Source organism: Helicoverpa armigera, chromosome 3 (assembly GCF_030705265.1).
Source record: "Helicoverpa armigera isolate CAAS_96S chromosome 3, ASM3070526v1, whole genome shotgun sequence".
Taxonomy (NCBI): domain Eukaryota; kingdom Metazoa; phylum Arthropoda; class Insecta; order Lepidoptera; family Noctuidae; genus Helicoverpa; species Helicoverpa armigera.
The window spans coordinates 12130745-12419102 of NC_087122.1; the positions used below are offsets into that span (position 1 = coordinate 12130745).

The 288358-nt window shown below is 36.3% G+C and overlaps 10 protein-coding genes, 1 long non-coding RNA gene and 3 other non-coding genes across 19 annotated transcripts; 7 read left to right on the forward strand and 7 right to left on the reverse strand.

The window, feature by feature from the left end:
* Positions 1-4552: 4552 nt before the first annotated feature.
* Positions 4553-10155, forward strand: LOC110372904 (calaxin). Its single transcript, XM_049836386.2, has 5 exons — positions 4553-4770; positions 7650-7749; positions 9119-9381; positions 9677-9799; positions 10050-10155. The coding sequence occupies exons 1-5, from the start codon at positions 4553-4555 to the stop codon at positions 10153-10155; spliced, it is 810 nt and encodes a 269-aa protein (XP_049692343.1).
* Positions 10156-10413: 258 nt separating this feature from the next.
* LOC110372931 (epidermal retinol dehydrogenase 2) lies at positions 10414-20897 on the reverse strand. Its single transcript, XM_049836384.2, has 7 exons — positions 20754-20897; positions 18551-18698; positions 15788-15939; positions 14286-14463; positions 11967-12152; positions 11319-11501; positions 10414-10556 (listed from the first exon to the last, which is right to left on the reverse strand). Coding segments are annotated over exons 1-7 (927 nt in total). The 5' UTR covers positions 20756-20897; the 3' UTR covers positions 10414-10478.
* Positions 20898-35349: 14452 nt separating this feature from the next.
* On the forward strand, positions 35350-58936 carry LOC110372917 (17-beta-hydroxysteroid dehydrogenase 13). 2 transcript variants are annotated; one of them, XM_064043689.1, is made up of 8 exons: positions 35350-35494; positions 40383-40458; positions 51985-52144; positions 52563-52714; positions 54344-54521; positions 54884-55072; positions 55393-55575; positions 56403-58936. In XM_064043689.1, the coding sequence occupies exons 2-8, from the start codon at positions 40391-40393 to the stop codon at positions 56478-56480; spliced, it is 1008 nt and encodes a 335-aa protein (XP_063899759.1). In that variant the 5' UTR covers positions 35350-35494; positions 40383-40390; the 3' UTR covers positions 56481-58936. The 2 variants fall into 2 exon arrangements, with proteins under 2 accessions (XP_063899759.1, XP_021185615.3); XM_021329940.3 differs by lacking the exons at positions 35350-35494; positions 40383-40458 and adding an exon at positions 44795-44993.
* A 2758-nt stretch (positions 58937-61694) lies between these two features.
* On the reverse strand, positions 61695-142954 carry LOC110372916 (oxysterol-binding protein-related protein 1). Of its 4 annotated transcripts, XM_064043693.1 has the most exons (21): positions 142496-142954; positions 140579-140739; positions 139565-139762; positions 138371-138515; positions 136351-136496; positions 135676-135882; positions 134997-135117; positions 134345-134484; positions 133886-133996; positions 133174-133266; positions 132688-132763; positions 131015-131134; positions 130335-130521; positions 76620-76840; positions 74504-74619; positions 66864-67006; positions 65344-65544; positions 64535-64730; positions 64080-64196; positions 63501-63715; positions 61696-63046 (listed from the first exon to the last, which is right to left on the reverse strand). In XM_064043693.1, exons 1-21 carry the CDS (start codon positions 142632-142634, stop codon positions 62938-62940), a joined length of 3162 nt encoding a protein of 1053 aa, XP_063899763.1. In that variant the 5' UTR covers positions 142635-142954; the 3' UTR covers positions 61696-62937. The 4 variants fall into 4 exon arrangements, with proteins under 4 accessions (XP_063899760.1, XP_063899762.1, XP_063899761.1 ...); XM_064043690.1 differs by lacking the exons at positions 130335-130521; positions 131015-131134; positions 132688-132763; ... (8 more) ...; positions 140579-140739; positions 142496-142954 and adding exons at positions 89733-89998; positions 123630-123781 and having other exon boundaries at positions 61695-63046; XM_064043692.1 differs by lacking the exons at positions 130335-130521; positions 131015-131134; positions 132688-132763; ... (8 more) ...; positions 140579-140739; positions 142496-142954 and adding exons at positions 89733-89945; positions 123630-123724 and having other exon boundaries at positions 61695-63046.
* Positions 127721-130300, reverse strand: LOC135119333 (uncharacterized). Its single transcript, XR_010278185.1, has 2 exons — positions 130134-130300; positions 127721-128593 (listed from the first exon to the last, which is right to left on the reverse strand). It is a non-coding gene; the product is annotated as an uncharacterized LOC135119333 (long non-coding RNA).
* Positions 142955-144254: 1300 nt separating the features above from the next.
* LOC126053608 (zinc finger protein 585A-like) lies at positions 144255-146608 on the forward strand. The gene is made up of 2 exons (XM_049836156.2): positions 144255-145378; positions 145731-146608. Exons 1-2 carry the CDS (start codon positions 144321-144323, stop codon positions 146041-146043), a joined length of 1371 nt encoding a protein of 456 aa, XP_049692113.2. The 5' UTR covers positions 144255-144320; the 3' UTR covers positions 146044-146608.
* Positions 146609-146691: 83 nt separating this feature from the next.
* Positions 146692-149743, reverse strand: LOC110372919 (17-beta-hydroxysteroid dehydrogenase 13). The gene is made up of 6 exons (XM_021329942.3): positions 149410-149743; positions 148906-149043; positions 148397-148588; positions 148025-148154; positions 147448-147624; positions 146692-147358 (listed from the first exon to the last, which is right to left on the reverse strand). The coding sequence occupies exons 1-6, from the start codon at positions 149641-149643 to the stop codon at positions 147213-147215; spliced, it is 1017 nt and encodes a 338-aa protein (XP_021185617.3). The 5' UTR covers positions 149644-149743; the 3' UTR covers positions 146692-147212.
* Positions 149744-149857: 114 nt separating this feature from the next.
* On the forward strand, positions 149858-161920 carry LOC110372905 (armadillo repeat-containing protein 3). Its single transcript, XM_064043694.1, has 17 exons — positions 149858-150191; positions 150528-150755; positions 151094-151255; positions 151527-151751; positions 152163-152363; positions 152751-152910; positions 153659-153808; positions 155554-155681; positions 156054-156155; positions 157075-157196; positions 157704-157833; positions 158271-158424; positions 158776-158896; positions 158978-159028; positions 159294-159441; positions 161079-161249; positions 161672-161920. The coding sequence occupies exons 1-17, from the start codon at positions 150048-150050 to the stop codon at positions 161882-161884; spliced, it is 2610 nt and encodes an 869-aa protein (XP_063899764.1). The 5' UTR covers positions 149858-150047; the 3' UTR covers positions 161885-161920.
* LOC126053794 (U5 spliceosomal RNA) lies at positions 153159-153277 on the reverse strand. The gene has a single exon (XR_007510476.2). It is a non-coding gene; the product is annotated as a U5 spliceosomal RNA (small nuclear RNA).
* On the forward strand, positions 156626-156744 carry LOC126053793 (U5 spliceosomal RNA). The gene has a single exon (XR_007510475.1). It is a non-coding gene; the product is annotated as a U5 spliceosomal RNA (small nuclear RNA).
* A 337-nt stretch (positions 161921-162257) lies between the features above and the next one.
* Positions 162258-177300, reverse strand: LOC110372906 (cholinesterase). 2 transcript variants are annotated; one of them, XM_064043695.1, is made up of 15 exons: positions 176520-177300; positions 175546-175695; positions 175093-175230; positions 174490-174636; positions 173009-173165; positions 172166-172377; positions 170488-170658; positions 169797-169998; positions 169220-169407; positions 168434-168726; positions 167845-168040; positions 165416-165531; positions 165103-165138; positions 164552-164705; positions 162258-164164 (listed from the first exon to the last, which is right to left on the reverse strand). In XM_064043695.1, the coding sequence occupies exons 1-15, from the start codon at positions 176820-176822 to the stop codon at positions 164000-164002; spliced, it is 2628 nt and encodes an 875-aa protein (XP_063899765.1). In that variant the 5' UTR covers positions 176823-177300; the 3' UTR covers positions 162258-163999. The 2 variants fall into 2 exon arrangements, with proteins under 2 accessions (XP_063899765.1, XP_063899766.1); XM_064043696.1 differs by lacking the exon at positions 165103-165138.
* Positions 177301-233894: 56594 nt separating this feature from the next.
* LOC135119335 (uncharacterized) lies at positions 233895-235602 on the forward strand (the record flags this gene model as incomplete). Its single annotated transcript, XM_064043697.1, has 1 exon — positions 233895-235602. A coding segment is annotated over one exon (1077 nt), but the record flags the coding sequence as incomplete, so codon positions are not given.
* A 17196-nt stretch (positions 235603-252798) lies between these two features.
* On the forward strand, positions 252799-254243 carry LOC110372915 (uncharacterized). The gene is made up of 2 exons (XR_010278187.1): positions 252799-253158; positions 253694-254243. It is a non-coding gene; the product is annotated as an uncharacterized LOC110372915 (transcript).
* A 1236-nt stretch (positions 254244-255479) lies between these two features.
* On the reverse strand, positions 255480-256545 carry LOC110372923 (uncharacterized). Its single transcript, XM_021329950.3, has 2 exons — positions 256405-256545; positions 255480-256241 (listed from the first exon to the last, which is right to left on the reverse strand). Exon 2 carries the CDS (start codon positions 256234-256236, stop codon positions 255634-255636), a length of 603 nt encoding a protein of 200 aa, XP_021185625.3. The 5' UTR covers positions 256237-256241; positions 256405-256545; the 3' UTR covers positions 255480-255633.
* Positions 256546-288358: the final 31813 nt, after the last annotated feature.

The following is a 288358-nucleotide window of genomic DNA, read 5'->3' on the forward strand; positions in this document are numbered from 1 at the left end:
ACTTGACGGCTATAAAGCCGCTAAGCTATAAATCCCCCAACTTCAGGTCGAACTTAATAATAGTATTTGTTTTTCAAACTAGATGGAGCTTGCAGAATTAGTTTTGTCGTTAACCCATAGATGTCACTATTCTTAATATTAATAAACTAACAATCTTTTTCATAATGAGATTTATTGCGATTGTTTAATTATTCAATTGTATTTTTATGTCGTTTATAAAATGAATATTGAACATGTGCACAGTAAAATTCTTCACCTAAAACAAGCCGGTCATCTATTTTTTTATATGCTTACTAATCATTACGTTAAGTACCTAGGTGAAACACGGTCAATGTTTTACCACAGTTTTACTCAACCATTCCATCCTTTATTCAGCTGGGATGTCGCTATTTATTAGTGTCAATCGACGATTTATTTCGTCTGTCCTGACCATAATTCAAACATGACAGGAAAATTATTAACCCTTTTACTAACATCAGAATTTAACTTCTCTTTATCACGGAATGTTTGGTACCTATATACAATTTATCAATAAAAGTAAATTATTTAAATGGAATAAAAAGCTTACTGACATCCCTAATAGATATACGTAATTAGGTGGATAAATAGGATCTTCTTCATAAAAATACTCTCATGCTTAGATTCCTTGTTAGACTAGGGTAGGTAGGTACCTACCTATGTCGTACACAAATTATTTGAAAGAATCTACAACTACCCAAGTTTGACCCGCCATTCCACCAGCATCCTTAGGGATTTAGCACCTACTGTCTCCACCCGGATAAAAAGTCGCCTATACCCTTTCTCGGATTCAGTAGTTTTGGCGTGGTGAAAGGTGCAGACAGTACCTGCCTATTTTTTTCCATACATCAACGTGAACTAATAGGTTCATACTTCAGAGGTCATGATGAGGTTTCGTTGAGATAAATCCAAAGAGCTTTCTTAAAATACTTACCAAAGAAAATTGTACCTACTTCTACTTTATTTTCCCTTAGGTACTTGAAAATGGATAGTTAACGACTAAATCATAACTCCACCATTGTCATACAGGTACCACAGGACCACAAAAATCAATGACTATCCAAGAGCCATACCCGAAAATGTGTAACCAAGCAACGTGCAAACGGCCCAGTCTATACTTACCTACGAAACGCACTGTATCTATTATAAATCACATGTTTTGTATGTATGTGTTGTCAGGGGAATAAAGTCATAAATCACAGGTCAGTACATATGGTTAGTTAGATATGTAAGGCTTTTGTAGTTACATACATAGAGGTACATCTACTTTGGCGCTTGGTCGATTCTCGTGTTTGTTCGCAATGGTTTTTAGAACGCAATGTATGTTTTAGCCTTTCAGCAAATTGTTTTGTGTAAAAAGAGATAGTTTTAGAGAACGGTGTTTTGTATGGAAATAATGTTGAATAGAATGGTTTATTTTTTAGTTGTACCTATTGTAGCTAGTAGTGGTGGGAAAAGCGTACCTGGCCATTATTGACCAAATAGAGGCGTCGTGTTTCTGGGGTGGTTTTCACACAGCTAAATTCGTTCTTATCATAGGTAGATATTAGAAGGATGGTTTCTAGATTTCTGTGATCCTCATGAAGGCAGATTCAAGTTCTAAGTAATTGAAATGCAGTAAAGGCATAGATTTGAATATTAATGGTCCGAATTGGCAGGTGAAAATTTTCTCACAAAAATTACCTAATTAGGTTTGGGAAATTTTCCGTAACTTCACAAAATCGACAGCAAAATTGCTGTTAGTGTTTCAGAACTAAGTTGGCCAATGTGTAGTGTTTTAGACCTACTTACCTATGTATTTTTTTAACGTCCTACAAAAACTCATGAATGATTATAAGTATTAGGTAGGTACACTAAAGATGAGTTAACGCATAAGCATAATTATGGTATGTAATTGCTGGTGTCTGTTGAAATTTCTGTTGGAAAAAAAAAACGAAAAGTTTTTGATACCTAAATAGGTAATCGAAATAGGCTTTCGGGGAAAGGTAACGGATAGACAGACTTTCGAAAAAAACGGTATGTTACTACCTAATTGTACCGTATAATCCATCCCGAATCCTTTCTACCCCAGACTGTCCATGCGGCTTACCAACCTTCACTTTTATACCCGTTTCAATCCTAAACGCATAAACCTATCACACAGCCCTCCATAAAATACACAAAACATTTAAAAAACTATACAAATATAAATTTATTTATTCACATATGGGCACATCGCGTGCCTTATGCTAGCCATTTGTATTCCTATGCAAATCTTAGCATGCATAGCCATACGTGCATAGATAAAATCTATGCCAATACTGATCAATTGTTTATTTAAATATATTGGTATTTTACATAAAGAACAGGTAAAATAGCAATTTATTTGGGGGTTAACGACCTTTAACGGTCTTTTGGTTAACCCTTTGTATTTCTGAACGATAGTGAATCAGTAGTTCCGTGTATTATGGAAATTATGTCTTAGCCGGTTTATTCCATGTACAATGTTTGATCTACGATAATGGATAATGCCTGTACAGTTTGTACACATTTAAATTATCTATTATTTTTTCAGTTTAGGTCAATTTAATAGGTATAACTGGTGAAAATTAAGATTTTCAGATAAATAAATAAGAAGAATAACAATTCACGTTATTTCACATCCATAACACACAAACTGCTGAAAATAAATGTTTCTCTGCATGTTTTCACTTGTTTACCCTAATCGACTCATGCTCTCTATATCTAGGTACAGAATCCAACACAGGTTCAATACTTAACGTTTTCATTAGTAAAGTACGGTGTACGTACTTACAAATTACATAACTACCTACAGTAACATTTCAGTAATACGATTTTTCCTGTACAGGAAAACTTACACAGTTTACTCACCTACCTTATTCTTTCATTTCCTTTCTAAAGTACGAATAAAATCCGCATCTGAACACTCCGCCCTCACAGAGGCTCACGGAGCGCATATCCTACCTATTTTACGACCCATCTGTCGTATTGCGTGATTGTCTACTCTTTGACAGACACGTCTTGTATCGAGCTTGACAGCTAAAGAAATGGAACTTAAAAACACGTAAATAAAAGACACAATGTTATTTATGGGAAATAATTTAATTAATGGGAGCAAGGGGTTGGTAATGAGAAAGTTTGAATAATAGGTTGAAAACACGGAAAAATTAGTTTGAGGGGAGCAATAAGTTGCGTGAAGTATAATTTTTACTCGTCATTATTTCAATCAATCTATTGGTATTGCCATATCAATCGTAGATATGTACATATAGCGGCATTTTATCATAACTAGGTATCATTTTTGATCATCCATCAACATTCACGGAATTCGAAAAGCCCAAGCTATTTCGGAACAAATGTGATTTATCATTTTCATGTCATACACGAGTTACCAACAAAAGTCATAAATCCATGCGTGGTTTAACTTCCTTACATACCTGTAAAAACTTTCTGTAACCTGAAATAAAACTATGTAAAACTACTGTAATTTCCATACAAAACTTACGAATATGTTGTATATTGTTGTATATTGTTCTATTTCCAAATTGGAATTCATAGTGACGTTTAGCGTGTCGCTAACTTTGACGTAAAAAATATCTGAGTGACTTAAACGAATCATTGCAATCATGTTGTCGTTTTTCATTTGTTATCTTTCAAAGAAAATATTGTTAGAAAACTTTCTGAATGATTGCAGCTTATTAGAAGGAAAACGAAGGGACTGAAATTGTGGAAATAATTGCAACTTAAAAAAACATGCTATATCACATGACAGATTTAAATTCGTGACCTATTTTTGCATGATGCAAAAGATTAAATTTTTAAGTAAAACAAATATTACTTACGTTTTCATTATAATCAACAAAATAAATTATTTTTCAAACCTATGTTTTATGTACTAGATTTTGTATTTGGGGTATGCTACTATACATGAGAATTATTTAACTTGCGTACCAAATTAAATAAAGGAGGAATTATGCAATCTTCTTTTAAAACAAAAAAGGCGGCCACAGCCAAAAACATCTAATTTAACAACAAAAAAGTTTCCTATCCGAGAATCAACCCAACCTCTTTCGTATTTAACCTAACTTTGCTTTTAGCTTGATCTAATCACGTCACGAAGTCAGTAATTAAGCACAGTATCAGCTCAGTAATCAGCTTGTTCGTGCCTCGTACCGAAGTATTTGAACTGGGTTAGGTTAATACATATGTATGTTAACACATAGATAGTTAGGTATGTACTGAAGTATGTTTAACTGGCTAATGGGGTTGTGAAGTTCATGGTATGCAGATTTGCATTTTCTTGTTTTTTTTACTTCTTTTGTTTCAAAGTGTCTATGAAATTAGATGGCAATGACATCTAGCATCGCTAATGTTCTATACATAATTCAATCATCCCAGAGACAAGCTTAGGTTTTAACTGCTGATTGTAACCCATCTACAATTTGAACACAAGCTCTCACTGTTTTAGTATTACCTATACTTAGTTAGGAACAAATAATAAAACAATCGCCACCCATGGCCCAATCTACAGGCAATGGCAGCAGAAAACAAACAAATCAGCATGGCGGCCAGTGCTATAGCTCTCCGAGGAGTTCGCATCTTCCTCACCGCTGGCAGACATGGTGCTGGACAGCAGAACCAGGCAGCTGCACCGGTTCCAAGGCCTAAGCCGAAAGCGAAGAAAGCGGTGATCGGAGGCAAGCCGCCGCAGAAGGTGTTTGATTTGCTCCTCAAGACTACCAGGTTTAATAAGTAAGTCCTTTTTTATTATATTAGTATAGAAGTGCAGATTCGGATTAGCTATTTAATTCTTTTTGGAATTAATTTGCAAAAATATGTTTTTGTGAGGAAAGGTAAACTAAATTCATGATAATATTTTCACTTTTCGCAACTTAAACAAACAGGAGTTTCTTAAATGTTGTCTAGCTGCTACGCTCGCTTCAGTAAGAACGAGTGGTGAGCAGATGTCAAACAAGAACACTCCTTAACTTTTCCCATGTTAAATTATTCATGTATGTGACTGCGAGGGTAAAAAAAGCCTTGATTTGGCTTGAATTGCCGCCTTGATTACAGTTTCGTAATAAAAAAAATTACACCTCCATAAACACGTAAAACTCACAACTTAATAAAAAAACACGCATGTGTATTAACACCCTTTAACCCTAAATGAACCCATTGAATGGTAAGCTATAAACGATCGAAGGTTATTATTTACTTGACTGGTACAACCCTAAATCGCGTTCAGTAGGGCGAGTAGAGGCAGCCGGGGTAGGTCGCTCCTCGGTCGTAAAATACTTTCAGTGTTTACCTAGCAGTATGTTACGCGTGCCACGATGCCTGTCAAGAAATTGAAGGAGAAACATCTCGATGCCTTGTATAGACAAACTCATTTTACAAAGTCAGTGTGCAGTTTAGTGTTAACGTTCTTAATTTGAAATTTTATTTTTGGTGATTTTTGCGGTGTTCCATTTTAATTTTTTTATTTTAATTTATATTTGTTTATAAATGAAAAAGGAGTTTGTATATTTCTTTTGTGTAAAGAGTTTGCATTCAATTAAGGTGGAACCTTTTCGTGTCTACGTAGAAAATTAATGTATTCAAAATTATCACAATATAGATATTATGCATTAGATACAACCAACCTAAATAATGGCATCGTTAGTTTAGTAAATTACTATGCTGTGCAAAGTAAATTATAGTTCCCGACGTTAGTTTAAATTAGTTGCTACTGTGTTTTCATTGTGGGCCAATCTGTTTATAAACAATGTCCTTGCCTATGTTGAGTTAATTATACGCAATTAGGTAAAGCATTAGTCTATACGTAGATTTTTTTACGATTAAAGGGGTAAAATGGGACCTCATAAGGTACTGAGACTTCTTTGTCCTGTGATCCTGGGGCCCGATTCTCCTAATTTTACTTAAGCGACCTTCGATTGACGTTCGACTCGATTCGACTGAGATCCAATCCCGACTCGATTACGATTGAAGCGTATATATGTGGCATTCCGCTATTTTTTCTTTGGAATAAACGTTTTTATCCTTTTCTGTCATTCAATAATGAATCATTTTGTCTGCAAATGATTTACGATTGCAAAATGATTGTACAGCAAACTACCGTATAGTATACAAAATCATCAAAATAGCAGACCAATCGCACACCAATCAAATGTCAATCGAATACGATTGGTCTTTTATTAGTAGCAGAATGCCCGATATGGTTAAAACTGCTATTACGATCATATTGCGATTCGATTTCTATTCGATTTTGACATTATTAACTTAGGAGAATCGGGGCCCTGTCCGACCGTTTGTCTGTTGTCACCAGACTCTTGTACAAAAACATACGTGTACGACTTCAGCTCGTAACTGGCCGATTTTTTTACCATGTTTTTAGATATTTATCACAGTTTTCGTGTCACAAGAAAGGAACTATTTTCCTAAATCGCGTGTGTGTCTCATAGACAAGCATTAGGTAGGTACTAGGTATTAGGGTACTAGGTACAACATGAAGTGCGTGATACCGATCTTCAGTTTACGAGGGAAGTTGTACTACATTCTCGGTTATCGTAAAACGGATAAATTACTGTTAAAGTTCATTGTAAGGGATTGTTCACACCAAACGTATTCCGCCGCTGACTGTGAGTATACTCACTGTCTGCCCCAGTCTGAACGTCGACTCAATCTGCAGTACGCGTACTCACCAAGCCGACAATAGGCTATAGCGTACGATGCGCTACATGTGTGAACAAAAGAATAGGCTCGTGTAGGTTCACACTAGATGCGTACGCTGAGCGGCTGACTATTCTACACATAAAAGGGCTCAGTATTTGAAGTTACTCGTAGTATTTTATAAACGATAAAACTAGCGTAATTTATTTTTTTCATATCAGATGTTTTACTGATATTTCAATTAAATGATGCGCATTCAGATAGTTGCCATTTGCGAAGCTCTAGAGGAAGACGAAAATAATAAAAAGAAGAGATTGTGGGTACATCCCTTAAATTTGAAGAGATGTTTTCTTGGTAAATTTCATACTTTATATTTCGAATTTATTTTTAATTTACTTTATCCAAATAAGTTCAAGAAATATTTTCGTATGACAGTAAAACATTCGATGAGTTACTATCTTTAATACGTTTAAGTTTATATAAAAGGGACACTAATTATCGACGTGCTGTACCGAGGCGGAGCGGCGCTTTTCGGCAACTGCGTCCGCGTAGCCAATCCGCGTCCGCCGTGCATAGTCGCGTAGTAAAATAATCGGCCACTGAGAGTCAGCTACAACAGACGACGTAACAGCGTATAGTCGGTTCGGTGTGAACGACAATTTCAATATATATGGAAAAGCAATAAACTGCGTAACGCGCGCTCACAGTCAGCGGCCGACAATACGTTTGGTCTGAACGATGCCTAAGACGGGAAATGTTTTTTATGGGCACAACTACCTACTATTATAGTGATTGAGGGGTATTGTCCTTTGTGAAGTTTTTAAGAAGGATGATTGACCTGAAAATGTATGTTTTAAAGCGGTTTACAATAAATTAATATTCAATTCGTAGGAATCAATTCTAGAAATACTGCAATCAGTAGGAATGAAAGTGACTTAAATAAGTAATATTTTTGTTTATAGGGCTGAGATAGAAGCCTTGTACACGATGTATCGGCGATTGGTGATGAGTGCTCAAGCTGCAGCACCAGCTACTGCCATTGGACATTCTCCTAAAATTGATGTGAGTAAGCCAAATATTATTTAACAAATTTATGTACTAAGTAGGAATAATGACTATGATTTAAGTATTAAAATGATGAAACCCGTGAATCCAGTATCCATGAAGATTTAAATTGTATTAAAAATATACCTACCCTACCTTTTTCTTAATTTTGAATTTTAACTTAATTTGTCTGTTGTATGTACTTTTTGGTCCTGTTATTTATAAAATGTAAACAAATACAAACCAGTTTTACCCTAACATTTATTACAATCTAAAAATTTTCTGAAAATATTTAAACTCAGAACCTTATGAATAAAAAAATCATTAATGTTAAAGTAGGCTCAAAAAGAATTGTCGCCGTACCGTATTTCATCGGACACCATAAATAACACTGGCTAGACAATGCTATCAAAACATTCTTTATTTGAAAAACTTTGCTCGGAAAAAAACCGCTAAAGTGTGTAATAAAGATGGCGTAAATAAGTAACTGTTCAAATTGAATGTGAACCAATTTGCAAAGATAATTTGAACCAAGGATAGTTCTCTTGTGTTTAGGTACTTACCATCTATAAATTTCGCAATAAGCTTGAATACTAGGAAAAATACCTATATACTTATTTTTGTTTGCAATGGATAAACTCAAAAACTACAGGACCGATTTAAAAAAAAACTTTCAGCATTATCTGCAAGTAACATCTAGTAGATAGACTATATTTTATCCTGGTACGGGCAGTATTTCCTACAGGACGCGGCTAAAACCGCGGGAAAATGGCTAGCACAAAGTATATGGCACATGCCCTAAATACAGTCCCTACATATACGAACTCACGCAAATCAAAATAGTTGGAAAAGATAGATGGCCTCCTTGCCGTGTAGCAAACGGTTATGGTTATACCCACCGTGGTTACACCGTGATATTATTGCCAATAAAGAATAATGTTCCTCGTGGAACAACCCCATAGTTTTTATTCAAAGAAATTCCTGATGTATTTTTTTTATGTTATTATAGAAAGTTATTCTGTATTTGAGTTCGATTCGAAAAGTGAGGCTTTGATGTTTTATGATGAAGTTATTGACTGGCATTTTGAGGGCTGACTTATAATACTCGTAAATGACACCTAAACTAATTGAATGACGGCTATAAATTTCTATTATTCTCAATCGATTCTTTTCGTGTGTTAAAGGAAGACAATTACTTAGATTAAGTAAAAACATACACACATAATTCTGATTTTCTAAATACCTGTATGAGAACAAGATTGTGTGCCCTGCAGTCGGACAATAAAAATGGCTAATGATGATGAATCCTCTTGCAATTGATTCCTACCTATATAGCATAGTGCATCCCTAGGATAACTTATCCCAACCCATACTTTCTGATCTCCAGGGCATAGACCAAAGCACGTTCAGAGACGTGATGCACAATACCTTCGATCTGGTAACAGAGGAGAACATTCTAGAACGAATGTGGATTACCTGGGAGCGAGGGGCGGCGGGAGGGGAGGGGTCCTTGAGATTCGAGGCCTGGGTCAAAGGTCTTAGTGTCCTGTTGAGAGGGAATACGGAAGAAAGGATTGGGTATTGCTTCAAGGTGTACGATCTGAATAATGATGGGTTTATTACGAGGGAGGAGATGTTTTTGTTGTTACGGTAAGATTTACTTCTTAATTTACTTATTTAAGTAGTTAGACTCTATACCAGTTTAGAATAAATCTTTAGTTATCAATTTAAGATTCAATAGGAACAAGGATGTTCATTGTTCAGTTTTGAAGTTTCAAAGCAATAGAGGTAGTGTTATGCTTAAAAATGATTTCTTTATCTAAGAACACAAAATAGACTAGTCTAGACTTTTCCCGAAATTCAGTTACATTTCCCGAGGTGCCTACTGAGATTGTTTTCAGTTGAGTGAACACTCGACAATACGACATTATAACCTTTATCACAGAAACTCCTTACTGAAGCAGCCTGGTGATGAAGATCCCGATGAAGGAGTACGCGAACTGGTGGAGCTAGTCCTCAAGAAGTTGGATGTTGATAAGGATGGAACCGTGTCGCTTGATGATTATAGGTAAACAGAAATTGGCAATTTATTATGAAAAAGTTTAAGGAAAAATTAATCAAATCGATACTAATATTGCAATACTCAAGAGTATGCTTGAAGACGAAAATCTGAGGAGCTAATGGTCTGATTTTCAGTATTAGATGTTGCTACTAAGCTGCTAAAAGTAGGCTACTTTTTATCTGGATGCTCAAATTTTTTGACAATTGTAAGTTGATGACACTTCTGCTTATGGTCAAACTACTTATTTATTTTTCAGGCTAGCAGTAGAACAAGAGCCTCTTCTATTGGAAGCGTTTGGCCAGTGTCTGCCGACCAAGAGGCATACTACTACCTTCCTCAAGACCTTAACTAATAAGACATAAGATTTATTATGCTTTACTCTCCACCGAAGTATTATTAAGTTATACTTGAGGTAATACACCTATGCTTAATATAATATTGAAGAAAAAGAAGTTAGTACTAAAGTAACTTACATTTAAATTGTACAGATTAAATTAGAACTAAGAATAAGTTTTATAAATTATGTAAATATTGCAAGAGAATAAATATTTAAGAGAGATGCAATGAAAGACGTAAAATTATGAATACTTCAATAAAGGATAGATAAATAAAAAAAGAGGTTACGAAATCAACAAAGTCATTAGAATTTTATTATGTATAAAAAATAAATAAAAAATGTCATGTTTTATTCGTGGGGATCCAAACCGGTTCCAACGAAGTCTGTTAGGATCTTGGCTCCTGCTGGCGGGAACAGGCCGAAAATCTGGAAAAAGAAACAAATTAATAAGTTGCCTAGCTTACATATTTCTTGAGGAGAGAAGTAATAGTAAAATGAGAAGGTGATGATGATGATCATTATCCAAAAGTGGATAAAGGCAGTGGATGGTGGTAAGCAGAGGTAAGAATCAAATTAAGTTTTGCAAAAGTTATACACTTCGTAAAACTAGAAGAAAATGGATGTTTTACCTTTTTGTGTCCACCTTTCTTCCTTATATCGGGTGTGTCATTCATAATCACATTAAATGAAATGCGTTAATATACTGGTTAATATAAGTCGATTAACATAAACAAAAAAGAAAAATACGTAAAATTAAAAAAAATATTTTTTCAAACAAAGTAAATAGAATAAAAATGTGCGATAATTAGAACACCATGTAAAAGTCAGTCATCACAAACAACTGAAATTCTCCCTTGAAAACTGACAGCTGTCAACTGATCAAATCATTCGATAGTCCTAACTTTATCTCTGCTTTACACATGATGTTGTAAATCATAAAAACTAAAAATGACTCCTGTGGTTAAACCACTGAATGGATTAGGTTATTTTTTTTACAATTCACCATAGAATATCATATAGTATATGCGATAGGATTTAATGTGATTATGAACGACACACCCTGTATATTTTTATCTACCTCTATATCCGCTCTCTTCATGTTTCTTTATAACCTTACAAAAATTGTCTCCATAAAACCTTTTATCACCTCTGACACCACAAGGCAACATTTACAAAACACCATCTTACCTTATTCGTGTAATACAAGTCACTAGGAATGGTAATCTCATGGTACTCCTTGCGGATAGCATCAACGATCTGGTCAGCAGCATCACCGGGATCCACCGTCTTCATGAGGCCTTCGAAGCGAATGCGAGGGTTGTGGCAGAGGCCGGTGTTTACGATGTATGGGCAGATTGTTGTTAGTTTGATCTGGAAGAATAGGCTTTGGTGTTATTAGATAGCTCTAAAAATGCGGCAATCATGATGGCTAGAGCAATAGGCATGATGACAGGATTAAAAAATAGTGATTTTGAGATTATAGATACTTCCAATTTATTTATTTTTCAAGTACGAAAATCCATGTAAATGCATAGAAATCTTGACAAAGCAGATAAAAGAGGGCTCTCTTTTTTCCTCTTTACAGTACTTTGGTGTACATACCACATAATTCCAAAATGCTAGGTGTACCTACAGACTGCCTAAGTATAAACCTCCAAATACCAATTCGGGAATCATGCAAATACAATAAACCAATTACATATTTACTCATCTTAATATTGTGCATAACTTTTGATAAGCTTAGTGACCACAGACCACATCTTCTGTAGAAGAATAAGCTAGTCTCCATCAGTAAGGACCATACAGGCATACACAAGGCCACAAAATAACACTTACCCCATTAGTATCCCTGGGGTCTTCATGCAGCTCAACAGCGAGAGCCTCCATGATGCCTCTGACGGCATACTTGGTGCCGCAGTACGGGACCAGGTTGCGGAGACCCATCTTACCGGCCATGGAAGACATGGCGACGATGTGACCGTAGTTGCGTTCTAACATCGCAGGTAAGAACGCTTGGATCATCTGGAATTAGGTACAAATGTATTTTTAATATAAAGAAACTTATATTTCTTATAACTAATCCTTCATCTAATCATTCTATGCAAATATATAAATCTGTCTGTCTATCTTGCTTTGGGAGGCCTTTGCTCAGTTCAGCGGTGGGATAGTTAGGGTTAAGAAATCCTTGCTACCGACGAGGATAGAAAAAACACGTTAGGCTGAATCGATCGAGATGGAAAAGGCATGGGGAGTCTTCGTACCCTGCAGACGAAGGATGTTTACGAGATTTATGTTTTAATAATAATTTATTATTTGAGGAGGCTTTAGTTAAAGTTCCTGTTCCTGACTATTTATTGTCGCCTTCAAAAAACAATGAACAAGAATTACTCATTCAGGTACCTACTTCGGTAAACAAAAACCAACATTATTTAATTATCAAAAAGTTCAAGTACTAAGGTAAATGTTTTCTGCCATCAAAATTAATTAGGGTCCTTATTATGCAAAAACCTTCACAGTTTACATTGAAATTAATACGCTGAGTGAACAGTTAAATATCTTTATACCTATTTTGGAATTGTCAGTTTGTGCTTACGCAGATTTTGATTGACTTCTGTGATTTTATATATTTCTTAAAATATTTTGTTTAACCTCAAACTTTCCTATTTTCATCCTAACTCCTATTTTCTTATGTTCCCCTTGATCTGATTTTGATTGATTTGTAGTATTAACGGAATGATTCATTTTGGCGGTCGTCAAGAGTCAGCGCTCATCCATCCATTAATTGACCTTATCATGAACATCTCATAATCAACTTATCTCATTATCCAATACAGATAATTAATGAGCATAATATAATCCATGACCCTTACATTGAATTCAAGTTGAAATTATTTCACAGTGTCACCTCTTACTTATCCGTTTCGCGAATTTTATCATGAACGGTCTCAAAGGTTAGTCGTACTTTTAATGAAATCAGAATTGTGCTATGGTCATGTGGCCATGGCCGACCACTTGTCAATACTTGGTACAACTTACTTTTAATAATCCCTATTTACTGTTCAACAGTTGAATATCATTGAATGTACTACAAAGCTCGCAAAATGAAAGAAAACAAAATACTATCGTATAAAAGAAAAAAACAAAAGCCGTATGCAAGGTTTTAAAAAGCGTTTCCTTATTCCAAACACAAAACAAAATGGCGCATTGAATATCTTTGTTCGAAATCGGAACATTTCCTGCATTTAATGACTTTAAAAATTATTCCTTTTGGGACCAAATTATACTGAAGAAGTAATTATGACTTCAGGCACAAAAATACAATGTGCGTCATTATAGCATGCATATTCATGCACAATCATCCCAAATATTATAATCATATTTCTTTAAGTATGAGTGTCGGTAAGTACACTTTTAATTTGATATTAGTTTTTCATATCAGAGTTATTTATCACCTAAGCTAAGAGTATAAGAACTTCAAAATAACAATCTGTGTGTAAAAACTAAAAATATTTGTAAGTGTTCCTCTCGAAAGATTAAGTTTCCGCCTTAGGTCTCTTTCTTTTACTTTCTTAATTTTATATGTAATGAAAACTATAGTGAACAAATCTGTTTTCATGTAAAAAATAAATTAACCTATCCTCTACTATAAAGTTTTCAGCATTTTATATTATAAATGCTTATCTGACTCGTTGAATATTCGGACTATCAAATGTCTTTGTTTGCATTTCCATTACACAAACAAAATGTAAATAATGCACTTAAACCTACACGTGCCTGAACGAACCGAAGAAAAACGCGTGGGATCTCATCCATCAAATGTAAATGTACACTGTTATCATAAAGCTGAAGAATTTCTTTGGTTCGTTGCACGCGGTAAACTCCTGTTGAACCAATGCACTAATGTAGGTATATTAAATATAATTAATTCCTTTGCCTGATCTCTCTCCGGTCGTGTTGCATTGCCGTCCCATCGCTCTATGAGAGTGAAGGAATAGAGAGTACTACACTATAATATATCCTGCGCAGTTGACTAATTTCCAACAGCCGTGGAAGCTGATAATCGGCTAGGATGACATCATTTTTTTATTTCGCAAAAAGAAAACCTCACTTGACATGTTAAATTCAATGAAGATATTATATTTGCAATACACTTACCCAAAGATTCCCATTGACATTAATATCCACAAGAGTCTTGATCTCCTTCTCTGAATGCTTGAGCACCGGCTTGCAGGGCATGATACCAGCGTTGTTGATGAGGATGGTCACCACTCCCACTTCGCGTTCCACCTTCTCAGCTAGCGCTAGGACCGCAGTTCTGTCTGTGACGTCACATCTGGAGAAAAGATACACGGCATGTTACTAGGACAAAATTCGGCTAAGCATTTATAAGTGATGGTTTGTCGCATAGATAAGAAAGAATGATGGAACAAAGTAGGTATGGATAAAAAATGAGGGCTACAAAAAAAACTATCCTAAATTGGTTAAGGTATTGTCATAGGATTTTTACAAAGTTTTTTTTAATGTGTAGGTTTAGATAATTACAATTTAAAGTCATTACATTAAAATCAAACATTTTAAGGACGGGTAAATATCAGAATTTGCTAGAACTGGTTTGATTATAAATTTATTAAAAGCAAAAATAATTATATAATTATAGTGATGCTCAGTCCTATTTTTGGAATTTAACAAAGTATTAGAGAAAACGAGAAAAATATTACATCATTTACTGCTTATGTAAATAAATATTCATAAGTTGATACTGACAGGCTCAATTATTTATTGGTACGGATGCTGATAAAAAATGGGCGATTCCAGTTTAAGGACTAGCTGTTGTAAAAATGTGGCCTTGGTTTTTAGACTTGAACATAGATTAAAAATGTTCTGACAACAAGAATTTGCATGATCAAAAATAGATAAAACAAGCAATAAGGCGCCAAACAGGTCATACCTAAATATATTTTTTGGCCGTTGAAGTTTTTGTTAGTAACAATTTCTGCGATTAGGCCGCACACTAAAACAACTATTTTAATTGCTAAGTTTTAAGATAAAAACATATAAAACTGGTTTACCTGATAAATCCTATATCTATCTTTTTACATTAATAACATTTGTAGGTACAACTACAAAAGATAAAAAAGAAAAATACTCTACAGTGTTTTTTTATGATTTAATGGCGTCCAAAAAGTTAGGTATTAGGTAATTTACTATCACTACATGCTTAAATCTTTAAAACTACGCAACGGATTTTGATGCGGCTTTGAAATATTTGTAGGTGACTTTAATAAAAGAAACATAAAAGTTTATAGACTTTTTGGACGTTTGATTTTATTATTTTTCATAATTAAAATTATTAGGTAGCTATTTTACATGTTTAGAACTACGCAAAGCATTTTAATGCGGTTTTTTTTAATAGATAGAGTGATTGAATAGGAAGGTTTATAAATATCAGTACGGGGCGGGTCGCTAGTAACTTATAAAAAAATTGTTTATAAAACTAAAAAACACGCTACTCTTGCATTGTCATCAGAACTCGGAGCGTGTGTAAAATTTCATCCTAATCGAAGACCGGGAAGTGGGTCAAATTAAGATCCCAAGATTTTCTTACGTACAGTTACCAGTGAAGCTTATTTACATAAGCGTGTTAAAAAACTACTTACACATAAGGATAGGCCTGCCCCTTCTCCTGCTTGATCATGGAGACAGTTTCCTCATTACCCTGAGGGTTGATGTCCACACAGACTATCTTGGCTCCCAACCTGGCGAAGCGCAGAGCCACTTCCCGTCCCATGCCATGGCCTGCACCGGTGATCTGGGTGAAAATATGAGTTTTTATTCATCACTAGCTTCTGCCAGCGGTCTCACCCACATCCCGTGGGAACCTGCCTGTACCGGGATAAATATAGCCTATGTTACTCAGGAACATTGTACCTATCTATCAGTGAAAGAATTTCGGAAATGCGACCAGCAGCGGTTCCAAATTTTAAACTAAAACTTATAGACCTCTTTATAATATTAGTATAGATCTGCAAACCCCCTAGTAAGACTGGTTTTCTGATTTTCTGACTTCTGGCAAAAAAGTAGGTACCTAATCAAAATGTTGTCTACCTACAGGTGAGTAGGTATAATCAATTTACTTCAAATATTTGTAGGTGACATTGAATAAAAGAAACACAAAAGTTTATAGACTTATTATTACTTTATGTCCTGTACTTTTTGATCGTTTGATTTTATTATTTTTCACAATTAAATTGATTGTACTTTAATAATTTTATTGTGCCTTTGTTGTTATTATGTGCCTACAATGGTTAATATTCCCACATAGGTCACATCAGACCATGCGGATGTTTATCTGAATATGATGATTATGGTAAAATATTATTATCAAGTACGCGGATACAAGATTTCAAATAATTCCCAGAAGAAATAATCTTAATAAGATTGACTAAATGTAATACCTAACTCCTGTTACAGATTATTACAATATCCGCTATTTATCAACCAATACATTTGTTATCAATCTAATAATGTTCACAATCTCTATGTTTTAAGTAGGTACAACTAAGCATGGGTTTAGTCACCGTTTCGTGAAAATCACGCATTTATTACAGGCTCAAAGTCTGCTTGCCCTAAATATTTTATCTAGTATTAGTAATTTTATGTATTAGTTGTAATCTATAAGCTAAGCAGCATTTGGAAATCTTAAAACTTAAGAAAATATGAGCATCAGAGGTTGTCAAAGGAAGTAACTAAGCACACGGCAGGTATTTTGAATTTGATTCTACCAGCGTTTTCATATGCATTTTGTCTGTGGGAACTACTCTGCGCACCGAAATAAAACGTAGTTTATAGCATTTCTCATTCAATGGGCTTTCTAACAAAGCAACATTTTTTTTCAAATCGGAGCCACAAAACAAATGCAGCAGTTTCTGAGATTACTGTCCCTTAAAGCACACATAAAACCTTTTCAGCTTTACAAGATTAGTACAGATTTCTGAACTGAAACTTATTATTATCTTGATTATACCTAATTATAATTTCTGGTCAAAAGTCAATGTGATCAAGTTAACATCGTCCTTCAAGGCTCGTTTAATTAAAAACGTGTTGTTTATGTTTTTAATATACTATGTGCCTTTATAATAATAACTATAAAAAATAGCAAAGCATATTTGTCACCTGTCACATTCAGGAAGCAACCTATACGAGATAGAGAAGATATTTATCATATAAAATCATTTATGAATAAATAAATATAGGTATGTATTAAAGACTAGCCGTTTTCCCGCGGTTTCACCAGCGTCCCTTGGAAGCTACTGCCCGCACCGGGATAAAATATAGCCTATCTTATTCGCAGATAATATAGCTTTCTAATGGTGAAAGAATATTTAAAATCAGTGCAATAGTTTTTGAGTTTATCCATTACAACCAAACAAACATACGAACAAAGTTTTCCTCTTTATAATATTAGTATAGAGTATAGATGAACTTAAAATAAATATCTAATGTTATAAACTAACTAATGCGGGTAAATTTATTATTTTTAATTGGGTGCTGTATAAAGAAGCATAGAAGAAAACATGCTATGACAGCCACATTTTCGGAAGCAGGCTGATACTATACTAAGCAGGACATCACAGTTGATAATAATTGAGCTCACATTATTTCTGTGGATGCAAAAAGAACGAAAATTCTGGAAAATTCCGAATCTAATCTTATTATTGAAAACAAAACGATAACATATTGTCATCTGTTTTGTGGAATGTCTCTTGTCACGATATTACATACCATCTGCTCTACCTCAAACACATACCTTAAAATCTGTTAATTAGTGTATTACGTAAATAAAATTGTGTTATCTACAGATTATAATATAATATCAGAAGCTTATCTACACAATATTGATTTATCGTAGATGTTTGATTCAAAACATTGTTATGTGGACCCTATTTTTTTTTCATTTTTTATACGAATATAATTTTATTAGAAATAATGCATTTACTATCAATAGGTATTTGTGTAATTGAACAAAAGTTTCATTAGGAGTTATTAATTTAAAAATGATGCCACTTATAGAATAAACAGTATTCTTTAGTTATTTTTAATTTCACAAAACACTATTAAAGAGACTGAAAGCACTGAGCATTAAAACTTAGGTAAATGTAGACAATCGATTAGTTAGACGTACCTACCTTTTTCATTTCAATAATTAATAACTGCATACCAAACTATGCATTGTAAATGTTTTATTTATGCCATGTTCTTTATGTTCTTCTTTATTGTCGTAATGATCTGAATTTAATTTTATTTATCATCTCCTGGGCCTTTTCCCAACTATGTTGGGGTCGGCTTCCAGTGTCATCGGATATAGGCTTAGTGCTTTTGTGTTTTAAGTTTATTTATAAAATAAAATAAAAAAAACTTACCAAAATAATATCATCGTTGACATCCTTAGACTCCGGAGGGATCAGGAATCTGAACACAGTCTTGATAATTTCTACATCGACACGGATTATGGTCCAAATTATTTCGAAAAATATCCTCAAAGCGGTGATAATCTGTGGTTCTTCTGCCCTGGAATTTTTCATTTTTATTTTAAAACACACTATGATTAATTAAAAATTTTAGGACCTATTATAAAAGTATAATGTTAATATATATATTTATGACATAGGCACACGGCCGTCCTTTACGAGATCGCTAAAAGAATACAGATTTTGTATTTAATTCACTTATGGATTTAATTTAAGGTCCGTTCAGAATGGAGGAGATACAAGATGTTTTTATCTAAATAAGATACATAAACAAATCTAAATAAAACTGGTATATTTTCATCTCCGCCTAATATTTTTTTCATTTCAGGTCCTATTCGGTTTATAAGCCAGGTGCTAAGTATCTATATAAATATAAAATCAATCCATATCATATCTATTTATCTTTTATAATAAAGGTACAACAGCAGTAACAATTACCAAAGATAGGAACAACAACCTACTTATTTATCAATTGTGTAACGTAGTAAGTAGTATCATCCTTCTATCCTTTTTCCCAACTATGTTGGGGTCGGCTTCCAGTCTAACCGGAGGTAGCTGAATACCAGTGCTTTACAAGGAGCGTCAGCCCTATGTGACCTCCTCAACCCAGTTACCCAGTTGCCCGGGCAACCCAATACCCCTTGGTTAGACTGGTGTCAGACTTACTGGCTTCTGACTACCCGTAACGGCAGCTTTCCTTAGTTAAAAGTGGTTTAAAAAAAGTGCTATCCATGCTGTCAATATCCCACGTAATATAAAATGCTATAATCTCAGTGTAGACATGCCCTTATCAAGTACTTGTCTTACAGGCCACATGTCTTATAAGAACCTTGATACATTGAGCTAAAATTTAATCAGTTCTCAAACCGGCTCGTTATGTAAATTATGCCTAATATTAAATAAAAAAAGAACTTAACTTACTAGTTTATCGAGATTTTTATAATGTTTAATCATAAAGGTACGATGTTTTTGTATTCCTTTGTATAAGAAAACATTAATATCTGTCAACCACCATTACAGAAAATTCAAATCCTACTTATTATATGAATTATGTATATACGCCATTATATATATACTATATCTAAAAAAATATATAATATATGTACAAAGCATTGACAAACTCCTTATCACTGCTCACTGGGAGCATACCCAAGAGGCTGGCAGCATTTCCATGTTTATTGGCAATGCTTAACTTTTGACCAATTATTAACTTATATCAAATGTCATGTAAGCAACGTTGTCTGTCTCTTGCATATGATTCGATTGTTAATTAAACATATATCTATACTTATATCTATACATATAATAATGAATCCCTATGTCCCTTGGTCCATCACGCATGAACGGCTGCAATTATAGGGGAGGTAGTTTATTAGACCTTCAGCTTCTTGTAATTTCTCATGGCGACCATAAATGGACCTTAATTAGATCTGTTGAAATGGTCTTGACTCTAATCACCCATCCAAAATAATCAATGACATTATTTTGTAAAGCTAAGCCGAAAGTGTTCGCGCGGGAACATCTGCTAGAGTAGTTGAAAGCCCTACTAAACAAGATATATTAGTTATGCACAGAGGTTTCATCAATGTACATTCATAGTCATACAAATTCAATGTGCAAAAACAAACAAATGTATCGCTCACCTGCTTTCGAGAGACGGAACATCATACAAAAATCAATGTTTTTAAAGTTACCCTCGTTTTAAAAGTACAGAGGTTTTTCAATATTTTTGAGAACAAAGCAACAGGTACGTTTTCGTTTCGATCGTTCGTTCGTTTTCGTATAAAATCTGCTTAAGTAGGTAGTACACAGATCGCAATAACCTAACGTTCTATCTATTAACTACATGTGGCTAAAGTCAAAATTCTATCTCTAGTACCTACCTAAGCAAAACAAAAGACAGATGTTGATGCTGTTATTGAAATCAGCATTTACTTGGTTTTAAAAGGCCGACATTGCTTAATAATTTCGTAAAACAATAAGATATGAGAAAGACCGAGAAACCGATAGTACACGAGAGTTCATTTAGTACAAGATAATATTGGTCGAAGAAATAATCTTATCACTTAAGAAAAATACATGAATTCAAACTTACATGTTGTCGGGTCGTGGTCCCTGTTACTACTAAATAAAATGCGATTAAACTATATAACAGTGGTTTTTGATAACGACTGATAACGTGGGTATATTGGTACATGCTAGATTAACAGAAGGACTTGCACACATTTGCGACGTACGTAAGTACTTGCGACTGAAGAGTTTGGTTTTACGTCGCAAAATACATACAGCTACTTATGTATATTTTTAAAATTAAATTTTCATATGTTCATGTATTTGGTATGTATGTATGTATGTACCATTATTTTCTCTAGTAAAAAGTATAATGGTGCAAAGGTACAACACATTACGCACGGTGCATATTCGTACATAATAAACAACCATACAACAATCTCAGTATTCTTATTTCCAATGTAAATTATTATTATACTGAAAAAAAACAATGTGGCACATGGCGCCTATCAATCTAAGATCACAATTGTCTTAAGGACAATTCGTTCAGTCGCAAGTATGTAGCAGCCCTAAGGATAAAGAACAGACTTCAAAAGTGTAATATTATTCAGGTAATATAACGCTATTTCACTTAAATAATAGTACGTACAAAGGTTAAGGAATAGAGTACTTTCAGTAGTGAATCAGGTAGACGTGTACCAAAAGCACTTAAATGGACTTTGACCTATGTACTTAGGAAAAATACCGATACTTTCGCCCCCTGGTTATCGTGATTACAGTGATAATCATGCAATTTAGAGTCCCCACTCACTGCAGACTACCTAAATCTCAGATAACTGATAAATGAAAATTACTGCGTAGACTAAATAAACTGACATTATAATATGCGCATTGCCATAGTCCACCATACTGATTTATGAGTTCGATCAAACTATCGGAAATCGGAAGGCTCAAAGTAAGCAGAGTGGGTACTCTTATTAATCTTAGTGTCCTAGTACTCTTATTGATATTGATAGGCACTGAATCGAGTAATCGTCTAATTAAAAAAAAACAGTTTATTGTCAACATATACCTAAGTTTTTTACTAAGTTTTTAGGAATCCCCGAATTTCCATTAACTTCAGGTGATGCACGTTCTAATTGTGTTTTAAATCAAACACATTATTTTAACAGCCAGTATTTTAAAACAACAATTCCTTATGAAGTCTGTTCTAAAAAGGTTTTAATTCCTTCTTTAAGAGAGTTTTAACACACCACTATAGGTATTCTAGGCACAGCACAGAGTAGTGAACTGTGAATAACATCATTCATCATTGTCTAGTCTAGTAGGTACTTAATAACTAACGAGATAACACGAGTATAATCTTATTTATTGTCTAAGAACGAGGATACAACAGATGAATTTAGATAAAATTATTTTTTATTATTTACTAGCTTCTTAAATCTTTTAATCGGAACGCGGGTGTCCATATTAAAATATCACCCGAATAAAAAGTAGGTATCCTATGAATTAAGTTGGACTTCATTCTACATATTTGCCTCAGTTAATCAAGAAAGAAACATCACTTTATCCAAATCCTCAAACTTTAAGATTGATGAACTTGTTTTCCCTATCGGTCTTACCCGCGTCTCGGAGAAAGAACGCTATCCCTCAGAATAGCTAATAGTTCGAATAAGCAAACAACCACGAAACTCTTTAATTCGGTTATAAAAAAATCTAGCTACTTATTCTACATTATTAGTTTCGCATTTGTGTCCTACTCTTTAAATGATTGCAGTAATTTCTTAGCTATTATTATTATGTAATTATGTATTATTGACGAGACCAGTGGCGGCCCTAGGGGTGTGCGAACTGTGCCATCGCACAGGGCCTCGCGCTTGGGGGGGCCTCGCGCTACAACCCACACAAATATAAAAAATATATAATTAAAAATATATATCAGGTCCAAGAAAAAAAAAGTGAAATTCGCGCTCGCTACGCTCGCGACTGTTCACTTGCCAGTACTTTTCCTTCTAACTTGATTAGAGTACTTTTATGTCCCAAAGCTCAAAAATTTTCGCGCTCGCTACGCTCACGACTTCATCTTGCACTGTTCTTCGTTATACGAGTTTAGGTGCTTTAGTGCCCCAAAGCTCAAAAATGTTTGCGCTCGCTATGCTCGCGGTGGCTTTACTTTCCACTTGTTTAATTTTTTTCATCCTTTTTTAGCCGAACCTAGAAGGTAGCGCCGCTTTTAAGTCCTTTTATTAACGAGAAAATAACTCCTAGTTTCCGTATGAACTTTCTTATTTACGATGCGACGTTCGAATTACTCAAGTCACAATCTTTCAATACATAGGGGCGCTTGGGTCATGATTGCACCCGGGCGCTACATGAGCTAGAGACGGCCCTGAATCAGTTACACGAAGAGCTGAATATTATCTCGGTGCTGAAATATCGGTCCGCCCCGGGTGCCACATCAAAGGGGATGCCATCTCGGTCGGCACATATCTGCACGACCAGGATGGCGCGGGCAGAAGGGACAAGTCACTAAGGGTGCCTTTCTAATCTGCGAAGCCTAGGTTCACTACCATTTACTGCGCGATATTCAAATTTTAAACAAAAGTACAACAGTGCATATGTGAGACATCGAGGCGGTCACCCCTCTCAGTTCGACTGTCACCCTTCTCTTGTATTTTCTCTTTTATCTGATTACTTTAATTAATTCCTTAAAGTTAGAAAAAAAAATATCTTCATTTCTAATTTCTTCGCTTACGTTTTGAGTCCTCAATCTAGCAAAAAGAAAGCACCGAAGTAGCAAAACAAACTGACTCTCGCTTAAGTCACGGTTTCTTTTAATTTGTGCTTAATTCTAAGTTAAATTAGAGTTTTTTTTACTTTTTGTTTTAACTTGTCTGATTGTTCCAAAACTCAAAATTTGGCGCTCGCTGCGCTCGCGCCTTACACTTGACGGTAATTTTTCTATAATCTCTTTAGATATATTCTTGCGTCACAAGTATCAAAACTTACGCGCCCTTCTTCACTTTACAGTGCTTTTTTCAAACTTTTTTGGGAACTTCTGTTAAAAACTCAAAAATTTCGCGCTCGCTACGCTCGCGCCTTCCACTTTACACTATCTCTTTCTCTACCTATCTCTTTGCGTCTCAAAAATCAAAATTTCGCGCTCGCTTCGCTCGCGGGTTCTTCAGTTTTCGGTGTTTTTTTTTTTCAATACTACAATAATTAAAGATTTTAGTCTTAAGAAAAGTCGCAAGCATCAGATCATTTTAATATTTGTTAATTTTGTGATTCTTTAAATAGAAACTGTAGTAAAAATAAAATTTTAATAAATTGTTTAACTTGAGCATTTCTCCTCAAACATGATGATTAGCTAAATCAAAACACCAGCTTACTCTCGCAACACATACTTTTCACGTAGGACAAAGGGCCTCGCATAGACCTGCCGCACGTAGCCTCGCAATGGCTAGGGCCGCCGCTGGACGAGACCTTTGACATTGCCCTACACTGTTTGTATTTTAATTAAGTGCGTGCACACACTCCACGTTAAACAATCGGCCGACTGTAAGCGCTGTGGTAGGTTTCTTTTTTTAAATTGTGAATTCAATCAAAGTTTTTAGTCGGTCTCATACGAGAGAAATACCCGATCTGTGTCGTGTGTTCCATTGATTTCCATACTGACTTATGAGCCCAAACCAACTATTGGCCGACTAAAAGTTTGTAGTGTGCTTGTTAATGGTACAAAGTGATCGTAGGTATAAAAGATTACTTCATACTGTTGTTTTATAGTTGGTACATACTTTAAGAAAATCTTGTTTATTTGTGATTAAACTGCATCCCATCATCATCTGCCTTGCTTTTTCCCAACTATGTCGGGATCGGCTTGTGGTCTAGCCGGATGCTGCAGAGTATCAGTGCTTTAGAAAGAGCGGCTACCTATCTGATCTTCTCAACCCGGACAACCCATAAGTTATCCCTTGGTAAGACTGGTTGTCAGAGCTTCTGACTATTCGTAAAGACTGTCAAAGATGTTCAAACGACAGCCTATAATATAAGCATATGTAGCATTTGTTTAACAAAAGGATTGTTATTTTAAACCGATACCAAAAGGAGGAGGTTATCAGACTAAAGTCTAAGATGAATCATAATGCTTTGTACGAGATAAATACAATACAATGTGTCTATTTGTATCATCCGTTTATCAGTCAATGGCAGGTCAATAAGATAAGAAGATGAAGAATATTTTTTGATATTATTGGCGTATTTTAGTTCCAGTGAACCTATTTCAACAGCATTAGATATTATATAGGTGATCTAATCAATAAGCATGCATTATAAACTTTTTTAAATCTGTAAGTAGGTGCCTAATATTATATATAGGATATAAAAAAATGGTATTCGACCCTTGCTACGAGAATACAGTTGTATTTATTAGGCGCCTATCAATAAATTTGTAGCACAGACATAGAACGTGTTATATTGCAGTTGTAAGTATTAATTACTGCCACAATTGTGTGAAATGCAGCTGAAAATAATCAGGCGCTGCCATTAGCAAAAGTTTCTGAAGGATATCATTTTTTTTGAGCTTAGAATTTTATTTTTCACTAGTTACAGTCTCGTAAGGCAGGTTTTGTGAATTCCAGCTAAGGGTTGAACACCTTTTACAGTCGTTTTGGGCAGCCTGAATCTCTAACTACCAGTCTGACCACAGGGTATTTGGTTGCCGAGAATAACTGGGTTGAGGATGTCAGACGGGCAGTAGCTCCATGGAACCTCTTCCATTGTATTCGGATGGAATGAAAGCTGACTCCAGAATACTTGACAAAAGGCTAGGCAGATGATGATTCATCCATAGCTTACTATACTAGGTACCTGTTTATTCTAGATCGATAGAAGGAAGGAACTTAATTGTATCGTATTGAATAAATGTCTCAATTTCCTCACGACGTTTTGGTTACCGTTATGCCAATACACAGGCATATTACTTCTATCCTCTACCGCTGATTATACATAGGTAATTCTACACAATATCCGACTTAAAACGTTGTATGATGTATAACGGCAGTAATTTGATATTGGTTCAACTCTGTTCTGGAAGGTTCTTTAAAATTGTAAAGGATAAAATATGTCTTTCATAGCTCTAGAAGTATAATAATGAGTCATCCTCATCCTCCGAGCCTTTTTCCCAACTATGTTTGGGTCGGCTTCCAGTCTAACCGGATGTAGCTGAGTACCAGTGCTTTACAAGGAGCGATTGTCCTATCTGGCCCCCTCAATCCAGTTACCTGGGTATCATAGAGATCCGGGTGTCGTATTGTTTTTAATGTAAGCCGTATGGTATGTTTACACAAAAATCCATAGGTTATAAACCACTGTAGTTTGACAAATAAATAGTAACTGGGATATATGACTGCTGTACTTAGCGATCTTCCAAATATACCTAGAAACTAACCTTATTCGCAACTAGCAACGAATTAGACTCCAATTTGCATCAAAAACTTGCTAAAAACCACATTACGGACTTACTTGCAAAGAACCTTGATACACATATTAATTGCAGTTAAAGTGGTTCGCAACAAGCTCCCAACATAGGTATACATACATACTGTTGGATTATATAAAGCAAAAACTAATACCCCTAACTTTCGATAACATTGTTCTTTGTTCTATCTGAACAATCTACTGTTTATTTAACTCTACACACACTGCGTCACGGGATCTTGTTAGACGGACGTATTGCTTCCAAGTACCATTTAAAGTATAGAATAAATATTTCAATATCAAATAAGTATATTATTTCTTTTAATCCCATACCTCCTATAGGTTATGGGCCCAGTGCGAAAAAGGACATTTAGTAGTGAGAACATTCAGTAGTGCGTAGTGACAGTAAAGTGCATAGTTGTAAATAAAAATAAAGTTGTGACAATGGAAAAAGTGAAAAGAAACATTAAGCCTTTTAATGGAGAAAAGTACAGTGTATGGAAATTTAGAATTCGTACACTGCTTTCAGAGTTAAACTTGCTCAGTGTTATTGACGAAGAAATTCCTGGAACGCGATCCGCTGAGTGGGAAAAGAATAATAAGGCAGCCAAAAGTATTATAGTCGAATATTTGGCGGACTCATATCTTAATTATATTAATGAAAATGGGACTGCTCAAGCAGTTTTAAACATTTTGACGCGATCTATGAAAGGAAAAGTGTAGCAACTCAATTAGCGCTGAGAAAACAATTATTGGGATTAAAATTAAAAGCCGATATACCCTTGATCAAACACTTCTCAACATTTGACGATCTGCTGACAGAATTATCAGCTGCTGGAGCTAAATTAGAGGAAACGGACAAAGTAGCTCATTTATTACTTACTCTCCCGAATACATATGATGGCGTTATCACTGCAATTGAGACACTATCTGAAGAAAATATCACTCTCGGTTTTGTAAAACTAGACTATTAGATCACGAAGTAAAATTAAAAACGAGAGTCGTGATACCAGTTTAAAGATACTCCATGTTGAAGAAAAATATAATAAAACAGATACAATCGCACAAAACAAAACTATTTGAAGAATACAACATTCAAGAAAACAAACAAACAAAAATTTGTGAAATGTCATTACTGTGGACGCAAAGGACACAAGAAACAGGATTGTTTCTATTTCAAAAGACAGACAAATATACAAAACAATGCCCCAGAAAGGACAAGACAAGTCCAAACTATTGCCCTGCAAGAGGGAACGACCTCGAATTCTTCTTTTCAGGATTTGCGTTCATGACAAGCGCATACCATTATGAAAAGACCACTCGACAATTAAATTCCTATTAGATTCAGGAGCGTCTGATCACATCACAAATAGAGATAATCTCTTCACATCGTTTGAATGTTTAAATCCTCCTTTAAAAATTTCAGTAGCTAAAAACAATACATTTATTTCAGCAACTAAAAGGGGAAACATAAATCTTATCAGTCAAACAGGAGTGCAAGGAATACTTACAAATGTATTGTTCTGTGCCGAAGTACCATATAATTTAATATCGGTATCAAAGATGCAGCAAGCAGGATTCACCATAATATTTGATGACAAAGGCACACAAATTACAAAGGAAGGTAAAATCATCATGAAAGGTAAGACATTGAATAATCTTATAGTTCTAGAGTTTAAAATACCAGTAATAAAAGGGAATCCGCTTCCCAAGCATGTTATGTTAATGAAAATAAATATGAATTATGGCATCAACGCCTAGGACATATAAGTAAAACTAAATTCCTGCAGTTAAAATGTCATAATATGATTGATGACTTAGATGAAATAAATACCGTAACTCCAAATGATAAGTTGTGTGAAGCATGCATAAATGGGAAGCAGACTCGCCTGCCTTTTAATAAAGTTAAAGACAAAAGTTACATTAAACGCCCTCTGTTTATTGTGCATTCAGATGTTTGTGGTCCTATAACACCTCCAACAATAGATAACAGAAATTATTTTGTTTTATTTGTTGATGAATACACACATTATTGTGTGGTGTATATGTTAACTTACAAATCAGAAGTGTTTACAGCTTTTAAAGACTATGTCGCTAAAAGTGAGGCTAAATTCAATTTCAAAGTAGTAAATCTTTATAGTGATAACGGTGGTGAATACTTATCCACCGAAATGAAAAACTACTGTAGAGAAAGAGGCATAAGCTATCATTTAACAGTTCCTAGGACCCCACAGTTAAATGGTGTTGCAGAACGTATGGTTCGCACAATAACAGAAAAAGCTCGTGCTATGTTAAATGGCACTAAAGCATCAAAACGTTTTGGGGAAATGCAGTTTTAACTGCAGTTTATTTAATAAATATTACGCCTACGAAAGCTTTAAGTCAATCAAAGACACCATACGAGATGTGGCATGATAGGAAACCAAGCGTTAAAAATCTCAGAGTTTTCGGTTCAACTGTATATGTTCATAATAAAACCAGTAAAACAAATTTGACAATAGGTCGTGGAAAGGAATACTGGTAGGTTATGAACCCAATGGTTATAAAGTTTGGAATACAGAATTCGAAAAATATGAAACTGTAAGGGACGTTGTAATTGATGAGACTAATTTTATCGAATCTAGGCCTTCATTACGACCTGAACGGAGTAATAATACATATTCCCAAGACGAAACTGATAATGACTCCGTAACAAAATCAGTGTCTTATAAGTCTCATAGTTCTGGCCCTAAATCAGATAGCTCTCAATCTGATGAATGCAGTACAAGTAAAATTCGAAAAATCGGTAGTCATGAAATACCGAATGAACCTGAAAATGAATCTGAGAGTAGTTTGAAACACAAAAATCAGGATAAACCTGATGAATTTTTAAATTTACGAAGAAGTGAAAGACTGAAAACATGTTCGCGTAAATCATATAATGAAAATGACTATGATGTCTATAGTGCGTTATCCATCACAAGTAATATACCAAAATCATTAAATGAAATTAAATCTCTGAACGATAGGAATCAGTGGGAAAAAGCAGTCAGAGAAGAACTCAATTCTCTTAAGAAAAATAATACATGGACATTAGTACCAAAACCATTAAATAAAAATATTGTAGACTGTAAATGGATATTCACTATTAAAAATGACGTTTCAGGTCAACCTTCAAGATATAAGGCACGTCTTGTCGCTAGAGGTTTCAGTCAAGAATATCTTAGTGATTATAATGAAACATTTGCACCAGTTGCTAGAATAGCAAGCTTTAGATTCTTAATTAGCTACGCAAATCAATATAATTTACTGATTCATCATATGGATGTAAAAACAGCATTTCTAAATGGTACACTAAAGGAAGAAATCTACATGAAAGTTCCTGAAGGTGTAAAATGTAAAGATAATTACGTATGCAAATTAAACAAAGCTCTTTATGGCTTAAAACAATCAGCTAGATGTTGGTACGAAACATTTGAACAATGTCTCAAAGAAATAGGTTTTCAGAACTCCCCAGTAGATAGGTGTATATATATGAAAGGTAAAGGAGACATTTCTAAAAATATTTACGTAATCTTGTACGTCGATGATTTAGTTATAGCATGTGCAGATTTGCAAACAATGAATAATTTCAAAGCATATTTAATGACTAAATTCGAAATGACCGACTTACACGATATCAAATTATTTTGGGCATTAAAATAGAGAGACACCATGATAAAATTACTTTAGACCAAAGTGCTTACATTAAAACCGTTTTGAATAAATTTAATATGAGTGATTGCAATCCTATAAACACACCGATGGAGCTTAAATTAAACTATGAAGCTCTTAACGCTGATAAGAAGTGTGACGCACCATGCCGTCACCTGATCGGTTGTTTAATGTACATTATGCTTTGTACGCGTCCGGACTTAAGTACATGCGTAAATATTTTAAGTCGGTACACAAATAAGAACAATAAAGAATTGTGGTTATGCTTAAAGCGAGTTTTAAGATATATCAAAGGCACAATTGATTTGAAGTTAACATATACAAGAAATAATTACAATAACATCCTAAGTGGATATGTCGACTCAGATTGGGGTGGCCACGATTGTAATGATAGGAAAAGCACTACTGGATATGTGTTTAAATTATTTGATCAAAATACAATTACATGGTGTACAAAGAGACAAACATCAGTAGCGGTCTCGTCTACTGAATCCGAATATATGGCTTTATATGAAGCTGTTAAAGAAGCATTATGGCTTAAGTCTCTGGCAGAAAGCATAAACTTAAAATTAATAAGCCCATTATTTTATATGAAGATAATAACGGATGTATTAGCATAGCTAATAATCCAACAAGTCATAAAAGGTCCAAACACATAGATATAAAATATCATTTCTCTAGAGAACAAGTTGAGAAAAATGTAATAAAATTAAATTATATTTCCACAGGTAACCAGTTGGCAGACTTGTTGACAAAACCTTTACCAGTCGTGTCTTTTATAAGACTGAGAAAAGGATTGGGTATAGAATAAGTTTTAATTTAAGTACAATTTCATTATGAAATGGTCTGATCAGGTTTTTCTGGGTTTTCCCTGATCCTGTGCAGCAAATGTTGGACCATTATTGTACAGTTGTCCCAGACCTTACTTGGAAGTATAATATGTTACGTCGTATTTATAAGTTGGTATTCACTTTGTAATGTTGAATTGTAGACTAGATACTGTATAGTAAACTAACGAATGACTAAAAGTTAGGGATTAATTTTTGAGGGGGCGTGTTGGATTATATAAAGCAAAAACTAATACCCCTAACTTTCGATAACATTGTTCTTTGTTCTATCTGAACAATCTACTGTTTATTTAACTCTACACACACTGCGTCACGGGATCTTGTTAGACGGACGTATTGCTTCCAAGTACCATTTAAAGTATAGAATAAATATTTCAATATCAAATAAGTATATTATTTCTTTTAATCCCATACCTCCTATACATACCTCTATGTATATGTAAGTATATAGCTCATGGAGTAAAGAAAGGTGAATGGAGATGCCATAATGCAGGTAGGTCAGGCGCCTTCTTCTAGGTCAAATTAGTACGGTAGGCATAACCAAAAAACTATCAGTTATGAGTGAACTAATGTAACGATCGGGTTCTTTGGGACGCAACGCTTTTTGGGATTACATAAAATGGATGGCGTATAAGGGCGAAAACAGTATCGTTCCTCGTCACCTGCTCACTCGCATTTTAGCGCGATACTTTCTTAGGCGATTTTCCGTTATGGCACCTCCTCTAGTCATTTTGTTCTCCATGGTATAGCTGTATATATATGTAGGCAATATATATTAATGCATGGTGTTCACGGATCACCTTGTCTTCCATCGAGAGCAATCTAATGGGTACACGTTATGTAAGTAAAGATATCATAGATCTATTTATAGCTTTGGACTTTGATTTGTAAAGAAGATAGTGACTCAGAAATGTTAAGTAGATATGAATTATTTGTTTTCCTGTATTGTTTGGTTTGGTCGAGCGATACTAAACGCGATAAACCTAGATTTAATGTGTAGGATTATTAGAATTTAAAATTGATACCTAAGGAAATGTAGCTCAAATGATGTCTATAGGTAAATAATCATTTAAAATTCAATTTCAATGGTTGCACTGCTGAAACTAAAAAATACCTTTAAAAAATACTTTTTATTTGAGGCGCTAAAAAAAACAAATAATATTTACATACAAATTTTAACGTAATCGGTTAACTAGTTTCAGAGGCTTGATAGTACAAACAAGCAAAGAAGGTTTCGTCTTTATTATATTGTTAGTATAAAAAAAAAACATATCATTTCAAGTGTATTGCAAAAAGAGGAGGAGAGAGGAATTTACTTAAGCACAGCTAAGACATACCCATCCATCATTTCCATACTTTTTGCAAGCAAACCAGTTTACACCAGTTTGTTTACCACAATCGGGGTCAATGCCTCATGATTTGTGGAGTAATGGCGCTACAATGCCTAATGGCGCCAACTCATGTTAGTCGAAGTGGCGCAAACACATCTCACTTGGCGAGTGAGTTTGGTAACGCAGATCATCGTTTGCGTCTGCATTCACCAACCCGTGAAAGTATGGGTTGTCTATATTGTATGGGTGAAGTGGATTGGCGTAAAATTTAATTTATGGATATACGAATACGAGTTACTGAAAAGATAACCTATGTGAAAACTCATTTGATTAAATTTTTATCAACAGAAAACAGGATCCATTGTTACACAGCGGCAGGTACCTCCCAAAGGCAAAATTTTACGTTCATTCTCGAAAATTGGTTCGTTTTTTTTTTAGTTTTAATTCAGAAAAGGCCTAGATTTATTGGCTGAAAATTGTCACATTAGGAACCTACACATATGATCACAACGCCTATAAACCGAATATAACCTACCGAAGATATGTTGATTTCAGGTTGATGAGGATACTTCAACTGGACAGAGTCTAGAACCGACTGTATATCAAGAAGGTAAATAAGCGGCCACTTCACAACATCTTCACTATAGCTGTGTACAAATTAATAAGAGCCGACCTTGGACTAGAAAGCGCATGCTCCACCGTGCGTTAAGGTGAATGCTCACTGTGTTGCCGATATTTAAAAAAACATCGATATAAGTGTGCAATATAAGAGTTCGATCTATCATGCTCATATGTATAACTTTAGGGCCACTACTTCAACTTTGACAAGGAAAAGCTTCTAACATCACGAGGTCTTATTTTCCAAATTAGATGTGACGTGGCGTGTCAATTCCGAAATACCTCCGTCCAACGCTGCTAGGACATCCCTCTGGCTGCTCTTTGATCCCAAAAACCTTCCCCTCTCGTTAAAACAAAGTCATTTGACACACTTGGGAGCACCCGCGTGTTGATTCGCTAGAAATGTCATTAACTAGAATAACCAGTAGGACGTATATGGAATGCTAGTTATAATATAATTATCCTAAAGCAGGAATAAAAACTTCACCACACTCTCTCTGAAAATGTGAATGAGACACATGGCCAAAACACGTGCGTTTACCAGTTTCACCAGTTAACAGTTTTGAACGAATTTCTCGCAATACTTGCTCAAGAACCAAATGCTTGCAATGTTTACGGGTTTAAATATTTGTAATATGAGAATGGCACGGGGTCATTTGTAAACTGTTCATATTATTTGGCAAATAGCTATTAATAACTCAGTATTGCTGCCTGTGGTAAGCAAGTGGTCTATCGATCAAGCTTACGCTTGCCAAGCCCATGGATAGATGACCATCTGTCTTAGTAAACGATCTTGAAGAAACCTGGTATTTAAATAATGGAAACACGCGCTTTGAGCAGGCGAGGTGATTAAATGTGGGATTAGAAAAAAAGGCTGATGATTACGGTACTCCTAGCTTCAGAAAGCATTTGAAGACGTTAGTCTGGCTCGTCCCGACTTTCATTTGTTGAGCTCTGATTTGTTTTCTGAGTCATTCCGACTGGAAGCCAAAAAAGTTTGACTTCCATACCAGAATTGAAAGGAGGTCGTGTTAGATGGAAAGTTTCTTTAATCAGATTAATATTTACTAAAGGTTTATCTACAAAATAAAATAACATATATACCTATATTCCCACGCGGCCGGGAAAATCACGGGCATTCTATCTTGTTGCATAATGCGAGGTGACGAGGGCAATGAACTCGCATAGATATTATTAATTAGTGACCACAGATACCACAGATCTTGGTAATGGTAATGACTAGTAATGTAGTCAAAACATGTGTTTTGTTTTATTTTACATAAATAAATATGTAACAACAAGTCATTGTTTTCTGTCAGGTCTAAGACACTCAAAAAGGCTGGTTTTTCCAAATTAGAATTTACATTGCTATAATTAGGTATACACAAACTTAGGTATTGTCTAAAAATTACGTAATTCGGACGTCAATAAAGTTTATAAACGGCTGTATCATATTTTATACAAGTACTCCAATGTTCAGCTGTTTTTTTCTGATATATAATTTCTACATGTAGTGTGTCGGTTGTTCACTCAACAACACATGTTATCAAAAAGCCGGTAGTTGTGTGCATTCACAACACGTGTGAGATCGTTGACATTTGTGCTAGGGTTGACCCTTATATTCAGTGTAAAAGGTGTAATTCATTTTGAAAATAACCTTTTACTCTAGCGGGTTTTTTGTACAAATCGATCGGAAATTCCGCCAATGTGAAAAGGCTACTACATACTTTACTCATTCCCGGAGATTTCTTTTAAAGTTGAACAAACAATTTTTGTTTCCGCAATTTTAATACAATTAGCAAGGATTTTAGTAAACAATCATTTTACTTAACCTTGCAAACGACGACGCGTTGTAGGAAAAAAAATATTTTTTGTCTTTCAGACTACAGCAGTGTTTTTTCTTTATTAAATTATTTAAGAAAGCTAAATGACTTGAAACAGTCATTAAAATGGATTTACGTCCTATGTATTTTTGATGTTATAATTTTTTCCCATATCTCGATAAATAAAAAGGAATCAAGAAAAAGGTTGCAGCCCTAAGAGTTGAGCAGCGTTCTCAATTAACGATAAGCCGGAGCGACCTAATTTAGAACGCATCGCAAACTAACGACTCAACTCATGCGATGCTTGTAATAAGGTTTTATTTAGAACAAGTTCACGTCTATGCTCACGTCTTTTAAGAACGTCGTGGGGGTGGGGGTAGCCTAAGATAGCTAAATGACAGAAATAGCTTAATTATTATCAGCCTTGTGAAAAATATTGTTGTTCAGCTTACCCTTCACATTATTATTGTATAGTAATGATTTTTTTGTTAAGATTCTCATTATTGTGCATTATTGTTAAGAATTTCAATGTCTTTTTTTGCACATTTGTACAATTGCCTGCAGCTAAAATTCAATAACACTGTTTTTGTCAAGAAGCTACAATGATTTTAATTTTAAAGTCAGCTGAAATATACGTAAAAATTGTACTATTACGTATATTTTTGAGATAGTTGCTAGTATTATCTAACAAGTCAAATATTAGTAAAATAAAAAAAAATCATGGATGAATATTTTAGTAACCTTGAAACCAATTAAACATTTTAAAATTATTTCGTCTATTTATATCAGAAAACAAAAGAATATTAAAATTTATTTCCTAGAATTAATTATTCTAAAATAAAATAATCTGCCGAATAACCTGTCCTGTAGGCCACAAACTGGCTGAATGCAAGTTACCTTTGCGTACTCTAGTCTCTCGCGACATCCGACCAAGAGCGGACGCGGCCGCGCCATTGCGTAGCATTTCCCGCCTAATTTTGACAGTTATCTGTGAACGTCAAACGTACTTTTTAAAAAGATTTTTAGGAATTTATTGTAAGTAGATTTCATTTTAATTTCTTAATTTTAGAGTAAGAAGATAAGATTGCTTGTGCTTTTTAAATATTAGATTATTAACAATGTGCTCTCAGAAATAATTATCACAGTAGGTTTTAGGCTATAAGTTATATAGGTACCTAGTTACCTATAAACCATAACATATTTGAAATCCTGAAAAAAAATGTACTTAAGAATAATGTAAAACCAGTAGCTAAAATATGCAACAAAATTTAAATGTAACATTGATAGCCTTTTTAAATGAATGATAAATAATGCAAAATAATGGACTTTCATTAGGTAAATGAGTACATACAAAGTAAGGTCGCATTTTTGTAAAACATAACCTGAATTCAAAAAGAAATAGGTCGCCTTCATTATAAAGATTTAATTAAAACATTGTGAACCATTTTAAAGTTTTGAGAAATACTTACCTAAGAATTATAATTTGTTGTTAATATACCCTCTAATTCAATGGTAGTTAAACTAGAGAAGATTCGAATAAAACCGGTGTTCAATCCAGTGGTAATCTTAAGTATCTTAAGTTTCAGTATTTTATCAACATGTTTATCTCATCTGATATCTGCAAAATGTGTAACATTTGTGTTACCTTACTTAATGAAATTAACTAAATAGTTCAACGTTTGCGTTTAACGTTTGAAAAATCTATGATTTTGATATTGTATAACTTATTTATAACGTGATACACAAGTACCAGCTCAGTCGTTTACAAACAATTGATAAGCGGCTATTGATAGCCTTACCGAAACAAAACACACATTATCACAAGCACGTTTACACACTGGGAAATATTTGTGTGTTTCTGTAATTCAGTTTGATTGCCGTTAATCATGATTGGTAGGTAACACTGGACTCAAAATTAGAACCAAACATCCAATTTAGTGGAATTGTTTAGAAGTTAGGTACAAGACGGATATTTCGACTATTTATACAATTAGATATTTGTACGTGATCTAATGGTACGTAAACATATAGCTACATTTATTTTGTTCAATTTTCCTTCCGTGTTCCATTTTAGTCTATTTTTATTTATGGCAATCCGTGTCGATGCCACCGTGTTGATACAGCCGGCAAGTTTCTGAATTAAAACAAAATATCATCATCCTCCTGCCGTTATCCCAATTTTTATTTGGGGTCGGCTATTCATAATGCAATTCGGACCTTAACATACTGCAATTTGTTTTGACATAAGTTTTAAATTAAAACAAGACATGCTCTGCATTTGACGCCCGTACGAACTTTAATATCTAAATGGTTGAATTAATTAATCAGGTACCTAAGTATTTATTTGTCTGCTTCTGCATTCATGAAAGAAAATCATTAAAAAGTTGTCTACAAAAGGTAAAACACATTCCGAGCGATCCCGAGTGAGAACTAGTTTAAGTAAACTTGTAATGCATTAATAATATTATGCCAATTTATGCGCATGACGTATATGGATACAATTCGATTTAACGAAAAATAGGAGCATTTGCTTTAATTATTCTGGCATTCAAATAATAATAGTAAAGATTTTTATTCATTCAATAATTTATCTACACTTTAATTAGTGCAGAAGTAATTAGATACTGAAAATTTTATACGCGATTTTTACTTGACTTACCTACTCTTTGACGTTAAAACTGCTAAACGAATTTTGATGGTACTTTACAGTAATATACCTCTATATTACATAGCCGAATAACACATACTTCTGCTACGTTTTACCTGGGTGCAGAAAATATTTCTCTCAAGACGCGGATAGACCCGCGGGATATCTTAGTTTTACAATATTTACAGAATAAGTTTATCTAGATTATGTATAGAATTTAAATAACCATATCTAATTCTAGAAATACTGCAGACGCTTCTTTCAATATGGCCTTGACTTCCTTGCCGTTGGGTCAATATAAACCTATCTAGTGAAGCAAGCTTCATCTTGAATTACAAACAGTCACACAATACTCTAGGAATCTACTAGATAAATACTTGATTATGAATATTAAAACTATTTCTTGGGGGTGATTTGCGTTTTTCTGGTTACTCCAAGACTGACGTTGCTCTTTGGCATATCATTTAGACTCGGGCCAACATTGCTCAGTTATTGTAATTAATATTTAGTCTACCTGAGAGACTTGTGTTCTTGTTATGTTTCTGTCGTTAAAATTAGGCGTACTGCTAGCCGATTAAGTTTAATATTAAGCTTTGGTTACCTAAATTTTTATTTATCCGTCTTATACCGACCAATCTGATGGCTGTGATTTGCGCACTTCCATTCATTTCCATACTGATTTATAAATAAAAATAAAATAAAAACCGTTTAAAGCCCGGACAAACCATCGGCATAAAGTTTGCAGTGTTCCGGGTACTCTAAGTAAGGTTTCAGTTACATGAGTAAATATATATTTTTAGTTTTTAGCTGTCGTATTAGGATAAGAGATCCTGTAAAGATAGTTTAAGGTGTTTTTAAATAAATAAATAAATAAATAAATAAATAAATATAGGTAGATACGGTGAATAATACGTAATCGAAACATAACCTGGACTTGGTACTCGTATCAGACAGACTAATTGAATAGACACAATATAGGAATGAGTAAGTATTAGCATTATCACATATACGCTAAACATTATTAGATCATGAATATATTTTTCAGTAAATAAGTGCAAAGATGAATAAGCAAAATTATGCGTTTACAAATATTATTTTTAATTATTTCAATATGTAATATTTGGGGGCACATGGATGAATCTCTTACATTAATTTTGTAATGCGTTTACTAAAGACTTAGACCCAGTTGCACACCGTTACCCATAACGATAACCAAAATATAAAACCAGCCGTACACATAACCGACAACTGAAAATGGTTTTGGTTCGGTTATTGCTTAAATTAGATGATTCAACTTATCGTCAGTATCATTTGATGTTATAAACAGTAAACCACGGCTATTGTGTAGTTAGCATTTTTATTATTTCTGCAAATTAATTTCAATACTTTGTTCAAACAATATCTTTCGGATTTCAAAGTAAGACGCAACAGAGGCTTGGAATGTAACAGACATATTTTACAACCCACCTTACAGATTGTATAATTTTCATACTTAGATCATCTTTATATGGCTCAGATTACGTAGGTATTTGAAAACAAGTTATATAAGGTCTGGGTGCGTGTAACCAGTCATACAACATTACTTTAACCTTCAAATAGAATCGTCGGGTAAGACCTAGTTACAGGAGTAGCAAGTTTGAGCTACCTTACGTCTTCTATGTCCTGGAAAAAAAACGATTAAGGCATTTATGGTTTTAATGTGTTGTTCACCGTATTGTCTTCTCAAAAAGTATTGGCTTTCAGTAGGGCTTAAACCAGAAACTTTGTTATTCAAGTTCATGGTTTCATTCTAGCCGTAAGCCACCCGTTACTTTTTTATACTACTTTTCATTGAAGAAATTGCTAATTTTTGAGTAGGTATTTAAGTAGACACAGAAGAAATTAAAATATCCACTGTGAGTAACAAACCGTAGATAAAACAATTAACTAATTGATCCTTGTGTGTGTATAGAAATTAACTACAAGATCAATCCGAAATCGTGATACCTACTGACATTTTATATACATTGATTGCGAATGTGCTAAATTATGCAGTAAATATTTGGTAGGATTTTAGCTCAATGCAAATACATAGTAACTACTAGAACTACTAGACGAATCTATATTAATTTTATGACGACGTGTGAAATGTGATAAATTAATATCCTTCTATGAAATTCTTGATTGATCGAGACTTTGTCTTGTCATTGGTTGGACTTTGAGCATTCATTAGTTATTAATTTTATGGCAATTTTCTATGAAATCTTTTGGTTAACAATGTTATAATAAATCAATATCTTTTCCTCAATAATTAAGATATTTTCCAAATACAATCAACGAACTTCTGTGTACGAGTATAAATTATCTACCTAATATAGTTAGGTAGCTATTACAGCGCATCCTTTTAATATTGATTCCACGAATTATGAATCCCAGAATCCAAAAACTACAAAAACATGGAACCTTCTAAGATCGTTTCATTCAGACCAGTTATTTTTGGATAAACTCAAAAATGTACAAATTATAGGCATGTTACGCATTTCCTAGGCATTTTATAAATTCGTGGTTCTTGTTATTTTCCTTTTTTATTTGGTTCCTATTCTTATACGTAGTATCAATCATTTCTAGAACTCAGAAGACCGGTAGCATTACCACATTAAAAACATCTAAATTGTAACAATTTATGACACATAAAATATGCTTGAAGCAATTAAGACGGCAATACTGTCCACGCATTGGTACAACCGTCACAAATTGCTACATTAAAAGTTTCCATACCGTTCTATGGACGAAGGAAATATACTAGGTGGACCCGCTTGTTATGTCATTTCGCATACCAACAGTCTTACGAAGAAACTTGTTAAAGAAAGGGCTTGTGGCGTAAGAACTATGAAATGTTAACATTTCTCGCCTTTTGTTGAATGCCTATTAAATAAGTTTGCACTTTCTTGTTAATGTATAGTAATTCTTAGCACCTTATAACTAATGTGAATGATTGTTTGACCTGTTATGAAGGAAAGCTAACTTCAATCAATTAACTATTGATTACTAGCTGTTTTCCCGCAGTTTTCACCAGTGACCCGTGAGAATTACTGCTCGTACGGGGAAAAACATAGCGTTCCAACAGTGAAATTTTTTTTCAAATCGGTTCTGAAGTTTCGGAACATTTCGGGTGCAAACAAAAAAACAAATAATGCTTCCTTTTTATTATATAATTGTAGTAATATAACTGCAATCAATGAACTATTGGAGTATAATCTTGAATTGAATATTTACAGTATTTTTTTCACATTTCAGAAGCAAATATGGCGACAACAACGGCAGAGGCGAATAAAAATGGAGCGACACAAACTTTAATGGATAAAGCACCATGGTATGTCTTAATCCTTAATACCAACTTATCTATACTAATATTATAAAGAGGAAAACTTAGTTTGTTTGTTTGGTTGTAATGAATAGGCTCAAAAACTACTGGACCGTTTTTTAATAATTCTTTCACCATTCGAAAGCTACATTATCCACGAGTAACATAGGCTATATTTTATCCCGGTACGGGCAGTAGTTACCACGGAACGCAGGTGAAACCGCGGGAAAACAGTTTTAAATTCATCCTCGTGCACACTTCAGACTCGCTCCTAGCTGGTTTTTATATATACTTAATTCAGCCACAATTTAATGTCATAAAAACCTGCTAACAAGACAATGCGAAAAGTTTTTTTTTATTTTTATAGTAGATTTCACACGTGTTAATTTATGAATATATTTTATAATAACTCTTTTAATTACAAGGTGCTGAAGTTCGCAAGAACTTGCCAAGTATATGTGTAGCTCATTAAATAGTATATGACACCATCACACAATACGATCATTTGCATAATTCTATAATATGCCGCTACCCACTCGCATCTATTGATTTAAATGTTTTGTTGGTTCGGACACTATAGACTCAGTATTATTAGCTGGTATGTACGAGTATAATATATAGGTATATGCCCTCTCGCTGTGGGTGCACCGTGAGGGAGTGTCAGACACCACCATGTTCCTTCTTAAGCCCTTTATGTACCAGAGGGCCGCGGGAACTCCTTCGAACAATTCCGCAGCCCTGGCAGGCTGTGGGCCATGTAACATTCAAATAATATTTTTGGCTAATCTCTACCCTCACCACTACTTTACTACCATGTAGTAACTATGTCTTGGTGTCTACACACCAAAGCCGCTAATGCCGGCGGCACAGCCCGGCGGCCCAACCCGCCGGCCCTATTTTGTACAATCATGCCGCCGGCTTTCATAGAGTATTTGACAATTACTAGAACACCACATGCCGCGGCTGTCGTGCCGCCGGGCTGTGCCGCCGGGTCAGCGGCTTTGGTGTGTAGACCCCTAAGGATGCTTGTAACGACAGCTTGTTAGATTAAAAGTGCTCATCACTGAGTTACAGCAGAAAACATCATGACATGGCTATTTACGTAATAGCTGCAATTACTGAGACTAACTAAGGTTGACAGTGTTCTTATCAAGTAATATCCTGACTAGTTATTTTTTATTCAGTTGTAAAAACAAAGAAATGCGTAATTACATTGGGGTATACCTATTATTTCCGCGAAATTTTAGATCACACCTTATTAAGTATATTTGAATCATATAAAACTACCTATTCCTGTAAAAAAAGGTGAAGCTCATATCACCATTTTGAATCGCGACCACTTTGACAGCCTCCCAGTGATAACTTAACATTTTACTCACGCAAACTTCTTAAAAACTAAGAAAATGATCTCATTATACCAGGTCACCTTTAGCCACAAATTACGCAACTATCTTCACCAGCTGATGAAGGAACCTTCAGATCTAGCGGCTAGTTAGGGCAATTTGTTTGAGCACGCATGCGCCGTTACAAAACCTGCGCGGACGACGATCACGCGCCGACCATTGACCTTATACGTGCTGATGCGCGACATTGACTTTCGGGCTTATGGGGTATTTTCAAGGTTATGCGGTCAACTTTGATGTGTTAGATAAGGGGGTATTATGGTGGAGTGTCAAAGAAATGAAGTTATGAATGGGATTTGTCTTCTATCACTCGGGTTTTACATATTTCGGGCATCTAAACCCACTGTAGCAAAATCAAAACGTCAATCCAACTGACGCAGTTCGGTAAATTAAAAAAAAATATTGCATATTGATTGGGCCAGAGAAATGCGTAGGTATGTTTTAAAAAATAGAGATAATGTAATGGGTGACTGTGTAACTCACAGGAAAAATGTGGGCGGTTTATGATAATATTTAAACGCGATAGCGATGTCCTACACTGCAATAAAAAAGAAACAACAAACAAACATCTGAATTGAGAAGCTCTTTCTCCTTTTTAGGAAGCTTAAACAGATATGATAAATTATTTAGTCTTTTGCGCCAATTGTAGTGGATACACATATCTTCTTGAAGTTGGTCAATATATGAGAAGAGACCCATGTCACGCAGTCAGACAAAAAGTGCCATCGGGCCTGTCCTGAACGGATGGCTCGATCGGCGGCACGGGTGCCTCTCGATGCGTCTAGTGCAGGTGCTGTCCGGGCATGGCTGCTTCGGATCGTACCTGCACCGGATTGGGAGGGAGGAGACTCCACAGTGCCACACACTGTGAAGCCGAGGTGGACACGGCAGAGCACACAATCGAGGTGTGCCCATCGTGGACTGAACCCCGCCGCACCCTGGTGGCAGCAGTCGGGGACGACCTCTCGCTCCCCAGCGTGATTGCTGCCATGCTGCGAAGTGAGGAGGCATGGGAAGCGGTGGCCTCCTTCTGTGAGGACGTCATGTCACAGAAGGAGTCGGCGGAGCGCGTGCGGGAGAGCGACCCTCTCGCGGCGCCGCACCGCAGACGAAGAAGGGGTGGAAGACGGCGAACACAACGTCTGTCCCCATCCGCCCCGGGGGGTGATCAGCGGGCGACAGGCACGGGGGTGCCACCGCCTGCACCACAAGGACCGCCCCTTGTGCTCCGGCCATCATAGGGACCCCTCCCCACTGGGGGGAGGCATGAGGGGCCTGCCGTAAGGCGGGCAATCGCCGGTGGGGGACTGGATGCCATAGATTCCCAGACCCCCTCCACTCAGGCGAGGTCGGAGTGCCGCTGGGCCTTTTTAGTGGGTATACCGGGAACGTCTTTACCGGGGAGTCCCACATACCCCTCTCCCGTCCCCCGACGGGAAGGGGATGCGTAATAGCATTTTTAGCCCAGCGACAACAAAAAAAAAAAAAAAAAAAAGTCAGACAAAAAGTAGAATGATCAAGAAGCATGGCAGAGTTGTCTCAAATCAATCTGATGATTCTTTGCCTTGGATTTGTAGAATAAGCACTTAGAAATCAGTTACATTTTAAGCGGCTAGACAAGCTATCATAGCACCAAGTGGGTACTTAAAAATGATAATTAGATATCAATGATTATAATCATTAATCATGAAACATTAATTATGTAAATACATAAGGTATTACATAGTAGGTAGTTCTATTGTTGTATTTTGTTGCAGTGCATACATTGACGTATTAGATTCACATTATTGTCTCATTATTTTGGAAATTCATTTCCATATGTATTTGGCAATGGAATAATGAATGTTTTGTTAGTCATAAGCCTATGTTACTTCAACACCTCCGAAGTGTATTCTTAGTTAAGTTCATAAGTAGTAGCAGGTCAGTAGCAATATAAAGTGTTATGGGTAACACACCGACCGAAGCAAGCGTCGTAATTAACGCTCATTCCATCTCAAAAAAGAGAAAATTCCTGTGCTCTGCAGTGGGATGATAATTAAATTAAAAATAATATTAAAAATTTGCACACAAGCTAAAAAATTAGAGAGCCTTCAATACGACAAAAAATTGGCGTCCAAATTATTTTTTTGTCGCACTTAACCAAGATTAAGAGACTAACTGAGAATTGGTAAAATGGTCATAAATTGTACATTGGTATACATTCGTCGACGCTCGTAAATTCCAAGCAGTAATAAATTTTATTGTATCGGCGTGAAGTAACACGTGATATGCCTTTCATTGAAACTAATCCCATTTGATTGGCAATATATTCGCTGCATTATTTTTGGTTGATTCACATGATACCTAAAGATTTTTTTCAGTAGGTATCTATCTCAGTTTACATAATCAATTGTAAATTCTAGAGATATCATTATATTTTTTTATGATTAGCGGTCGCTATTTAAGTTTACCTAAAGGTAAATATTAAAAAGCCGTTACATTCCAAATACTTGTCAGCTTTTAACGACTTTGTAATGATGTTTTAGAAGGCGAGAAGACAACATGTATTTAAATTAGGCAGAAAAAACGAAAAAATATGTATTTTTAAGGCTAAAATAAAAATCACTTTAGCGTGGAAGACAAATTCCATGCATTAGTACCTACATTTTTTACATGCCATAATTTTGACCTTTTTTAGCGTCATTACTTGTCATAATATTTACGAATCAAGGCCGGATCAATAAGGCAATTTTCTTCGCTATTCTTCAACAACCGAACCATTCGGCTTTTGCGAGCACACTGCACGAACATACAATGTACACACGCACGAACCACACTAAACGCAGGATGCATCGCAGGATGCACTGTTGTGTATTATGCTGATTTTCGAAACGTTTCCTCTAATTATTATGCAACTGCATCGCGCTGCAACTGCAGCAGGCATACTAGTGAAAGTCGTGTAGTGTGCACGGCGTATTTAGCTAACATTTAATGTTTTATTAAATAAAATCAGTGTTCTATGGTACACGTCCCTCAATCTCACTTATGTTTTAAGTGATTTTTATGATCGGACTGACTGGGTTGTAACTGTCTGTGTACGATGTGGTTCGACGTTTCGTTCGTTGGAAAGAACGGCGGAAAGCAGAACCTCTTATTTTTCGAGTGAGTAAGACCTTTGTATGGTATGGCTGGTGTAGAAATGTAGGGCGATTGCATGTTTTTATAACTCAGTTATTAATACTTGGTGGTATAAGCACAGATTACTATAATAGTTACTTCGGTATAAGGGCTAGATAGATAAAGGAGGGATTTATGACAGGAGTGGTTTATAAGGTATGCATCAAAATAGCGTTAACTACAGTTCACATTACCTAAGCATAAAATAGCTGAACGACGGGGAAAATGTCGAGTAAGATTTTTTTTTCTTAACACTTAATAAAAATACCAAACGACTTAGTGGATGTTTCGGCATAAATAATAAGTTGCGTGAGCTGGTTTAGTTTCCTGGAAACATTTTTTTGAAAAATCTAAAAAAGCTTATCTCTAAATTCGCATAATCGTGGCACAAATTAGCAGTTTTTATTAGAATATTAATGTATTTTTATTCCCAAAAATAGTTCACTAGTGCACTTAACATACTAAGTTGAACTCAAAATATGCGCAAAAAAGTTAATTACCAGGATATTACATATTACTTATACATATTCTAATACAAACTAGACTTAAAAAGACTAATTAAACAACGAGTTTATGGCGTATTTTTCTTAATTTACGCGTTTTATTCATTCATTTTTTTAAAGTACCTAGTAAATACTTATGCTAGACAAATTGCAAAAACCAAAACGAATCAGTGGTCAGTAAGTATACATAAGCCCAAAGAACTTTACTATTCAGGCTCTGCAATATTAAAACATAAAACTAATTAAATAAAATATTCATAACTTGTGAGTTAAAATTCATTGTTTCATTGTAACAACTTACTGAAACGACCTTGGCAACCAAGCAGTCACCTTTTCTCTTTAAACCCGCAATTACATAACTAATTAATCACTGAAGGCGTTAATTACTCGTCCAAGGCCTGGTTTCTTATCAATTAACAGAATTAATGATATCCTTTAGTAATGTTTATCGGTACGATTGTTGGACAATAAGACTGGTTGCATCCTTGGCCTGACAGTAAATAGCTTCTGTAACTAATGAGCCAGTTAGTTCGTGTTTATGAATAAGTGTGTATTGAAATCTTATACGTATTAGAATTATTACTCTACCTACAATATGTATATGCAAAGTTACTTTATCGCTTCTTCATACTTATCTACTAGTAGTTTATTGATTAAGTACTCTTTTGTCTCCCGAGTGATACATAGACATATAAATGTGTATGTCTCTTTGTCGTGATACTAGACTATCTTATTTTACACAGGCTACACACTTATATGCAGTGTTTTCCAGAAAACCGCTTTTGACTGTCGCATAGACAATTTGCATTTTTAATTTCGTGTTTAACCAGTTTCATGCATGTAGATCTACATAGATCGCACTTACATAGGTACGCGTAGGTAGCAATATGTATCCTGAATGTTCTTATAAGTGGGTAGGCCTTGATTCCTTCAAAGGTCATCCAGTGTACATCAGGTTTCTTAGTCCTTGGAACAATTCCCTTCGGTCTTTGTTGTAAATCTGGTTCCTTTACGCTCTCGATTTCGCGATCTTATTATATATCAGCTTACAAAAATAACTTCACGTTGGCGGACATAGTATAAAAAATAAAAAAAGAGTACGTTTTGTGACTCATAAATATTTATTATTTGCATTGTCTGTTTAGGCACTCAGACGCATTTATTTCTGCATTATTTAAATAATTTTAATTTTGCACAAAGTTTGAGGAATGCGGTTTGCAATTTCAATTTGTAACTATTGAACCACCATCTATGTTACGAAAATTATAGCAACTGATTGTGCAAAAAGTTATCTCATCCTTACTGCTAACAACTCAATATTTATGAATGCTAAAGTAACTAAGTATACTATACTTACCGTCTTACGATGTCAAACGATTGATGTGGAAACGATAAACGAACGGACAAATCGATAAAATGAGATTTATCCGGGAATTTATTCCGTTAACTTTTCATTCCGTGTTAGTTTTTGTAGGAAGGTGCAATCGCGGGAAACTGCTATTAATCCATCCCTTTTAATAAAGAAAACATTGTTCGTACTCGCTGTTCCCGGCAGTTTCTTCCGCATCCCAAGTGAACTACGGGCAGTAGTTTAGTATCAGGATATAATGTAGTCTGATAGGTATTATTATCGGTATATTGCATTTGCGTGAATGTCTAACACATACAGTTTTACCCGTTTTATTGTGATTTTAATATGGCTTCTGATCTCTAGTTTTATCTCGCCTACTTTTTATGCCTGTAACTACTTTTTAACTCCTAGATATGCATGTAGTTATTGGTGTATGAATCTGGTTAAAACTACGGATGAGATGGCACTAAGCCATATTTGTGTAATTTAGCCACAAGCATCCATATTATAGACAGTGCAATTTAGCCACCTGCTAACCAAATCTGTGCTAGCATAGCAAAGCAAACAGAATCAGTGGAAGATCTCGCAACGCATGTCAAGAGGCGCAACGCGTGATGCAAACGTTGCCTAAACGTGATGCAAACTGCGCTATGCTTATGTACTATTACTAGATATATGTATCTAGACAGTATTGTTTTTAATTGACCAATTCTATAGCAATATTCTCATCATTAGGAGAGGCTTGCCGATAAGACAACAAGGTAGCTTGGGCTGGCTTCTTCAATTCCTACAATTCTTTGTTTTGCCTGTAAGTTTATAAATCTGACACAGGTTAATTAAGGAGTTTTATCAAAACCTTAAGCAAAAGCTCTTTATAAATAAATAGTGAATTATGAATTAATAGATTGTAAGAATTCTTAGGACGGTGATAATGTGATCAAAATAGTAATTTTCTTAAAATTTAGTTTTGTTTTTTCTACTCTGAAATGTTTCATTTTAAGAGTGGATATTGATAAGCAATATGCCTCATTTTTGCTGCCACGATGCAGTCTGAAAGTGATTTAAAAATCTAGCTTATCATGGCTTACTTACGAAACTAAGTGAATGGTACCTTATTTGTTTACAAAACTACGTGGAGCTGTAGATACCATGAAAAACTCGACCAACAATTTACCCACTGGAGCCATAATAATAATTTAATTACCGGGTATATCGTTCACTACTTACTACACACGCATGTCATGAACAAAACGTATACATACGTTGTGCAAGCAACCTCGAACTTGAACACGGCATTATTACCGGTCCGATTGCAACACGGCTTGCTTTACTGCTCGCGTATGTTGTGAAAAATATTTCCGAAATATGCCTTTATTTACATTGTAGAAAGGTATGTATTTCGCATGATTTTAGTATGTAAAATATTTTGTGTAAAAACTGTCTCTTATATAGATAAGTATATAGATAAATGTTTTTCCCAAGCACCAATTCGTGCCTTTGAATTGTGTAAGACGATCTTTCTATTAAATCATCATCATTTCCCGAGCCCGGGTAACTAGGTTGAGGAGGTCAGATAGGCAGTCGCTTCTTGTAAAGCACTGGTACTCAGCTGAATCCGGTTAGACTGGAAGCCGACCCCAAACATAGTTGGGAAAAAGGCTCGGAGGGTGATGATTTCCCGAGCCTTTCTAACTATGTTGGGGTCGGCTTCCAGTCTAAACTTTCTATGCAATGAATTTCTAACAATTATACATACATACTTGTATTATATACGTATCTATATTGCTGTAGGCAACAGTTTTACTAAAATTTTTATACCAGCATCTTTTTCAGTCTATCTAAGTATGTTTCAAACTTCAAAACCTTTTCCCAATTCTCTCGCCGGATAAGTGACTAGCAAAAATTTTGTCAACAACCGTTCTTACAAAACACACAGTAAAATCACGTAAATACATCATGATTAATAGTTGGCACTTCTGCTGTGTATTAATGAAGGTATGTACCTACCTACTAAGCCCAAATGACATTTTGGCATTCACAACACGTACAGTATCAAGTGTTTCCTTAATCATTTTTTTGAAATATTTTAATATAGGTTGTTTATTTTACTTGTTATTTTTTTTTTATTATGAGCCATTTACTTGTCACATGGTCTGAATGTATAATTGTGACATTACTTGTTTAACTTGCTTTGCGAGTATGTAAAACAAAATATGGTACCCGACTAGGTAGGTTGTATGCAGTGTATGCTTGAAGGCTAGGACATTTTATTTGGTTCAAACGCTCACCTGCCTAGCCATTTCCCAACTACATTGGCGTCGGCTTCCAGTCTAACTGTATGCAGCTGAAATCCAGTGTTTACAAGGAGCGACTGCATATCTGACCACCTCAAACGAGTTACCTGGGCAACACAATATCCTCTATCTGTAAGCCAGATTGATACTTGGACTTTATGGCTTCTGAATACCCGTAACGACTATTCAAATGACACAGCTGTTATTTTTATTTCTACTTAATATTCATGCAGTAAGTGCAGTTATTAAGTATTTTACGTTCACGATGTATGGAAATCTTTATCATAACAAAGAAATATTTTTATATTTGCATAATCAGTTGGGGCAATGATATCTTACCCAACTGGGCTGCGAAATAGGTGGTAATTGCTTAACTGCTAATCTCAAGGTCACTTGGTTGCGTTTCTATGTTTTCGCTATAAATGTTGTTTATTTGTTCAATTTAGTAATATTTTTCTGGGGGATTCTTTGGTAGGCAAAAATAATTATTTTATTTTCTATGACGATGGGACATTTACCTAAGTATAGGTATTCATGTCCAGTCAATATTAAATATTAATATCCTATACCTACCTGCTCTTCATCTGTCCCAGATGAACTATCTTCCGCACTGACATATGGCTTCATAAAATCCGCTGAACTCGTGGTGTTAATAGGACCTTCAACATTACCTATCTTCCTCATAGCATATCTCTCGTTTCGTTTAAGATAATTAGGAAATAACTTGCATCCCTGTATACCTAAAAATTATTCCAGCAATTATTATACCTACTTATGTTTTTCGCCCCGAAGCATGACCAAATGTCAAAAAAGCATACAAGAATTACTTTGCCTAATGTTTTCGGCACAAGAAATAATGTTACCTTAAATGACTTGCAATATTTTCATAATGTTTGTTCGCATAATACAGTACCTACATATTTTAGCGTATCTGTACCAAATATAAATTTTAATGTTGTTTATTATTTAAATTGTTCATACGAGTTCATGGCCATATGGTTCATTGTTAGTCTTTGAATATAATTTCCATATCATTGTGCAGATTACAGATAATCATGTATTTCCTTTTGTGTTCTACGGCTATGGAAAATAGGTATACAATTATATAAAATGCGTAGGTATAGGCATTTATTTGCGTACAACAAAACATTAATTCTTTGTTTACCTTGTCCATTTTTCAGTAATTTACCCTATTTTTTATTACTGTAGTTGAAAATTACGATAAAAGGAAAAGATAAATTATATAGATAAAGATAAAAGATATTTAAATTGATTTAATTAAATTGATGTAATAATTTTGCTTTTGTATGCAGGCTGAAATAAATTACGGAAACAATAAATAAATTATTATTTCAGTTAAAGTATACTTACCGCGACTTTGACATTTATTCTCTGTCGCATGTTGTCACAATTCTGCTGGTATGGTTAAAAAATGAGAACCACCAGAAAAGCTGAAATTATCGTTACATTAATTTATATGCTTTTTTTTATTTCATATTTTCCCCATGAGTCACTAGCTACGCGAGTCTGGCATTTGCGCGCACAAAACAAAAGCTCGTTACCTTTATAATCTCAGTATAATAATTAAATTCTATTAAAATAAAACGTAAAAAGGTTCCTGTAGTAAATAGGAAACAATAGGATATAAAATTTATGGAATTGCAAGACATGTAAAATAATTACAATTAACACTGAGGTCAAATCATAAGCGTAACCATTTTTTATAAGAAAAAAAGTGCAAATATTATTTTAGCTCATGCTTTTAACTACACACAGCCGTTATTGCTTTTTTTCTGCTCAAATCTGCGTTCACCTTAAAAAAAGCAATGCTTTTTTTTATACCACATGAACTTTAATTATGGAACTTATAACCGAAACAAAAAATCTTTTTGAAAAAAGAACGCTCGATCTATTTTTATTTTATTACACTGGCCGTTTATTGTTTAACATCAATGTACGTACACGTTTATATTTAGAACAAGTTTAATACTTGGACCTGCTTTATAAAAAATAAGCTGACCTTTTTCCTTTCGCTCCTTAAAACCTGATTCCATTCCTTACAATTGTGGTAAGGAAACTTCCATTTTACGTCAGTAAACCCGTTTCTTTATAAATACTGAGCACTATAGAATGTTGCATCGACTCACGACGTCATAAAAGTTGTTATCATCATTTTATATTTTTATTACTTTCAGGAATTCATTAAGCGTGAAGTACGTAAATTGACTCGAATAGGTTTTTAAAAGCCTATCTTATTCAACCGTGATAGTAACGTTTTCAAATTACTTTTAGTTAAAAGACAGTTAATGCATAATATATCCTCACTCTATGTGCTCGGAAGCTAATTAAAACATGTTAATTGACTTTTCCGCCTTTGTTATTTCCGTTGTCTCAAAGTCAAAGAAGTTGAGAAAGGTCAAGTTTACGTCGATTTGTTTTTACTAATTATAAGAATCATGTTCAACGTAATTAAGTTAACAACGGCCATCGTCTTTTGAATAACTTAACAACTTCCTACGCGACCTACATTTGACTACTTCCTTAACTCGACACATTTTTGACTTTTAAATTAATTATTCACGCGTCTTCGCGAGATTCTTGTTACACTGCACAAAATCTGCAATCAACAAAACAATTGCATTTAGTCATTTTCTACTTCTCATGGAACACGGAATTATCTTCCGCAGCTTAGTTTCTATATAGAAAATCCATTTTTTTCCCACGGTCGGTGATAACATCTGCTCCACCATTAAAGTTTTATTTAAGTCAATTAGATTATACCTGTACCATTTTAATATCCAACCATAAATTGTATCTTTCTCCCTCAGGACCGACGAGCAAGGCATAGCGATGAAGGTGTACAACGGCATCGCGTTGGCTCTGGAGATCCTGGTGCTGTACATCAAGATGACGGCCACCTGGCTGCACTGCCTCTACCAGTTCTTCGTGCCGCCCGAGCCTAAGAGCGTCAGCGGGGAGATTATACTCGTAAGTCATAAGAAATACCCTAGTTTGGATTGGGCAGCTATTTATCTATCTTTTTGTCTTTGTTATCGATTTCGTGGCTATAGTTACATGATCTTAAAATATAAAGAACAAACAAGTCCTAATCAACGCTAGATGGATCACGTGAAAGACAGAGATGATAGAAAGAAGGTGACGTCAGATAGGAAGGTATGGAAGAAAAAGACATTCTGTGCAGGCCCCAAATAATAAATTGGGATAAGAAGGTTCAACGAAGCGATGATGGTCCATTATGCCAATTTTATTTCTCATTTGCTTTCCCTTCCTACCTTCCTATCTGACGTTATCGACTGAATTCTGTTTACCTTTGTCTCACAATGCCGCCCTTATCATTCTTCTAGGTGACTCCCTCGTAAAATATTCTTTTGTTTTCCCCTTCCAGATAACAGGTGCAGGTCACGGCATGGGTCGGGAGACAGCTCTCAGGTTCGGGCGACTGGGTGGGATCATAGTCTGTGTGGACATCAACCCTACTGGCAACCAAGAGACTGTGGACCTCATCAAGGAACAGAAGGGAAGGGCCCATCGATTTGAGTAAGTTTTCTGTCTTCATTATCGTCATCATCATATCCCTACAAAGATCCCAGTCTTGGGCAGAATCTTACTTGTAATCACATAGCTTTTTACTATCCTGGCAGCAATTACTTTGCCTAGCATGTAGCTACAGTCACAAAATATTATGCTCTGGTACCTAATTTATTTTATTTTAACATTTTCGGAAAACTTACAGTTATAAGAAACAATATGACATTTGAAGGTCATGTCAAACTTAGGTTTCATAAATCAAGAGCAAGACCGACGCATTTCACCCGACGTCTTTAATCTATCTTCAAAAGATTAAGGTTCACTAGAAATGCTCATGGTCAACACATTCAGTTAGGACACGATGTTTAGTAACATACCTGGCCACACCAAATGCAGCTTGACCCAGAAGTTTGTTCAAAGTCCAATGTTGCACTATAGTGCTCTCGTCATCTTTAAACAAACTTGGTGTTTAAAAAGTTTACATAGGTCACGGTGGCCTGTCTGATTCTACATCAACGACTTAGCAATCTTTAACTCAACATCCTCCGAGCCTTTTTCCCAATCATGTTGGGGTCGGCTTCCAGCCTAACCGGATTCAGCTGAGTACCAGTGCTTTACAAGAAGCGACTGCCTATCTGACCTCCTCAACCCAGTAACCCGGACAACTTAGCAATCTTTAACTGGGCATAGACATATTGGGATCAAACCGATGTATGAAAGATGAGATAAACGTTCGCATTTGTCATTCATGTGGGATCAAAGAACTCATTGATCATAAATGTCGTTACGTTGGTCATGATATAACCACAGTTGAAATAAGATCTTACATAAATACACTAAGTATGTAGGTATCTGTTACTGTACCTAGGAATGCTCGTATCTTTATGTACCAACCCCAATTCAAAGTATCAACTTTATGAGTGCATTCTACTCGAGTACTCAATACTCCTAGAATAAACAACTGAAGAACGACTTAATTGAAAAACAAGTCAATAGTATCCGTGTAATATAAAAAAAGTATAAATGATTTAACAACTTAAACCGTTAAATGAACGTACATACATTGATTCATGGCCGCCCTTGATGGTCTTTGTGACAATACATTGGCAATCGCTGTGCATACGATTAAAGTTCAAATAGGTATCTGTGCAAATATTTATATTAACGTTGTGAGTATCTCCAGTTCTCTAGATAATTATGTAAATATATACACGTGTAGGCACATTGATTGAATCATCAGGTTTATGTATTTTATACTCCTGTCCATAGAAAAGATCGAATGCTTCTTTATAATTTTATGAGTACCTATCGTAAAATTTATAGACAGATTTATTCATAGTCTTCATATGACCCTACACGGAGGGCAATCTTTTAGTTGGATAATAGTTTCTCGGGCTCTTGATGAGTCTAGATATGTATGCGCACAACCCGATCAACGACGATCAAATAAGCAAAAAATCGGTTTCACGATTCCATTCCAACAGCTATCGACCTTAAAATAGTTGATCGATATTTAGTCTGTGAGGGGTCATAATAAATCCCATCTCAAAATGTAAGTTTTGATTTTAACCAACATCCCATAAAAAAGGAAGTTCTCAATTCGAATGTTTGTAAACCACATATGCAACTTCTCCATAGATGTGACGTCACAGACAGAGAAGCGATAAATGCCTTGGCGGAGAAGATCCGGCGCGAGGTGGGCGAGGTGACCATGTTAGTGAACAACGCAGGCATCATGCCCTGCAAGCCGCTGCTGCAGACCTCTGAGAAGGAGATCAGAACCTCTTTCGAAGTTAACATCATAGCTCATTTATGGGTAAGTAGAAATTTATACTTCAATATCTTTATATCTTTTATTCAAGGGTGCCTCGGGCCATTGACGGTCACTGTGGCTGATTTCTCCGACGGATATTATACAGTGTACAATTATTTATGCTACTGGTGCACTCTATATTCAGTATCTTTCATCTCTCTTGACCAGGCGGTAACCCGATACGATGGGAGAGAGATTATTTAATGTTTATGTAGGCATTATCAAAATTACGGCTTTGTTTGAAAACTTAAGGATCTCAGGAAAACACAGCTACAGTAGAGCTGTGTTTTGGGCTATACACATCTTATAACTAATAAATTCATTAAAATCACTCTCTGGAACCAATTTCATAAATATCTTTCCAGCTCCTCCAAGCGTTCCTGCCATCAATGATGGAGCGCAACCACGGGCACATAGTGGCCATGTCGTCCATGGCGGGCGTGGTGGGGCTGCGCAACCTGGTGCCCTACTGCGCCACCAAGTTCGCCGTGCGAGGGCTCATGGAGGCACTGCATGAAGAGCTCAGGGAGGACAAGCAGAAGGACTATAGTGGGGTAAGTTGGAGATGTAGAACAGGAGAACATAGAACATTAAGTTTGAGTTTGAATAGCTGGGGCTGAAAGTAATTTGGTGACATTTAGGAGAACAAGTGTGAGAATTAGCTATCCAAGGAAACTGTTGAGTCCTTGCAATGTTTTAGTGCATAATATAGTGGTAAATGTATTTTCAAGTCAGTAGCAGCGTAAATTAAAAAGTCTATGAATGCGTCTATGACGAACTTGAATGACTTCTATTTTATTTTTAAACATATCAAGGTTCCCTGAAAAGTTCATCTGAGAAAAAAAAACTAAAATACATCCTTTGGATCTTCCAGATAAAATTCACAGTGATCTGCCCTTACATCGTGGACACAGGTCTGTGCAAGAACCCGAAGATCAAGTTCCCCTCGCTGATGAAGATCCTGACTCCTCAGGAGGCAGCCGACAGCATCGTCGACGCCGTCAGGAGGAATTATTACGAGATCACCATTCCTAGCTCGCTGTATTATATTAATATGGTAAGTTGTTTCGTACTATGTTTTGATACGTGGTACACAAAATACGTGTAATGTGATACGTAGTATACAATGTTCGTATAATATGATACGTATATACATTCTAGGTACTTTTAATATCATATGCGGTTCCTTTGACTTGTACTTTTGTAGAAGAAGTATCATAAGAATATTCTTTTTAAATAACATCGGGAATCAAGATCTATATCGTAATAAAACTGGCAAATACATATAGCTAAATTGTCTACTTCTGCTAAATAATTATTTTATTTTTAAAAAATATTACACTGTTCTTATTTTATATGTTGACTGAACAGTTTTGTTATATAATAAACCAAATTATAAATAAAAAAATATTATGTTAACTTTTCTATCGAAAAAATAAAATGCCGTAACCACATGATCCCATATCACGAAGAAAGTCAAGGACCTCTCCTCAGCAGCATTTTCTACATAAAACAACTAGTTACATCAGAACCAGTTTCTTGTAAACCAGTTTGTAACATTCCCGACCTAAGTCTATAATTACCTATGTAGGCATTTGAACTACGATCCGGTCAATAACGCAGTTCAGGTTTATAACTTGAACAAGTAGAAAATTTTAAGGAGTCATGGGAACACATTATTACTTGTAGCTTATGTTTTAAGTACTTTCAAAGTAACTTTGTTTGTCTGCTTATCCAGCAAAGCTAACCTTTAGGTTAAAGTACTCTATGTCTAGGTTTAAACTTGATGCTATACATAGAGTATCCATGTGCGGTGAGTAGTTCTCAGATAGTCCTAAATATTACTTAATTTTTACTTAAACATATTTTTTTTCTTTGTTACAGATCTGCAGAGCTTTCCCGAGATCGGTGCCATTATATCTGAAAGACTTCTTAGATTCAGGATTGGAGGCCCATTCTTAATTCAAACAATCTGCCATTATTGTGTCTTTGTCAATGTTATATTACTGTCAAAAAGTCTGACAGAGATTAGGCTCGGTTTTGAGGACCAAAAAAGTAATTAAATTGAAAATGAGTCCTATACTCATGTTAAAAATGATATGATAAAATATAGGGTGAATTAAAATTCACTTAAAATAAAAATGACTCAAAGGATTTAAAGATTCTAATTTAATAGGTTCGTTTACCCAAAATTGTGTAGTCTTATCAGGAAATACACAAAAATGAAGTTTAAAAAGTCGCCAAATGAAGTTTAAAAAGTCGCCAAAGTGAAAAAAGACTTAAGGCAAATACATTTTCGATCTTAATATTCTCTTATTTAAAAACATAAAACCACATCATGTACAGATACTTATTTTTTTCATAGAAATTGAAATGTGATAATTAGAAGCATCACATTTTTGAAACTTCATACTTTTAAATGAAAAATGATCTTTTACTTAAAATCAACACTGCAATAAGATTTTTTAGTTGTTATTATTTTATATTTTTTGACAACTTGATTTTGCTCCCCTAAATAATAGTAGTATTTTTATAAAATAAAATAATCATGACTAGAGGGAGTCAGTTTTAGTGTGTATAGTATTTTTACATGATTTTTTACTTTTTGTAGTTTTTTGAGCAATTTTACGAGTGCTAAATTATAAAAAAACATTATTCAGTTTCATTCACATGCATTAAAATGCCGAAGCTCCAAACTAGCGACCCCACCAATATCTCTTTAAAAGAGGTCGCAAGAATAGGAAAAGCCTTGTAGGTCCCTTCTTAAAAATTAATTGACTTTTGACACAACTGAAATTGCTCATTAGACTGAAATACTGCTTAATTTTATGTTTATATGTATGTGTTAAATCTAGTTTAATTAGATTAGAATTTGCAAATTAAGTGATATGCAGTGCCTCAATCTTACACGCGTGAATTTATTATATTTTAATAAATCTTGCCTTTGAGTAAAATATCCTTATCCATATATTTTTATATACTACATATACTATTCCGTGAATTAGTATACAATGTAATATATCCTGTTATACTGTATATAAATTTATTAATATTTTATATACGTACGTATAATAAGTAATATCGTGTTATTAAATGTTTCTCATTATTATAGTTAAAGTAATTTTGTGAAAGTAATTTATTTAATAACATACCATAGAGCTAACAGTGTGTAACTTACAGGTTTAATATTAACTGATGTCGTAGAAGTTTTTCTAGGCTAGTTAATATGTTAGTTTTGTAATAGGTCCGAGATTTACAGAACATTACGAAATGTGATCAATACTGAATTTTTGAGTGCCATCATAAGTGAAAATGCAGTGGAATTTAAAACATGATATTATGTATTTTATCGTATTTTTTCTGCCGTCATGGTTTGTTGACTTTGTCCTTGTAATAATAATCTGTATTTTTTTTCACGTGTTAAAATATTCAGAAGAAATATGTCTTGATCCTATGCTTACTTATCGTATATTTTTAAGAGTAATTTTCATCTTAGCTTTATATATTTTGTCTGTTATGAGGCTTAAAAATACACAATATTGGCAAGTACGTTATACGATAAGTGCATTCCTAAAATACCTGCAAATATCGTTTTCATTTGGCAAGCTCTTAAAAAGCCTTTTTTTTTATTTATTTACACTTTTACATCTCGACAATGTTAGCAACCATAACGTTATTAGATTATTAATATTAATTTTGTGCAGAGGCCGTAGCATGACGTTAAACAATCATTTTTCTAACGAAACATTCCGTATTTCAGTTATACCTAACCTAAACTGAAAAAAAAACGCAAACTGATGACTCTTGACAAACATTTTATATGATAATTATTAATCCTTATTTAATGGACCGCATAATTCTGTTTTTTTTTTTGCAAATAATAATTCCAGAAATAATTATACACCTGATTAAATTAGACTTTACAACCTTATGGTACGGCCTTTGTAAAACGGCGATTACACTACTAACAAAAAATTTATAAAAAGTAAATAATAATTAAATTTGAAATAAAATAAAAATACAAACCCTACGCCAAAGCTGTTGTCATAACACAACATATAGGCGAACTCAAACTTTTGTAATTACATATTCTAAAGTCGATAGCACTGGTCGCCGGACTTGGACCATACGGTCGCCAGACTGGGACCATAGGGTCACTAGACTGGGACCATAAGGTCGCCAAACTAGGATGACAGGGGCGCTGAGTTAGAATTGTAGATAACTAAACCTCAGATTTCAGTTTAATAAATTGTATAAGTACCTACTTTGAAAGAGTTTTGCTAGTAGTGTAATATGCCTTTAAATATATTTGTGTGATAATGTTTGTCAATTAGTTTTAAGGTTGTGATGCCGACTGTTCTGCTGTGTGATATTTTTGAATGTGCTACTGAATGCATTAAAACTAAATATAAATTTTATTTTGCTGTTTCATTCAATATACACGACTCACAAAAATTTAAGAATTTTGTCGATTTTCTTAAGTGATCTTCGAGGAATATTATATCGCAGCAAAAAAAAACAACAAATTGTAGGCTCGGTCTAGTTTTGGAACCTGGCGTCAAATATTTTAATAAAATTCCAAAAAAATATAGTAAAATAAAATTCCAAAAAATCCTCAATCTATTTATTTCAAGTTTACATTTGATTATTCACATTTAAAATGTACAGTTACTGCTACATACACATATTACTACTGACATTTTGGCGTATAATCACCTTATAATAATATGGAACGACTATCCTTACCTTAAATACTATTTACTTAAAGCAAAATACAACAGCTTTTAAAAAATATTATAAATACAAAGTACTGGAGTGAAGACCACGGACTAGCAAGCGCAGCGTAGGACGTCCACCAACAAGGTGGACATACGACCTTATAAAGGTCGCCGTCGACGCTGGATGCAGGTAGGGCTGCCATCCGTCCGGGTTTCCCCGGATTTGTCCTCGTTTGGAGGCCGTACGGGGGACGTCCGGGCGGGGTTTCAAGAAGTGTCCGGGGAAAACCCGGACATTTTCTTACGAGTTGAATTACAATCGACACACAGGCTGCAGAAGTCGAAGTGTCCCAATATTCAAAAAATTTTGCGCTCGCTTCGCTCGCGGCTTCTTCACTTTGCGGATTTTTTTTATTATACAAGTTTTTAGTGACCCAAAACTCAAAAATTTTCGGCGACTTCACTTTACGGTTGATTGTATTTTTCAAAATTTTTTTGTCTAACCTATCAAAAAGGTGGCGCCGTTTTAAGTCCTATTACTAACAAGAAGCTAACTCCTAGTTTCCATATGAGCTTTCTTATTTATGACCTTCGAAATATTAAGTCATAATCTTTCAATACTAGGTACCTACTACTTGAGCTAGATATGGCCCTGACGTTCCATGTAAGGAAGCACCTCATTGAATTTAAGTATATATGTACATAACAGTAGTAATAGTAATATTAAAAACTAGGTCTTGTTTTGAAAAAAAAAAAATCGGACTCGTCCGGGGTAAAAATGCGATTTACGCCAAATGTCCGGGTTTTTTCAATATTTGTCCGGGTTTCGCGAAATTCGAAATGGCAGCCCTAGATGCAGGTCGCTTCCAACAGGTATCTGTGGAGATCAAAAGGGGTCTACACACCAAAGCCGCTGACCCGGCGGCACAGCCCGGCGGCACGACTGCCGCGGCATGTGGTGTTCTAGTAATTGTCAAATACTCTATGAAAGCCGGCGGCATGATTGTACAAAATACGGCCGGCGGGTTGGGCCGCCGGGCTGTGCCGCCGGCATCAGCGGCTTTGGTGTGTAGACACCTTAAGGGGGAGGCCTATGTTCAGCAGTGGACGTCCTATGGCTGAGATGATGATAAATAAATACAAAAAGAGGTTATTTTTTATTTGGAAGTCGGAAACCAGTGCTTTTTAGGAACTATTTTGAAAGCCGGTGATATTTTTTTTGGTTTAATGCTACTTAATTAAAAGGAAGGAATGTTTACAGTATGTTAAGGTCATAAAAAATTAAAGTTACCTACTAAGTACATTTTTTTATCTTCACTTAAGTACATGTTTTTGCTATAAATACACACATACTTATTTAATTAATACAGGTCAAGTTATATTGCTTTTTATTATATTCATAGCAAAATATAAATGTGCGCATTCTTTGTTCTTTTTTTCAGTAAAAAGCAATTTATTACGACGACAAACGGTTTCATGAAAACATACAAACTTTTTTTAAAATTTCAAATTAAAATAATTCAGACATACTTCATTTCAGAAATCATTATTTTCATTTTGCAAATAATATTTTTACGTACCTCTATCTTAGTAGTATTTCAGCTATTCTCTTATGACGAATCGTGTAAGTATGTTTATTAACGCTTAATATTATTTAAATTATATAGCAATATAATTCAATTAAATATCTTACAGTACGTTAAAGCATAATTATAGCAAAAGATATTACTTTAATCTTATCTTTGATTAACAAACGCAATTTTACAGCATCAAATGCTCAATTAACGATAACAATAATTATTTCTACTTTAATATATATATTTATTAATTATACAATTAACTGCATACTTAATTATATAATTAATATCTACTATTTAATTAAAAATTATTCATTGGTTTTCATGATTGTAGATTTTACAGGACACAGAATCTAACAGAGTCCATTTACTTTCGTATACGATACTATCAATGAATTTATTTGATTTAATTTTGCTGATTATCGAATATAAATTATCATACAGTCATTAATTAGATATTAAATAAAGTATAAATAAATACATATACATCACTGAAAATACCAAAAAAATGCTTCTGTATGTAATAGCTAGTCATTATATTAATGGAGCTAACAATTCGCGACATTTAGTTTACACATGCAAGCTTTTACGTCTACAGTATTACAAGATCTACTATAATTTCATGTTGTGTCAGAAAAACCGGACACGAAGAACGCTTTCACACTAACAGATTTTCCGTGCGGCAGCTATAAATCAAGGGAAATAGCATTTTTATACTGACGACAGGATAGTCAACTGCATGAAAGAAGCGCTTAGACCACATACACGATGACCTCAGAAACCGCCTGAGAGGTACTGCGCCTCGCGGAGTGTGGAGCACGACAATCGCAAATCCGCTAGTGTGCAAGCCGCTATAATAAGGTTTTAATAAGGTTTTATTTAGATGTATTATTTTGAAATTTCTCCTGACACAACATATTCAACGATACAGCTACATTGAAACTTTCAACATCTTTAACTAATAATTGACTTCACTTTTAAACATCGGAAGCAAAGTTAAAGAACACCATTGGAAATAAGGTCAAAATTTAGATCTTACTTTTATTGAAACACAATAATTTTTAAAACAAATATTTTTAATATTGCATATTCAAACTAAACCTCTTAAAAATAAAAATTAATTAAAATTACTTCCTGCAATAGGTAGACATTACCCAGACCAAATATTTCATTATTATAGGTATCCTTCAATATAATTTATATCGAGGCTAAAAAGTCTCAAACACTCATTGCGTCGCCTCTTCAGAATCTTGAGTAACTAAGTGGGTATTTATTGATTCTTAAATTAATCAAATATGTTTACAAAGTTGAGAATAGCTTACAAGCCTCAATATCATTTCTATTCTATCTTATATTTCTTAACTTCAAGATGAAAATATTAATCTTTCTTAAATCCATTCCGTTGTGGTCCACTACTTTATATAATCTTATTTAATACTTCTTTTCATTAAACTTCATATATATTTAATTCCAAATCCATTGTATGTTTTGATATCATTCTTATTTACATATTAGCTTCAAGCCAAATTAAAATAAATTACGATAAAATTAAGAGATCTGGTGCTTTTGGTGGCAATATATCACAAATTATAAAACTATATACTTGGTACACATATGTATTTCTTCTATCTTACTTTCTTAACACTGTCTCAATAACGAGTAATTTACTTAAACCGCCTTGTTTTTTAAACATAGTGAGACCATTCCTTGTCTACACGAATTTTTGTCGAGACCTATCATACACCCCATTTATCCTTCTCAAAGAATAAGTGATATTTTACTATTCCGTACCCAGATTTGAGAAACACCTCGCATAGGTAAACCCACTTTACCCCATCAGCAGGTTCCTACTCATCATCACGACTCTGCACATCATACTCATACCAAAACCACATGTTGGACCGTCGATCCTTCTCTAAAGTCAACCTTTCCTTTTGAGCTACGCCTTCAGAAATGCTTTCAGAAAAAAAAAATGACACAGTCGCATACAATATACATACTTTGGCACAAAAACATACTACAGCAGACAAAAAAATACCTGATAAACAAAAGCAGCCGTAAATATTCTTCTAAGATTCCCAGTCACAATGTTTTGTACGTAGAGTAGCAGAGTTAGAGGTAGCTTCAGAATATGTCCACGTCCTTCAGGTGTTGGTAGTTGCGGTCCCAGTAGCCGCCGTTGTACAACCAGTCTTCTTGCTTCGTGTACGGGTTCGTGCCCTGGCTGAACCATCTGGGAAACGAGACAGTAACGTATATAAACAATACGAAAAGATGTTACCATATGCTCTATCAATAAAATATACAGAAAAAATAAATCGTGTAAATCCGTATGCACTCGCCCAATTTCTATGCTTTTGGAAAAACCACAACCAAGTTTTGTTGATAGGTTCTCCCTCCACACTTCAACAAGTAATTTCAAAAATACGAGTCTTTTCTGGTTACTTATTCAGCATCATACTTAATTACCGGGTCAAATTTTGGCAGTCCGCCGTTGCTGTTTAAGCTTGGTCTTACTGCAAAACATTTCCTGGCAATTAATTTCTTATCCGCTTGGTTATGTAGATTTTTATTTATCTTTAAATTCCCTTTTCGTCACAATAAGTCTATACCAGGTCCATGCAGCTTCTACCACAACATCACATTACCCATATTTCCTTTATCTCCCTAATACATATCACACTTACCTTGGCTGCCAAGCCTCAGGTGACTTCTTCAACAGCTTCCTAGCAGTGCGCTGCTTCTCCTCAAGCCTGGTCTTCTCAGTGGCTGCACCATCGATATCTCCCTGCTCCAGAAGTCGGATGTCAGGCCTGAGTCGGCTGTCAGTGGGACAGAGCTGGCCTTTCATGTCCCTTTCGAGCTCGTTGAGAGACATCGCGAATTCCGTAAACTGGTAGTACTGTGAGTGAAAGAAAAAAACTATTGACAAAACAAACTTACATTGGCAGATATCTATGTACAAAACCGCGCCTGCTTTAAGTACCATGGTCCAGTTCAGCATTATACCAGTTCGTGTCTGGTGCTGGTTTTGAAGTTCAGGGCGCTTTGACTGAGGAAATCCTCTTGAAGTAACCTGGACTTGATGGTATGATATTGTGAATCTCCCTAACGCAGGGATGGTGATAAAGGCTCAATCCATTTTTAATAACTTTAGGTCGAAACAACATTTTCTAAAAATCTAAAGTTTTGATAAAGAAGGCACTTTTAGTACACTGGTAGACATGTTTCCTGATTCAAAAGTTCCTATGGATAATAAGTTTTACCTGTGCACTAGTGCTGGGTCGTGGCCTTGCCTCCCACAGTGTGACGGAGCCGGCGATCTCTATGTTATTCGTATCGTCTGACTTCGGCACGTCTTCTGAATTCTCCGCGTCGTCTGACTGTAAAACAAAGTAGGTAAATTGGTTATTCCTGTTCAGTAACCTTGGTTTCATTTATATTCTTAAGCCTTCTGACGAATAGATACTTAGGCGAAAGTGACCCAATCGTCACTCGGTTTAAAAAAAATGCAAAGTTTTGGACAGCACACAGCAAATCGAACCACATCATTATTTAAAGCTAGCTGTTCCTCGTGGTTCCACCCAAACCCTGATAAAAAGTAACCTATGTCCAATCGACAAGTCTGTCGTGCTTTACTTTTACAATAAAAATGTTAGTTGGGTTAACTACCAAATGGCCTGCCATAAGAAGTTTCTAGCATAAAAAAAGATCCACTTACATCCTGAATAGACATGGAGCGCAGTGCCCCGACCTTGAAGCTGTTAAGCTTGGCCAGCATCTTCTTGGGCGTGTGCGAGGGAGTCTGCGCCGACGCCTCCTCGCCGCGCTCGCGAGCCCACGCCTCGTACGCCGAAGCGCTGCAGCACTTTATATACTCCGTCCATTTGCCGTACAGGAATTTGAGGCGCTTTTTGCTGGAAAGGAAAAAATTAGGAGGTTCATTTAAGAGATAGTAATTTTGAGCCACCAAGCTTTTGGAATAGAAAAATTGAATGCTTTTGAGACGGATACGCATGTGGTGCCGATTTTAAAGGAATTTACAGGATCAAACTTTCATAATCTTCGTACTTATAGGGTTTATTTCTTACGTGTATAGGTAAGAGACGTTCAAAATTAAGCAGTGTATAAGTTACTAGTTACACATGTATGTAGTTAAAATCAATGTCATAAAGCCATCACCATCATCGTCAGGATTGAACGTACCTCATAAACCTTCCGCAGGAAGTACCTCATAAAGCAACCATTATGTTTTAATCAGATTTTAAATAACACACGTGTGTGACGTGCTTGTGTATGTGGTTTACTGCCGCAAGCACTTTCTTTTAAAGCTAAATAGGATAATAAGACACATACCGTCTTACCACAAAAATGCCACAAAAACTTTTAAACGTCAGTTTATGCCTTGTCTAAAAAAATGTCAAATTATGACGTTGACATATGGTTCATTTTGCAGCCAAAATTTTATTAGACAAGTGTAAAACAGGGTTTAAAGTTTTTGTAGTAAGGCTCATAACTTCTAAAACTTACTTGGCATCAGTAATGAACCCATCTACACGATGCAGGTCCCTATTATTGAACCCAGCTGGTTTGAACACGAGGTTCGCTTTAAGCCCGGCGCCGCCATGACAGGTCACCTCCATAGCTCCGAACTGTTCGATCCAGAGCTTGCCGACGATCACGTTGTGGACGCAGCAGTTGACGTTGCTCCAGGTGTAAGCCTCGCCCCATCTGGAGAGAAGGATTGTGAACTTTATTGTATGGGTGATAAGGATTGTTGCTGCCGAAGATTTTTGTTGGTCGGGTAACTGGGTTGAGGAGATAAAATAAGTAGTCGCTCCATGTAAAACACTGATAGGAACTCAACTATATCTGGATAAAATGGCAGTCGGCCACTCACTTATTTGGATAATAAATGATTTTGAATTGCTAGAATATCGCACAAAGTTGTTTAAGAAGATTCTTAGAGTTTTTTTTAATGAGTTTGATAGTTAGTTTGAACAAGGAATTTGAATGGTGGTGGCAACAATGGCTAACTATCTTCCCAAACTCGGTGATATCAAAATAAATCAGTCCACGTGTAAACAAAAGATCCCCATTATTACAGAAGCTAAACTTGGCAATAATACACTGAAAGGATTGCCAAACATCCGTACCCGAGCGGATGTGTAATTTGTCTAGCTTCAACAAATAGCAGGTTCGGACAAATGTTCTCCACGAGAAAACGTGTCTGGATAAACACTGGTTTTATTTTATTTTGACCTAAGCAGAGAAGGTACCTATTTAGTTAATACCCTATGTATCCTACTTGGTCGAAATTAGAACAGATTCCAAAAGAATAAGAACAAGCGAGCTTGGACACTGTCAAATTTTGGTGGTTCAATCTTTTGCAGAAATTCAAAGACCTGACAACAATTTTACAAAGAAGAAAATTACTTACATATTAGGCAGGAAAATTGGCAAAATATTTACATTACTGAACTAATTATTCTACTATCCACGACTACCTACACAGTCTCTAACTACAACTGATTTAAATAAAATGGGGTAGCTATTAATAGAACTCGTTAACAAACTAATGAACAATGGGAAAATAAACTGTACCTCTGGGAGTACATCAATCATTAAAGCTTTTGGGTACGTAAGTATATTACGTATTTCGGTCAGGAGTCCTAAATTATTCAATAGAATTGGGTATTTACTATTCCAACGTCCATTCATCATGAATTCATAATTAATGAAACGAAATGTGAGTACTTATGTACTTAGATAGGTAAACCTGTCTACCTAACTTATACCTACCTACATTAATAATATAGAAAACAATATAATTCATTTTCTTATTCGATGTTTGAGATGTATAATTATTAACTTGAAATGCGATGAAAAATATTCCCGAAGAAAACAGCTCAAACTATGCCGGTAACAAAAAAAAATGTGTAAGACACTATGCATCGTCTTTTCTACCATCAAAAGATTACAACCTCCAAACCAACAACACTCAAATCTCAACCCTAACAGCCCAAACATAAAGTCCACATCACACTTACCTCGGCAGCTCAACAGTGACGTGGCCCTTAGGCTGAATCTCGACGCTTTTGCCACAGAACTTCAGCTTGGGGTGAACTGAACCGTGGAACACGAAGTGAGGACTGTCGGCGTGGAAAGCCGACACCGGGGGGTGGTGGGATACCTGGGGATAGAAAATAATGAACTGTTTTGTAGATAAAAGAAAATGGTGATAGGTCATTTTATGAATAAGACGTCGTGTGCGAAATAGTTAGTCGTGGTTAAAAGTTCTATAAGAAAAGCCAAGCTGATTTTTAATAACGTATATCTGGAAATGAAGCCTAAAGAAACCTTTATCAAAAGTCTATAAAGGTAAATCGAAAAGACCTCACGTACTTGTAGGTGACACACATTAAAACATTATTCAATACTTTTCAGACTAATTTCTTCTTCGTATAGGTAGGTGATCTTCACACTGCCCCGCATCACGCTGCATCTTGCGTGTCGACGCACCTACGCGCGTTCCTGCGGGAGTGCAGATCTGCATCATCGTGCGGGTTTTTTGCGCACTCACGCGCGTAGGTGCGTTTAGTAGATTCACGCACGGCGGCTCTCATAGAGATCCATTTTCAAATATACACGTCACGCCCATTCAAAATCACGCGCGGCCTTGCGGGATTCAGTGTGCCATACCTTGCGTTTCGCCCCGCACCTACGCGCGGGGTGCATGTTTCTCCGCGTGTATGTGCGTGATCCGCATGAACGCGCGTGGATGCATTTTCAGTGTGTTGGACTATGCGTGTTAACGGAGATATTTACAAGCAACGGAAAAAAACGCATCCACGCGCTACGCTGCATCATGCGGGGCAGTGTGATAATCGCCTTACACTATCTGTATATTTATGTAGTTGAGTATTTTTTTGACCTAGTGGCTCATGAATTGTATGTAGCGTTGTGTGTAGTCAAATCAATAGCAGTACGGGCAGAACAAATATTATATTGTTTGATCCGGAACCGAGTGTTTATTGACACGACTTGTTTGTTCGTTAGCGAAGCCACAGTGCACACCCAATTACCAGGGTGAACTACTGTTTCAAAATAAAAACACAAGGTCTTATAAAGCATTGGAAAATGCAAAATACTATCCGTCGTACCACAAAAACTTTTAAACGTCTGTTGAACACTTGTCTAAAAAATGACAGATTATGACGTTGAAATAAGGTCCGTTTTGCAACCACACTTTTTTAAGACAAGTGTTCAACAGATGTTTAAGATTTTGTAGTAAGGCTGTATGTGTTTGCCTTGAATAATTTTATAGTAGTTTTTTATCATTAGTTAAAATCTATCTGAAACACGTGACTAACGCTATTGTATTCATTGCAAGAGCATTATACTAATACCTATACCTAGGTAAATACAAAGAAAGATCTTTTCATTAGAAAAAATGTGTCATTGTTCTAACTCAGCGACGGATGTCGAGCGATACAGAGACTGAATGTGGAGCAAGCTACGTGATCATACATACTATAGATGTGAGATGTGCAGTTTATTATCATTGTGCAAGTTTGAACATCATTGTTATAATTTAAGTAATGAACATCGAGAATTTTATATGAAACTGTAATCAAAAACTATCAATAATGTAATTAGCTATGCTGGTATTTTACTTTTTAAGTCCATATTAGAGTGATGTGTTTGTTAATTTGTTATCAACAACATTTTTTATATACGTTCGATACGGAATAGATTGTATCTTTAATATCCATAAATTATTTTTTCATTCCTTCACTAAGAGCTTTTCTTACCGTCTAAACCTCGTGAACTGTAACATAATTATAAATGAAGTGCTTGCTTTCTTGGACAATGTACTGGGTTTTATGGATGAACAGAGTATACATCAATTATGCACAACGGCTTTTTCAGCAGAAGATATAGTCAAAGCCAAATCGCTGATATTTGATGCAATACCTACAGCAAAGAAGATGCCCGTACGCCGAAAAGAAGGGAAGAAAAAAATGATAAGAGACCTGGAGGATATAATATGTCTGCTAAAATCAACAAATCAGGAGTTATTTCCAATATTTGTTGCAAAAGAACTTCATAAGATACCACCGGTTACATTTGATCATGTGGATGTAACGCGACTACTAAAAGATATGTTAAAGCTACAAAACCAATACAATTCGCTAGCAGAAAAAGTCGTTACAACAGAAAAGTTTGAATTACTAAAACAAGAAGTTGATAACATGAAGAATGCCTCTTTGTTGAACAACTTTGAATCTGATGTAAACATTAATAGCAGAAGAGGAGCCTGTTTGATAGATAGTCCCAGGGATAGCGGACCCATGGGTCTACATTATGAATCTATAAAAACATCGCAATTATCAGCTGATTCTGGTGATAACGACCGGCAGAAGGCGGTGAGTCATTCTTTAATGACATCGGCGAATAGTGAAGATAACTTCGTCTCTTTTCTACATAAGAAAATAAATGTGACAGACAATCAAGAACACAGTGAGACGCAAGCGAGCACTCACAGGTGTGCGAATGAGAGCAAAGATCACTCCAGCCAAGGACTCAGAGATTTTGGTGGAGTGAGCGAGAGAATGCATAAAGCAACAAGTGATGCAGCGCCGAGGACAACTAGCGAAGTTCCGAACAAACCGGTTTGCAAGACGGCTTTCTGCACGCTCGCAGGTGACGTGCAAGCAGACGTCGGTAGTCGACCGAAGGATGTCACGGTGGAACGATCGTCAAACGTTATTTCGCAATGTATAACTAAGGATGGTAGTATGTGTATGCAAAGCGTGTACGTAAGTGACCAAACGGTAGGTGACAAGTGTTCAGAGTGGACTGTAGTGCGAAATAAAAAGTCTAAACCCTATAAATTGATTGGGCAGAAGGGACGTGCAGTTATAGAACCTGAGGTTAAATTTAAAGCAGCTGATGTTAAAGTACCCTTGTTTATTAGTAATGTTAGTAAAGAAGCGAGTGAACAAGATATAATTAACTATATAAAAGAAAAAACGAATGAAAGTGTGTCTTTAAAACTTATCCATATGAAAAAATCTAAAGATTACAATGCCTATAAGTTGTTTGTTTCGAAAAGTAAATTAAGTAAGTTTTTAAATGACGAGTTATGGCCAGAAGGCATAACTTTTAGACGTTTCTTGCGTTTCTTGTTTGAACGTAAGAATGGTGAAGATGTACTGAATGAACAAACGAAACATGAGTAGTGTTAATAACAATAGTAAAAGCAATAAGTATTGTAAGTTAACGAGTTTTAATTGCAAGTCAGTTAAAAGATCAAAAGATAGTATTAGAGATATTTGTAAACTATCCGATATAGTAGCCCTTCAAGAGACGTGGCTTCTCCCTCAGGATATTCCGTTTCTAGGCACAATACATAGTGACTTTGAGTATACAGGGAAGTCAGCTGTAGATACGTCGGTGAGATTGTTGACTGGTAGGCCGTTTGGGGGAGTGGCCATTCTTTGGAGGAAGGGTATTTTTGAAGCAGTTTCGATAATAGAATGCACAAGTACTCGTCTAACAGCCATTAAGGCGACAGTGAAGGGACGATCGATTATTGTTATATCGGTTTATATGCCTGTGGATTTGCCCGACAATCTGCCTATTTTCACGGAGGTATTGGGTGAGATCAGTGCAGTTGTTGAGAGCTGTGATGTTGAAACCGCATTTATCCTCGGTGACTTTAATGCGCACCCAAATGAACTGTTTTTTAGGGAACTTAGTCATTTCTGCACTGATCAATCCTGGATATGTGCCGATGTCGAAAAATTAGGTTGTCTGACGAGTAACTACACTTTCATAAGTGAAGCTCACGGATGCAGACGATGGTTAGACCACTGTCTGGTTACTGCATCAGCTTGGCGGACGGTGATTAATGTTAATATTGATGAGGATGTGTATATGTCGGATCATTTACCATTAACTATTGATTGTGACTTAGATGTTGTAAAGTCGAAACTGTCATCACACGGTGCAGCACGGTGCAAGGTCACTTGGGGTGTACGAGATGATTCTCAAATTAATGAATACAGGAATATGTGTAATAATAAACTTCGTGACATAGATTTTCCCCAAGAGCTTGCAGAGTGTAGCCGTGGTGTGTGCAGTAAGGCTGAGCATAAATTGGTTTTGGATAGCCTTTATAACAAGATTATCCAAACATTACGTGAAGCTGCCGAGCACAGCAGTAGGAGAAAAACCTTGAAAAAGTCAGGGAGAGTTCCTTGTAAATGTGGTTGGAATGATTATGTCAGGGACGCTTATCGGAAGGCCAGGTGTTTATTTAGGATATGGGTTAGTAATAAGCGACCGATGACTGGATCTAGCTTTGAAAATATGCGTGAGGCAAGAAAAATATTTAAGAGTCGTTTGAAATGGTGTCAGAGAAATTTAGATAAAATTAAAATGGACAATATTATTGATTTCTGACACTTACGCGAATATTAGACATTTAAATAAAACTACTTTTACGGATTTTATCGCGGTTATATTATATTATTTAATCCCGACGCTCGACGAATTTAGACGCTCAACTGTGGCTGGTTTCACGCGTGAAACCAGCCACAGTTGAGCGTCTACCTGCTGTTCTTCCATACATAAGAGGAGTCACAGACAAGATTGGCTACATCTTGAAGCGAGCTTCAATCAAAACCTACTTCAAGCCGCTGAAGAAGATTAGTCAATTCTTACCACCTGTCAAGTGTCACATACCTCTACAAGATGCGGGTGTATACAAGCTTGAATGTGATTGTGGTCTCTCTTACATAGGCCAAACTAAAAGAAGCATAGGGACCCGCGTAAAAGAACACATCGCCGATGTCAAACACCGCCGTTCCAGACAGTCAGCAGTTTGTGAACACACACTAGACAAGGCCCAGCATTACATCAGATTTGATAAACCACAAGTCCTTGCAAAAGAAAACCGATTCCTACCTAGGATGATTCGCGAGGCTATTGAAATTAAAAAACATCCAAATTTCAATAGAGAAGATGGCTGGGTCATACCACCTGCTTGGAATCCCATCATAGAAACTATTAAATCAAAATCCAAGCCTACAACTGCTCGACCTAAGGATACAGTTAGCTCGTTTTGCGTGAATCGGATTGTCAATAATAATTAACAAAATGTAGGGTAGCTGTTTGTAACTAATATATCAAGACGACCAACACCTTAGTCTGCCCGTGACCATGGATGCTGTAAAGGATCCGAAACGTCGGGATTAAATAATATAATATAACCGCGATAAAATCCGTAAAAGTAGTTTTATTTAAATGGACAATATTGCGAAACAAAGAGCGACTAAAAATTTTAGTAAATTTTGGAAAGCTACTCGGAAACTAGATATCCGGCCTGGCTTGCCGGTGAGTGTGGGTGAGAAAAATGATTCAGAGGATATAGCCAACATGTTCATGGAACACTTCAAAGTACAGTCTCCTCTAGGTCCCTCAGTGACGGCGTTTGATGCTGAGTCAGATCATGTATCAGGAAACAACCTTTTGTACTTTACACCCAAACAAATAAGATCTGTTATCAAAAACATGAACAGAGGTAAATCTCCTGGTCATGATGGACTCAGCATCGAACATTTCAAATATGCAGGTTTTCATCTACCCAGAGTTCTCTCTTTGTTATTTAATTTGTGCATTAGTCACTCGTATCTACCAACCGACCTAATGAAAACTATTGTCGTGCCAATAATTAAGAACAGAACAGGAGATATATCTGATAAGGGAAATTACCGCCCAATTTCTCTTGCTACTACTGCGGCTAAAATACTGGACAGTTTACTTGACTCGTGTTTAAAACATCACCTACAACTTCACGACGCTCAGTTTGGTTTTCAACCCAAACTTTCAACTGAAACTGCAATATTGGCTCTCAAGAATACTGTTCAGTATTACACAGACCGCAAAACACCGGTATATGCCTGTTTCCTGGATCTCTCCAAAGCCTTCGACCTTGTGTCATATGATGTGCTTTGGAGAAAGCTGGGGGACAGGAATGTGCCAAACGAGCTCCTTAGGCTATTGCAGTATTGGTATGCTAACCAAACAAATAATGTAAAGTGGTCTAACAAATTATCTAATACATATAGGTTAGAATGCGGTGTAAGGCAGGGAGGGCTAACGTCTCCTAGGCTTTTTAATGCCTATATAAATGACCTCATAGACGAGCTCAGTAGCATGCGTGTTGGCTGTTCGGTTGGTGGTGTAAACATCAACAGCATCAGCTATGCAAACGATATGGTGCTGCTGGGCCCGACTCCAGGTTCTATTGCATCAATGCTGAAAGTCTGCGAGAGCTATGCAGCTAAGCATGGTCTCGTGTATAATGCGAAAAAATGTGAGTACATGATTTTTAAGGCCGCTGGTAAATGCCCTGATCAGATACCCATTTTTACCATGAATGGCATGAACATAAAAAGAACAAATAGCTTCAGATATCTCGGGCATATACTTACAGACGACCTTAAAGATAATGCAGACGTTGAAAGGGCGTAGGGCGCTGGCGGTCCGAGGTAATATGTTGGCACGTAGATTTCACCGTTGTACCGATCAGGTTAAAATTACGCTGTTTAAAGCGTACTGTCAAGGTCTGTACACGGGGGGTCTATGGATCAGCTGTACCAAAAGATCGCTGGACGCCCTGCGTGTCCAATATAATAATATTTTTAGGATGATGTTGGGATTACCCCGCTTCTGTAGTGCGTCGGAAATGTTTGCGGAAAATCGAACCGATGACTTTTACGCCTTAATAAGAAAAAAAACGGCATCAATAATAACTAGGATTCGGGCTAGTAACAACAGAATCCTAAAAACAGTGGCGGAGAATCTGTACTCTCCTATCTTTAGGCATTTTGTGAAGTTGGTAGTGAGGATAGCGTGAGGGTAAATTTGTGTAATTATGTTTAACTACTAACAATAATTTTAAGTTGTGTTTTTACTAACAAAATGGACTGTGTATTGTCTGATAAATAAAGATTATATATTATATATATATAAACCAACTATTAGGCCTCTCTAAAACCACTTAACATGAAACATAGAAGTTCACAAACAGCTCTGAACTCAGGGCGCTCGAGTTCATGAGTCTCCTCGAGCAGAGGATTGCACTCTTTAACTTAATACATATTATTATGTATATATAACTTTACTATCTCATGCCTCTCTACAATCCCTTATCATTAACCATGCAACACACCTGTTCACACACAGCCCTGAACTCAGGGCGCTCGAGTTCATAAGTCTCCCCGAGCAGAGAGTTGCAGTCTTTAACTTAATACGTTTATAACACCAATAACTGTGCTATATAATGCTTCCCTAATGAAGTCGTGGTTGCCTAGTGGGTAAAGGACCAACCTCTCAAGTATGAGGGCGCAGGTTCGATCCCAGGTCAGGCAAGTACCAACGCTTCTTTTCTATGTTTGTATGTACTTTCTAAGTAAATCTTAGACACCATTGACTGTGTTTCGGATGGCACGTTAAACTGTAGGTCCCGGCTGTCATTGAACATCCTTGGCAGTCGTTACGGGTGGTCAGAAGCCAGTAAGTCTGTCACCAGTCTAACCAAGGGGTATCGGGTTGGTTGGGAAAAAGGCTCGGAGGATGATGATAATGCTTCTCTAAAATGCCTTTACAATTAACTTACCTGTTCACAAACAGCTCTGAACTCAGGGCGCTCGAGTTCGTATGTCTCCCCTAGCAGAGGGTTGAACGGCTTGCCCAGGCGCTCCCAGTTGGACGCCAATGCACTCACTGCGAATGCTGGAATTAATAATGTATTTGTAATACTTGCGTATTTGTTATAGAAATAGATCTTTACTACCTTCTGATAATTTTAATGCAAAAACACCTCTCTCTCTCTGCCCGGTTTACACACTATAGGTATTATGGGATCGATTTAAGTGAGATAGACGTTGTCTGTGTTAAGCTGAGAAAGAACGTAGTTCACTTAGTATGTGGGTAGGAATGATTCATATTGTGTTTGTTAATTTCACGCGCAATGGGCAGCCCGGATTTCGATAAAACTTGGCAGTAATATAGTTTATACATCAGAAAAATATAAGCTACTTCATAACTAATCATAACATACGGCAGAAAACCCTTCTTCAGAAAGCAGGTGAATCCACTGACATAAGCTAGTTAATATACTCCAAAAACCCGCAACCGCCCACCGCAACAAATACTGATGAAATTACCAAGCGAAATACAAAAGCCTATCAGAAATAATATCTCTATACTCATATAGGGGAACGCCGGCATAATTCAATCCTATTACGAACAGGCTTCAAAGATGTAGGAAATAATCTTGTTTATCCCGTGTAATGGAACGTAGCAGGTTCAACTACTCGATGTAATGAAGAAGGCTTCTGTTTCATTTGGTTCTGCGTAAATTGAATCGCGGAATTTGGGGTGTTGGTTACGATCATATTTGGTGTGAATTGATGTTTATGGATCGGCAATTGTTTATTTTTACTATCAATGGTAAAGCAAATGATCCACACGTAATATCCAGTAAAAACCTAGATAGAGGTATATATAATAACTGCCTCTGCTTCAATTCTTTCTCAATTTTGGTAGGTATCCTTTTCACATAAATATTTTCACTGCGATAGCTAATCAAAAACAGCGCAATTTCCCAAAAAAACATTCCAAAATAAAACACGCTAAAACCCATTTCGGCCGACATTTTCGCACTCACATTTTCAAGCAAAAAGAAATCGACGCCTACATAAGCCGGGTTAGCTAATTAGAGACCAAAAGTTTTAAAGTGATTATTTTTCCGACCCAAATATCGACCAATAGAATTGCACCATTCGACGTCACGTGGTACAACCTACATGGTATTATACTGAAAATTTTTTGAATATTTTCTCTGGTCGTTGCTATGTCAAACTGACAGGTTGTGGCCGACATTTGGGACGGAAAAATAATCCCCCGAATACCACACGAGCTTCAAAATTCTCTGGCATTTCCCTCAAGGTTCCCTGCAAACAAATAAAGTCGTCAAGTTTTTTAACCTGAAAAACTTGACTCCTTCATTTGTTTGCAACGAACCTATCGGAAAATACCCGATAATTTTGAAGCTCTTGTGGTATTTTAAGTGAAAATCCCCTAGAGTGTTAGCATTGAAACGTATATTTTTCCTTAAAAGCACTTAACCACTTGGCTTGGTAAGTTCTTTTTTATTCTAAATTCTTTTAAACATTCGAGCATTCTTCATAATAAGCAGTTCATAGTAAGAGTCTTAATAGGCTACTTGTTGCCTCAATATACTTCAAATGTGATAGCATATATTGAGTTAAAACTATCCAGACTTTCTTCTATCTATCTGTAGGCTTTAGGATGGGGACGTGGATACAAAGCCCACGGAATCTCTTTGAGACTGAAATCTTTCAATAAAACTAGTCTTTCAATAAAATAAAGTTTAATATGAAATTGAAAGTAGAAAGGAACTTTTGCGTAAGACTACTAGAAAATTCTGCTTGAATGAGCAAACTGCTTCATTTGATAGTATTGCAGTTCTCAAATATGTAACATTGAATATGCTTTCAAGCTTCTTTTAGTAGACTTTAAACTCCAGTAATTCCCAGCAGGGCCAAGGCCTGCCGAGGCTGCGGGATTGTTCGAAAGAGATACCGCGGCCCTGGTACTTAAAGGCTTAAGAAGGAACATGATGGGAGTCTGACACTCCCTCACGCTGCTAACCCACTGCGAGAGGAGTCATTTGATGATTACGATTAGGCTCTGAATCAAGTCCTTACCAGCAATATACTCCATCCTGGCAACAGGATCGGTTTGCTCCGACGCCATCCTCAGCAGATGAGCGTACTCCAGGTACTCCAGCATCCTCTGGAGGAAGGACAGGGGCTCGTTGAACACCACAGGCATCGTGATCTTGGATAGCTCCTTGCCGACGCAGTTCTTCAGCACAGACCAGAGGGAGAAGTCGCCGCGGCTGAACTGAGCCACTGGGAGGGAGGTTCTGAGGACAATAGAAATAATTATATTTAGCTAAAGTTATAGTGATAGTCTTAGTTGAGGAGGTCAGATAAAACACTGGTATACACACTGGAAGTTGTATATGTTAGGTAGTCCAATGTTTCTTGGAAGAGGAAGCTTTTTTAACACGAAATTGACCACTTTTTATTGCTGTTTAATTATGTTGCCACTTGGGATGATATAAATGAATTTTATATTTACCTACAATATAAGGAAAAACGGATTTTGATGTGCCTTATATTGTAAATATGTACAAAATCCGTTTATTATTCAAACGGAACAAAGAAGAGGATAAGAGTTCCACTTGCTTCACAAACTCGAAATATTTACAAAGCAAAAAAGATTTACATTAGATATTTATCTTTTTGAATAGCAGAATGCACAGCCTTCTAGTATTTTAGTGAAATGTCATCACATTCATATAAGCAGCTTACAATATACTACTCAGTATATTGTCCACAATAATAAGTCCAAGCTTGTCTACTACATTTCTCCACAAAATGGCTTCTTAGTATTCAAGTCGTGGTTCATAATGGCGGCAATAATTACACTTCTTGTGAGAATATCTTTGTTATAAGCTTATTCTTCATAACGTAGTAGTTGTTATAAAACTTTCGGGAATTAAAGTTGTTGGTATTCGGGACACGAGTGTTACTTTAATAGGTTATTTTTATATGATAAGTTGAGATTAATTTGGGTCAAGATTTACATGTATTGTTGGGCTAATTTCATTATGTTACAAAAAAAAAACATTCAAATATTTGTCTTAATATACCTTCGTTTTGGCTAACGACCTTAATTATTATTTGGAATTTCAATAACATTGGATAAGTTTAGATGAAGAAGAAAATCCTGAACAAAACTTTTTGAATTAAGGTAAGACTTTCATTATATAACTTTTAATTAACCGCCTCAGTTGTTGTTTTTCAATTGAATTTTGTTACGATACGGACAAAGTTAAAAATTTAGGCCGAATAGGAAATATTTTATTATTGTGATCCAGACGAAAAAAACAATAAATTTGAAAGAGAAAATTAAAGATTCTTTTTGAGAAATAATTTTATTGGACTTAAAGTAGGATGTTTACCGACAGCTATATTTTAAACGTATTGTAAGGCAAAATTATAATAAGGATCTTCTGTACACTGAACAAGAGATGAGGGTTTGAATAAAGCTATTCACACTCAGTTACATAATTCGTGCACAAAAAGCTATAGGTACGCATATATCAACATAACGCTGAGAGGGAGAGATAATTTCGCAAAATCATTCATAACGACCCTTATAACCTTGACACACTTTTCAGGATACACACATTAAACATAACACTTTCATTGTCTTCAAAGCACTATTCCTTACACAAAATTCAAGAAGAAAATTCCAATTTTATCATTGACAAAAAACCTTACCTAACTCGACTGTTCGAACAATTTGACTCAGCTGCTAACCTAACCCATGACCGCCGAAAGATAAATCGGTAAGGGTACTATCGACCCGCGAAACTAGGCCAAGGGCGGCTTAGCTTCAAGTCGCTAAACCCTCCATTTGTTGCGTGCTGCTAAGGCTGCCTGACAACGTTCGTTAAATCGGTGACCGATTTTTTGTAGAAGAAAAATAAAATAGAGCAACACACACGTCCTACAAATAGTCGGTCAGAAAATCATAGTAAGAACGTTCTACAAAAATCAGCCCGATATCTACTCTCGCGGAAGGAGGAAAGATGAGCGGAGATGCCATAAAGCAGGTAGGTCAGGCGCCTTCTTGTAGGTCAAATAACGTAAAGTAGGCGTGAACTGGGACTAACGAGGCGTTCGGGTTCCTTGTGAATCAGGGCGGAAGTAACAACGTTCCTCGTCCCCGAACACCTGCATTTTGGCGCGCTACTTTCTGAGGAGATTTTGCGTTATGACATCTCCGTTTGTAATTTTGTTCTCCGTGTCTATCCTACAAAATGTTTGACGTGTGTAACCAGCCTAAGAATGTATTTAAGCCGAAAAGTCTGTCGAAATTACAATTGAATGCCGGCACAGCGCGCTAAGGGTTATATAATACCGCTTTTCGGAAAACGCTGTTATTAGTGACGGAAAACAGAGGTTGCTCGTGCTTGAAAAAGGTTTTTCTCTTATTTCTTTTCCTGAAAAATATTGCTACTGAAGCAAATTTTTTAATATTTCCGAGTTCTTTAAATTGAGTCGCCAACCAATTTCGATATAATTTCTTTAGAAATATCGACTTTCAAATTGATTAAATTGTGCCTTTTACAAACTTTTATTTATTAGTGATGTTGTAATTTTTAACAGAAAATAATTTTATTATGATGTCCGAAAATAAGTCTATATATTAATATATTTTTATAAAATGATTTAAGCAATTTAGCTCCGGTACTAATAATCCACACAGTACTCTTAGGTAGAAAGGTATTTAACATTACATAATTTTAAGATACATTAAAATCTATCTAACACTAAGGCTTGCAAAAAGAAAAACGAATATTCTATGCAAACAATAAACTATAATAAAGCAAAAGACAGTTTCGCTGAATCAAATCCAATAACCACAAGGCAACTAGAAATCACAAATGAAACAGAGACTAATTAAAACTTTGTAGTGCAAAACTAACATTGGCGAAAACTGAAATTATTTCCTATCTAACATTTTGCTTAATGGCTTTGACTCGCAGTTTCAGATTTAAACTCAAATATTGTTTTCGCTCATACGGTTCACAAAATATCAAAGTGCTTTAAGCTATCTTTAAAACAATGACCAAACTGGGAACCTACTCTTTTTTAAGTCAGTTAAAAAGTGACACCCGTTCTATGTAAACATGACTTTTTACTAGTTTCAGATTTTATCGCCCCTGACGCAGTCACTATTCAGTAATATGTGTCCCAACTTCTATAGGTTGGTAGATATTACAAGAAAGAATATATTCTCAACGGTTCAGCCGTTCAAGATCTTTGCAAAAAATGTTTTAAATGCAAGGACCTATAATATGCACGAAAAGCAGAGACAGAATATTTTGTCCCCAGCATTCAAGGTCATTTGGGGACGATCAATAGAGCGCTTTCCCAGCTGTTTACCTATAGGAAACTGCTCTAAATATACCTATATGTTTACTCCCGTGGTTTCACCCGCGTTTCGTGGGAACTACTGTCCGTACCGGGATCAAATATAGCCTATGTTACTCGAGAAGAGTGTGTGTAGCTTTTTTGCTTGCAGTGAAAGAATTTTTCAAATCGGTTTAGTAGTTTCAGAGCCTTTAGGGTACAAATAAACAAGCTAAAAAAAAATCTTCTTTATTATATTAGTTTAGATAAGTATAGCAATAAACTTTACAATTTATATTTAATTGTACTTTAATATTTGAGCTTGGAAAGTGTTAAATGTTTCAACTTCAGTTAAATGCGAAGTTTAAGAGTTTGGAATAATTTAGGCTTAATTTACGGTGTTAAGAAACCTTTTAAGTAGCAGTTTTGTGTAAGCGAAGCCTTAACAGTTTTATGACGATATTTATAATGAAGATTAAGTGAATTATACGTATTTATTAAACTCTTTTAGTAAGCAAAAATTCAGTTGAAATGAAAAGGTTCTTTTAATATATTGCCATTGAACCTTATATGATCACGCAGGAAAGTATTTATTTCTCGTTTTTATTATAAAATGCTCGTTACATCTACATCAGGTACTCAATCCGCCATTTTGAATTGATAGGCACATAACCAATAAAATATTCATGAATGAAGCCCACATCAGGCCATCTCAATATAATAGTTTATTCTGGGGTATAAAACAAATCCATATACAAACCTGCATGAAAATAAAACAACCCTACCTTAAATAATCATCATCATCTGCCTAGCGACTGCCTATGTGACCACCTGAACCCAGTTACCCGGGCAACCAACTCCTGCCCTACCGAAATAATCATGCAGCAAATAAATAAGACGAAAAAAAAATACATATTTAAAATCACATTTCCCATTTATTAAGTCTAAGTAAAATGTACTCTCCTATGGGACATCTCGGGAAACATTATACGGGTATACGCGGTACCTTTTCACAGGTGTCAAATTCACTCGCAAGGTACAGTGAGCTCCCTAAGGGTTTACCGGGTAAGACGGTCCTGGCATGTTTACTGAAACCAGATACCTATTTACTCACAGATGTTTACATTTTGAAAAAAAAAGAGTTTTCTATTTGGTTCCGTCAACGAAGGTAGGATTGCAAAGGCTAAGGGAGCCCGATGTTCATTTGTCCATCTGTCTATTATGGAGTGTATCTTATGAATCGTAAGTGGAATTTTTGTCAGGTATGTATTTCTATTTAGTTTTATATTAGGATCGTGTTCGAGGTGTTGAACATGAATGTGTAATACATAAAGGAAGAGGACGACCAAACAATGTATGGTGTGTGAAAGACGGTATGGTTGCAAAGGGCACTACTTGGGAGATGCCGTCAGATACGAAGGTATAAAAGAATACATGCTGCGCCTACCCCATATAAGAAAAAGGGCATAAAACAAATGGATAAGGACAGGGAATGACTTCAGACATCCGAATTAAAAACCTTCTACTCATGGGTAAGTCGGTAAAATGCTTCATGTTTTAAACAATGGCCTCTACAGAACCCAGTGACTTGCACTTAACCCTTTTTTTAAGCGAATCCAACTCTTTGAAAACGCCTTTGTTAAGATAATTGAGATTGTCCAACGCAGGGACTAATAAAGGAACTTGATTGGCGGTTGAATATTCATTAGAAAAAATCAGAGAACATTGAGTTTCATGTTTATTTATAACGTCTTTTCTAATTAGAAGATACTACTAACTGCTTCATAAAGCAATGTATGCAATTCAGATTTTAGACATCGCCATTGTCCTTCGTTAAAAAAACCTACAATAAACAACTGACAGATTTCTTTAGAAATAATAATAGAAAATTCTTTCTTTCCTGTCTTCTTTCTTTAAGTATTATGTGTGTGAACAAAAATTGAAAATAAATAAATACTGACTCCAAAAATTACAGGAATGCCCCAGTACTATTTTCCAAATGGTTATTTGTGAAACCGCTGTTGGAAGCTAGTTATAATATAATTATGTTCTGTTGTGCTCGGCGGCGCAAAGTGCAACAGTATGGAATGAATTTATGATGCCCTAGTGAACGCGATGTCCCGGCCAAATGGGCTGTTGTATTGACGAATATTGTGTTACATAGTCTGTGTACTGTTATAGCATGATAATATCATATAATATTAACATTTTTAAGTCTGTTGGGAAATGACGCACGGCAGGGTCGATCAAAAAGTTAAGCAAAGTTCGGCTTGCTTTTTGAGATAGTTTAGTATGTTAAAAATTATTGTTTCTGTAAATCAGTTGTTTTGCAGGAAAATCTTATTATCAGATCTAACCTATATGGCCGCTTCTATATTATAAAATAACAACAGCAAAACTTTAAATGACTTAATGAAATGTCAACACGAACCCCTGTTTGTGAAGTGCGAATATTAAGTTCAGAACTGAGCACAATTCATTTTAATTACTCGCACAGTTCTCAGCAATTATTCACACAAAGGGGAACTAATTATACATGAATACAATACCCGCATAATATACTAGCAATTGCCCGCGGTTCCACCTTCATCCCAAGGCTGTACCTTGTGCACCCAGATGAAAGAGCCTAAGCGTGTCCTTTGTCAGGCTTAAGACTATCTGTGTACCGAAAATACAGTTCAGAAGTTTTGGCGAGAAAGCGAGACAAACAGAGTTGCTTTCACATTTATTACATTTAGTAAGGACTATTAATGCGAGGAATACTTAATGCACGTATTAAAGTCAAAGTTAACAACGTTTACTGTAACTAGGCTAGTTTTTAGCACTTTTTCACGTCAAGTTTACAAAAAGACAGCACCCCAAAACCTCCTTTCACCACTTCCTAGTGTTATGGCTGGGATGAAGAAGTTTAAAGAAGATTAAATACTTTACTACAGATATAATGTATGTTAGGTACTATACTCAACGTACAGGACCAGGCGTCAACGTGAAACCTATTGTATAACACACAACATACTGTGTCCATAAATTAGACCGGACGGCGACTGACGAGGGTTTATCCGGATAAATCGGCCCGGATGCTCGCCAAGGACTGTCCCGGAATTATAGACTAAAATCTTGGTTCTCGCCAAGAGATTTTGTTTAGATCCGATGTGATAAACCAAAGTTAGGCCTTTAAGCGTTCAGTGGAAAGAAATGGTTATGAAGATAAATGCTTATTTCTGTATGATAAGAAACATTTAAATCGTTGAATTTATTTTCTGAGGGTTTTGTTTCTGTAGGGATTTTGGTATTGTTTTAGGTCTTATGAATAATTTATTTTTTTAACATATATCATAATAAAATGCGTGTAATCATAAAGATTTCCTGTTTCGTTTTGGTAATTGAGTTTAATTACGTAAGATTTTTCAATACGTTATCCATATAACACAATGGAAAACCTTCATTTACATCTACATAAATATAATTGTTATTAAAATTAACTCACTATAATGTTTAAAGACACGTAACAGCAAGTTGAAAAACTATTTCCCAAGAAGGGTAACGATAGATACAATACGAGTGAGAAATAGGAACTTTTTCCTTATAATTACAGAATAAAACAAAACACGAATTAATTCGAATTTCAACCAGTTTAACAAAGAAAAACAGCAGTAATCCGTAAAACCCGGCAAGTAAACAACACTGAAAATGTTTCAGCCGACCTCGCGTCGGTGGGGAATTCAATTCCAGGCTGGCAGCCAATTTAAACGTTTATAATTGATTTATACCAAGGTGCTGGGAATTTATATAATATTGACGTTCAGATATGAAGGTTGAAGCGGTTTTTTATTTTATTTTAGAGTATTTTTTATTTAAATTGTTTTTGAAAACGAGAGTTACTGGATGAGGACCGACCTCCCAAAAAGGTGGAAGCTGTTTTGTGAAGTCGGTTGACAAAAATTGATGGCCAATGTTTTATTAAATGATTAATGATACTCAATTCATCTAAGTTGTCAAAAGAAGTTCCATTCCAAAATTCATATTCTTAGTATTATCAATTACAAAAACATCTTTAACATTTAATCCATTTTTAATTAAAATTAATATATAGTACGATGAATTCCATTTCAAAAAGAAAGAAAATTCATACGACATAACATTCATGTCATGATAATGCAGCTGCAATAAATGCAGAGTGTAATACAGAAACTCGGATACTTCATAAGCACAATTTAACTTGCTCCAACCGAAGAGGAATGCTTAATTAATTTCAGTGGCTCGTATTTAAATGAATTATTCAGTTTTACATAATTTCTTGCTGGCAATATCGTTGTAGTGTTCTATTTTCAGCACTATTTATAATCAGTAAGGATGAATTTCATCATTTAACTATACGATAAGCAAACCATAACCATAGGTATATTAACCGCCCATTGATCAAATCGGCGTTTTGACAACTGAAAATGATTTAGTTATATTGATTATATTAAATGGCGCAACTCATCGTTAGAGTGTTTTCACACTTATGTATTTAGTCGCGCGTATACGCTCAGTTTGGGCTACACGGTCATACGCGGTTTTAGGCGCGATTGCTAGAACCGATAATTGTCATTTGTTGTATCTTTGCCCTCACCAACATCGTATAAAACCCGCTAGTTTTAAAGAACTGTTATAGAAACGATTTTGTTATTATGATCACAAATACTTTTGAATAATAAAATAAGGACAAGATTACCATTACATGTAAAATATCGTATGTACTGCTTTATAAAGAGCGCTTACGCCTTTGTTACTCGATACAGAAAAACAGTTCCATTAGAAACTCATTGGATTGTATATTGGAAAAAATATAAATTAAGTTATGAATAATAAATTGTTTGTTTTCATTATACAACTTAAAAACGATTCGGGACATTTTCTTTAAAGAGCGATTCGTCCTAGATTTAACAATAAACCAAAAAAAAATGCTATAAGTATAGGAAATAAATTAAGCCCAATTGGTTATGTCGTCATCAAGTAATGGTTTCACACACACTCTGCAGTACATTTTTATTCACGGAACAGTGATTACGATGAACTTGGGCACCATAACTTCACACTTCAAACACTTGAGAAAAAGGTCCATAAAATCTCCAGACCTTATTCCAATTTAAAACAAGACCAAAACAAATACGGAATAATTTTGTGAATAAAATACCCTTCAGAATGATCTTGTTAGAGCCTCATTAGACAAGCAATTTGGGCCGAGTCGGGAGAAACGGTAGGTCTAATTTGTGGGCTAGTTTAATACCTTCGCAAATATGGGGATTAGGCATGAAACTTGAATGTTATGTTAGGCCGAAGGTTAAGGGCTATTTTGGTTAATTTTACTATTTTCATTTATGATTTAATTGTGGTTTTGTAAAGGTTTTATTCGGGTTACCTACTAATTATATTTAGCCCCACGTTTTATCGGTATTTCATTCTAAAATGTTATGTTAGGTAAATTCTTATCCCTTATTCTAAACTCAGTAATCGCTTAAAAACTTTACCTACCTTTGAATAATAGAACAAGATTTAATTATATTATTATAAATTCAGTCGACCGTCCTTGAGTACCTACAATATTAGGATCAATATGGCTACCGACCTTGAATCATAAAAGGTCTCTGTCGGAAAATAAGGCATATAAAACCTCCTCTTATATACTGAAAGGAGAAAAGAGTTTTTATCACGACAAAAGATTGTATGATAGATCGGAGTATCGACGAATTTCAGCCTGAATGTATCGAAATTTCGAGAAAATGAAAGACGAAAAATAACCCGAATTTTATTTAGTAAAAACGCGACATGAAAGTTTACCACATGAATTTTATATTCGACACCAGAAAATAGGAATACGTTTTTTAAAAATTGTTCATTCTCGTTTGCAATCCGACATTTCTACAAATAAATGAAATGGATACATCACCCGCGAACGAATTGGGTTTCCGACAGCCAGTTTGCATGAAAATATTTTGTGAAAATTTTAAAACCGCTGAAAAAAGAAAAATATGTTATATTTGAAATTGGACCCCAATTATTGCTTTTATTTTAGAAACACAGACAAAAGAGTTTTGTGGGCTCATACACCGTGATTGGGAAGGACATAGAATACCGCAAGGTTGAAGCAACTCGAGAAAACACCTATACTAAAAACATTTATACAAGATTTGTCTTTTTTTCTTTCAAGGAAGCAATACTCTTTCTTTCTCACTATATTACAATCAAGCAGGTTGACGGATAATTAAGGCAATTTCCTCAAAGATTGCGCGTGGTTCGTAATGGTCAATTAGAAGCACCCATTAAACATAATGGACGATGGAAAGTTACGCGGTTATATGAGAAACCGATAGGTAACGTTCAGGTGTATTATAGAGCTAAATAGAAAATATATCATTATCCATAATAAGAACATCAGGAGAGAAGAAGATCTCAAAAAACTCAGACCAGGAATCCTACTGATTCCTATTTATCTTCTTTTCATCCAGGTGCGGGAAGCAGTTCCTTCGGAAAGCGGGTGAAACCACAGGCAAAACCTAGTATATTGTACAGGAAAAAAACTCGTGCCCTGAGCATGTCTGCTAATGTAAAGAAACTATTTCTATCACATAGATGTTTATTATAGATCTTTTACTAAAATTACCTCTGTATTTCATACGCGAATTCCACAAAACCCGACAGTTGAAACATCACAATGATTAAAGAACCTACCTACTTATTTATTCTCGAGATCTTCTTACATATTTATTACATCATTTCCTTCGTATTTGGCAAATTAAAGGCACATACCGAGATGATCTGCCCACACAACTTGTGAACTTAATTGGAAAAGTATATATTTCTTCACGTAGGCGTTGGAACATTACTCATGTAAGAATGTTTATTTAAAAGAAAGAAGATACTTAATTAGAATATCGAATTTGTATGTTTGGTTATTAGAAGTTATCGAGTGTCTTTGTTTTTCATTTAGGATAGCAGGTACCAAATTAACTGGCGTTTGAATGACCTATCTAGCAGTAAATTATGAACCTTACCTGATAAGGAACCGAGTTCTTATAGTTTTTCAATGAATGTCTTTGTTATCGAATTATGCAAAATTGGGTATGAAGAGAGAAATAGTACACTTTTTATCCAAAATGTCGTATAAAACTGCTCTCAGAAAAGTGAGTAAAATCGCCTGGTACAGCTAGCTGATCTTTTTAATCTTTCATCTTTAAAAGTTTTCTTATTTTCTAGGTTTACACTAAGTTCTAACACCCATGTCCGCAGCTCATTTATAGTTGAGAAGCAAGTTTTATCGCATCTGGATAAACTTAGGTATAGTTGAAGTTTATAAAATGTTTAATATTAATAGTCTTTGAAATAAATCAAGATGCTCAAATGTGTGCAAGAATTTTGTGCTGCAGAGTCCTCAACTCAAAACCAAAAATTTGATATTATCAACCAGAATCTATACTTAAGTGACCCAAAAAAAGAAATACCTGCTTTGTTTTGTACATTCCTTAGTCACCAATCTGGGTACCAACCTAGATGCGAGATGTTTCAATCAAGCAAGAATCAAAGAAATGGAGTAATTGCCTTTCTAGAATGTTCCTTAACCTATAAACGACTTTGTTTGCCTTATGTTTTCGTTTGTACAGCCAACAAGTGAGCTCTCAGAATAAACATTACTTATCTATATTTGATTAGACGTTCCTTATTATTGCGTTTTGTTATTACATCAATCATACATATTGAATTGCTTATAAAAGATGAAACAATTAGTCTTTCCCCAACTAGGCAATCAGTAGATCGAAAAAATCTTACAATATTAGATAGCCCATTTATCGAGGAAAGTTATAGGCTATTTTTTATCCGAGTGGAGGAAGTAGTTTTCTTGGGACGTTGGTGAAACTGAAGCCATGTATTCACTGAGAAACAATTGTTTATAAACACTGTTTCAGAAACAAAATCTACGTGTTTCTGAAACAAATAATTTTGTTTCAGAAACATATAATTTTGTTTCTGTAAACACTACGTGTTTATCGAATGTTTCTGTGCTCCCCACCCGTGGCGGGGAGCACAGAAACAAATCAGTTGCGCAACATGTGCATAGGTACAAGTGTGGACGCGTGTTTCATTTTTTATAAACGCCAAATAAATGTCTTCATAGCAAGTAATTTCTCTTTTCTTTTTCTTTTCTTTTTACTAGAAATGGACTTATGCAAATAAATGTAGGCACCACACAACAACACTACTTCCTCGGGCGACATATTGTAAACATCTGACGGTGTGGACGGCAGTTTCCGAAACATTGTTGCTGTAAACATCTACGTGATGTTTCAGAAACTGTGTATCTGAAACATTGTTTCCCAGTGAATACGTGGCTTAGAGGAACAGCTAGCCTAATTAATTTGAAACACTGGTCAAACATTTTGAACCTCAAATTAAAAGGCAAATCGAAACTCGCTCGGCTAAAGTCCAGTTAACTAGCTTGCTATGCAGTTAAGTTATTAAGTTATCAACTTGTCTACTAACTCATTTAGTAGTAAATAGTTTCAGCTGAAATATCTGTAGCTACCGAGGATTTCAAGAACGTACATTTAAAGATCTTACCTAATTTATTAAATGGTTTTGAAGTGAGAGATATGAGTTTTAATAATAAAATAGCCGGACACCAAATGGAACAGAGAAAAGCTGGACCCTGGGATTCTAAGATATTTTTATACATACAGAAGAGGACCGTCATCTTTACCAAATTTTAACACTTTAAGAAACTAGGTGTAACTTAAAAGCTACATTAGTACATGACCAACTTGGAATCGAACCCGCACGCACTCTTATGTCTCTAATATTTGATAGGCTCGTGCTTTAAACACTATACCACCACTACCACATATGACCACGATTCAAGCGTCAATTAGAAATCCTCTCAGTTAGTCTAACCTCAAACGTACATCCTACATAGCGAATTCATTAGTGTTACATCACTCCACGTCGAGATTCTCCGAGCTGCTAGCAGGTCATTATATTGCAACTCGATGCCTTCCATCATTAGAACGGCTGTCCGTCTATAGTGTATATGTCCGTTCTGATTGGGAAGGCTGAATACGAAAATGTAATAAACCAAATTGCACAAGAGCAATGAATTTGACTATACATTTTTGAATGAATTATATGTTACAGCCTTTTTTTTTATCGTCCCACTGCTGGGCACAGGCCTCCTCTCACACGGAGAAGGATTGAGCATTAATTAAGGATGAGAATTATATATATTTTTTTAATTATAACTACACATTAGAAACACCCTAGGCTTTGTTTTTTCTCGACAATTAGTCTTTATGCATATTTGTAAAAACCGCATGAAAATGTATTCGGTAGGTTTTGAGTTTATCGCGAAGGGTTTTTATTTTAAGCTCTGTATACACAAAAACACTTTTAAATGCAGAAAACATTTCAGTAAAACACACTAGAACAGACACAAAACAGCGCTTCCATATATTTTCCAATACCCTAAGGCTTAGACTCCACTAAAGTAGACTTGAGCGGAGTTATTAAAGAACCAATAGAAATTCTCAGCTCAGGGATACTTTATACTGAATCGATTGCAACGAGATATAGTGGAGTCTAAGGGTGCATCTACACGGGGCGAGTAGCTTGCGCATGTTGAGGTATATGCGCAGGTTACATGCATTTTAAAAACGTTAGGGTCCACGCATGTACCAAAGCAAGATACCCACTCGCGTGCTCTTGTCTCTTGCGCATGTTAACTTGCTCCAGCTATATGCACCGTGTAGACGCACCCTAAGTCTAAGTCTACAAAATAAAAAAGATAAGCCCACTTACCTATATTTACACTGCCTGTCAGCATTATCTTCCATCTTACTCCCACTCCACTCCTCTAGCGGCTCGTTCCGACCTCACCCGAAAATACACGAGCACTTCCGAAGTCGCAGAACCGTTAATTTGAACACTGGACACTATTGTATTGTGTTTTTGTATGTATTTTGTTTGTTAATATCACTATTTGATTTCCATTATTGTTTTCGTGTGCACTCACTATTGGAAATTAGTTTTTTTTATGGGTAAATGTCTTGAACAGTGTTTATTGTCTGGGGGAAAATTTTATTTAAAGCATTGTGTCAAGTAATACCCAGACTCCCACAAATTGGAGGGGAGTCGTTTTTAAACAACCAATAGAATTTCTCCTCTCAGAGACACTACTGAGTGGGCGGAGACAAGTTGTTTTGAATTACGAAATTCAATTAGTCCCCAGGCCGGCGAACAAATTTTTTTTTGATACATATACATTTAAGACTTTGTGAGTGCCTTCCTTACGATGAGTCCGACAAACTTTTCGAATGCGCAAATTTTGATGCCGCTGCGTTTTTTAATGCTTGACTCCTGAAATTGTCGTTATGACGTCACTATGGCTCTTCGTACATACACGTTTCATTTTTTGAGATTCGTTTAATAAAGCTAACTAGAGAATGGTGGTCAACTTGTCCGATAAAGATCGTGCTGCGTTTGGAGTGTCCACCATCCTGAAAATGTCGGTATGACGTCACTACGACTCTTCGTACATACACGTTTCATTTTTTGAGTTTTGTTTAATAAAGTTAACTAGAAAATTGTGGTCAACTTGTCCGATAAAGATCGTGCTGCGTTTGGAGTGTCCACCATCCGAAACATGTCGATATGACGTCACTGTGTCTCCCCATACATACATGTCAGACAAATACAACAATGATAGATAAGACTATTCTTATTGCAAATATCGACTTGTCCGACAAATGTAGTGAGTCAAATAGTCAGTTCGACAAGAAAATGAGAAAAAAATATTACAATTGGAAGAAGTTTATTCTTTTTGTCAATTTCTGACTTAAATATTCACGTGCATTATTTAAGTATATTATTTGGCATACTACTTACCAATTTTAATTACTATTTTAGAAAAAGTAGCCTGACTAAGACGTATTGTTGATAGTTTATATTATGTTAAGGAATAATATCCCACATCTATTAATGTACTATATATCAATCAAAAGGTCTTTTTAAGTGCAACATTTTGTCTCAACATACCACTTATCAATTCTTAGTATTTTAGAAGATATAGCCCAAATAAGGCGTATTATCGATAGGTTTTACTATGTTAGGGAATAATGTCCCACCTCTAGGTATGAACCATATGTCAATCGAAAGATCTTTTTAAGCGCTATATTCCGTCTTAACATACCACTTACCGATTCTTAGTATTTTGGAAGACATAACTGACCTAAGGCATATTATTGATACTTTACATTGTGTTAAGGAATAACATCTCACTTGAAGTTATGAGCCATATTTCAATCAAAAGATGTTTTTAAGCGCAAGGTTGTATTAGCATAACTCCGACAAATTGTTAGTACTTTAAAAGCTAGAGCTTTTCTAAGAATATATTATCGGTAGGTTCTGTCAAGCTAATCCATTACTTCTTTAGTAACAAATTATATATTATTTGAAAAACCTTTCCAAATGAAACATTTCGTGTTAACATACTTCCGACAAATTGTTAGTAGTTTAGAAGCTAGAGCTTATTTAAAATTATAATTATTGATAGATGTTTTCAATTAAATAAATCCCATCTCTAGCAATGAGTTAAACATCATTCAAAAGACGTTTTTAAATGCAACATTTCATATTAAAAAAACTTCGGCGAATTGTTAGTATTTCAGAAGCTAGAGCTTATATAAGATTATTTTATCGATAGGTGTTTTCAAGTTAATAAATCCCTCCTGTAGTAATGATACATATATCATTCGAAACGACTTTCTAAATGCAACATTTACTATTAACATACTTCACACCAATTGTCAGTACTTTATACCAAATCTTAAAATATATCTATATTTTCCGGACGGTGGACACTCCATATGCAGCATGATCTTTGTCGGACAAGCTTACCACAATTTTCTAGTTAACTTTATTAAACAAATCTCAAAAAATGAAACAGGTATGTACGAAGAGTCGTAGTGACGTCATACCGACATTTTCAGGATGGTGGACACTCCAAACGCAGCACGATCTTTATCGGACAAGTTGACCACCATTTTCTAGTTAACTTTATTAAACGAATCTCAAAAAATGAAACAGGTATGTACGAAGAGTCATAGTGACGTCATATCGACATTTTCAGGATGGTGGACACTCCAAACGCAGCACGATCTTTATCGGACAAGTTGACCACCATTCTCTAGTTAACTTTATTAAACGAATCTCAAAAGATGAAACGTGTATGTACGAAGAGCCATAGTGACATCATATCGACAATTTCAGGAGTCAAGCATTAAAAAACGCAGCGGCACCAAAATTTGCGCATTCGAAAAGTTTGTCGGACTCATCGTAAGGAAGGCACTCACAAAGTTTTAAATGTATATGTATCAAAAAAAAATTTGTTCGCCGGCCTGGGGACTAAATTGGTTGTTCAAAAACTTGTCCGATACGCTTTGTTGGGGTCTAGGCTTTAACACTGAGAAGAACACCGATCATGATTTGCACTCGATTATGGTCCAACCGTATTGAGAGATTTTCATAGTACCTGTACTCAGCTGTACCTACATAATACTCCTTTAACGAGACCATATTATATTGCTTGATTGAAAGGCGGACGTATGTCGAAAATTGTATGAAACCTTTTATGTTGATGGTGAAAAGGGCTTCTAAAGTATAAAATGGATTTGGAAAAGCAGAATTACATAGCATACGATAACACAAGACTTTCATGTCTTGACTGTTTAGCTATCATCAAATAACATTAACTTTTATTGATTTAGCTAATTACTTCCACTTCAAGTTATGTAAACAGAACGACCGTCCAACTTCTAATATGTATGGTCACAATAGAGCGATGAATTACTTATTAGCACAAATGGACCTATTGTTCCAACTTGAGACGGTTTGCTAAGTAATTAGTAGGTACATGTTGTTCCAATTCAGAGCAACTTATGTACCACTGTACCACTGGACCTGAGTTAGACAAACAATGTATGTATTTAGGTGATTATAGTTTCGGCATAGCATAGGTATTGTAACAGCTTTGAGTTAGTGATAGAGAATTTGCAATCGGACTGTTACGATATAACATACAAGTTGAAATGTAGATTTAGATACGAGAAAGATAATTGAACAAAAATATTACACAAAGCAAATATAGTTATAGGAAAAAGTTCTGACTCGAAATAAATATAACGAAAACACGTTCCAAAAATATTTCTCGTTTACAAACATAGAGAGCGGTTAGAAAAACAGTCGGCACATGACTCCGATAATCCAAAGGTTTTCTTTCCATCCAACTTTATATATAGAAGGAAAATATATTTCCTCAATATATCTATGTTGCCGTAACTATGTTACGATCAGAAGTGACTTGCTACGAGAACGCTACGCACGTAGTAACAGTATTTTCACGGCTACGACATTGCTACGCACGTAGTTGATGGGGAAAAGATGTTCTCAATGTGGACAAAATTGCTTGCGACATTGAATGGCATTTTGTGGTACATAGTTATTTTGTATCTCTTTTGTTTTGTCTCTCATTCTGCTTGAAAAACTTTAAGTGCTGAAATAATGTCCTTGACATATATTTTATAAAATAACTAGCGACCCGCTCCGGCTTCGCACGGGATATCAGAATTTGACCACAATTTAATAGATTATCATATTATATACCCTCCTCTTCAAAAACTCTGTCAATTAAAAAAAAAAACTCATAAAAATCGGTTGCGTAGTTTTGAAGATTTCAGCGTACAAAGGAGCATAGGGACAGAAAAAGTGTTTTTGTTTTACTATGTAGTGATTCACATCCTACTTTACATCAAATAGTACCTAAAAAACTTACTAACTTCATATAGTATTATTATACTATATACTTTCACGCGAACTTAGCAAAGAAAAATGCGGCCTCAAAACTTCAGCAAGTTGAAAACTAAAATGGCTCATATTACTTTACAGTGACGTCATAAGTGAGCAACACTTCAAAAAGGTGCGAACAATTAGCCAAGCTCCGAGAAAAGTATTTGTAGATAATATTCGCATTATTAAAAAGGCCTGGCAAGAATGTGATTGCCGTAAAGTATTCGTGGAACTAGTGGTGCTGTGAAATACTGACTATGGTTCATAAGCTATGAACAGAGTACCTAATAAAACACAATTCGTTTGTGTAAAAGTGGCGGTAATTCAAAACCATGATAGCCCCGCCGGCCTGTTACATAAGACCAGGGCAGTTTCTTGGTCTAAGAAAAATAACAAAACATCGAATTGAAAGAAAACATATACCTTCTTACGTTTAATATCCCTTATCCGTCTTTCCTCAATAATGTCAATGAGCTAATTCCTCGAACTTTGACTTTCTAACCCGTTGTTTCAACCTACCCCCACACACCCCCACACAAGCAAATATGTGCCAGTAAGGCATCGTTCAGACCAAACGTATTGTCGGCCGCTGACTGTGAGCGCGCGTTACGCAGTTTATTGCTTTTCCATATATATTGAAATTGTCGTTCACACCGAACCGACTATACGCTGTTACGTCGTCTGTTGTAGCTGACTCTCAGTGGCCGATTATTTTACTACGCGACTATGCACGGCGGACGCGGATTGGCTACGCGGACGCAGTTGCCGAATAGCGCCGCTCCGCCGCGTACGCACCGCCGCGCCTCGGTACAGCACGTCGATAATTAGTGTCCCTTTTATATAAACTTAAATGTATTAAAGATAGTAACTCATCGAATGTTTTACTGTCATACGAAAATATTTCTTGAACTTATTTGGATAAAGTATATATTGTAAATATAAAGTATGAAATTGACCAAGAAAACATCTCTTCAAAGGAGAATGGCAGATTTCGTACCGCATATTTTTGTCGTTGTTCAGTTATAGAATTTGTACCAATTATTAAGGTAACTAAGTCATTTATTTTCATGTTAGTGTAGTATTTTTAGAACTCCGGATTAATTAATTATACCAATTAAAAGATTCAAGTAATTAAACGTAATATAATCTTAAACTAAACGCAACTAAACGTAGTTCTGTTTTTAGAAGTTGCCATTTGTAAAATATCACGAGGCTCGAAATGATAAATAATTATTTAAACATAGAAATAACAGTAAATATAATTAACCAATTACATATTATACCTTAAAATGAATAATTATTGCATACTATCTTAATAATTAACAATTTAATTATATAAATTATTTTCACCATCAATGTTTTTATTTTGTATTGGCAATTATTTTATTGACAGGTAACGGATATCTTTCAGAGTCTAGTCTCTGTCTGTCAGTGTCTGTTCAGTTCTTTGTTGTTGTTTTGGATTGTGGTTTGTTACTGCATCTGAGCAATTTAAGCAAATTATCTGGTCATTTTTACGTTGAGTCGAGGAACTGCTCCTCCGTACTCTATCTGTTGATAGTACTTTCGCGAAAGGACGCTTTATTACTTGTGTTGTGTGTGTGTACGTGCTTTAAAATGACGAGTTTGCAATGCATCAATTGCAACGTTCGCTTGTCGCGAATACGAAGACACGCTTTATCCGATGAGAGTGAAGATATCGTCAATACTATTCGGCTGTGGACATATCCTAGAGATGTAAGTAGTTTTCAAATAACATTTTGCGTACGAGTGTGCCAGTTACGAAGTGAGAACTTTTACGTGTTAAAAAGTAGACTCACCATATAAACTACACGATTTCATACTAAAATAATATGAATGTACCTAAAACTAATCTTAACATTATTTGAAAAAATAACAAACATTGTTGTGGTTGTAAAAATATTTACAGTTTGTCCTGTAAACGATCATTGTTGTGTTTGTACATTAACAAACATATAAGTGATCTCTTACATGTATTGTTTACTTGCCTAACTTGGTTTGTGTAACACTGTTAAAATAGTTTTTTAAAGCAATGTTGAATCATACTCAAAATCACTTAAATATTTTCCAGATAACACCTGCTGACCATGTTTGCCGCACGGAGCAAATATTTGAATGATCTGCAAGTAGTTGTTCTGGGTCTGGGTATTTCTGCACATGAGTTTCTATGTTGATGAAATAATACTAAGAATAGATTAAATAATTATAAGAACAATAAAATAGATGTATATTCCTGCAAAAACAAAGTTGTTTTATTATACCACACTCGAAACCCGAGAACTTGACCATTATCAAACTGTTGCAGTCCGCTGCTGGACAGGTATCTCCTAAATGCACTCTGCTGAGTGGGTACGATCCTTATCTATCTATCTATTTACCTAATTGTACGTACCTACCTAAAACACACCCAAGATTAAGAGACAAGCTAGGTAGAACATTTATTTTATCATTACCATAACAATGTTTATGTACCTAGCTAAAACAACTTACATGGGTACACTGTAGTACATAACCTTAAAAAACAAAACTGGTTATACCTTTTACTTCCCAAGTTCTAAAAATCTAAGAATTTACAAAGGGCTTGCTTATCATATTACCCACCAATTATAACCCATAACAATGTTTATGTACCTAGCTAAAACAACTTATATGGGTATACTGTGGTACATAACCTTAAAAAACAAAACTGGTTATAACTTTTACTTCCCAAGTTCTAAAAATCTAAGAATTTACAAAGGGCTTGTCTATCATATTACCCATCAATTAAAACAAAAAATATCCCAAAACACGAAATTTTATTAGCGGTACGAAAGTCCCATACAAGCCTGCCATTCGCCTTTAAGGGATGTACCCACAATCTCTTCTTATTATTATTTTCGTCTTCCTCTAGAGCTTTGCAAATGGCAACTATCTGAATGCGCATCATTTAATTGAAATATCAGTAAAACGTCTGATTTGAAAAAAAATAAATTACACTAGTTTTATCGTTTATAAAATACTACGAGCAACTTCAAATACTGAGCCCTTTTATGTGTAGAATAGTCAGCCGCTCAGCGTACGCATCTAGTGTGAACCTACAAGAGCCTATTCTTTTGTTCACACATGTAGCGCATCGTACGCTATAGCCTATTGTCGGCTTGGTGAGTACGCGTTCTGCAGATTGAGTCGACGTTCACACTGGGGCAGACAGTGAGTATACTCACAGTCAGCGGCGGACAATACGTTTGGTGTGAACAATCCCTTACATGCCAGAAACCAAATTCTGACAGGCTTCAAACATTTCCATGATCGAAATTAGTTCAATCAACCGTCTTTTGAGGAATTTGAAGTCTAAATACAATTTGAACCATATTAATGTACATGTTACGGGTAAAGCTAGAAGGTGGAGTAAACCTAGGTTTACCCGGGTTGACTTAGTATTACCCAGGCTTCTTGGGTAAAGTCCGAATAATAAGTAAAATAAATTTTACATTCGGGGTTTACCCATGTTCACCTAGGTCTACCCAACTCTGACTGGGTAATGTTAGGTGTTGCGTAATTTTCGAGCCCGTGGCGTTATTCTAAAAAGGTTTAATTGCAGCAAAACAGAATGTGCCACAAAGAAGTGTTCATGCAAAGCTGGAGGAAAATTGTGCAATTCTAAATGTCACAGCAGTTTACGTTGCTCAAATAAATAATTTCAATTTGAACAACAACGACTGTTATTAGTTTTTTTCTATTTAAGTTAAAGTTTATGCTTTTCAAGCGATGACGATAGCCTGTGTATGTTTTTTAAAATTATAAATGTTTAAAATAACCTTGGATTTTCATTTCACTAATTAATTAGACAAATTTTTAACATTACCCAGTCAGAGTTGGGTAGACCTAGGTGAGCATGGGTAAACCCCGAATTAAAATTTATTTTACTTATTATTCGGACTTTACCCAAGAAGCCTGGATAATACTAGGTCAACCCGGGTAAACCTAGGTTTACTCCACCTTCTAGCATTACCCGTAACATACATATATTTACGAGTAATCAAAAGCCAGTAAGTCTGACAACCAGTCTGTCTTAGGTGTATTGGAATGCCCGGGTTAATGGGTTGAGGATCTCAGATAGCCAGTCACTCCTTTTAAAACACTGGTATTAAGCTGCATCCAGTTAGACTGAAAGCCGACGTAAAAAGCTAGTCAGATGATGATTTAATGTACGTACATATGTATGTATGTAGCATGATAATCAAATAAGTTCATATAAAGTGGCAGCCATTTTGTAAATAAGCGTGGGATGTAATCCAATAAATAAGATAGGAAATATTATATTAACCTTTACAAGTTATTTATTGTACTGTAATCTTGGTTATAATAAAATTTACATAAGCCTGAATGTTTCGTTGGCTTTCGCTTACCGTGGTGTTATTGCTAAGACTTAAATTAGCATTTTATCGTATCATTTACGCCTAAAAAGGGAATATTATGACATAAGTAGGTAAGTAAAGGGATGATTTTTTATAGATCTAGAAAGAGAAAATGCCATCACACTGTGTTAAGGACTTTGTCGTTCAGATTTCTCTCAAAATATTCAAAAGAGCTACCTAGCATTCTTAGGTATCGCCAAGATTTAGTCAGAATATGAGTAAAGTTAAATTACTATTTCGAACATAAATTCTGCTACTGGCAGAAGATCACTGAATGTGTGCAAAACAACATGATATCTACAAACAAAACAACAATCATAAGTCACAGCACAAAACACTAGCTCTGAAATATATTTTGACGTTATCTCGACACAACCCAAAAAAGTTGAGTAGGATTTGAACAAATTGAGTATATACAGGTCCCAGGGCTCGAACAATCTCTATAAACCGCAGAGGGTAACAAAAAAACTTGCCCGAATCGACGCAGAGATTAGCAAAGGCCATATATCAAACTTGAAGGACAAAATACACGGAAAACAAAATGACTAACGGAGATGCCATATACCCGGTCAAAGGCGCAGAGGCAGGCCAAAACTGCGGTGGTTGAATGTCGTAAAGAAAGATATAATAAGCTGCGAACTCGAAGAGGAAGATGTCCAGGATAGAGCGAAGTGGAAGAAGAAGATACGGAAAGCGGACCCCGTCACAAGACGGGATAAACGCTAAGAAGAAGAAGAAGACAAACGGAGATGCCATAAGCGAAAATCTCTAAAGAAGCGCTCCAAAATGTCGCCGTCTCCGCCCTTATACGCCTTTTTTAGATCCGCAATTTTTTTTTAATACCAAAAATCGTTGACAGATATTGATACTCGTAACTGATATTTTCGGTCATCGTGCGTATTTGACCTAGATGGACGCGCCTGGCCTACCTGCATTATGGCATCTCCGCTCAACTTTTCTTACTCCGTGGCACCGCCCATATATCAAACTTGAGGTACAAAATAACAGTTTTATTTCATAAATTTTGATATTATATGAGGTGTTATTAATCTTGAAATATGACTATTGTTTTGGGATAGTATTTTTTATTAGTTGGTTTTGTGAGACCCTTCTCTGAAATTCAGATTATAATCAAAATTATAATAGAACTATGTTCTTCTTGGTCTTGGAGTAAACTATTCATTGTGAGTCTTTTTATACCTTTCGAACGCAGATTTATCATAATAATTTCGTCAAATTTTGATTTATTATTTTGATTACAATCTACGTTACCAAAGAAACAATCTATAGGCGGCTTTTGTAACTTTACTAAAACTAACTTAATTTGAAATCTATCAAGCTAACAATGAACGCCTTATATATTCAAGGTTTACATACAAATAAAAGCTTCATCCAGATACCTCCATATTTCAGATATTTTAAGAACCATTTCGCTGTTGAAATCGTTTCGAATTGAAATATGACAAATATTGGAACGAATATATCGGCACGTATCGATCTGTCTACGCGTGAAGTAAATTCAGACATTTCCCCGACCGTCTGGCTGTTATATGAACATCTATTTCAAATGAAACCTTCATTTCAGCCATTTTGTAAAGAAAAGGCTGATGTTTAATCCTTACTAATATTATAAATCGGAAAGTGAATTTGTTTGTTTGTTTGTTTGTTTGTTTGTTCCGCTTTCACGCCGTAACTACTGAACCGATTGCTTTGAAATTTTGCAGACGTAAAGTTAGAAGTCCGGATTAAATAATAGGGTACTTTTTATCCCGAAAAAAATAGATATTCCCGAGGGAAAACAAAAATATTGTTTGCTTGATGGATGGATTGTAGATGGCGCTGTGTGTCGTTTAAAAAATGATACGATAATGAATCCTCGAATTCCCGAGGGATGACGTACAATTTGTTTTATCGTCTTAATTGTTTTTTTTACATCTACTTATCCTGAAATAACTATAATTCAACGAATTACTAATTGGTATATGTATTAGTTAAGTTATTTAGTTCTTGAGGTATGCGATAGATGGCGCTGGGTGTTTTTAAAACGTGATAACGATGTGTTTTTAAAATACGTAAGAAGTGGAATGATAGCTTTTTAAAACGTGGTGACGTTGTTTTTTTTAAGATACGTAAGAAGTGCAATCAGTGGCGGCCCTAGGGGTGTGCGAACTGTGCCTTCGCACAGGGCCTCGCGCTTGGGGGGGCCTCGCGCTACAACCCACACTAATATAAAAAAAATATAATTAAAAAATACATATATATCTGGTCCAAGAAAAAAAATAATTTTCTTTATTTATTGCTTATTCATTCTGCGTTTACTTTTTGAGTTCTCAATTTAACAAAAAAATTGGAACACCAACGTAACAAAAACAACTGGCTCTCGATCCAGTCACGGATTCTTTTTATTTGTGCTTAATTCCGAGTTTAATTTGAGAGTCCTTAAACAAAAAATTTTAAAAAATTCGCGCTCGCTACGCTCGCGGCTGTTCGCTTGTCAGTACCGTTCATTCTAACATGATTAGAGTACTTTTATGTCCCAAAACTCAAAAATTTTCGCGCTCGCTGCGCTCGCGGCTGTTCGCTTGTCCGTACCGTTCATTCTAACATGATTAGAGTACTTTTATGTCCCAAAACTCAAAAATTTTCGCGCTCGCTGCGCTCGCGACTTTACCTTGCACCGTTCTTTAATATACAAGTTTTGGTGCTTTAGTGACCCAAAGCTCAAAAATTTTTGCGCTCGCTACGCTCGCGGGTGCTTTATTTTTTTCATCCTTTTTTAGCCGAACCTAGAAGGTAGCGCCGCTTGTTAGTCCTTTTATTAACAAGAAAATAACTCCTAGCTCACAACAGACTTTTCACGTAGGACAAAGGGCCTCGCATAGACCTGCCGCACGTAGCCTCGCAATGGCTAGGGCCGCCGCTGAGTGCAATGATATCTCGCGCTTTAACCTGTAGCTCATTGTTCAATCGCGAGCTTCCCGATAGCTCGATAGATGGCGTTGTGCTTTTCTGTATCGCGGTGTTAAGGTTCGCCGCGAATTAGTCTTTTTAAGGTGTTTTGAAATCAGTGGGGCCCAGTAGGGCCAGGGCCAGCCGGGGCTGCGGGTTGTTCGAAAGAGTTACCGCGGCCCTGGTATATAAAAGGCCTAGGACGGAACACGACAATTTTAGTCAGTAAGAGTCTGACACTCCCTCACCGCTGCTAACCCACAGCGGGAGGGGTCTTTTGATGATTTTCTTATAGTTGTGATTTATACCGCAATATAACCGAATTCCACGCGGGCGAAGCCGCGGGCGGAAATTTCATAATAAAGAGAAAACATTTTTGTTTGTTTATAAAGAATTCGAAACAACTGAGCCTATTTGAAAAATTGTTTTACTATTGGAAAGTTGCACTATTCCCGAGTAACATAGGCTATATTTTATCCCAATACGGGTATCCCGATACGGGCAGTAGGGTAGTCCTACAGAACGTAGGTGAAACCGCGGGAAAAAAGCTAGTCAATATAATCTCATGTCGACAAACAAGTTATTATTTTTTATATGGTAAAGCAATTTCGATGAATCGCGTGTGAGGTCCGCGTGGGTAGTTTTAGGTTCAATTTCCGTTAGGCAATGATTTACGAGTTTTTCTTTATATAGTAAAAATGTGATGGAATGATGCAAAAAGGCTCTCTTTATAGTATTATAAGACAGTAATTCCCACAGGGCATGGGTAAAACTGCCGGAAGCTATCTTAATAAAGCATTTAAACAAAACTGGAAAAAATCTCTGGAGAAAACAGACTTGTAAAAAATAACTCTCTCAAAATAAACCCAGAATACCATCCATTTTTTATTACAAAGAAAAATGTTCTAGAATATTATTTCCACAAACCAAGAAAACAAATGAACAACAAAGGTTTACGAAGAAACACAAAAATTTCAACAAATTAGGTACATACAAGACGAACGTATCTTTGTAACGAAATGGAGCAAATGTAGTGAAACAATTTATTTTCCTTTCATTTTGTATTGTACCTCGTTTCCTGAATAAGTTGTTTATTTTCGTGGTATAAATATTTGCACGATGTATTCTAGATTTTATTCTTGATTGGTTGAAAAGCTTTTGTCTCTTCTGAACGTTAGCAGCGATTAACTCTTGCTCAAACTAACAGCTTAAGCTGGATTGCTCTAAATATGTTCTTTGATAGAAGTCTAATCAGTCATGTTCTGCCTAGCCTTTACCCAACTATGTTGGGGTCGGCTTCGAGCCTAACTGGATGCAGCTGAGTACCAGTGTTTTACAAGAAGCGACGACGCCTATCTGACCTCCTCAACCCAGTTACACGGGCAACCGAGTACTCGTTGGTTAGACTGGTTGTCAGGCTTTCTGGCTTCTGGCTACACGTAACGATTGCCAAACATGTGAAAATTACAGTGTAATCAGCGAAATCCTTAATTAAATACCAAAAAGACTCATTTAGTTCCTCTCTAATATCGAACCCACGCAATCGTACTTTCTATAGTCTTAAGCTAAAGAACTACTTGATACATAGGTACCTGAGTACAATAAATTCCAACAATTTAAAAGAAGAATCTAGTGCACAGCAAAGATTTAAAAGAACTAATTTCCGATTCACACGAGCCAGTGAGCCCCAACATGAGGTATTTGTGTCGCACTGTACTCTAATTGCCCTACTTTCAACGTCACGTTTGTAGCTGGTATTGTAGCAAATAACTTAGATATAGAAGTTTAAAAACTATCCTAAAAAACGTCTTTATATGTAAATGAATAAAAGTTACACTAAACCCAAAAAAACTATAGAAGGCAGAAAAAATTAATAAGTTATTTTAAACTTATATGTATATATAACATATATATAAATATATATAAACTTGTGTGTATATACTATTATATATTGCATTACTGATTTCATTATTTTATTGATAAAATCAGTACTTATACGGTTTGACGTGAAAAACTTGTGACGTCACTGCTCGCTTTTTTCATACACATTGCATAGTAACCGTTTTCAACAGTTGCAATAAAAGTTCACAATTTGACTCGTTAAAAACTACCATATTCCCTTATCTACAATGTCCACAGCTAAAATGTGATGACGTAAGAACCTCTTTTGAACAACAAACTTAACTAGAGCAAACACGTTCTAACTAACACAAATTGGAGTTAGTTTTTGTTGAGTTTACCCTAGAGTGCATCAATAACAATAAATGTCCTGTCATATAAAACTTCGACTGTTTGGATTGTGGATGTCATCGGTAAAGTCTAGAAAGTTCTACCAAAAAAACTATAGAGGAAAACTGTGATTAAGGTGTTGCCTATAAATTTTACTTTCTCCGTCTCCACCGCCCAGGTATCTTTCATTCAAAATGTTATTTATGAACTTAATGTTAATTAATATTTACATGAAACAACTTTGGGACCTAAAAAAGACATCAAGAATTTCTTTTAAAATGCTTTTAAAATGCTAACTTCGGTAAAATACTAAAACGATACATCCAGATTAATACACGGTCGTCGATGGTCAATAATTATAATGGGGCCATTTACAATCACTGTATCGTGGTTGAAACCGCAGGAAATCCAGCATCATCATTTAATTTTAAATACGAGTAAAAACCCTGCATTCAATTTAAAGCCTGACATGTCAATATTCTGTACTGACAGCCTCGTAATTTAAATGTCGATAAATTAATTTGTTTTCCCGAAAATTCATCGAACGTCGAGTAGGGTAAATGTTATATTACCCTTAGTCTCCCGAAATTCGATATCAAACACCAGTTTGTGATCGTTCCATCTTCTCTAAGTTAATTTAGATGATGACAGGCGGATTTGAATTATGTTGGATGTGGCAGACGCAGCCAGTACCCAGAAATTTCATTTTGCGTTATCATATATCAAAGAAACGTTTGCTCTGACGTGTAACAGCTGTGGGTTTATACTAAAAAGAAGTGTGTTAAAAATATATTATGAAAGAAAGGACTGTTTTGATATCATCATCTATACTAACTGTTTGTTTGTAAATGCTTCAAATTAACTACACCAATTTGAAAAAAAAACACTGTCAAAAAGCTAGACTATCTCTGGGTATCATAGGCTACATTTTATCCAGCAACAGAAAAAAGTTTCCACGGAAAACTGGTGAAGCCGCGGAAAACAGCCAGCAAAAATACACATTTAACAAAACAAATTCGAAAAAACAATTAAAAAAATATTCCTCAATTAACATACAAAACCTATTACACCCAAAAGAAACAAACAAAAAGGTTTAAAAACGTACAAAGTTACAAATCCAGTGACAGTCAGTCGATCAGCTGACCGCTTGGCAGCTAGCCAGCGCCGCCGGTCGATACAGCCCCGCCACCCCGTCTGGTCTAGGCTACCGACAATTGCTGCGACCACCCTACTTGCGACCTCGTTTGCTGTTTACCCTACTTGGGGTTTATTAGTACGTATTATTTTATTGGTTCATTCGTACGTGGGACAGGTGTGTTTTTGGACTTTTAATTGCTTAATTATGAAGTTTATAATTTAAATTGCGTTAACACGTTTTTGACCAGCGGCAGCGCCCAGAAGATACGTGGGCTGAGTTTTTACTCGAGTGTCAGCAAACCACAGTTGGACCGACCAGGGCCAAAGCCTGCCCGGGCTACGGGATTATTCGTAAGAGTTACCGCGGCCCTGGTACACAAAGGGCTAAAGGCAACGATGTTTAGAATCGTCTTGTTCATAAATATGAACATTGTCAAACCACATCAAACAGTTGATCCTATTCCCATACGCCGACAGACTAACACCTAATCCCATTTCACAACATACACATATCGACATTACCCTTCAGTGCCTAACTTTAGAAAGGTCAGATGTCATTCGCCCCATGAATTATTGATGTTCACTCACATTGAGACATCTAGGTAAAAATCTAGACTGAAATCTGTAGGAGTATGTTTGTCTGTTTATGTCTTAATTGAATTCTTTTTCAGTTTGACCCGTACCCATGAGACAGGGAAAAATACGAGCTAATAACCGTATCCAAAGTACCACATATAACTCAACTTTGATTTTTGATCTCAATTTTACCATTTTACCATTAAAGCGTTAGGACCAAACCTTCTCATTACATTGGATTGGATAAAGTCACTCCATAGTACTCAATTGCATCTGGTGAGATAGGGCTCTGACCCAAACATATTTGGAATAAGGTTAGCCAAAGGATGATAGAAAAAAACTTTTGTGAAAATAATATTTTCGAAAGAAAAGCCTTATTGATAAAGTTATTCGGTATATTACGTGCCTTCGGATAATCTTCTAATCGAGTTATCTCGTGGCAGTTTTATTAGTACCGAGGTTGAGAGGCTTTGCGAGTGCCAGATTGGTACTTGGTACGTACGCTTCATAAAATTTTGGTACGTTTATTCGGTGGACGAAAAGTAGTCAAGGTGTGAATCTTGAGAGTGCAGCAGTTATTCAATTTGCCTATGTAGGTAGGTATTAAGTTGCCGCCTGCAGTTTCAGTTATAGGCCGAAGGAATCACTCATACGTTTACCGTAACCGAATAAAAGTAAATATGTTTTACTTAAATATAAGGTTCCTACGTTTTTTGTTTGAAATAAAATTAGAAAATGAATCCAAAATAATCTCGTGTAACTATCTAAACTATGCTGTGATATAGATATAGCAACGTAACTTATACTAAAACATATCTACTAAATTACGTAACAAAGTAATAAACAGCTATGCAGTATAACTCTGACCTTTACATAGAACCACCAAAACCTATCCGAAAGGTCCCAACCACCGCATAATATATGCATATGCATCATTTATCGATAACTACAATCTAGATTCACAAATGTAGATACCCTAAGGTATTAACCTTAAGGTCACCAAATAATTCATTTTAAAAGGTTTCTCACGAAATACATTTGAACTGTTAGATAACCAATGAAATTCTTTTAAACGTCCTCGATACCACGGGCCATTTATCACTGGTTTTCTAGAAAATCCTAGGAATTGTGAAGTTTATCGAAGACATTAGTTACAGCTAGGTAAAAGTTGGCAGAAAGTCAATATTTTCGAGCCAGCCTTTTGATGGTATAAGTTTTTCAATTATAACTTTTGAACGATTAATTTTTGCGTTTTATTTTCTTCGAAAGGGAATAAAATTAATAAAAGATTTATTAGGTGTTTCACTAGTAAGATATACGATCAATTTCTTTCTGTGTTCACAATTCGGACCGCAACCTAAAATTTTATGGAACCCAGCGACATAGTACTATCCCTCTCTACTAAGTATCAAATTATCTAATAGTTATGTACCTATTGTACCTTTAGCCTGGTCGATCACGTTAAAATATACGCGGGTAAAACCGCGGGAAGTACGCCATAAAAATAAATTGTTCTTTCTTCACCGAACTCTCATTTATTTTTATCGAAATACACTTAAAGATTACGACCGTTCCAATCCAATTTCCCAAACTTATTGTTTGCTTCAGAAATTAATTTCTTAGGAAACCTTAGGAAACCTCAGAAAAAAACACTTGACTGAAAAAATGAGAAATTTCTTTTTAAAAAGAAAAACTTGGGTTCATTCGCCTTCATTTGAGAAGTCTACAAGATTGCCGCTAGCGTGTTTTGTCCGCCATATTTTAATTACGAAGAAAATAAGGCTTTTCATTCGTCACTGTTTATTTTGTATTTAATAACTTGTTTTTACTTTATGTGCCTTTTTATTCAAGAGAGGACTTTATTAATTAAAAACATCTGACTGTCGCTGTTGACTTCAAAAGCTTGGCTGAGAAGGTATAATGTTTTAAGTGGAATATTTTGCGATAAATATATTTTGAGAATATAGTAGATCTTGCACTTAAGTAGAGCAAACGAAGCCAAGATAAATATATCGTGGATTTCTAGGATTGATTTGTCGTGTCAAATAAATTATGCGCCATTTTCTCCAAGTTTTAACGGCCTTAAAATTAAACTAGACAAATGAGAGAGTAGGTAGACTTCAGCCCCAAAAATTAGGACTTCTAACAATTCGTATCACGTATTCTACTTCCACGCCTGTTAGGGTACAAGTAAGTTGGCATTACACTGCAGAATTTAAACAGTAGGTAACCCATGTTAACTTCCCTCTGAACAATCTTGGGAATGACCTCTTGAACTCGTTAAAGGCTCCCAAAACAGGCGGTTAACATAGTTAAACTTCTGCGACTTGTGGACAGTTTTAGTGAAATTATTAGCGGCTCAGGACTTTATAGTGTTCGCCTTGTAGTGGTTATATTGGTGTTTTACAAGTTAATGGTTAGACAAAGTTATGCAATGAATTTGAAGCAGTGTAGTGCTGCTTTTGTATCTGAAGTCGGTTGATTGATAATGCTCATATTATTGTTCATAAAGATTTCATTGTTTAAGCGTATGATATGGGATTGTTCATTATAGTGCTTGTATTTACGATCAATAGTTAACACAATTATATATGGTTATGTAATAAATACGTTTGCTTACTATAAGCAACACCAAAATGGACTTATCGGCATTTGAAGCTTTGAAAAACTTCAAATATTTTCAGCATTGATTACCAAAAAAAGGCAAGGTAATACAAATCCACAAAACCTTATACCATTCAATTTTTGCAAGTCATTATCTATCCTTACTAAGCAAAAAGCTAAAGTGACAAGCAGTGTAAATAAAGGTGAAAGAACCAACTCCAGTTAGTATGCGCATCGACTGCGGCAGTCGCATTATACCCTTAGCCACGGTCGCTGCATTAGGGTCGAGCGACACGTGTGAGAAGACCATGGAAAACAAAATGACTAGCGGAGATGTCATAACGAAAAATGTCCTAAGAAAGTAGCACGGCAAAATGGGGATGTTCGCGGGACGAGGAATGTTACTGTCTCCGCCCTTATATGCCTTCCTTGTAATCCGCCCTGCATTTGTGGTAAGACCAAAGAAAATCGGTGTCTCGAAAAACCCGAACGCCTCGTTAATTTACTGATCGTTTTGGTTATGCCCACCGTGCGTTATCTGCCCTACAAGAGGCCTGACCTACCTGAATTATGGTATCTCTGCTTATCTTTCTTTAATCCTTGGTGAAGACATACAACGCACTGCTAAGCAGTCGGTATTCGAAAGCAATGACTCGTAGTGTGAAACGTTCTTAATAACAGAAATGGGTACCTACCTACATACTTATATACATACTAGCTGTTGCCCGCAACTTCGTCTGCGTAGGCAATATAGAATAGTCAAAATACTACTTATCCCGTAGGTGCATTCTTTCACGTGACAGTATAATTAGGATTAGCACTTAGCAGTCGCATAGATTCATTGATCAAGGTTGTGTTGTGGATGTGACCATTTATCTAAACAAAAGAAGTAAAGTTTGTGACGTTGTGAATATCTCTGGATCTAGTCAGCCAATTTGGAAAATTATTACGTATGGTGCGTAAGTAATTTTCACAGGAAACAGTTATAATCTATGTCTATATGCTTTGATCTCAGTGGCGTGCACTTGGAGAGGCCTATGTCCAGCAGTGGACTGCGATAGGCTGATGATGATGATGATGATGATATGCTTTGAGTCTGACAAAGCTGTCATTTGTACATTTTCTGCAGCTGCTCCGACTAATCAGAATCCAGAAAGTCTGTCAGTTTTACCATGGATATCGGCTTGTGTAGTTGACTGGATTGAAGATAGGTAGATAGGTAGTCGCTCCAAGCAAAATATTGCTACTCAAACAGATTCGGTGACTGGAAGCCAACACCAACATAGTTGGGGAATAGCCGGATGGATGATAAAATGAGTCATCATCATCAGCAGGCGCATAGGGTAGGATAGTTTCACTACTGGGGAGAAACACTTGTATGACGGGGATTTTTTGTGCACTTACTCACTATGGTAAGGCTGACCCCACATTAGGTGTGCGCGATCCTCGGGCGTGTGAGTAGCGCGGGCGTCGCGAGCACGCTGTATGAACGTCGCGTTTTGCTGCCCTGCGGCATGTGTGAAGAGTGCAAGCGACGCGCTCGCGGCGAGCACGCGGCGCTCGAGTTGCGTTCTTACCCCTTCGCCCGCTATCCCCGCCGCCCGCTAAACGCCTTAGCAGTTAAACGTCAAGGAGAGCGGCGCGTGCAGCAAAACGCGACGCACGCGCGGCGCCCGCGCTACTCACACGCCCGAGGATCGCGCACGCCTAATGTGGGGGAGGCCTAAGCCGGGACTCCACCGAAATGTTTGCATTAGTTTACGAATAGGCAAAATGTACGTATCTGTGAGAGTCCACTTCATGTGTTCGTACTTGAAACCTGCAGTTTTGGCAAGATTTTCAAAATGTACGCTTGCAATTTGTCATTTCTTGGTGGAGCCAGCAAATCGAAAGTAACATAAGTGTTGTATACTGTGCGTCACTACCGCAAACCGGGAAAATTTCGCTCTTGCGGAGGACGTTTATATACCATATTTTGTGTCACACAGGACAACAGTAAGTATCCACCGAAACACTTTCAAAGATCTGATGAACGAACAAATCAGACCTGACTTGGTCACCTGGGGCCAATCAGAGCTCTACGAAGCGATCATATGCTTTGACTCCTACTGTTATAGTGGTTTCTGAAAATTTATTCACCTCATTCAACGATGAATGTAATTCTGATGGTACTATTAAGAACACTTGCTTAGCGCAGAAGCTGACGTTGGCAGGTCGACTCTTTTGACTTCTCGAATAGGATACCATTGGTTTTTGTGCAATGCACACCTGCAATGCATGCTGGATTAGGATATGATACAGATGGATAGGATTTGCAACAGAAAACAATTCTGTCTTTGTGATTGAATGACATCAAACGTAGTTTCATATAAAAGGTGTTTTTTTAGACTTGGCTCGGGTCTTACTGAGACTGTTCGTAATCGTGACCAGTGTATTTGCGATCAGAAGTTGAAAGTAAGCATGTCTCTGGTATGCGACGCGCAATTTGTACGTTTTCAGACGCATAAAGCATTTTACGTGTGTATGGTATTAAATCGAGAAAGCTCCCATTTCGTATCTGCACTTTGTATCTGGGTTTGTTCTTAAAGCTACAGAATCCTACATTACCTACCTACCTCACGCTTAGCAGCGCTTGCGAGAGACAGATCCTCCTTTCTTCTAGGATTAAGTTTACATATTTTGCATCAGAAAAATAATTAAGGTCTACTTAATACTACTCACTCAAAGTAATTTGTTTTAAGGCCACCACATTAGTGGAAGATAAGCTAAACTATGTTTATGAAAAAATCCTGATATGAACTCCATCTGTAACTTTAAATGATAATTCATTGTTATACTAAAGTCATCATTTTTGACATAATGTTCAAAAAATAATTTAGATGGCACCGTTTTAAATTTGGCTGAGAACTATTAATTTTCCTTTCATCAAGGTAATAATTATAATTGGATTTTGATGTGGCACGGCAAACTGACAAACACTATTGTAATGTCTATCGAAAAATTACACTACGTGTTAAAATATGGTGAATTACGGAAAATACACAACTCCATCTGTTGAAATAATAATCCTCTATAAAGAATGTATGGTAATTTATTATCATTTACCACCTCCCTCCTTTGACAAATTTTATGTATTTTATTTAACACAGATTACCACAGATGGAGCTACTTTAACCTTGGCTAAACAAAATTTTCATTTTTTTTTTCTTCCGAAATTACTTATGAAGGTGTGATTTTCTGTGTAAAGGTTAATAATAGGCCGATCAACTAATATAAGTACAACATTCAAATGTACAGTTTTGACAAACAGATTGCGTGTCGTAATATTTTACATCTTGAATTCACAAAATTAATCATATCTTTTGATAGAGTGAATCGATTTCGATGAAACAAAAACTAAGTAATACCCCAAGTTACGTAGAATTTTTGTATATAAGCATTGTCTGCATTGAATTCGTAGATTTTACGTGAATCCCGAACGAACAAACAGATAAACAGATAAACAGACAAACAGACAAACAGACAAACAGACAAAAATGACAAAAATGATGGAAATGGGTTCTGTTAGTTATCCTTTAACATGCTGGCTATTTTTTTTGTCAATTTCTTCAATGTACAAAAATTACTTTTCTACAGATTTATTATATGTATAGATAAATATTACTAGTGGGAAAATCGTGTTTGTAGATTTTATTTTAGACAGCTTGATTGATGGTAGAACCTCTCTAGAGTGATTGATGATTGAATTATTTTGTTTGGTTTTCAAGATAGCGACAGTGAGGAGTATGTTTTGGTTGAGTTTGCATCCTCTATATCATCATGTTATTTATGTTATAACCTCTATTTAGGAAGCTGCAGGTAATCAATTTTATAGGTAAGTATGTACGAAAAGTGCTAGAGTGGAGACCACGGACTAGCAAGCGCAGCGTAGGACGTCCACCAACAAGGTGGACAGACGACCTTATAAAGGTCGCCGGAAGACGCTGAATACAAGTCGCCTCCAACAGGTATCTGTGGAGATCTAAGGGGGTGGGCTATTATATTCAGCAGTGGATGTCCTATAGCTGAGATGATGTTGATGTATAAAACGCTGCCAGCGCGTTAAAAAAAAGCTGTAGGTACATGACAATTGAAAGTTCATATGCATAGTCTCTATGTATCATGAATATACTTTCACGAAAAAGAAAATATTTATATAAAACTACATTTTCTTTTCAAAAACATAATTACGCAGAATAATATTGCCCCTAGCTAATTTTCTGTCTACCTTAATATAGAGTTCAATGAGTGATTGTTCGAGTGTACACAGAGAAGAGCAATTTGGCGCTTGAACGAATGTTAAGGGTAAATTAGTCTCAAGTACAGCCTCGAGTATTGATTGAGAGTTTGTTCAGACCAATCAAGAAGGAGCTCTGAGCTTTGACCTTTAGAATCCAAATTAGTGTGGCAGATAACTGTTAAAAGGAACGTTATGTGTCATACAAAGTGAAAAAGGTATGTAGGTACTTAGTATTTTCTGAAAGTCACCTTAGCTGCTTAGCCTTTTCCCAACTATGTACGAGTCGGCTACCATTCTAACTGAAAGTTGAGTACCAATGTTTTAAATGGAGCGACTGCCTATCTGATCTCCTCAACCAAGTTACCCAGGCCCATAATCCATACCCTAGTAAGACTGGTTGTCAGACTTTCTGGCTTCTATCTAGCCGTTACGCTTCCAAAAATATTTTAAGGACAGCCAGGACCAACTAATTTAACATGCCTTCCAAAACACAGTTTTTTCAGAAAGTTTGCTGTAAATAATCTAGGTCCATTTTAGTACGTTACGAATTAACTTTATGGGTATTTCTTTAATTTCGATACATAAAAGACACATAAATAAGAGTAATTTTTAGTTTCATTACCTAACTACTTTATAGTCTTCTTTTCAATTAATTTTATTTGCTTCTCATTAACCGTATACTATCTTTTTTATTTCTATGTTAATGTATGTTGTAACCTTTCAAGTTTAATGAGACTTAAATGTTTCTGCAAAGTTGGTACTACTTGACTAAAAGGTTTTTTACTAGCACCTGCGTTTTGCCATTAGCAGAGTGCCAACGGTTCTAGAAAAGAAATAGACTTAAATTCTAGTATGATGGTACATAAGATAGAAAAATACTTAGGTTTATCTTTTTATTATTGCTTAAAATGTTTTTTTAACTGTCCTTATTAGGAATTAAATATGTCATCTACTAAACATAGAATTTAAGTGGCTTAAGCAACAATCAAATTGTTTTTTCACTAACCAAAAATTGAATGACCCTTGCATACAAACACTAAACTTTCACCCCCTTTTAATACTCTCAGCTAAGGGAAAATATTATACGAAGTATCTATTTCCTACTAAATTGAATATTCTTTATCCATTAAGGCCTAATAAGACCATTGATAGTCAACTGAACTATGTGAAAAGCATCCACGTTCGCCCACAGCCGATAGAAATTCATGCTACGTACTACGAAGTGCTACGGCGTAGCATCGGCTACGAGCTACGCCCTTTACATGTACCGAAAGTAGGTCAAGGGTAAACGCTGAGGAGAATACGGGTTCCGTATATATTGTGAGAATTAAATTAAACTTGTTTGTTTGATTAGATTGGTGCTGCGATTGTTTTATTTGATTTCTGAAGTGAAAAGAAAGAAGGAGTGTTAATAACGTGAATTAAATTTTATTTTATAAATTATTTAAGTATTTATATAGATCGTTATTTAGTATTTTTCTACAACTATTCTAATGACTTTACAGCGATACAACTCTCAAACCATTAAAACATTCAAAAGTAGGACATAAAGCATAAAAATGCTAATGTACCGCCTTAAGATATAATTCCGAATTGCCTTTTTATTATAACGACGTTTCAGTTATTGCTTCGAGCTGAAATGCTCAGACATGTTTGAGCATCTGCTGAAGACTTATATAAAAGTTTGAGTCTTACTTAGCTCTCGCAATAGATGTAGTTTGCAAGATGCTGTGTAGAAGGAGATGACGGTGATAAACTTGGGAGTTCAAAAAAGACGTCAAAATTTCACGAGGGTAACGGACTTAGCCATAAAAAATATATAGAAATAAAGTAAAGTAGCATATTATTAAGCAGCGCAATGCAGGCCAACAGTGGGGACTTACTTTTTTATTAAACCAAAAATGATTTTAATATTCACCAAAAACATTACGTGAACCCTAATTTTCGGGACTTTAAACTTCTAAATAACTTGATAACTGCTTAACAAACATATTTAAAGTACCCTTGAGTATATCAATGCCAGCCTTACAAACGACTACATTTAAAATAACGACTTCCCTACAGTTCTAAATTAAATTCCTTCTTCCACCCTTTGCAAATCAAGTGAAAGGGTAGACTGGGAATATATCTATATATGTATGTATGCAAAGTGAATACCTTACAAAGGAACAATGGGTAGCTATCAGTCTATGGGATTGCAAATCAATCTATACTAATATTATGAAGGTGAAAAGTTTGCTTGTTTTTTTTGCTTGAAAGCCCTAATATTAGGAACTTCTGGATCGATTGGAAAGATTTTTTCCGTGTTCCTTTCTGAATAAATGGGCTATCTAAGCATATTTATTCGGTTAGTTTGTAACCGTATTTGTATTGTATTTCCAGAGACGCGGCTGAAATCGCCGGCAGCCTTGAAAAATGTTGCATTTCTCAATATGTGGGCTATCTTACACTGCAATATTCCCTGAGATCAAACAAAAAAACAAACTCTTAAGTTTTAAGATACTAGTTAGACATAGACATTGTTACACGAAATCTTTCACAGTTTGACCTTTCCAAAATCCATATAACCATGCTCCATGTTTTATAAACGTTTTAGTTTAACGGAGTATAAGCCAGGTAAGCTCTATTCTCATCACGTAACAAACGTTCGAAAACCTCTATTTCCAACGGATTAAAACTATCGAGTATCTGTAATCGAGAACCATTCAGAATCGAGAAGAATCGAGAGCTATCGTGAGAAGAATCGAGAAGTGCAAATAGTGAAATCGTTTAAAGACGATACGCGATGTTTGTCCTAGTGTGTGCATTGTAAATTGATTTCTGAACTCAATAGCTTTGTGTGACTTTGGAAAATAAACTCCAGATAAGAGACTGGCTTTTATTGCTTTATGTAAGTGACAAGATAAAATATAGGTAGTTGGTGTAAGTGAGTTACTTTTGCAGTTCGTGTCACTTAAGTTTGTTTGAATTCGCTAAACTATGATTTACCTAATGGCTGATTTGAAACAAAAACTCGGTGTTAGATAGCCAATTTTTCGAGGAAGACAGAGGTTATTTTTTATCCGGGTGCGGGAGGTAGATTCCATGGGATGCGGATGAAATTTGATGATTTTCTTTAGCTAATAATGCGGTATATTGTGAATATTTTCTTATAACATAAAAGGCTCGCGTGCTCGCCTAGGACCACTTTTCGGTGAGACTTTAAGTAAAATTATTCATATCTCAGTTCTTTTTCAAAGAAGTGACAGCACGCTTGCCTAAACGTGGACTTTAATATTGAACGAGTTCCTGAAAGTCTGATAAAAACTCGGCTAAAAGGAAAGAAAATGTTGCAAAAGTCGTGTAAATCTTCAGAATAAATTAAAGGGACAGCTCACTTGGTTTCAAAAGAGATAAAACCGAAATTGCTACCGTACAAGAATTTCAAAAACGTCGGCAATCCCAAAACGGACTGTCCAAACACGAAAAAATATTGTAATCAAAGGGCAAAAAAAATTGTTCGAATGAATAACCGCGGCCTTACAACACAAAAAGGGCTAAAAATTACACTACCGAATTATATTTTTGACACATAACAAAATTGTTTTCAAAATAATAATCATCCACTTCGCTGCAAGCCACCTAAGCCACCATATTATGTAGGCAGCACCTCTACTTCATACTTTCCTTAATCACTACAGATTTGGCAAACATCCAGACTGAAGCAACCAAATGCAAAAACAATATACCTTCCAAGCAATATGTTAAGTATAAGAAATGTTAAGCAATATGTTAAGTATAAAATTTGTAGGGCTGACTCATGACTACCGCACTTTATGACTAATATAAGCAAGCTAGTGTAATTTGGTTGAAGTGGACATAAAATGGAAATACATACGGTATCGAATGGAAACTCAAAATTTTCCACATTGCCGAATAGTTTTGGTCATCAAAAAGCTTTATAATATGCTTTGTAAAACAAAAACTAGGTACTAGGTAACCAGAACAGTGTCGAATCTCCCATTTTATCTACAAAAAAGGCCTTTTAATTTTTAAAGTTCTGTTGAAGCTGAATTTCTAAGATCCTGGCTAGATAATGAAGTAAAACTATCTAGAAGATAGTAAACAAAGTTTCATCATGTTTATAATATAACGCCTAGAGGTTTCCAACTAGGTTGAGGTCGGGTTTTAGACCAAATGCAGCTTGATATCAATATTTTAGACGGAGGCATCTGACCTCCAACGAAATAACGTTATACCAGTATGTTCAAGGTATTGCATTCTTGTGCCTACTTGTATCAAACGGTGCATGACGGACTGTCTATCAACTTCCACTATCTGAACAAGACTGACATAAGAATACAAGAATAGCATCCATAATGAGAACTTATTCTGAAGCGCGGAGTAGTTCCACGAGACGCAAGTGAATCCGCTGATGGATGCTAATCCGCCTATAGCTTTGCTCCATGTATGGCTTGATAAGTAGGTATATATTTGGGATATCATACACTGAAAAACAAAACAAACAAAAAGCAATCAATTTCTTCAGCCCGCTAATCTTGCGTAATCTTTTTTTTCACTCTAATATAGAAAAAAAAGATTACGCAAAAATAAAAACCGCAAAATAACATCACCATAATGACAAAAAAGACAATAAAATCCACGGCAGAATCCAGGATTTAAAAACGCCAGTTGGCAACAATGGGACCGCCATTGTTTCTCCCAGGATGATATTTGTCACAGAAAATAAATGCCGAGGGACGGAATAAATGATGCTGTTTCCTTTGCCATCATTTGCGGGAAACGTAATGTACCGAGCACTATATTGTTTGAGAAACCTGCGAAGGATTGCAATTATGGCTGTGACAGTGAATGAGAAAACAACGTTAAATGATATGTGGAAATGCAATGTTTGAATTTACAGTTGATACATCTGTGCGGAACACTAAAGGAGTCTAATGCAAACAAGACCAGAGACAGATGAGAAATCAAACTAACAAGCCAAATCATCTCCTAAGCTTTTACCCTACACCCTACACTATGTTGGCATCGACTTCCCGTCCAACTGGAAGCAGCTGAGCTGAGTACCAATGTCTTGCCAGGAACGACCTTCTCAACTCCAACTAAAAGTGCCACACAATTTTTTCACATTCTTCTTTCGGCTTTTATTAATGTACGAACTATTGTCCCTAAGCAGATTCGCAATCTTGACATAACAGAAATCCAAAATTCCTCACCCAATCCCAGAAAATCAATATCAATCTATTGTTATGATGTAACAAAAACACTTACCTACCGCCATTGTTTCGGATCGACTAATGCAAAAGAAACATAAACGAAATTACCTCTGTTACCTCTTAGTGCGGCTGGTAATGTGGCTCTCAATATTGATGGAGATACTGATTTTATTGACGTTTTTGAGTGAGTTGTTGATTGAGTTTTCATTTATGTATCGAATTTTGTACCTACTAAGTACTTTAATTTTGTAGTCTAGACTTGTGCGACTGTTTCTAGAATTCTGCCTCCTGAAAATTAGTCTAGAAATAAACTATAATAAAAGTTAAAATCTTAATGAGCCCAACCATCTTTTGAATCTAAATGATAAAGAAGATTGTGAGTATTCATAATATTGCAATATAAGAAAGGTTGGACTTGCACTAAGACCCCATATTTCGCTCACGTATTTCACTTTAAAGCCAAATATTTTCTGGAAAATTCGAAAATATACAAAGTGCAGCGAAGCACTGTGGGAAATCACTGAGAAGTCACAGGAGACTGTATTTTCTTTTCAGTGTGAATAAAACAGTGTCGCAGAAAAGCTTACCTATGTTAGTCAATATCGCGATAAGGTAGGGTAGAGAAACATAATACACTTGCAAGATATTGAAAAAACTCATCAAAATTATTTAGTTATAGAACTTTTCCCAAAAAAAGGCCCACAAAAATGCAAATACTATTTGGACTCCCTACAAAATACTTTTTGCACGCCAGTTTACTAAAAAATCAAAAGAAAAATACAAATCAATTTAAATAAATTCCAGACATCATCACCAACTGTAAGTACCTACACGATTTACACGATTTATCTATGCAACCAACGCATAAGATGACCTGACACAAATTCCAATAACAATCTTAAACCAAAACTAACCTACAAGCAGCAAAGAAAGTCAAACAAACAAGAAGTACCAAAGACTTTCCCTTTTGTACCTCAATCCCCCAGTTTCCCGATACGGCTATAGTTATTAGCCCAGTGAACGTTGGTCTACTGAGCTGCACTAAGCCGACTGCACAAAGCCGTTCACTTACAAAGTCGGGAAAGCGCAGTTTCGTTCCAGTAAAGATATACGAAAGCTTTATATTGCATTTTTCAAGCGGGTTGGTTCAACTTTGAATATTGGCAAAATATTTAAGTAAGTCTTTTATTAGAAAATACTTTCGTTCCGCAACCTTGAAACGTGAAAAGTATTGATGGCGATTCACAAATCTCAAAAGGCATTACTGAGATTTTTCACTCGGTTAAGTCGCCCGGATTTTTCAAGGCTGTGCCTTATCTTAATCATGCCTAGAAAATCGAACATCATTAGTCTTTGGTTATTACTTTTCAAGGAAAACAATAATGTAATGGTTTAGGGCCTCTGCGTTTTAGATTGTCCAATTCATGACTTTGTCAAGATAAAATTCTTCCTACATTATTGATCCTAAATTAGTAGCTTGTCGGCAAAAGGCTGTGATTGTTCAGGTGTTTATATCTGCTAACATCCCTTTGTCCCCTCGGGATTTAAAAATAGAGCCATAATCCTGATTTCTTCTACCTCCCTTGATTAATACGGCACTGTCTCCGAGTTCCAACGTTCTAATGTTTCCCAAAGGACATCCGAGCTTTGATTTATTAACGCGATACCGATTCGGGGCCACTTCGTTAAGGTTTTATATATCCAATAGTATTTTCACGGCTTCCGGCGGTGGGATTTGCTTAGATCTAATTAATCCGGTGCAAAGCAATCAATTTATTTGCCTCTTTGCCTGTTGGAATCCTTGTATGTAGGTACTTTGGATTTCTCAAGTTAACGAGTGTACCAAGCATAACAAGTTCTACAACTTGTAATCAAAATTATTTTCAATTAGCGCTTTCGAAAAAGCACATAAAAACTTATATCGGCCTAGTAGGTAACTAATATGTCTGAGGTACCTATTTTTCTAGGAACAGTGCGGTTATTTGTGTGATTTTCCGTTTTATGAACTAATCTACAATTCTTGGCAAGCATTTTCATTTCCTGGACAATGCAGTTTAAAATCACTTATTGATTCTCAGTAAGAAATAAACAGGTTTATACTCAGAAATTCACAATAGGCGATCACTGACCTGTTTATGCAAAAAGAACAGATGGAAGAAGGCCAATAAAATTGCATCAAAATAGATAACCAGAAAACTCGTATCTGACCACGAAAAATCTACTCCATTTTGATAAAGATACTAAAAAATTCGAAGACTAATCCTGCAAAAGGCAATTCCTTTTTAATTATGAGCAAAGTATGTGGCAACTGGCTAAGTGCCGATAAGACCATTCAGCGATAATCCATCTTTACACCTCCTTAAGGATACCGCGTTCACATAAAACGAGGACTATAAAATCCAAAGCCTCCAGCCACCCCATCAGATCGTTATAAGCACTTCGTAAAATTCACGGAGAAAGGTAAGATAGAGATGTCATTAGGAAGGTAGGTCAGGTGCTTCGTTGTAGGTCAAAGTAACCTACGAAAGGCGTGTCAGTTACTAGAACTAGCGCGGCGTTCTGCTTCCTTGGCCAAATCAAAGGTTTGTTCCCACTAGTTCTACTGCTTAGTTCTACCGTAGAACTAATGGGAACTTTTTTTCCCACTAGTTCTACTATTTGAGGTGTAACAAAATAGTAGAACTAGTGGGAATTATGGTTTTTATTGGTATTCCCACTAGTTCTATTGAACATTGGCAGTAGAACTAATGGGACATTTTGTTCTACTAGGCATAAGAAGTACAGTCGACGGCCTGGGTGATATCTCGCCGTGTCCGTGGTTATCTGTAGTTGTGATTTTTTTCAGAGCTCAAAATCGATAGCAGTCAGAATAACTTAGATTTTTTTCATAACTTTTAGATGAAATGATGATGTTTTATAGATGTTTTTCTGTATAAAAGTACTAGGACAGCAGAAATAAACAGGAGCTAGTTTATCGTTTTTTGTTCATCTAATTTTATAACGCCTTTGTGGTGGTGTTTAAAAATCAGACATTGATATTCATCTTCAATACTACTAATTAAAAGACATTGTTAATAATATTTATAATAATGCTGGACCCACAGGGAGCGCGTGATCTGCGTTTAAAGTCATGTCGCTCATGTCCCTGTTGCCCTCTTGTTGCTTTTCAGTGACTGATTCCCGGGGGCCCAGTAAGTGAGTTGGCGAGTCTCCACCTGCCATTTTAACATGTATTTAATACATTGTCATCGGCAGGTGCCATAGTTCCCGTAGTTTCCCCATTCCTAGTCCATTAGCATCCCATCACAATAGCCCAAGTAGTTTTCATCCATAGTTAGCAATAGTTTAGCACAGAACCGGGGATTGTCCTTGGGTACATTTCTATAGTGTATACAGGGATAATCGTCGGTTTTGTGTCACCATTTCATTAAAGTTGTCTCAAAAGGGCTTCAGCGTGTTGGCTTCGGCCCCACGTTCGCCTCCCAAAAATCCGGGACTCTATAGTTCCGAGGTCTGGAAGAGACATACATTTATAATAATACACATTGAATAGTAATGTAAGTATACAATAACGCAAAATAACTTTGAAGAGTAGGAATACAATTCCTAATACATACTAAGTTATACATTATAAAGGACACTTATATTACAAGAAACATAACAACACTATTAATTAAAAGACACATTGTTTATATCATGGTAGATATTGTAACCTGTTGCCGGAGGTCTAATAGTAGGTAAACATATGTGAACGGTTTTTTTTGGTTACCGCTAACATTTGCTGTCAGCCAGTGAAAATAGAAGAGCAAAATTGAATCGCCCGTTATTAAAAAAGACCACTTTACCTTAAGTTGTTATTCTTCCACATCTGCAGCAAATACTTAAGTCAAGTTTAACTTTCTTTGTATATGCAGTATTTTACTATTTTAAGACGCTTTTATAAGCTTGGGCCGTATGTATGAATGTAACTATGTAACGGAATCTTTGAGCATGATTTTCACCGGTTTATATTTGCTGATTGACTATTTGAATTGCAGCCCTCTGATTTAGGCAACAAAATCTCAAATAAAAATAATAGTTTAAAAAACACGCTTTAAAAAAGTACATAATAATTTGGACATTTACCGTCGTACCACAAAAACTTTTATACGTCTGTTGAACACTTGTCTAAAAAACAATAAGTCAAATTATAATGTTGATCTTAGATGCCTTTTGTAGCCACACTTTTTATAGACAAGTGTTCAACAGATGTTTAACTTTTTTTAATAAGACTTAGTTGCAAACATAACACCCACATCAAAACTTTTTAAAGCGTGTTTTTTTTTTCAATGTCTGATTCCTAAACACCACCACAGAGGTGTTATAAAATTAGATGAACAAAAAAGAATTAACTAGCTGCTCTTCATTTCTGCTGTCCTAGTACTTTTATGAATAAAAACATTAGATTTTTTGTTGAAATTCATGGAAAAAAATTAAGTTATTCTGACTGCTATCGATTTTGAGCTCTGAAAAAAATCACAACTATCGGCTGTCGACTGTACTTCTTCTGTCTAGTAGAACAAAATTATGTCCCATTAGTTCTACTACCAATGTTCAATAGAACTAGTGGGAATACCAATAAAAACCATAATTCCCACTAGTTCTACTATTTTGTTAAATCTCATATAGTAGAACTAGTGGGAAAAAAAGTTCCCATTAGTTCTACGGTAGAACTAAGCAGTAGAACTAGTGGGAACAAACCAAATCAAAACTTTCTGCCAAAACTGTTAATTTGAAAATAATGGGTGAATTCCATAGAAGGCGTGTAGTTAAGTGCGGAACATTCCTAGTCAGTCGAACATACCGCCCTAACAGGGTAATGTATACCTAGGATAAGGATGCATTTCTGTAACTGTATACATTTTTGCAATAAATAAATAAATAAAAACATCCGCATTTTGGCGCGGTACTTTCTAATGAGATTTTGTGTCATAACATCTCCACTAGTCATTTCGCTGTCCATGGTAAAATGTCAATATAATTTCAGCGATCCCCAATCCAGTTATGATGAGAATCGGTAATGAAATCGATTTTGTTTCGAATTTCATCATGTATTGTTTGGGCGTTAAGCCGGTGTCGATATGAATTTCAGGATTAATGAAAGGGACGTTTTAGATGTGGGGGCGTTTCATACATGGCAAAATGTATGTCGTATTTGGGACCAGTAAAATTCTGTGTTAGGATTTCAAAAGTTCATGACGGATTATTTCAGGTGAATCATGTTTAAGAAGATTTCGTTAGTGGTTTATGAAATATTCTGAATGAGTGAAAGCGAATTGCCCAAATAATACTTCGGCATTATACAATTTAATCAAAACAAAAAGGTTTTATGGAATCCCACCCTTTAATGAAAACGAAACGTTTTAACTGCGGTTTTCTTAAATAAAGATTTAGGATTCGATCCCAACCGCAATCCGGGTTTGAACCCAGCAAATTTTGAATATCCATCTACCTACTCTTACTGTTTCAAATTACCATATGTACTTATATGTATGAATATACCCAGTGTATGAATTAACCCCCGCTGCACTACAGTTATATAAACCTTTGTACCTACTCAAGAGTGATAATAAAGACCAACTCTTTCTACATAATGCATGAAACTACAGAAGAATCATCCAACAATCAACTAATGACTGACACCGCCCTGTGTAAACCCATTAGCAACACGAAGCTGATTGAATGCACGCGTTTAAATGCACATCTGTCGAGCGAGACAATGTAATCAATACTGGATTCACTAAAGCTCGGCTCGTTAGTGCAAGAGTTAGTCTACCTTTATTTTATAGCTGATTAAAGGGAATGAAAGAAGAAATGTAAAATGGATTTTGAAAATTAACGTTCTTTTTATAATAGTATGTTTTTAGAAGCGTTTGTGTTAAAGTTTTTGGATAATGATGACGTTGAGCTACCTATGCATCTCTAAAATGGTAGTTTAATGCAGGTATCTAGGATGGCATGATCATTTAATTAAAATATGCATACATCTAATTAAATTAGATCATTAAAATTATCTAATTTTAATTTTCATACATAGTCACTTATACGCCAAAATACAAATCTACAGAAATGCATAGCTCTTAAGTTAAGCAGAATTTCGGAACAACCTTTCAAGCTAAATAATAATTATGTTGTGCAAAACTTTCGTGAATAATATATATGCCAAAATACAGAAATAAGTCCTATAAAAGTTTGTAGTAAAAGGATTACTTATAAAGTAGACCGAATACACAAAAATGGGATAATCATATAGGTACGATCTGACATTGAATGCAATCCGGTTCAACCAATCGATGCAGCTTATCGCGCAGTACATCTCATCTAATATCATGACAGAACATCTGATATACAAGTAGGCATTAAACATCGACAATAGTTAGTAATTATATAACCGTAGACCACTCACGATAAACCGGTGTCTAGGTCATGTGTGGGCGAAGTGAACACGGAACGCGGGCGCTCTGCAGACGTGTGCGCGCGGCAAACGCTGCGGCGCAACTGGCGATCACGAGCCGGGCGAGACTGGGTGGCGCCCCCCTCCCCGCCGCGTCACAAGCCCCGCGCCGCCGCAAAGGTATGTTGGCGCCCACCGTGGGACCTCGGACACTGTTGCGGCTACCCAAATGTTTGTGCGATTCCTTTGCTTTATAACTCTATGTTGACTGTTAAATAAAAACGCGAAAGAGTTGTTGTCGCTTCAAGTGACATTATTATGTTGGTATTTTAATTTACTTTCTGGCAAATAAAATAAATATTTTTGGGTACAAAGGCTTGGAGACAAACAGTTTTATTTCGCTGGGGTATGAATCCTTGCCTTTATCAAAAAACCTGTACATAAACAAAAAAGGGTCCTTTGAATACTCGCCACAACAGAGTAAACCCAGTCTTTTTGTGGGTAGTCACGAATTGAAAGTCAACATTTCGTAATAAACTACCTCCCTTTCGGAACTTATTGAATACCAATCGGGAATGTTCAGCAAAAAATGTTCTATTCACTGAACATAGATGTAAAAGGAAAACGTGGCACAAAATGATAAATTACCCTCAATTTTTTCATCCTTGGGAAGCAGAAACACAAATAACGTAACATTTTTCTCGTAAATAATTCTTGGTTCTTTGATGATATTACAGTTATTTGTGAGAAACATATGACTGTACCTATACAAGCTGTTGATTTGCATCCGTGCCATAGTCAAGGAGGTTAAAATTAAATACGTAAATAATCGATTTGAATTACGGTAGGTGGGAAAAAGCTAATATGCGCTGCTTTTTTGATGTTGTAATTTCATGGTATTTCAGAATTTAGCCCACGGTTAAACACAAATCATAACAGAATTCCCCTGCGGCCACAGTGTGTGCGTGATGGCAGCTATGTGTGCGTAGACGGAGAAAACTAATGTCTACGTGTGTGCGTGAGTGTCGATGTGTGAGTGTCTTATCTACGACATGACAGCGCGAGCGCGCGAGCGAGCGAGACCGAGTGATACGCGATAGCAATCATTTTACCTAGTTTCGAAAATCACCTTCATTATTGTCATTAACTTCGTTTTACTTTACTTACTAATTTTTGAGCATAAATTTAACACAGATATCTTATTAACTACAGTAATAAGCAATACTAGTGCGCGAAAGAAAGTTCACTAACATGTTAACAGCTGATTGATAAAATGTTCGTTTTGCTTTATCTTTCAGCATAAAGTTTGCGCAGTGATTTAGTTTTTATTTTTGAATTAAATTGGTTAATAATTAGAAATTTTGCTTCCTTCTTAACGGTCTTAGGACCTTGGAACACGGAAATCTTATTAATGACGTAATACTAGTGCGCTAAAGGAAAGTTCACTGACCTGTTAACAGCTGATTGATAACATTTTCGGTTTGCAGTTTGCTTTAACATTCAGCGTAAAGATTTCGTAGTAATTTTGTTTTTACTTTTCGATTAAATTGGTGAAAGATGTGTTAGTTAAGTGTAGGCACGAGGTGATTCTTTCGGCTCGTAGGTATTATTGGCGTGGTTAAGAAATCAACTTATTTACACTAATAAAATTGATTAAGCTGACTACGTATTTACAAAATGTACAAATAAATAAATTACCTAGTTTAGTTACCCGGAGGTACTGTTCAAAGCTGTCACCTTCACACTCTTGGCACAATCGAGCACGACGAAGTAGCTGGTTGTCCTTCAGCTAACATAACACTATCACATTCGTTTTTAATGTGTCGAAAGCACTAAGTTAACGGTCCTAGCACATAAGTCTGTCACATGACCAGCATGACCCTCCGTGATGAGGGTTCCCGGTCGGTAAACATTTCCCGGAACATAGGTATGTACGGCTGTCATTGCACATCCTTGGCAGTCGTAACGGGTAGTCAGAAGCCAGTAAGTCTGACACCAGTCTAACGAAGGGGTATCGGGTTGCCCGGGTAACTGGGTTGAGGAGGTCAGATAGGCAGTCGCTTCTTGTAAAGCACTGGTACTCAGCTGAATCCGGTTAGACTGGAAGCCGACCCCAACATGATTGGGAAAAGGCTCGGAGGATGGATGGCTGTTAGTACACTGTTGTCACTGATGGCATACAGGCGGACCATCGCCACCAACTCGTGTTCGTGTAGTTTTCCGTCATCTCGCACTTTGTACCTACACGTCGCGGAATTCAAAGCGCAGCGGCGGCGACATCAAACACACTGCTTGCCGTCGGCGCTTGTTTGTTCCGGCTTCAAGGGTACGCGGGGAGCGGCGAGGCGAGTGTGTGGGAGTACTCGCACTGTGATTGGTTGAATTTGGGTAGGCTGGATGATCTACGATTTTTATTGAACGATCGTTGCGTATGCTTTGTGCATGTATCGTTTGCGTTTGTGTGAGTGCGCAGCGCGGTAGTAAGGCTAGTAATACACGCGCCGAATTAAAGTACGGCTGGGTTACACTGACGGATATACGTAAATAAGAAAAAAACATGAAAAAATTACCTACCCATTTTTTCGTTGATTTGGGTCGAGAATCATTAGCATATTTACGTCCTTGACTATGGCACGGATGCAAATCAACAGATTACGTAAGGGACTAAAACCATTTTCTATTGATTTGATATCTGTCAGCATTACACACGCCTACTAGGTAAACAGTATATGGAACTATTTAAACAGAGCCTTCTTATATAGCGTTTGTAATACCTAGTATTATATAGTGTTTGTGTTATAGGTACTTAGTTATCAAAAAAGGTATGACAAAGATGGATGGTTCTCATCATTTTGTTCAAAGATGTAGGTTTTACAAACACAAAACTTAGATAGGTAACTGGTTTCCAAGCTTAATTTCTTCGAGAGAAATAATCTTGGCATAGTAGTCTGAGCATAGTAATTTGCACTGTAGGTAGGTAGATGTAACACCCTAGAGTAATCACTCAGTCGTCTTTGAGAGGAATCTTTGATGCGAGATGCGACGTAATAATGTTATCTGGCTTAATCTGGAAGGTACCTATTCTTGGCTGAAATAGTTGGTATGTAGGTATTCTCCTAATATAACAGTAGGTATTCTGCTAATTTAATCAATACGGTATATTGTTACTAATATTACAAATATGAAAGTGTAGTTGTTACACTTTCACGCTAAGACGACGAAGCAATGGAGATGAAAGATTTTGATATAGGTTAAACTCTGGGGACGGAGAGAGCTTAAATCTTGTCTGGGTAAGGGATATAGTTCCCTCTTCCAGCTGTTAATAAATCGGTGGTACTTGTCAGCTTTAAAAGTACCTACATAGGTATAATGTGAAACCACTTTGGTAAGCAAAAAATCTAGAACATAAACCTAATAAACCAACTCAAAAATAGACAACATTGACAAGACAGAAATTGGAATACCTACATATATTCTTTTTTCAACCAGGCGTCTCCTAACTCGTCCTAACCTTCTTGTCTAGCCTAAAACCTAGTTACAGCTACCTCCGTAATCCTGCACAGAGCATTCCCGACACGCTTAGCTTTCTAGGTCACGGTAAGACTGTCCCGGGAACAGGTCAAGACTCTACTAGACGTGGATTAAGACTTATGTATTATTTATTCACCTGGTAAGGCATAATTGTAAATAAAGGTGTGCAGTGATGATGTTGTTAGATGAATGAAGAGTTCCGTACTTCATTTATCTATGAAATGGACAAAAGGTCACGTTTGATATAATTATTTTATTCTATTAAGCTCTGTTGTTCAATATTTAGTAGTAGGTATTAGGTATAGTGTTAGAGTAAGGACTTAAATTACTAATTAATGTTTGCCAAAGGAACATGCCGTCTTTGTAGAAATACTCACAAAAATAAATGTGTCACATATAAGATTATTCACTTACCTCGAACTTGGATTCAAAACTGCCATTTCGCGGATATTTACTTGCTTATCGTGATTCCTAAGCTTGAGAATAAAAAATTTTGGGATAATAGTTTTAAGTAATAATTAAATCAGAAAAAAATAAAATAAAGAATAAAAGTTAAAAAGAAAACAAAAACATAATAAAAAATACGTTTATTGCTAACAACTAAATACATGTCAAATATTGAGCTTAAAATAATAAAATTAAAATATGTCTATCACAATTATTTGCACTTTACACCAATATAGTGTCAGGTACCGTTTTAATAATACAGATAAAATAATATTATTATTGAAATAAATACTCAAGATTTATTATTTATCTCACCATATCTAGTTTATACCTATTCTATAAAATTTAAAATATGGCATGTTGTTTGGTAAAATTATTCCTCAATCTTTTGGTACTATCTACTTTAGTAAAAAGTTATTCAAATATATATATTCTAGCTAGACTGTACTTTAAAGGATCTACAATTTTGATCCATCTTTAAGAAGTCAAAATGTTTTCTATGGAATGTTTTTAAAATACTGAAATATATCATTTACTTTCGTAGGCTTATCTAATAGCCACGTCGATAAGGCACAAAGTTAATAAAAAATGCAATACACAAATATTATTTTATGATTTTGAGTCCTCTCGGCTTTCAACAAGCATCTATTTGAATAATCATCTTCATTAAATACCTATCTTATATAACTCTAATCACTGGCCTGGGTTTACAGGATTCACCTTTCAATATATGTCAACCACACTTCTTTTAATTTTTATTTTATGTTAAATACTTATTAAGATTTGACTCTCACACCCTTCAAATACTTATTTACTCTCAGCACATTATCAAGTGCATCGTCTAAACTAAAACTATACTAGTGCGGTATTTGTATTTTGTGCATTTTGTCCGTTTGTGTGGATCTATCTGTGGAATTCACTCTTTAGCTAAGGCTAAGTATGTTGTATCTATGTTTCTATACTGACCAGTAATTGTACTCTAAAGGGACCACTGAGAACTGAAACAAAAAGAAACAAATCAAATAAAAATAAGGAAAACATAAAAGACAACAGCTGTAGGTAAATTTTCGGTTTAAAGCAGATTTGGTAACGATTAATGAGGTAAAATTAATAGTAAGGCAACTAAATAACAACATAATTTGGACTATTACTCTCTAGTGCATACAATAAAACGATTAAAACACGATTTAAACACGGATAATGAATTGCTGTTCGTTAGTCTGACGAAAACTCGAGAATAGCTAGACCGATTTGGCTTATTTTGGTTTTAAAATGTTCTTAGAGGTCCAGGGAAGGTTTAAACGATACCAAATTCGCGGGATCAACTAGTAAAAATAACTATATGCGCAAAATGAAATAATTCATCAAAAAGGAGAAAACGCTATAAAATAAACGAAACACACAATACGGAAAAAACATGAATTTAGGCCACACACATTGTAGGTATCGTCATACTGCTGACTGTCATAACAAGTCAAGGTTGGTCGCTCGAGCCTGCACTGGTGTCAAAACTTCAAACCGAATGTCCGGGAGCAGACAGTTTTTCCCGGCAGTTGGAATGAAACTTCTAAGTTGTTGAATTTAAATACACATTTTCGTTTTAAATAATTTTAAGACAGAACTATATTTTTAAATTGTGGTTAAATGTATATGGTAACGCTATTTGTTCTAATTTAATTTAATTATGGCAGAAAAAATTAGGCTAATGTCATCTGTAATTCTGCGGAGGATAAATAGTTAATCGATCACCCCTTTCTAAAAGGCCATAAAATAGTTAGTTTTGAATTCACGGAGGGTTAATTCGGGTTGACCTAACGACATTCAACAGTACCTAAGGAAAACTCTAACAAATCGGGTTACTAAAAGTTAAACTTACCTACTTATTTCTTGTTAAGATTCTTGTCGAACACCCTAAAACTCTTGGGACACGTCGGAAAACCCTTATTAAAGTATTTGTTCAGCCACAAAAAAAGTTTATAACAATTTTTGTGTCATCCCCTCTGGCCTCTTTGTTATTAAAAAGTATGTAAGTGAATTCCTAAAATTGTCCGCGGCGAAAAGAAAACTCAGGAATACATAGGGATCCAAATCCTCATTTTTCTAAGAACTTTCTCCTCAGAGACATAGAATGTAACACCATTCGTGGTGTACTTATCGCGAACGCTCCGTCAAGAGGCTACGTCTCCCAAAAGGTGCCTCATCCCAAACTTACCGATAGACCTTATTTTCTGATTTTATAAAGTCAAAGTCAACATTTAAAATAGGCCTTTTGTTTCTTTTATGAAACACACTAGTTACACGGTTTCAAATATTAGTTTCACGGGGAAGAACCGGCAAGAAAATCCAAAACTTGCGAGCCACTGCTACTTCCCAAAGAATCAGGACACTTTTTACATACCTGGGGGATGCCTCCAAGCTCGTTGCACATAGAGATATGTACATATAAAGATATTGCCGATCCTGATATACAGCAGCTTCAATAAGCTTCCAAGTGCCATATCACACATAAGTTTTATCTTTTTACTACGTCATACATACCTGGGATGCGCGTTCTTCCGATAGGGCCTCGCATTCCTATACACGTGTCCGCCCTGAGACACGAGCGTGCCTCGCGAGCTGGCGGCGCTGACGGCCGTGTGTAGGGACACGGGGGAACCCCCCGATGAGTGTGAGAGACGACGCCCGCAGCACTCGTCTTATTCCTCATTTATTATTTATTTCTTACTACATAACACATACCTGGGATGTGCGTTCTTCCGATACGGCCTCGCGTTCCTATACACGTGTCCGCCCTGAGACACCAGCGTGCCTCGCGAGCTGGCGGCGCTGACGGCCGTGTGTAGTGACACGGGGGAACCCCCTGACGAGCCTGAGAGGCGACGCTCGTAGCGCTCGTCTTGTTCCTCGTTTGTGGGGGTTTTGTCGCCTAGGAGTAAAGATATGGTGAGAAGAATTCAGAGTAGGTACACTGGGGAAAATGATTTTTTTTCTAATTTTTTTGTTATTTCATGAAAAAAAACCGAATAGAAAACCTTCTCAAGAGTAATATGTGGTGATAGTGGCGAAAGTCTACAAACATCGGCAAAAATCATAAATGCATATCATATAGGCAGGACGTGTGTGTGCATATACCTTGATGGTTTATGCACTCCTGCCCTTATTCCAAATTTTACTTGGGATCTACACAGCATGTTTGTTACAAGCTTTTTTTTCTTCCATACTCTTCTGTCGGCCTTCATCTCACAAGTAAAATTCTTTCTATACACATAACACTACTATACAATATTATGTACTATATAATCATCATGTTACTTTATTCTGCAATTTGAAATTTTAACAGACAACCAAAAAATTATGAGGTTCTCAATTCAGACATTTACATGTTTTTTTTGCTATATTTTCCTCATAAAACTATTTACCATCAAGACTGCCGATGGGCGTCCTCCGCGTGAGGTCGGGGCTGCTGCCCCACGGGCTCAGCGCGCCGAGAGGACTGGACAGCCCCGCTGTCACCAACGTGTCGTCTTCGTCTTCCGATTCTGTAAAAAATTGTTATAATTATGATGAATAAATAAAATAAACTAAGATATTATTGGTGTTTGGCATTATTGTCAATGTTCTGAAGATACTTAGTAATTTCTTAAATTTCATTATTTTAAGGTAGATACACTTCGGATACAGGCGAGTGTGTCGTGCGTAATTGAGATGCAGCTGGGCACTTGACTGTCCATTTATCATTTTAATCACTGTGTGGAAATGTGTAGGCTGATGTGATGTCTGTCATCAGACGCGTGCGACTTTCACGCCCCTCGAAAGAATGTTCATACGTTTCCGTACGTTTATTATTCTCGCATTGTCGTACGGCACCGGCGGGCCGCACGATGATGACGGCAGTTGCCTGTGTCCGAAGTTAATCTTTATGCTTATATACTATCCAGAAAGGAAATCGATACCTATTTAGAAAAATCAGCTATGTAGGTATTATGTAGGTACCATTTGGTATTTCAATTTATAGTGTCTGATTACTTATGATTCAATTTGTCATTGGTTTCGTGTGCCTACTAAGGGGGCCCACCCTCATGCATTTTCTTTATGCAGAACTAGTATTTATGCAACATGACAAAAATCCAATTATATCAGCCAAGGAGTAGAGAAAACTCCCGGCCATTTCTAGAAAATTCATCCAGTTAGTACATCTACTAGCTACTTTGGCATGCACATTCACAACCATACGAAACCATTTTCTAAAAAAAACATTGATTATAATTTAAAAAAAACTCATGCAGATTATTGGGCTTAACTTCACTTTACCCAACTATGGGTGTACCCCAAAAGTTAGATCATCTGATAATTATTTTTAATAATAAGATTTAGATTTCATAAGGTCTTGAGGGATGTTAGGTATAAAAGGAAGAGTGGGAAAAGGCGGAAGAGTAGGAAAAGGCAGGTAGGTGGTAAAATAAAAAGGTAAAAATTTTCAATTTTTATTGGCCAATGCTTGTTTCCCATACGATATAACTAAATAAAAATCTGGATATAGGAAAAGCGGGTCAAAATCTTTGCTTAGGACTAGATATAGGTATATTTGACATAGCATATTACAAAGCTAAGATAACTAAATCAATAGCTAAGTATCAGATCTCAAAATTGGACGGATTTGATTTACTTCTAAGGCGACATAAAAATGTTCCTTCAGTTCTACTCGCTCTAGCAAACAATAACAATTTGCGTGGGGATGCTTCAAATTCACGCTGAGCACATTTTTTGTATAATTTCACCTTTAGAAATTTTAAGTACCTATGTCTTATTACTTTTATTATAGAAAATAAAATATAAGACACGTCTTAGATAGGGACGGGATATAAGGTTCTTTAGTACATATTTTTGCACCTCAAGTTACTACAATTTATAACATTTACGAATCAACATTGAACCTTCTCTTTTAAACATAAGGTTGAAATTGCAACAAAGAAAATTGTAGTAGCTTCATGTGCTGGCAGCTATACTTATTACCATAAGTACCTACAAGGGAAGAAGAATTGTATAACTTTAGTACAACAACATTGCAATTTACAAACAAAACGATATATACCTTCGAAGACGTCGAAGAAATTCTCTTTCGAGTCGTTCAGTGTCGATGATGATTTTGATTTTTTCTTTCGTTTGCTCTGAAACAAAGTAAATTATATTAACTCAGTTAAATATAAATTGTAATTATTTATCAAATTATGTACACACAATACAATCATGAAAAGAAAGATAGTGAAAAAGGTACGGCTTTTTTCAAAATCTCTTTCTTTCTCTACGTTGAAAGAAGAGAACATACGTTTGTTTAAGGATTTCAAACCTTTACGACTACCACATGCAGCTCAAAATTAATTGTCATTAAAATTATTTCATCTTAATTCCAAAGTTATTGTCATTCTAAAATCTACCTTATCATCACGAATTAAGGTTCAAACCAGCATATCAATAGTACACATGTAAGTAAATAATCAAAAGTAATCGTCATTATAAAATCAACTCTATTTGTAGGACCTTAAAGTTCAAATCAGCATAATATCAGTATGCTCCATACCTTAGTAAGTTCCTCAGCAACAGACATTTCAAGCGCGTGATGTGTCCTCGCTAGCGCAGCCAGGGCTTCTTCCAATACACGGTTGCGTTCTATCTGTTGATTAGAATAATAATTACTTGAATAATATAATTAATTGAATAATAACTTAGAATATTAATTAATAATTACTTGGAACATTAGTTATCTACGTTGTATAACCGGTTCAATCAAAAGTGGTAAGTCAATTTGTTATGAATTAAAATAGTTGGACTAATGATTGTACAGCGTAACGACCAAACGATAAAAAAACTGTCTCTATTGCTTTGCATATTTTGTTTCACGAAATATACCTATATCAACAATTTAAGAAAATATTAAAATAGGGAACAAACGGCCCGATTTCTTTTCTCAGAAGTCGGTCTGATTCTTATCCGAATGTCCCGAGAGATTTTGAAATCAATTTGTGACATTATTAACCTGCACTACACATCATGAAGGGCTTGATGCAATGATTTTTTTTAGCTATTTTTAACGCCCAGTAGCGTAGTAGGTACAACGCCATTTAACGAGTTCTTGGAAACATTATTTTTAAGTCTCAAAAATTGGACATTGATTTAACAGAAATCTATATCCTTGTATGAATTAATTATCTCTCTATGAAGTCCATAATAACCTAGGTAGGTACATTGATTTGACAAAATTGAATATTACATTACATTAATAAGTTATTTACCTCTCTATTAAGCCTGGCGGTGTCGGCGTCCCGTGCCTGCGCGACTAACGCCGCGCAGTGCCGCAGCGCCTGCAGGGCTTCCGACCCCGTGCCGCATGCGTGTTGGAAGCGCTGACAAAAGCATTAGAAGATGAAGTTCGGTGATTGTTTCTATTTTTCTTTGATTAAAAGCGGTTACCTCTGGAACAGTCATTCCTATTTGAAAAATTATTTCAGTCTTAAGTAGGCCATTAGCCAAAGTAGACTAACGGCTACTTTTTATCTAGCTCCTCGAGTTCAGTCCTGGTTCGGAGCGAAAATGAAAAGTAAACAATGAAAAAATATTAAGGTCGACATGCCGAGGCCGTTTTAAAACGTCCCAGGTTTCTATGCTGCCAAAAACCTAGAGGAGGCTACGACCTAGCGAAAAAGACATAACGTTAAGTAAGATCTGGCAACACCTTATAACATGAGTGTTACCATATAAGCGGAGTGGTGTAGCGAGTTGCCGACGTTGACGCTCTTGTCCAGCGCCGCGACGATGGCGCCACACTCGCGCAACTGTGTGTCTAATAGAGCTAAGCTGTTTGTAGCTGCTGTTAATGCGTCTTGCATTGAGCCTGGAAACAAAAATAACCAATATATATATTTTTTTAATTAAACAAACATTTATTTAATCGTATGAAAAAACCCGATTAATATTCGAATCCAGGCCAAGCTTCCAAGTGAATCTTGGGGAATCAATTTAAGAAAGTCTGTTCTTAAAAGTCTTATATGTATTATGATCGGCAATCCGCTTTGAGGTATTGAGGTAGCGTCGTAGAAGGGCGGACTCATGGTCTCTTCCTAAGAAGAAGACTGCGCCCTGTAGAGGTAGTGTATAAAAAAATTGCTCATCATGAAAAATTTACGAGTCCCGGCAGAATCAGCAAGTCATCAAGTTATTCTGATTTCTATATAGGTTAATGGACAGATGTACTTATAAAGGTCGCCGGAAGACGCTGGATGCAGGTCGCCTCCAACAGATATCTGTGGAGATCTAAGGGGGAGGAATATGTTCAGCAGTGGACGTCCTATGGCTGAGATGATGATGATGATGAATTAATGCATATAAATAGTGTAGTGTCCTCACCCAGTGGCTTACACTCGTCCTCCAAATCTTCAGTAGCTTCGCGCGCGGAGTCAGGTGATGCGCCCGCCCAGAGATAGTGACCAGAATATGCGATGTGCTCGTTCAATGCCGTCACCCATTGCTGGAAGAGGCAATATAAGTCACTACATGAGTAGAAGTTGGTTTACTTTATAGTAAAGAGGAGGAATATAAGAGACTGGTAAAGTGGCGGATCAAGTCTTGGGAATTAATGGTGGTAAAATTGACACAAGAGTTACTAGCGCCAGGTAATATTTTTTGGAATGCCGGTCTTTTACTTACGTGCCAAGACTTCTTCCACCTACGTTGGGATCCAGCAACTGCCTTTCTAACTAGCCGCTCTATTCCCCTTGACAAGACATGCTGTTAGAATTTTTGAGTTCTGACTGAACGCAAAAATTCCAAAAATGTTCAAATGACAGGACCAGCCATCAATTACATGTAGTGACCTGACTGATCCATGTGACCTCAGTGACCTGTGTGACCTGAGTATATCTGACCTGCCTGCAGGCAGCAACATCCTCCCCCCTCACAGCTAGCCGGTGTGTGTCTCCGTCACTGAAGTGTAGAGTGATGAGGGCTGGCTCGGTGCTGGTGGCGGAGAGAGTGGCTGCATCTACCCAGTGACCTCAGTGACCTGTGTGACCTGAGTATATCTGACCTGCCTGCAGGCAGCAACATCCTCCCCCCTCACAGCTAGCCGGTGTGTGTCTCCGTCACTGAAGTGTAGAGTGATGAGTGCTGGCTCGGTGCTGGTGGCGGAGAGAGTGGCAGCGTCGAGGTACTTGCGAGCTCGGTAGTGGGGTCCTGACCGAGCTGCTTCGGCTCGGGAGCCGTAGTATAGGAGTACTCCGCGTTGTAGTACTGCCTGGGATGGTGAAAAATGGATGTTAGCATGGGGTTACATAACAGAACGGTGTAAAGACTCGATTGAAATTGAGCTTGAGGAGTAATGGCATCGGGACAATGCACAAAAAAATATTATTTTAAGTATATTCTTTTTTACACTGGTGTAATAATAATAAATAAAATAAATATGCCAGAGACCGCACAGCCGCACAGTAGTCGTTTAGCCCTTGCCACCACAACACAACACAGTCCCCAATGAATTTTAACATGAATCCAAGAATTTGACATTTTTGTACGAGATAAGTATGAATGCGTAGGCCACAAAGCAGTTAATGATACTTTTTGAAGATTTATCTGCCATTTATGTGAACCATATCACATTTAATTTGCATGATCTCAAATTACACTAAAGATTAAGTCAAATTACAAGATAAGAATCAAGAAAACAGCCAATCTATACAATGCCAGCTTCGAAACTTCAACTTACCCAAACAGGTCTCCAGCCTAAAAACCGTGACCTTTTGAGGAGTGGACCCTCAAACCTGGCGGCAGTTCTCTGTAGCCGCTGCACCGGCCTCACGCTTAATACCTCACGCATCTCTGTGTCTTTGGCCAGGTCGATTGCTAACTGACCTGCATACAAAAACGTTATATTTTTAAGGACATTCTATATTGACCTTTTTATATAGGAAATCATCAAATAGACCACCAAATGGTGGGCGAGAGTGAGAGATAGTGACAGACTTCTACTGACTAAAGACCACCATGTTCCTTCCTAAGCCCTTTATTTATTTTATTTATTTATTTGAATCAGGCATCTAAGGCCCATAGAAAAATACAATACACAAATATTATAACATTAAAACATACACTAATACATATTTTATATAAGTAACTTAAAACTAATGCACACGAAGTGTCGGCGTCGTGTTACGCTGCGAGGTGTCGCGTAGCCATCCTCGGAACCTCCGATAAACGACACCTTTCGGCCAAAACTCTTCCTTGAGGAATGTCTCGATGTGATGAGTTGGAACTCGCACCATGAACGAATTGAAGTTCGTATTGTGGCGCGACTCCAACTTCGCCACCCTCAAGGTCCAGTTGGTCTTGGATCGGACATACTCCACGATCTGCTCCACCGTCGTGGTGTGATGTAGACGGGACACGTACAACTGCGTCGTTGGTACTGCAGGACGTAGCAGGATGTTGGGTCCAGTTTGTGCGGTACCGCACTGATTCCTGCAAGGTGGCCTCTTCTTTCTCCTTTCAACCTTTATGAAGCCATCCTTGTCGCACATGTCCTTCTTAGGACCAGTCTGTGGCTGTGATGTGCCACGGGTTTGTTTACCCCCTTTTGCTTTGGCCCGCTTTGTTTGCGTCACAGCGGGCTTGTTGGTGGCTGCTACTGCTGCGTAGGCGCGTTTGGGGGTCGATGTTCCTACGCGTGTCTCGGCCGCAGGTGTTGACACAGCAGCGGCGGCGGCGGCGGGGCGGGGTGCATCGTCAGCGACATCGGCGATCGGTGACGCACTCGAATTCGCCGACTCGAAACTGATGACTGACGCATTTTGCGCCCCGCGACGTGTATTCACATTGATTATATCTAATGACCCACTTATGGGAACAGCGTTGCGCAACAACGCCACTTCACCACGCAGGTCATTGATGGTAACCTGCGAAGCTTCCTCTTTGACTTCATATCCTCCAGGCTTGCCTTCAGACACGTTATGTCTTTCAGCAGCCTGGTGACGTCAACGTGATCGAACGTGACGGGAGGCAGCTTATGCAAGTCCTTCGCCACGAATTCAGGCACGTCGTCAGGATCCGTCCTCTTCAGCAGGGAGATAATGTCCTGCAGGCTCTTGTCGCCACCGTCCCTTCGGCGGGATGGCATCTGCTCGAGTTGTCCGAGCGACTTGTAGAGCAGCAGCTTTGCACTGCAAACCTCCTCCTCTTTGTAGGCTGATCTGCAGATCTGCACGATGCTGACCTCATCCATATAATCGATGGCATGATTAATGAATGCCAAAACTTCGTTGGCGATGAGCGGTTTAGAACTCATCGCGACTAAGACGGGCAGCGGCTATTGCCGCGCAAAACGCGAATATAATATTCGTACTGTGCAGCGAAAACGCGACCGTTCTCGAGCGCGCATCGCGCGCCTCAAAGAGATGTCAGCAACCCCAGCGGGGCCCAGTAAGGCCAAGGCCTGCCGGGGCTGCGGGTTGTTCGAAAGAGATACCGCGGCCCTGGTATATAAAAGGCCTACGACGGAACACGACGGTTTTTAGTCAGTAAGAGTCTGACACTACCTCACCGCTGCTAACCCACAGCGGGAGGGGTTATTTGATGATTTTTTTCTCTTTAACTCTTTCGGACAATCCCGTAGCTCAGGAAGGGGCATTAAAACCTTCAAAGTTGATAGTTATTTTTTAGCTAACAGCCAGAAATTCGGACCCAAAAATCCAGGACCATTTAACACGATCTTCATTGAAATGAGCACTTACCACTGTTATTCTTTAACGTGGTATCGACACCATTCTGCAGCAGCAGCACGGCAAGCCTCGTGTGCCCTCTGTAGGCGGCGCAGTGTAAACACGTGTTGCCTTGAGCGTCCACGCAGTTTATATTCGGAGGGTTTGGACTGCTTAGCTGGAAGATATTGGAAAATTTTACATGAATTACTAGCAAAGTGCCCATAAAAATCGATGTCGTATCAAATCAAAAATCATTTATTCAAACTTGGCTGCAAAACAACGTCAAAAAATTTGGAAAAGACAACCCCAAAACGCCCACCCATCACCACTTCCTTTGTGTTTTTGCTGGGAAAAAGAAGTGGCGCAACAAGCTCCCCAGCAACACAGATTAGAAGAATCTTTTAACAATGTTTTTATAGGTAAACTAACATAATTCGGATCATAAGTTTTCCATAGCCCTTTACCCGCTGATACCTAAAATTGGTTTCTGGGCAGCGACTATCATCATTAGTTTTGTATAACTAACTGTTTGTTGTTGATGTTTGCCAAAATTGTTGTTGTATGTTGTCTGCGATAGTTATACTATACATATGTATTATGTGTTTTAATGGCGGAAGCTTGTTGTTAATATTATGTTATTAAAATTGACATTAGTCTGTAATCTTCCCTAAGAATAAATAAATAAATAAATCAGTAATGTGATAATGTCTGATATAGATAAGAAGTATGTAGCAACGTTTTTATGTTAATTAAGTAACTTCAAGGTTTCAAGTCTGCAGGTTGATTAGGTAAGGTAAGGTAAACATTTGTTCGTCACTTTAAAAGATAAGACCTATCGAAGATAACCATAAAAAATCAGGTCTTCAAAGGGAGCGTAATATGGTCGCTTAAATACAAGGCAACTAAAGTACCTAATATAAAATTGTGCAACTCAACATTTATTATAATTCTCCGTTCTGCATCCTACTAACCTCTACATGTATTTGGAGCCTGATCTCTCTCCAGCTGTCGGAATACCATTCTATCGGGCTATGAGAGTGAAGTAATAGTGAGTGCACGTGTGTCCAAGCAAATGCTCGTGCACTATAATATGTCCTGCGCAGCTGATCTTTTTATATTTGATCTGCCGCCATGACCGAAATCGGCCTATTATTATTATATTTGAAGTAGGTAATGGAGCTATACAAAGAGGTACTGCTTACTAAGCTTTCATATGGCACTCACCAGCTCCTGAATATCATCAATCCTGCCATCCTTAGCGGCAGTCAACAGCCTCAGTTCCCGTTCATGTCTTTCCGCCCTGCCAGCCGCTTCTAGCAAACGTTGTACATCTCTGGTCTTAGACATGTCGCATGGAGTCCGACCTTCACCGTTCATGATGTTCACATCGGCTTTGTGTTGGAGGAGAAGGATTACCAGTTCCTGTAGGAGAATAAAGATAAAGATAGCTTTATGCATACTTTCGCGTTTTTAAAGTGGGATAAAAAAGGATATAATAAAAGGAGGACATAAATAAAAGAGGACAAATTTTTTGTTTGTTTGCATTGTACCCCAAAGACTCCGGAGCTACTGAACCGATTTGAGAAATTATTGATCTGTTGGGAAGCTATACTACCCTCAAAAACCATAGGCTATATTTTGTCCTGGTACGGAAAGAATTTCGCTCAGGACGCGGGTGAAACCGCAGGAAAAAGCTACTATACAATAGGTAGGTATAATAATAAACTTAAGAACTGGTCGGAACAAAGAAGTGTAAACTTTTATTCATTAGCATATTATTAGCATAGTTCATGAATGATTCATGTCATTCTGAAAGGTCAGTACTTATTGTATTTCTGTGATATAGTATTTCTTTGATATCTTGACATTTAAGAGAGTGTTTTTAAACTAGCGCATTATTCGCATAAATACTAATGACAACCGTGAGTCTGAGGGCCAAGTTCACTGAAGACATAAACATCTGTTTTTCTTAAAAAAACTGTTCTGAAACTTTAATATAAAGGACGTAATAAACAATTGTTTAAAAAAAACTGATTTTAATGGTGTCGGTGAACTTAGGTCTTAATGACTAGCGAACAGCCTATACCGCGCATAGGCTATCCGCTGGCTATAAGTGCAATAACTGGTGAACAAATACAAAATAGTAAACATCTTTGACCAATTTCACAACAAAAGATATTATTTGTTTAACAAATAGCAACACACCCAAAATTCAATATCTCCATCTGATCCACTTACCTCATTTCCAATAAAAGAGGCTTTATGCAGCGCCGTATCGCCGGTGTCATTGACCTCATCGACGCTAGCCCCGGCTTCCAACAGTGCTTGCACCACATCTTTGTGACCGAAGTATGTTGCCAAGTGTAGGGGAGTCCAGCCTAGATTAGTTTTACTTTTGCCTAAAAAAAAAATTGGAATGATGAGTTTTGTTTTTGAATTTGGACAGAATCAGAATGAAATGGGAGTGGGATTCGTAGGTGTACAATCTTCAGTACTTTTGAATATCCATTATTTCTGACTTCCACAAGGTGGTGTTGTATAGTAGGTACATGCCAAACTTAATGGCAGCTCAGAATGTCGTACGAGTCTATATTGGGCGGAATAGTTCTTATAGACAAACTTAGAAAGAGATATAACAGGTAGAAGCTAGTTAAATTCTATGATTGATGACATCTTGTTATTACACATCAAGAACATAAGTAGGACTCACAGGTGTAATCTTGAGCAATAATAAGTAGGTATTTTCATAATCTTAAATAAATAAAAATAAAAAGCAATCCAGCAATAAAGAATATATTAACACCAGCTGTAAATAAAGATGAGTCAATACACACAAATGTTACTCAATTCATAGAAATAGATGTTTCTGATGTTTTAAGAATATTTAATGAAGTAGTGGGTAGTGACTGGAGGTCACATTGGCCCCGAATACCCGCATAGAAATTATGTCCTAATATATCAGGAAATATAGATATATGTTGTAACGTGGTTGTGTAACCAGTCCACATTTGACATTCTAAAACAAGTTAATAGTAGTTTGTTAAGAAAAAATGTAAATAAACTACTTAGGACAAGTTGTACTATGAAGTAACAGTCCGTTTTAGTATCATATAAGCATTGCCTTAGGTACTTAAAATGTTATGTAATTCTGTATGTATGTGTATCTGGCTTTCATGCCTAAAATACTGAACCGGTTTAAATGAAATTTGGTACATAGATTGACTAGAGTCTGAGGAAGAGCAAAGGCTTAATATTATCTGGTTGTGGGATCAAGTTTCCTCAGGATACAGATTGAACTGCAGGGAACAGCAAATGATTAAGGTGGTAAAATCAAAATTCTGTTTTTTAATTTAATCATACAAAGGTTATACTAAGTATTTTTGTTTAGTATTCTTTCACAGAAAATATAAACATTTCTTTAGTGTCATTTGGAATAACTACATTATGGGAAAATCTATAGAAACATGTTACAGGATAAAAATCTCCCCAAGCGTTACCTTCCTTCCCGACAAAAGAGTTTTATTATAATTTATTAAACATAGTTTATAACAAAATAAAAAGTAACAATTATAAATATTTCAAATGTTATCAGAGTTTAACAGTTCACGCTAATTACAACCATTTATCAATCATTTTGTATAATAACAATAGTTCAAAAACATTGTGGCTTGTGACTCATAAATTGCATAAGCTATTAAAAACCTATGATTACAAATTCCTAACAGTAATTACTTAAAAATTTTTTTTTCTTTAATTTGAACAAAAGATTTTTGTTGTTTAGTGATTTTATGATCTTTTAAACCCCAACATAATTGCAACATAGTTGCAAAAAGGCTTATCAGATTATTGAAAATTGTAATATTTTGGTAATTTGTTAGTTTTTATGTAAAAGGTGTAGAAAATAGTTTCTTCAAGATTTGAGTAAAACAGAGAGCAAAATAACTTTTGAAGGAAAATAAATTATTAAAAACATGCCTTGCACGTACCTACCAATTTTTGGATACTTTCTATACATATTTTTATATGTAAACAAGGAGTGGTCTCCAAAAGATGTGAGCACAGCCCTTCATACTTAACAAGTTAAATAATGTGGCAATTAATAAAGGTGTTATGAGCAATATGAGCAAGTAAATGACACTCGATATGTAAACATACCTTTGCAATTGATATCCAATGTTAGTTTTCCTTCATTTTTAGCTTCCAACATCGCTTTGACCACTGATAGTTCTCCATGTCTGGCAGAATACAATAGCGATTCCTGTGCCTCATTGCCGAAACTATTCTCCTTGGACATTCTGGTGCACTCTGACCGCAGTAGACACAATTCAATAATAAAACAAAGCTTTTAGCAGCCAATACACGCTGTGCAGCGTCATTTATCGCTATTAATTACGTCAAAACACATTGTCTCGTGATTTTATTATTAATTATTCACAATTTAAGTCCGGTTTGAATATTTGAATCCGGTCGCGTTAACGCTCGCTCGCACACGACGATATACAGTTGTACATTAATTTAATCGGTACCTTGATAAGAGAATTAATTATTTTCGCGAATCTCGAATCGGGGGCCTACCCACCTTTCAAGTTTTCTGACAAATTGTCACTGTCAATTTAATGTCAGTCAGTGTCTGTCGGTTGCTCGGTCAATAGAATAGCAGTTTAGAGGTTTGGTTCCGTACATGAGTTATTTCTATTACCCACGAAATATGTTTTAAAGGTAGGACCGCACTTAAGCGACACTCCGCGGCAGTAAAGCGATGCGACACGTAACGACACTATAGGTATACCGCACTTGAACTGCAGTGCTGCGACAGTTTGCAGCAAATTTTGTCTGTCACTCGCTTGGCTGTCACTCGCTTGAATTCATATAATGTTCATTTTGATGATCATATATCTCAGGATACTGACTGACTAACATAATTAATTTCTCTTCGTCGAAAGCCATTTCAAACACGACTTCTCGTTTAAACCAAAACTTGAAAAAAGTGAAGTGTCACGTCGCTTGCTATATTGCACTTAATGGCTGATTTACATTGAGTCAGTAACTGACGTCAGTCCACTGACAAGTCAGTGCTGACCCGGCACTGCCATCGTGTAAATTGATTTGAAGTCAGTACAGTACTACTGACGAGACACTGACACTACACTGACTTCGTGTAAATAGCACGCGTCAGTTTTCGGCGCCTACACTGACGTCAGTTACTGACTCAATGTAAATCAGCCTTAACGGCAGCGGAACTACGCGACGCGACAGGTTGCGACACTTTTGGTCAGTTGCCCAACTTTGCCGCTGAGTGTCGCGTCGCGTAGTTCCGCTGCTGCATAGTGCGTTATACCTCATACAATTTCTTACAAAGAATATTTTGTCGTTACGTGTCGCGTCGCGCAGTGTCGCTAAGTGCGGTCTTGCCTTAAGGCCGATTTGCCTTCAAATATCTTTAAAAATCAACGACGTTTATTAATAAAATACATCTAATTGATAATATTCACTTGACCGAACGAAAAAAAGTTCTTTATGTTCCTCTTTAAAGTAGGTACCTACCTACTTCTTTATCTCTTTTCCTTCCCTTTAAATTCTACAGTTTGTGACCTTATGAATTTTTAAATTATTGGTAAACGTTCCATTGTAGATGACACGGATTCCCAATTTCAACGACCTTGACCCTATTCTCTGATAACTGCATTTTCGTTCTTAAATGAGTGTTATGACCACTTCAATAGATTTTTGAAAAAAAACATTGTCTACCCAGGTATGTTATTAAATTATAAATTCATTATCATATCACTATTTCATTTTACTATGATAATCTCAAATCTCACAGCAAAAATATTAAAACTTGGATACGATTTCAGACGAATTACTTAGTGTCATCCGCCATCCGCGATTCTGTCAAAGAAATGTTCGTTTGGATTCCACTGTGATTCCACTGGTAAACAGAGAATAAATATTTAAAAATAAATAGACTAACCGTAGAAACATGTGTGACGATGTTCAAAATTGTTGCCGCATATGTCTGGACGCGGAGTCAGACCATGTCTCCATTCTTGGAGACCCCACTATCAGTTTACACATGAAATCCTGTCTGTCTGTAACCGTATCCGCTAATGATCACCTTCCTAAAACAGTTTGCTTGTCCTGTGTATCATTATTAAACCAGTTTTACAACTTCCAACTCAATGCTCGCTGTTCCCAAGACTGGCTGGAATCATCAGTGCAAGAGAAGTTGAAAAAACCGTCTGAAAGCAAAATGGTGATACAACCTTTGCCCGACTCGGAATATAATTCAGACTCGCTCTTAGAGTTTCTTAATAACACTGCGAACATCGAAGAATATTTAAACAACCTTGGTAAGGAAGACATACCTTGTATTGTTAACATGTTGGATAGAAATGAGCATTCTATGGAAATAAGTAAGATGAACAACAAAGTGACTAAAGTACCTAGCCCTAAAAAGAAAGACATCACAAAGAAATTTAAATTAGAAAAAGAAGTGCTGGATACAGATTACCAAATAGCGAAAGGTTTTGCAATCAAAGAGACTGATGTAAAAATCAAGGTGAACCAAGTAAAGGTAGAAAAGAATGATTTTATATGTTTCGGTTGTAAGATTAAATTCGATACAGTGCAAAAGTTGTTGCAACACCTGAGCGTGTGCGACATTGCTTCTCGAACTTGCATACATTGTAACCAGCTGTTTAATTCAAAGCTGCAGATGCAACAGCATTCATTATTACACAATACTACACAGCCTTTCACTTGCAACTGCGGTGAGGAGTTTCCGTCAAAGGAGCGTTTAATGCAGCACCATAAAACCTGCCACATGGACTATGCAGCTACTGTAGGATATGTGTACCGATGTAAAGGCTGCGGAGACACGTTTAGAGAAAGGTTCCAACTGTACAAACATGCTAAAGAACACATTATTAAGTCTGAAGAGAGGGTGTGTGATATTTGTGGTCATACTTTCCCTGGCAGCGATGCATTGAATAAGCATAGAAAAGAGGAACATGAGAAACCTGAAAATGTCATGTACAAGTAAGTGTTATAGCTAAATAACATTGTTTAATATACATAGGTTTGATTCCAGGTTAAGCAAGTCTCAATAAAACTTTTCTAAGTATGTATGTAAGTCTTGTATGTACTTTCTAAGAATATCTTGTCTTCGAACATCTTTGGCAGTTGTTACGGGTAATCAGAAGCCAGTAAGTCTGACAACCAGTCTTACCAAGGGATATTTGGTTGCACATAATGATTTAGTAGCCATATCTTAACATCTGTTCCCAGAAAATATTTCAGTGTTTTCCTTTCGAAGCCTACCTTTGAAATGTGTTAATTTGTCCTCAGCATGATTTACCTTCAATCTCTCATTATATTTTAATTGTTCCAGATGTAAAATATGCAACATAACATCAACAGACCGCAAAGAAATGTATCTCCACGTGAAAAAGCATACCGCAAGACCGGAACCAACTCGTCACTTATGTGAATCATGCGGTCGTAGCTTTACAACTAGAACCTCTTTACTCCGACACTCATTACTTCACAGTAGTGATAAGACTGTTTGTCATATTTGTCAAAAACAGCTGATGGATACTAAGTTGTTAGAGCACCATTTAATGGAGCATATTGAAATAGCAATTTGTGAGAAATGTGGCCAAAGTATGAGTAGATTTAAGCTGGCTACACATGGTTGTGTGTAGTTTTATTTTATCGTAAGTGTCCAGTGGGCCTGCTAACATAAACAAATCAGTTTTGGAAAGTCAAATGCTTCTTTTTTTACTTTCATGGTAAGTGTGTGGCCTAACACAAACAAAACAATTTTGTAAAGTCAAATGTTTTTTTTCCTTGAGCCGAGTTCATCCATAATTATGTTTTCTGCAATCTTGCAAATTAAAATACCAAAGATTGAAAAACAATTAATATGCCTGTGTTAGGTTCAACTGTGTTATTTTTACAGCTAGAGACAAACAATTATGTAATCATGTCAATTGCGGAATTTTATTATATTCGTGGACTGTCCAAATGATGATTTTAATATACCTAAGCAAAACTTTACCACTTGAGATTTTATGTTACTACATTTATTTATTTTCAAACATATTACTACATTAATTTTATTATTAATTATTTAATGTTTTCGAGAAAGAATATTTAGTGCGACAGTATAAAAACTCAGTTCCAATCAAAACTTACTTGTTAATCCGTCTTGCATCTAATCGTAAGACCACCGAAAATACGTAAAACAGTATACCTAAACTTAGAATAAGTAAATACCAAAATAAGAAATCATATTTCCCAATCCAATTATGGTGTGTGAGAAATAAAAGTAATTTTACAAAAGTTCATGATTTATTCGAAGAATACCTAAATCCCGTACAATAAAAACTGTCTTTATATGATACCATCTATAACATTACAGCTAAAAAAACACATTTATCAAAACAAATACTATACGGGAATTTTGTATTGCAAACGTGGAGAAGATTGGCATTTAAATAAAGCTACCTAACTTATGTATAAGTAGGTAAGAATTTGTGCATCACTCGAAATATTTTATCAGCATCACTCACACTCCCTCCCATAAAAATATACCATGTTGGTAACAAATTTTGTATTGATTATTCGACAAAATTTGTTGCAAATCACAGTATCTAGAATTTCTTTAATTTGCCCTTGGTGCAACAATGCTGATGTCAAGTGATTCTCCGCACATATCCTCACTCTCTTTACCAATCTTCATGTAAAATGCTTAATATTCCACATTTCCAATCATCACAACCAAAAAGTTTTAGAGCATACAAGCTCCCTTAACATTATCCGTATAGGATATTTAGGCTTAAAAGTTAGCCGAGAACCACTAAAGATTCTCTTAGCAAAAACAAAACCATCCTCTATGGCGAATATTGAAAAAATCTGTGAAAATAACCCTTATTCTGTACGGCATAAGGTTGTTGAGGTCGATGAGGAACTTCATGAATGACGGTATGCTGACATTCCGATGGTTTTTGCGAACTCCTGGAAAATAGCACAGAGGAGTTAGAATTTAAATAAATTAAGAGCACTTTCAAATTAGAGGATACTCGTTAAATAGTTGTTTCATATACCTTCTATAATAGTTTTAGCGGCCTGCTTAGCCGTGATCTCGGAGTACCACGAGGTGAACCGATGAGACGGCGGCGGGTACATGCCGGTGGCAACGGTCGCTAAGTACACCGATGTAGTGTTGATGTTCTTCGTCCACGTGTCCAGTCGAAGCTCCTCGGTTATCGAGTCCATTAGACCTGGAAAAGGAAATCAGCTGAGTAATCTTCATTGATCTTTGTAATCAAGTTTGCCTCTTCCTTTTTGAGTCCTTAGATACTATTAAACCTATTACCTACCTAAATCGATCAGTCTCCTCAAATGGGTTATCCCCAATCATGTAATAGTTATACATTCCTTGCCTTTTCCAACTATGTTGGGAATGGCTTCCAGTCTAACCGGATATTTAACAATTACAAGTAGCGCCTGCCTATCTGACCTACTCAACCCAGTTATCCGGGCAACCCGACCCAATATCCCTTGGTAAATCAGTTGTTTGGTTGGCCAGTCACGTATCATACATTATTTACATTTTATTCTTTTCCATTGAAACCAAACTTTCACTGTTGGTTGTGGTGGCAGAATTAGGTACCGACTTACCTCTCAGTCCAAATTTGGCAGCACAGTAAGGAATCATATCAGCACATGGCATCAGACCAGCACTGGAGTTAATTGCAACGATATGCCCGTGTCTCCTCTCAATCATACTTGGTAGGAAAGCTTGGATGACCTGCAACAAATGATGTACTTAACTGAATATGGAATGAAAATTCTGCAGTGACAGCATTTTGATGCATCGTCGAAAGCCGTCGTAAATAAGGTGGTGTGGTTCAGGTGTGTGAAATTGAGAATATCTGGTCCTTCAAATCTCAAATTTGGGCAAAAACAGACAAATTATCTGGCTACTCAAACAAATCGACACTTAGGGATACGATCATATTTAAATCATTGAATAGGTAATCAATAACTCACCCAGAAGTGTGCAAGCAAGTTGGTCTCAATAAGCTTCACAATAGCATCGTGGCGAACATGGCTGATGGGTGCACAGGACAGCACGCCCGCGTTGCTCACGACCATGGACACGTCGGTCAGTTGCCGGCGCATACGCAGCGCTAGGGCCGTCACCTGCTCGCGGGCTGTCACGTCTATCGTGTAGCCGTAACACTGGAAAATAGACAGTTAAAGGTAGGTACATAAGTAGTATTATGAAGAAAACCCATTTGGTCCAAAATGTCTCAGCTATTCAAGGATGACGGTAAAAAAAAAACTATTGCTTTGAAAGTGATCAAGTGGTGGTCTCATCTGCTCACCATATTTACGTCCACTGATGATACCACGTGTGTGGCCAAAAACTGGGTCTCTATTTAAACTTAATAGCCATCGACTCCTCACGAAGAAGATCATACAATGGCCAAGCAGAGGCTTTTTTAGCAAAGGTTACTTCGGAAGCTAGAGAACATTTTATTCAAGCATTGGTCTACCTCTCCATCTTTAAGCCGTATCTCATCGACGACAGCATTGTTCCGCCGCGTGTCGTTGTCCCAGCATATGACGGTAGCACCCAGCTCCGCAAACTGAATAGCCAGTTCGCGGCCTACTCCGTGTCCTGCGCCTGTTATCTGTACCAAATCAGAAAGGTTTGAAGAGCTGAGAAATCTTATCACTTGCTAGTTCAAAAACCGTTTGCGCCTCGTGTTTCATTACCACATGCTTCAAAAGCGTAGGCACAACTTTAGTCACTTTGTCACATATCCTCGACTTTCGTTAGTTAATCGACATTGACGATCAGCCTCATGATATTTTGTAGGTACTTAAATAAATTGAAGATACCTACTGCCCAACGTGAATACTGAAATCTTGACCCAATATAGCTACGCTTAAGTCAACAGTTTGTACATTAGACTTATATAACAATGCATGAAGTTTAGGAAATGGGGTTACGTGATCTCACTCTTACATTTAATACCAACAAAGCAAGCTCTTACCAAAACAGTTTCTCCATGCAAACTCTTCATGGCCGGAGGGATCAACACTTTTGCAGCTGCCACGGTAACAGTGGAGCACAGTTTGAGGAGCAGCACCAACGTATCTATAGTCCACAGTGGCACAGCCGCCAGACCCCCACTTCCCCACCACGGCAGTATCCATACTTCTTGCAAAACCCTAAACTTCCTAGCCAAGCTTCCTACGATACGCACGAATATATTTTTCCTATGCATAAAGGTAAAATAAACCTAAAAATATAATGACAGTTAAGATTGAATTGACAGACTTTGACGGGAAGTTGTAACTTTTTTCGAAATTTGTAGTCGCCAGTCCTTCTTTGTTCAGAAAGGAGGCTAGAGAAAATACGTTATTTGTAAAAAAAAAATGATATTTCTGACCTCTGAAATATTATGTTATTAGAAGTCATAACTGCTGCGTGCTAAGAAGATATCGGATCACCTATTGGACATCTAATTTATACCTTCGCAGTACGATGCAGCTTCCAATGAATATCCTCATTTATAAAACCTACTTGATACAACATAGAATCCGTCATTCTGACAAGCGATAGTCAAAGCCCTGACGTGTTTGGAAACACTTTAGAATTGTTTTGATTCAGTAGATTTATTTTATAACAATGGCGAAACCTTTGCAAAAGGAGAGAGAGAACCGCTCTGCTGAGAAGAAAGACAATACTTTCCATCCGTATACCATATCTCCGGAAAGTGCACACACTTCGATCTTGTTGCTTGAGTCGGAGGAACCTGAGATACTTTGCCAGGTAGATACCTACTTAGGATTTCTTGGTGATCCAGTGGAGTTGTCTCTCACCCTAGTCGACAAGAGGTTGCCTGCGTAGGTTCCTAAGCCGGAAAGATTACGTAGATACCTATTAGTCTCACTCTGCTCATAAGTAGTTTGATTATTTTTTCATAAAAGACTACTAAGTATCTCTCCAGGTTTCATCTAAATAGTTATTAATGAAAGTACTTAAGTAACATAAGATCGCAACAGGAAAAGATAGCATTTTTACAAGAAAGAATAATACTTTTAGAATGGTATTGAAAGATGGACATATACCTATAGCTGCCAACTAAAACTCTTATTAATTTCCCAGACCCTCAGAGCAATAACAAAGTTCGCAGCCCAAGATATACAGAACCGTATCATCCTCTTCAACCTCGATGCCATCAAGTACATCCTACTCCATGTAGAACACCCAGAGCTGAACATCCGAAGGTTCGCGCTGAAGGCACTGGCACAACTCTGCCAGCTGCCGCGAGGTCCGGAGCAGGTGTTGGCAAACTCTCAGAATCTGAGAAAGATTGCCAATATGCTTGTTAAGGTAAAGAAGTATACAGAAATGTATAAAGCATGCTACCCTTATATACATATATAGGTTCATTAGCTACAACGGGATCAATCGATTAAAGTTAGCGTAATTTAAGCGGTCGGCAAGTCAAAGCAAGAGCATTACGTAAGAAAATACGTTAAGCTGTTGGTACTTGGGATATCGCTAAATTAGAAAGTTGTGGTGAAGATAAAAGAAAGCGGTATAGCTTCGATGACCATATCAAGACATGGTTTACTTGACATAGGTACCTACTACCCTCCATAATCAGAATAAAATAGGCAGATAATGAATGAACCTTATATACTTTCAACAAACTTTTCGTCCTACAGATGGAAGACGTTTTCGTTCTAGAATTCGCGTCTTTAGTTCTATCGGAGCTAACAAGAGAACCATTGGGGTGTGAACAACTAGTATCAGCTAATATATTAAGCAGTCTGTTTGCCAGAATGAAGAACAGTTTAGACCCTGATGTCCAGAAGAACTGTCTACAGGTAAACCTTGACTGTATAACACAAATATCCTGTTTAGTCGTCATTTCTGTTAAAAATACGATTTCCATAGACCTTACTCGAGAGACTTTCTCGTCATCATATCTGAAACAAACAGTAGATGTTAAGGTAGAATAAACATAATTTCATAGTAAAATACCTACAGTTCTATTTGAAAAGAACTATTTTCAATATCATCCCATTACTTTGTAATTTCAAAACAATAAATTATTCTTATTCTTACTAATAAACATAATTCTTATCACCCTGCAAGACTCTAAGCAACCTTCTAGCAGACCCGGTCTGCGCCGCAGAAGTAACAAAGAACGCCCAGTTCAGCTGGCCGTCACTCCTGGCGCTGATGCAGAGCAAATTCCTTGCCATACAACACGCGGCTCTGAGGACTGTTGACCAGCTGATCTGCAGGTATAAGGACCAGGTCGTGCAGAAGACTTTTAGAGCTTCCACGGGGGTTTTGGATCTTTGTGATATACTTGAGGTGAGTAGGTACAGAATCTTTTTGAAATTGTAGCTAGATCAGACAATACACTGGTTATCGAAATATCGCCTACCGACTTAATTTGACTTTTATTGATAAAGTCACGAACATAACGTTTGAACTCGTAGCTTATTTTTTCAATGTTTTCAATTATGTTTTTGAGTCTCGAATAATTTTGATACCGTTTGTTATATTGGCTAAAAAGCCGCACTGTTTGGCTATGCTACGTTTTGATAAAACAAATTATTTCTGAACACTAATTAACTTTATAAACCTAATACTTACGAGAAAAACCTCTCCAAAACATCCATACGCCACTTTATTTGCTTACCAATAACTGTAGAACCCATAGAAAAATATCTAACCAACACATTCCACGCAATTATTTTCTACCATCTACAATCTCCCCAGTCCTACGAATTCCGTGATGTCCACACGCTAGTCCTCGGCGTGCTCCGCAACTACGTGGAGACGGAAGAGAATGCGTCACATCTGTACCAGTCGGGGTGTATACTGCGACTCCTGGCTTACCTCGAGATGGCACTGCCGGCTATGAAGCCTCACTGCCTGGCGGTGCTGACTAAAATGTCTTTCACTTCTAATGGCAGAGATGTGAGTAGGCATTTTAAGTTTTATGATAATAAGTGCAAAATGTAAAAGTAAAATACGATGACTATAACATGAAGATATTGCACTAAATTAATTACAACACCGACGGAAAAGTTTATAAGTAATCTTGTTAATCGACGAAATTTTGGCCAAATGAACTATATAAAAAAAAAAATATAATAAGTAGGGAGTTTATTATAAGTAGGGATAGAATGACGCCCTACCCTACAAGTTTTGGCAAGGATACCTAATGTAAACATCGGAGCATTAAAAACCACAAGAGTAAAACGCAATGACACATAACACAATCTAGTTCTAGAACATTTCACTCAGTAGTTATCTCAAATAGTTATCTACTTACTACAAATACTTACATAATTAAATTTCCAGGCGTTATTCGACACGGATACGGACCTGATCTTCTGCCATCAACTCCTGAGTTCTAACGTGGAACTGCTAGCTGATGCAGCCATGGGTGTCGCCAACATGACGAAGCTATTGCCTTCTGCTGTGCGCATGTCTGATACCAACATTATAGAAGCGTTGTGCGGTACGATATTTTGTAACAAGCATTAATTTTTAGTACCTATATCAAACCTACAAAGAATTGTGTCCTTGGTAAGTTCGTGTGCCCATATTTGGCTAATTACGAAATTTCTTATCACCCAATTAGGTATAGATTGTGTTCTAAACTCTTTTTTTCATTCGCACACCATGCGTAATTTAAAGCTTACGCGCTTAATTTCAAAGCAACTACATGCACATAGTGGCAAGAGACATTAATTTTCAAGATTTCTAAGCCCTGTATTAATACAGGGCATTCAAAAAATATTATAGACTCATTTGAGTGTTCCCCTCCACGGAAATCTTTAGTAAAAGGCGAAAGATTTATGCGTTTTGAAGGGAAACCAGAGTTAACGCAAACATGGTCGCCCGGCCCTTATACGTGTCGCGCGGTAACGAAACCATAGCGCGATCTAACTCGACGCCAACGCCATCTAGAGAGCACGAGGTAAAACTTTACTCAAACGCTTCGTCGACCGATTGAAAGTAATTAATATCAAAAGAATAATCAAGCGCATGTGGTTATTAAGAATGAATGTGCATCGAAATAAGAACTAAGAAAATAAGAACTGTTGATAAATAAATGCAATCACAACACGTCGTCGCCGCAAAGAAACATGATTTCACTTTATACATTTGCCGTTTTCAATATGTTGGTACTGCTAATGAATACACGATTAAATAAAGTATATGTAGACATTCAGAGCTTATTGCTTTAACTATTGTTTCTCCAGCTATCCTGGGCGACGACGCAGCAGTATGGTTCTACGTGAGGATAAACGCGTTGCGTGCGCTACTTGAACTCTGCCGCATCATTCCAAAGGCTGCGTTCACAGTCATCGAACCGAAGACCTTTTCTGCATTACGGAATATTAATAAAAAATGTTAGTAAAGCTGTATCTATTTACTAAATAGGTACCAATTGTTTCTCATGGTTTCACCCATGTATATTTTTTAAATAATTCTTACACATGGGTAGCATAGCCTATTATTCTATTCTCTTATACATTATAAGCTGAGTCAATGCTAAAGCAGTAACTTTCATCCAAATCCATTCACCAGTTTCTGCGTACAAGAGTAACATGCATACCCTCATACATACATCTTTACAACCTTTCGCATTTATGATATTAATAGGGAACTTAAATAAAAGTTGTAGTTTGAAGTTACGACTTAAGGACCGAGTTAAGAGGGCTATCACAAATTTTCGCGAATTTAAACGTTTTATACGAGTTTTGATGCTTTGGATAAAGTCACAATAAAAAAACAAAAATAAGATTAAGAAAGTTTGATCATTTATCTTGATTAAATAAATATTTTAATTTGTCTACGTACATCAGTAAAATCTTTGTCTCTGCAAAGGATGTTTCATAAAATGTTGCTTTTGGGTATCTTTTGATGCTTTGGTACTCCGAGGATATAGCAATTTAACCATTTATAAAAATGTTCAAGATACAACTATATCTTGTACTTTAAAGTGCTTAAATCAATTTATTACAATTCATACAGTATTACACCAAAAATAATTCTATAAAACTGAGAGTTACTGACAATTTTCCGTACGAAACTATATTTTTTATCTATGAAAGTATAATCCAAATTCAAATAAAAAACATTTAATAATTAAGGTGGTATTGTTATAAAGCTTTAAAAAAAAAATTGGTCTATTTAAAAGTAAAACAATATTTTAAAATAATTTTTGTTTGCAATGCAAAAATCAATATAAATCTTGTGACGCGCGGTGTTCAACTTTAGTCAGCGCCAAGCGCTTACCGAGGAAGGACGTATCGCTCGCTGTTGCGCCGCGTAAACTCGCCGGAGGTCGAAAAATATAGCGCAATCTGCGCAACTAACACGTTTTGATACTAGTGAGTTTTTATTTTATTTATTAGTTATAATGATCTGATTGAAATGTAATATACATAAGTATTAGCCCATGATATTCTAATGCGAAAATGTTATAGATAGGCTTCTCTTTTTTTGATGTTGGTTATAAAGGAATATGTACGTAAATGTCATCGTCGTTAGTTTCGCTGTTGCATAATAATGTAATTGGACTTCTTTGATTCTTGCAGGATAATGACAGCATATTTAATTCAGACTATCAGACTCAATTGAATACCAGTACAAATAATATGGTAAGTATTTTTTGTCACCCGCAAAAGGTATACGGGACATATTTGTTTTAATAAACTATCTACATTCCTAGTTTTCATTGTTGCAGGAAAATGAAGATATAATACATGGAACGGAAGACGAATTATAGATTTTAGTTTTTTTAATAAATCAATTACTTATAATTGATAAACATGGTGAAAAGTTTGGTTGTCGATTAAATAATTTAAAAATTGTAAACGATTACTTGTTTATTGTAACTCAATCGAGCTATTCTAGGCTATAAAATTCATCGGTACAAATAATATTTCATAAACTATAAAAACAATAAATTATTTCGGAAGAAAGTGGCAAAGTCTCAAGTTTGTTTGTGCCGCGTGGCGGTCCGCAGGTGTGCGTTGCGTATTTCACTAGACGCACACATGCGCAAGTGCTGCCGGCTATCGTCTAATTTACCTACAACTGAGCAATTCGATTTTGTAATAGCGCTCTTAAGAATATCTCTTATTTTCAGACAAGGAGACCCCGATCGAAGCTCAACGTTTAGCAGTGCAGTGTTACATAAACTTACAGAATTACCACGTGAGCACGAAGGCCATGCTCAACGGAGACTTTATGTCTGAGCTAATGGGCATAATGCAGGTGACAACATTCACTTATTTACTAAAATAACTTTAAATAAATAAACTATGTAATATCTATATAATAATAAATCTGAAGAGTTTTTTGATTTTTTATTTGAACTCCCTAGTCTCAGAAACTACTGGACCGATTTGAGAAATTCTTCCAGTAAGTAGGTACCTACCTATTAGAAAACCCTTTCTAAACCCCACGTAAGGCTTATGCATTATTTATATTCACATAGTAACCTGAGAAACTATCATAGGCAGCATGTCAATTTTTTAAGCGAAAAATATGATGTGAGCACCATATTCTTCAATTTTAATATTTTTTCTACGTTTCCTATAATACCCTCCTATGATGTAATTCCTATAGTAACCATTATAATTTCAGCGTACAGATACTAACCTGAAGATAATGACGTGTACCGTGCTCACTGGTTTGATGTCGGAGGAGGCAGCCAGAGACTTGTTCACAGCCAAGAAAGGCGAAGAAGTTAGTATTAGCGAAGCCATAAATATGTATATGTAGCATGTATTTAGAGCAGGATATATTAGACATTAGACGTAGGTACATTCTGCTAACTTAAATTATCAAAGAAATCCGTAAAGATTGAAAACGGTGTTCCAATACCAAAAAAAATGGCTATATTTTAGAGCCGCGGCGCGGGAATTTCTATTAAATTATATGAAATTCTTAGTTTTTCGCATCATCATCCCTTGCAGCATCCCAATTCCCAATAAACAACCCTATTAATTGTTTCCAACATACTTTGACAATATTTATAATTTTACATAGCAAGAATGTGTAAAGTAATCTTTTATTCAGTTTTTATAGTTTCTGTAGGATTTGTTCAAAGTTTTACCTCGTGCTCTCTAGATGGCGTTGGCGTCGAGTTAGATCGCGCTATGGTTTCGTTACCGCGCGACACGTATAAGCTCGGGGTGCCTTCACTTCACTTGCGTTAACTCTGGTTTCCCTTCAAAACGCATAAATCTTTCGCCTTTTACTAAAGATTTCCGTGGAGGGGAACACTCAAATGAGTCTATAATATTTTTTGAATGCCCTGTATTTATACAGGGCTTAGAATTCCGAAAATCAAGCTTTTACAAATGTAACAGGACACTTATTTGTATATCATAGTACTTACATACAGCGTTATACTTATTAATTTTACTTTTCTGCGCACCTGCCACCTTATTACAGTGACTGACAGAACAAACTAAATACATATAATTTCGGTGACACTCATTTTAGGTGTTACTTTAATATTCAAAAGATTTAAGATTCACATTATCATTACATTTGTATAACTTTGTACAGTAGGTACAACGTCTTTTTATTTATAGGCTGAACGTTTATAATTACCTGAAGGTCCTCCACGCCAAATTCTTCAACACAGTTAACTTTCCAGGTGGTATCAAAGAACTTATATATCCAGCACATTGGTCTGCGCACGGCGTTGTGCACGGTGATCGCAGCTAGCGTCACCGATGAGGGTGCTGATGTTTATCTCGATCTTGGAACAATACATTAGTAAGTTATGGATGTACCTATTACAACCGTTAACTTTTTTAATTAACAGGTTCATTTAGCTTCACTTGTACTATGTATGTAAGAAAATCTTAATTTGACCCACTTACCGGTCCCTTCCATTAGGATGAAATTTTGCAAACGTTCCGAGTTCTAATGACAATACATGACAAGTGTGTTTTTTAGTTTTTAAACTTTTAATTATTATTTTTAGGTCAAAATGAAAGCTAGAACCTATTGTTAGTACCTATGTACATAATATTTTACTGAAGGAAGATAGATAATTGTCATTTAACTTTCCGAAAGTAGTTTATCCAGAGTAGGCACCGTGCGTGAGAAACATGTTGCGTCTATAACATACCTCCGTAAATCGGCTTTCTGCCACGGAAAGGTGGGCTAGATGTTTTACTCAATCTAGAGAGAAATCTACAGAGAATCTATACATCTCAAATTCTCAACTATAAATTGCGTTCTAGGTGCTAATGTTACATGTTTTTAATTGTTCCACAGCATGGTGGAGAACAAGCAAGCGCGCTACGTGGTAAGCGCGTGGGAGGCGGCACTCGAGGCTATCTTCCGTCACCACCCCTCCGCTAAGCTGGCCTACACCGGCAGACTGGACATCAATGACTTTACTCAGGTAAAAACGATATATGTATCGTTATATGTATCTCTGCATACAGAGAACATCCTTTTTTGAAGTTGGTTAAATATTTACTAACAGTTGGAGCAAAAGCGCCCTCTGGCGGTCGACTTAAGAACTTTATAATTTTGACTGAAGTAACTTTATCTTTATTTTTTAATCTTCTGCTCAGTTGGATGCATGGGTTGCAATCGCGACTGCTAAACACTGGGCTCCGTCACGGGTTCGATTCCTGGGCCGAGGCGAAATCACTTTGTGGGTTCAAGAAACTTTAACAAAGTTGAAAGTTGGACGCTTCTTTCCTTTACATTGCAATCCATCGAAAACTCTGACAAATTATTATACTTAATCCTGCATATCTGTCAGGATTTTACACATTGTCACCTTTAAGAAATAAGTCCCAATTAAAACCTTATTTATTTCCCGTCACGCAGGAGGGTTTCTACTGCATGAAGCGAATGGGCGAGCGGTTCCCGAGCCTCCAGACAGTGATGACTCAGTCCAAGAAGCCACGGAACCCGGTGTTCCTGTGCATGTTCCAGCAACCACCCCATGACGCTGGGTCTGGGCTGGATATTAGGAGTCCTCGTGAGTACACGAAATAACGCTTTCGATGAAAACTGTCGTGATGATACTTTTAAAAGATAACAACAAAAAGTTAAAAACACAAAAATAGGTTGAAGAAAACAATGCTTTTCTAGGGGATTTATTAAGACTCAGCATTCTAGGAGAGTCTACTTAACGGTAATTTACATATTTATTACCTTTCTCTTGTTCCTCTCCATGGTTCAAGCTGTCTCAAATAAAACTTCATCCTCCTCATTTACATATAAAACAGATATAAACAGAGTTAAAATACTTTCACATGTACAATATAAGTACTTACTTAAGAAGAATTATCGCATACTTACTTTATTATTTACGCACTTTCTGCTTCAGACCAACCGTCGCAGTCCACGCTAGCGGTGACGACATCTAGTAAGATGCGGTTCCCAGCAGTACCGGATGATCACAACTTGAGGGAGTATCTCTTGAAGCTGAGGCTGTGGCTGGGAGACCCGTAAGCTGTTATAGTTATTGGTTTAATCAAAATTAGTAGTGTGCTTTGTGGTGAGAAAGTTATGTGCTGTGTTTGTTTCAGAGCCAAGTCTTTGCATTACTATGAAATAGAAGACGCACATTATGAAGTGAGGTGAGATTATTTAATTTTAGTATTCAGATATTAGCCAATACGCTTGTTTTGAACATGAATAAATTCTGGGCTCCATACCTGCTCCAATTACCTACGGTCATGCTTGTGTGGTTGGCTTAGCCCGGTTACAAATTAAATACCCCATCTTAACATTCCTCATGAATCACTATCAGTCTTTTTAGAAAGAATCACTTGAAAGATCAGAACAGACGTTTTGAACTTTACATGGAATAAACAGACCTCATTATTTCTATCCAAAATTCAGATACCGCGAGAAATGTGAAGAAGTATCATCATCGCTGAAGAACAAGGCGCAGCTGTTGGCGGAGTACGTCGCCGAGCAGATGAGCGGCCTCACGCAGGAGCGGGACTGCTCCATGCCTAGCGTTGACTTGCATTTGGCTGACTTGATGGTAAGTTCACCTGCTAGAGGAACCCTTTGGATAAGTAAGACCAGCCCCGGATCTTCAATTTTTTTTAGGCGGGGCAAAAACTGAAAAATGCCGCCCCGCCTGCCTACCTACTTATGTTTATTTTCACCAACGAAAGTCACTTTTTTGGTAGCTAAAGGACTTAAAAAAATGTGTCCAAATCATTGTAGGCTGTTGCAGTTGGCCAGGTTTAAGTATGAAAGTCGAGACACAAAAGTACCTGATTAAGCAAGTACATAGTCAAGCAACAAGTAGCCGCGAGCGAAGCGAGCGCGAAAATTTTTGAGTCTACGACACAAAAGTACCTGATTAAGCAAGAACATAGTCAAGCAACAAGTAGCCGCGAGCGCAGCGAGCGCGAACTTTTTTAAGTTATTTGTTTGAAGACTCACAAATTAAACAGGGAATTATGTACAAATAAAAAGAAACCGTGATTAGAGCGAGTGCCATTTGTGTACGTTGATTCGGTGCGTCAATAAAAATCATAAACCATCAGAAAAACAGTACACAAATTGTCATTTAGCCGCGAGCGTAGCGAGCGAGAATTTTTTCACTTAGTTTGAGGATGTTAAAAGTGAAAAATAATCAAAATGATCAATTAAACAAAGCGAAGGCGACTTTTTTAGAAACTTTGCTTGTCAGTATCATGATACAATGAAACTTCCTTATCAAACGGGTGTACTTTCATCGAAATATTTTGGTGGTTGGGCGTCCCGCGGCGCCCCTGAGACCGAGGCGGCCAGGTTATTCGCACACCCTGCACCATAGGTTAAGACTAGGGCTGCCATCCGTCCGGGTTTCCCCGGATTTGTCCTCGTTTGGAGGCCGTCCGGGGGCCGTCCGGGCGGGGTTTCAAGAAGTGTCCGGGGAAAACCCGGACACTTTTCATGTAAGGAAGCACCTCATAGAATTTAAGTATATGTTAATAGTAAATGGATTACAAATTAGGTATTATTTTGTTTTAAAAAAATCGTACTCGTTCGGAGAAAAAATGCGATTTACGCCAAATGTCCGGATTTTTTTAATGTTTGTCCGGGTTTGGCCCTGTAGGTAACTATTATGGTATACTGTGATGTGTGATGTAGGATTTAAAATCAGGCAGACGCCTGATTTTGCCGCCCCCTGAATTTGCCGCCCGGGGCATGGGCCCCGGCTTGCCCCCCCCTAGATCCGGGGCTGAGTAAGACATAGGAAATTATTGGAAACCCTAAAGGTAGACTTAGGCCTTTTGTGCATTGAGTGAAAATAAGTATTACATTACGTCAAGCGTCTATGGACCATTGGTTTCGACGTTTGTCTCTTAATTTTAGTACCGTGCCAATATCAGATGGGCCAACTTGGCGAAATACATTGATTAGCAGATTCAAGTCTATGTAATCCTTCGGGTAAAACATGCGACTGTTAACTAAGCTAAGTTAAGAACAACTGGACCACACTTTGCCAAAGCAGGTAAAAACGGCAACCTTACCTTACCTGGCAATTGAGACCTTATCATGTAGGATATACCTACAACAAAAATCACATATTCTTCCATCTCTGTCATCATGTTCCGAGCCTTTTCTCAACTTTAATGATGTTTAAATTTCAATCCCTCTAACACCATTACATTTCTTTTCCAGGCCGACCTATCATCCCCCGTCATAGGGCTTGGCTTCGTGAAGTGTGGCGGAGCACTAGAACGGGCCCTTCTCTTCAAGGTGTTGGCCGACCGCGTGGGCCTGCCCTGTGCTCTGTACAGATGTTCCAGCGCATATGTCTGGTGCGAAATCGCTGTACCTGAGCTGGACCCGGTTAGAGTTGTTTATTTAGTAGTTTATGTACATAAAAATTGTCCCGCAAAACAGAGAACACAGGACACGAAGAAAAATAGTACAAAGGTTAGCTTCTATTTCGTTAGCAAATGGTTAGCAATTTTTATTTATTTAATCAGGGGAGATAAACTTGCTTAGAAGTTTTTATATTAAGTTTATATTTGGTAGCTTCATGAAGATAATTATGAAACAGATTTTTTACGAGGCAAGGTGAATATCGCTCCTTAATATCACAGTTGGCTATTTGTAGCTGAATCTGAGCTTATTATATGACGTATCTTGAACATTGCTTGCCAGCTAAACTATAATTTCTTTAGTAAAACTCAAAAATATCTTCCCTTTTAAATACCAGACCATTCTGTCTAACAAAAAGTTACCTATTTTTACAATTTTGTATCCAGGAAGACGACCCAGCCATAGAACAGAAATACCCAGCTGGTCTACTCCGAACGAACTACATAGTAGACTTGACGCAACGGCCGGGTCGGCTGATACCTCACGGCAGTAGAGAGGCCAAGCTGGTCTGCGGCCCAGTTTGCTTCGCGCCTTATACGGCTAAGGAGCTACCTGAAGTGTGTACGTGTGATTATCATCATCATCATCATCATGGGTAGATGGTGATGAAGTTGTGATGGGATATCAAGATTGTAGGAATATGGTTGTTTTGATGAGATTTTTTTAACAACTTTGTCATATTATACTAGACTACTTCTATTTGAATGGTAGAAATAGGAGTATGTCAACTGAGACTGTTTGATGCGTATTGTAAAATCATGTTAACCATATTGACGACTATAAGGTATTTAAATAAAACTACTTTAACGGATTTTATCGCGGTTATACTAATATATTATTTAATACCGACGTTTCGGATCTTTTAGTTTATTGTTTTCAGTTTAGTTTACTGTATGATTATATTATTATAACCACGATAAACTTCGTAAAGTCGTTTTATTTAAACATATTGATGAAAATAAAAAATAAAGCTTTTTTTGCATTATTTCATTAATTTTATTTCAATCTATACACAGCATTATTCGTTCGGTGCCATGCTAATACATAATTAATTATAATAAATATATTTAGTATCAAAATCCTTAAGACGAGGCACGTAAGTAGACAATTGCACTTGGAGATGGACGGACAATACAAATCACAAACATTTATACTTATTGCTAATTATATTTTAAAGGTGATACTGCAGCTTTTATGTTATAGTATGAATATTTCGAGAATTCGAAGGAGTAAAGAATATATAATTATATGTGTAAAGAAGGCCACTTATTTACTCTAACAGTGGTTGTCTTCAATAGTATTTAGCATCTTGAAAATGAAATGTCCAGAGGTCTAACCGACTCTAAGAAAAGAGAAGGACCTTAATTTGGATGTTTGTATTTCTTTATTGAACATTCCATCTACATTTTTGTACCTCAAAATGTACTATGTATCCAAATGGGTACCCACAGAGCACAACTGCAGTATCCACCTTATTTTAATACAAAACATGTATCTTAATAATTACTTAATACAAAATACTTATATGTATAAAGAAAATTAAATAATAATTTATACCTTTAAGGTAACAAATACAACGCGCTAGTCAAAAAAATTACCAGCAATAAGAAATTTGTTCAAATTGTAACGAAATCTTTCGTTGAATTATCATTTTTTAAGATAATTTTGTTTTGCAAGTAAAACACAACCTATTCAAAAAGGTAGAAAGTATGTATATCGACTTAAATTAATTCAGTCTACATAGAATGTGGTGATGGCATCTTTTTTTTTTTTATCGACGTAAAATCATCAAATGACCCCTCCCGCTGTGGGTTAGCAGCGGTGAGGGAGTGTCAGACTCTTACTGACTAAAATCGTCGTGTTCCGTCATAGGCCTTTTATGTACCAGGGCCGCGGTATCTCTTTCGAACAACCCGCAGCTGGTGATGGCATCTTAGATAAAATTTGTGGGAAGTGTTAATTATTTTAGCTAAAATTATAAATTATATACGGGTAAACTTGTGCAATCTATATTTAAGTTTTTACTAACTTCAAATAAAAAACTATACAAATACATATAATAGTGCTTCAAGCAATATACATTAATGGTGTATATTTGTATGAAATACGTAATTACATTTTTAATTTGTATAAATACTGTGAAAAATAAACATAAACTAGAAAAAGCTGCTGGACATTCTAATACTTAATTATTGTATTATTTTTTTTGTTATAAAATGTTAAAGCTGCTAACTCTTAATTAATCTTAAAATATATTTAATTAGTGTCTTGAACATTACGGTGGTCAGGAATGTCAAAATAATATAAACTAAAAAATACACAATCTTACGTGGAATTTGTATACACGGCAACTTTGTTGCATCGACGGAATGATTTTGTAACTTAAACTCGGTTAAAAATAATGGATACTATGTCGGCTCACATATTATAATTGAAGATTAGCCTAAAGAATAAGGCCACACTCAAATACTATAAAATACTTCTCGAAATATTTTATCTCTAAATACAGGCTCTCTAAAACGTACACACAAAACTGTCTTTCTTAACTAACTTCCCGCAAAAGTGGCTCTCAATTTGACCGTGTATATATTTTGTGTACCAAGTTTCATTACAGCTGCCATTTTCAATTCATCTTAGTTATCAGAGATCGATGTTACATAAACAACATTTATCGATATCGATAAAAAACAAATCTTACCATCACTAACTCTATTCTAGACTGTAGTTTGTGGTATGCCATGGACAATCTGAGTTCTAGATCTAGCCCGGGGTAGGGGCTCGGGCACGCGGGACACGGAGCCCTCCTTGAGCGAGAGTGCGGAGCCCGTCGACGCTTCCGAAGGGGGCCGGGACGATTGCAGCGTTGCTGGTTGACTTATCTGGAAATGGGATGAGAAATTGAGGTTAAATTTAAGTTATTTTGGTAAGCATTGAAGCGCTTGCGTCTAACAGTTTAATGTCAGATTGGATATGGTGTACATAAACAAAATAATATTAAAACAGAATGAATTTAAATCAAAATAGTTTACGATACCATTTTTAAATGGAACACTGAGGCGTTTTTTTTTTTTTTTTAATTACACTCTTATTGTAAGACGTTTCAATGTAATGAATAATTAAATGTCGCAATCAGGGTCTCTAATTGAACATTTTTTTTTATAAATATCCATTTTCCATTTTTTTTGAAACGTTCAGGTGATTTCAATTAAGTACAAAGTCTTCCGGACTTTTATGAAAACTCATAGTTAAATAAATAAATAACTCACAGTCCTACTAATAGGTTGTGGCGTATGAGGTTTCTTGATGGGCACGTCTCTATACTCGTAGATGTTGTCTCTGGACCGCGTGTTGTTGTCTATGCCGCTCTCTTCCACTTCAGGCACCATGAATATATCCCCGTCGTAGTAACGGTCTGTTTCCCTGTAATGTTTGTTAAATAAGGTTTATTTTGTGAAATGACTTATAGATGTGGCTTATGCCAAGTTCAAAATTAAGTAGAATTTAATAAGAAAAACCATAAAAGCATTTTGCAAGTCATCACAAAATAAAGCACGGTAACTTTTTTAATACATTTACCCTAATATATAATTGCCAGACACGAAAACAAGAACACACTGAAAACGGATATTATTACATGCGTGTTGGAGACAGTTCAAAATATGTAAAAAAAAGTCGGTTATTACTTATATCTACAGTTCTGTTGGACAAAAATAAAATTATACTTTAGTTTCCGTATTATTATAAAATGACATTATAATACTTTGAACTGTCTCAATAAAGCGTCTTCAAGCATTAATCGTATGTTAGGGTCACCTACACTGCCGGTACCATTTTCCATTTTGGTGGGATAGCCCTGTTAAAAAGGATTTTACACATTGTTAGTATGATGAAATACCATTTCATTGATATGTAATTAATAATAGTTAGTAATTAGGATTTATTAATTATAGGATTCTTTATTATTTTCAATTTATGAAGTGATGAAACATACCAATCAAGTTATTAAATCTTATAAAGCACAAAATAACCCAGTTACTTTTGTTAGCAGTTCCGAATGTTTACAATTCTCAAAAAGATTACTTAATTAATACATATTATGTATTCACGGTACTTTTTCAATATGTCCTTACCTTTTAGCGTTTCGCCACAGCATACAGCAAACAACTAGTAGTACAATGAGTACTAGGCAAGCGCTTGAAACAGACCAGAACGCGATTTGTAAAGGCTGCTTCGGCTCCCACCAGTACTGTAAGGAGAGAAATATACATGATTGACAATGTTTTGAAGTTTAAAGGTTAATTTAAAACAAAAAAAAAACAATTATATCATAGTCCCCAGGCCGGCGAACAAATTTTTTTTTGATACATATACATTTAAGACTTTGTGAGTGCCTTCCTTACGATGAGTCCGACAAACTTTTCGAATGCGCAAATTTTGGTGCCGCTGCGTTTTTCAATGCTTGACTCCTGAAATTGTCGATATGACGTCACTATGGCTCTTCGTACATACACGTTTCATCTTTTGAGATTCGTTTAATAAAGTTAACTAGAGAATGGCGGTCAACTTGTCCGATAAAGATCGTGCTGCGTTTGGAGTGTCCACCATCCTGAAAATGTCGGTATGACGTCACTACGACTCTTCGTACATACACGTTTCATTTTTTGAGGTTTGTTTAATAAAGTTAACTAGAAAATTGTGGTCAACTTGTCCGATAAAGATCATGCTGCGTTTGGAGTGTCCACCATCCGAAACATGTCGATATGACGTCACTGTGTCTCCCCATGCATACATGTCGGACAAATACAACAATGATAGATAATACTATTCTTATTGCAAATATCGACTTGTCCGACAAATGTAGTGAGTCAAATAGTCAGTTCGACAAGAAAATGAGAAAAAAATATTACAATTGGAAGAAGTTTATTCTTTTTGTCAATTTTTGACTTAAATATTCACGTGCATTATTTAAGTATATTAAATTGGCATACTACTTACCAATTTAAATTACTATTTTAGAAAAAGTAGCCTGACTAAGTCGTATTGTTGATAGTTTATATTATGTTGAGGAATAATATCCCACATCTATTAATGGACTATACATATATCAATCAAAAGGTCTTTTAACACATTTTGTCTCAACATACCACTTATCAATTCTTAGTATTTTAGAAGATATAGCCCAAATAAGGCGTATTATCGATAGGTTTTACTATGTTAGGGAATAATGTCCCACCTCTAGGTATGAACCATATGTCAATCGAAAGATCTTTTTAAGCGCTATATTCCGTCTTAACATACCACTTACCGATTCTTAGTATTTTGGAAGACATAACTGACCTAAGGCATATTATTGATACTTTACATTGTGTTAAGGAATAACATCTCACTTGAAGTTATGAGCCATATTTCAATCAAAAGATCTTTTTAAGCGCAAGGTTGTATTAGCATAACTCCGACAAATTGTTAGTACTTTAAAAGCTAGAGCTTTTCTAAGAATATATTATCGGTAGGTTCTGTCAAGCTAACCCATTACTTCTTTAGTAACAAATTATATATTATTTGAAAAACCTTTCCAAATGAAACATTTCATGTTAACATACTTCCGACAAATTGTTAGTAGTTTAGAAGCTAGAGCTTATTTAAAATTATAATTATTGATAGATGTTTTCAATTAAATAAATCCCATCTCTAATAATGAGTTATACATCATTCAAAAGACGTTTTTAAATGCAACATTTTCAACATACTTCACACCAATTGTCAGTACTTTATACCAAATCTTAAAATATATATATATTTTCCGGACGGTGGACACTCCATATGCAGCATGATCTTTGTCGGACAAGCTTACCACAATTTTCTAGTTAACTTTATTAAACAAATCTCAAAAAATGAAACAGGTATGTACGAAGAGTCGTAGTGACGTCATACCGACATTTTCAGGATGGTGGACACTCCAAACGCAGCACGATCTTTATCGGACAAGTTGACCACCATTTTCTAGTTAACTTTATTAAACGAATCTCAAAAAATGAAACAGGTATGTACGAAGAGTCATAGTGACGTCATACCGACATTTTCAGGATGGTGGACACTCCAAACGCAGCACGATCTTTATCGGACAAGTTGACCACCATTCTCTAGTTAACTTTATTAAATGAATGTCAAAAGATGAAACGTGTATGTACGAAGAGCCATAGTGACGTCATATCGACAATTTCAGGAGTCAAGCATTGAAAAACGCAGCGGCACCAAAATTTGCGCATTCGAAAAGTTTGTCGGACTCATCGTAAGGAAGGCACTCACAAAGTCTTAAATGTATATGTATCAAAAAAAAATTTGTTCGCCGGCCTGGGGACTATCAGATAGTGGCTTTATGGTAAGACCAAGTTTTAGGACATTTTCGCATGATCTGCCAACTCTCTAAGTTGGAATATACCCAAATTGAAAATTACATTAAAAACAGACGAGATTCATACTTTTTGAGATATTAACGGACAAAACATACACTTATTTTTGTCACACATTTAGAATTTCACTATATTTTAATCTACCTTACCTCAGTAATAGGCGGGTATGTAGGTACAAGGCGGCCTATAACAGTGGGCAGGTACATAGTCCAGAAAGCGAGTTCAGTCTGCCTGTAGTTCAGCTGTATGCTGGAGTTGTACGTCGTGTTCAGGTTCAGGTAGCGGAGTTGTCCTGCTTGCGCTACTTCGAAGTGGAGGCCCAGGATCCGAGACCGGGTGGGGTTGCTGGAACATAGGGGGTGTTATTTGTAGGGGGATATGGTTCACTTTGAGTTATGTTTGAGTTTTATCTTGTGATGGCAATATAAAAGAGTAATAAATAAAAAAAGAATAATTTTAGTTTATTTCACAGGTTTACTTACTCCAGAATGATTTGAATCTCGTAACAAACCCATCAAAAAGAGTGATCTCAATAGTTCTTTTACGTATTTTTTTTTATCTTACTGCATTAAAAGAAATAAAATTTAAAAAAAAGTCGCTTAAAAGTCATATAACTTTTACGAAGGAAGCACAACTTCACTACTTCGGCAAAATGAGAAAATGGCACCAACTCTTTGTTTTTTTATCACTGAACATCATGTATTCTGTAAGTTTCAAAAATATAAAAGGCACACTTACCCAAACCTAGCAAAATCAGCATAAGTCTTCATAAAGAAATGGCTCATATTCCTATCATTGTTGGTCCACACCTGATTGTCAATCCGCTGCTTCACCGGGAAGAACTCCTGGTCCATGAAGGGTGCCCCGGTTAGGAAGTAATGTTCTGTGTCATGAGCATATCTTCTCCATTCGGGCCATCTGAAGGCTTCGACCGTGGTGTTCAGAACATACATGTAGACGGGCACGTTTTGTTCTAGGAGAAGTTTTACCATCTTGTCTGTTGGTGCCCGGTATAGGAAATCTGAGAGAAGCTGTAAAAGATTTATTTAATTTAGCTTAAAAGTTATTTTGTGTTAAATGTTAGGATAGAATTTTAAGTAAGAGGCCCCAGTAACATGGGGCAATAGACATGTTGAATCAAAAAAGTTATTAGTACATCATTATCATTAGTATGATTTAGAAAACCTAAAAAAATGGTCATGTATTTTTTCTGTCTCTCGCACAACGAAGATGTAACATGATTGAATTCTGTGTTACGTCACTGTTGAGTACAAATTTTACATAAATTCCTCAATCTTTGTTGCGTTATATCCTTAGCAAATATTTAATGTAATTATTTAAATTATCAAAATATTTTTTGTCAAACTAAAATGCGGACGCCTATTGTCATATGACCAACACTAACACCACTAGTAAACGGTCGGTTCCAGTAGGGGTTAGTTGTAACATAGTTCCATTTCATAACAGGGGTCAAAAGTGCCATGGGTTGTTTACAACACTATAATAAAATTATAAAATACTCACATGTATATACTGGTCTCTAATCGCACTGACGTTATGCGGTTCCGGGTGATAAGTGTACATGTACCGGATAGCCTCGTACACTCCTCTGGGGTTCAATGTGTAGTTGTACCTTTGTACCAGCTCGGCTACTTTCTGGTTGAACCAAGGTTCGTTTATTTCGTAGTTAGGAGCTAAGGAGTTGTTCGTATCTGGAATGGGAAGATTTGGTGGTTAAAGTTACTTTCGTCTTTTCAGGAAGAGTTTTATAAATATATTACATTTTAGAATTAAATTTTTGCTCTAGAAAAATGTAGCTGTTTTAAAAAGTAACTCGATTTCTTCTGTTATTGTTTTTGTGGCTGATAATAATAGAGAAATATTCCCCTCAATTAATTTTTAAGAAATTGTAGATCAACACCTAAATGTATTTCTTTTGTATAAAGATAAAAATATATAATTTGTATGCAATCGCAAATATAGATGAGGTTAATTAACATTTCTTTTTTGGCAGATGACAACCAAAATTATAATCACTTTTAGTCCTACAGTACAAAATAATTTAAAAACATTTTCATTTAAAAATACAGTTTCAACTTACACAAATAATAAGCCGCTTCCTGTGTGGTGACTCCCGTCATGTACCTCAGTGAAGGATTAAACTGCCTCAGCTTGATGAGTTCCTCCGGCATGGTGTGCAGGAAGTGCCAGTCCCGCTCGCGCCACCCGTCGTACCACTCATCCCCGGGGAACGTGAAGTTGTTCTCCAGTACTGGACCCCATGGCATGAAGCCTACGTGTGGCTGTGGGAAGTTAGACCTTATGACATGGAGCTAGGGTTGATATTTATTGAAAGGGATGGCAGGTAAAACTATAAATAATTTAAATATATAGGGCCTTACTACAAAAACTTTAAACCCTGTTTTACACTTGTCTAATAAAATTTTGGCTGTAAAATGAACCATATGTCAACGTCATAATTTGACATTTTTTTAGACAAGGCATAAACTGACGTTAAAAAGTTTTTGTGGTAAGATGGATAAAGTTTTCATGGTGTAAGAATCTTCATGGTGTTGCAAATTTGAGAGCCGACATTTTGAACTACTCATATTCACTATGGAGGAAATAATAAAATTGACACACCACTTTTAAACACCATGGGTTTAAAAATTAAATAGGTTAAAATGTTATTATTCTTACAGAAAGCCATACAATACAGACAGACACTTTCATTCTACACATCCTTCTCACCATTAGGTGGCACAATACAATGACTTAAGATGACGCCATACCTGAAACTCAGCATTCCCCAGCTCATAGAAGCTTCTCCCCTGCCGGAGACAGTTGACGAGCTTCCACGAGGAGTCGATGGGACAGCCCAGCAGCCGCCCGAACACCAGCGACGTGTTCTGTACCCTGAACTTGTCTTCTATCATCGCCCAGTCCGCTAGGGCTGAACCACTCTGGAAGAATATGATAGGATACGTTAATGATAACCTTCTGACGATTCATTAGATTTTTCCTAAAATATGAAGGCACAAGCTTCCAGTCTTCTGGATGCATCAGACTACCAGGATTATACAAAGAGCGACTAAGTATTTATCTCACCTCCTCAACTCAGTTACTCAGACAACCTGTTAACTCTATGTAAAACTGGATGTCAGACATTCCGGCTTGTGACTACCCGTAAAGACTACCAAGATGTTCAAAAGACAACAGGGATAAATTTGAAGTGCTTTGCCACACATGAGGAGCTCGTCATGACAGGATCGTCACCCATCCTTGGACCGACCGCGGCAAGCATCGATCTGTGCGACTGTTACCACAAACTTTTCTAATTTCTATAAAAACTAACCTGACCAGCTGATGCAGCTCCGGCTCCTGGCCCGAACAGCGTGATGGATGTACAGTCACCGTTGAACCTTCTAGTTACTTCAAGAACTAACCTGAGCAATAACTCTAGTGACAATATCTCTAGTCTGAGGAGCTATGGCCAGCAGACCAGCTGACGCCGCCCCAGCTCCTGGCCCGAACAGCATGATGGATGAGCGGTCACCCTTGAACCTTCTAGTTACTCTAACAACTAACCTGAGCAATAACTCTAGTGACAATATCCCTAGTCTTCGGAGCTATGGCCAGCAGACCAGCTGAGGCCGCTCCGGCTCCAGGCCCGAACAGCGTGATGGATGAACCATCACCGTTGTATTCTAAGAACTAACCTGAGCAATAACCCTAGTGACGATATCCCTGGTCTGCGGAGCGATAGCCAGCAGACCAGCTGAGGCGGCCCCGGTTCCAGGCCCGAACAGCGTGATGGATGAGCGGTCACCGTTGAAGGTTCTTGAGCTTATAAAAACTAACCTGAGTATATCTTGGCACAACAGTCAGAAGTCAGTAACTCTGACAACCAGTCGTACCAAAAGGGTATTGGGTTGCCGGAGTAACTGGGTTGAGGATATGCAGTCCTTGTAAAACTGGTACTCAGCCGCATCTGGATAGACTGGAAGCCGACCGAAAAGGCTCAGGAGATGGTGATGAACTAACCTGAGCAATAACTCTAGTGACAATATCCCTGGTCTGCGGCGCTATAGCCAGCAGACCAGCTGAGGCTGCTCCAGCTCCTGGCTCGAACAGCGTGATGGATGAGCGGTCACCGTTGAACCTTCTAGTTACTTCAAGAACTAACCTGAGCAATAACTCTAGTGACAATATCCCTGGTTTGAGGAGCTATGGCCAGCAGACCAGCTGACGCAGCTCCGGCTCCTGGCCCGAACAGCGTGATGGATGAACCGTCACCGTTGAACCTTCTAGTTACTTCAAGCACTAACCTGAGCAATAACTCTAGTGACAATATCCCTGGTTTGAGGAGCTATAGCCAGTAGACCAGCTGACGCAGCTCCGGCTCCTGGCCCGAACAGCGTGATGGATGAGCGGTCTCCGTTGAACCTTCTAGTTACTTCAAGAACTAACCTGAGCAATAACTCTAGTAACAATATCTCTAGTCTGAGGAGCTATAGCGAGCAGACCAGCTGAGGCAGCTCCAGCTCCTGGCCCGAACAGCGTGATGGATGAGCGGTCCCCGTTGAATGGCGTGATGTTGTCGTACACCCAGCGGAGAGCCATCGCTTGGTCGAGGATGCCGTAGTTACCAGGGGAGTTCTCGTCACCAGTTGAGAGGAAACCTGGAGAAAAGTAGGTCCTTTGTATAGTTATCGGCACGAATCTTGAGCTCTGACCTATATCCGCGCAGAAGTGATTTATTAGCAAAGAACTAATCCCGAGTGACGGCTATGATGCCATGCACTGAGGGCCAATCACCGCTTTAGCCCGCCCTCGCGCTTTAATTCATACTACAAAAGGGACCCAATAAATTACTTCTGCGTAGGTGAAGGTCAGAGCTCAAGTTTCGTGCCGATAACTATACATGAAGTTGACACTATTTATATGTCGAACATTATGCCCAAAAATACCGTTATCATCGCTGACACATTTGATTTTGCAGACTTCAGTGGAGTAAGTATAAGTATCAGAAATATAGTTCAGTTACAAAGGATTTAAGCGGGATAGCGGCAGTCGTTTTTTTTTTTTGGTATTAGTAGCGTCTGGTAGGTCAACTCAGGAGGTTATAAAACAATAACTGTTCTTATTGTTACACGCTGCTGAATGTTTGCAGTTTTATGTGAAACGAATTGCATACTTGTAACCTCTTGGCCATAGCCAAACTTGACTGTACTTAAATTATTTTAATCTACGTTTTTTCTGCATCCTTCTTTTCAGCTAAAATTAATTCGTCATCAAATATCGTCGACTTACCAAGAGCCCCAAGCCTATAGTTGATAGAGACCACAATAACATTGTAGAAGGCGGCCATCATGTGCGCGGGGAACAGGTTCGATGCCCCGGAGGTGTACTGACCGCCGTGGATGTATACCATGACTGGGTAGCGTTGTGCTGTGGAGCCGGCTTCCGTCTGATGGTGGAAATGAGAGAGAAATTGAATTATTATTTTCATTAGTGAAAATGTCTTTTACATAAAATGAATTGCCAAATATTCAACTATACGTAAAATTATGGAGATAATCATATCGAGCGCGCTATATTAAAGGAAATGGGAAATTACTTCAAGACTTATAAGTATAAAATAGCAAGAGGTCTCAGGACTAATAAAAAAAACTGAATTATTTAAAGAGCCGCTAATCTGTGAATTTAACTCAATTAAAGAGACGCGTTATTTCACTGTCCAGATTACGACCAATAAGGCACTTAAATCTTAATCGAATTAATTGGATCAGTCGACTGCTGCCGAGTAATTTTTGTATGACCCATGGGTTCTAAGATGTGTAGACTGATTTAGAAGTGTTCATGAGATTACAGTATTTGTTTGTTGTAAAAAACCTTTGGTTGTTTGGTTCGTTTTTTTTAATACGTACATCATTTGGGTAGTCACATTATCGTTAGCGAAAAGTATTTAACAGAGATTTCCATATGGGGGCACCCTGCCCTTATATCACATTAGCCACATATCAGTCATAAATCGATAACATTACAAATAGACATAATTTATATGTTAAATAACCCATTGAACGAGCAATAACCACAAACAATAGATCCCCGAATATGTAATGCAGTGAAACAATATTGATGTTAATCTTTTGGACAATGTGATGTCTGTTTGTGGTTTCCCGATGTCGGGTTAGCGGTTTAGGGTTCAGGCGCAATGAATCGACTTTCTTGACGATATATAGAAAATAATATTAATAAGATTGCGATATAATATGCATACTGAATTTGTGAATTTTTATAACTTCTTTCGGAGAGCTAACTGAAAGGACAGTTCGATGTAAAACAATACACACCTTTTTTTAATTTTCATTATTAGAAATCTATACTAAAACTATAATAATAACTTATTAAATGAATTAGGTATGTACATGATCATCAGGTTATTTGCAAATATTCGCTAGGGACAGCGGCAATTGTTTAGCAATATCAGCATTATGTATCTGTCACACGGCGACCTCGCTTGTGGCGGGTTTTTGTTATAATGTATGTGTTTAGTTGCAATGTTTGTGTATGGGTAGATTATATACCAAACGTTTGTTTGCCAATAAAATTGTTAAATTCTCTGTTTTCATGTATGAAATCATCCTAAGGGAATAATGTCAAGTTAGTAATAATTTAATGAATGAACTAGGACATTCTCAAAAATAAGTAGGTAAGCCCAAATATTAAGTATCTAACCCAGATTTCTTGGAAGGTTATCTTTAAATTAATAATATAAAATACAAACATACATTAGGAGAAAATATGTTCAAGTACAGACAATCTTCATCCATATCTCTGATGCCTTTAGTCGCTCCTGTGAACCGCACTGGCTGCGGGCAGGCGGGACCCCAGTCTACTGCCTGCATCAGCTGCCAGCCTGGGTGTTGTCGAGGAGGCTACGGATTTTGAGATATTTTTATCGAATTTTTAAAAAAAGATGAAAAACTTAAGGTAAGTACAAATAGCTTTCTTCAAATATATGAAAGCTATGGATCTTACTTAGGCATATCAAGAATGACTTTATAGTTCATTTTGGGGTCAATAAGGATTAATCTTGCAACAAAAGCAACTTTTAAAGAGGGATAATGAGTAACATTAGTTGGAAGAATAAACTACACTTTTTCTGTCTTCAGGTAAATGTTCAAAACTTCTTATAACAAGCTAGGCGATGCACTAAATTACTCCTAATAATCTAGTTGCAAAATAAAACTGTAATCGTCAGATTAATTAACATGTAATACTTTGCATATAAAAATATATCTGTGGAGATCTGGGGGAGGCCTATGTTCAGCAGTGGACGTCCTATGGCTGAGATGATGATGATGATTGAAAAAATGGTAGAAACAACTTACCTTAAATCTACCCTCCAAAACAGGTGGTCGAGCATAAGGTATGCCCAAGAATACTGATACTTCTCCTTGTATCCTCTCTACCGGTGACAGCCAGGGTCTGTACCCTGAGTCTGGGTCTGGATTATCATAGAGATATACCTGTTGAATGGAGATAATCATATTTATTGGATAATAAAATTGAGTGTGGGCCATGTAAGTCAAATGGGTAGTATACATGCAATGGAAAGTTATGGTATGGCAATTATTCTCAGTATATTTTTTTATGGTAGAAAGTTTGAATCTTTGCATCATCACAGATGTAAAAGATACCAATGGGTTTGATTTTTCGAAGTAAAACAAACATCTGAACAGTTTAAATCTGTACAAGTTTAAATTTGCCTTTGATTTGCATGATTATAAAGGAAAGATAAAAGAAGTAAAACTATTACTTGTTTAAACCAGTTGTTTACACACCTTAAATCCTTGCACTTGTCCATAGTTAGTAGTTACAAATACATCTCTCTTCAACTGCCGAGAGTCCCTCCTCTCCCTTCCTTGTAAATCCTCTCTCCAGCCTCCGAGTACTCCGGGAAACAATGCATCTGGGTTATTTGGATCTCGGTTCTGAAACAAGGATATTATAAATTAATCAGGAGTGTGTTATTATGTTACTAGTAATAAAATAAATACGAAAATTGTATTATGTATTAAAGACTAGAAGCTGACCCCAACATAGTTGGTTAGGTTGATGTTTTAATTTGGAAAATTCTTTCACTGGAGGGAAGCTACATTATCCCTAAGTAACATAGGCTATATTTTATCCGGACACAGGCAGTATTTCCAAAGGGACGTTAGTGATACCTAACATGTTATTATGACAAAGAATCATTTATTGGGACAGCAGATGAGCAGCTAAATTCTAATTCAAGATAAATAGAAGAAGAAGTAGTAAGTTGAAGACACCATGGTAATTTATTATTCATAGATATGATTATAATATTAAGAGTAAACTGTACATTATTTCAATGTAAACTAAATCTATATTTTGATAGAAAAGAAACTTATTGATTGAATCAGATTATCCTAACATCTACAAATAGGCATAGAACAATGGTATGCCAATTCCAAATAATATTTGTTATTCCTTTTTCTGCACATGATTGTTATTTTATTATCAATACCTTAGAAAGATATGTGATGAATCACTTATTCTTAGTAAAGTGACTAACATTGTTTCAAAACAAAAGGAATTGAATGTACCATGTGGTAATGAAACTTATAACAAGAGTACTTATCATCATATTACTTGCTGTTCCCTGTAGTTTCAATTATGTCAGATTCCGAGCTTTTTGGTTCAGAAAAAAAAACTTTCTTTGTACATAACAGGATGAAAACAGATGTCATATAAAATTAATTAAGATTTAGAAAAATAATAGAGATATACTCACAATACTATACTTAAACTGGTCATCCAAAGGGTTTGTATTAATGGGGTTGTATGGGAACCCTCCGGGCTGGTTTATATTAGGATTATATGGGTTATATCTTGAGGGATCCGTCCCATATCTCCTATTATTGTACACGTACGTTCTATAGTCACTATCTCCCGGGCTTGGTAGTCTTGAAGACCTAGAACTTTGTTCTCGCGAACTATAAAATTCATTGTTCACTTGACCATTATACAGATCTTTATTCGACTGACACTCAACACTAGCATAAAGAAACAACGTTAATAAATAACTTTTAAACATTTTCACATCACAAAACTAACTACAAAGTTTTTAAAGTACAAGTTTCCGGATGAGTCACCATAATACACTTGTGTATGAATCTTCGCAGTTTAACTGCAGTTAAAAGGCACTTTATGAATTAAAACTCGTTCAATTATAAGTTAATTAACCGCGTATGTTAGTCATTACTTGTTATACACTGTGACGATTAAGTTATGTGGGAAAATTTAGCGAGAACAAAGTTTGGTAAAACACAGTAGCATAAAGAAGTGTGTCACATTTTTATCTTCGAGGCCCTAGTTTAGAATTAGTACAATGTCGCGAAGTTACACGAGGGCTTATCTGTTTGTAATCAGTGAGATATCGATATCAAAACGTTTGGCAACGCCCATTCCATTACGGTTTGTTTATTTCAACTTTTTTCGTGTGTGGTTGAGTTCAACTGATTTCGACATATTGTTTTCACTGATATTCTCGCTATTATTTAGCTGTGATCATTCTCAGGAATACTTTTTTATTTATTGCAATCGCTCGTTTTCAACACAAATCCGATTCCTGATGGAAGTATGCAATCTCACGAACTGTTTTATTCGTCGTTTTAACTTTACAATGAATTAAATGAAATGAAAAACAACTGATTGACGCACAGTGAACCAACGAGAATATCTGTGCCGTAGTCGTGAGGTCAATGACATGTGTTTCGTTCGGAAATCAGAAATTGTATGTATGAACATGATGAGCTATTATGATGACACGTTTGGACTTCTAACCGACTTCCAAAAAAGAGGAGGTTCTCAATTCGTCGGATTCTTTTTACCCACGCGGAATGGAGCAGGTATATGCGTTTAGGGTGAGAGATGTGCGTTTGTGCAAAGTAATGTTCCCACATATCTTCTAAAATGATCTGCTTTTGATGCGGTTTTCAATAATTTTATGTTTGGACTATTGAATTTATATATACAGCTATACTAAAAGTTCCACCCGCCAATACTTAAAAGGAACTGTTTTCTCATCCGGTTAAAATGTGGAGTTTAGTATTTTTGGCGTAGAAGCGGGACAGACAGAGTTACCTACTTTCGAGCATTTTTTGTTATTTCTCTAAAGCCTGTCCTATTTGTTCAAAACTGTAAATTGAATCGCTTTGATATAGAATTATAGATTTTACTTCAAATCTTTTTTTTTCAGTTATACGTACCTAAGTTATATGATACCATAGCTATAATATATGAGCACACCTCACAGCTTGTGCCGAGTTTTAGGAAACGGAGAATTAATTTTATTAAAAACCTTTAAGAACCAAAATACCTAATCTATTTCAGTGTATTAGCTAAAGTCTATAATTTCTCAGCGCTAATTTACCTAAGTGCACGTGTTCCCGCCAACGCCAAAGTATTAACATGGAAGCGGGCAAAGGCACGAGTGTATTCTGCCTCTACCCACAGCGAGGGCTGTTCAATCTCTTAATTACTCCCCAGTGATTGGATTATGGATAGTCTCGATGGCCAGCCTCGTTTATCTAATAGTCAAGATGTTAGGGATATATTTGAATATATTACTGCTAATTTAATGCATTCAGAGATAGAAAATAATTTCTGATAATTGTTTTTAGCTTACTTTATTTATTTTGTTAGCCAGCTTATTCTTCTGTAGTTACTTAATTTTAATATTAGGTACCTATCTATGTTTTTGTTTTGTTACCTATAGAAATAAATGTAAGTACCTAGTGTCATTGTGTTAAACTGCAATGCAAACATAATAATTAGTCAGGTTAACGAAACGGTTTCCATACCTAGTTTAGTTTTCGTTAGGTAAAAGGTTTTGGCTCATTACCTCCGTACCTAATTGGTCCCGTTGCGTATTTCTGAATTAATGACTGTACCTACTTACCTATGTTAACTAGAATGTAGGCTACCTAACTGATGTTATATTCAAAGAAAAATATGGTTTAAAGTCATTCCTTCGCTCAAAGCGCGTTAAAATGCTGCACTGATTTCAAAAACCTACTTATCCAAAAAACTAATAAGCCACAAGGAAAAACTTGCTTATTCCTAGTAGGTATAGCTATAAAATACAGCAGCATAAATTAATGTTGACCTCGGCTATATTTTATCACCAAAAGGGGGACTGGACACTTGAGAGGGTCTTATTTATCAGCGAAAATAAACAAGTAAATGACGGAGAGCTTACTTAAGTAATATAAAACTTACAAAGGTTTACTAATTACAAAAAAAAGAAGAACCTTATATTCTTCTAATACTTGGTTATGTAATAAATTAATCGTAACGAGTTCTTTGTTTATTTCCGATAAATTGAGCTTTCATTCAAAATGAAATATTTCTGAGACAAGATCTACTTGATTGGATTATATTTTGAAGGAGTTTGAGTCTTTCAGAAGGCTTTATTATCAATACGTAATCTGATCTGTTCAGACATCGAACGTTCATTGTTCGTGTTTTAAAGGATGATGGGCAATTTTGTATGAACCCTGGCCTGATAACCAATAAAGTTCTAATGTATATTAGATTATTGCTTATACCCTACAGTTACTGAAATAAAACAGTTCGTGTCAAGAATCAACCGGAAATAAGTACAGTCGGGCACAAAAGATTTATACTTTTTGCACCATTTTTTTTTGTTAAAATAAAATCCATAGTAGGAAAAATCATTGTATGATGTATTTTCGTCAACTCATCACTTATTTAAATAAGCCTAGGGTAGACTATCAATTAAAATCGGTCTTTACTAGGCATAATTGTTTTAATAGCAAAACAAAACATAAAAACTTTTACTTCTATCACCGTATATTATTTCCATTATTGGAGATAACATTTCCTCGTTCTGCGGCACCAGGATAGTCGGCCCTGGGTTGTGGAATTATTACAAAAGTAGCGACCCACCCCAGCTTCGCACGGGAAAACAGTATTTACTCACTATTTAACGAATGTTATTCCACATACAAACCTTCCTCTTCAATCACTCTATCTTTGAATAGAATAATATATTAAAAAACTGCATCAAAATATGTTGCGTAGTTTGGAAGAGTTAAGCTTTCATAGGGACGTAGGGATATAAGGACTGAGAAATCGACTTTGTCTTATACTATGCAGTGATGCACAAATAGTAACCAAACGGGTGGTCAAGTCCGGTTTAATCAGTAAAATAAAGTTATTTAAGTTGTTTGTCAGATTTCACAGAGTTCTCATCATATGGCACATCAGGCTTGTTAGCCAGGACAGTCGACAGTCATTGGTGATGATAGATTGATGCCAGCACACCTCTAATTCCACAGGATTATATTTCAAAGCAAGATGTATTATCCTGGCCATTAGATGATGTCTGTGCAAGTACTCACGACAAGTATTTGCATTAAATGGGCTCTGAACTTGACTGAACTGATTTGAAAAATCTTTCAGTGGTGGAAAAGCTACGTTATTTATAATAAAAAGATAGGTTTTCCTTATATATACCATACGTGCCAAAGTAGTTTAATTCACTAGGCAGTCGTAGGCTTACAGGACTGATATCTTTTTTCCCTAGTGGTTAACAATGTTCCACCCATAACAAAAATTGAAGTTTAGGGTATAAGCTATCATTTCATGTGCAAATGGATATTATTGGCTATGCCGGTTAAAGTCACTGGAACAGCGGAATAGTTACACCAACTGTTTTTTTTTATATGGACACATGCACCTTCTGTGACACGTCCTGGCTGATATTGACAATAATATAATGCACTTAACAGCCCCCCCATACGCACTGAAGTGGTTCAAGTCCTTAGGCTGTCCTATCCTATCAAGTGTCATATCTTCGTTCTCCGGTGGTTTACAAGGTTGTGCCCATAACAAAAAATAAAGCTTAGGGTCTAAGCTATCATTTGATATGCAAATGGTTTTTATTGGATGTAAGGGTTAGACTCACCGGAACGGCGGAATACGTAAACCATACGTTGTAAATACTACCTGCTAAATAATCTTTTTTTTTTCAATAAACTTGGAAAATATGGGCACAGACACCTTCTGTGACTCGTTCTGACAATGATTGACAATAATAATGCACTTAAACATCCCTCCCATACGCACTGAAGTGGTTCAAGGCCATGGGCTGTCCTATGCTATCAAGTGTCATATCTTCGTTCTCCGGTGGTTTACAAGGTTGTGCCCATAACAAAACATGAAGCTTAGGGTCTAAGCTATCATTTGATATGCAAATGGTTTTTATTGGATATACCGGCCAATTTTACCCATCATCCTTTTGATATTATTTTATTAGTACCTAACTAGCTTATTAATTCTTATTGTTTACATTACCTACGCTACAGATATACTTACCTACATACGTGCCTACATATCCTTTGGTAAAGCTTGTGAACATACTGAAAAAAAAGCAATGTGAATTTTTCTGTAGGCGCTTAACTTAATATCAAACAAACTAAGATTGTTCTAGACTTACATCAATTTGCCAATATGTTTTTCTTTCAAACTATATAGATACAATTGATCACTACCTAAGTTGGGCCGGCTTTCAGTTTCGAGTTCTTATATCGTAGCTCTGTTAAGAGTACCTACATTAGATCCAGTATCCCGTAAATTGCAAGATGGCAACCCAATTGCATATCAAACTAGCCAACAACACAAAACCTCTGCATTGCCACTGCATTCCTAGTACCGAAAATCGGTAAACAATCCGAAAATCTTGTTCAAATCATTGAAAATTCATTCTGAATGGCTCCGGGCCTGTCACACCGCCCACATATCGGGGTGCTCCGCTAAATTATCAATGGCGGGTGCTCCGGGCCCCAGTCATTGGTAGTGAATGCGGAATGCAAGCCATCTGGGCAGCATACCGGCTGTATTGGATGCCGAGACAGATTGCGATCCAACATTGTATTGGACGGAGTTAGGAAATGCTGGATGCGTTTATTGAGTACCTGATTGGTTTAAAGAGGTTGTTGTTTAGAGTTCCGTACGTACTCAAAGAGTTGACGGACAATATTAGTAAGATTTCGCCATCCGGCCGTCCGTCTGTCACCAGGCCAGTCTCATAAACCGTGATAATTGAAATTATTTACCAATATATTGTAGGTAAGTACCTATACCTCTGCCAGTTTACTATTTAAGTAGTTTTTCTCTCGTAGCTTTCTGATTGCAGATTATAGAATAATAATATCTGATACGGGCTACAAACCTATCTCATCATACACATCTGTTTTAGCATAATTGATTAACAAAAACACATTTGTAGGACTAGTAATTCAATTTAACAAAAAGGGGTAAGTGGCCTCCTTTGGAGCGTAAACAAGCAACGTTGTCTATGACAGATATCGTCCCATAAAATTGAAAGCTTCGACCTCTTTCGCACTCAAAGTAAAGGAACTTTTGATTTCCTAAAGTGTTTCCGAATACTTGCGTTCTTCTCGAACTACGAACTAAGATATATTGGTACGGAGTGTTAAATAAATTGAGGATTATCAAGCTTGAAGTGAATGCAGTATGTTTTTTCGGTTTGTTACTTTCCTAGAGCTGTTGTTAGATTATTTTGTAGTATACTCTTTTGTAGCGTTAGTTAAATTCAATTTAATTATCAGGGCAGCATGGTAAGTAGTTAAATGAGACACGAATTTCTTGTTAATTAAGTATAGTGCCTACTCATATATTGATAGCAACTCAAGTGTCTGCAGTTGCTAATTACGAATAGCAACAAAGTTTAATGAAACAGTACAAGACTTCCTTGTCTTTAAGAAATATATTAAGGCGAAAGTAATTCTGAAGTCAAAATAACTGCATTACTTAATTTTGCTACTTTTTACCCGGTTGAGAGAAGTGGTTCCTTCGGGGTGTGGACTTTGTGTGTGTTTTCTAGTTTCTATTAAAGGTTTTACTCTCTACTCCTTTACTTCATGCTCTCGGTGGTACTATGCTATACAATGGTCCCGCATGGCACCATCTCTTTGACATGAGTCCTTCCAAGTGTTCAATGTTCATATCTGTACGTCAAGGTAGGTTTGTATGTAAACGCTAACTGTTCCGTTGTTCGCAAAGGACTGCAGTGCACAGAGTCTCAGCTTCGATTTCTGGTTCGAGACTTTTTACCGCACAAGGATAAAAAAGTGGCCTATGTCCTTTCCAGGCTCTACACTATTTATGGATCAAACTTCATTTAAATCAGTTCAGTAGTTCCTTATGACGTGAAAGCGCGACAAACAGAATGATTTTCTAAATTATAATTGTACGTATAACAGGATATTGTACCTAGAATCTAAATAACAAAACGGGAAACTCGAAACTACTGGTCACCACACTGTCTCAAAGTAAACATTGAGGCCAAATATTGAAGTTTGTAACTGAATAAACCTAGGCACAGCTCTGCCTCTGTGGTTTCCAGATCGCAATATCAGAAGTTGTTACACATGGGACCGTATTATAAGTGCCTACTACTTTTGTAAGTTTTTTGATATGAGGAGCTTTCTGTATCTAATAAGATAAACCTATATACCTACTTAATAAAATATATTTAAGTAGGAATGTGAAAGGAAAAAATAACAATATTGTGGAATCTGATATCGTCGTCTGAATTCGTCTAGTATTTCTTAGGAGTTCTTTCAAATTCGAACGATTCTATGCGGATAAGTGTGCGAGTTATCACGAATTTGTAAAAAGGATTTCAAGAAAATGTGCGTAATATATAATGTAGAATATGTACTATGAATTATAAAATTCGTCTAGTTCGGTGGGTTTGTTTCAATTACTGCCCTCCACTCTCTGCATCAGTAGACAGCCTTGTAAACTACCATTAAACTCCTAATCAAGAAATTCAAACAGCCCAACTAGTAAATATGTAGAACTATCGTAATCTACAAGAGGCTTAGTCATAAACTGTGCTTAATGTTAGAAACTGATGATTTATTACCCGTCCTTAATATTGTACTTAGTCTATCAGATGACACGTCACTCAAACCCGATACGACGGAGGGTATGTGCTTCTGTAAGTATATTAATTTTCACTTGGGAATGTTTGTGTGTGTGTGTAGGTGTGTGTATGTGAAAATTTGTGTGTGTGTGTTGTTATGTATATCGTCTTCGCTTGATGGGTTAAGTTGTGGGTTAATGTGTTTCAATTGATGTGATGTATGTACCTGTGCTGTATTATGGTGACAATAGGTACTCGTATTGCTTTTGTTTGATATACTTTTTTTTATAAAACAACAATGGTGACTGGTGTAGAAGACCTTTCAAATGCAAGTACTTTTTTTGAAAGTTGTTTGAACGACCTTTGCTTGAAACTTTTACATTAAGAGCAATTATAGAGAGAGATTATCTTGCAGTTCTAAATCAATAACAGTTTGGGTCACAAGTTTTAACTGCCTTTTTTCTCTAAGTAGGTTATAAAAATTACCTGAAATTGTAGTCTTTACTAAGTAGGTCGGTAGCAGGTAGGCAGGTATGGTGGTAAGTACTTCAGTTTCAGTCAATATCTGAATATTCCTAGTATAACGGCTCGTCGCATGCATACTTATACCAGTTTGTAATATAGAGGCTCGTCAGTTTGTAACATAAATACGTCACTTGCAAGCTAGTTGGGAGACGAGACAAAAGGCTTTGTGATCGATGTGGCAACACCAACTTTAGGGTGAAGGGATCGAATGCTTCAGGAAGGCATTTAATTATTGTCCTTTTTGTGTTTTGGTTAACTATTTTTGATACCGAAGATTAAGGAAAAAGGGATAAAGGCGAATTATGATGTTTCATGAAAGTGGAAGTTTAATAATTGCGATCAGACCGATTGTCGGCTGCTGTTCTCTCGTATGGAGATCAGCCAGCTGCGCAGGAAGGACATACTAAAGGAAACGAGTAGATACTGTAGATAGTTAATCACAGTGTCCCAATAACGTCTTATTTCGTTAGCAAAGAAAGCTTATCACTGAAGCTGAAGTGCTTTTTTGTCTGAATAAACTCAGGAACTAATTATAAAAAAAAATCCGTGTTAGAATTATGGAGGAATGCTGTAGACTACTTTTATCTGTGTGTGGGAAGTGATCCTCTCGGGACGTGAGTGAAACCGCAGGGAACAGATAGTTAAACACAAACCACATAAGTACCTATTGTGTTAATGCACAGCTGCTACTTTGTCTTCACGTCAATTTAGGAACTTAATCAACTTCACAAGTATGTAGTAAACTTTACACCAGTCTTACCGAAATAACATACTTAGCTTAAAACTTAGGCGGATCACACACTACGACAGAGTAATTAATACACGCTACATTGGTAACGATATGTGTATAGTAGCATAGACAAAATGTCCAGTGTACTGCTCTTCATAAGTGTAATGTGGTACCCATAGTTAGCTTAAATATCTATTTGTTTTTTTTCTGATATGCCACAATGAATCTGCGATGCAGAAATAACAGGAATCACGAACCATTGCAGTAACTTCTTGATATCATAAATTAAAATCGTTTTATTGACACTGACATACAAAATGACTGACTTTCTAAAAATAAGTTTGGCTAAATATGTGACTGACCAACAGTCAAAAAGAACAACCGTGAAAAACAATTGTGCAGGGTGCAGGCAATCCGATATTCTTTTCACGTGAGCTGTCACGCAAGAGCTTCCCGTGGTAGTGTGTAATCCGCCTAAATGTAAGTACCTCTTACCATACTACAACTACACTTGCATAATGTCAATAAAGGAATTTATAATCACCAGTCGACTGCAGGCGGTTAATTAAAGTTTCAAGTAAATAAGCTGGTGACTCGCTAACTTGGAACTAACCTTGCATAAGCTGAGCTAAGTTACAATGTCGCGAAATTCGTTAATAATGTGTTCGTTTTGTTTGACGTTTTACAACTGGGACTGTGAGATCGTTACTATTTCACTAATCAGAGGTGTGAAACGGTTAATTTGCTAGTCGTATAAATAATGGTGTCCAGACCAAATTTTGGTAATTGCGGCTTTTCTTCACCAATATATTATAGTTAACAATAATTTGCCATTTGCGCTGACAAAGGTGCACTCATTATTTCATCAGTCTCAGGAGGCGCAGGACCGATATGTAGGTACTCTCCGATGCGCGGGCGTAAGTATGAACTAAGCTTTGATCTAGAAGTTGGTAGTAATCTGCCAACTTATTTAGGTATATATTTTATGCCTTCAACCAGGACCGAAAAAAATATAAGCCCATTGTTTTTTGCTGTCAACTCACCATCTCACAAAAGGACATTTGTTATGATAATACGCATTCTTTATTTACATAAAATGACTCTAACAAGACAGGCTCCAGAAAACGTGAAGGGCGCTTGTTTATTATTAAATTAACCCTTCGCTGCGAGAGGGTAATCTTGGAAGTTTGAGGGCCCTCTGTTAATCTGTCACGTTATTGTTTGAACGGTGCCCGTCGGAGGGTTGACGTTGGATCCTCTTTATTGTATAGTTATGGCAACATCGTCTTTGATGACGGAGCGACAAAGTTTATGCGAGTTTCTATGGTATTTGTGTGTGACCCTTTTTTGTGCCGTATTTTTGACGTTGAGTGAGGGAGGAGTGTGAATTTTTGATCAGATTTCAAGCAAAGATTATTTTTGATAGAAGTAATGAATGAAGAATGAAATTTTCAGCATGTAATAAAACTTTTTCAGTTATAGCCAAGAATCTGGCAGTGTTCGGGTGTAGACCAGAGTACATTCACTCGCAATTTGGAATTCAAGCATTATTGGCGAAATGTATCTAAATCTGCCTAACCTTAAAGTTCCGCTTAACACAAGACCCAATATCCACTAGTAAAGTATTACGATATAATATTTTATTTATTTCAGAACTACTCCCAAAAAAACCCACCAGTCAGGCACTGCTTGAACCATAAAATATTTACTCTCAAAATTTAAAATGTACGTACATCGGTGTAAAATACAAACTTTGTTCACCTCAAAAGTTTAGAAGAAGTGGGTTCTGTCGTACCTACCTACTGTTAGATATTTCATGTTTCAATGGCTGAGATAAAGTGCGGGAGTCATGTTGCAAGTTTCTTCAGGTATATAGGTCAATGGGGAGTGTGTTTTCCTCGTATTGGCTCAGGTCGACTTCTCGAGTTTGTTTTACTTCACTTCTTCACAAATATTGGTTTGGATGTATGTATGTGTGGTGTGTGTGTGTGTGTGTGTGTATGTGTGGTGCAATACGAGAGTTCAAAAGTCTCTAGCTACTGGCTTCTGCCATCGGTTTCACCCGTATCTCGTGGGAGTTTCTACCTGCACCTGGATAAAAAGTAGCCTTTAGCCTCCCACTGTAAGTGTGCTATCTAAAACTGAATATTTTTTTATACCTTTGGGATTAGCACGACAAGCAAAATAAAAAAAAGACTCTTCAGCTATATAATATTATAGATTATTATTATTTATAATACCTACAGACTATTTGCAAAGTTTCTTAACTTTTTAAGGCGATTTATGTAGATATATAAAATCTTCTCGTATTGGAGTCAATATCTCTTAAAGGGCAAAATATGGAGTACAAAACAAACAAAAAACTTACATCCGATCGCTCGCTCAAAGGAATATTAAAAGGCAAAGAATAAAACCATCGGAAGTTAAGGCCTTTACCCACTGAAGCGTTACAGCTACTGACAATAAGAAGTTATCTACGTTAAATATACTTTTTCTTTTCAGACGTTTTGGATTTACCTCCCAATTTCAATATAGACAATAATTCTATCAAATTTATTTTTTTATTTCAAGCAATTAGGGCCCATAGAAAATATACATAAAAATACTATCTATTGTTCGGAAGTTTCTTTCAATATTCTGAAAAGTAGGTATTTAAGTGCACGTACAGCAACCTTTTGTCGTCCACTGCTGAATGTAGAACAAATCTGATAAATTGTATATAATTATGAAAAACCTACCAATAAAGTTAAATAATATAAGTAGGAACGTAAGATACCATGTTTACCTTTTAACTTAAAAATCTACTTACTGCTAATACGGTTTTTGTACAAGTTTCTGAAGTGCATTTCACGCTTCACTGCACCGTCTGATACGCGCACTTCAATCCCTCGTGTCTTGTGCAGATAACGACATGTCTTCGAGATAACATTGCACTCTGAAGTCTTTGATTAATTGAAGGATTGCGGGTTTTGTAGAAATTGTGTAGTTTTTTTCCGATATATTCACGCATAATGAGGAAAGAAAACTCTTTTAAACATAAAAAATATATAATTAAAAATGTACAAATAAAATAAGATGAGCAATGACAGAAAAATTAAGTCCTACTTAAGTGATGGAATACTAGAGGTAGATGACTGTATATGCTAAGTTGTCGCTACGCGTATACTACGCGGGTGCTACGCCATCGCTACACGATTGCTACGCGTGGCTACGCAGCAGAATGTAGCAAAATAACTAAATATGCTATATTTTTGAATCCATTTATTGAGTGTTCACCCGACTACAGAGACTTGTTTTTCGAGTGTTTGTGTCTTTTTAAAGAATGTCGTGTTATTTAAGTACCCTTTGATCAACTCGAACCTCTTGTGCGCCAACCTTTATAAGTAACATTAAGTCCCGCGGGTTTGTCGTATATTTAGTATTCCGGCCAAAAACTGGCTGGACAAAAAAACTTTGTGCGAACAAAATTCCCTAAAGAACTTACGAAAGGATTAAAATAAAAATACGACGAAAAATGTTTGAGAACGCGATTGTTTTTCGAGAACAATCGGTCGAAATGAAGTTGTTTTTCAAAATTTCGGCCTATTGTTGTTTTGAAAGCTTCATGATTAGAATATTCTGGACATAATTCAAGAGGATTGTGTCTGTGTCTCGTGAATTTACATTTTTCTACATAAATTAATCACACTTTTGAACTAAGAACATTAGTGCTTGATATTTTCATCCACGTACCGAAAGCACTACTTCCATGACCGGATAAACTAGCCTATATTATTTTCTAGGCTGCCTAATTTCATTCATTGCATCTATTTTATTTTAATAGTATCAATAGTTTTAGCTTGAAATTGTGTCACACAGAGTTACTTTCGCATTTTATAAATATTAGTAGAGATAGTTCCCTAGTTCTATACACTATTTTACGTAGTTCAGGAGTTCAGGTACTAGGATAGCATAATCATCCTGAGCTGTCGGCTGACGTAGGTGATGATGGAATCGGAAGGAGTGTCGAATAATTGAACCGGAACCGCTGACTGCCATTGCAACTCCATTAGGGAGACACACAGATGTACTGTCAATGGAAATGGCCCCTTGTGTTCATTGGTAGTTGCTACCTACAATGTTCATTAATGAAGTCAAGTGTGTATGTTTTCTTCGTTTCTTATATCGTTCACTTATAATGTAAACTGAAGTATGTGGATTGATTTACCAGACTTGAGCTATCTGTACTGATATTATAAAGCTGAAGAGTTTGTTTAAAAGCGCTCTTCTCGAGAACTACTTGACTTGATTTGAAAAAATATTCCAGTTTTGGATAGCCGATTTATTAATAGGCTACACGGGACCCGCGTGAAACCGCTGGCGTTAGCTGGTTTCTTTAAGGTAAGATCACTTACTTTTTAATCTATCCTATATAGATTCTCTTAGAACACTGTTCTCTATAGATTTGGACACTAACAATGACAAAGAAATCCAACAAAGTTCCTACAAAAGTCGCTTCCATCCTCCATAGTTCCTCGTCCGTCACTTCCATCCCGTCCGCGCCAATTAGCCGCGACGGCGAGTCGATAAAATAACCAAATTATATCGACGAACCATTACAATTTGTCACATTCTTTAAAATGATGTGACGGAGACCCTTTCGGAAATGAGTTTAGAATAGTCACTTTACTTTGTAATTTTACTGTTATTTTTTTTAAGGGAAAGTGTTGTGTGTTTTCACGAATGTGACAAAAGGAAAGTTATGTTTTTCGAGTGTCTTTAGCATTAGCATCTATATGCAGATAGATACAGTTTGTCTTCTCGCCAAAGACCCTACCCGTGTAGCCTACCTCTATCGAATCTCTGTATCACTTTAAGGTTGGCTATAAAAGAACTTAATTCTGGGTCAAGCTCGCCTTTGTTCGTAAACTGCCTGTTCTGTTGTAACTGTTTATTCTTCGCTAAAAGTGTGCAATAAAGGAATAAAAAATCAACGTCAAAAATGGTCACCCATCCTGATCCCGACCCCAGCTTTACTTCGCTCAATGTACCCACAACATACTTTCTGCTAGCTGACATTTCTTATCAACTGATCCGCCATAAAGCTTTAACCAATTTCCCTGAACACCCGATACACAATAAGTTTTCCAGTATCAGACTTAGATTATTTAACTAAATGGAGACGCCATTCTTCTTCCACTCTGCCAAACATGCGTAATCGTATATGCTTTTGTGTGTTTGATAATGTAGTCGTGATATCTCTCCGGTAGTGTCGGATTGCCGCCCTATCGAGATATGAGAGTGAAGGAATGGGGAGTGTAGCTGTATCTGCGCAAATGCTCGTTCGCTATTTGTTCTTATATGAGAACAGCCACCGTAGCCGATAATTGGCTAAGATGCCATTGCTAATAATTTGGTATTGTGTGTGAGCAAAGATATGATTCAAAATGTATCGTATGCATTGGCCATTGCGTTGGCCCGCCCCTCGCACATAGGTATATTAACAGACAATTTCTGCTTCTAGCATCTCCGGTGCTTAAATGCTCTAAGCCCGTATCAGAGCAGTATCCGCATGCCAATATCAAAAAGGCTCTTTCTATTCAAAACCATGTTTTCGTTCTACAAACTACGACGATAATAGCTTCGCTAGCAGATAGCAACGCTTTAAGTGTTTAGCTAGCTTTATTTATGGCTCGAGGTGTTGCCAATTTATAGTGTTAGATAAATTGCTCTGCAGTTTATGGATTATATGTAGTTAAGTTCTTTTTTGTTGCAACGGAAGATATAGGGTGAGGTTGAATACGAAACACTTTTTTTTGGCAAGAGTTTTTGCTTTTTGGGTCATATTTTCTGATTAGTAAAATAAAATGACCGTCGAAACAAAATTAATTTTCTGAATTGTTGATTAAAATATTGGACATATTTCAATTTGATATTAAACTAGAACAGTTTACAATGAGTTGAACTTTATGACATTTAAATCAACACAACATAATAGCTTTACAACTATTTACTCAACAGTTAAATCCAATCCATTCCAACGGCTATCATTATCAACACTCAGAAAACCAATTAGCACCAACATAGCTGCACAAATCATACCAACGTCACAATCATAATTGAAACTCGGAATTCAAATCATAAACCGGCCACTCGCAGGGTTGGCACGAAAGGGCTGAAAAATAAACAGGGCAGGGGTCCGATTCTCCTAATTTTACTTAAGCAACATACGATTCACATTCGACTGCAATGCAATCCCGACTCGATTACGATTGAAGCGCATGTGGCATTCCGCTATTTTTTCTTTGAAATAATAAATAAATAAATTGTTTATTACTTCACTTTGAACATAATTTTACAATTATTTTGCTAATTCTAAAAAGTGCTGATGTATATGAAATAAACGTTTTTATCCTTTTCTGTCATTCAATAATGAATCATTTTTTCTGCAAATGATTTACGATTGCAATATGATTGTAGAGCAAACTACCGTATAGACCAAAATCACCAAAATAGCAGACCAATCGCAAACCAATCGAATGTCGTTGGAATACGATCGGTCTTATATTAGGAGCAGAATGCCCGATATGGTTAAAACTGCTATTGCGATCATATTGCGATTCGATTTCTATTCGATTTTGACATTATTAACTTAGGAGAATCGGGCCCCAGGGTTGTACAAACATTGGTTCGAATCGACAGTTGTTTAATCTGTGCGGGTACTTATTGATTTCTGGTGGCTGTCCTACCGCGCTTTATCTGTGGCCTTTGATCGCATAGTTCCCGGTTTGGGGGTCAGTGGAGTTAGTGTTTTGTTTTCGGACAGGTAAGTTGCAAAGTAAATCTTTGTAGGTAGGAGGTTTTGATACTGTTGTTTTGTGAATGAATCAAAGGATTTGAATCACTATTTTGACCAGTTTTGTACCTGCACGTACCTACTTGGTACGGTGGTATAGACAAAGGACTTTACCTACTCTTTGGACAGAGTAAAAGTACTCAAGGGCTAAGAGAGTTAGAGCAGAGCGTACATAGTCATTCGATATGTATTTGGAATAGCCATTAAGTCATATTCTAATGTTTGCAAAATTTTTTAAAACCTATTAAGGTTGTAATAAAAATAATGCATAAAGTCTAACTATCTGTTCTATCCGGGTTCCGAAGGATCTACTTCCTAGGCTTAAAGTTAGCCTATGTTCTTTTGTCCCTATGCTACCACTTTTAAATCGGTTCAGTAGTTTCAACTGGTCAGACTGACAGATTAAAATAGCTACGGAACCCGTCAATATTCCACAAGCTGTCTTACCGAGCATTGTCCGCGCCGACCTCATTCCGCGACAGGTAATAAATGTTTGTGCTGTCCGTCTGTTTGTAAGTCATCAGTTCTTGTTTGTGAAGCCTCAAATAGTTGGGCTCGAAACATTGCAATACCGAGACTCCGCTGTTGTGCTCTTTTTAACTGACCGAAGCATTCGCGGAATTAATTGATGTTTTATCGTGGAACAAAATGATGAAGGCTTTACTGATTTTTAGGGTTCCGTACCCAAAGGGTAAAACGGGACCCTACTGTTTTCGCTCCTCTGTCCGTCCGTCCGTCTGTCACCAGGCTGTATCTCATAAACCATGATAGTTAGAGTTGAAATTTTCACAGATGATATATTTCTGTTGCTGATATATCTGGATCATTTTCTTTTTTAATGTCATTGGCGTTAAGATACAGGTAATAAATGTTTGTGTTGTCTGTCTGTTTGTAAGTCATCAGTTCTTGTTTGTGAAGCCTCAAATAGTTGGACTCGGAAACATTGCAATACCGAGACTCAACTGTTGTTCTCTTTTTAACTGACCGAAGCATTCGCGGAAATAATTGATGTTTTATCGTGGAAAAAAGTGATGGGTGTTTTACCGATTTTTGTGCTAGACTGCAGTTTTGTGAGCACAATAATCTGGTAGTTAAATAAGACATGATTAAAGATTTTATTTTGATGCAGCACATTTGATCAACTCATTAAGGACAGGTATCTTCATTGAACTATAAGTGATTGATTTGATAAGTACAATCCTAAGCGCTAGATATGGTTAGATATTTGATGAAGTCGTCAACTGCTATAGCACATATAGGGCCATGTAAAATTGTATATCAATATACCTAATACTACCCTAAGCTGCAGCGCTAGAAATGCTTAGAGCTTGGTTTTGATTGTCAGGTCAATCCACCTGTCAAGAATTTCACAGTGTCATTTGAATTTGAGTCTATTGTGAATACGGCATCTGTTCTAGACTTGAACTCCTTTGTTTTGGAGTCACTTGATTCGTTGAATCTAAGTTAAGATGGCTATTAAATAAGCGTGTCAAAAGTTGAGCCTTATGATTGACGTTCTAAAAATACAAGTCTATTGTCATATATTTCAAATTTCAGTAGACATTTTCATGGGACGCAAGAGGAACCGGGAGGCTGAAGCTGTTATATCATAAAATAGTTTACTATGAGGTGTGACCGTTCAGTGTCCATATATTTTTCTCTAAGCTTACATGTGATTTAAAACTGTACACTCCCATTTATAAAGCTATCAGGATCTATATTAAACCGATTCTTCTCAGATATTAAACCCTATAACTCAATGGGATGGTCCATGGCTTGGAGCTCGCCATCTATCTCTATAATTGCTTCGTGTGACCACTATCTGTAGAATGTAGTAGGTATGTGATAAGGAGGTACCCTATTATCACATACTGCAGGCTAAGTTGTCGGCTGATAGTTGACCTCATGGTACTGACCTACATATTTTGAAGGTAGTCGTGAATCTAAAGAAAAATTTTAGTCAGTCCAATAGCGGCCAGATATATCTTACCGGTGTAATGTGCACAGTACCAGTCATCTCCCTACTGATTTATTAGCCCGATCTCTGCAATTATCAGCTGACTGAAAGTTTGCAGTATGTGGGCTCTAGCACGTATATTATTACTATTTACTATTTAACTGAGAAGGGCCGATACGGTCGCAGGTCAAAGAGACTCTCGGTGAAATTAGCTTTTCGTAATTAATATGTACTATCATCATAGCTTACTTCTTCTTATCATCATAGTTTTACTATACTATTATCATCTCAACAACCAATAACCAAATAACTCCCGTAAACCACACCTAGAAAAAAAATCAAAGGTTTAGCACGTAACTCACAAAGTCTGCAATAATAAGGATAGATGGAGGTCCCGCCCCGAGCTCTGACCCTATATTGAGTTATAGGCCATATTACGGAACCGGGGGCAAAGAATCATCATTATTGAAGGATCTAGCTTGAAAGGATAGCTTTGAGAGGCCATTTTAAGTTATAGGCTTTTAAGTGTTGCTATTTGTGTCTGTTAGTGGAATGGTGTTAGAAATGTTCGTTAGCTATTGCTTAGGTATGGGGCTGTATAAATGAGTGTGTTTTAAGTTTACTTGAGTGTGTTGAAAATGGTATAGTTTGTATCTTTCTAACTATTCTTGACACATCCTGAAAAAACTTTTTGATACGTAAACTCAGATTTGATCTGAGTACGTAAGAATGGAAATTGGCTTTTGGCCTTTTTTTTCTCTAGATTTCACAATTCACTTTACTCACTGTACATTATTAAAACAATTTTATTTTTATACTCAAAATTAATGCTTTTCTATTTTCAATTTAAGGTATTTAAAGTGTCATTTTACAAAACGGGGCTCTATTTTTCAGCCATCTAACACGTGCTAATTAATTGCCAACATAATTTCAGTCTATAAATCAGTACCTAATACCTAGGTACATAAACAGACACCTCTCACTTGTGCTCACAAGCGTGTCACGCGTGGCGTCACCCAAGAGGTTATCGGTTAAGACGATAATGCCTGTAGCACACCTCCGCTGCTAAACCCAAAGGGCGAAACCGCCATAGTTTCGCTGTGAGTTGTGAGTTGTTGGGCGGTGAAACAATAGCGAAATTCCCTGCTCTAACGTACAAAACTGACTATGACGTTGTCTCTTTCTAAAATGATTTCGCTCATTTGCATCTACATCCGTCTACATCTCCGCCCTGGCGGATAACTGGCGGACAACGGGCGGAGATGTAGACGGCGCCTAAGCAAATGAGCGAAATCATGTTAGAAAGAGACAACGTCATAGTCAGTTTTGTACGTTAGAGCAGGGAATTTCGCTATTGTTTCACCGCCCAACAACTCACAACTCACAGCGAAACTATGGCGGTTTCGCCCTTTAGATTTCGCAGCGGAGGTGTGCTACAGGCATAATTGCCGATTGGACTACCAGTTCGAATTATATTAGGTAGACGCCGAGGTGTGCGTGAAGTGATGACATGGCTTAGATGGGTAGATAGATAAAGGGGTGATTTATCTATGAATTATTTGATCAATGAGAAGTTGAACTGAAAGATCCATTTGCATAGCCTTTTCCCAACTAGGTATGTTGGGGTCGGAAGTAAAATTCAAAAATTTTAAATGGTTTGAGTTTAGGTATTGGCCCGTTTTTTCAATGTTAATTTTTCGCGCAAAAAATACTGACTTATATACGAGCTATATTTAATCCAGATGGGTTTCTGGGACGTAAGTACAACCACGGGGTACAGCCAACGACAACAGGCATGAACTATGCTGACATATACTTCAACATATCTCAAAAAGTATCCATGATGTTTGAGGGTACCTAAATTCAATACCCACCAGTTTCCAAACGTATTCTTGAAGCAAGAGCACCTTTATAGCTCACGGTCTAACGCGTCCGACACTCCTCATCCAACTTTGGAACCTGTGAGGAGCACAACAGTCTGTAATCATTAAAATGTTAAGACGCATATTCTAAATATAACCCCGCTATAGAGGGCGATCTCAGAACGTAATAATTATGCCTTCAAAAGGTCTTTCGACCCTTGATGTTTCAAGTTACTGGGGCATAAATGGTTTTATTTTTCACTTTCTTACTCCAAGAATAATAAAAGGGGGTTAAACAAAGTCAATCTTCGTTTATAAAAATAATGAACAGGAGTTTCGTTGGTAATGAACAAAATAAAAACGTCATCCCGACGTTATGAATTCGCAACGCGCGCCTCGAAATGCGTGATGCTTATTTCTCTGAGTGAGAAATATACGGAATTATATTGCGAGCGTACTCGCTACTTCACCTTAGCCAGTTTGTTGTGGTGATACTTGTTAATGTTACTATAATGTGTTGATACTAGCTAATCGATATTACAAAGTAATTTAATTGTCATCATCATCCTCCGAGCCTTTTCCCAATCATGTTGTATCACTTGTTGTATCAATCATGCATATATCGAAAGTAATTTAATTGTGACACCACATAAAAAATAGTAAGATACAACAAAGAAACAAACAGCTTGTTTCTGCTGGTATGTTACCAGCTTGCTGGCATGTTGCTTTAGCTTTTGAAAACGTTGAAAGATTATACATTTTAGGTCACATTACTTAAAACTTTTCATCATTTTCACTAACACTACAGAAAATAATCTTAGTAGGTACACTACAAGCTCCTAAAACTACACACCCACGCGAACTTACATCTCCCACTTACACAACGTAATGCAACGCTTAAGCCAATTAACGTGTTAATTATAGTTCAAAGAACACGCTAATGGCACGGTTTGCACGTAGCAACTAGTTGCATTGATCACTAATGTACTCATTACACGCACTTGCTGGCACTTTGAAGTTAATGTTAGCGTCTTAATTGGTATAGTCTCACTAAGAGTAGGTATCCATACTGCAGACTAAACAGTCGGCTGATAGTTAACACAGTGGATGGCAATTGTTTTTTTTTTAAAGAATATTTTGATTACAATCAATGTTTTAAGTCGAATCAAAGTTTTAAAGACCTTTTTTTTGACGTTTTTTTACAGAAGAAAGTCCAATAATATTACCATCGTTTTTCAAACAAAATTAAAGTTTTCTCTTGCCACTACTACCTACCGTAATTAAAATTAATACTTTACAGTTTAATGAATCTGTGAGATGATTGAATTTGTGGGCCAGATTGAATTTAAAACTTATTGACAGGAACTGTGATTAACTCAATGTTTATAAATAATTGTTTGCAATTATTTTTTTTAAGTTTACTTTTTACAAACTGCCCGCGTAAACTTACAAATTAGCCTTGCGTATGTATACCACGTATTTTATATCGCGCGCCGAGCAACGTATTCCATCTGTCAAAAGTTGAGACGCTTTTACCATCTGTTCGTAAGTAGGCGGCAGAATTTACGCGTACCCCGCTCTGATTCATACGCACAGGTATGTACGTGTAAAAGTAGGTAAATAACAGCCGGGCCCAAGTTCACTGACGACTTAAACGTCAGTTTTCTTACAGAGTAAACTGTTGTTTAATATTTTTATTTATTTATTCCTTTTTTTATACGACTAGGGGCTATATAAATACAAATACACACATAACAATACTTATAAACTAATTCATAAACTTATCCATATCAATATATATAATACCTATAATCTTTCTCTGGAAAAGCTTAAACATACTATATAACAAATATTCTTAAAAAACACGAAGTGTCGGCGTTGTTTTTCCGTAACTGGTGTCACTATTATGTGAATTTTCACGTTTAATTTTCAAAGTTAACAGTCGTTCAAAGAAAAATTGACGTTTATGTTGTCGGTGAATTTCAGCCCCAGTTTATTTATAAGGTGTAATTGATATCGGTGACGAAACAATTGAATTGTTTTGGAAAAGGAGTTCATTTCATTAGAATTGTTTGGCTTTTTGGCTTCTCGTGTTGTTTATATTTTGGGTTGAAGATTAGCTGTGTTATGAATGCTTTTCATCAACCAATCGTGTTAAAATTATTCTATAATAGTTTACGCCCTATGCCTTATGTTGTAGCCTTTGTAAAGAGCATGATACTGTGCCAGGTATGCGAAAGCAATGTTGATAGGAAAAAGATTAGGAAAGCTAACCATATCAGTTGGAATAGGTACACATAGATATATATGCATGATTAAGTTAAGTTCCTAAAACCATTATTTTGTTTAGAACAGGAATGAAATTAGTATCCAAATATACAGCTTTATTCCTACAACAAAAAACAAAAACAAAAAAGGTTACAATAACAAGCAAGTTTACAATGTCCATAGTTTTAACGAGTGCTGAATAATTGGAAAATGTTTCAACGTGTTGACCATTGGTTTCGTGAAATATTTTGTTAACAGCTATTTCAGCGTTTTGTACCGGTTTTGTTAATAAAATGCCAACTTTCAATGATAATATTTGATTACTGTTGTTCTGTTGCTGGATTTAAATGGAATCATTATAGTTTTTTCGTGTTATTTTGTAGATTTTTTTATGTTTAAATGTTTTTTCACGAACGCATGCGGTTAGACTGGAGGTAAATCTTTATTTTGTATAGAAAAGGCTAGGATGTAAATGATGCATGAATCATGGATAGGTTTACCCTTGGGAATTTAAAATGTTGCTAAATTATATAATAAAGGCCCAATTTTACGTTTCCTTTACATAGGAAACGATGCAAATTTGATCTATCGTTTCAGGAATTGAAGTACCAAATAAAATGTCTTCTCAAGTTTAAATCTTATTAAACAGCTGTTTTTCTTAATTAGGCTAAAATATTGTTGGAAAAAAAGAACTTTTTATTAATCATCAAAAGACAATGTTTATTCTTAAGCTCTTGGTGTGCCAGAGCCGCGGTAACTTTGTAAATATAGACCTAAGTAAAATATTTTTTGTTTCGGAATTGGTTTTCCAACTTAGCACAGCCAGTATATTCTACGTACATACAGCTAAAACACATAATTTAACGTAATGAGAAAGTTTCCGGCGTTAACATTTACATGAAAGTTTCGACACTGCGTTGTACCAGTTGTTACAAATATCATGTAAAAGCAAAGTTCTTGTTCGGCAAACTGCGACGTTGACTGTACATATATCCTTACTTATAATATGAGTGGGAAAGTGATTGTGTTTGTTTGTTGGGATTTTACAATGAAAACTGAAAAAAAAGGAAATTCTTGCGACAGTAAAGAACCCCATACAAGCACTGCTACAATCATCTGACGGATGATAATGACGATGATAAAAATAATTGAAATAATTTGTAGCCAGATTCCCGAAGTGTTTAGACCAAAGGGACGACAAAGAAACTATGGATCTATCGTGTGAAAGATAATATGGCAGATAGAGAAGTAGGGAAGAAAAAGAGATGTTGTACCTATAACTAAAGTTTTCCATTCCGTCTAGCAGGCAACAATCGTAAAAGAACTCTGTCTATCAATGCTATTTTCACAGCAAAATGGTTGATACCTAAGTATAACATCAAAATCAGTAATTAAACATAAGCAACTTTAACCCATCCTAATATAATTTCCTCTCAACGCAAGCAAACCCGCGATCGCAAGCTAGCTCAAAATAAGGAAGGAAATAACTTAGTAGGTACCTTTGTGATCGGAATACTTACAGCGGCATTTAGGGTATAAGGTAACATAATTTAGTTGTGCCCTTTTCGGGGTGAAAAAGTTAGTAGTAACTGTACAATGTTATTTATACGAGTTATATGTTTGTCAAGGGATGAAGTTTAAGGTAAATAGGGAAGTGTGAGATGACTGGAAATTGAAGTTGTTATTTCATGGTGGATGTAAATATACTTTTGATGGTGAATATTCGAACCAAGGGGTCTTAGATGGTTTACTAACATGTTTCTCATTTACTAGTAGCTAGGTTTAGTTTTTCATCCTACTAATATGTGAAAACATATGGTGGATCTCGATGAGATTTGCTATTAATCTAGCTTATAGATCAGAATAACATATAGTTACATTTTATCCGGAAAGTAATTATCCTAGGAAGCAGGCGAAAGCACTGGCGGAAGCTAGTTAAAGCATACAATGCTTGACGAAAATAGGCCCTATTGATTTCCAAAATGACCGGTCAAAGGTGGCCTGCATCCAGCACAGGAAACTTCTTTATAAAATATAGATTAAAATATACCATAAAACTGAAAACCTTACTCCGTTGATCTCTAAAACCGGGCAAGTTTTTCCACGCCAGCGGGTCTGTAGTGGGCGCCGCGACGTGCGGTCACGATGCTCATTTTTTAGCTGTCAACCGCATTCATAACAAGTTATTGTCGGTTAACTTGCATGGAAATCGACGGGCCGGTTTTAGAGATGTGGTTTTATACGAGTAAGTATATGGGAAATGATTTACTGTAAAATTGTATTAAGAGTATATTTTAAAACAAGCTTACATGCAATTTATGTGGACAGGAGTAATACAATATCTAAGTATTTCTATTATAAAGCTGAATGAAGACCATTCCTATATTGGACTTTATATTTTACCTATTTGTTGAACGTGTTAATCTCTTAATCTGTATTTGAAAAATATGTCGGTCTTATGATAGCCCATGTGACGATTATATGCTACATTTTACCGAGGTCGAGTGGCTCCCATAGGATGCATATGAAACCAGTTGCAGAAGCTAAGTTGGTGTACCTACACTCGATGCGTACTTAATTGTTAGCAAGAAATTACGTGTAATAAAAAATGCGTTTTAAGCGGTGTTTCTGTCTCTGGTCAGCCTTAACACAACCTGTACACAACTTAACCTCTTTCGCTCGGTACCTATGGATTTACGTGAAAAACATTACCCTCATTCTAGCTTCGGCGAAGTCAGGCAAAAACTCAGTCGACTCGGAAGATTTATGAGTTACAACCAAGATAAATATGTGGTTAGTTTGTTTATGGTTTAGCATTTTCATTTAGCTTTTCTTGGGAATGTTAACAAAGGCTTTTTTTACCCAAGAGTTTTTTACGGTATTTGTATTTGTTCTACTGTTTTATAATGTTTTGTTAGTACATTTTGACTATCGTGACGTCACTTACAGCCTCGAATCAGCAAAGATACTTGGCGAGAACTTTGAGAGCGTTTCCATACTAGCGAATTTTCCACGCGGTAGGAGTGAGGCAAACAATTGACAAAAGCCCTACGAACAAACCGAAAAATTAACGATCCGGATAAATAATGACACCTGCACACACACGACAAGTTCTTGCCGCTCAGTATGATATTTCACGCGTAAAAAACCTGAACGCATATGCGCGACAAAATATGCTAGCGTGAAAAATGGTCATCATTCATAGGTACCGCTTACTAGACTATAACTTATAACAATTTCAATATCAAAGAAGGTCCACTAAAGTAGGTATCGGTTTCATAAAGCCCGCTGAAACAAATGTCTAGTGCAAATAAGATACGGCTGCGAATTATTGATCAGCGCTGAGTACGTTTCAATTAGTAACGCTACTGCCTGTTAAGGGGAATGAATACTGTGAAAATTGTAATATAATTTATTTATTTTTGTAACAAGTAATGTAGGTGTCTGTTCGTTGTGTTTAGCGGTAAAATAGATAAAGAATAATATTCAATTTTATCCTATTTTTTATTGGTATCCTGGTGCGGGAAGTAGTCCCTTCTGGACGCGAGCATAACGGTTGCGAACAGAAGCCATCAGCCCATAGTTGGAACTACAGCTTTCTTTCGTGAAGATTAATATAGCGTCGTTCTGTTGTCCATTAATTAATTAGGGCTTCACATTTTTTCATATTAATCGCTAATTCCTTTCTCAAATTTGAATTTGGTGGTTGTATTTAGAGAAAAAAGACAAAATTGTAAAGCACGCAACCGAACATTCGCCTTAACAACATGGCGGGCCATTAGTTCTAAATTCAAATATTAGCTCGTGCATTGCCGAGCTTTGACGGAGTTTCACGAATATATGGAAATTGTCCTGATATTGCGGTGCCTTGAAAATTTTCACTTATAATACCACAAGAGCTTCAAAATTATCGGGTATTTCCCGATAGGTTCGTTGCAAACAAATGAAGGAGTCAAGTTTTTCAGGTTAAAAAATCACGAGCGCGAAGCGCGAGTGATTTTTCCTGAAAAACTTGACGACTTTATTTGTTTGCAGGGAACCTTGAGGGAAATGCCAGATAATTATGAAGCTCGTGTGGTATTCGGGAGATTATTTTTCCGTCCCAAATGTCGGCCACAACCTGTCAGTTTGACGTAGCAACGACCAGAGAAAATATTCAAAAAATTTTCAGTATAATACCATGTAGGTTGTACCACGTGACGTCGAATGGTGCAATTCTATTGGTCGATATTTGGGTCGGAAAAATAATCATATTAATTAATTAAAATTATATTACATTTTGGCTGATTGAATTTTCTCATCGATTGAGTATTTTGTCAGGTTGAAAATATTACGTGGATGTTACGTTCAGTGGTTGCGAATATTTTCGGTCACTTGATTTAACTTTTCGATGTTTAATTATGTGTTTTCTAATTTCGTTTATGATACAACTGATTAGATATTTGAATCTTTATACACTCAATCGATACCTAATATTATATGGGTGAAGATTTTGTTTGTTTGAACGCACTTAATATAAAGTACATCCCACCAAAAACATTAAATGTAAAAAAAAGCCAATCCTCTACGCTATTCCTCCACCGTAAAAAGTTTTGAGATCGCATTGAAGCCAAGTCCTGTTCTACTTTATTTGTAATAATAAATCAATATTTTTTGACTATATCAATAGTTTCGTTCACTTTACAATAATATTAACTTAGCCATGAGCACAATAAACTACAAATATAATATAGCATATCTTGGAGAGGTGAAAGTCAATCATGAAGTTTAATATCACAGAATTAAATACTTTTAGTTTTTTCAATTGTTTCTAAATGACCGACAGTCAGTATCATCCAACATCAATGAACTGCACATGTACTATGGCGCATGTTTAGTCTAGTCCATGGTCATCTCAAATTCCAATCAGTCCATAATCAGTCCAATCGTAAAATCATGTCCATGTAGAATTTATCAATTCAATGGTATTTACACATTATTTCAAGGAGCGACTTTTAACTTGTGCTCATGGCCAAGACAATATTATTGTAATGTGAACAAAACTATTGATATAGTCACAAAATATTGATTTATTATTACAAATAAAGTAGAACAGGACTTGGCTTCAATGCGATCTCAAAACTTTTTACGGTGGAGGAATAGCGTAGAGGATTGGCTTTTTTTTTACATTTAATGTTTTTGGTGGGATCTAATTTATTTTTTGTAGGTCTCTTTCTTCTCTAAGTATGTATATAACAAATTAAGTTAACTTACATGCAACTAACTAAATATATAACAAACTAAATATGTACACCTAAAGAAGCACGTAAACAACATTTTTTTTAACTAAATAATTTCGAAATTGTCGAATATTTGAATCGAATACCTTTTAGAATAAAAGAGATTTATTTCAGAGGTAGAGGACGCTATCACATGAAATAATTTGATTTTTTTAAGTACTACTTATACTTAGCTATGTAACGAAACTATGTTCACAGAATAAAGAGCTTTGACTTTGACTTTGACTTTGAAACCATAGCGCGATTTAGACCAGGACAACGCCATCTATCGAGCGAGCATGCAGTATTTATCGCACTGCATTAATATAAAAATATTTTATAATTATTCATTTCATTTTAACCCAGCTTTTTTATTCATATGTATGTATGTAATAACAATATACCACTACGTAACAATAAAACAAATAGTAAAATTTTGTACATAAATAAATAACAAAGTTATCAATGCAGTCAAAATTCATACACAATGTTCTTGAAAAACCGCAAATATAAATTTGTTTCCTATTTTTTTATTAAGTTTTAAGATTTTTATAATTTTCCCTTTATATGTAGCTAACAACCTAACTTGGTGCCAAATTTGAAGGTTCTAAGTTTGCTAGAAGTACCTTAGACTTTTGATGATCGGTCAGTGAATGAGTCAGTGACAAAATGGTGTAACTTTGATCGCTCATAACTCGTAAACTATTTATTCAAATGTCTTGTAATTTTGGGACTGAGCTTGTTCTAATACTTACTCTTGGTCATCGAAAACCTATACTCCTAGCTTTGTCCACATAGAAGATACAGGGGGCTGAAATAGCCGCGAAACACTTCGAGAAAAGATGGTACGGCCGTGCCCGCTTTGCTCGAGTCTTGGCTGGGGCACTGCCGTGCCCTCAGATATATGATTTGTTTTTTTCAGTGTTGGTTAACCCATTTATCAAAGAAGGCTACTAGGCTACTTTTAATCAGGTTCAGGTATTATAGAAATTGTTAAAATATACATACAGGTAATTCGATATCACTAAACAACTTAATAACCAATCAACCAATTCTTCAATAATCACACCACATTAAAATCCCATTAATTAAGCACCTATTTCTAATACCAGCAAAAAGCATTAAAAAAAAAAACAAAATATAAAGGCGAGTACACATTATTGCTCAGGGGAAATCACCGTTCACCGTGCAATAGCTACGGGTAGTTAGCGTTGCCATGGCAACCGGTACCAACGCTAGAAAACTTCTAACTGATCTAGATTTTAAAATGTTATGTAGGTTAATTTTGTATCGATTGTTTAATGATAATGTTGTTGTGAATGGTGTTATCGATAACGTACTTATTTAATTTAAACTAATATAATACAAATGAAGTGTTGACCGACTAGAAAAAATATTTAAGACCATATGTATTAAGAAAGGCTAAGAAGATTAGAGGTAAAAAATGTAGTTTGTGCTCTAAACGCTCCTAAACTATTGAACCGATTTGAAAAATTCTTTCATTGTTAGAAAGCTACACTCTTCCCTAGTAACATACTTCTTAGGCTATATTTTATCATTTTAAGGGCAGATGTTCCCAAGGGACACGGGCGAAAAATACACAAGCTTTTAATCACATGTATAACATAAATACCATCAAATTATCAAAAGCAAAAAAAAAAAAAAGTAGTAGTAATTGAACAAAAACACAAAATTCCGTAACCTATAGCTATGTTCAACCTCTATATATTGTACGTAGGTACACAAAAACCATTCAATTTCGCCTTACACACCGTCAAACCGGAAAAAAGCGTTTTCCAATCAGTACCGGGCCTCAATCAATACGTGAATCAATCAATACAGGTAGTACATCAATCAATGTGTATGTGTCAATCAATCAATAATGTACTGAAATGTTCAGCTGGTGAGTGTATGTTTGTTTGACTGTTCTTACCTCTTGAATTATGATCATATCAGTTAGATTAAAGAATTTTGGACCTATGCATTTAATTTTGTCATTTTTTTGTAAATGGCTATAGGTATATCAGTTAATTTGGTTTGCTCGCGTCCCAAGGTATGTAAGTTACGCGTACCTGAAACAAAAATAGCATGTTAAATTTTCTGCAAAAAAAGCATAGGAAACAAAATCACTTCTTCAATTTCAATGATAGAAAGGATAGTAAGAGTGAACTGATGTTCATCCCACTTATGTAAATTGGTGGAGAGCCAGTCTGGATAAACAACACTGGAAGGAGCTACAGGATGCCTTTGCCCAAAGGTACTCTGAATTATGAGATACTATTTATTGTTGTTAAATGAAAAATTCATATTAAAGGCTCTATGAGCAAGATGAGATGTTGAATTAAGCAAAATGTTACTAGGTACCTAAACGCAGGAGAAACCATGAAGCAAAGTTAGTATAGGTAAATCAATCAAATCAAATCGGAGATAACGCTTGATGATTAATGTATCTGACCTGAGCATTCACAGGTAAAACAATGGAGTATGATACTGCATGGTGTAGCGAACCTCTGGGGAAATTGAATATGAAGTTATGAAAGCTAATGCTTTTCATTTTGTAAGTATGTCGACGTTCCTAATTACATTAAAAAACTGATTAGTGTAGTAGGGGGCAACTTTGTGGTTTGTTTTAAGGGACATCACATTTTTTTTACAAAGTTTATCAAATCAAATCAAAAACCTTTATTTTTAGGCTGCATTGGCCCAAAGATATTGATATTGTACAAAATTGTTAGTATATAAAAACTTAAAACTATGTTAGTAGTACTTCACTATGCACTATGAAAAGCTACAGAACCGTAAACTTCGAATTAGTATATTTAATATTGTACTGACGGCCATATGTATATTTAATATTGTACGGAAGAGCTCGTGGCTAAGTCAAAGCCGCGCGGATCGATCGATCATAAGGTTAAGCAACGCTTGGCGCGGTCGGTCCGTGGATGGGTGACCATCTTGTCATAATGAGTTCTTCCGTGTTTCGGATGGCACGATAAACTGTGGGTCCCGGCTGCCATTTAAACATCTTTGGTAGTCGTTACGGGTAGTCAGAAGCCAGAAAGTCTGACAACCAGTCTTACCAAGGGGTATCGGGTTGCCCAGGTAACTGGGTTGAGGAGGTCAGATAGGCAGTCGCTCCTTGTAAAACACTGGTACTCAGCTGCATCCGGTTAGACTGGAAGCCGACCCCAACGTAGTTGGGAAAAAAGGCTAGGCAGATGATGACGGCCATATATGTATGTAACTCCCCACATATTTTGAAATAATATGGTCTTCAGATTTTATGTGTACATTACCATAACTCCATATACCTACGAGAAAGAATGAGGCGTTCCATTCGTACATTAATTACAACTATATAATCACATTCCAATCCTTCGCTCACACGCTGAAAACGCAGACTAGCCTTACACGACACCACCCTTCTTAATATTTAATACCAATCGAATAAACTAAAACCACTACATTAAAGTCAAGCAACAATATTGTGGGGTCATTTGGATTTTTTACCAAGTCCCCCGCGTCACATAAGAATTTCGTTTTACGCAAGTTCCGACAGCCAAATTGTGTTGCCGTTCGATATAAAGTTTAAGTCTGTGTTGTATGCTTGTTACGGAACGTAGAAGTGAGGCAGATATGCTGTAGCTAGCTAATAAGATTTTTTTTTTTTAGAAAGTCTTTCATAGATTATTTTATGCCTAAAGGGGAAAAGTGCCGCCTAAACTATTATAAACCCAGTGGATACCATGAGTCAGAAAAAAGTATATTTTAGCAGAAGTAGGTAACTGAGTGAACCTTTATGTAAAAGGTAGATATCTCACTCAATAATGTGACCTTGATTCAAGTACATGAACTGACATCAATTCAATTACCTTGATATACCTACCTATGTTTAGCAAAAACTTCGACATTTTCAGTTCCAGTCACAAAATGAGCTCCATTCATTCTCGAAATTCAAACCCAAAATTTTCTTAACCCTACGTTACAGTCCAGTTCAATATAAAGTTTAGTCGCTACCCAAAGGATCAACACGAGACTACCCTTGACCCTTTTCATGTTGATTGTACCGTGTGTCGTCCAATTGGTTTCAGATCCACTAACAATTGGAAGGATAAATACTTAAATTTTGTTAGTACGCAACTTGTAGGCCTGGATTGCGTTCCTTTTAGTGTATTGCCGAAACTGGGTGATAACGTGTGATTTTATTGGGGTTGGGTGTTTCTGGAGGTTGGTATTGTAGAAGTAAGTTTGTTGCTTGTTTCTGAGATGGGACAGGCATTATTTTAATAGAATTACCTACTTCAAGTTGAGTGGTAAATTAAAATAATTAGCAGGATTTTTTGTTTGCTTTAAGCGCACTAATGCTATCAACAACTGGGACGATTTGAATTTTTTTCCAGTGTTTTATAACCCATTTAGAGCCTGTAGAGTCCACCTCCAGTAGGATCCTTTTCATCAAGGTGCGCAAAGTGGGTGAAACCACTGGAGGATGCTAGTGTAACATATTTTTTTAACACAATACTTTTCTTTTGCCGACTAGCAATTCGCCACCATTACTCACTAAAATTCATACTAATTCGTTACAAAATTAGCATAGGAATGGCTTTTTGAAAGCATTGCTTACAGTTTAATAAAGTAGCTGTGTGTGCAACAATTTGTATTGACACGCACGCGACGTCGGCATGGTAATCAAAACTTCAGTTGAGTTGCTACGTTACAGACGGCTGTTATTGAGTTGTAGGAATGCTTGTATTACGTACTTATTTGTTGGATATTTAGTTAAGAAACTGTTGTAAAGTTTGTAATTAGAAACATGCTTAAATAGGTGTTCATGGAGGTCTGAATCTATATATAGGTACCTACTAATATTGCCGCTATACCGCGGGAGGGTTTAGAAACATTATTTCAGTTTTATATTCACCATAGGTATACAGGCTGTGTCGTTCACAATCACATTAAACCTATCGGAACCTATGGAATGTTTTGATCAGTTGACAGCTGTCAGTTTTCAAGGGAGAATTTCAGTTGTTTGTAATGACTCACTTTATATGGTGTTCTAATTTTCGCACATTTTTATTCTATTTACTTTGTTTGGAAAAAACATGTTTTTATTTTTATATATTTTTATTTTTTCTTTATGTTAATCGACATATATTAACCAGTATATTAACGCATATCATTTAATTTGATTGTGAACGACACACCCGATATAATGAAAGACTACATGCTACCAAGTAGTTCTCATGGAACGCGGATGAAACCACTGGCAGCAACTTGTAGTATCTATGAAATGTAAAATTAGTCAGAATCGTAATCAGGATTTAGCAGTACTTTTTTCTCAAATCTTACAAATCCGAAGCAAATATCCGAAAAAAACTAATCTAATATTAATTTTTCCTTCCTATTAATATGCCAATTAATTAAGAAAAAGCTTAAATAAAATATTTCCTCCTTCGCGCTTCAACCCTTTCCGCGATCTTTGTGGCACAATAATGGCGTCCAAGGTCGTTGACCTCGATTCTTGTCAATACATTTCTAATCCTTCCAGAGCCTCAAATGCCCTCATTATACTCTTAGAGTACAGTCAAACTGCAGACTAAACAGTCGGCCGACAGTTGCCAGTTTTGTTTTAAAGAAAAACGTGAATTCAGTCAAAGTTTTCAGTCGGATTGATACCGGATCTTTGTACCGTGCGTAGCATCACTCATCTTCATACTGATTTATGAGCCCTAACAAACTATCGGCCGACTAAAAGTTTGCCGTGTGTTTGCGGTATTATTGCAAGTAATAATGTCGTAAGTACTGTTTTATGTTGTCGATAGGTTTCAACGTTTTGGAAAGAGCCCAAGATTTTAAATGGCCCGGAAACAGTTATGGGGAAGTATCGCGGATATTTTTAAGACTTTCTTAGATATTTCGGACATTAGGTAGAACTTATACACTTCTTATCTATACTAATATTATAAAGAGGAAAACTTTGTTTGTTTGGTTGTAATGGATAAACTCAAAAACTACTGGACCGAATTTAAATATTCTTTCACCATAAGAAAGCTATTTTATCTGTGAGTAACATAGACTATATTTTATCCCGGTGCGGGCAGTAGCCCCCATGGGACGCGGGTGAAACCGCGGGAAAACGGCTAGTTTATGATATAGAGTACTCACGTTAGACCACTATTTTACCTAAGACAGGGCTATGTCCTCTAATCAGTATCTTTGACGTGAAAGCGGAAGAGACAGTTAGTTTCGCATTTACTATATTGAATAAATTTTACAATTTAAAAAAATTGTATCTAACAGTTACAATAAAAAAAAATACGTATTTGCATTACCGAGAAAATTAAGGAAAGGTACTGCTTAATTTACGCATTTATCAATGGAATTCATTGTATTTTTACGGAGAATAATAACAGATAAATACGGACAATTTGCTTAAAAGACAATAACATAATAAAGTACTGACTTATATCATGTTTAGTACAGACTATCTATGAGATAAGGGTAATCACGGTTTATATGTTCTTTATGAATCAGCGTGATTAAAGTTTATGTACGATAAAAATATTTAGTGTTATCGAAAAACAGATTATACGGTTGCAGAATAGATGCAATAAATAGAAATAATTTTAATTTATGACAAAGATTTTCTACTCTGTGTGTGTATATTACACAAACAATTGAAAATTGATAATATGCATATTAGATATTAATATTATAAAAATCTTACTTTTTAACCGTCAGTTGCACAAAGCTCCATTAAAGTTAAAGCTTCATTAAATCTATTGCTGACACTTTTTATCTTGTTGACGAAGAAGCAGTCAGCAACAATCCACAGCATTTCTATAATTATTTCATTCAGCAAAGTTCAAATGTCCCGACATTATTATATTGTTAATTAATCATCACAAAACAACTACTTCCTCATACTTTGATAATAATTTTAACAACCACAAAAATACTCTACAGCTACAATCAAGATTTCCCTTTAATAAAATGGGTTAAGTAGCCCAGGGACTTAACCCAATTATGAGCACATGGTACAATATACCCACTTGGGAGCTTGCTAAATTGTATCGCGGGGCAGGACACACAAACACTCGTATCTACTTAATGTTATGGCATACCTTTTGGCTTTGTATGGGATATTTTGCTAATACTTATAGATTAGGACTGCCTTAGGGAATACGTGGCTATCTGACCTGGTTGGTGGAGGGTTAAAACAATGGACGACTCGGAAGATGTTTTGTTTTATATCTATTTTGGTTTCTATTTTTAGGTTGTGTTTTGTTTTGTAATATCTATGCATTTTGTCGAGAACTTTTTTTTAATGAACAAAAATCTGTAAATATCCACACATTACAGGTATCCGGCCACTATCAACCGACTAAATAGTGTGAAAATAAAAGTAAGTAAAATCACAAGTAGATACCTTAAAAATAAACTACCAGCTGACCATCAAGCAAAATATTAGTCTGCAGTATGTTCCAAGTCTCAGGAAGAAGTCAAATAAGATTATCTAATAAGAATAATAGTAATAATTATAGTGAAAATCTCATTTTTACACTGGCCAGTATTTGCAAAATATTTCAAAAGATAAAAATAACCTATAGCAAAGGTTTCGAAGCCAGCAAGACTGGCAGGAAATTGAATAATAACGATACCCGGTAACAAGACGGAAGCGATGTTTCTGTGTATATTCTAAGTTTATTACTATGAAAACTGCTACTGCTTCATAGTATAGACGTTGAAAATGTTTCTAATTTTATTGTGCTAGATATTATGACGTTTCTGATATCAAATGGTTCAATCTTGCAATCAAATCTTAATTTGTGTTTCTCTCTTGTTTTCATTTTAAGTACATAACCATAACATAGACAATTTACACTATTAGGTACTTGACTGACCCGGAATCTAATTCTACTCATACATAAGAGATAGGTGCAGTGACCATTATACCACTACGATTTAGTTGACTTGAAAGCCACTTAATAATGACCAACCCGACTGATAATCAAGCTATTAAAAAGCTCTGAAATGAATTAGGCACGGGAACCATGCATAAACAAGACAAAATATGCCCAAAAATTTACCTCAAAACACAAACGTCCCATACTTCATTGGTCAGTCACCATGACTGTACAGTTCTCCAAAAAGATTATGTCCGCGCCTCCAAGTTGACACGCCTCGTTAAGTCGATGGTCAGCTAACGAGCCGCGTCAATGGCCATTTGTTTAATATTTTTTGAAAAGGGTACGGCGATTCCTACGTTTCGTATCAACGTCGCATCAATTTGTTACCTATTTCATATGATTTTTTATTTTTGTGGCATGATTTCTTTACTGTTGCAAAGAAATTAGTAAACCTTGCGATAAAGTGATGTTGGGATGCATAACACTTAAATATTCTATTAGCATAATTTGGAACTTAAGTCTGCACAATGCAACATATTACCTATACCTACCAAATAATTCTTTACGCAACTACACTCTAATTTCAAAGAAAAACACACCTGACCTGCATAAAAAAGCAGGCCAAAAGGTACAAAGTACCCAACCATTCACAGTGTTAAATCATTTCACGTAAAATTATGACCCGTTCCCATTTAACCCTATGCGCCTTGAGTAAAACGTAAATTCCAAAGTGAGCTTTGATTTGCATGAAAGCTATAGGAATGGGAACTTTTGACCGGCGTAGCGTATTTTTCGTCCCTTTGACAAGTCAGCGCGCGTAGGGTTATTTGTGAGTGCGCTGTACTGTAGAGCAAAGAGAAAAAAGAAAGTGCAAAAATGAGATTTTTCTTCAATGTTGATTGGAAAGCTAAAAAAGCAAGAGTTTTTGAGTGTGAAGTTTATTGTTATGATAATGGCGAGATCCTACCGATGTACCTAGTATTATGATGCACAAAAAAATGATTTTCTTGTTCGCTCTCTTTCTCGCTCTAGCAAACAGTAACAATTGCATTTCTAAATATTTCTAAAATTTCCCCTAAACTGCACGGTCCTTTGGTGTGAATAATTTAGGTGAAGTCTTACCGTAATTGTTCAACCATTTTCAGGAACTCATTTCAGCCATCAACCATGAAGACGTAACAAGTATTAGTATTTATTAAAAAACTTGATTTTCATTATTCATCAAAACTGCAGCCAAATTCACTCACTCAATTCCTACAACCCTTAATCATATACTCCAAGCAATAACACACAATTTTGAGTATCGGGGCACCAATTGCCATAACCCTGTATTGCCCGAGGCTGGCCTATATAAAGCTTGTTAGTGAGCCATAAAGAGTTTTATGTTTGCATGTAAGAAACAAGCTATTTATTGGCGAGTGCCGCTGATTTCCCTTTGGGCTACACTATTCATTGCTCGTTTCAGGTAGCCTTTTTAGTTAGGGTGGGTCTCACACCAATACCATCGTGGTGGTTTGGAATACACTCGTTCTAATTTTTCTCGTTTAATTATTATTAGCTGCTTTGGACAGAAATGCTTGAATTATATTTAAACCTCCTGCAGTGAAACCTTATGAAACGCAATAAAAGATACTAGTATGTGTGGTAACGAAGAAAAAATATCTTGAGACAACCGAGGTGTAAAAAGTCTAAAATCGTCAACCCGCATAAGTATAGAACAAGGCACTAATGTTTTCTCTGTATACTCAGCGTGCAGTGTGAAATAACAAAATAGGCAGTTGCTGATGATTATTAATTTAATACTAGCTTGACATACAAGCCACCACAATGGCCTTTACGGTCAAGGTATATCCTGGACGGTGACCATTCCTTTCTGACGTTCTCACCCTGAATCTTTACAGGGAACGTGGTAGTGTGTGATCCGCCTTATTGTTGACGTGTGCTCTATCAAATTGCTTTTTTTATTAAACTGCGGTACGGAACTGGCAATAGTTGTTAGTTGGAAGGTAATTTTTTCGGGCTTTCGATCACAAGTTTGGGGAGGTTTATGTTGAATGCAGTAGCTTTGAAAGATTAAAACTTTTTAACTGCTTGGTTTTTGCCCAAATAGCGACTGTGACATGACTGATTGACTTCGTGAGTTTAGTGGTAGCAAACTCGACCTGGATTACTACGATAAACTATGGAACCCGTGAGAAATACATAAGCATTTATGTATTTATCCGACAACCAGATGGCGCAGTAGTTTGTCAATCTGCTTGCTTATGTGCTGGATTTAACCTGTGTATTTCCTTATATATTTTGTCTGATATGTGGACCTATTTACAAAAGAAAAGTATATAAGTACGTTTACCATGATCTTAAGAATCACTGTCACTCCTCATAGATCTTCTCAAAATATATACAGAATGTTGCTACCTAATTGCTACCAGTTGCCATCAGTTGTCTAGGTTAGTTGTCCCTATTGCTCTGCTTAATTTGGAACTACATAGATGACATGGTGAGAATGTGTGAGAATTTTCGAGGTGAGGATCATTAAATTACGAATCAACAACCCGCAAAGCCTTGATACTTAAGTAAATAAGAACTCTATAAGATTTCATTCATTGAGTGAGGTAGCATAATTAATGAAGTCGCCCCGCCCACATAATTACGAGACATTCGTCTTCATTAGCCGTCGCGATGCTATTTCATTGGTTCCTACGCAAACGTTGGTTTATAACTGTTGCTTGATAGTATTTGTGAGGGTGTGTGTGTGTGATTTGTTTAATTATAGTTCAGGTAGTTGGGTGATGTGATAGCCATTAGGCTAATCCGGGGGTACCGCACGATTTCCCGCGAAGCAGCTGGCCTACTTGCTGGACTGCCACCGTGGGATCTGGAGGCGAGGGTCTTCTTGCGCCTGTACGACTGGCGCGAGGAGGCTCAGCGCCGGGGAGAAACCCCGTTGCCGCGGCAAGTTGTCGCGCAGCGGGCGGAGCTCCGGCGCGATCTCATGGTGGCCTGGAGGGAGCGACTGTCGCAACCCAGTGCAGGGCACGCCACCATCGTGGCGGTAAGTCCCCTCTTTGAGGAGTGGCTCGGGAGGAGTCACGGCGCCCTCACGTACCGCATGACGCAGGTCCTCACCGGACACGGTTGTTTCGGGAGGTACCTGCACCGCATCGGTCGTGAGGAGGCGCCCGGGTGTCACCATTGTGCGGACAGCCCCGAGGACACGGTGGACCACACAGTCCAGGTGTGCCCCGCATGGGAGGGGCACCGCCGGGTCCTCGTCGAGGCTTGGGTGGCGGCGACCTCTCGCGTCCGGCCCTGGTTCAGGCCATGGTCCGGGGCGAGGGAATGGATGCCGTCGCCTCCTTCTGCGAAGCGGTCATGCTCGAGAAGGAGGAGGCGGAACGCCAGAGAGTTCGCACCTCTCATCCCGGCCGCCGCGCTGGACCAGGTAGACACCATGGGCGCCGGGTGTCGCGAGATGACTCCCGGCCACCGTAGGCGTGGGTCTGTGGGCGGTGAGTTCGGGTGGCTCATCGTCCCTCTGTCTTTCTAGACGACAGACCCGTGTCGACGGCGCGCGTTGTTCCACGCGCTCCTCAAAGAGACGTCAGCAACCCAGCGGGGCCCAGCATGGCTGGCCTGCCGGGGCTGCGGGTTGTTCGAAAGAGATACCGCGGCCCTGGTACATAGAAGGCCTATGACGGAACACGACGATTTTAGTCAGTAAGAGTCTGACACTCCCTCACCGCTGCTAACCCACAGCGGGAGGGGTCATTTGATGATTTTACGTCGCTAAAAAAAAAAGGTAGTTGGGTGATGGTGATTTTTTTGGGGATTAACCGTAAAATTCATTGATAAACGATGTTTTTTGCAATGCTGTGCAAATTTTGAAAAGCAATATAACGTTTTAAACGAGGACGAATAAACGTTGAGTTGAATTTCCATCTAAAAAATCTAAAAGTAAGTAAGGCTTATCCCTTGGTTAACAAAAGCGGAGTGGAGTGGAGATGTTTTCAAACAACCAGTAGAATTTCTCCTCTCAATGTTACTCTTGGTTGGGTGACAAAAAAGAAACTCTCTTCGTTGTTTAAAAAACATCTGTTTTGGAAGAGTGCGGCGCAGTGTGAGGACCAAAAATAAAACAAAAGACTATCAAAGATGAAGTCGACTTACTACGTGGTATCTACAACATTGTAGGTACCACGAAGGTTGCTTTGTAAGACACGGCAGTAAACTATATTTCCGATATAACTGGCCACGTGGGAAATTATTCTGAAAACGATACCTCACTTTATGGTATCCGATGTTTGAGCCAATCGTGTGCTGGTTCTAGATTTTAATCCGTTTTTACTTTGACTATGTTGAAGAAAGTTGTTATGGTGTATGAGAAAATTCTTTCAGAACTGTTCATCCATGTTTTAAAACTGTTCATGTAAAATATGTACGTCGATTATAGATTTGAAACCAGTAAAAAATGGCAATTGGTTAACTTCTCGTAAATTCTCCTCTATTCTTATTTGCCCTCTTTTTGTTTACTTGCGCATTTATTTGCAAGTACTCGAAAGCTCTGCTTGTCTGCAGTTAGCTACTTTTTATTCCACTCTAGCCAAACAAATTATGAACAAAACACTGTTTGTATATGGCAGCAGAGAAGCAAAGTTATTTGACATCTACTGGTACCAGTCCCACAAAAAGAAGTCTAGCACTACGCCATAAAACACAATCTCCAAGTCATACCACAAAAACTGGCCACAAACAGAGTAATTCCACATCACAGAAACGAAAGAAAGAAAGAAAAAACTAAAAAACAAAACCAATCCGTTATATCACAGTAGTATCAAAGAAACTCATTTCTCTTTGACATTCGATTAAACAGGAAAAGTAAAGGCTTTTTCATAACTTGTGGTTCATAGTGACGGAAAAACATGGCTACCAGCGGTCAGTGTGAAATGAAATTCATAATAACGACTTTTATTGTGTAAAGGGGGTTAAACAGTGGGTGAAGCTTGCAATGTCTTTTAAAAAAATTCTAATGGTGGATGGAATGGTGGATGAGTGAGACTTTTTTGTACATACTTTCATGGTCAAATTATGTATTTTGAGAGTACATTATGTTTTAAACATTAAATGTTTTGCTAAATACATATATTCGGAGTTTTATCCAGAAAGTGACAACGAGTCTTACCGAGGGGTATTGGATTGCGCAGGTGATGGATTTAGGAGGTCAGATAGGCCGTCACTCCATGTGAAACATGGTACTCAGCTGCATCCAGTTAGACTGGAAGCCGACCCCATCATAGTCGGGAAAAGGCTAAGCTCATGATAATCCCAAGAGCATTATTAAAATCTAGTTTATTTTACCACTTTCAAGTAAGTACCCCAAATAATTCCTATCCTCAAAGAATGTACAATCGATGTATTATTAAAGGTTTTTCTAACAAAGAATGAACCGCGGTACATAAGGAAGAAGCGTAAATTATCCATGGGTAAACTTTGACAGTGATGGAGTGGTCCCCGAGCGAAGTGAGCCGCAGGGACGTGGCCCAAAGATGTCGCGAACGATAAGCAGAAGGCTGCAACTTCCTCATGTAGGCATGGTTGAATGTTAGAATTCTTTTTTCAAAATTTCATGAAATTTTCCAAGTTATGTGATAAAAAAATCCAGTTGTTTAGAGTCTAAAGAGAAGTGTGCGGGGTAACATTAGACTAACTTATGGTGCAGTTTTATCCTCGCTGCGAGGAAACTATTTCCCGCACATACATGAAACTTAGTCTTATAAATAAGCCATATTACTGCTAAGTTTCAATAAATCCTTATAGCAGTTTTAGCGTGAAATTGTAGCAAACATCAAAATACTAACATCTCTACAAACTTTTGCATTTTAAAATTTAGTTAGGAAGTAGGATTAATTTGCAGTTTGACTGTCATTTGATTACCTAGTTTGACAAATTACTATCTATGCTAAATAAATAATGAATGAACCCACTATATTCACTGCACTATGTCATCAGTTTATAGTGAGCGGCACAAGCCTTCATGGCGCGACTTATTCAAATAAGATACGTCTCGTTTCCAGCGCTTTGTTGCCTTTGCGCTTCAAAATATCATTCATTCATGTGACTCTGTCATAGATAACGGATTTAAAAAATTCTAAAAGAGAATTGTTGAAATATTGTTAGCGTGAATGACTGAGTTTTCATGCTGATTTTTTACCAAGTTAAAGTTTCAAAGTATGTCATGAGAAATAGAAAATTACAAAAACCATGAATATTGAAAACTTTCAAAAGAAACTATCACGACGACATAGTGACAAAAAAAATCCTGGAATTTAAAGTCTGAAATTGCGAATTCTTCTAGAGTAAACGTTGTGATTAATCCTAATTCCTTCTCGGCATAAGAAGAGGCTTGTACCCTGCAGTGGGACAATAAAAACACCATTAAATAAAACACATAACTTTAAAACTAACATTCCCATAACTTCACCATCCCATACTTAATAGCTATTAACAGAAAGTCCATAGCATCCATTACTCGGGGTTGCCACAAAACAATTATTTACTCGGTAACGACTTACAATTTTAAATTAAAACTGAGTCGTTCGCAATAAGCGCGCCGTTTTCCATGCAAAGTTTAGTTTACAGTGTTAGGGTAATCACACATTTTATAGTAGATGCTGCGGTAATTCTTAGTTTATTAAGACAACAGGATAGGTACATTCAAAATCGTGTGACATATCTTAGTTCTTACAAAATATTTAGATTACCCGTAGTAAAGAAAAGCTTGGTGAAAACAATTGAGCAAATGTGTTGTACTCTCAACTAAATGCTATACGGAAGACGTCCTTCGGCTTTAGTAACCATGCTACCCAGCTAAATCGCATATTATTTTGCCCATAAGTAACCCAATAAAACCATAAATTGCCTAATATACACTTATTTTTATGACAAATACGGAAGCATCACAACTACGATGTTTGACATTCAAAGTCTACTTTTAATTTACTAATGTGTAACACAAATATGTTATAAACTATATCATCCATGACTATTTCTGCAACAATAAAACTTAACAAACCAACTAAAAGACTCATAAAATAAATGCTCGGCAATAAAAATCGCTGCTACAGTCTGCTAGTCTATCGTTACCTTTAGCGGTGTAATTGATCGCCAGCTGCTTGCCGTTTACGACAAAGTTAATTTAACATAATAATTTGGGTACACTTTATTTTAGTGGTGGTTTTGGGTGCGGAAGAATGAACTATTCATATTTTGTCTTCTCTATGATAGAGTAGGAAGAAAAATGTGCTAAATTTGGAGCAGACGTGCTTGTATGTGTATTTGCAGTGATCTCTGAAATTACTAAACCGGTTTTAAAAATTCTTTCACGCTACGAATGCAAAAAAAAATGAAGAAACTGCTAGTTACTGTACATTTTTAGAAAGTTTGAACTTAAATAGAACTTATGAGTATTTATGATAGTTTCTTTAAATACATGTAGGTATTTAACTCCAAAAACGTTATGGAATATACAGTTTTTTAAACACTCAACTCGTATACGAGCAAAAACATTTGATTTCCCTTATCAACCGCAGCAAAATTAACTTTGTCGAATGCAAAACCGCACACGTAAAACAGACAATTTAGATATTACCAATCCTTATTTATGATAGCACCTTTAGCTGGATTAAAAAGGTCCACAATTAAGGATCGACCCGACCTTCGTTAAGGTCTTTAGTACACACGATACGATACCGACACGATATGTGAAATTACTCGTCAAAATAATTTGCCATAGCGGACTTCGCATAGTAATTGCATAGTAGCAAGCTTCGGCTTGCTACTATGCAATTACTATGCGTTCTGAAGAACGGACTGCGAAACAGTCAAAATGTATAAACAGACTAGCGTTTGCCACTTACTACTGCTACTTCAAGGTACCACTGCTTCGCGCTTCGCGCGGATAAATTGTAATTGCCTATAGCGTTCCTGAATAAATCTCTGTTTTCAAATCGAACTAGGTTCAAGCAAACAAACAAATCCTTCAGTAATTTAAAAGGTTTTATAACTGACTTGTAAATAAATGTTAGCTGGTTGGAGTTTTCCAGTTTGAAGCGGTGTCCTTTTTTACCTACATAGTCTAACTAAATTATTTACGAAGTTGGATGACAATTTAACTGTACATAATACAGTTGTAAATCATACCTTTGGACGTTGTACTGGACCATATAGTTGGACGACCCTACCTGAAACAAATAATTGTTATTTTACTTGAATTGTAAAGGTCCTTCATATCATAAAATAGTAAGCGCACGTGTTGCGAATGTAAAACACGGCATAAGTATAGGTACGCTGACCCGAAATTATTGACAATTTATAGTTCAGTTTTATAATTTATTAGTTCTTCTTCTGATTCTGATTTATGAATTTCATTTTAATTTGATTTATAGTAGTGATTATCAAAGATGTTATAAATTGAATCACGTAAATGTTTGAAGAAATACGTCTACGTAGAAATACGTAGCTTTTTGTAAAAGTGTAAACCCACACTCTCTTGCGTTTATAAACATACCCGAAATAATTTAAGTTGTCTCGTGCGGGAATCAAATCCGCGATATGATAAACCACTCAGTAGGTAATACCTAAGCTTACACTTCTCGACGTAGCATGTTCAAAACAGGCTTGATACTTTTCTACACATACCTGCAACAGGGAAATAAATACCCATATACAATACACACTTTCAGTCGAGAAAATATTCTCAAAAATATCAAGCTTCCAAAACCTTAACATGCCGTCTCCCTCGCTCCCGTTTCCATAAATTCCCGTAATGTAGTGTCAGGGCTTGATAACGAGATTTACACGTAACGTGAAGGCTGACGGCAGACATTATCGGGGACGCGCGTTATTTACCGCTCGTGTGAAGGGGCCTTATATTGACAGGTTTTATTTGTGCACTGGTTTCGGTGACAGTGTTTTTATTTTAAGGTGTGATGTGGTGAGGAGTAATTATACCTAACGACTAACTATATAATAAAAACCGGCCAAGTGCGAGTCGGACTCGTGCACGAAGGGTTCCGTAAATTACAGTTAAATCAACCTATCTCAAAAACTATAAGAGATACTTTGATCAAACCAAAAATCGTTGAAAGAGTTAATTAGCATGCATCACCTCTATTTTTTTTAGAATTTTATACCCCGTAGTTATAAAAATAGAGGGGGGGGACATACTTTTTACGACTTTGAGAGCTGATATCTCAAAAACCGTTCACTTTAAGAAAAATGTTTTTTAGAAAACTTTATATCATTTTAAAAGACCTTTCCATTGATACCCCACACGGGTATGTACATCGAAAAAAAAAATTTCATCCCTCAGTTACATGTATGGGGGGCCCCACCCCCAATTCTTTTTTTTACTATTTAGTGTCATATTTTTGTAGCGGTTCATACAACACATATTCCCATCAAATTTCATCACTGTAGTACTTATAGTTTCCGAGTAAATCGGCTGTGACAGACGGACAGACGGACAGACGGACAGACGGACATGACGAAACTATAAGGGTTCCGTTTTTGCCATTTTGGCTACGGAACCCTAAAAAGGGGATCATTAAACATTTTTCTCATGTGTTAGTATATTCGATAAGATTCTGGAATGAATAATCGAATCCAATAATAAATGATTTAATTAATAGGTATGTGCAAAAATAAAAAAAATTACACCAATAAACTACCAAAAAAAGAGAATTAAAAAGTGAAGTGTGAAACAAATTGTGTGTCAGATAATCTTCAAACAACTTCATGATCTTCAATTCAAATACCTCATTTACTTGCAATTTCAATAGGCATTTGCAATGTAGAAAGAACTACAGATATACATTTTTGATGATTTCTGATCAAAGAACAGCCCCCAGCCACATTGTCTTTGCATTCTTTTGATGTCTATCGTTTATATTTCGACATAGATTCACGAAGAAAAGACGATACGGTGAGGACAATCAAATGATTTTGAAAACAAAATCTGTCAAATACCTACCTACTACCTGTCAATTGATTTCGATTGGAAAGTATGCATCGTCGGCTGGTTTATAGCAAACAGGCCGAGGTTCAATCTACGTACTAAGAGTCCTTTTTCATGCACCCGGGTAAAAGTAAAGTCTTTAAGGTATAATATATGCAAGGGCCAATGTAGCCTGATAATAAAGGTATTTTGACTTGCCATTTGATCTGAATAGTAGCCTAGCTACTACTAGACTAGCTGAGTAAAAAATCGGTTCAGCAGGTTTGGCGTGAAAGCCTAGTCAGAAGAATGAAGTGACAGACAAAGTTTCTGTCAATTTTAAATATAAGTAAGTATTTTTTACACCACATCCTCCTTATTTCTATATTCAGTCTTCACGCTGTTTACAGAAACCTTTGTTTGGGCAAGAATTGGTATTTTTGTGGGTGGAAAACAAAAGGCTATCGTTACATTGTCTCGCGGACATCATTAGCGGTGATACTTTATCTTATGTTTTTGTGTGAATGCTATTGTTTAGAGGTAGGTATCAGTAGCGGCGTAAGGGGGGGGCGGAGGGGGCGGTCCGCCCCGGGTGCCACATCTCAGAGGGCGCGGGCACATGGGACAAGTCACCAAGGGTTCCATTCTAATCTGCGAAGCCTAGGTTCACTACCATTTACTGCGCGATATTAAAAATTTTAAACAAAACTACAACACTGCATGCGCGAGACTGAGAGGGGTGACACCCCTCATTTCGACTGTCACCCCTGTCTTGTATTTTTGCTGGTACCTGATTACTTAATTCCTAGTAAAAAAATCCGCTCGCTTCGCTCGCGGTTGAATAAAGTTTCTAATTTATTCTGCGGTTGCTTTTCGAGTCCTCAACCTAACAAAAAGCTAAAGCACCGAAGTAGCAAAAACAAATGAAGCTAGCTTCAGTCACGGTTTCTTTTTTTCTGAGTAAAATTTGAGAGTCCTCAAACAAACGATTAGAAAATTCACATGACTTTTGTATCCCAAAACTCAAAAAATTTCGCGCTCGCTACGCTCGCGGCTTCTTCACTTTGCAGTACCTTTTGTCAAACTTGTTGGGTACTGTTGTGGTGAAAAACTCAATAATTTCGCGCTCGCTACGCTCGCACCTTTCACTTTGCACTGGTCTTTTTTCATTTCGGTGTTTTTGCGTCCCAAAACTCAAAAATTTCTCGCTCGCTACGCTCGCGGCTTCTTCACTTTGCAGTACTTTTTTTTCAAACTTGTTGGGTACTGTTGTGGTGAAAAACTCAAATTTTTCGCTCGCTGCGCTCGCGTTTTCACTTTTCCTTATTTCTTTAGGTATCATTGCGTCCCAAAAATAAAAAAAAATCGCGCTCGCTACGCTCGCGGCTTTTTCACTTTACGGTAGATTTTTTTTCAATATTGTTTGGGTATTGTTGTGTTCCAATACTCAAAAAATTCGCGTTTTTTGAAGACGTTTCGGTTAATTTTTGTCAAAAAAAAATTTTGGGGGGTGCTCCGCCCTGTAGTCCGCCCCGGGTGCCACCCGATGCTATGCCGCCACTGGTAGGTATTCATTATTTGGTAATAGTAGATGTTTGTAGAATTGATATTGTGTGATAGAAGTTGGCTATGACGCTAATGTTGTTACCGGGTTCTATTATAAGAGAAAAATTACTTCTTAAATAAAATGCATGTAAACTGATGTGTAGGTTATTTACAACAAGGATAAATAAATTCGTTTTCAGAGATGGGCACGTATCTACAATGATTTTCAGTAAGTGTTGTTGTGCTGAGCTTTGATGAATGATTTACCTATATTTACTACTTGGTAACATAATTTGACTCCGAAAAAAAAACCAGTGCATTTAAATACATTTCATTATTAAAAAAATAACTATTACTATTATTTATATATTGGACAGACATTACAATATTTTCAATTCTATTCATTTTAATTTTCCTCTACACAGCAACAGTACCTTATAATAGAATATCAATACCAATTTTAATTGCATAAAATGCCACTCAATTAATATGAAAAACATAACAGAGCGAAGTGAGTCCAAAGCAAATGTTATTGTTAGCAAGTTTGTGGAGTTCAGTTCGACTTGCTCAGCACAGGTTTGTCTTAACAATTGATCGACAACCTTAGTTATAGGGCTGTCCCTAGTAAAGTTCAAAATACACAATTTTTTTTGTGACAACATTTTAATTCAATAAATTAATACCAATGTAATTATGGTTTTAACCTGAACCAAGTTATAACCTGATGCTTATGTTACAGCGAAAAACTCTTAGAGTAAAAAAACATTTTCCATTTTCACTTCAAAATGACAAGAGATGTAGGTATACTCAAGTCACACCTTCGCCCGCCATAGAGAAAATTAAGCTTAATTGTGAGAATCTACTAATGAAAAATAATTTATGTACATTCCCTTTTAAAAAACAAAAGTCCAGTCAGCCATTGTTTCCTTAGGACACGCTTCAATTAAAAATCAAAACAAAATATTCAATAAAAAATAATGAAATAACACGAATAGGCACCCCTAAAACATAATATCTCTAAGGCTGACGCGTAACGATATCATAAAATAATTTATTACCCTCCACGACGATCGAGTTCGCAATGAATGCTCGATAACAGAATAATACTCAGATTTAACAATAGATTAAATTTTACCGATAAATAAATCGAATCGTTTCAAATCGATTTTATTATCTCGATTTCTCAATGTAAAGTGAGGCATTATGGAAATGATCATCGTCATCATGTCTTTTTTATCGTCCCACTGCTGGGCACAGGCCTCCTCTCACATGGAGAATGATTGAGCGTTAATCACCACGCTTACTCAATGCGGGTTGATGATTTCAGACGTTATAGTTCAGGTTTCCTCAAGATGTTTTCCTTCGCCTTTTATCAGTAATTGGTGTCCAAGATATACTTAGAAAGTTCATACAAACTTAGAAGAGTTGCATTAGTACTTGCCTGACCTGCAATCGAACCTATTATGTACCTAAATGTTGTCGATAAATTATAGTATTGAGCAGTGACCTAAAAGGATTGAATAATGTACTCTATAAAAACTTGGAAACTAGGTCAATCTATAGACGTGGGTATATTAGAGTATGTTGAATAATATATTGAATGAACCGTTGTTATATTGTGCGTAATATATTTTCAAAGCTTAGTTATTGTGTTGTAAGTATTGTGCGGTGATATGGGTTCGAATTCCGAGTGGGACAAAGTGTGACCAGTTTTTATGGAGAAAATGCGAATTATAATGAATCTCTTTTTTAAAGATTGTCACGAAAGTTGTCAAATGTATTGATGAAAATCTATACATATAATAAAATGATAGGAAAGTCAAAACTGTACATTGAATATTTTTTTTAAAGAATACTTGGGGGGTGATCTATTATCGATTCTGAACCCAAATATATAGTTTTTAGAATTTTTGTCTGTTTGTCTGTATGTTTGGTCTCACTGAACTCGAAAAGTACTGCATAGATTTAAATCAAATTTTGCATGAATATTACCTGGGGGCCGGTTCAACATATAGGATATATATTATCACGCTATCACCTACGGGGGATGAGCAATGAACGATAATTTCTGTTAACGTTTCTGCAACAGCGGGTGCAATAATGACACATATTTGAATGTTGAACTTTGTAAGTTTATCGGCCCATTATCAATCTTTACATAAAAAATAACGCTTTTATAAGTAACTTGAGCAAAAAACTGAATTTAAAGAAATGATATCCTAAAATTATAGATGAAGAAAATCATGCAGAAACAGATGTGCCATAAAACTGGTAGTAGGTAAAATATCAATGAAAACAGACTTCACTTTGTCATGGTATGTTCTTACTTTTAAGAAAAAATTATATGACAACGTGTGTATTTCGCTACTATAAAAACATTACAAGAAATATCAGCGTCAGGGACATTTTTATAATTCTTTCACCATTAGAAAGCTGTATTACCTGTGCTTCCAACATTATCTGCGAGTAACATAGGGTATATTTTATCCCGGTGCGGGCAGTAGTTCCCATGGGAAGCGGCACCCACGTCCCGAAGAAATTATGAACTTCCCCACATTCTTAAAAACTCTACATATGTTGTTCTGACATAATATAAGCTATACCTCTCATAAACATGAATATCCATTCATTTCATCCAATAACAAACATGCATCACACTGAAAGTGCATTGCGAGTCTAAGATTTTATTATTATAAAAAAAACATTGTAATTAATATTCAAACATCCTTAAAAATAAGTTCCTGGTTTTAATACACTTTTTGAGTAATGAAGAATGTAGGCAAATACGACCGAAAACATTGTGTCACTTCTAAAATTAACATCAATGGTTATAACTACCTGTCACAATAGGTCAACAAGATGTCAACAGAAGACAAGAGTTCGTTCGTTCTGAAAACGTACAAATTACGCGTCGCAGGCCAGAGACATACTTGCTTTCAACTTCTGATCACAAATCATCGAGCTAAGAATTATATCACAAATACACCGTTCACAATTACGAACAGTCACAGTCACACGTTTATCTGAGGGCACGGCAGTGCCCTCGCCAAGACTCGAGCAAAGCGGGCACGGCCGTACCATCTTTTCTCGAAGCGTTTCGCGGCTATTTCACCCCCCTGTATCTTCCATGTGGACAAAGCTAGGAGTTTAGGTTTTCGATGACCAAGAGTAAGTATTAGAACAAGCTCAGTCTCAAAATTACAAGACATTTGAATAAACAGTTTACGAGTAATGAGCGATCAAAGTTACACCATTTTGTCACTCACTGACTCACTGACAGATCATCAAAAATCTAAGGTACTTCTAGCAAACTTAGAACCTTCAAATTTGGCACCAAGATAGGTTATTAGCTACATATAAAGGGAAAATTATAAAAACCTTAAAACTTAATAAAAAATAGGAAACAAATTTATATTTGCGGTTTTTCAAGAACATTGTGTATGAATTTTGACTGCATTGATAACTTTGTTATTTATTTATGTACAAATATTACTATTAGTTTTATTGTTACATAGTGTGGTATATTGTTATTATGTATTAAATATTAATCAAATACATATGAAAAAAAAGCTAGGTTAAATGAAATTAATAATGATAAAATCTTTCATAGAATGCAGTGCGATAACTACTGCATGCTCGCTCGATAGATGGTGTTGTCCTGGTCTAAATCGCGCTATCGTTTCGTTACATAGCTTAGTATAAGTAGTACTTTAAAAAAAAATATGCTTGCCATCTATCTCTGAAATAAACCCCTTTGATTCTAAAAGATATTCGATTCGAAATTTCGACGATTTCGAAAAGTTTTTAGCTTATTAAAAAAAAAAATGTTGTTTACGTGCTACTTTAGGTGTACATATTTAGTCTATACCCCAATATTATAAAGAGGAAAACTTTGTTTGTTTGTTTGTTTGGCTGTAATGGATAAACTCAAAAACTACTGGATCGATTTAAAAATTCTTTCACCATTAGGAAGCTATATTATCTGCGAGTAACACAGGCTATATTTTATCCCGGTGCGGGCAGTAGCTCCCACGGGACGCGGGTGAAACCGCGGGAAAACGGCTAGTTTGTTATATATTTAGTTAGTTGCATGTAAGCTAATTTAATTTGTTATATACTTACAGAAGAAAGAGACCTACAAAAAAATAAATTAGATCCCACCAAAAACATTAAATGTAAAAAAAAAAGCCAAGCCTCTACGCAATTCTTCCACCGTAAAAAGTTTTGAGATCGCATAGAACTAGAAGCCAAGTCCTGTTCAACTATATTCGTAATAATAAATCAATATTTTGTGACTATATCAATAGTTTTGTCAACATTACAATAATATTGTCTTGGCCATGAGCATAAGTTAAAAGTCGCTCCTTGTGTGTCCCCGTGTAAATACCGTTGGATTTATAAATTTATATATGGACATGATTTTGCGATTGGACTGATTATGGACTGATTGGAATTTGAGATCTCCATGGACTAAACATGCGCCATAGTTCATGTGCAGTTCATTGATCTTGCATCATACTGACTGTCGGTCATTTAGTAACAATAAACTAAAAGTATTTAATTCTGTGATATTAAACTTCATGTTTGACTTTCACCTCTTCCAGGTAATATGCTGTATTATATTTATAGTTTATTGTGCTCATGGCCAAGTCAATATTATTGCAATGTTGACAAAACTATTGATATAGTCACAAAATATTGATTTATTATTACGAATATAGTTGAACAGGACTTGGCTTCTAGTTCTATGCGATCTCAAAACTTTTTACGGTGGAAGAATTGCGTAGAGGCTTGGCTTTTTTTTTTACATTTAATGTTTTTGGTGGGATATCATTTATATTATTCAGTTACAAAGACAGAATTACTATCAAACGTGTTTTCGCTAAATGTTCTATTAGTTTTTGCAAACATACATTCCAACTCTGATCTCATGGAGGTGGCGCCCGGGTATCACCACTGTGCGGACTGTGCGACCTATCGCACCCGGCCCCGGTTTAAACCATGATCTGGAGCGAGAAGAAATGGGATGACAAAGAATGAGGCGGCGGAGCGACTGAAAATTCCCAACTCTCATACCAGCCACTGCGGTAAGACACTACGAAAGCCGGATGTCGAGAGACGACTCCCGGCCACCGTAGGCGTGAGCGATTAGTATTGAGTGGGTCATCGACCTTCCGACTTCTGGGAGACCCCTTATTTCACGCGCCCCTCAAGGAGATTCAGCAAACCCCTGTGAGGCCCACTAGAGCCAAAGCCTGACACTCCCTCACGCTGCTCAAACTGATGGCTGAGAATACGTAACTTTCCAGGATGCCATGCAACGTGTTGCAAATGCCCAGGCCTTTGGGAGCTTGGTAATGGTACATGAACAAATTAGAATAGTAATGAATTAGGTCGTCTTCATCACGTATTTACCAACTCTTAATGTTCATCATTCACACCTGCTTCTCTAACTTTATTGAAGGATCACTAAAATTGTTTCACTTAGTTTAACTACGCTACTATAGCCCGTTGTCAAACCTTTTAATATCAATTCTGTAGAAGTGTGAATATCGAATGTGTAATATATCGAATTTCAGTTTGTGCATTGCACAAAAACCAACGTTATGATTTTCGAGAAGTCAAAAGAGTCGGCCTGCTAAGAATTATATTCATCGTTGGTTAATTGAATACATTTTCAGAAACCACAATAACAGTAGGAACCAAAGCGAATGATCGCTTCATAGAGCTCTGATTTTCTCGAGGCGATCAAGTCAGTTCTGGTCTGTTGCTCATCAGATCTTTGAAAGCGGTTCGATGATAATATACTGTTGTCCTGTTTACCTACGTGTGACACATGATATGGTATTTAAACGTCCTCCGCAAGAGAGCGAACGTTTGTGCTATTTATAAAGACGAAATTTTACCGTTGTGCAGTAGTGACGCGCAGTACCTCTACACAGCACTTATGTTTCTTCTGATCTGCTGGCTCCACCAAGAAATGACAAATTGCGAGCGTACATTTTGAAAATCTTGGAAGAACTGCAGGCTTCAAGTGCCAACACACGAATTGGACTTACTCTCTCGGACGTATACTTTACCTGATCGTGAACTAATGCAAACATTTCGGTGGAATTCCAACATAACATAGTGAGTGAGTGCACAGAAAATCCCCGAAATACAAGTAGTGAACTGTTATATCGAAATAACCCCTGTTACCAATATAAAATTAAATTGCTGAGTTTCCCATTGCATTGACGTCAATGCAATAGGAAACCGATGTTATTTTAATTAGCGATAATAATATTTCTTCAGTTTTGGATTGGACTTCCGTCGGGCAACTTTCTTTCTATTTTCTTGTGATTCTAATTATTTTTCAATACATTTTTATTTTAGCCAATTAAATAGTTTTTTTTTTAAAAACCATTTTCCGACCCACTCCGTAACAGTGGTGTCAGAAGTGGGATACCAGTGTTGATATCGCCGTAATCGTTCCACTGGTATTCCATAACGGGTCGTGTGTGTCCTGAAAACTGAAAAAGTTATCGTGTGTGAACTTCACGTTGCCGACGAGATAATCCAGCTCCGGGGTGTCTATATTTTCTCTAAGTGAAATCACACCTCGACAAACTCAGTGCCATCTCCAAAGACGAGTCGCGACAGTAAGCCTTACGAGTGTCCTGCGTAAGCCTGCCGATCGTCCCGAATTTCCAAATTCTATCTCCCAGAGCTCAATATACGCGAGCTCTGTCACCTTGATATCGCCGCAAGGAGCCGGTGATCGCCCTTGCCGCCCTGCCACGCGGAGCTGCCGCGTGGTGCTGCCACGTGTACGCGTTGTGCACGCGCGTGTGCCGTACACCGCCACCCCGCTGTTCCTGACGTTCCTGCTGCTGCTGGCCGCGAGTTATCGCGCCGCAGTCCTCCTGTTCCAGTAATCGTGCTAATTCAGTGCCAGAAAATGCATATCGAATTCTTCGTGTTCCTGTGTCTGTGAGTAGAACATATTATTTTGCTGTTATCGCTACAATATTCTTAATTCTTATTAGGTATTTTTATTACCTAGGGTATCACATATCGTAACCCTTGTTCTATCATAATTATACGTGCTACTCGTCTACCTTTATAGTTTCCTTTCAAGTTCATAATGTCTACGGAAACAGCCGAAAATTCCTCTTCTAAGAAAATGTCGTTGAGCGAACAGTTTCCCATCAAGGTGCTCTGTGATTTTATTAGCCCTTATAAGGGAGAGCGCGAAACTCTTACCGCCTTTCTCACCAACTGCCAAAATGCCTTAGATTTAGCATCACCAAGTCAAATAATTTTATTAAATAAATATATTCTATCACGCCTTGAAGGTAAAGCTCAGATTGCGTGCTCTAATAAAATATTTTCGGATTTTAATCAGTTGAAATGTTTTCTTAAGCAAAATTTCGGTGAGAGGAAGCATTATAATCATTTGTTACTAGACTTACAATCGTGCAGGCAAACAACAAACGAAACTGTTGCGCAATTTGCCCTGCGTGTAGAAAGCTGCCTCACCGATCTTCAATCAGAAATTTATAATTCTGAATCCCTAAAGAAGGACATATCCGGTCGCATCGCTATGACCGAAGATTTGGCATTATTTACTTTTAGTTTAGGATTAAATCCACGACTGAGTAATAATGTCAGATGTAGAAACCCAAAATCACTTAATGATGCTATCAACGTGGCTCTCGAGGAGGAAAAGATACAAAACCTCCTGTATAAAACATCTATTAAACCTAAATGTAGGATCTGTGGTAAACCCGGGCACTCGGATGCTGAATGCCGGGAGAAACAAAAGCGCACAGGTCCACCGTTTACTCCTTCGGGGCCTCAACCATCAACATCATTTTATAACTCGGGGTCTCAACTTTTCTGCAAATATTGCAAAAACAGAGGTCACGATATTACTCAATGCCGCAAAGAAAATATAATAGCGAACGGCGTAATACGTTTAATTCCGAGAATCGCGACCGTCCAGCTGCGATGCATCATGTTACATTCGAGCCGCCGATATCATCGGCGCCGTCACCGACACCTTATTATGTTCCTTGTGAGAACGGCGACGACCCTGAAAACTCTTTAAACTAACACCACGGATTACGAAAATGTGCCGTCGTTATCCGGATAATTTAGGCACTCGTACCTTTATAAATAAATCGCATAAAAACGATATCTCATCTCAACACGCTCTCTCGAGAGTCCCTGAATCGTTGAGTCAAAAACATATTTCATCTCAGCATGCTCCAAAGAGAGTCCCTGTTTCGCTGAGTCATTCTACTATTTCATCTCGACATGCTCCTCCGAGAGTCCCTGTTTCGTCGAGTCCAAATTCTATTTCATCTCAGCATGCTCCAAAGAGAGTCCCTGTTTCGCTGAGTCGTTCTGATATTTCATCTCGACATGCTCCTCCGCGAGTCCCTGTTTCGTCGAGTCCAAATCCTATTTCATCTCAGCACGCTCCAAAGAGAGTCCCTGTTTCGCTGAGTCGTTACACTGTTTCATCTCAACACACTCTTCCAAGAGCCTCTGAATCGTTGAGTCTAAAGCCAAATTCATCTCAGCACGCTCCAAAAGGAGTCCCTGTTTCGCTGAGTCAAAACTCTGTCTCATCTCGACACATTCCACAGAGAACCGCTGTTTCGTCGAGTCAAAATACCATTTCATCTCAACAAGCTCCTATTAGAGCCCCTGTATCGTTGAGTCCAAAATTCCCTTCTCATAATGAGTCCGCTATGCCGCATTATCCTAAAGAGGAAATTAAAATCAATCCCGAAATTCCTGTCTACGAGGTATCTTCATACTCTAAAAAGGTGTCATTGCCTCACGTATATGTGAGTACTTCTCTTCCATTCATCCGTTGCGCCTTCTTATCGACACGGGAGCGAGTATTAGTTTGGTCAAACTGTCAAGTTTAACTAAAGCGCCTGAGCTATCTCGTGAAATAGCTAAGATAAAAGGTTTTAATAATGTTAGCACCTATTCAGAAACTTTAGGCACGTGTCAGATGTATTTTACATTGAATAATAATCGCCACGAGTTTAAGTTCCATGTAGTTGACGATAACATTAACCTAGAGTATGACGGTATCATTGGCAGCGACTTTTTAAATCATTTCAAAGCCAATATTGACTATACCTCACAATCAGTTCATATATGCGGACAGAGCCTGGACATAAACTATATTCAACCGACTTACGTCATTCCCGCACGTTCCGAAGCGGTCATCGAATGCGCAGTATCTAATTACTCACCTGAACATTATAAAAATAATGAGGGCCTATTATTAGATCATTCTATAAGCGAAGGTATTTATATCGCAAATTGTCTTGTTACTATAAAGCCTAATAAAAGGATTAACGTAACCGTTTTAAATACTACTAACTCTGATATCCAAGTTCGAGACTTTAAAGTCCAGTTAACGCCTCTTGAATATGATACTGCCACAGATATAAACGAATCCGTCAATGCTTTATCCTATTCAGAATCTGACAGACCTCAAAAGGTATTGAATCTAATACGTTGTTCTCATCTAAACTCCGAAGAAAAGGAGGCACTGCTAGAATGTTGTTCCGAGTACACAGATATTTTCCATTTAGAGGGCGAACCTCTATCATTTACGAACGCGATCGAGCACTCTATAGATTCGGGTGATTCAGCCCCTATTCACGTAAAGTCGTACCGTTTTCCTGAGTGCCACAAGGAAGAAGTGGACTCACAAATCCGCAAGATGCTCGATCAAAATATCATACGTCCGTCAACGTCACCTTGGAGCGCCCCTGTTTGGGTAGTTCCCAAGAAGATGGACGCTTCAGGTAAAAAGAAATGGCGTATAGTAATAGACTATCGCCGTCTGAATGACGTCACTGTCTCTGAGAGTTACCCTTTGCCGCTTATTACTGATATATTAGATCAGTTAGGCCACTCAAAATATTTCAGTACATTAGATCTCTCCAGTGGCTTTCATCAGATCAGAATGAACTCCCAAGATGCACAAAAAACGGGGTTCTCAATAAACACTAATTCTAGCAGTACAGGGCATTACGAATTCTTGCGGATGCCTTTTGGGCTTAAAAACGCCCCTTCGACCTTCCAGAAATTAATGAACACTGTCCTTTCTGGTCTCCAAGGTCTCCATGCATATGTTTATCTTGATGACGTCATAATCTACAGTAGTAACTTGACATCTCATATGGACAAAATCAGGTTAGTTTTTGACCGCATCCGAAAGTTCAATTTAAAACTCCAACCTGACAAGTGTGAGTTTTTGCGACGCGAGGTCGCTTATCTCGGGCATATAATCACCGATAAAGGTGTATGTCCAAATCCCGAAAAGGTCAAGGCCGTTTCTCAATTCCCTACTCCTAAGAATCCAAAGGATATAAAATCGTTTCTAGGGCTAGTCGGCTACTATCGTCGTTTTATTAATAACTTCTCCAAGATCACTAAACCACTGACTGCCCTACTGAAAAAAGATGCCACATTTCAATGGTCGAACAGCCAAGAACAAGCGTTCACCACCCTCAAGGATAAATTAACTTCGGCGCCTCTGCTTCAGTATCCTGATTTTACACAACCCTTTCTTCTAACAACTGATGCCTCTAATTATGCGATAGGTGCTGTACTATCTCAGGGCGCAATCGGGTCTGACAAACCCGTCTCGTACGCTTCGCGCACCCTTAATAAAGCCGAGGGCAACTATTCGACTATCGAAAAGGAGCTCCTAGCAATCTTATTTGGCGTGAAAACATTCCGCCCTTATCTGTATGGCCGTAAATTTAAGATAATTACTGACCACAAACCTCTAGTGTGGCTTTTCAATGTCAAAGATCCAGGATCTAGACTCGTCAGATGGCGTCTTAAACTCGAAGAGTACGATTATGAAATCGTTTATAAAAAGGGTAAATTAAATGCAAACGCCGACGCTTTATCGCGTTTCCCCGTAAATGTATTACAGGATAACGAAGGCTCCGATTCAGTTATCTGCAATCCATCGACTTCTAACAACGAAGAAGACGCACGTAATTCACCATCTATATCAGAAACTTACGAGCAGTTTCTTAAAATTATAAAACAGCCTGACGTGTCATTCGACACCGTTATCCAGGAACATAACGAGTCATTGATGAAAGCAAAGTGTAAGCTTATTGCTTATCCGACGTCCATTGACTTAGATGAATCCGTGCCATATTGCAAGGATATCATGGACGCCTCCACTAGTGAACCTAAAATTTGCGACATAGAACGCGAATTAAATACTTACTATTCCACATCTAATGATAATCATTTATTTACACAATCTTATTGACATTTCACAACTTGTGTGCTTTTTCCATTTAAATAAGGTAATTATTGTCGTCAAGATCCCTCTCGTATTACCTCAGGTGTATGACCTGTATAGGATCATTCCCCTACCTGTTCCCTACGATATGTTGAAACCAGATACCTACGTTCTTATCGAGCCAACTAGCTCATATGTAGCAATCACAGCTGATCGCATGTTTTATTCACTTATCGCAGACATAGACAAGTGCAAGTTAATAAGTGATAAGTGTTACGTGTGTGTGTTAACTAATGTGTTTTCAGCAATCGCTAACCCTACGTGTGAAACGATTCTCTTAAGTGATGTGATTAGCAAACTTCCTGACATTTGTGTTACAAAACTTATTCACGGTTCAATTGATCTATTTCATAAGTTAACTTTAAATCGTTGGATTTTTGTACAATCTGAACCTGGCAAGTGTCATGTAACTTGTAATGATAAAGACATAAGTTCTGACGTTATTTTGTTTGGTACTGGTATCTTGTCTTTGCCTAGAAACTGTAAGGCTTTTTACAAGACGTTGCAATTCGCCGCTGTTGGCGAAACAGTTATTGGAAATGTAACCAATAAAATATCAAATTTCAACATCCTACAAGATGATTGTTGTGAGCGATCTAAGTTAAATAAAACTCTAGAACGATTACCTTACTCAAAGTTAAATAACTTAGATAATCTTGATTCTCTGCTGCAAGCCAGTATTCACTTGAACTCTTTTGAAGAAGAGATCAATAAGATAGAAAATCCATCTCATTTTCAAATGTATAGCACTCACTATTTGTCTTTTAGTTTATGCATCTCGATGTTAACCTTATTTTACATTTTATATAAGAGTCGTAAGTTACTTTGTCGTACTAATGCCCCATGTTGCATTCAGATATTTAACCAATGTCATAACACAAAAAATAACTCGGTTCCAACCTCTCAAACTGTATTTCATGGTGATACAATAGCACCCGTCAATAAGGACGAGTCAGAGTCTATAGAGGACTTACGAGTGACGCCAACCCCTATTAAAAGGAATATTCTGTTTGGCAAGACTCATGATAATTAATTTGTAATGAATGCACATGGTTTGTAATTAAGTAATAATTTTCTTTCTTTTCATATTGTCATCTTGATTTATCTAGATTTTAATAATTGCTCTTATTAATCAATAATGTTTAATTGTTTAAATACTTTTATTGTTAACTCTAATCTGGATTTCCTTGCATCCTAAATAATGATAAATGTAGTTAATAATTATTATTTTTGAGTAACTTTTCTATCCTTAACAGTTGTATTGATGTCTTTTGAAATTAGTTGTTATTTTTGGTGTTTTAAATATGTTTCTTTTGTTTATTGTAATGTCCGACGTAAATCCACTTAAGCATACGCGATTTAGCATACATGATTTAGCATACATCAATCCTGACATCTCTCATCACTTTGAGATGTGATGATCGATCTTAACGGGGGGGTTGTTATATCGAAATAACCCCTGTTACCAATATAAAATTAAATTGCTGAGTTTCCCATTGCATTGACGTCAATGCAATAGGAAACCGATGTTATTTTAATTAGCGATAATAATATTTCTTCAGTTTTGGATTGGACTTCCGTCGGGCAACTTTCTTTCTATTTTCTTGTGATTCTAATTATTTTTCAATACATTTTTATTTTAGCCAATTAAATAGTTTTTTTTTTAAAAACCATTTTCCGACCCACTCCGTAACAGAACCTATGCGCTTGCCTGATGACTCAGTCATCATCCACCCAGCTATTCCTCAATTGTGAGGGTGTTGGCTTCCAGTCAAACCGAATCTTTTTGAGTACCAATGTTTACTTGGAGTGCCTATCTGATCTCTTCAACCCAGTGAACTAGACACCGCGTTATCCATGGTAAGTAAAACTGTTTGACAGACTTTCTGGCTCCTGATTTGTCGCAGCTGCTGCAGAAAATGTACAAATGACAACTTTGTCAGACCTTTGTTTTCTGTGAGAATTACGCGGTGTCCTGCGTGAGCGACGAACGCGACGCGACGCGACGCAACACGACGCGACGTAATGCGACGCGATGCTATACGCGACAGATGTCCTACGTGATTTTGGTCATTACTTCTCAAATCATGGAGAAGTTGTGTTACAATTTTGCTTGAAAGTTCATATTTAAAGTACAGACAGCAACAATTTTCCAACTTGTTTGTACTAATAAACGATTTCTTTAATATTTATGTTTTTTTTTGTCCCACAACAATCAACGCTTCTGAATAGTTCGCGGTGTCGCGTCTGGTCGCCCTCAAAACAAGTACGCGTTACGTCGCGTCTCGCCGCAGACTGTCACATAGGCCGCATGTAGGGAATTCCTTTGAGTTGATCGCGTTCGTCGCGTTCGCAGCGTCGCGTCGCGTCGCGTTCGTCGCTCACGCAGGACACCGCGTTACGTAATAATTTTCCAAATCGGTTGACTAGATCCAGAGATTTCCACAACGTCACAAACTTTACTTCTTTTGTTAAGATAAATAGACACACATCGTCGACACCACCTTGATTGATAAACCCGTGCTGCTGCTAAGTGGTAATCCTAATTATACTGTTATGTAAAAGAATACACCTACGCTACGGCATAAGTAGTATTTTGACAATTCCAAATTGCCCACGCAGACGAAGTCGCGGGCAACAGCTAGTACAGTAATATGGTACTGTCGAATAGATCTGATGATTTAGCCGGAAGATATAAAGATATGGAACTTCATAGAACAACATCGTACCATAGCTGTGTTTGAACTTTTAGAAACGTCTTATGTAATGAATTTAGCCAGCGATTTTATAAATGCACTTAGAAAACCATAAACCTAGGTTTTTACGTGCATTTATAAAAACATGTTTTTCTAATATTTCTTACTATTGTATTTTACTAACATATTTGAATACCTGGATTTCCAAGTCCAGGGTACATTTAGAAAGTACTCAATGAGCTAGCCAATATGTTTTATTTGTCTAGCAAACAGAACCTATACTTAGTTATTTTGTACAAACAACAAAGTTTAAGTGCATACACAGCAGAGGTTGAGGCTGTCTATACTCCAGAGACATTTGTTATCGGAACTCCTGTCTGTTGGCCGATCATATTTTCATAGGTTAGTAGTTCAGCTGAATGATCTTTCCTCATATCTTACATCAGTACCTATAGAACAACGAAAACCTACAAAAGAATTTAATGACTTCATAAGTTTTTCAAGAAAGAAAAATAACAGGATTTTGAGATGCATAGTGGTCGATTGCTAATCCGAACCAGACAATACATATAAGTGCAATTAGATGAAAAGCAAATAGTGCCAATAGCAAGCAGGTTGACAAATACTATTCAACTAGCTGTTGCCCGCAACTTCGTCTGCGTGGGCAATATAGAATCGTCAAAATACTACTTATCCCGTAGGTGCATTCTTTCACGTGACAGTATAATTAGGATTAGCACTTAGCAGTCGCATAGATTCAATGATCAAGGTTGTGTTGTGGATGTGACCATTTATCTAAACAAAAGAAGTAAAGTTTGTGACGTTGTGAATATCTCTGGATCTAGTCAGCCAATTTGGAAAATTATTACGTATAGTGCGTAAGTAATTTTCACAGGAAACAGCTATAATCTATGTCTATATGCTTTGAGTCTGACAAAGCTGTCATTAGTACATTTTCTGCAGCTGCTGTGACTAATCAGAAGCCAGAAAGTCTGTCAGTCTTACCATGGATAATATCTTGTAATGTGACTGGATTGAAGAGATCAGATAGGTAGTCGCTCCAAGCAAAATATTGGTACTCGAACAGATTCGGCGACTGGAAGCCAACACCAACATAGTTGGGGAATAGCTGGATGGATGATGAAATGAGTCATCATCATCAGCAGGCGCATAGGGTAGGATAGTTTCACTTACTCACTATGGTAAGGCTGACCCCACATTAGGCGTGCGCGATCCTCGGGCGTGTGAGTAGCGCGGGCGTCGCGAACGCGCTGCGTGAACATCGCGTTTTGCTGCCCTGCGGCATGTGTGAAGAGTGCAAGCGATGCGATCGAGGCGAGTACGCGGCGCTCGAGTTGCCTTCTTACCCCTTCGCCCGCTATCCCCGCCGCCCGCTAAACGCCTTAGCAGTTAAACGTCAAGGAGAGCGGCGCGTGCGCGCCGCGAGCGTGCTACAAATGCCGCAGGGCAGCAAAACGCGACGCTCACGCAACGCGCTCGCGATGCACGCGCGGCGCCCGCGCTACTCACACGCCCGAGGATCGCGCACGCCTAATGTGGTGGCCTAAGCCGGGACTCCACCGAAATGTTTGCATTAGTTCACGAATAGGCAAAATGTACGTATCTGAGAGAGTCCACTTCATGTGTTCGTACTTGAAACCTGCAGTTTTGCCAAGATTTTCAAAATGTACGCTCGCAATTTGTCATTTCTTGGTGGAGCCAGCAAATCAAAAGAAACATAAGTGTTGTATACTGTGCTTCACTACCGCACACTGGGAAAATTTCGCTCTTGCGGAGGACGTTTATATACCATATTTTGTGTCACACGTAAACAGGACGACAGTAAGTATCCACCGAAACACTTTCAAAGATCTGATGAACGAACAAATCAGACCTGACTTGGTCACCTGGGGCCAATCAGAGCTCTATGAAGCGATAATACGCTTTGGCTCCTACTGTTATTGTGGTTTCTGAAAATTTATTCACCTCATTCAACGATGAATGTAATTCTGATGGTACTATTAAGAACACTTGCTTAGCGCAGAAGCTGACGTTGGCAGGTCAACTCTTTTGACTTCTCGAATAGGATACCATTGGTTTTTGTGCAATGCACACCTGCAATGCATTCTGGATTAGGATAGGATATAGGTGGATAGGATTTGCAACAGAGAACAATTCTGTCTTTGTAATTGAATGATATCAAACGTAGTTTTATATAAAAGGTGTTTTTTTAGACTTGGCTCGGGTCTAACTGAGACTGTTCGTAATCGTGAACAGTGTATTAATTGCGATCGGAAGTTGAAAGTAAGCATGTCTCTGGTATGCGACGCGTATTTTGTACGTTTTCAGACGCGATAAGGCAGCTCCCATTTCTTATCTGCACTTTGTATCTGGGCTGGTTTTTAAAGCTACAGAAGCCTACATTATCTCACGCTTAGCAGCGCTTGCGAGATAGATCCTGATTTCTTCTAGGATTAAGTTTTCATATTTTGCATCAGAAAAATAATACTACTCACTCAAAGTAATTTGTTTAAGGCCACCACATTAGTGGAAGATAAGCTAAACTATGTTTATGAAAAAATCCTGATATGAACTCCATCTGTAACTTTAAATTATAATTAATTGTTCCACTAAAGTCATCATTTTTGACATAATGTTCAAAAAATAATTTAGATGGCACCGTTTTAAATTTGGCTGAGATCTATTAATTTTCCTTTCATCAAGGTAATAATTATAGTTGGATATTGATGTGGCACGGCAAACTGACAAACACTATTGAAATGTCTATCGAAAAATTACACTACGTGTTAAAATATGGTGAATTACGGAAAATACACAACTCCATCTATTGAAATAATAGTATATAAAGAATGTAAATGGTAATTCATTGTTATTCACCACCTCGCTTCTTGATGTATTTTATTTACCACAGATGGAGCTACTTTAACCTGTACTGTTTTGTCAAACAGATTGCGTGTCGTAATATTTTACATCTTGAATTCACTAAATTTATCATATCTTTTGATAGAGTGAACCGATTTCGATGAAACAAAACCTAAGTAATACCCCAAGTTACGTAGAACTTTTGTATATAAGCATTGTCTGCATTAAATTCTTAGATTTTACGTGAATCCCGAACAAACAATCACTTTCTACAGATTTATTATATGTATAGATATTTTTTAAAAATATCAACTCTGTAAGACCCCATTAAGAAAACCTACTTACAATATACCTTGTAGGTGCTCTAAATCTATACATATAATAAATCTGTAGAAAAGTAATTTTTGTACATTGAAGAAATTGGCAAAAAAAATAGCCAGCATGTTAAAGGATAACTAACAGAACCCATTTCCATCATTTTTGTCATTTTTGTCTGTTTGTCTGTTTGTCTGTTTGTCTGTTTATCTGTTTATCTGTTTGTTCGTTCGGGATTCACGTAAAATCTACGAATTCAATGCAGACAATGCTTATATACAAAAATTCTACGTAACTTGGGGTATTACTTAGTTTTTGTTTCATCGAAATCGATTCACTCTATCAAAAGATATGATTAATTTTGTGAATTCAAGATGTAAAATATTACGACACGCAATCTGTTTGTCAAAACTGTACATTTGAATGTTGTACTTATATTAGTTGATCGGCCTATTATTAACCTTTACACAGAAAATCACACCTTCATAAGTAAATTCGGAAGAAAAAAAAATATGAAAAATGTGTTTAGCCAAGGTTAAAGTAGCTCCATCTGTGGTAATCTGTGTTAAATAAAATACATAAAATTTGTCAAAGGAGCGAGGTGGTAAATGACAATAAATTACCATACATTCTTTATAGAGGATTATTATTTCAACAGATGGAGTTGTGTATTTTCCGTAATTCACCATATTTTAACACGTAGTGTAATTTTTCGATAGACATTTCAATAGTGTTTGTCAGTTTGCCGTGCCACATCAAAATCCAATTATAAATTATTACCTTGATGAAAGGAAAATTATAGTTCTCAGCCAAATTTAAAACGGTGCCATCTAAATTATTTTTTGAACATTATGTCAAAAATGATGACTTTAGTATAACAATTAATTATCATTTAAAATTACAGATGGAGTTTATATCAGGATTTTTTCATAAACATAGTTTAGCTTATCTTCCACTAATGTGGTGGCCTTAAAACAAATTACTTTGAGTGAGTAGTATTAAGTAGACCTTCATTATTTTTTCTGATGCAAAATATGTAAACTTAATCCTAGAAGAAAGGAGGATCTGTCTCTCGCAAGCGCTGCTAAGCGTGAGGTAGGTAGGTAATGTAGGATTCTGTAGCTTTAAGAACAAGCCCAGATACAAAGTGCAGATAAGAAATGGGAGCTTTCTCGATTTCATACCATACACACGTAAAATGCTTTATGCGTCTGAAAACGTACAAATTGCGCGTCGCATACCAGAGACATGCTTACTTTCAACTTCTGATCGCAAATACACTGGTCACGATTACGAACAGTCTCAGTAAGACCCGAGCCAAGTCTAAAAAAACACCTTTTATATAAAACTACGTTTGATATCATTCAATTACAAAGACAGAATTGTTTTCTGTTGCAAATCCTATCCACCTGTATCCTATCCTAATCCAGCATGCATTGCAGGTGTGCATTGCACAAAAACCAATGGTATCCTATTCGAGAAGTCAAAAGATTCGACCTGCCAACGTCAGCTTCTGCGCTAAGCAAGTGTTCTTAATAGTACCATCAGAATTACATTCATCGTTGAATGAGGTGAATAAATTTTCAGAAACCACAATAACAGTAGGAGCCAAAGCATATGATCGCTTCATAGAGCTCTGATTGGCCCCAGGTGACCAAGTCAGGTCTGATTTTTTCGTTCATCAGATCATTGAAAGTGTTTCGGTGGATACTTACTGTCGTCCTGTGTGACACAAAATATGGTATATAAACGTCCTCCGCAAGAGCGAAATTTTCCCGGTGTGCGGTAGTGACGCACAGTATACAACACTTATGTTTCTTTCGATTTGCTGGCTCCACCAAGAAATGACAAATTGCAAGCGTACATTTTGTGGTACACATGAAGTGGACTCTCACAGATACGTACATTTTGCCTATTCGTGAACTAATGCAAACATTTCGGTGGAGTCCCGGCTTAGGCCTCCCCCACATTAGGCGTGCGCGATCCTCGGGCGTGAGAGTAGCGCGGGCGTCGCGAGCACGCTGCATGAACGTCGCGCTTTGCTGCCCTGCGGCATTTACCTACAGCGCGCTCGCGGCGCGCACGCGCCGCTCTCCTTGACGTTTAACTGCTAAGGCGTTTAGCGGGCGGCGGGGATAGCGGGCGAAGGGGTAAGAACGCAACTCGAGCGCCGCGTGCTCGCCGCGAGCGCGTCGCTTGCACTCTTCACACATGCCGCAGGGCAGCAAAATGCGACGTCCATGCAGCGTGCTCGCGACGCTCGCGCTACTCACGCGCCCGAGGATCGCGCACGCCTAATGTGGGGTCAGCCTTACCATAGTGAGTAAGTGCACAGAAAATCCCCGTCATACAAGTGTTTCTCCCCAGTAGTGAAACTATCCTAACCTATGCGCTGATGATGATGACTCATTTTATCATCCATCCAGCTATTCCCCAACTATGTTGGTGTTGGCTTCCAGTCACCGAATCTGTTTGAGTACCAATATTTTGCTTGGAGCGACTACCTATCTTCAATCCAGTCAACTACACAAGCCGATATCCATGGTAAGACTGACAGTTTCTGGTTTCTGATAAGTCGCAGCAGCTGCAGAAAATGTACAAATGACAGCTTTGTCAGACTCAAAGCATATAGACATAGATTATAACTGTTTCCTGTGAAAATTACTTACGCACCATACGTAATAATTTTCCAAATTGGCTGACTAGATCCAGAGATATTCACAACGTCACAAACTTTACTTCTTTTGTTTAGATAAATGGTCACATCCACAACACAACCTTGATCAATGAATCTATGCAACTGCTAAGTGCTAATCCTAATTATACTGTCACGTGAAAGAATGCACCTACGGGATAAGTAGTATTTTGACTATTCTATATTGCCCACGCAGACGAAGTTGCGGGCAACAGCTAGTAATAAATAATTACATGATTCATGGTTAATATTCCAAGTTTAGCTCAATTAGTCGGGCTATTAGACGCCGGTGGACTAAAGACGACATTATGGATGCATACATAATCCTAGATTAAGACCATATTGTCTACCTAATTTATTTTTGGTTAGATTTTATGTTGAAGGAGGTTGTAAATAAATCAAATATGTACTTAGATAAATAAATAGGTTAATGTTATTTTCATCTTTCATAGAAGTATTTAGCTTTACTTTCCTTAAAACAATTGTTTACTATGACATTTTACATTTATTTTTTCAAGTAGACAGTGATTTAAAAAAAACTGGCGTTTACGCAAGAAGAATTTATGAAGAAGAGTTAGATATTATATGAAAATGCATGCCATATACAATGCACTCACACCATGAAAGGTGAATCCCACTGACCTACATAACAAAATGATTTAATCAACTCCCAATAGCCTATCAGCACAGGTAACAAAATACAAAAGAAAGAAATCCTCTCGAATTAGCGTAAGTATCTCCTCAAATAAAAGGGGTTCCGCAGTCTTGAAGATAATTGTATTTGTTCGGGACTTCGGGACTATTCTGTATGCTCGGGGAGCGGGAACTTCGAGCGCTGATGTGGGATCTAATGAAATAATGAAGAGCCCTAATTCTTGGAGTGCTTGATAGATTCTATCTTGTTTTTTTGTACTTTAAGATTGGAGTTGGGAATTTCTTTGTTTTGTAGTACCTAGTATTTTGAGTGAAAGCCACAGGCATTAGACTTAGCTGTATACGTTGTCCTGCTAATCCAATTAAAGTTTTTAGTCAGTTTATACTGAAAATTAGACTAGTAGTTCCTGAGTTTTGAGCGTTCAAGTTAAAAAACAGACAAATTCTTCTGCTTTATAATAAGGTCTATAGAATAATTCCATATCATTTAACGAAAGTTCTAAGAAACTAGTATCTCTCAAGTAGAAAGAACGAAATTGTCGATTAAGAAAATTCAAGATTTCCTTGCTTTTAAAATGAAAGTAGTTAAAATTATACTTTGAAGCAAAAGCGAGGAAGAAAAGCTGTGGAAGCGGTTAGAAGATTTTTAATTATTCAACTTTTATATTCTAGTTGAAAATGTCATCTTTGCATTTGTTAGTAGAAAAAATATGTTTGAAAGGAAGCTGCTATTACTTGTTTTAATTTGTATTATACCTGATGTTCTCAAATCAAAATGGCTCATTGGCGAGTAATTAGTGAGTCTATATGCCACGACGAGCTCACAAGTTCGATTCACAAATATAATAAATTAAACATTAGTGTACTTGAAAATAATTTGATTGCATATTAGTGTTTTCATGTGAAAAAGCATATACCTCTAAATGTTTACTACTTTTCTAGTACATATAGCTCTTCTGATTTTGGAATACTTTAAATCAGAAAATCCGTAGAAAATCTACAGGATTTTCAGGTAAAATCAATAAGGTTGGCTTGCATGGAGTGGTACAAACTACAAAGGGTGTAGCTCCCGGCTGTAAACATATCGGTGACCGCGCAAGACTTTGTTTATTTTGCCGATCAACAACCCTGCATGCTGTAGGGTTGACATTTTCCTATATTTTAATTTATTTTTGTAGGCCAATTTTTAAATAATACGCCTAAACAACCCGTACACACTCTTTTGGAAAACATGAGCACCAACGAGACTGCTGGCTTTTTGGCATTGGGACCTTTTGAAACACTCGTGTAGCCTTCAAAACCAAGATTCTCATAAAATACAGTTTTATTTGCTAAATAGTTTACTATACCTAAATATGAAATAGTAAACTGCGATAGCATTGAATCAGAAAAACAAATAATAATTTATTATGTTATGGTATCGATAAAATTAAGCATACTTTTCCCCATTTCGATGCATTGTGATTTTTTTTAATGTGAACTTGTGTTCACATTAAAAAAAATGATTGTTTGAAAAAAACATTGAAAAAAAGATGTTGTGTTGATTTTTTTTAATGTGTGTGTTCACTATGGTGAAGAATTTAAAACTGGCTCTTGCCTTATCTGGAATCGAACCACACACTCGTATTCGAAAGACTGGTGCTTGAGTGACAGCCCTAACCAAACTGTTACAGAAACTAGGGCTGTCACGCACGAGTATTTTCCCGATTTTTGACAGTAGTTTTTGTGATATGTTTTTATTCTATTTTCCTGTACGCCCCATCGTATTTGCACAATAGATGCTTGAACGAATGTATTGACAGGAATGTAAGTGACGCATCTGTTACGAAGTGAATGAATGGAATGCTGAGTGAACGAATTGTGTTAGTGAACGAAGTGAAACTAATCAGGAACTATTATTGGGTCTACAGAGAGAAGTGGAAATACATTGATGGAATATGATTAAGAAAATGTAGTTGGGAATGAAATAAATAAATGAGACATAAGTAGGTAACCTCCTATTTTTCTAAACAGCCCGATTAGTTTATCGAAAAATTATTATTGGACATACATTCGAAATAACTTTAGGCTGCTGAACACCTGTTAATTGCATAGGTATTATCATTCCAAACTATACCGATAAAAAAGATAATTTAAATCCTATCTAAATCAAAAATAACTTAGCACAATCTCTTAATACCTTCATTCCAATATCTCTCAAAATCCTATTACCAAGAAGGATTTAATTAAAAAAAAAAGCTCCAATGTTCTTTTTTTAAAGCGTCGTCTATCTATGCAATGTAAATCCAGCTGTTGAGGGTAGTGCGAAATTGGATTTAGAAATGGGAATCGAATGGCGGACCTCGTTGAAATCTCGCAATAATAGAAAGAGGCTGTTGAGTTATTCTATCTCGGATGTAGGCCGGGAGTTAGTGACGTTTTACCGTGGGAGATTTATTTAGATATAACACGTGACTGTAAAAGTAGGTACCAAAAAAATATTTATGAAAAAATATAGTAAAATTGATACCTATTGGTCTGCAGGTTGTTGGAAAGAGATACCGTGGCCCTGGTACTGGTGACATTAAAGGCCTACGACGGACGGAACACGACGGGTTTTAGTCAGTAAGAGTCTGACACTCCCTCACCGCTGCTAAGTGCTAACCCACAGCGGGGTCATTTGATGATTTTTGATGTCGTTAAAAAAATACCTATTGTTATTTTAGTAATATGTTGGAATAAACTGCTTTCTCTATGATAAGTTTTTCTGTAAGAGTTTAATTAAACTCTGAAAGTAATTCCTAAAATAGATTGTGAAAATATTTATTTTTCCTGCTCTTACTCAATATCTACGTTCGTGATTAAAACCCGACATGCTTATGTCAAACAAAAACATTAATTTGATAACAAGTAGCCTAGAAACAATGAAGTTATAAATAATAACGGAAATAAATTCTTATCTCATTAGGTGAATGGATAAACACAGACTGCTAATTAAGCACGACTCAGATAACGTCTGGTAATAGAAAACTAGTTTAGATGAAAGATAATGATAAGGAACCATAATCAGTGATTTGACCCAGGATTTTGACCGAATTACTGTTATCAAATGCGATAGTAACTCTGTCTGTCAGTTGGACCAAAACTGGTGCACCGTTTCAGGTTTTTATGGAAACGAGAAGTAGTTTATTCAGCATACTAGTAACAGCTATTTGTTATAGTCTTAAAATTTTGGTGTTAAACCTGACGTGATTGAATGCAGTTATTCAGTGACGCCTAGACTTTTGGCGATGAACTCAAACACGACTTCACGTATTTACCTACATGCGTTTTTCAGCATTATAGAGTTATTTATACATAACTATTTATTACATACCCTTGTTGCATATACCGCTTGTGTCACAAATTAAATCCTACTTTCGATTTCATTTCCAAAAACAAAACTTCTAAAGACCCTTTGAAATCGTGGAAAATCATTATCCGTTAATTATTCATACACTCCACAATAATATTTCTCAGAAAGAGAATTATCTTAATTAACAACAAAGATGCTGCAAGTGTCACAGTGTACATAAACACGTATTTCACACATATCTTGTGGTAGTTCGCCTCAGATTGTCGGCTTAAACCTTGCACTTTGAAATATGCGACATTGTGGCTAACCATGATATTGCATGATACTGCATACATGCAACCTCAGTTTATGGAAAGTAAAAGTGACACAGTGTTACACAGACATACTTTAATATGTCACTACTAATATTATAAAGCTAGAGACTTTGTTTGAACGTGTCAATCCTAAGTTTGTATTCTAAGATCTGGCAGAACAATAAATTATTTCAGTGTTAGATGGCCCATTTATTGAGAAAGTGCACAAATTCCGGGGTACGAATACTGAATATTTCAAAGCTTATAGATGATGATAGAAAAATACCCAGAGTGTAAATATTTCTTGATTGATGAATGATGATATCGTAGATAAAAAATACTAGTTATTTACTAATACGGTTAATTACTCTAATTTCTTATCTAAGGAAGGACTTTTCCACACAGAATAAGACGATTTTAAGGATAGAGTAATTCGTATATGAAACAAGATTCTAGATCCCTTCTCCCAGTCTACAGCACAATGTGGAAGCATCAGCTCTGAGAGCCACCTATAGAATATTGACCACTGCTACCCCTTGACGGAGCAAAAGCTTTACCCCCCGCATTTGAATAATGTTGGGTAATGGCTCCGAATTTAACTTTAATGTTCTAGTTTTAGGTAGGGTAAGTTAAATACGGTGACAATGTGGTGGTGACAATGTTTTGGAAGACTTGAAAAACTGTCTATTATATAGCCTTAAATAGTCTATTTATATGGTTAAATATGGTGGCAAATGAGGCACACTTAGTAGAATTTTTGTTGGTTTACTTTTTAATTACTTACTAGATTTTGGCTTTGATCTAGTAACTAAGTAGATCAGAGCCAAAAATGATCACTCGACCCTTCTTTTGTGAATAATCGATTTAATACGAGTTCAGAATCAGACTAGTACTATTCCTAGTAATTATAAATGCTAAATTAACTCCCCTTTTTTCCTGTTTGTCGCACTTTGATGCCAAAACTGGTGAACCAATTTAAGGTACATAAATAGTTTATTTAAAGCCAAGGGAAAAAAAGTTTATTTTTTATCCGGACACGGGAAATAGTGCCATTTAAAACACAAATAAAACCGCGGGGAACATCTAGTAACTTCACAAACACATACAAACATAACACATTTCCACAACCACGTGGGCATTCCTTACGTTGCGGTGTCATGTCCACATTCCTAAACTACTAGCTATGTGGTACAGAACTATGTACCACTTGTGGGACGGTTGAACTATGTACCACATGTGGTACACGTCTCGTGAAGCCGCAAGATGCTGTGGCCTGAGGTGTTGAGCGGCCATATTGGTTTGTTAGTAGTAGGTATCTAATTATAGAATTGCAATATTAGTAGTATGAGATCTGTAAAGGGTAAAAGTCTTTTGAACTATTTTTAGAGAAAACTGTGTCTTTTATCAATTCAACGACAAATTGTTCGTAGTAAAAAAATAAGACGTAGAGTGGTAGAAGTTTTTGACAGATGATGGCTTTTTCAGTCTGAAGCAGTGACGTATGTGAGTGAAAGATGCTGCTAAAGGTGCTTTACATAACGGAATATTTTCGCAATATATCACTTTAATTGATAATTTTAAAGACATAGGTACTTAAAAATCATTGCATACTTAAACAAAGTTAAAACAATAAAATTATACATTCATTCGCCTAAAAATAACAAATTTTAAAAAACCCCAGTTATCCAAATTACTACCAGCGGGTTGTGAAACTTAATAAAACGTACTGAAGGGTTTAATAACCACTATATTTCTCTCGCTCTAACATGAACTAAAAGGGTAGGAATGAAAGAGACGACGGTATTGTAATGGGTAGCTAAGTGTATGGGCATTTGCGCGGGGAATTCATATGTGTCGGCGCAAAACATTCGTTATTATCTACTATTACAAAGGTTCTTATTTCAGTCCGTTCTAAACTTGTGTTTGGTTCATGTGAAAAGGGAAAATAGATGGATAAGGGCCGTGTTTAGTTTTCGTATCCTACTCCTTTTCTCAAAACAGCCTTCTTCATAGAGATATACAAAAGAAAATACTGGGTTCGATTACAGTCGAACTTCGAAACTCCCCGTTTTCTTTGAGGTCGGCTAAAACAATTTGTAAATAAGCAAAACATTTGGCGTACGAAACCTGTAAAAAACACTCAAAATATGGTGGCAAATAACAGCCTGTTATTAGTTTCTAAACACTAATTTAACAGCAAAAGTACTCAACAAAGAGCCTGTTAAAAGTTCCTAAACTTTAATTTAATAGCAAAATATGCAATCAGTTCTTCACTTATTTTCACAAACCCCTCCTCTCATAGCTTGTGCCACAATATGGACGATACAGAATCTGCCGAGCGTATGTTTAATCAGCACCCTGTGGATATTGCTCAAGCAATAAAACATGCTGTGTAAGCCTTCATAGACGTATCGTGTTACATACACAAAGACGATTTTGTTAGTGAATGTGTACCTAGTTGTTATTTTAGTTCGTGGAAGTTATTGTGTCAAATTGTAATTGATGTCTATTTGATTAATATATTCATAACAGAAATCAAACATATTTTTTTTACAAAAATCATCTTATATAACCAAAAATAAATAAACGGTCAAAGAATGTAATGTAATTTAATATTTATAAAAAAAGGGTATAATTTAGGCGGTCACCAAAAATATTTTTAAGACTCTAAGCTGAGGCACCAAATAAAATAAACAACACCAAAAAAAAAATAAATTGACTTTATTAAAAGGGCACTAAAGTATCTAATGTTATGATCCAAAAAAAATAAAATAACATCAGAAAAATCGCAAATCTCGCACAAATATTATTTTTTGTTCCCAAAATGGATTAATGGTCACCAAATTCTATCCAACTAAAAGATTAATATTACTACCAAAAATCAAAGTTAGTGACGAAAACGAATCGCTGCAAAACCGACTCCACGTAGTCTTGTCTGCCCTACCCCTAGAGTGCAATTCAAAACCGCGTAGGCGCAGAGGGGCGAGGCGGCCTGCGAGCTGAGGCGCAGGTAGTTTCAGCGCTCGCCGCCGCGGCTGAGGCTGGCCGGCGGAGCCGGCCAGAAAGCCGAAGCTGCGTTGGTGAGCGTGAAAACCAGCTGCGACGATAAGCTCGCATGGGACCGCCGGAGCCCCGCAGCGCCGGAGCCGTGACAGAAGTCATGCTTGCTGCATGTCGCGTGCTTACATTTTAAACGCACTGAGTTACACACAAATTCGTATAACAATAAATAAACGACGTACGTTTGGGAACCCTAGTATATTAATTGGTATTTGAAAAATATTCTAGCGATCGTTAGCTTTTTTAGTCTAACAAAAATGACCAAATTAGGAGTCATGGTATTACATAATTGGTAACATCTAAGTAGTGACAATATATAATATTTGGTCTAAAGTGTATTTTAAAGGCGTCCATATATTTTTTTAGTAGTCAATAATACGAAAAAATGGTTTTATCTAATAATATTTTTGGAAACGTTATTTGGTGACCATTTATCCATTTTGGTAACCGTTTAGAATTTTTTTGGTAGTAAAATAGGTACTATTTTGGGTGGCGTTTAAACACAAGCCATAAAAAAATACATTTTGATAGGATGAGACCAATATTTAGCGTTAAATATAGACCATGTTATAGTATCGTCACAGATTGCTAAATAGATTTTTATTATCGGGTTATTCTCTTTTAATTTCATAAATATCACACTCAAGACAGACTGTTTGCGACAAAACAACCAAGTGAAACCACCTAATAATATTTTGTAAATTATTTTGTGACGGCATCGAATAAGGGAACCAAAAATATTAACCAAAAAACCTGTAATTGATATATTTATCGTCTCCTAAGCCTACAAGCCTGAGGATCGAAGTAACCTGTCAATTATAACTACCAACGTTTATTTATTGGTACACGACTAACAGTTAGTAATTGGAACACGTTAGCCGAATAATAACGAGTCGTTTTGTAACTCGTTGCTATTTTCCCGTGGCTTTACTTTTTCAAACAGGCATCCGCCAGTGGTTTTACCAGCTTTCGGGGGCAAGTACTTCTCTAGCCTGTATGCCATGTCTTTTCTCAGGCTCCAGATTATCTGCGTATAAAATTTAATTTAAATAGGTTCAGTGGTTTTGGCATGAAGTGAGACAGACAGACCGACATATGAAGATATAATTGCTTGTGCATTTATAATATTACTAAAGATAAATCTAGGTTCTTGTGTAAAAAAAGATGCCTGGTTTCTTTGGAAACATGGATATATAAAGACACTAACTTCTGCAAGTGGTTTCACCCGCATCCCATGGGAATTTCTGCAAGAAACTGGATAAAAACCCTATAGCTACTCAATAAATGGGCTATCTAACAATGGAAGAATTTTACAAATCGGACCAGTAGTTCCTGAGATTAGCGCGTTCAAGCAAGCAAACAAACTCTTCAGCTTTATAATATTAGTATAGATATTTAATCATTCATCTAGACTGTATATCTTAAAGTAAAGATATAAAACTGCAACCCACAGCTTTTAAAAAGGAAAAATCTCACCGTATTTGCAAGGCAAAAAACGAACATAAAATAAACTGGCATCAGCTGTTTGCGTGACTAGTAAAAGTCCGCTAAGACAAAGGGTTATTGTTATTTCTACTCTAGCAGATTAGCTATGGCCGTAATGTACTGCAATATTATTTACCTCAATAAGTATTTGCGTAAGTATTTTAATCTGAATTATTTTTGGAATTGTTTGAGATATCTTATTTTTGTGTGATTTGGATTATCGTATTATTTTTAGGTGATTAATTGCTGCTTTTGTTGTCCGGCTTGATTTCGAATCCAAAAATGTGTGGTGTATCTTCGTAAATGCAATTATGAGGCCTTGATGTCTATGGTGACGTTTAGTTAAAAAACAATGATGTAACACTGAACTGTATGACTGGTGGAAATCATTTACACCTACAGGGTTCCTCAGTCGAATTATAATTCGAAGGTTTAAATACAAAATAATACCTATAGATAAGTAAATCAAATACTTTCTATCTTGGGTACTTAGAAAGTATAAGTACTTAATTTTCGTTATCATCATCCTCCGAGCCTTTTTCCCAACTATGTTGGGGTCGGCTTCCAGTCTAACCGGTTGTAGCTGAGTATCAGTGCTTTACAAGGAGCGACTGCTCTATCTGACCCCTCAACCCAGTTACCCGGGCAACCCAATACCCCTTGGTTAGACTGGTGTCAGATTTACTGGCTTCTGACTACCCATTAAGACTGCCAAGGATGCTCATTAGTAAAAAAAAGGAAATCAATTATGTCTTTCAAGTACCTATTTCAGTAAAAAATCAGAATACATTTGTAGTTTCAAAGTGCACCGCGTGATTAATGAATGAAAGTGTCGTCACTAGCACATCGTCACACCATGTTATTATAATCTAATCTATCTGTTAATCCATCCAGTCGCCAGTTCCGGATTAAAACATTAACTTATTAGTCTTAGTATGCACATTCATTCATTATGCTTCATATATACTTACGCTGTTTTTGATAGGTATGGATTAGTCAATGAAATAGCTAATTGCGTAAGATAATATGGGATTATTTCTAGAATCAATGAAAAAACAAGGACATATTTGGCTATAGTTCAGCTATAAATTGATTTATGATGAGAAAAATAATGGTATAAAGACGCGAAAATGTATGTCGATGATTGCATAAAATGTAATGGGAAATATAACAATGTGAATTAAGATGTAATTTCTCTTTTTTATTATTTGTATTTTTTTATAATAGTTTTTTTTGTAGTTTCGTTTAATTTAGGGTTTTACATATCATAACTGTAAATATCGTTTAATAAAAAATGAATCTTTTAAATTTTCGTCAGGAATGTACAAATTAAAAAATACTAGTCTTCTTATTTTTTTAAAGCTATGAACCCTATCTTCTCAGGTCCTGTTCCTATTTTCATACAATGCCCATGATTTCATTCAAGCAACGAATCAAGCAATAAGAACTTCTACAGAACCAAATATGACACAATACATACCAATTAATTTCAAAACAGATTTACGAACAAAGATAAACATAGATCCATATAATCCAGATTTAAAGATTCATTCACTAATCTGGTTCTAGAACATTTTTTCTATACAAGGCGTTGTTCTTCAGTTTAGCCAAAGTAATTTATATCTTATCGCTTAAGTAATAAAGCTGAGATTAGTGCAACAAGCAATCTTATCTATTACTCATATTTGGGTCTGTCCTGATATTGTTTTAATATAAATACGCGAAATTATATTTCGAAATCACAGTTTGACAGCTTTATACGCCAGCAATCGTTTTGAGAGACATCCAGTAAATTAAATTCTGAGGTGAGCTCTGAATTTCAATAAATACAATATTGTATTATTTTGAATTAATCAATTTTATAGTCAATTACTTGGTTTAATTTGAAAGTGACGTTAGAATAGGGAAAGTAAAAATAATATCAATTTTTATCGACGGATAATTAAACAAAAATACTCGTATATTCGTTAAGAGTACCTACTCTGTGTCATTGAAAAGTCTGTCATAGTTTGATATAAAAAAATGTTAAAGTGGTTGTATATTCTTCCCACTCAGAGACATTAGGCTCGACTACCTACGACGTGGTTACGTCGTAGTTACGCATACGCATCCGGTCTGCTCGAGCCTTTAATGGTTAGGTACTTAAGCCATTCCTTAGTGAAGGATTTGTTTAACATCCCGTCACTAAGGAGTGACTTAAGTAATCATTAAATGTCTCTGAGTGGGGAGGTAAGTATATTAAAAATGTATTATGAACTTGCGGATATTTCTCTCTATCATCCATAAAAGTTTATTGACGTATAAAATAAATAAATTACAATATTTTTTCTCTTGTTACAGCAAAATGAAATACATGCTCATCATCGCATCCGTTGTTGCTTTGGCTGCAGCCAGCCCCACCCGTGGCCTAGTGGAAGTCGGGCCTGGCGGTCCCGCGCCAGTCCTTCCAGAGCCCATCGCAGTCGGACCAGCCATCTTAGACTTCGAACCAGTAGATATTGGACCTGCCCCCGTAGTCCCGGAACCTATCGTACCTGTGCCAACACCTGTGTTCCCTGTAGAAGACCTGCCAAATCCAGCACCCGCTAATCCTATTGTTCAAATCATTTTGAACATTAATGGACAGGTATCAGTGCCTGGTATTGTGGTCCCCAAACCTCCAATTGGTGTGCTACCTACACCTGTGCAGGTTGTTGATGTCGCTCCGGAACCTGTAGATATTGCACCTGTTCTGGTACCTGAACCTATTCAAATAGGTACACCTGTTTTGCCTATTCCTGCTCAAGTGATGCCAGATGAATTAAATTAAGATGAAGGAGGCGTTAGTGTTAAGATTTGTGATAAGAAAATTATTGTGATATTTTTTAATAAAGTTTTTTTTTAATAATTAGTGGTCCTTTATTGTTTGCTCTTTTAATAGCCATATCAATTTATAATAGTCAATAATCTAGTAGGTATCAATAGTTATAAATCTTAGATCACAGCTAATGGTACTATTGAAGATTATGGGATTCCTTTAAGATACAATTTCGTCATCATTGGGGATGATCTCTCATCATCATTCATGTTTCTGGCTAATACTTAAGTATTTTGCTTTCTTTAAATGTTTAACTTATTGTACATAAAAAACAAGCAACTCTGGATTATACAGTGTCTGCATTACTAAGTTACAAAATAATACAGTTTTAGATGCTAAGTCATAACGTTAACATTAAGACATGACATGTGACATAACTATACTATTTTTGTAAATTGTGTGTCTTAGTAATAAAAATCTTGAGATTCAATTTAAGAAGTAATCTAAATCTAATAGGATACCTAATGCTCGGAAAGCCTGTTCCATCCTTGACCGCCTTTTATTTTGGATACAATAGTGATCACTCGGAAACCTATTTCAAATTTTAATAATAATCTAACTAATGTTTAAAACTATATTATGTGCGTATTCAAATGTTTACCATGATGTCCATAGCTTATGTATTTTTTGAGGTCTTTCCATCGACCTCAACATATGTAGTTAGTTAGTTAAACTCGGGAAATGGGTTTTCTCATAAGTATACCCTCTACCATCTCTTTCTTCTTACAAATACTTATGACTGACCACAGGCCGATTTGTAAGTTTTTATGCAGGGGGTAATATTTGAACCGCTGGTCGGATTTCCAAAATTCTTTCACTGATAGATAGCTACAATGTTCCTTAGTGTCATAGACTTTTTTATTTTGGTACGGGCAGCAGTTCCCAATCAGGTAAAGGACCAACTAAAATGGTTTAATTGTTGAGGGTTGTGGCCTAAGCTGTCGACCGATAGTTCAGTAGATCGTTAAATTACTGTTTATTTAGAAAGTCATTGTGAATCCAATCATAAATGTTGTCAGTCTGATACTGGCAGAATATTTCGCAACTGTGCTTTTAAGATGGAATATATTACTTTTTAATTGGAGGTATGTTTAAATTAAATGATGTCTATTTGGTATTTATATTTTGTGGTCTGTAAGAGTGAGCGGTCCTGCATTTTGGCCGGTGAGTACCATAAATATTTTGAATTCGTATAAACTATTACTTTATATCTTCAAATAAAAGATACAGTTTAAAATTAAGGTTTTAATATACAAATAAAAAATAATATTCCGAAACTGACATGTTTAATAAGTCATAAAACTGCCAACCAGCCTGAATTCCAACAACGGAACATATAGGCCGTCGACTAGCACGACATCTTGGCAAGTGGTTGTGTAGGTGTTCACTCAAGTGCGCAGTTCCTTCTCAATTGTTGTTCAACTTAGTTGAGTGCGTCAGGCAGCACGGCGACGGGGCTGGGCAGCTGGGGCACACCGATGGCAACAGGCTCAACGGGGACCACGGGAGTGGGGAGCTCAGGGGTGCCGATGACAGCGGGGGCACTCTCGATGACCTGGACGGGCTCAGGAGCAGCCTCCACAACCTGGACGGGCTCAGGAGCGGCTTCAACAACGGCGACGGGCTCAGGCACGATCACAGGGGAAGGAATGCTGATGGGAGTGTCGATCACGTGGCTGACTCCGTTGATGTTCAGGATGATCTGGACGAGAGGGTTGCTGGCGGCAACATTCTCGGCTTCATCAACAACCTGGACGGGCATGACGGGTACAGGTTCGACGATAGCGGGTCCAACGGCGACGGGCTCGGTGTCAACTAGTGCGGGTCCAACGGAGATGGGGTGAGTGGGGAGTAGGGCAGGGCCGACGGCGATGGGTTCGAATTCCAGTATAGCCGGGCCGACTGCGATGGGCTCGAATTCGGGGGCTGGGATGGGACCAGCACCTCCGGGGGCGACTAGGCCACGGTGGGCGGGGCTGGCCACGGCCAGGGCGACGAAAGAGGCGATGACGAACAAGGTATTCATATTTGCTGTGAAGGAAAATGGTTTGTTAGAAACTCTCTCGGACAAAATAGTTTTAAGGTAAAGTGATCCCAATTATTTGTTTGAGAAGAATGTAATAGACTTCGCAAGATATGTCACTTATCACATTTGACAGAACAATATAGTTATTATATAAGATTCACTTCTTACCTGCTTTTTGTTTGTTAGGTCTTATACAAACTATGCTTAATTAGAAATAACTTGTGGTTTTTATACAAAACTGTATCTTTACCGCGGCCCGGTCGATAAATAGAAGATAATATTTTATTGCTGTTAATCCGGATATTAAGATACAATAATGATAAAACTTATGGATGGATTACAATGTATGATTGATCATTTTACGTGCGATTCGCAAAGTATTGAAGGATTAGTAAAAGATAATCATTGTGTAGCAATGGCTGTTGCTATTTTGGGCATATCAAAATAATTAATATTTTCGGAGAATGAGTTGGCTAACCAACTCATTATCACAAGAACACAACTTATCTATAAAGAACATTCGAAAAAAAATATAAATTTTCAAGTTTTTCTCATTTTGTTTTGCATAATTTTACATTACCTATGATTTTTCAGATCCTTATAACACTAGCCTCCGCCAGTGGTTTCACCCGCATTCCATGGTTTTACTCCCCGCATCCTCATCAAACGGGCTGCCTGATCCTCCTGCCCTTTATTGATCACACTGATTCTCCTTTAAGATAATTTTATGCCTTCAAATAAAATATTTACGGCGTGCGTTTAGCAACAGCCTGTATACAGCATACCTTTTCTTTAAGGAAAATTACCGTATCAGGATTTTTATTGCAGTTTTATTATTTGTTGTAATTATTAATTTTATATATTTTTATTATAATTTGACTTTCATAATACAAGTTTTTAGCACAGATTAACACTAGGATAATTTATTGCATAGGTTTACATAGGAATGCAAAAATCAATGTTACCTTTTTCTGGGTTTTTGGTCATCGTTTTTTAACTTTTTCAAAATAGTTTTTGTTTGTTTTTCAGTGTCTTCGCTTTTAAGAGATTGGTTAAATATTCAAATGTTGCATGTCGCTTTAGCATATGGCGACATCCCAATACAGTAGATATAATCAAAGGTTTTATGAAAAAAAGTAACTTATACTTCTTTTGTCCCTTTTAAAATATGACCTTTTAAATTATTATCAAAGTAAATTAAACTAGATTAAATAGAGTTATTGCTATCATTAATTTATGACACCTGATTAAAAATTAAAGAGTAATAAATAAATATCGAGTTATCACGTTGACTGATATCGGTTTCAGATAATTAGAGTAATTTAGTAAATATATTGAGCTTCCTCAGTTGATTATTAATTTCCTTGTTATAATTATTTAGTTAGTCATGGCCTCCATTTTGTCCATTTCACACTAACATTACAAAGACGAATGTGTGTTTTTTTTTACTTCTTAAAATTGTTTCATACTTCTTCACGCTCAAACAGCTGAACGGTTTTCATGAATCTTGATAGTAATATCCTATAGCTTTTATAGGATGCAGTTCCCACAGGAAGCTAGTAAGATATGAGTTTAATGGTAGACACTTTTGTTCCAAATGTACATAGTTGTCAATATTCCCGTTCAAAATTAATTAAGCAGACGAAAACTAAAAACCGCATAGAAAATAATAATCTCACATTATTTATCAAGTAGATCCCATCAAATTACGTTCAAAACCAGGCCATTATAACAGCTAGAAATTCTTAATTAGTTTGAAAGTCCCACATAACTGTTAGCTGACTATAGTAAAAAGTATGAATACTAAATAGGTAGAATAGCAGCGTAATATAGCCAGTGCAAGCTGGCGCAAGCCTCTACACGCTTCGCTCGTACGGTCATAGATTATGTAACGGTTTAATTAATATAGATGGGAGATTAGGTAAAGAATATTTACTACAGTAACTTTTCAGATGGTAGGTAATATTTTCTGCTCTGTTTTAGCTGCATCTAGTCATTCTGGAAGCCGACCAAAGACACAAAGTTGGGAAAAGGCTAGGCAGATAATGAGGATTTACTGCGATACCTTGCATCTAAAATGAAATCTAAAATGTACATTTAATATTTTCTTTATTTACAACTACTTTCTGGATCATTGTGAAATTATCGTTAAATTATTCTTTATCACAATTTTCTTCTTTCACATAGAGCCTCGACAGAAACTACCAAAATGACACCACCCACGTTCCTTCCCTTTCAATATGTGGCAAAATAATCGTTATTGTCTTACGTGGTCAACAGGCGTGGCTAATAAGCGGAGGCGATTGCTCGTGGCTTGCAGGTTTCGTGAGGACGTTTCGTTTTACGCTCCGTTCGTTTTTATTGGCTATCCGAATGAATTGTGGTTGGTAGGTATTTATATGACATTTTGGAGGTATAGTACATGTTACGGGAAACGGACTGAATTTTTCTGATTGGTGTTTTTTATACAGATAAGGATTGCTCAATGCGGGTTGGTGATTTCATACTTTGTAGTCCAGGTTTCCTCAAGATGTTTTTCTTCACCTTTAATCAGTCATTGGTGCCCAAGATATATTTCATGTCTCAAATACTTTATTACAGCTAAGCTTCAAGTTTGACCTAAAATACAAGCGTTCACACAATAAACCAAGGAAGTATCCCATCTGCATATAAATAATCTTTGGCTCGTTGCGGCAAGTCGTAGCGTGGATTAAATCGCACGCAAGCGAATGCACCGATGGGCTAATAGCTCACACAGACATATTGACAAACGTTTTCATTATTTTACTAGGTAATACTGCCAAATTCCAACTCTATAGTAAATGTAGTGAAATTGTATAATTGATTAATTGTTAAAATATGATTTGTAGCAACCACTAATGAATGTGGCTAAGTTTTACGTATGAGAAATTCTATAATTTAATATTATGATAGGCGATAAGTCAAGGCATAAATTACTCAGTTTTTTCATCAAATAATTTAGAACGAAACGGTACTACACGATAATCAAAACGTAACGTTTCGAAACACGGAGGAATTCATCATGATAAAATAGTCGCCCATTCACGGACTCATCTCGTTAAGCGTTGCTTAACCTTATGATCGACTGGCCTACTAAGCCATGACCATATAAATAAGTCAACTCATTATGCCTTACAGTCGCAATGTTTTCTAAGGTTCTCATAATCAAAACTTCTAGCAATTAAGGTGTATTTCAGTAGTGCATTGGACTGCTGCACGATACACCACAGGCTCGCGATATCTTTCCGCTTGATTTGCGAAACAGGTTTTGTCTGACAAACCTGCTGAGTTTCACCTGGACATGCAAAACCTAGTACTGTACAAAATCTACTGTAGGTAGTATTGGAAACTACGGTTTGAATGCTATGTAAGTAGTAATGATAGTAAAACTTTACAACAATTGTAAAACCATTAAGAGCGTGTACGCTCGGCGCGCGATGTCAACTTTAGGTAATTCAACGCAAAAAACCGCGCAGACTAGCGTCGCGGCTGTGTGCGTGCCTATCATACTTCACGTATAGTCACACAAACCATTTTGATCCTTTCGAGTGAAATTGGTAGAACAAAAAATATATTATTTAGTAAATAGTTAATAGCGGGAAAATAGTGTAAGTCTATGGATGTCTAAAATATAAAAGCATGAAAATAATAATAAGTCGTTAATACTTACACTCTTTTGCAAAAAAATCGGGCACCTATGAAAACCTTGGTTTTGAGCACTTTCTGTATATTACATACAATTTTCAACAGTACTAAATAGTCGACTGATGATTAATGACAATGTTAAGAGTTTCTGTATTTTAACCGATTTCAAAAAAAGAAAGGAGGAGGTTTCAATTAGATTGTTTTGTGATTGTTCTCAATTTGATTGTTCTCGATTTCTCAAAGACGCCTGGACCGATTCGAAAAATTGATTGTTTATATGAATGGTCCAGTCCATCCAGACCGAAAAATTGTGGTCAAATAACAACAATTGCCGGAAAGCCAAATATTGGTGAAGAGCTTGGCTTTACCATTGCAAATAAAGTTTTAAGTTATCTATCCTATATGCTTCAAAAGTTATTCGAGATCAAAAGTCAAAATTTGGGTACATCCAAAATGAAAAAAAAAAAAAATTATAGCTCGATTGGTAACAGACATCTGCAATAAGTGATTTCTAGCCTAAGGAGTCCGCCATATTGGATTTAGACTCGCGACACAATTTTTTTCGAGTTATTCATAGCAAGCCCTTTCATTTGATACCCATATCGTAGGAATGCATTAAAAACATTTTTTTCTCCATCTCGGGTATACCGCCATATTGGATATAGAATCATACATTGTCATTAAAACTGAACATTCAAACAAAATTTCAACTCAATCGATAAAAAAAAATATGCTTCAAAATTGAGCTTTAAATAAAATAGTAATGTATCAAGATTTGTTGGTCGCGCTTGAAATGTACTCTATTCTCGGTATCCACGGCAGAGGTTATTCACCCTACGGGATGTGACGGAGCGACACGTCCTCTCTCTGTGAAGCCTTGCGGCGGTCTGGTTTGAGTTGACTCGCGTTCAGCGTTTTATAGTAGTTTTTAAATAATTTATAAAAAAATAAAAACGAGAGATTAAATTATAATATAAAGTTTATGTTTTAAAGAAAGAGTTATATTACTATAGTAAATAATTGTTATATTAAATTAAGTAAGATAGATAGGTAAAAAAAGCATTTGAAATTCACAATTTTTCACATTGTTAAAATATTTTTTTCTGAAAGATAGAGACCTAAATCAAAAAATGTTTTCAACTAACTATAGGCATGGGGATTTCGTCTATGAGTAAAAAAATTAATATGATTAGATTTGCCACTGTTTTCACATGAATTTAAGCTTCGAAATAGACGCTGAACGGGAATTTTATAAAACATCTGTTACGTTATAGGGGTTTTAAGTATTTAAACTACACAAATTGAAATTTATGTTCAATTAACTATATAGACAGTGAAATTACCTTGCGTTATTAAAAAATAACATAGTTATAGGATAAGTAGTTACTGAGAAACAGTGGTTTGAAAAGTACCATTTTAGGCCAAATGGCGCGCGGTTGACGTACACGCTCTTAAGAGTACCTGCACACACTGCCGACTTTTTTTTAATCGGCCGACAGTTCTAAAAAAAAATCTTGAGTCAATCAAAGTTTTCAGTCGGTCTGATACCGGCTAAACACCTTCAAGTGTTCGCAAAAATGCGTGCACAATGAGGACGCTTTTTTAATACGTAAATAAATCGAATTTAACTTGAACTTATTTAAAGCACACAAGCATTTCACTGAAAACCCGGTAACTATAGAAGTAAAGGCAACAAATAAATCTAGTGCATTTGTAAACCGCATTGCAATTCGGGACCGGAGCGCGAACCGAAATCTTTCCCAAACCAAAGTCAGTTCTATCACCAAATAAATTGCCACAATTCCAGATATAAATCTAGGAATAACTGAGGCGGAGCTCACACTGCCACTCTGCGATGCTAGGCAACATTGACCGTTTTCATCTCAGTTTCATCTGAGTAGCCTTTTCCTATATTAGGGTGGGCTTAATATGTAACTAAAAAAAAGTAGCCGAGTACCAGGATTTCACATGAAGCGAATGCCTATCTAACCTCCTCAATATAAGCGTAAAGCGATAGTTTCAAGACTTTGACATTATTTCTAACTACCAGAATTTGTCTCCATTTGTTGGTAATAAATACCTTTTAAGTCCCAAAATCAAGAATCTGTAACTTAATTAGACATTTTGAAAAACAACGCATCTAACATTACGTCAGATTTGTACTTTTTTATACTCAAGTGTATGCACTGAAGGAAAAGTGTGCTAGTGTGAGTTCCGCCTAAACGGGAATTGCTTAAAAGCATCCTTTCCTGATTGATGTTGGAACTGGGAACTCGGAACAGCCATAACCGCTTTGCAGGACAGTAACAAACTCGACAAGTTTCATCATTTGAACAAGTTCGGTCGGCGGCCATTTTTGTTGTCTTTCAAGTTCGTAATGGAACTCCTGTAGATTGTTCAACGCTAAGTGGGGTTTGTGAATGGTGGACAAAAATAGACATTTGACAAAGACATCATGGATAAGGAAAACGGTGTCGTTGAAAGAAAATAATTCTTGGACTGAGTTTTTTGTTTCTTATTTACGAGTTTAGACTCAAACTGAATGTTGTAACTCATTTTAAACTGCTACTAAATAATTGCAAATAATAAAAAAATTGCACCTTAATATAATAGCATTGGTATGTAAATACTTACTTTTAGTCGGCCAATTTGGGTTGGTGGTTTGGGCTCATAAATTAGTATGAAGATAAGTAAATGTTAACACGCAGATTACAAAGGTCAGTACTGCGATTCTATAAAACTCGATCAACAACTCGCATTTCACTTCGATTCGAAATGTCATTTCATACTTTAGGGGAGGTAGGGGAGGGATGGGCACTTTTTCACAATTTATTGCATAAAAAATCAGATTTTACAGATCATTATCAACTTTTATTGCCATTTCTTATATTCGGCTAGATATAATGAAAGAGCTTTCCTAAAAATTACAATCAGTTTCAACATTACGAGATATTTAAACGGTTTTATTTAGCTCACCCCGTTTGTTTTATTATTTATTCTTGGATCAAATTTAGTAATTCAAATTTCACCCTCTTCCTGTCAACCGATTGGTCTGAAATTTTGTATACACCTCTAATTAAATCCAATATGGTCGCCGGCACAAAATGGCACAGCCCCCTCAATATGGGTATCAAATGAAAGGGCTACACAAGTAGAATACTGTCAGCAACCCCAGCGGGGCGCAACAGGGCCAAGGCCTGCCTGCACGTCGATTCTATAAAATTCGAACAACAACTCGCATTTCACTTCGCTATTCACTCTCACTTCGCATTCGATTCAGAACGACCTTGATTTTGCATTCTGTAAACATCACCTAATCACTTGCGAAGTGAAGTGAGCTCGACATCGACCAATGCTGTGCTAGTGACTTCCCACTCGACAAAATGTCAACCGAGATTAATCAGTTTTAATTTTATCAGTTTTGACACAGAATTTTAGCTAAATATGATGTTTTAGTTATAATTTGTTATTGTAAGGAATTTGAGGCAGCTTTTAAGTATAAAATAAACAGAAATCTCTAAATTCGTGCTGTGAATATAATCTATGCTTACCCTACGAAAAAAAATACTGACAGCGCCAATACCATTATTAATCTGTGGACAATATTTTCTTCTCTTCTGTCATAGAGGAAAGTAATATATCGGGTATCTTCTGTCTTCATATTGTGTTTAAGCTTGTTTGTTTTCGCCGGTTTTCGCCGTAATTGTGATAAAATCATGAAGTAATTTTATATTTCTTGTTATAAAGTTAAAAATAATATTAATTAAAGAAGTGTTTATTTTATTAATCCAACAATAATTTCAGTCCAAATGAGAGGTCGTCTCACCCTTCGTCGGCTCAGGTTGAAACTCTGGTTGAGTTTATGGAGCAAAACCCTGGCCTGGCGAAGGGTTTCGTGAGAACGCAAAATGCCAGAGAGCGAAGTCGAAGCCAGTGGGAGGAATTAGCCGTGCGCTTAAATAGTATAGGTGGCACCATCAAAACCCACAAACAGTGGACCAAGGTTAGCAGTATTTTTTTTTGCAGCAGTATGTTAGAACCACTTCACATTCCTTAAAGCAAACCACTTATGCGATAGCCGATAGTCTTGGTTTCAAGTGTGTTCCTTGAATTCATAAATATTTTATTTTGATTTTATGTAATCTTTTTCAATTCTTGACCAAGAATATTGTGGAAATGGAGACAACTTATTTTCTTTTTAATTTTAAATAAATGTTTGATTGTAGTATTGGACTGACAAAAAAAGCGCCATTAAAAAAAAAGTTGCAGCACGCTCTGCTGCTAGGCGTAGGACTGGTGGTGGGGTGGAGGACGAAATGATGCTAACTGAGGTTGAGGAAAGGATTGTTGCTTTGTGTGTTGGTGAAGAATTTCCACAGGAGATGCACATTTAGGCATTCAGCCGTTTCCGGTAAGAAATTCAGAAATGCAATTGGTAAGTAATACTAGAAACACTCTGCAAGGTTTGCTGTCGTTTTTTACGGTAAGAAATTCAGAAATGCAATTGGTAAGTAGTACTAGAAACACTCTGCAAGGTTTGCTGTCGTTTTTACAGCACCCATTTTTTTGTGGATTAGACCCTTTTTAGTGTTAAGTGAATTTTATATTAAATTTACCTACCTAGTGAAAACAAAATTGAGACCAATTTGGTTATTTTCATGCTTAAGAGAATACCAATATTATAACTGAAGTACAGAGTCTTTTGAAAACATATCAGCTGGCGGGGAAACCACATAAAGGGAATACTCCTTATTAAGAACTAAGTGTTTTTCTTATTATTGTGTGCTTGATTACAATTTTTCAACTATAAACTGTGTCAATACTTACTTTTACACGAGTTGTAAGTCCTTTGCCTCGACGTTTTGTGGGCTTTATCAGGGGCAGTAAATCAGACTCCAGTTGGTCAATTAGCTCCTTTGACAATCTATATATGCTCACATAGTCATCATCGCGAGTTAATAAAGATAAACTACGAATTCTAGCAGATTGTTGACGCTTTTCTAAATTATCTAAAGCATGAGCTTCTTCTAATAAAGATTTAAGCAAAAACATTCTAGCCATCGTTAAAGGTAGGCACTTAATCACTTTAAAACACTTAGAACTTTATTTAAACACTATTTTAAATATAATAGTCTCTAGATCAAGTTGGCAACGGTACCTGAAACAAGATTCTATAAAGGATTTTTCGCGCAGATTTATAACCTCACAAATTTTCACTGACGAAGAAGAGCAAAATTTACAAATTATACATTACATGGTATGTCCAAGCCTCCCTACCATAGGGAGCATTGGACACTTTGACTTAGTTTATGAAAAAAATCGGTAAAAAAACTTTTAAGTTAAACGGTTTTATCTTATGTGCACTGAAAACTAGAAAATAACAAATTGTTACTTACCTGTCAACCTACGTAGGTGGTCCCGGTCATATTAGACTAAAATAAAAACGTGGGGCCCATTAACTATTGCTGTAGTACTCTCTTCTAAAGGTATAATAGGTGTGGATTGCATCGACTTACTATAATTGTAACTGGAGATTTTGACAATCAATAATTAATAATAGAAAATACACATACCTTTCATTAGTTTTCTTTATAACGATCCGAAACCGCAACAAAATATTTAAGTACTTTTACGAGTGTTTGTTCTTGACAACTCACAGAAATGACAGATAGTCTATGGATGAACACCGTTACCAGTCGGTAACGTAAACTACCCAATAAAAACAAAACTATGATCAGAAATCAGAATAAAAGGACCCCCTTTATTCTGATTTGATCATGTCTCCCAACTGCCCATCTCTCCCTACCTCCCTATAGATAGACAGATTTTGACAGATCTGTCAAAATCTCGACTTTGATTTAGTTCAACTTGTCAACACGCTCGATAGTGTAGCGCTAGTGTAGTTTGACAATGTCAATCACGAAACTTTAAGGTAGAATTCCGTGGGTCGCGATTGTCGCAGCCGCGCGCGACAAAAGTCAACCTATGAAAATGTATGGCACCGCTGCCGAGGGCCGCGACAGTCGCGCGCGGACGACGAATTTCGTGAGCCGCTCGCGGCCGTACGGTTCTCAACATGGTCTAGCGCTTAATAACATCTATAGAATTTTAGTAAAACCAGAATTAAAGTTTTGACAATGCCGCGAGCAGCTTACGAAATTCGTCGGCCGCGCCCGACTGTCACGGGCCTCGGCAACGGTGCCATACATTTTCATAGGTTGACTATTGTCGCGTCCACGGAATTCTACCTTTAGATCGAAGTCGAAGTGAGAGTGATGTCGAAGTGAGTTGTGATATTTTATAGAATCGACATGCAGGTATTTAGCCGGTATCAGACCGACTGAAACTTTGATTGGAATCAGGATTTTCATCAGAAAACAATTTTTGGCAACCTCCGTGTCAATTGCCGGCTGACTGTTTAATCTGCAGTATGCGCGTACCTACTCGAAGCTTCTATCCAACGCTGTTTGTACAAAAATTTTGTTTTTTTACACCAAAAAATAACCCTTTTTTCCGTCGCCAACCATCATAGAAAACCATCAACAAAGTAGTATGAAAACACAAAGTTGGTAAAGTGCAGCGGTATCGTTTGTCGCAGCTGGCGCCAACTTTAAAGTCGCTGGCTCGCGAACTAGTCACGACTCGACTACAGCTGCTATGTGTGAAACTGTTTTATACTGAGGGCGGTAAAGTACTCATAATAATATGTTAGTAAACTATAGTTTAGTTTAGCTTACGTATAATGTCGAATGAGGTGAAACCATCATGTAAATATTGCACCCGTCGGTCATTTACCGGGGCTGCGAGATTGCTCGAAGGAGTTACCGCGGCAATGGTACATAAAAGGCTTAAGAAGTGACATGGTGGGTTTCAGTCAGTAAGAGTCTGATACTCTCTCACCCACAGCGGGAGAGAACATATGATGATTTCCCACAAAAAAACGAACTAAAAAATAGGAAATAAATTTTAATGAATTTAAATTAAGAAAACAGTGTTAAAAATTTCAATGAATATAAATTAATAATAGTGTGAATACAAAAAAAATATTTAAAAAAAAGCGTGGGGTGCATGGTGTCAATAGTTATAAATATTTTATTGACAGATATGAGTACAGTGATTTTCATTTCTTAAAAAGCACCCCACGCTTTTTTTTAATATTTTTTTTTTGTATTCACACTATTATTAATTTATATTCATTGAAATTTTTAACACTGTTTTCTTAATTTAAATTCATTAAAATTTATTTCCTATTTTTAGTTCGTTTTCTATAAAAGCGTGTTTTTAGTTTTTTTAAACTATTATTTATTTTCTACTTTTTAGTTTGTTTTCAAACTATTATTTGTTTTGTAGAATTAAAATTCTCTTTAGTATACAAAAAATTGTCAATATTAGAGAAAACGGCTAAAGATAATTATTGGAAATAAAAATTAACATCGAGTACTGCCTTATCGACTGTAGACAAAAATTCTAGAAAATTTTAATTAATTTTCTTACCTTATCGACTATAGATGAAAATTATATAAATTAACAAAGATCATATTTTGCAAATTGAAAAGCCTAGAAGTCGGTGTCTAATGGATGTTACTAAGTTAATTTTGCCACCGACTTCTAGGCCGATGCACCTAAAATTTGTTTTTTTTTTTGCTTTTTAGTGTTTTGGGAACTCGGTTTAATTTTTTTGTAAAAAGGTTATTTATTTAAAGCTTTTGTAAAAAGGTTATTTATTTAGCAGTGATACGAATAGTTGTCACTATCCATACACAGATCCATACAAGTGGGAAGTTCTCATCAATACAAAGAATATAAGTCCAAACGAGGTATTTTACATATTTAGTTGTCGAGTTCCCTTGACTTTCTCTGGTCTCCATCATCAGGTCAGCTCCAAACCTTCACTGTTGCATAGGTCTTGTCAATACGAATAATTTAAGCCCAAACACGAGGTAGTTTACATATTCAGTTGTCGAGTTCCCTCCATTTTCTCTGGTCTCCATCATCAGGTCAGCTCCAAACCTTCACTGTTGCAAAGGTCTTGTCAATACAAATAATTTAAGTCCAAACACGAGGTAGTTTACATATTCAGTTGTCGAGTTCCCTCGACCCTCTCTGGTCTCCATCATCAGGTCAGCTCCAAATCTTCACAGTTGAATAGTGCTTTTAGGCGTACACCTAAGTGTCAAGTTTTCACCCTATGTATGCCTACAAGTTTTGAAGGTTGCCCTCGATTTCTCAGGGTTTCCATCATCAGATCCTGACCTGATGAATATGGGACCAACTGGCAGCTATTCCAAGTCGAACAAAAAAAGAATCACGTAAATCGGTCAATAAACCTCGGAGTAATCGATGTGTATGTGTAACCTCCTCCTTTTTGGGAAGTCGGTTAAAATGGAATAATTTTATCAAATTAGTGTATTGTCATCGGTCCTCAATAAATCTACAAAGTTTGAACGAAATCTGGCCGTTTAAAGTGGGTCAAAATCGCGCCCAAATAAGTCGGTTACAAACAAACATACAGGTGAAGCTAATAAAAAGCGTGTAAAAAGATAGTTGCGTACGTATATGTCGCAGCCAAGTGGTTAGCACACCTAGTTGAAACCATAAGGGGAATGTTAAGTCGTTTGTTCATTTTATTTTATGCATACTTCAAAAACTTTTTTATTTTTCGGCCTAAGTCTGTAACTTGATAAAGTCTCGTATAAGATGCCCATCCTGTAGATACCATAGCAAGATTAGAATAAAACCTGCTTGCTAGCAACGCAAAACTACCATTTGATATCTAGTCATAAATAAACCACAGAATAAACAGTGACACTTGTATACAAAGAACAATATACAATTCAAATATTTATAGACAACACAATAACATTTTTACAGGAACGTAACAACGATGTCGACACGAGTGTACAAATGCCGTCTAATTTTGTAAAGCGCTGCTTATTGGGCCACTTCACGCGTTTCTAAGGAAACATAAACAGTTCCAACTAGATACTAAAATTAATATATCTGTACAGACATTTTTGCTTGAAATTCAGCTAAAGCTACTTAGGTGAAAAATTAAATTCTTATTTTGAGAAAATATCTAGACTTTCTTATTTCTTTTAAGATCATACGAGTGTTCTCTAAAATTAAATGATCAAAATGCCGCTAAAAGAGAAAGCACAGTTTGCAGAAATGAAGAAAGTCTATCATGCGACTTTAACCTAAGTATATTCGTCATTGATAATTTGGACATACCTATGTATTAAAAAAGCTACATAGGCTTTCATTCCACAACATTATCTTCTAAAACCCAACAATACTAAAACAAAAGAAAATATACCCTAAAGAAAATAACCCCAGCTCGCTTCAGACATGCGATTGATGTGTACTTAGTTGCTTGGAATTCCTCCGAGTGTGCCGACATGCTTCAAGTACCGACACTCGATGTATCACGGTACGGTACCAAATGGTAATGGGTAGTAGTACTTCTAAGATTTTTCACGTATTTACTTGTCTGTTTGCTTTTTAGCGTTCAAGGAATATAAGCTTGTTTGACTACTGGGTTTCAATAACCTATAATTATCTGATGATGTGCAATTTGACGTTACACGTAAGATTAACGTCTAATTATATCTGTAAGGTGCGAAGAATAAGTTAGATAAGCATAGCCGAAGACTGCGAAATTTAGCAACGTAAGGTAAGCCCTACATAAAAATTGTGGTCTTTAAATAGGCTTTACTTACTTCAAGAAAAATATACCATATTCTCTTTAAAACAAGGTAAATAAGCCATATAATACAATCTTTTCTAAAAAATCTATTTCAAAATACGTCACAAAACTTTCACTTCTGCAGTAAACAATAACGTAAACTTTCATCTCATATTTTTAACTGCAACCTGAAAAGGTTAGTTTAGCTAACTACGGTTTGTTTACAGTTTAACGGACAGTTTGCTCACGCGGTCGGCTGTAAGCGTCGCTAAACTTTGAGCTTGATTAAGGGCTCCTACCGTTTCCCCTGGATTTGTATTCGTTAGCCGGGATTTTAGAAAAGCTGGCATATCTAGGCTTTGTTTTGTGCCTCTTGATTAAACTGATCTGTGGATTTTGTTAGCCGTTTTGACGTTAATGATTGTATGAATGTACCGACTGCTTTTCAGTCTTGATTAACTTGGTTTGCGATGCTCTGAAGTTTATTTTAGTTTTCAATTTATACGTTATCACAATATGGTTTTCATTACACAAAATCCGACTATATGCGGCCAAAAACTAACTGGTCTTTTTACAAAATAAGTTAAACAGGCGTTCGTCATGTGTTTAAGGGAAATTTTCCCTTGAAGTCTTTTTTAAACATGTGACGAGCGCCTATTTAACTTTTTAAAACCATAATTGTTCAACTGCCAGATATAACATGTTAAATGTATTACATTAATAAAAAACAAAAGAAAGAAATTCTAGCCTCCTTGTACGTCAGAAATTGAAATCATTCCGGTTTCATTTCAGGAGCGATTTTTTCTTTGTTTCTGCAAATCTTTTTAACGGCCAGCAATTTTTTCTTATCCCTTATTAGATAGAGGTTATCTGTTTTTCCGTTTTGTGTTTTCCGCAATAAATGTCCGTTTCCAAATCCTTAGGCAGTTTCGTTTTATGAAATTCGCGATATCAAAGTCTTATTTGGGGTTTAAATGGTACAAGAATATTTTGCTTGAGATCTAGACGTTTTAGGTGATATTAAGATGGGAATTTGAATAGTTTCTTTGGTATTGTTTTAGATTTGGAAATTAATTGAAGTTGGCAATCCTTTTTTAATTTTTATTGAAACTACTTTTCTTTTAAAAGTGTGAAAACTAGAGTCCAGTCAAACTTAATTTCTTTGAAAACTTAATTTACTAAGTCAGTAAACGCTAAAGAAAGAAAAGAAGTTCACAAAATAACGCACCGAAAGGACAATGCCAGGGTGTGGGCTCAAAGTTTGCCCAGCAGTGGGAGTAGTTCCAGGGGGTTCCATAGTGCACTTTGAACACGTAATGCAAATATTTTTGAAATCGCTCCCTGGAGTCCCGAGGAAAACCGGTTCAAATATTCCACATGAACAGTCGCTTTACAAAGCTTGAGCCATTTGTCCAGTAGTGGGAGTGGTCAAAACAGGTTCTTGACTTCACTCTTAACACGAAATTAAAATATTTTTGAAATCGGTCCCAGGGGTCCCGAGGAAAACCGGTTCAAATGTTCTCTATAGTTAGTCACTTAACAAAGCCTGAGCCATTTGCCCAGTAGTGAAAGTGGTCGAAATATGTTATTTACTTCACACTTAATACGAAACCCAAATATTTTTGAAATCGCTCCCAGGGGTCCCGAGAAAAACCGGTTCTAATGTCAAACTCGAACAGTCACTTTATAAAGCTCAAGCCATTTGCCCAGTTGTGGGAATGGTTAGAATAGGTACTTTACTTCACTGTTAATACGATATCCAAATATTTTAGAAATCGGTCCCAGAGGTCCCGAGAAAAACCGGTTCTAATGTTCTCCTTAGATAGTCACTTAAAAAAGTCTTTGGCATTTGTCCAGTAGTGGGAGTGGTCAAAATAGGTTCTTTGCTTCACTCTTAACATAAAATTAAAATATTTTTGAAATCGGTCCCAGGGGTCCCGAGGATAACCGGTTTAAATGTTCCACGTGAACAGTCTGTTTACAAAGCCTGTGCCATTTGTCCAGTAGTAGGAGTGGTTGGAATAGGTTCTTTAATTCACTCTTAACAAGAAATCAAAATATTTTTGAAATCGGTCCCAGGGGTCTCGAGGAAAACCGGTTCAAATGTTCTCCTTAGATAGTTACTTTACAAAGTCTTAGGCATTTGCCCAGTAGTGGAAGTGGTCAAAATATGTTATTTACTTCACTCTTAATACGAAACCCAAATATTTTTGAAATCGCTCCCAGGGGTCCCGCGAAATTAACCTGACAAGACTTTTCTTCCAATTAGGTCTCATACATACATTGTCAATCTCAACGCTCAGTATGTGGCGGTCTATCCAGTAGTGGAAAATGTTGGAATGGGTTATTTTTTTTACTTACTGTGATTTTTAAATAAATTCTAAAAGCATTGGATTCTAATAAGAACTGACCCTGATTTCCCGAAAAAAAGGCAATTACCGCAGTACAAAATCTAGAAGATCAAGACTCCTGCGCTATGAGCTATCTACTAGAAAAATCTTATCAAGACGAATAAAATAAGCTCAAACACGAGGTAGTTAGTAGATACCGTTGAGGAGTTCCCTAGTCTCTCTGTCGCCTTCATCGTCAGGTCAGATCTTAACCTCCACTGTTTTATGGTGTCGGAGACAGTTACCCAAATGACAAGGTTTTACTTGATATGTGCCTACAATTTTTGAGAGTTGCACCCGATTTTTTAGGGTTTCCATCATCAGACCCTGGACCGGATGATAAAGGAACCATTTGGGAAGTAAGCCCTTTGGAAAATGAAATAATTGTTTAAATCGTTTGGTAATCGGCGGAGTTATGCTCGTACAAACGTAAAAAGAATATAAACAAACTGAGAACCTCCTCCCGTTTTGGAAGTTGGTTAAAAAAAAGTTGTCTTATACAACCCCTCGTGTTTGTCAATTAATATAATTAATTTCAATTAAGGCAATAAAAGGGGAATATTAAGAGTTCGTATTTTTCGTAATATTGAATAAGAGTCAAACCAGTTTTTCTCAGGACTCCTGGGATAGATTTCGAAATATTTCGGTCTGGGACCTATTATAAGCCTATGGAACATAATACACTATACAGTTACTGTGGGCAACTCTTGAGCCCAACTTCCATACAAAGAATAGCATTGTCCTTTAATTTCAGATTAAGTTCTAGAAATAATTTTATCTGTCTCCCACTTTTGAGTTATTACGATGAAACTCGAGCTAACTTTTGTCCTTACTTTTTAAATTGTAAGGAGAATTATTTTAGCGTAACGGCCAAGTTAAATTGGTTACGTTTACTGCCTATCAAAGTTTGCGAAGATGTTACCTGGTACTTGAGGATGAAAAGATGGTATTTGGGTCGGTTGACATACATAAGTAACGTTCGTGCTGTACTTCAAGTCTTCAAACATGTGAATATTTGTACTAATATAACAAAGACGAAACGTTTTTTTGTTTGTTTGTTTATTCGAGTAAAGTTTATAACAGTACCTATATATAGTACATAGGTATACAGTGGTTTAATAGTCTTTGTTTGTTCCCTGAGGGCTCCAAAACTACAAAACTGATTTGTATTTTTTTTTTACTGTTGGAAAGCTGCACTCTTCCCAAGTTGGCTAGGGCTAAGGCTATATTTTATCCAGGTACGGACAGTAGTGAAACCGCGGGAAAACGGCAAGTCTATAATATGGTAGCTTTGTTCTTTAGTACGGTGGAAATAATACAAACAGGAATCAACACTAGACAAGAATACGACAAAATTGTGTTGTCATATTATCCCAATGAAGTTTTAACTTAAAAAAATAACTCAAACAACATTTTGGCAGAATCACAAAATTAAATAGAAACCAAAATAAATCTCAGGTCATTTCATGAATAATAGTGTTCTTTACATTCCGCACTTTCCACATTTTTGGCCACAATAAATCTGTGAATCTTAAGTAGTAAAAAGCAAAATGAGCGGCTTAAGTGCCTAAACAAAGTCATTTAGCATCAAACAAAGTCGAGTGTACACCATGGAAAACAAAATTACTAGCGGAGGTGCCATAACGGAAAATCGCCTAAGAAATTAGCGCTCCAAAATGCGCGTGAGCGGGGGACGAGGAACGTTACTGTTTTCGCCCTTACGCGCCTTCTTTGGACCTGACCATTTTTTGTAATACCAGAAATCGTTGCCCAAGTGTCTCAAATAACAGTAGTTCTCTCGTAACTGATAGTTTTGGTAATGCCCATGATTTGGTTTTGACCTAAATGGCGCCTGACCAACCTGTTTTATTCCATATCCGCTTATATTTAATTACTCCATGAGTATACACCTAATCCTAGTGATATACATTTTTGCTAAGAATTACTTCAGTCGGCTAAAGTGAAAACTTTATACAACGTTTTGTCCGGTCAATGTGGTAAATAAGTAAAGTTTTTCCGCTAATTTGTTTTGTTGATGATGTCGTTCTTAAAAATGGAGTACTATTATATTCTTCTTCTTCTTGATGTTTATCCCGTCTTGTGACGGGGTCCACTTTCCGTATCTTCTTCTTCCACTTCACTCTATCCAGGACATCTTCCTCTTCGAGTTCACAGATTTTCATGTATTTTGTTACTATGGAGTACTATTATAATAAGGTTTGTTTAATAAGAGGTCAATCTATGAAACGAATACAGGGAAGTTTTGATAACAAATGACAGTCGTTTGGGAAGTGAGATGAGATACTTAACTGAATATTATCTAATAATGTTCAAGCCATCTGCGGAGAATATTTGCAGACATATTTTGGAGGCACGTTAACTTTTTGAAGATTGGACCGAGGGTTTATTTTATTGTTGTAGTTTTGTTATTTTCTGTTAGCAGTAAAAGAATGCTAACGCTTACCTTATTTTGTACTGTTACTACAATACACAAAAGTGGTGTAATTAATACATTTTTAAGATAAAAACACAATTGTAAGTTTGAAATTGAGTATCAATGAACATGATAGATTGGAATATTTCGGAACAGATAACTCACCGATAGGATCCTTAGCATTTCGATTCCTATTACCTTCACAAACACAAATATAGACTGTATTTCCAAGACTTTAAGGTACCTTTTTCAGTGTCCTATCAAAATAGTGAAATCAAGATACCGAACAACATAAATCAAGTGTTAGTTTTAAAACGGAAACGACTCTGTCTAACAAAACCTAGTCTGACTTCGAAGCCCTGACTTCTCATCATTACTCTTGAATCACAGGTTTTGTACATTGAAGACTCCTTGAGACTTGAAGATAAATGGTTTAGGAACTTACCTACTCGATTTTTGCCTTAGAGAAGCTTTGTGTAAAATTGTATAAGAGGTTTTCTGGTTTCAGATTTTGATATTAAACTGATCTTAGAGTAGCCGCACACTACAAACTTTTAGTCGACCGATAGTTTGTTTTTGCTCATAAATCTATTTGGCCCATTGTAAAAGTATTTGGCTGGTATCAGATCGAGTGAAAACTAGGCTACCATCGGCTGTCATTGAACATCCCTGGCAGTTGTTACGGGTAGTCAGAAGCCAGTAAGTCTGACACCAGTCTATCTAACCAAGTGGTATTGGGTTGCCCGGGTATCAGGGTTGAGGAGGTCAGATAGACAGTCACTCCTTGTAAAGCACTGATACTCAGCTATATCCAGTTAGACTGGAAGCCGACCCCAACATAGTTGGAAAAAAGGCTCGGAAGATGATGGTGGCTTCTATCTGGTCAACTGTCGGCCGACTATTTAGTCTGCAGTCTCCGGGTAAGGAAAGAGGGTGATTGATGAAACTTTTTGGTATAAGTTAGTAGTATAATAAGAGGGTTAAAATGGAATGCTGGTAACTAGGGTTTTTATATCAAAAGCCTTGAATAAAATGCTTTATTGGAGGGTTAGGTACTTTTTATTATCCATTTTATCCAATTACGAAAGAGGAAATCTTCAGAAACGAATTTGAATATTTAGTTATCTATTACTTCACAACAATTTAAATGAACAATGTGGAATATTTTTTTAGTTGGAGTGGTTAAAAGAGTGCATTGTAAATAAAATTTTTCTATTTACAGATAATGTGTCAGTTTTTTATGTAGGTAAATAATATCCCACATAAGTTAACAAACAAGTCATTAAAAATCTATAAAATTAGTGCATGGAAAACAAAATTGAAAGTTTGAAGGTCATTTCAAAAAACTCCTTCCACATAATCCATCAAAATATTCCTTTAATCCGACCTTTAGGCTGACCACAATAGTTTGCAGGGACCACAAATCTACAACTTTTCCGAATAGGTACCTCGGGACCGAGAGACCTTCAGTCAAAATGTGACGAATTCAATCATGACTCGAAGAAGGGTTGGCGGCAATGATGAAAATAAATTCGGAAAGTTTTTACTTTGTGGGGTACTATAGGGTCCGAAAGATTTTGTGTAATGATCACTTTGTTCCTTTTGGAGCTTGCATTATCGAGATTAATGGATTGACATTTTATTTTAGACTACCTATCCTATAGAAAATCCGCGGCCTTGGTACATAAAAGACCTACGACGGAACACTACTATTTTAGTCAGTAAGAGTCTGACACTCCCTCACCGCTGCTAACCCACAGCGGAAGGGGTCATTTGATGATTTTTGAAGTAGTAAAAAAAAGAAGACCGAGTTACATCATTTAAAACCAGCCGTATACTCGTCGCTCATTGATCAAATCGGAGAATTGATAACTGAAAATATTTCGGTTATCGTTATAGTAACATGGTGCAACTTACCGTAACTGTTTTGATTTCGAGTTAAGCAGAGATCATTTAACATTTACAAAAGAGCTTATTGTATCTACTAGCTACCAATAATGGGTGCTTGGTTAATATTGCTTATTCCGGGAATAGCTTATTCGTTAATAGTTGGCGTATTCCGGGAATCGTATGGACGTTATATCCATGAATGGGTTATTAGTCTAATATTATTTTGTGATTGCAATTGTTAGACAAAATGATTCAGTGTTTAAACTACATTTATATTGTAATAGTTAAATATTTACAAAGTGATTCAGTCATTCCCGTTGATTATAGGATATCCAAACTAGCTGTTTTACTGGTTTTCACTTGTTCCACTTTCCAAACGAACTCATAAAATTATTTTCAATATCGGTTCGGTAGATCCAGAGCTTATCCCCTACAAACTTTTCCTCTTGGTTATAGTACTTTTAGAACTATAGGTTAACACGAAAGTACAGATGTAGTTAACTATTACTAAGCTACAAACCAGTCCATAAACTAAAACCTTAGCACTAAACTCAAATAGCATATAAAGCAAACTTCATATTGCACTTACTCGCGCGTTTCCAAGTCGTAACATGTAACTTTTTCACGTTTAATATCAGAAGTAAGTGAGCGACTTTCGAGGGATCACTACATAATTGTACAAGTTGCTCTGTGGAAATATAATGGTGGTTGCAGATGGGGCGCAGACGCGCGTTTTAAATGGCAAAAAAACTAATGCGCATAAAGGATATAAATAAAATCAAATTTATTGAAAAAGTTAGGGTCCTCGGTATTCTTCTATAAATGCCCAAAAATTTCATAAAAAACGATTACTTTTTATTATTTAATATATTTTAAAACCTATCTGTAATATCATATGATCCATACCGGCTGTCAACTAACCTTTAGATCTCTCTTATCCATTATAATTTATTGATAACTGATACTTGTATTACTTTAATAACTTTAGATTGTGAACACATGGTCACTGACAATCTAAAATTAACAATTCAGTATCGAATCAGGCGATGTGTTACGCTGTCATAGAAAAAAAAATTGTAGGAAAAAGTGTGTTAAGGTTCGTTCTTACCTAGGAAATACCTTTGGACAGATAATTTAGTTCAAATGTACTTGGTTTTAATGGTACGTGAAAATAAGGAAAACTATTTGTACAGTACTTGTAAATCATGTTTCATTAATATCTTTACTATCTGCTATCTATACTAACTACTATTACTATCTATAAACCTATTTTAATAGTGATAACGTTACCGCACGTTTTTTAATCCCGTATTTTTCACTAACAGTTGTAGCGCCCTTGTTTCGTGGCTCGCTTACAAGGAAAATGCCTTCGTAAGCCCCAAATATTGAGTATTATATAGATTTATTGTTCCGCAAAGCTCATTTACTTTTGTTTTTTTGCTTACAACAAAATATATCGTTAAGCTACGTAATGTTATTAATTGACTATTAACGTCATTTTCGATTATGAGGTCTTAGAAGTATATTACGAAGAGTAATAGTAGTTTTCTTTAGTTGGTGTAGTTTTTTTGTTAGTATGTGTTTGGAAAAAGCTTGATTGCAATAATGTGGTATGGAGCTCCGAAGGCTGTAATTGTCGGCCTTCTATGCAGGGACCAGTTTTGTTGGCAACTAATTGTGAAATCAGAGCAACTTTTTAGTCGGCCGATACGTGATTTTTGTAATGTGTGAATCGTAGCCATATAGTAAAAAAATCCGCATGTTTGAAAACACTTTTATGAGTCAAAATATTTTTGTCTCATTCCAAAAGAAGTACAGTTGGTATTTTAAATTGGACTGGTTAAAACAATGGAATATCATTAGTACAAACACATACATACACATTATTGCATTACAGTAGATTATGAAATAAATACTAGATTTACACTATTCATGGCAATGTCTGCCTACTAAATGCATTATTATTACCTAAAGCTAAAATAGATAGCAGAGCAGTTTCCAAATGTATTACTATTCAAATCTATGTAGATAAATGTAGCGGTAGTCAGTCTACAGATAGTACTCAGTTCTGCTTCTATCATCGTTCATCTTACGGTTAGTTTAGACTTGAAATTCAAAGTTGAGTATAACAGACTATAATGAAATGATGTATGTTTGCATCGCTATGGCAGTAAATGGGAAATTCCTTTCATATAAGGCTTTATACTACTGAAATTAACTAGTTGCTATGGCCAAGAATTAAAATCAGGGATTATGTGATACAGACAATCAATATAAATGGTTATCTTTCTTCCTGTTTTATATATAAAAATATTTTCTTAACGATAAATACCGTTATTTTTGCAACAAACTTCTATCTGCAGGTTTAACCACCTAACAAGCCCTAGTGTCAGATTTTACACAAATCCACCTGACAGCCTCTGAGATTCAACCATAACAACGACTGGTACTTCGCACTCCAAGATGCCAGCTTTACATGCATATTGCACAGACAACTAATTGATTAAATCCTCCAACCACATTTTGCACCAATTAACTAAACGATCGAAAAACATCAAAGAAAAAAACTAAAGTCTAACCAGGCAGTACTAGGCTGTCATGATCAAAAAGAGGTTCGCTCGCTACGTCGCTCATTCCTCGCTTATTATTCAGTGGGTGTACACCATTAATATGCAAATCAGCTCGTTAACGTAGCATGGTGAGACAAAAGATTCCGTCCTCGCTACTATTATATTTGAACAACGTCTTTTTAGAATGGGGATAGTGTATCATTCAGCTTGTGGGATTCCTCGGCGAAGTGGAACTGGTAGAAAGAAGTTAATATGTATATTATGAGACATATGAGAACTAGCTTACTTCCGCAATTTCAGACACATAAAGAGAGATTAGAAGAATTGGGTAGCTGGGTTGAGGAGGTCAGATAGGTAGTCGCTCCTTCTAAAACACTGGTACTCAGCTGCATCCAGTTAGACTGGTAGCCAGCCCCAACATTGTTGGGAAAATCTCGGGAGGTGATGATGACAGAGATATTAAAAGAAACAGATATTATCCTGATATATTGGTTATATTACTGCTAAATTTCATCAAATAATTGGTCGACAAAAAAGCCTGATAAATCCTGTTTACCTCATAAATAAACACCCAAGTCCTGTCATGCGACTAAGCTGTGCATACATAATATAGGTATGTATGTAACTATGTATGTGCAAGCCACTTTCAAGTCCAATATTAAATTGGTGAATGATTGATAGTTTCCTTACAGCAGCCACGTATTGAGGTTGGAGGCTCTTATGAGGTAGTACCGCATAATGTGATTTTATATTACAGATTGAAAAAGATATAGAAAAAATGAAGAAAAGTCTTTTTTGGAGACAGTATTGATTGACCAATATGATAGCACTTCGTCTTAGGCATAACCGTTACTTAAATAGATTTAAGTGTTACTTAGCAGTTAATGCCCATTTAAGTTGGTTTGAGCTTCCAAATGCTAGATATGGGTGGCTCTATGACACATCAAATGCAGAAAAAAATTAGCTTAAAACTTAATGAGGAAATAAGGAAGGTATTTTTAAGTTGGTTACAATTGTCATACTCTCTAAACAAAAGACCACACATACATACATTCCTAGTATACTCACACCTACGTTAGGTAGTCACCTCTACGGAAAAATTCTGAAAAGCATTTGAATATTGCAAGCCCGTCAGTTCTAGTTAGCAGTTTTGCGCAGTTTTTGTCATACGAATGGTTGATATAAATTTCAGTGCAGGCTGAAAATTTAAGGGAATTTCGTGTGTCGCCCTAGAAAGTTAACCGGTAACTGGTTCACCTAGTTATAATTTTTCGCTAGAGGTGCTAAATTTTATGTTTGGGGAATGAAAAAAGTGGAAAATGCCCCCTGGCATTTCCCACTTTAATTTCATATTTAATGCCTAACTGCGGTTTTTCCTTATTAAGAGGAGGTATGCGTTTTAATAAAGTGTTTTTTTGTGACTTTATTTTACAAGATTGATCATAAAATCAGGATTACACATCTACTGAGAACTTTTACGGGAACTCAAATAAAAAGTCTTCTTTGATGAATATGCCACCTAATACTGAAATATTTGTATTAGAGATAGATGTTTTGATATCTAGTAGAGACACAGACAAATTAAGAAACCCTGTCTACCTATCCGTTTTAAGGTACTAACCTATAATAAAGGATAATTAGAAACATAATACATTTTAACTTTATTAATAAAAGATTGCCCCAATCCTTTCTCTTATTTTATTAGTATTAAATCTTCGATCAATGTAGTTTTAAATATTCACACAACCCGGAGCAATCAATCACTATCGCGGGCAACTTTAAAATGTTCAATGGAAAATAATCTCTATATATATAAAAATGAATTGCTGTTCGTTAGTCTCGCTAAAACTCGAGAACGGCTGGGCCGATTGAGCTGATTTTGGTTTTAAAATGTTTGTAGAGGTCCAGGGAAGGTTTAAAAGGTGAGAAAAATTCTAATAATTGCCGGGAAAATCTTCAAAACAGCATTTTTCTATTTCCCATACAAACGTTTTCTAAATAAAATGGAGAGTCAATTTGTAATTTATTACCGCTGCATAAAGTTCAAATTCGCGTGCGCGTTAGAGGATCTAATATCGCGTTCTGAAACTCAACAAACGCGACAAAATTGCATAGTCTCAAAATACATAGTACATAAATAGTGGTCGGCTTCGAGAAACTCAATTTTAACTAACTTCAGTTGTTAATCTGTCCGATTATTTTTTTAATAAGACTATATAGAAATCGAAAGATAAATCTTAAGTTTTGTCAGAAATTAAATTATAAATCTTAGGTTAAATTTCTGAACGCAATCATAATATTTGACATTAGATTTGACAACCAACTAATATGTCAATCCATCCTGTCGCATTTCAGAGCACGTGTTACGAGTTACGATATCTATGAGTGCATCCTTCTATCTTTGTGGCTACGTGCGCGAGAACTTTCTTTACTTTGGTGATCCTTTGTGATAGTGACATTCCATAGGCTATAAAAAATTCTATATTGCCCACGCAGACGAAGTCGCGGGCAACAGCTAGTAAGTAATATAAATATTGGGTAAATGATTACATGTCTTACTAAACTTAGTGTCATGTTCTTTATTAAAACCACAGTATAAATATGACAGTTTTGATGTATATATGTTTGTAAGTCTTTCATGTCAAAACTACAACATGATTTTGATAGAACTTGGCGTTAGTAGTAGCTTCGTAGCTTGGGCTGGATGTGGGAAAGTAGTTCCTTCGGGGCACGGCTGGAATTATGGGGAATACCTCAAGACTTATGTGCACATAAATAGCTTGTCGTTATAAGAAATAGTTTTTGTTCAGTAGTGGCATAGTGTTTACAAAACAAACCAACATAAGAAGTACAAGGAATCATTGATTGATCATTGCGAGCACAGGAGGTATTAGTAAAACAACATAGCAACAACGTTTGGTAAAATTGATGCGGCATTTTCAAATGCCTAGTAGCTTGTTCAAAACCAAAACAGTTCTATAATAGTACAATCAAAAACACAAGTCGTTCCCAGCACTAAGCTGGTACAATCGCGTGCATCTATCGCTTACGGCAGACTAGCTCTGATTTATCACGGGTTTACGTGGTACCATGTAATTTTGGTGCATTAGGTAATGTTCTATTAAATAGGACGGTAAACTTGACTTTAGGGTATTTTGTCTTTATTAAACTGACTACCATAATGCTAAGGTGAAGGAAGATGTATTGACAGTTTCATTATTATTATTTCTTAGCCGCCACTAGCAATTTTCTGCATTCTGAGATAAAGAGTATCTAGCTTTTATCCTTCCTCGTTAAAGCGGCTGATAGCAATGAAAGATTTTTTTCTGGATTGTGCGTGTATGCTTCCGAAAAGACGAACTGCTCAGTTATATAAGCGAAGAAATAGGTACATAGATACTTAAGTCCACATTACGTCTTTCTGGGCATTATTAGTAGGTTTATAAATCCGAGTCTTTTTATTTATAGTAAAATACACAAGAATATAAAGCTCCAAATCCACGCATTTATTGCGGTAAAGTAAACCAAATCCTAATTAAAAAATCTCGAATATGCACCAACTAAGCAGTACTAAGTAAACAGAGCGAGCGATTTAAAAACGTCTGTCTGTATGTAACTGTACCAAGTTTTTCAAATGAAATTCTGTGGTCTTTCAAGTTTTTACTTTGAAAGAATAATTAATTTATCTGTTTGCTGACGGTTTTAAAACAGACGATATATTCTAGAAAAGTTATTGGAATAAATAATTAAAGTTAGAAGCTGTCATTAGAAGATCTTTAGCAGTAGTAGTGTGTAACTGGGTTGAGGTCAGGTAGGTAGGTAGTCGCTCCTTGTAAAACGCTGGTAGTCAGCAGCTGCATTCTGTGAGATGGAAGCCGACCCCAACATATGGGGGTAGGCTCGGCAGATGGTGTACTATAGTTAGACAGTGTTTTTTGGTTGAAGTATGAATTATGAAAATGGTACCTATAACACCCAGTATATTACATAACTACCAAAAACGAACAGGAAAAGATTTAAACCATCATTCATTTTTAAAATTAAACAACAGCATATTTAAATAAATCATCGAAAAATTCACCAAAAAAACTTTTCGAGATAATCTTACTCATCTTAATTTCGTTTTTGTGATTAAAAGGCATATTGAAGGGGCCGTATAAATGAAAAGCCGTCGATCTCTGACGTCACAAGATGGCTACAATTAAGTCATGTCAAAGGTTTTTAATGCGCTTTGAAAACTTTGGGGCTAAGAACGTGGAGTTTGTAAGTAGATGGGACTCGGTAGCGACAACTTTTGGCTTTTATGAAAGATTGTATCTTCGTTTTGGTGAATGTCGTGTTTTGTATAGCTGTTAAATCTTAATAGAAATGTTTTGTTAATCAAGTGGTACATATAAAAAAATAAATAGAACGTAAGTGCAGTCATTCATTTTGGATCAATTTTAATGTTTATAATGTTTAAAAGCATGTATATTTTTTCTCAACACCAGTAATTTATGACACTATAGATTATTATTTTAGCCAAAAAATCTCAAGTTTTCTTATTCCACTCCTTAATTTTATTATAGCTTCCACACTTCGGAAGCATTCGGGTTTCCGAATAATCCCGAGCGTCCCAGACTTTTATTCTTTCAAACTAGATTTTAATTCACCGTTCGAAGCGTGAATAACAAATTGAAATCCGACAGTTTAAACATCGTTTTTAATTTCGTCGTTTAATTCCGCGTTCATTGTGGTAGGAATTAAAATAATAGGTCTCTGGAGGATGGAGTTTATTTACTAAAAGAGTTTGGTATATGGTGGTTCCGTTACTCTTTTTTTCTTAACATACTTTTTTCTCAATTGAAGAGTGTTCGTGGCTCTGTTTCACATAGGAAGACATTGATCATAGGTGACCATGGGTGAAGCAGAATGCATGTCTCTTGGGTATGACTAATTGCCTAATCCTTTATGCAGAATAATATACATAAAAAATAGGCTTTCAATGGGTATTAAGTACATGGTTTTGGTGTTTATCAATGTGTTTCTCAAACACATTGATAAACACCAAAACTACTACTACTATACTACTACTACTACTACTATACTATACTATAGACTACTACTATACTACTACTACTACTACTATAGAGTTATACTATTATAGAGCTATAATAATAATTAAATACCTACATATGTAGAGAGTAGGTAGGTTCTTACAAACTCACACCAAATTATTGACGAACTAACTATCCTTAGCTGTTTGAAATTAGGTACCTACTATAATACTACGTTGAAAGTTCAAAGCATACGTGAGCATAAGAGTTCTTCAACACGAAAGCAATAAGATCCATAATCGAAAGTTTCTCCTCTAGAACAAGATTACAGAACTAATGGACAAGAAATCTAAGTTTAAGAACTGGAAATCGTCTTCTCGAAGTGTAAAACTGCATCCAAGTATTTTATTTATCGATAGAATATGGAAAATCGACTCAAATCGTATTCAAATGTGAACTGAACTTTCGAATACTTGTAACTATGCCAGCATTTGTAACTACTTCCAAGATGGACTGTTTTTTATGGGAGAGTCACAAATAAGTTGAAAATATTCATCATCTAGTCTTTTCCCAACTATGTTGGGGTCGGCTCCGCTTCTAGTCTAACGGAATGCAGCTTAGTACCAGTGTTTTACAAGGAGCGACTGCCTATCTGACTTTCTCAACCCAGTTACCCTGGCAGCCCAATACCCTTAGGTAAGACTGGTTGTCAGACTTACTGACTTCTGATTACCCGTAACGACTGCCAAAGATGTTCAGTGACAATGATCAAATTCAATATACAAAATATTCAACAGTTAATTACAAAAAAATGCGACAAATCTCAATTTCAAAATTAGAACACAATATTTCAAAAATCGTGTTCAACGAATTCCATTTTCAAAACACCAAGCCAGAGACAAGAACCTTTCACAACTAGTGGAGTGCACAGCTCATAAAATTTAATAACATCGACTGTGCTCTTGTATTTTTCTTTTCATAAAAGGGTAATTCCATTTTTCCGCCATAATCGAGTTCTGCGTCCAGGAAGTAGCGGTTAAAATAAAAAATAGAAAACAATTTTTCCTCTCACATCTTATTACCAGCCAGTGTTTCTTAGAGTTTTCATTTTTCCAGTACATCAGATGTGGTTCTTTTTTAATTGCTTTTAGAAATTCATTAAAGCTGTAGCGCGTTGGTATAAGTAAATAACGGTGAAACATTATAGTTTTATAATTATTTTATATTTTATTATCAAAAAAACAAATTCAGTTATTTTTATATATTCACTACATTTAATAAGAACACATTATTGATTTCTGAAAACAAACCTGCAAGCTCTGTAACACAAGCCAGTAGTAAACTAAGCTTTCGAAGTATAAGCTACGAACATTTAACTTACGACGTTCCCACTTCAATTATTTACTTCCACACAAACACTCGCTCACACTCACACATATAAATCATTGTTACACACAAGCGTAAACAAAGTTCTTTTCTTTATAACTTTTTGCATCTGCTTTTGTGTTCCATTTACAAATTAGAAGCTTATAGTTCAGTAGTTGAAATGGTGACTGGGGAGCGTGAGGTCCTGTATTCGTTCTTAGTTTCTGGTATTTTCTTTGTATTCGTTGTACCACCGGAAGTCGTGGTAGCCTGGTTAAGAACCAACCTCCCAAGTTTGAGTGTTGGTTTGGTTTGATTCCATGTCAGGCAAGTACCACTGCAACTTTTGTAAATCTGTGCGTACTTTTTTCTCAGTATATCTTGTATTACCAATGACCGTGTTTCGGAGGGCACAATAAACTGTTGGTCCCGGCTATCACATGAACTTTTTTGGCATTACGAGGAAGCCTGTCTGAAAACCAGTGTCACGTTACCCAGATAACCAGGTTGAGAAGGTCAGACAGGTAGTCGCTCCTTTTAAAACACTGGTACTCAGCCGCATCTGGTTAGACTGGAAGCCGACCTCAACATAGTTGGGATAAGGCAAGACATATTATGATGATGAATTGTACCGCGTTGAAGAGCTAGTTAATGAATAATGAAATGGGTGAGGACAATAGTTCCTTTATTCCTGAAATTGAATAATTGTTAATCTCTTACCTTCACTATATCTCCGCTGAGGTACCGACAACTACTTCATTAATTATTATTTGGCAACGTAAATAATTGCCGACAAATGGATGTGTGCTTAAAATTTCATATATTAAACGCATATGTGTTTAATATTCATTATTTATTCATAGGAAATTAATAAATTATGGATACTATTTGCTAATCGGCTGATTAGTTTTGTGTAAACAGTCGAATGGATTGATCGATTGGCACGTCGACGTTTTCAATTAGGATAATTAAAATTCGGAATTTTTGTTTATTTCTTTTAAATACTGGATAAGTCTGTGACCTGTTTTTGTGTCTTGGTGAATTGTCACATTGCTTTAAAGATGTAATTTTTAGACCTACCATGATAGATTGAAGTTAATAGCAATTATATTGCGTATTGCGTAACTAGTGATAATTTTAATGTATAGGCGGATATATTTCAGCTTTGCTTATAACTTGCCATATAACGCACACATCAAATTATCACTTGAAGTACCAGGAGCGCATAGCATCAAAGAGCTCTAACTCAAGTTCTAAAACAGAGCGCAATATCTAAGTTAGCCAGGAGTTATCGCCAGCTGACGCAACGCTTTTGAGTTTTAAGTATATTAAAACGCTCGTTACGCTTGTCAGTTTGTATATTACGTTAAATAAGAGGTTAAGTTTTATAAGTTGTTTTGTTATTTTGAAAATGTGTGTTGTTAAAATTTGTACGATTACATATTACTTTTCACAACACATTTTTATCAAAAATTAAATAAAAAAAAAAATTGATGACATGTGTTTTTTTATTATTTATTTAGCCAGCACTGTTCCACTGCTGGCTAAAGGTCTCCCCATAGTTTTTTCCATCTAACTTGCTCTATATTGGTCGTTTTTTTTGGCCACTTCGCAAGAAAGCTATCATAATTTTGCACAGCCCAGTAGCTGTTAATTTTATGCCAAATCATCCTACGATTTACACATACAGTATCATAGAATTTTAATTAATGTAAACCTTCTAAAAATAGCAGTTCCCTTGATTATAGGCTAAAAATAAACCAACCCTTTTTTCTTTATAGTCAAGTGTTGTTTTAAATAATTACTTTTAAGTGTCACTTGACAAGGAAAATAAACTTAGGGGGATGGTTTAGGAAAATCGTTCTTAAGGTTTAATTGGAGAGGCAAGAAATCCCGTGATGGTATGTTCACACGGAGATACCAAGTTCTTAGCTGGATCTGATTTTGCATGGTCATCTTCAAGTTTAATCAGATGCAATTAAATAGTGTTTCAAAGGTTTCCTCAACCCAGTTAACTGAGAAACCCGGTACAACTTGGTAAGACCAAATGTATGTAGAATGCCAGCCGGGACTACCCGGGAAACTCGTTATAACATAGATGGTATCTAGTCCCATCCAGATTTCAACCTCATTGTCGATCGACCCGTTAAGCTGCTACATTCATATACCACATAAAAATGAAGTACCACAACCTAAAAATAATCCCATTTTTTCCCCATTTCCGTACAAAGATCGTCAGAAAGCTTAAGTTCTAAGCTTACAAAGTTGGTTCCTCATTACGTTCGCTCCCAATAATGAGTCTGGCTAATAAGAGGGGCTGTCCAAATATTAATTAGTAGCTTTGTGAAGACGTGCCATTGCCAAGAACTGTTTCAACGAGAAAGGTAGAAAGAGTGCTTTGTTATAATAAGAATCAATTTTTGTATAGGTAGTTCTTTATGTCACTGCTAGAAATATTTATGACATTAATATATAATTATGGTATAAATAAAAGTATCATGTAAAACTGGTGTTATCGGAGTTAATAAACGTGTTGTTGTTAGTTCTCATACCGTGACCTGCATGGTACCTAATATGTGATTCTCTTTTGTTTTTCTATTTTTAAGAATGATGCTATCAAGTATTTTCACTGCTGCATTGACGAGTAATAGTGGGAAGTCACAAAAAATCAGACCAAGTGCCTTCAAACTGTAGTTTGCCCTTCGCGTTCCAAAGGTCAAAATTACCTTTTATACAATACTACAACCCTGATAGATATGTCATTCGTTGCTACATCTAAAAGACGAGATAGCCAAGTGTTATTGAGGCAGACATCTTGACAGGAATACACAATGTCTGCAGTTTGTCGTTAAAATTCAAGAGGGTGATCTCAGGCCAATCGGGGTAAGGGCAGCGTCCTAGCAGTCTTTAGCATGCTATATTTTATAGTATGGAATGTTTTTGAATAACAGTTTCTGGCAAATGTACTTGCATTATGAGGAATGTCTATGTTCTTTCTAAAGTAGCTATCTTTGTATTATTATAATGGAGACAGTTACTGAATAATTTATATAGGTACGTAAATTAACATAAAAGCGATCCCACAC

What these genes read in the sequence shown, in the direction of transcription:
- LOC110372904 (XM_049836386.2), top strand. Translation starts at nt 4,553, where the DNA reads ATGGCAGCAGAAAACAAACAAATCAGCATGGCGGCCAGTGCTATAGCT. An exon ending in GAGATGTTTTTGTTGTTACG is followed by an intron (nt 9,382 to 9,676) that starts GTAAGATTTACT and finishes CCTTTATCACAG; the next exon opens with AAACTCCTTACTGAAGCAGC. An exon ending in GTGTCGCTTGATGATTATAG is followed by an intron (nt 9,800 to 10,049) that starts GTAAACAGAAAT and finishes TTTATTTTTCAG; the next exon opens with GCTAGCAGTAGAACAAGAGC.
- LOC110372931 (XM_049836384.2), bottom strand. An exon ending in ATGTCAATGGGAATCTTTGG is followed by an intron (nt 12,153 to 14,285) that starts GTAAGTGTATTG and finishes ACCTAATTCCAG; the next exon opens with ATGATCCAAGCGTTCTTACC. An exon ending in ACCCCAGGGATACTAATGGG is followed by an intron (nt 11,502 to 11,966) that starts GTAAGTGTTATT and finishes CTATTCTTCCAG; the next exon opens with ATCAAACTAACAACAATCTG.
- LOC110372917 (XM_064043689.1), top strand. Translation starts at nt 40,391, where the DNA reads ATGGCGACAACAACGGCAGAGGCGAATAAAAATGGAGCGACACAAACT. An exon ending in GGAAGGGCCCATCGATTTGA is followed by an intron (nt 52,715 to 54,343) that starts GTAAGTTTTCTG and finishes ACTTCTCCATAG; the next exon opens with ATGTGACGTCACAGACAGAG. An exon ending in ACATCATAGCTCATTTATGG is followed by an intron (nt 54,522 to 54,883) that starts GTAAGTAGAAAT and finishes ATATCTTTCCAG; the next exon opens with CTCCTCCAAGCGTTCCTGCC.
- LOC110372916 (XM_064043693.1), bottom strand. Translation starts at nt 142,634, where the DNA reads ATGTCCAAGGAGAATAGTTTCGGCAATGAGGCACAGGAATCGCTATTG. An exon ending in TACACCACTCCGCTTATATG is followed by an intron (nt 133,997 to 134,344) that starts GTAACACTCATG and finishes TGCTTTTGTCAG; the next exon opens with CGCTTCCAACACGCATGCGG. An exon ending in CCGCCAGGCTTAATAGAGAG is followed by an intron (nt 133,267 to 133,885) that starts GTAAATAACTTA and finishes TCTAATCAACAG; the next exon opens with ATAGAACGCAACCGTGTATT.
- LOC126053608 (XM_049836156.2), top strand. Translation starts at nt 144,321, where the DNA reads ATGTGTGACGATGTTCAAAATTGTTGCCGCATATGTCTGGACGCGGAG. An exon ending in CCTGAAAATGTCATGTACAA is followed by an intron (nt 145,379 to 145,730) that starts GTAAGTGTTATA and finishes TAATTGTTCCAG; the next exon opens with ATGTAAAATATGCAACATAA.
- LOC110372919 (XM_021329942.3), bottom strand. Translation starts at nt 149,643, where the DNA reads ATGCATAGGAAAAATATATTCGTGCGTATCGTAGGAAGCTTGGCTAGG. An exon ending in TACGGCTTAAAGATGGAGAG is followed by an intron (nt 148,589 to 148,905) that starts GTAGACCAATGC and finishes TCTATTTTCCAG; the next exon opens with TGTTACGGCTACACGATAGA. An exon ending in CGCTAAAACTATTATAGAAG is followed by an intron (nt 147,359 to 147,447) that starts GTATATGAAACA and finishes GCTATTTTCCAG; the next exon opens with GAGTTCGCAAAAACCATCGG.
- LOC110372905 (XM_064043694.1), top strand. Translation starts at nt 150,048, where the DNA reads ATGGCGAAACCTTTGCAAAAGGAGAGAGAGAACCGCTCTGCTGAGAAG. An exon ending in ATCTTTGTGATATACTTGAG is followed by an intron (nt 151,752 to 152,162) that starts GTGAGTAGGTAC and finishes CAATCTCCCCAG; the next exon opens with TCCTACGAATTCCGTGATGT. An exon ending in ACGGAATATTAATAAAAAAT is followed by an intron (nt 153,809 to 155,553) that starts GTTAGTAAAGCT and finishes TCTTATTTTCAG; the next exon opens with ACAAGGAGACCCCGATCGAA.
- LOC110372906 (XM_064043695.1), bottom strand. Translation starts at nt 176,822, where the DNA reads ATGTTTAAAAGTTATTTATTAACGTTGTTTCTTTATGCTAGTGTTGAG. An exon ending in TTACTAGAGTTATTGCTCAG is followed by an intron (nt 170,659 to 172,165) that starts GTTAGTTCTTGA and finishes ATATTCTTCCAG; the next exon opens with AGTGGTTCAGCCCTAGCGGA. An exon ending in CTGTGGCGAAACGCTAAAAG is followed by an intron (nt 165,139 to 165,415) that starts GTAAGGACATAT and finishes CCTTTTTAACAG; the next exon opens with GGCTATCCCACCAAAATGGA.
- LOC110372923 (XM_021329950.3), bottom strand. Translation starts at nt 256,236, where the DNA reads ATGAATACCTTGTTCGTCATCGCCTCTTTCGTCGCCCTGGCCGTGGCC.